This window comes from Schistocerca serialis, chromosome 8 (assembly GCF_023864345.2).
Source record: "Schistocerca serialis cubense isolate TAMUIC-IGC-003099 chromosome 8, iqSchSeri2.2, whole genome shotgun sequence".
Classification (NCBI taxonomy): Eukaryota; Metazoa; Arthropoda; class Insecta; order Orthoptera; family Acrididae; genus Schistocerca; species Schistocerca serialis.
This window is the reverse complement of record NC_064645.1, coordinates 111,429,338-111,717,695: the sequence shown is the minus strand read 5'-3', so window position 1 is coordinate 111,717,695 and position 288,358 is coordinate 111,429,338. Positions and strand designations below refer to the sequence as shown.

General features: G+C 43.2%; 1 protein-coding gene and 1 pseudogene across 1 annotated transcript; one reads left to right on the top strand and one right to left on the bottom strand.

Annotated features, from left to right (window-relative positions):
* Positions 1–53,769: 53,769 nt before the first annotated feature.
* Positions 53,770–263,142, bottom strand: LOC126416857 (leucine-rich repeat-containing protein 24-like; the record flags this gene model as incomplete). The annotated part of the gene is made up of 9 exons (XM_050084741.1): positions 53,770–53,893; positions 53,963–54,202; positions 111,679–111,756; positions 136,706–136,878; positions 151,524–151,691; positions 210,984–211,296; positions 247,482–247,822; positions 247,880–247,913; positions 262,661–263,142. Coding segments are annotated over 9 exons (1,953 nt in total), but the record flags the coding sequence as incomplete, so codon positions are not given.
* LOC126417929 (5S ribosomal RNA) lies at positions 160,308–160,425 on the top strand (annotated as a pseudogene).
* Positions 263,143–288,358: the final 25,216 nt, after the last annotated feature.

The following is a 288,358-nucleotide window of genomic DNA, read 5'->3' as shown; positions in this document are numbered from 1 at the left end:
GATTTTTACAAGTTATCTAGTGGCTGACATGGAGTATCAGGCACTGGCGACTAGCTGGACGATCTATAATATGAGAATTTGAAGATTCTTTGTATTAGTGCAAATGGTTAGTTACAAAACTGAACATGGGCTTGCAAAGGGAATTGAGAAAAACAGGAGAAAGAATCAGGTAACTTTGCATTAAAACGGAATAATTGTATAAAAAATAAATTAAATGCACAATTTCTTCAAACAGATGTGCTGCAGATGGTATAAAATACATTGCCATTTTTGATAAATAACAGCCATTATTTGGTGCACATGTTCACTTCTGGAAATTACTAGAGGACATATTTCACTCTGAAACCAACAAACATGCTGACAATCATATTTGAATGTGTATAATATTGAGGTCATATATATTCTCAAGGAAAAATGATTGTAAAATAATGAGATGACGAATGTAATTACCATTTACAATATACATATTTAAAAATTATTTGTCTCTTAATGTGATTAAATAAAGGAAACTGTCTCTCTGAGTTCTCTTTAAAAGTGGTTACGATTTTTGCTACCCAGGTTAAATATTTTGCATTATTATAGTACATATTTAACATATATGGATTTCTTGAATGAAAATTGTAGTTTACAACAACTGCAATTAAAAAGCGCACTGCCTTCCCGAAAAAAATTGTCAAAGATTTTAGTTCCGCATGTGAATTACTTTGGGCTATAAATAGCGCACCTATTTCAGATTCATTTTCTATTACTAAAAATTAACTGTAATTTTTAATATAATCAGTACTGAACAAGCTCACCTCTGCTTCATAGAATCTCAGAAATGGTTTCGACCTCACGGTTACCCAAATAGTATGCCTTGCATTATTCATATAGCATAAGATTAACGCAAACACACTTTATGGCTAAATATGGCTTAAAAGTAACAAATTATGATGTGCTAAACATGGTTTGATTGAATAACAATATTAAACAGAATTTTTATCGTTCATTTCTTCGTTATCTTCTTTCTAGTCCTGTTGTCTTAAGTTAAATTGGCAGGACACCATCAGTTCTTTGTTAAACATAAACTCTGGATTAGTGTCCCACTTGGTGCTATAGTGCTTATTTAGCAGACTCAAAATGTCTTTCTTTTTTGAAGACTAATTTGCAATACACAAAGGCAGGGGCTCAACAAGCATTTGCTTAATACTTCTGCCTTTTCTGCAAACACCCATTTGTTCTTAAAGCTCTGTAGAATACCATTTTGCAGCATGGATAGCAATTGTTTCTTTGCTTCTCTGTTTAGTTAATATTTTTGTGCTAACAATCTTGAAGTGCCAATTCACTAGAGGTCTCAGTACACCAGTCACTGTCTTTTTCCAAGTATAGGCTCCATCCGGATGCATTACAGTTCAAAATTCTGAAATGTAATTATTTAGACCTGCAGATTAAGAATATTCCCCAACTCTGAATATTATTCTCGACACAACAAAAAACACGATCTCGTGCATACAGGAGTGGGCAGACACTGGAAAATTTGCTACTATTTCTTGTAACTGGTTGGTATTTTAGTTGCCAAACACTTACTTATCATTCCCGTCATGATTTGATTTTTGTTTTGCTCACAACCATGAAAAAAAGACGTACACTGTGCACTGTTGGAGAGAAGTTTCTCAGTTGTTTATAATGAATATTTCCAGATTCTTGTCTCCGTTATGTGGTTATAAATATCTCCAATGAAACTCTGTTTCATTCTGCAGCATTCTGTTAAATGAATGCCCACTTTCGCCTGTGGTCGCGAATTTCTATTTGGAGTATTTCGAGGAGGAAGCTTTGACGTCATCCAAATGGAAACCTACTTGTTTTCTACGTTATGTTGATGACACTTTCGTGATATGGCCCCATGGAAAGGACAAGCTCCTAGACTTCCTTACACACCTGAACTCCATACATCCGAACATCAAATTCACTATGGAGACCGAAGCAGAAGTAAGTTTAACATTCCTGGACGTCATGGTCAAAAGAAGAGCGGATGGCACCCTGAAACGCGGGGTATACAGGAAGAAAACGCACACCGACCTGTATTTGCATACAAATAGCTGCCACCACCCTTCACAGAGGAATGGGGTACTAAAAACACTAGTGCACAGGGCGGCACCATCTCGGAACACTTTAAAACTGTATTTCGGAAAAACGTGTACTCGGAATGTCGGATCAGACGCGCCCTCCGCCCCACCTCTACAGTACAGTGTGTGGAGATGGACGAAGTCACGGAGGAAGAGATAGCCACCGCCTATATACCGTATACTGGCGCACTATAGGGGAAAATAGGACGAATATTGAGGAAACACAGAGTAGGAACTGTCTTTTGCCCGCCCTATAAAACACGAGCGTTATTGGAAAGTGTCAAAGACGATCTCGGTTTGCGGAAGGCCGGCATATACCAGATTCCCTGTGAGTGTGGGAAGACTTACATTGGACAGACAGTGCGCACCATCGAAGATTGTTGCCGAGAACATCAGAGGCACACTCGACTTATGTACCCCAACAAGTCGACAGTCGCAGAGCACTGTTTGTCCGAAAATCACGAAATGGACTACCAACATACCAGGGTCTTGGCACAGACACCTAAATAATGGGACAGCGTCGTTAGAGAGGCTATCGAAATTCGTACCAGGGAGGGACTCATCAACAGAGATTGCGGCTATAACCTCAGCAAGGCATGGGAACCAGCACTGAGTCTAATTAAAAAGAGGCTTAGCAAAGAAAACGAACGAGCGACCAGGGCGGACGAGACAGTTACACCGACGCCACCACAGACGCCGATGCCAGCCTCTCAGCGACCGCCGACTCTCGGCCGCGGGCGCGGACCGCGGAGAGAACACCTCGCGGGGGAGGGCATTTAGGACGGCCGCCTGCCCTCAGGAGCTCAGTTCGTCAGTGACGATGGTGACATGTCTGATCGCCGAAATATTGTGCCCGTTCGACACTATGGACCGGCAGTACACCCGTGGACTGTTCGAGCAAGAAATACGCCGGGAGAAGTTGAAGAATCACATTCACTTTGTTGTTCAGAAGTGATTCATTTATGCGCTTCCGTCTTTGATCACTGTCAGAAATATCTTCCGAGAAAAAAAGCAAAGTCATAATTACAAATGTATGTAAGAACACATCATTTAAAGTAAATTTTACAAAAATATATTACACAAATTACAGAAGTGGATATTCCAAATGTAAGAGCAAAGTCTTTATACAGAGTGTGCAGCCATGTGTGTTACCCATGAGGATGATGACTTCACTGATACAAGGCTGGCGTTACAAAGCTTAGCTGATATCACTTTCCATCGTGTGGCGTGAATGTGTAAGGAAAGGGGAAATATATTTAAATCAAAAAAGTTGTTGAACAACCTTATATTAAACATTTAAATAACACAACAATATTCGAAGTTAAGCCTACAAATATGATAAAACAATAGCATATGCAACAGTGCATAGGGAATACAGTATTCAACAAACGTCTTTGCAAAAAGTAGATATCAGGAGCTGCCACTAGGCCGCGAGACAGTTGAAAATGACGTTACTCGCGACACATTAGTAGTGTGTGTGAAATCTTGTGGGACTTAACTGCTAAGGTCATCAGTCCCTGAGCTTACACACTACTTAACCTAAATTATCCTATGGACAGACACACACACCCATGCCCGAGGGAGGACCTGAACCTCCGCCGGAACCAGCCGCACAGTCCATGACTGCAGCGCCCAAGATCGCTCGGCTGATACCGCGCGCCACATTACTTCTTAAAGCTGAAATATAAACTCACGTAATGCACTAATTTGGAGCAAGTAATGTCATTTTTTATTTATTGTAACTGACTAGTGGCAGTTCGTGGTAGTTGCGTTTTGTAATGCTTTTTATCTCATTCTGTATTCCGTCTGCACTGTTGTATAAACTCTTGTTTTATGGTATTTCTAGCTTAATACTTAGAGTTTTTCTTCTATTATTTTTATATTTTTGTAGAAGAACGTGGAACTAATTTTATGGTTACAATAGTGCGCCGCTGTCCTTATACAATTACACCACCTGGCAGGAAGTGATACAATTTAAGCTTTGTAATGCTGTTCAGCTACCAGTTAAGTACTAATACTGGTTGGGGATAAAATGATTCCATATTCTGTATGAATGCTTTGTTCTTATTTTTGGTATGTCTCCTTCTGAACTCTCAGTAAGATCTGTTGTAAAATTTACTTTGCGTGATGTGTTATTAAAGACATTTGTGGTTATGGATTAAGGGGAGCCAGAGGTGCCTATGCTGCCCATGTTAAAATCACTAAGTTTGAGGAACATTTATGAATAAACTACCAAATAGAAAAATTTGAATTTTTTTTTTACATATAGAGTGGTTTAGTATTGCATTTATGACAGAGGGATTTTGGAGTATCTTTTCCAGTTTCGTTCCAATTATTTTTTTTTATTATTGACCCAAATTTTTTTACAAATAATTGCTTTATAATTAAACTGAAATGAAACTACTGAACATATTGCCAAATGGCTGTGTTACAATGTAAGTTTGACCACTAGGAGTGCTGTATAAAAATTTCATCTCTCTAGCTTGAGTGAATTTTGAGAAAAGTTCCTTGTATTCGAAAAATTCTAATTTACGGGAAATGGCTCAAAGTTTCTCAATACATTCCTGCACTATGGGATGGATTATCAGGGTTTTCTTCTTCATCTTCCAAAAGCTTCCTCTTCTGTCTTCTTTTCTGGCCTGTTGTTCCATCGTACTTCATATGCCTTTCTCTTCTTTCTGCTCCTCTTATCCTTTCTCTGTCAATATTTCTTAGTGCTCGTACAGTGTTCACCCCAGCTGTAAATCCTATTGCCTTCAGAACTTCACACTTCACACTGTTCCCTCGGTTATAGGTTGTTATTGCATCATAAATGCCAAAGTGCTGTGTTTTTATGCTTACAAACACCCTTTTAGGAATCACTTTCCAAATCAAATTGTTTACGCTCTCATTAGGATTCTGCGTCTTTCCGTGTAGACATTTGTGTAACAATTCTGGCTGTGCTAAGTCATGAAAAATTGGTTTTATTGTTCCCTCCTGATTCTTGTACATACTGCATATTACCCGCTTTACACAAGAAGTATAATACTACCAACAACAGGCGCAACACTGAACTAATTCGAAACGGTAAACAGCAAAGAGACGATGTTCCGCGCTCTTATTCATTGTAGTATCGCAACTTGGTATTAGTGTTAATTTTCTTTTCCCTACGTTCTTCCTCTTCTTATATACACGGTTACTAAAACGTGGCATCGTAACCAGAGCAAAAGTGTACGACAATATTAAATGGAGCAAGATGTTCGAAATTCTGAGGAAAATAGGAGTAAGCTGTAAGGAAATACGGGTAATATTTGTCACAGAAAACAATGTAGCCAACCCTTGCACACTCGCTGTATACGTAACATAAGGCGCTGTATGCGTAACAGGCCGAGAAAATCCCAAACAGTTCGCCAGGAAGTCACGAGAGGGTGTTAGATGCATTCAGCGGCCGACCATTTCCTGTGCAGGCGTGGGGGAAAATGGTAATAACTCCACTTCTAGGGCGAGTAGAACAATAATTCAAAGTTTACATTAAAGAGGAATGTTCCAATTAATTTTAGGTAGCAAAAAAAATCGTAATTTTTTTGGATTTGACCACCTCCGGCTCCCCTTAAAATTGTTCGTTGGCAGATATTTCTGATGACGGGTAGAGCCCGAGACATGAAAATAACTCACATCTGAGCAGCTAAGTGAATAGTTATCTCAGCGACCTACTCAACAGTGGATAATTATTCAAATTTAATGGATACAACTGTTCTCTTGCAGTAGCTGTTTAGTTATGGCACGCACCCTATCACTTCCTAGCAGTAGAATATTATTTTAGTTCTGAATAATTATTTGGCTCTTAATAACTGTCAACTATTATTGCCTTGTCTGTTTAGAATGTTATTTTATTCGCATGTGTTTTGTACTGGCATAGAACATTGATACAAACGGTTGAAATGTGGAAACATCATTGGAATAATTTGAATCCTGAGACGTATTTTAAGTGCCAAGTGCACCTTAACCTTTAATAGTGTCAATAAACTGAACCAAGTGGGTTTTGTATTGTTCTAGATCAATAATATACAAAATATATGTGTGGAAATAAAATTGTGAGACTTGTTTTGTGTATCCATTATGCCTGGCAGTAAGTGGGGTGCAAAGTTCGAAACGTAGTCAATTGGGCACAAAGTGGAAGGTGCAGACAATTTGATCAGAGTCCTTCGTGCTTTGGGGGTACTATGCTGTCACAAATTGTATATATTCATTTGCAATTAGTCATTCTAGTTGTAAACAGAAATATACCGCACGACGCGATAAGCAATAATGATCACACTGTCTCGTTTCCAGTTGCCGCCAAGATTGTGATCTGCGACTGGGAGAAGATAATACGCGTGTGTGTTTGATTAAATGTGGAGTGCGGAATTTTTTGACTGGCGTATTTCCTAGAAAGAAGCGTGGTTTATGAAGGCTTATTACTGCTAGACTTTGAGGTATCTGAAACTGTTGTGCGTGTGATTCTTTCACTGTTGAGAATATGGAAGTATAGTGGTGTGAACCAACTATAGCATGCGGATTTACATTTTACACCACTTCGGGCAAATCCCATCTTTCTTGCACGCATCCTTGGTTTGAGCTCTTTTCCTTGATGTTTTAATCCCCTCTTCAGTAGAAAAATATGGCTAAAAGTTTTTAGTTTACTGTAGTTCTTTGTTATTCTGTTCAAGTTCCAACTCAAATGTCTTTTTAAAGCGTTGATTCAAAGGGAATTTTTCAGTAAGGATTTCAGTGTGGTGCTCTATGACAGAGTGAGTAACTGCAAGTCAATGGTTCGATAGTGGCGTTGACGTCCCTTGTCATCATAAAAGAGGAACAGCTTTCCCACTTCTTGATGTTAATATTTTCCATCATTTCTTTCTAACTTTCTAAGAGCCGTTTACCGTCTGCATCTGTCAGGATCATCTGATTGTTGACATTCGTTTTAAAGGTTATTTGTAAACTGAGGTTTCAACAAGGAGTCTATCCCCCTCTATATCCGAGGCGCATTTTCGTTTCGTTGTAGTAGCTTCGAGACCCCATGGACTCGTTTATAATTTTTAGCTGTTATCCATCGTAAATTTCAGGCAATTTATTTCGCGTAACACTGTCGGCCTTTATAAAATTGCATCTTCTGGACTTCCTAATCAATGGTAGTCAAATTCCGATGTTGCGTATTAGAGGCCGACGCTGATTGCTACCTCAACACTCTCTAGTGTGTAGAAGTGGGAAACAGAAGCAGCCAGTCGTAATAATGCTTATATGCAGATTTGTGTCACTCTGTCATCTTGATAAACGAGAGTGTTTGTGTCTTTGGTATCAAGAACCAAATGAGATCCTTGTTCTTCTACCCATTTCGCTGTATATTTCTCATTTTCGTCTGCTGAAGGTCCCCAGTTATTAGGCTGCACTTTGAAATATTCGGAATACATGCTGATGATCAAGAGTCGACAGGAACTGCCAATCGTACAGTTATTGATTTCTACGCTAATATTATTGTATTGTAATTACTTACGACGGTTTCTGTTTAATGCTGGTGGAAGTAGTCAGTTATTCTACAATTCCCCATGTCTTGCCGACCTTTCGTTAGGGAGACAGGAATGAATAATGTTACGTGAGGTGTTAGTTAGTATACTGGCATTTTTGTTTTGTGAGTTGTTCTTCTAGTGTTGTATGGAATTCATGAATAACAATGAAGTCCATGTTGTGATCCACAGCCAACAGTAAGAATCTAACTACCATGAATAAGACAATTTCAGAAGTGTCAATACCTTAAAATCAGTAATCGCGTTAGATTTTGACGTTAAGCATGTAAAACGTTCACTATGAAGACACAAAAGTTATTGTTGTTTTTAATTTCAGATTATTCAATCACATACTAACGAAAAATCTAATTTTTCACGAATTTCAATGTACAGGGTGATTCAAAAAGAATACCACAACTTTAAAAATGTGTATTTAATGAAAGAAACATAATATAACCTTCTGTTATACATCATTACAAAGAGTATTTAAAAAGGTTTTTTTTCACTCAAAAACAAGTTCAGAGATGTTCAATATGGCCCCCTCCAGACACACGAGCAATATCAACCCGATACTCCAACTCGTTCCACACTTTCTGTAGCATATCAGGTGTAACAGTTTGGATAGCTGCTGTTATTTCTCGTTTCAAATCATCAATGGTGGCTGGGAGAGGTAACATACCCCCATAAGAAAAAATCGCAGGGGGTAAGATCAGGGCTTCTTGGAGGCCAGTGATGAAGTGCTCTGTCACGGGCTGCCTGGCGGCCAGTCCATCGCCTCGGGTAGTTGACGTTCAGGTAGTTACGGACAGATAAGTGCCAATAACTAACCTTTTTCGTAGGACTCTCCATACAGTTGATTGTGGAGTTTGCAGCTCTCTGCTAGCTCTGCGAGTCGATTTTCCTGGGCTGCGAACAAATGCTTGCTGGATGCGCGCTACATTTTCATCACTCGTTCTCGGCCGTCCAGAATTTTTCCCTTCGCACAAACACCCATTCTCTGTAAACTGTTTATACCAACGTTTAATACACCACCTATCAGGAGGTTTAACACCATACTTCGTTCGAAATGCACGCTGAAAAACTGTCGTCGATTCACTTCTGCCGTACTCAATAACACAAAAAGCTTTCTGTTGAGCGGTCGCCATCTTAGCATCAACTGACGCTGACGCCTAGTCAACAGCGCCTCAAGCGAACAAACGTACAACTAAATGAAACTTTATAGCTCCCCTAATTCGCCGACAGATAGTGCTTAGCTCTGCCTTTTGTCGTTGCAGAGTTTTAAATTCCTAAAGTTGTGGTATTCTTTTTGAATCACCCTGTATAATAAGTTATTGTCTCCTCAATTATATATTCTATTATGAGATAATTTTGTAAGTACATTCGGTCATATATGTGAACGCTTCTGAAAAATGAGTTGTGAACAGATCTAGCAGTAAAGAAGTAATAAATAGAAACGTCATGCCTGAAGCTGTAGTTTTACTGTATAAACAGCGAAAACGTAGCAAGTGATAAGTTTTTTCCTTTTATTGTGCCTTGGGGGTGGAAGTGAGAAAAAGTTTCGAAATTATTTGAAACCATGCGTAAAATTTGTTGCAAGTTTCTAAGTACTCTCATTCTCACATACTGGATGAATGAAATCTGTATAAACTGCGCGCCATGAGCTATGTCGCTTCGAAAGATATAGAGAGCTTCTGACTTTAATACCTGTCTTCCTTTTTTTAAACCTTTAACATTAGATTAATCCTCTTAACGAATAGATTGACATCATTTCAAATTTTTAAATTATATTAATAATTTTTTAAAATAATGAAAATCAATTTTTGTTTTTGTTTTTATCTCTGAAACTCATTTCATGGCAACCTTCAACTGGGCCTGTGTGACCGAGTGATCGATTTATCCAGTCGGTAATATCGATATGGTCGCGTGTTCCGTCCTCACTCACTCTTTCGACGTCTAGCTGAGCTCCAATGTTCGGACTTTTAGACTTACATCTTCTGTTATTCGATGCTGAAAAGAATATGTAATTTATATTAAAAATGAAGAAATTCCTCCATCTGTATTTAAGGCGTCGATTTTATTTTGTCAATTAGTTTCAACGTTGTAGCAACGTCATCTTCAGGCACATACACATGTTGACGTCAACTGCGTGCGGCTGATACTAGAAGTCAGTGGTATGATACGGTCGTGCTCCGTCTGGAAGGTGGTTATATGACGTTGTTACAACGTTGAAACTTGTTGCCAAAATAAAATCGACATCTTAAATACAGCTGGATGAATTTCTTCATTTTTAATATAAATTGATACTAGCTGACGTGCCACTGTCCATTTCAACTATGCATGTACGAAGAATATGAAATAAGTTTGTATGTTTTTCTCTGACCTTTATAGAAGCAATATCTAGGCGCTCTGCTCTAACAGAACGTTGCCCGGAGTTTTGGAACTCGGACGTTGTCTACCGGCCCAGTTCCTGGTCAGACAATGTTCTAGTGTCAAAGGATACACAGAAACTCCTGTGCTGGAGCAAGACGCCGATATCGTGTCACGTATCTAGTTGACATTACTAGTCAAACGGAGTGACCTTCCTCTTTTTCTGTTATAACGTAGACTGTCAAGGACATAGAATTTTCCGCGGGATGTACCAGCCTATAGTGTCGGATTCTCTAGTGTTTTACGCAGTGTGCATAGTGATGCTGGGAGACAATCGAAGACAGTAAATGCCGGCATTCGGATATGTCTCATCTTAGTAGAATCTATTTTTTTTTTCGAACGATACCACAGTTCTAATCAAATGTTCTATTTCTGTTGACTATTATTTACTCCAATGTCCTCCACCAAATTCCATTCATTTCCGCAATGTCTCATGAAGAGAGAACATGCGATACGTTGATGTTTATTCGTTCGTCACATGCGGACGATAAGCTGGGCTTTCCTGTTGGTGCTGTTCGAGAGGAGACAGTAAACTGAAGTGGACAGAAACAATGCGGTTTACAGAAACGATATTAACACAAAGATCTTCTGTGCTGTCAGGCCGGATGACAAGTGGTATTATCACTCAGAAATCCTGTTTTCTAGGTTACTAATGAATCAATCTAACACGAAAATTATGAATTTACAAGTTGGCGACACTGTCAGTTTATGTTTAGTTTACGATATTGCAAACATCAGATGTGTGCTGAATACGCTCAGTTCAAATTCTGTCTGTAAGTATCAATGTAAACTGTGTTGTTTCAATTTAGATACCTGGAAAGTAATTTCACTATTTCGTTTCACTATCTTACTGTTCAGTTTTGAAATATACTTTAATCGCACAAATGTTTCGACTAACTGAAAAGGTAATGTTATGATTTCGGAATTTGTAAAAAATGGTTCAAACGGCTCTGAGCACTATGGGACTTAACTTTTGAGGTCATCAGTCCCCTAGAACTTAGAAATACTGAAACCTAACTAACCTAAGGACATCACACACATCCATGCCCGAGGCAGGATTCGAACCTGCGACCGTAACGCGGTTGCAGACTGCAGCGTCTAGAACCGCTCGGCCACAGCGGCCGGCTCGGAATTTGTAGGGCAAATAGAAACAGTAATGCCAGTGTTTATTAGAACACAATGAATTTGTCGGAAATGAAGAACCACGTTCCACCGTGAATTTGTTATTTGGATGGAAAAGGTCTTTAAAAAAAATATCAAGGCCGATTATTTTTAACAGATCATGAGGTACATTCCAGTGAAGGAAATGTTGTTCAACAGCTCTCCGTCACTTCTGGGGTATCTACGACTTGTAGATTCATACACTCATATTCGGGAAAACCAGACAACCAGACAACAACTGGAGACAGAACGTTCGTATTCACGGGACATGTACTACGGTCTGCAGAAATGATTAGAATTTCAGTCACCTCGGTTCAGCATGTGTGCTATTGCCTAGTAGGCACAGGGCTCACCATGGGCCCTGACAACCTGTAAAATGCCTGATGGCATCTACACGTTAAAAGGCGCAAATGGCGTCCTGTGGTGTAGTGGTATAGCCATCCATGCTACATTCAGTTGATTCTAAAGTTCTTCACTGGTGGTGGTTCACAGCACTGCACCTCACGTTTCATCATTGCCATACAATTTCGACTGGTGAGAAGACTGGTGATCTGGTGGACCAGGACAAAAGGCCCAAACCCTGTGACACCAAGAACGCACGTGTCCACACAGCAACACCCGGTCGTACATTGTCTTGCTGAAATATGGCGTCTGGGGTGTTGTGCAGAAAAGGTGTGCCGACAGGTAGCAGGATGGTAGGTCACACCGCTCACTGAATACGCAACAATTGTGATTTGTCGTTGTACCCAATAGCACGCCATACGATATGGTCTTCAGTGGGCGCTGTATGTCTTGTGCGAATGCTCTTACTGTGATGCAGCTCCGCTTGTCTGTGGCGAACCTAAATGCGCCAGTCATCTTCAGACAAGCAAGCCTGGAGCCTCCCGAAAACACCGTGTGATGCCGTTCCTGTTTCCAGTGACGTCGTTCCATAAGCCATTGCCGTACATCATGTTTCTGCACAATTGTCAAAGGTAAACGGAGAAGTGGACAAAGCGCACTAACCCATGCCGTAATAAACGGCAACGGATTGTCACCCTTAGAACGTAAGATGTGTTACTCTGTTGCGCCAGAGCCGAGAAGGACCGAGATTTGTCCTGTCGTGTAATACCATTCGGATGAGGTGTTGATCTTCTCCGGGGGGAGGGGGGGGGGGCTTGGTCTGGGTGGTGCTACCTGACCCATCTCGTCGTGTTCTATGACCTTCCGTGACCATTCTGCCGAAACACTTCGTCCCGCACGAGCAGCAATTTTCCGAACGGATGCGTCACATTCTTTCACGCCAACAATGTGCCCCTTTCAAGTTCTTTAATTTACGGTACGGTTCGCGCAAACGTATGCGAAGCATCCTGCACCTCTGCTCAATCGTAATGATCCATTACCGTCAGGCTATAGTGACAACGAGAGACGCAGGTACATTTTACCGGTAGGTGGGTTTGCGCCACGATATCGATGCTGATCTTCAACCCGCGAGCCGACATGGTTCAAATGTTAATCTTTCTGTAGAAAGTACGACTGTATATGTCCTGCGAATATGAATATTCTGTTCCTAGTCCTTCAAATTGTTCTGCTTTTTTTCTGAAGATCAGTGCAGAAAATGTCAGTGACTTAGAGCATTAGCAAACAATCCATGTCATCATTGTAATGTTAGGATAACGCACTGACATATGGGCTACTGTTCGTTTGGAAAATCGAACAGAAATTAAACCATTTTTTAACTATAAAAATTTTGTTTCTAATTTTTCTAGAACCAAAACAGATTTGGATATTTCTCTTTTCAGCCAAAGAACCAATAACTGAAACAGTAAAAAGATTAACACTAGTACTTCTACTCACCCCCTTATGCTTGCTGTTCCCCACAGTCGTTTAATGAACAAAGTAAGAGCATATGGACTATCAGACCAATTGTGTGATTGGATTGAGGAGTTCCTAGATAACAGAACGCAGCATGTCATTCTCAATGGACAGAAGTCTTCCGACGTAAGAGTGATTTCAGGTGTGCCACAGGGGAGTGTCATGGGACCGTTGCTGTTCACAATATACATAAATGACCTGGTGGATGACATCGGAAGTTCACTGAGGCTGTTTGCAGATGATGCTGTGGTGTATCTAGAGGTTGTAACAATGGAAAATTGTACTGAAATGCTGGAGGATCTGCAGCGAATTGACGCATGGTGCAGGGAATGGCAATTGAATCGTAATGTAGACAAGTGTAATGTGCTGCGAATACATAGAAAGATAGATCCCATATCATTTAGCTACAAAATAGCAGGTCAGCAACTGGAAGCAGTTAATTCCATAAATTATCTGGGAGTACGCATTAGGAGTGATTTAAAATGGAATGATTATATAAAGTTGATCGTCGGTAAAGCAGATGCCAGACTGAGATTCATTGGAAGAATCCTATGGAAATGCAATCCGAAAACAAAGGAAGTAGGTTACAGTACGCTTGTTCGTCCACTGCTTCAATACTGCTCAGCGGTGTGGGATCCGTACCAGATAGGATTGATAGAAGAGATAGAGAAGATCCAACGGAGAGCAGCGCGCTTCGTTACAGGATCATTTAATAACCACGAAAGCGTTACAGAGATGATAGATAAACTCCAGTGGAAGACTCTCCAGGAGAGACGCTCAGTAGCTCGGTACGGGCTTTTGTTAAAGTTTCGAGAACATACCTTCACCGAAGAGTCCAGCAGTATATTGCTCCCTCCTACGTATATCTCGCGAAGAGACCATGAGGATAAAATCAGAGAGATTAGAGCCCACACAGAGGCATACCGACAATCCTTCTTTCCACGAACAATACGAGACTGGAATAGAAGGGAGAACCGATAGAGGTACTCAGGGTACCCTCCGCCACACACCGTCAGGTGGCTTGCGTAGTATGGATGTAGATGTACAGGGTTATTACAAATGATTGAAGCGATTTCACAGCTCTACAGTAACTTTATTATTTGAGATATTTTCACAATGCTTTGCACACACACATACAAAAACTCAAAAAGTGATTTTAGGCATTCTCAAATGTTCGCTATGTGCCCCTTTAGTGATTCGGCAGACATCAAGCCGATAATCAGGTTCCTCCCACACTCGGCGCAGCATGTCCCCATCAATGAGTTCGAAAGCGTCATTGATGCGAGCACGCAGTTCTGGCACGTTTCTTGGTAGAAGAGGTTTAAACACTGAATCTTTCACATAACCCCACAGAAAGAAATCGCATGGCGTTAAGTCGGGGAAGCATGGAGGCCATGACATGAATTGCTGATCATGATCTCCACCACGACCGATCCATCGGTTTTCCAATCTCCTGTTTAAGAAATGCCGAACATCATGATGGAAGTGCGGTGGAGCACCATCCTGTTGAAAGATGAAGTCGGCACTGTCGGTCTCCAGTTGTGGCATGAGCCAATTCTCCAGCATGTCCAGATACACGTGTCCTGTAACGTTTTTTTCGCAGAAGAAAAAGGGGCCGTAAACTTTAAACCGTGAGATTGCACAAAACATATTAACTTTGATGAATTGCGAATTTGCTGCCCGAATGCGTGAGGATTCACTACCGCCCAGATTCGCACATTGTGTCTGTTCACTTCACCATTAAGAGAAAATGTTGCTTCATCACTGAAAACAAGTTTCGCACTAAACGCATCCTCTTCCATGAGCTGTTGCAACCGCGCCGAAAATTCAAAGCGTTTGACTTTGTCATCGGGCGTCAGGGCTTGTAGCAATTGTAAACGGTAAGGCTTCTGCTTTAGCCTTTTCCGTAAGATTTTCCAAACCGTCGGCTGTGTTACGTTTAGCTCCCTGCTTGCTTTATTCGTCGACTTCCGCAGGCTACGCGTGAAACTTGCCCGCACGCGTTCAACCGTTTCTTCGCTCACTGCAGGCCGACCCGTTGATTTCCCCTTACACAGGCATCCAGGAGCTTTAAACTGAGCATACCATCGCCGAATGGAGTTAGCAGTTGGTGGATCTTTGTTGAACTTCGTCCTGAAGTATCGTTGCACTGTTATGACTGACTGATGTGAGTGTATTTCAAGCACGACATACGCTTTCTCGGCTCCTGTCGACATTTTGTCTCACTGCGCTCTCGAGCGCTCTGGCGGCTGAAACCTGAAGTGCGGCTTCAGCCGAACAAAACTTTATGAGTTTTTCTACATATTTGTAGTGTGTCGTTACCATATGTCAATGAATGGAGCTACAGTGAATTTATGAAATCGCTTCAATCATTTGTAATAGCCCTGTAGATGTAGATGTAGATGTTGAGTGAATAGTCACCAAGTTATCATTTTTTTATGTTAAAAGATCATGAGCTAGGTTCCAAAACCAACTGTACGTTTAAAGCTAGGAACAAGAGCCACAATCAAGTATAACATTGAATTTAATTTTTATTTTTCATATTATCTTTCTTTACTTGTAAAGCTGAAAACTGTTTCTATTCACCCCATATTACGATAGGCAATGTGCCGGCACAAGGTTTCACCCTCGCCCTTCTCTCACCGTTATCACACATCACAAACCTGACACTACGCTACACACGAATCCATTACACTCGGCTGCATTCTATAAATACACGTGCGACACAAATCACATATCCGGAAGGAAAGTGACCAATGCACGGGGGAAGAACAAGCTTCCCGACAGCCGGCTGAACACACCCTGTGGCATATCCCAGGCAACAACTCCATCAGAAATTTACAATTTTTACATTACTGTACACTATGGATTCGCCTTCTTGACCCACCATTTCAGATATTTCGTGAGAATCGAACGGTATGAAATTATCATAGTACTAGCAACCAAGTCAGATGGAGCAACGATTAAGACATCCGTATCGCATTCTGGACAACGGCAACTCAAATCCAGGTCGGGCCATGTAGATTCACGTTGTACCTGAATCGCATAAGGCAGATGTCCAAATGGTACCTGTTAAACAGGGACAGCCCATATCGTTTCCTATAATTATCAAACGCAAGCCAGATCTCCAAGGATGTCTTCGACGGGACATGAAACCCCATTCTTGCTTCCCTCAGACCAGCGAGCCGTAGGCACATTTGTTAAAAGAGTCTTTGGTGGAACGCAGCAGCCATCTGCATTTCTCGGTGGCAGTAAACTTATAATACTGTTCCAGTGAAGACATTTAAGATATTCTGTACTTAGTACTAGATTCCACCGCATGAAAATATGCAAGAAAATATCTAAGACATGACCTATCAGTTATCTTACCCCGTTGCGATGCACTAAGTGATGAATACGAGCAGTTCTAGAGGCAAAAGGATCACGTGCCAACAAAAACAAATTTGACATTAAATGTCAAAAACACTGACATGGTCGTAGCATTATTTATTATCAACAGAAAACTTGCAAATATCCAGTAGTTAATGCGAACTTCTGAACCGGATAGTTAACTGTAGATTAGTGTAAACTGATATTTAAGAAACGGTTGCGTTTCTGTTGTTGAAAATTTTCCAGTGCTATGTACCTGTTTACTCCAGGAAAATATGATTCGGAGAAAAAAAACGTAGAGAGTAACGATACTAAAAAATTGGATGGGCGAGTAACCGCAGTGGACAGCATACCTGAACGTCTTTCATTGACTCTTTAGAGCTAAAAACTAATCCCTGAAACACTTTTGTTTCCTTTCATCTTTTAATGAACGATTTCATAATAAAACCTAGCCTGAAGAAGCTCTTCACAATTTTAATTAACGAGCAGAGCAAAATGAATACCTACTAGAAACGAGAGGAGTATTGTATTGTTTCTTTAAATAATACTGCAGGAGAAAATCGGACTGTACACTCATGAGTGACAATGAGAGTCGTCATGCTGATTCGTCTAGGGAAAGTCTTGGAGAGACTCCAAGCTGGGGATGCGACGCACACTATGATTCCTCCCAAACATCGTCCCTACTGCTCCCTTTATCTTTACTGTAACTCCTTCACGTACATAAATACACTCTTTCGATGTCAGATATAATGATTAATGCTCTAGGATGACCGCGACAGAATTACTACGCATCCACTATCAAAGGTGCAACGTTTCGCAGTAAGTACATTGCCACTTTAAAGACGATGTTACCCCATATCCCGAGACGTCTGAAAGGTCCCACTCTCATCGCCTACAAATAAAAAGGCGTTTTAATTTGTTATATAACTGAAAACAGAATTTTCTCTTTTTTATTGCACTGATGTGCTTCAGATCACTATTTTAGACAAGGAAACAAGACATTTAATGAATCCATGTGCGTTTTATGACATAACTGTCTCAAGCACAGTTTGGTAGTTGAATGATATTTTCTGTAAACTGCTGAATAATACTTTAATGACACTGCTACAAGTGATAAAAAGTCACATGACGAATGATTAGCAAAGATTTCATAAGACGATCACGAAGCGATATTAAACAGAATTGCAGTAGAGAGCAGTCACTGAAAATTATTCAAGAAATGAAAGAGAAAGTTATTGATAGTCCTTCCGTACTGAAAACATGATATATTTGTGAACTCGTGCAAGTGATAATGATTTGTGTGTTAACTGTTTGTCGATTTAAGAGTTAATCCTAGTAGGAGATCATCCTGGGGACCATTGCATTGTTTAAGCATCTACAAGCTGTGGAGCACCAGCTTCATAAAGTTTATGTCAAGCCACCCTGTTGCACGGCAGAGGTTTTTGTGGAGGTACTTGAAATCGGAGGGCTGAAAACATCCATTAACCAGTATATAAGGTTGGTAACAGTCAACTCTCAGAAACACAAGCGAGTGTGTAAGTGTACCGACGATGTCATAATCGAATTTGAGTTCTGTTCCCATGTTTCAATGAAATTATCAGTACGTTACTTCTTTAATGTTAGATCACGATTCTTAAATTAAAGAATAACCCCTTCACTCACAATTGTGGTTTTATTTCAATGTACGATGCATTTCGAACTCTGGCGGGCCCATCTTCAGATACACTCCTGGAAATGGCAAAAAGAACACATTGACACCGGTGTGTCAGACCTACCATACTTGCTCCGGACACTGCTAGAGGGCTGTACAAGCAATGATCACACGCACGGCACAGCGGACACACCAGGAACCGCGGTGTTGGCCGTCGAATGGCGCTACCTGCGCAGCATTTGTGCACCGCCGCCGTCAGTGTCAGCCAGTTTGCCGTGGCATACGGAGCTCCATCGCAGTCTTTAACACTGGTAGCATGCCGCGACAGCGTGGACGTGCACCGTATGTGCAGTTGACGGACTTTGAGCGAGGGCGTATAGTGGGCATGCGGGAGGCCGGGTGGACGTACCGCCGAATTGCTCAACACGTGGGGCGTGAGGTCTCCACAGTACATCGATGTTGTCGCCAGTGGTCGGCGGAAGGTGCACGTGCCCGTCGACCTGGGACCGGACCGCAGCGACGCACGGATGCACGTCAAGACCGTAGGATCCTACGCAGTGCCGTAGGGGACCGCACCGCCACTTCCCAGCAAATTAGGGACACTGTTGCTCCTGGGGTATCGGCGAGGACCATTCGCAACCGTCTCCATGAAGCTGGGCTACGGTCTCGCACACCGTTAGGCCGTCTTCCGCTCACACCCCAACATCGTGCAGCCCGCCTCCAGTGGTGTCGCGACAGGCGTGAATGGAGGGACGAATGGAGACGTGTCGTCTTCAGCGATGAGAGTCGCTTCTGCCTTGGTGCCAGTGATGGTCGTATGCGTGTTTGGCGCCGTGCAGGTGAGCGCCACAATCAGGACTGCATACGACCGAGGCACACAGGGCCAACACCCGGCATCATGGTGTGGGGAGCGATCTCCTACACTGGCCGTACACCACTGGTGATCGTCGAGGGGACACTGAATAGTGCACGGTACATCCAAACCGTCATCGAACCCATCGTTCTACTATTCCTAGACCGGCAAGGGAACTTGCTGTTCCAACAGGACAATGCACGTCCGCATGTATCCCGTGCCACCCAACGTGCTCTAGAAGGTGTAAGTCAACTACCCTGGCCAGCAAGATCTCCGGATCTGTCCCCCATTGAGCATGTTTGGGACTGGATGAAGCGTCGTCTCACGCGGTCTGCACGTCCAGCACGAACGCTGGTCCAACTGAGGCGCCAGGTGGAAATGGCATGGCAAGCCGTTCCACAGGACTACATCCAGCATCTCTACGATCGTCTCCATGGGAGAATAGCAGCCTGCATTGCTGCGAAAGGTGGATATACACTGTACTAGTGCCGACATTGTGCATGCTCTGTTGCCTGTGTCTATGTGCCTGTGGTTCTGTCAGTGTGATCATGTGATGTATCTGACCCCAGGAATGTGTCAATAAAGTTTCCCCTTCCTGGGACAATGAATTCACGGTGTTCTTATTTCAATTTCCAGGAGTGTATTTCGATAGTCTACATCTTTTTATTTTCCTAATTTCACTTAATGCCGGTGCTGGTAAGGCTACATTGACGTATTACAAAATGACGCGATGTGCATATAAGTTTACCAATACAAGAAAAACCGAAAAATAACTTACAGTTTCTAGTGGTGGATACATGGTTTTAATATTACTTATTATTATTATTTTCTGGCATTTGGCCATCACCATAGAGCCATCCTTTACATAGATACATGGTTTTGAAGTATGAGTAGAAATGTGTATGTACATATACATACCTTCCATTCTACAGCACATATATAAACACAAATCAAAGAATTTCAAATGTAAAGCTGCTTTATTTCTAAAAAGGTTCATTTCTTTAATTCACTAAAAGAATACAGTCATGGAAGAAATACTGACAGCAATGGATAGAACAACGTTGTTTGTTTCCTACACAACAATCTAGCACCTCTCCGTATACCGACGTCATTGGATTTTCATTTATTATTTCTAGAAACTTAGATGTATTTGTTTAGATTCTCTATCTGCGCAACCTAAATTATGACTACTGTCCAGGAGTTGTATTACGGTCTACCTCACCTTAGATCTCTGTTTCCTTTCTTCTTCTGTCAACCGTTATTCCTTGTTGACCTGCTGCAGCCACATTTGCTGGTCTTCCAATGCCTCTGTAAACTTGCTGAATTTGTAATCTTGTCTCCTCCATTAACTACCAATGGGATATCAATTTCTGCGAAATTTCTTAGCACTCTTCGTTTATACCAAATGTTTTCAATCCCTTCCTACCGTCTTATTTTACATTATGAGCTAACTTTGTGTATTATGCAATGTTCCAAAGGAATTTGATTTCACTGCCCAGTACTCTCATTTTATTTCTTTTTCTTTACTATCCAAGATTCACTTCCATATATAGATAACAACATAACTTTACGAAATTTCTGTTCTTACGTAATTCGGGAGAGATCTAATGCTGCAGTGGTACTGTTTAGGAAAGTGCAGTTCTCACTTCCACTTTTTCGATCTAGGCGTCCTATGTACGTTACCAGGGTCCCTAAGAACTTAAACCTATATAACTGCTGTATGAGCGCGTTTTCTATTACTGTTTTTGTCTGTACTAGGTTTTCTCAACAGAAAGCCGTTGCTTTCCTTTTTCGTATTGAAATTAGTAAGTGAAATTCTGTAATTTCACTTTCCACTACCGTACAGTTTCGTCTAGGTATATATTAAAGAGCAGTGGCGAAAGGCTGCAACCTTGTCGTACTCCTATCTCAATATTCTCTATTATTTTCTCATTATTTCCAATTGTTTGGATTCTTCCATTATTATAGATGTTTTACATGTATACTACGTATTGGTGGTGGTTAAAACCTCCCATAACAATTGTCTGTTCTCCTTTATTGAAATATTCCTACCGCTACGGTCGCAGGTTCGAATCCTGACTCAGCCACTACAGTCTGGAACCGCACGACCGCTACGGTCACAGGCTCGGATCCTGCCTCGGGCATGGATGTGTGTGATGTCCTTAGGTTAGTTAGGTTTAAGTAGTTCTAAGTTCTAGGGGACTTATGACCACAGCAGTTGAGTCCCATAGTGCTCAGAGCCATTTTTTTGACTCGGCCATGGATGTGTGTGATGTCCTTAGGTTAGTTAGGTTTAATTAGTGCTAAGTTCTAGGGGACTGATGTCCTCAGAAGTTAAGTCCCATAGTGCTCAGAGCCATTTGAACAATTTTTTGGAACCAAGTTCCCTCTGAGCAGCCATAGCGTACGGATCTCCGTGCCGGCACGTTCACAGGAGCTCAGTCCGTCAGTTCACCTGATGATGGCGACATGTATGATCGCCGAAATATTGTGCCCGTTGGGCACTGTAGACCGGCAGTACGCCAGTGGATATTTTGATTATGAAATACGCCGGGAGAAACTGAAGAACCACAATTTTTTGGAAATATTCCTGCGGTTCTCTATAATTTGTTCTATTGTAAATTTATCGTTTACACAACTAGTTATTTTTCTCAGTCCATTTTGCTCCTCCGATAGAATGCACTCCCTTATGGGCTTAAGTCTTTCTGTTATTGTTCTATATCGTATACGTCGTTTTCAGTAACGACGTTCTTCTATTATTTTAAGGAACTGGTTTTTCATCCTTCTTTAAGATTGATTTTATGAGCGATATTTTTAAATTCTTTTGTATTTCTTTCCTTATACGGAAAATATTTAGAAGTCTAAGGAAACTTGTTTAAAATCCTGTTGAAGAGAATTATATTAATTCGTTTTTAACACTTCTACATCCTATACCCTTTCGGTTCTTTGTATACCTGGGCACCGTTGTGGGTGCCCATCCTCTTCAGGAGACCATCTGCAGCACAAGGACATGTAAGGCAATACTGTGTCGGAAATTACACTTACATCGAGAAATGTTGCTGTTGCAGATTCCTAGAAATCCTGTCAGTGTGCCACGATTTATAATTTTGGGATGTTTATAATCGGTTAATTATGGAGTTTTTAGGATTCTTTCCTGTAATTTTCTCATATTTGCAGTATTCATGATTCATGTGTAGGTATATTATTCACTGTACTTTAATATCTATAATCATTTCATATTTTCTCCTGTCAATAGACGTATTACGCACTTGCTTCTAATAATCTGATAACACAGTTGTGTTGCGCAAGTCAAAATTCTTTCGTTTTCTTTAAGCAAAAAAAGGGAACCTGTAAAAAATTACAGGCATTTGTGAACACTTGTGGAATTAATACTTTATGCAGAAAGATTAAATAGAAAGTGAAGTTATTTGCCAGAATAAAAATTCGCTTCTCTTTTCACAATAGTGTTAACTCATTAACAAGGCTTGTTCTGCTATAAGAGAAACATGCTATTTCAGATAGGTAACATTCTGACTTAAAAGCAAATCCATGTTTAACACAAAACGCAATGCACAGTACTGAAACAACGTGACTCATTTCGTTCTCTACTGGAACATACACTTTTGTGTATGTAGTAATCATTGTATTTGTGTGGTTCCGATATTGCAATGAGAGCAGTTTCTACAGCTTCAGAATGTTAATCTGCATAGTTCAGATAAATGACGCTTTAATATACTCAGACCGTTGCTGATTATTTGGGGAAATTGTTTTGTATTCTTTACTACAACTTTTGCTAGAATTGGTGAGTACTTCCTTTGGTGCCTTGAAAGAACTAGATAACACGTATACATGTGACATGTTAGCTGGAAACTGGAACTGTTTCTACAGCGTTTGTGGGTGCTGATCTTCAGTTTAATTTCAGAGGGAATGTCTTATTAAAATACACATGAGGAACTCACTAGAGATTTAAATTTTTTATCTTTCATGAAGTCAGAGGCCAATAACTGAAACAGTTTCTTGAGCTAACTCGTTCAATGCATACAGATCGCACTTCAGCTATTCGTAATCCTAAATCTGTTCCCACCATCTATCATTATCACCATTACCCCTGCCATAACGGCTATGCCCATATCACCTATGATTTCAGTTATATCACGCTCTCATAATATCATAATTATTGCCCCTATTGGAGATGTCGTCTCGGTGTCTCCTCCTGTCATTGCTATATCAACCTGTGCGAGAAGCATGCCACTCACAAACATAGTTTCTATTCCGCTGTGGCTGCAATCAGGATATCATAACTGATTTTCTTCTCTACTACGATGGGTTTCCTACCTCTCACAATGGGCCACAATTTCGGTCAGAACTTAGGAAGTGGACATTGAGAAGAGAATATCATAACAATCTTCCTCTCAACATTTCATTCTGCATCAAATCCGTCATAACAGGCTGTGAAAGAACGTGGGATAATATGCCTTCCTTATTATCACCGTCGCCATCGCTCTTGGAATTCTTCTATCCCAGTCTGTGAACCACTTATGAGTAAACTGCCGAACGCTTGTAGCGTGGCATTCTTTTTCAAAATTACTATACTGTGATGTACTGAAACTGAGTTGAGGTAACATTTAGCTGCCTGCTGGAAAATGTTCTATGTTGTATGGTTAACAGCACAGTGACATCATTCGCCGTAGGGAAAAATTGCCTGGTGAAGTCTCACAAATTATCGAGTACAACGATGTCCCTTACTCAGAAGCTTTTTCCTGTTTACGTTGGTCCATTCCGGATTTAACGAATAATGCATGAAATTGTAGTAGTAAGGGAGACGTTAAGGGAAAAGATGTCAGCAGGTCCGCACCACGTGTCGGATCTAAAGGTTTTCTGTGAATGAGGCTAGCGGGCCATTTCATATGACGATTTGATTTGATTTAAAATTTATTTCAAGTTGACGTACATGAGTGTCAAACATGTGTTGTTAAATCTTGTTGAATCTTACCATTTTTATCGAGCGCAGGAATCACCAGCAGGGGGACGGTGATCGTTAGAAATTAAAATTGTAGAGCAGCCAGTAGACACAAGTAACTTTTTCCTTATAAAGGATAGTTACATGCAACTTGTGACTCATCTACCATTTTAATTTTTTACATTATTTCAGATACGTCCACTGTGATAGAAGTATTGATTTATATTTTTGTCCATTACATGTCGATTGGGTGACTGTTGAGTGCTGAAGAGTACCTCAACATGAAGTTTCTAGGAAGCTAAAAAATAATTTTAGTAAGTACCAATAAGAACTTAGCAATGTAATCCTTCAACTACTGCACATGAGTAATGTGAGTAATGACTGGGAGAACTGTCATGTGTATCGTTAGAATAATTACTTTCATGATATGTTTGCATGATTCTTTTGTCTGAATTCCGTTCATTAAGTCTAAGTGGAAGGAGATGAATGCCACATGTTGTGAGGATGTAGTGCCATATGTTTGTGTTGTTCTAACATTACTTTCATTCTCGAGTACCATGATGAATAACTTGTTGTAATTAGTGAAAGGTTAGAACTTCAATAGTGGCAGCTATTTATTTCAGCTTACATAAATAAGTTACAAATATCTAAGTCTCACGATCCTTCAAAGTTGCTCGCTGTCAGCGATGTGGAGGTCGCAGTACAGCAGTGCCAGTTCTGTTAACAGATCGAGTGGAGTTGCCTGACGAATCTCTGTAAATGTTCAGAAGCAAATAAATGCCGAGAGGTGCTTCTTTCACCTAAGAAATGAAGTTAAAGTCACAAGCGCTGAAGTCCGCAGAGTGTGGTGTGTGGCACAGCACTTTGCAGCCCCATCCTTCGAACAAGTCAACCACAAATTGCGCCACATACGCCCAGACATTCTTCTGCGAAGCCATTGGTGGATTCTGCAGAAAGTGTCACCGAGTTTTGCTCTAACCCGTTCATATTTGAAACACATCCTGTGACCTTCTTAGTGAAAGAAGCGGAGACAGTTTTATGCAGGACCCGCCCACCATTTTACAGGAAATGCTCAGGTGTATATTGTGCAGGTTGTGATTGATTTGTTCGTTTGATGACGCTGGGAAGCGCTGAACCATCTACCTCACTCTGCAGACGTAAGCGCTCGCGACTTCAACTTGATTTCTAAACTGAAGGAGCACTTCACCCCATTTGCTTCCGAACGGTTACAGAGGTCCGTCGGGCTATAGGGAGCACCACTGCAACTATCGACAAAACTGCCGCTGCTGAAGCTATACTACGCCTTCCACATCGCTGACAGCGAGTTATACACAATGCTGCCGACTACTCTAAAGGCCAGAGAAACGTTTAAAGCATCAATCTGCTCTTTATACATTGTAAATAAATAGTTGCCGCTATTAAAATTCCAACACTCGAATAATGATTTTATTTCCATTAGCAGGTGGTGTGAAGGAGCTTTTCCTTAGACAGAACACGTACAGTGTTATTATACTACGCCTTCTACACTCATGCTCATAAATTAAGGTAATGCTGATACATGGTGAAACAACGCTCTGGTGGGCGGTTTGCGGGTTTAAATCACCTCGGGGTATAACCACGCATTTGACCTGTGGTCGTCGCACGGTGGCGCTGGAAGCAGTCCACATACGCAGAGGTGTGTCGGTGCATGTCAGAGTACGCTGCAGGAAGTACGTGCGCAGACGTTTTCAGATGTGCTGATGGTGACTGTGTGTTGAAAATGGTTCAAAGAACACATATTGAGGACGTTATGAGGGGTAGAATAATAGGGAAACTTGAGGCTGGTCAAACACAGCAGTTCGTAGCACGGGCCTTCCTTGTGCAACAAAGTGTGATCTCAAGATCATGGCAAAGATTCCAGCAGACACGAAATGTGTTCAGGCGCTACAGAACGGGACTTCCTCAGTGTACAACACCACAAGAAGACCGATATCTCACCATCAGTGCTCGCAGACGGCCACGGAGTACTACAGGTAGCCTCGCTCGGGACCTTACCGCAGCCACTGGAACGGTTGTCTCCAGACACACAGTCGACAGATGACTGAACAGACATGGTTTATTCACCCGGAGACCCGCAAGTTGCATTCCAGTGACCCCTGGTTACAGGAGAGCCCGTAAAGCCTGGTGTCAAGAATATAGTACATGGTCATTGGAACAGTGGTCCCAGGTTATGTTCACGGACGAGTCCAGGTATAGTCTGAACAGTGATTCTCGCCGGGTTTTCATCTGGTGTGAACCAGGAACCAGATACCAACCTCTTAACGTCCTTGAAAGGGACCTGTATGGAGGTTGTGGTTTTATGGTGTGGGGTGGGATTATGATTGGTGCACGTACACCCCTGCATGTCTTTGACAAAGGAACTGTAACAGGTCAGGGATATCGGGACGTCATTTTGCTCCAGTATGTCCGCCTTTTGAGGGGTGCAGTGGGTCCCACCTTCCTCCCCACTGAGGTGCCATCGTGAAGGAGTACCTTGAAACGACACTCCAGGAGCTCTGACAGGCACTGGTGCAAGAATGGGAGGCCATACCCCAGCAGCTGTTCGACCACTTGATCCAGAGTATGTCAACCCGTTGTGCGGCCCGTGTAAATGTGCATGGTGATCGTATCCCATATTGACGTCGGGGTACATGCGCAGGACGGACTGGCGTTTTTAGTACATGTGTTTCGCGACGGTTTTCTCAACTTATCACTAATACTGTGGAATTACAGATCTGTGTCGTGTCTGTTCCCTGTGTGCCTATGCTATCTGCGCCAGTTTTGCGTAGTGCCACGTTGTGTGGCATGACATTCTACAATTATCCGTAATTTATGAGCACGAGAGTACATCGCTGGCAACGGGTTATACAAACGCTGTTGACTACTTTGAAGGTCAGCGAAACTTTGAAGCTTCTATCTACTTTTTGTGAACTGTAAATAAATAGTTGTCACTATTACGATTCCAGCACTCGTATAATGATTTTATTTCCATTCTCAGGTGGTGTGAAGGAGCTTTTCCCAAGAGAGAACTAGTCCTAGACTAGTTAGCCTGCTTACTCGGCTAGCTAAACACACATTCACACAAATGGTATTAATGAGTCTTATTACAAAATTAAAATTACAATACTTAACTTCTGCAACTATTCAGGTGTTTTGCAAGCAAAGGGCGACATACAAAATAATCAAACTCCTTCATTGAGACAATCCCAAGTCTGTACTATATAGAGAGTGCAAGCGAAGAGACTAGAGTTGATGCAGCTATACAAGTGTTTAATCTTGAAGCTGATATTGAACTGGGCTGTCACCAGTCCATCGCTGCGCTTATGTATTCTCCACATAGAGGCCGATGTTGTCGCGTTGTCGTCCTGGAGAGTCGTTCCCGACTGATGTGCCAGCGCTTGACTTTACGCCGTAACAAAAACATGTATAGTTGCTTAATTCTTCATAGGGTTTCTCCTTTAGGCGGTGCAGATTCAGTAATGTATTCATTTTTATAAGCATATTGCTTGTACTTTTTTCTCATCAGTTAAAGTTTTGCAGAGGTTAAGCTGAAACTCAGAGTCAAATGACAACGCACTGTGCCAGGTGTAAAATATGGACTAACAATAGCGTCGAGTGATAATGTAATTGGAAGAAAGGGAATTTGTATAATGTAGCTGGAAGTAGGTCTGGTGAAGGGTAATCTGTTGTAAACAAAATATAGTGAGATCTCGTTCGCAACTGTCCAGCGGTTAAATCAAGAACAACGAGGCCGCAATGACACCACTAATTCAAGAGTGCACATAAGATCTTTGATATATTGTTTGTAATTTAACTTTTCCAATTACGTAAGATTAGTCGTAATGAAGTGCCTGATTTCCTTTTGTAAAACATTCATTTTCTATATTAAAAATGGTATTTTATATTTTAAATCGGTCCATTAATGTGAAACTCATTATCCTGAAGTTTCTGTATTGTTCTGTGTTGTAATTATTATCCTCATTAAACAGGTATTTTATATTTATGGAGGATGTGATTATCTATCGTTCCCACCAGACACATGGAAAATTATGTGCACTAAATGTAATGATTCGTTCTGTTTATATAATTCTGTTAATTTATGCTAAATCTGTGTATAAAAACTTTCGTGTTAAGATGTAAAAGAAAGGCACTCAATAAAAACCATCATGAAGGCATAAATGATGACGGTCCATACTCTGAACTGCCATGTATCCTGTCCAAATGGCGTGCATTTTATATGGAGGAATACTTGTCATATCATACATAGAACATGACGCCGTGGCACTCACCCATGCGTAACAACTGGAAACACCTTCCAGGTAGTGTGAGGCGTTAGCTGCCAAAAGGGTGATTGGACTCACAATGCATGGTGAATAACAGAGATTCGTTTACTGCAGCTGTGCTTTGTTGCAATGGATCGACGACAAGTATGACTCTAACGATAGCCATGATTCTGCCTGTGTTCTCTAACGACAAGTTTCATCATCAACTACAACAAAATGTTGTTCTGTCCTTCATGATGCCACTTGAGATCCTAGAATAACCAGAGTCGGTGACTCATTTCGTTCTAGAAACATCCTCCTAGATTCAGTCTGTGTGTCAGTGCCTATGTAGGGAATAATATAAATCGTGTTACGAACATAATTTACTTTTTATCAATCTGTAGCAGATTGTTAACCAACTGCTTATAGATAAGGTTGTCAAGTATTTAGTTAGAAAGTACATTCAAAAGGACAGATATAGAGGGTTCTGCTTGCTGCTAAAATAGATTTATGAGAAAATATTTGTTCTCGTTGACACAGAAGACTGTATTTCATACTGTGCTGAATGGTCCTTTCTCATAAACGTGTAATAAGCTTGTAGCAACTAACAGCTGAATCCAAAAACGTCAACTTACATTAAGAGCCTCTTAAGAGTCTATTTTTCTTGCTCAGTAACTAACAGAAATACTGACAGAGACAGTAGTATGATCATACAATGTAAACTTTCACGGCCGGTATTGTCTTCAATTAAAACTTCCGGGCTGATAGGCCGTGGTCGAAGTATAAAACTGTCTCCCGCAGTCGGAGACGAAACGTCAGGAGACAGTTTTATATTTCGACCACGGCCTATCAGCCCGGAAGTTTTAAGTGGAGACAATAGTAGTTTACGATTTTCTTAACTTAAACTGCGACTAGTGGATTCATCCGTGAGCTACGTAATGTTTGCCCCTTACGACAAGGCAGAGTGGTATGTAGCTTGGCCACTACAGGGATAATTGAAGTGAGAGGGGAATGTTTTATTGTTTATCTTCGAATGCTGATCGGGCGCAGCTGATACCGGCCAGCTACTACGATATAAACGTCGAACGGATGTAACTTGTATTCGTGTATGCACATGATAGAGCCGGTCATCTGCAAATGTGATACACGTTCGTAGCAAGTAATGTGAAATCATAATACGGCTGTTGTAAAGCACTGCACTGAGTAAAAGAAAAATGACATTCAGAACGTTTAGTAAACGTTTGTAATCGCGTCTCATGTTGGAATTACAGTTATTAATACAACATTAATTTATGTAGGTTACCAATTGATAGTAAGGTCGGTAGGGGAATGTGTGGTAAAGTGGCCAGGACGGGAGAATGGCAGCTGAATATTTTTTTCCCTAAACAGCGTTGCTGCTCCACCCGAAGTCGTCACACTAATTCTAATTTACATCGCCACTGTTGTCAGAGAGACTGACAGAGGAAGCTTGTCCATTATTTTTTAGAACCAACTTTTTTGTTTTTGAGTCTTCTGATATATGGTAAGTCATTTATTTTTATTATTCTTTTTGCGTCATTCGTATGGGGAGTAACCATTTTTAACGCTATCAACGTTCAAACAAAGTCTCCTGGTCTACAAACATTTTCCTTATTATACATTGATAGTTTCTTCTGTGGATCACAAATGCCGACGTGGCGTCGGATAGGAAAGTGGCCACATTACTCTTCGGGAAACGTGGTCAAATGTTTACCCCAATAAGAGATCATCATCATCATTAGTTATCTGCTATATTAGCAGGTACTTTGCCTCTCCATTTTCTGCGATCCATTGCTTCCTTCTTAAGGCTGCTGTATGCTGTACCGTCCATCATGTCATCCAGTATCTGGAATCTCTTCCTTCCTCGCTTTCTTTTCCCTTCTACATAACCTTCTAAAACTGTTTTTATCAGTCCGTCATTCTTTCTTAATATATGCCCAATCCAATTTCTTTTTCTTCTCTTTATTACATCTAGTAACTGCCTTTTCTCTCCCACTCTTCTCAGTACCTCTTCATTTTTTACTCTGTCCATCCAACTTATTCCTTCCATCTTCCGCCATGTCCAGATCTCAAAAGCCTCCAGCCTTTCTCTTTTTTCCTCATAGTCCATGTTTCAGCGCCATATAGAAGAACACTCCATACAAGACATTTTATGAGTCTCTTTCTGAGTTCTCTGTCCATACCGCTGCAGAAGATTCTCCTTTTCTTATAAAACGCCTCTTTTGCCATTGCTATCCTTGTTTTAATTTCTGTGGTGCACTTCCAGTCGGTGTCTATCCTGCTTCCAAGATACTTAAAATTTTGCACCTGTTCTAGTTTTTCTCCATTCAGCACCATTTTTAGTTCCTTATTTCCTCCTATTGCCAATACTTTTGTTTTATTTGTGTTAATTTTCATTCCATATTTTTTTCCGTTAGTTGCAATGGTGTCCACCAAATCCTGTAATTCTTTTTCCCCTGTGGCTAGAAGGACCATGTCATCAGCAAATCTCAAGCACCCTACTCTTCTTCCTCCAATTTCTACTCCTTTGTCATCTAATGAGCATTGGTCAATCATATTTTCCAAGTACAGGTTGAAAGGAGTAGGTGATAAACAGCATCCTTGTCTTACTCCTTTCCCTAGTCTGATTCAGTTCGTACTTTCTCCTCTCACTTTAACTGAAACTTTTTGATTAAGGTACAATGAGTTTATAAGTCTTCTGGTTTTCCAGTCCACTCTCTTTTCCCTCATAATAGTCGCCAGCTTGTCCCAAACCACATTGTCAAATGCCTTTTCTAAATCGATGAAGCACATATATAGGTCTCTTCCTTTTTCAATAAACCTTTCTCCTAAGATTCGTAGGAGCCCTATTGCATCTCTGGTGCCCGTATTCCGTCTAAAGCCAAACTGCTCCTCGCCGAGATTCTCCTCTATTACTTTTTCAAGTCTTTTATTAATTATTCTTAACATCACTTTGGCTGCATGTGAAATGAGGCTGATTGTCCTGTGCTCGCTGCATTTCTTGGTTCCTTGTTTTTTCGGCAATGGAATCATTACTGTTGTCAAAAAGTCCTCAGGCCATCCACCACTGTCATATATTTTATTACATAACCTCAATATTTCTCTTATTCCATTGTGGTTCAAGCATTTTAGTATTTCTCCCGGTATTGTATCTGTACCTACTGCTTTGCCATTTTTCATTGCAGCAATAGCAGACTTTACTTCTTCCATTATGATGTTCGGTCCTGTCTCTTCATCACTTACACTGTTGTGTGATTCAAGTTCCAGAGTTTCTGGTTTGCTATTTGTGTCATATAGCTCTTTTATATATTCTTCTCATCTCTGGAGGACATCGTCACGATCTTTATACACTACCTCTTCGTCTTTACTCAAAATTTCCATAGTAGCACTTCCTGCTCTGTTTTGTTCCCATGTCATAGTCTTTACTCTGTTGTATAGTAAGTCGTATCTTCCTTTCCTGTCCAGTTCTTCAATTTCATCACATTCCTCTTTTAGCCATTTTTTCCTAGCCTGCTCTGTTTCTCTTCGCAGTTCGTTATTTATCCTTCGGTATATCTTTCTTGCATCTTCAGTGTTCTTGTTTTTCAATTTTCTTCTCTCCTCCATCTTGGAAATCATTTGTTGTGTGACCCATGGTTTTTTTGACCTTTTCCCTTTTACATATCCTATATTTTGCTGTCCTGCTTTAATGATTCCTTCTTTCAGCATATTCCAGTACTCGTTGGCATTATCAGGTGCTTCTTTGTCTCGTAATGTGTTTAGAAAGTCCCGAGACAGCATTTCTGTAATTTGTTCTTTGTTGGACCTTATCTTCTCTAGATCCCATTTCTTCACCATTGTCGCCTTTTTCAGTTTTTTCATTCTTATTTCTATTTCTGCCATAAGTAAGTTGTGGTCACTATTAATATCTGCACCTGGTAATGTGTGCACCTTCTTGATTCCATTCCTGTATCTTTCTTCTACCAGTATAAAATCGATTTGGTTTCTATATTTATCCCCTGGTGATTTCCAAGTGTAGAGCCTCCTCTTATGGTTCTTGAACCATGTGTTTGCCACTATCAGCTGCCTTCCCCTGCAGAAGTCAATTAACCATTCACCTCTGTCATTTCTCTTTCCAAGACCATGACTGCCTACTATGTTTCCCTCTTTCCCTTCTCCCACAATGGCGTTCCAGTCTCCCATTACTATTTTGCAGCATTTTTTATTTTCGTCCATTATTCTCTCTATTACATTGTACGTTTCCTCTACAATTTGGTCATCATGTTCTGAAGTTGGCATATACACCTGGACAATCAGTAAATCTTTTTGTGCTCCTTTCAGCCTTACACCAATAACCCGGTCTTTTGCATAGTCTACATATTCCACACATTTAGCCAATTCCTTTGTCATAATCATTCCTACTCCAATAAGAGATAGTTACTTTCAAAAAACACGCGTGACATCCGTCTACATCTACATATACACAGCTACTTCCCATATCATACTTAAGGACCTGGCAGAGGCTTCATCGAACTAATGTCATACTAATTCTCTGTTATTCCACTATTGAAAAACGCGCGGAAAAAGAACACCTATATCTTTGCGTGCGAGCTCTGATTTCACTTATTTTATTATGATTATCGTTTCTTCCTATGTAGGTCGGCTTCAACAACATGTTTTCGCATTCCTAGGAGAATGTTTGTGGTTTCAGTTTCGTGAGAAGCTCCCGCCTCTTCGAAAAACACCAATGTTTTAATTATTTCCACCCCAAATCCTGTATGATGTCCGTGACACTCTCTCCCATGTTTTTCGATAATACGAAACGTGCTCCCATTCTTTGATCTTCTTGATGTATTCCGTTGATCCTGTCTGGTAAGGATTCCACAACGCGCAGCATTACTCCAAAAGAGAAAGGACAATAGTAGTGTAGGCAGTCTCTTTAATAGATCCGTTGCATCTTCTAAGTGTCTGTCAATAAATCGCAGTGTTTGGTTCGCCTTCACCACAAGATATTCTGTGTGTACTTTCCAATTTAAGTTGTTCGTAATTATAGTTCCTAGGTGTTTAGTTGAATTTACAGCATTTAGAGTTGATTGATTTATCGTGTAACCGAAGTGTAACTGATTCCTTTTAGCATTCATATGGATGACCTCACACTTTTCATTATTTAGGATCAATTGTCAGTTTTCACACCATACAGATATCCAAAGCATTTTGCAATCGGTTTTGATCTTCTGATGTCTTTGCTAGAGAGTAACAGTCAGCATCATCTGCAAACAACCTAAGACGGCTGCTAAAACTGTCTCTCCTAAAGTATTTATATAGACAAGAAACAGCAGACTGCCTGTAACACAACTTTGGGGAAGGCTAGAAATCACTTCTATTTTACTCGATCACTTTCCTTCAATTACTATGGACTGTGACCTGTTTGCAAGGAATTCACGAATCTAGTCGCGTAACTGAGACGATATTCCGTAAGTTCGAAATCTGATTACAAGCCGCATGTGAGGTACGGTATCATAAGCCCTTTGGAAATCCTTTGTCGATAGCACTCAACACTTTGCTTCAGTTTCATAAGAACGATGTTTTGTAAATACCTGTTGACTTTGTGCCAATAGAAATTTTCTTCGAGGTAATTCATAGTGTTCGAACACAATATATGCTCCAGAATCCTGCTCCATATGGACGTTAAGGTTGTGGGCCTATGATTTAGTGGATTACTCCTATCGCCTTTCTTCAACGTTGGTGGAACCTGTGCAACTTTCTAGTCTTCGGGTACGCATCTTTCGTCGAGCGAGCGCTTGTATGTGATTGTTAAGTGTGAAGCTATTGCATCAGTATTACTCTGAAAGGAACGTCATTGGTATACAGTCTGGACAAAAGACTTGCTTCTATTGAGGGATTTAAGTTGCTTATCTATTCAGAGGACATCTACTTCTGTGTTTGTCACGCTTTTCGTATTCCTTGGTGAAGAAATTTCGGAAGGCTGTGTTTTGTAACTCTGCTTTAGCAACGCTGTTGTCGATAGTATTACTATTGCTATCGCGCAGAGAAGGCATTCATTGCGTCTTGCCACTATCGTACTTTGCATACGACTAGAATCTCTTTGGATTTTATTCCTGGTTTCGTAACAAAGTTCTATTTTGGAAACTTTTATAAGCATCTTACATTGATGTCCAGGCTAAATTTCGAGCTCCTGTTAAGATTGGCAATGTCGGGGATTTTGCGTTCGCTTAGATTTGGTATGGTTTTGTTGTTGTTGTTTCTTCAACAGTGTTTTGACCTGTTTTGTGCGGCAAGAAAGTCGTAGGTCTTCTTGTATACAAAGCTGTCATTCTACCTCTTTGTGACAACTTTGAATTCATTAATTTGCGCTATCTTAAACCGTCTCCGTTCTGTCGTATTTGGTCTAATACAACAGTTCGACTGGAAAAGATATATGGCAGCCGACTGGTATTCTTTTATGCACATCGGGCGTGCATAGAAAGTATTTCCGGAAATCAGAAAAACAAACAGGGGATCGTATTGGACTAGCACTGGCCGTAGTATCCTCTCAGATAAGGAAAACTAATCACAGTTTATGCCTTCATAAAAGTGCATTTAGTTCCAATATATTATTTTCTTATTCTCTTGGCCGGCCGTGATGGCCGAGCGGTTCTAGGCGCTTCAGTCTGGAACCGCGCGACCGCTACGGTCGCAGGTTCGAATACTGCCTCGGGCATGGATGTGTGTGATGTCCTTAGGTTAGTTAGGTTTAAGTAGTTCTAAGTTCTAGGGGACTGATGACCTCAGAAGTGAAGTCCCATAGTGCTCAGAGCCATTCTCTTATTCTCTTGGAAATAATTGATGTAATACTTTATAATATGCAGATTCAAAATTTATGAGTGATAAACTAACCGCCCCCCCCCCTCCCCCCTCCCCTCCTCGCCAACAATATGCGGCCACAGGTTGCGTCCTACAATAGTGTTAGTATTAGCTCTTCAGCAAAAAAAAAGTTTGATGGTTACTGCTCTAGTGAATCACTGTAAATTCTGAACTTTTATTTATTTAATTTTTTGGTCGATTACTCGCAAACGAGGGCTCACCAGGGTGGATGGACGTAGGACGTCACACCTAGGATCATAACCTACTCTGCTGTATAGCTAGTTCCAGAATGTCTATACTGTCCCTGGGGATCTCTTATTCTAAGAGTTACGTGAGCCTTCCAGGCATGTTAAGAGAGAGAACGATCTATAGAAGTCGCATTGCCGCTTTTACTATTCGAGATGCAACTCGGTCTGCTGAACAACAGATTTATAATACACATTTATAACACAAGTGGATGTGCGTGATGTTTTATGGCGGCAAACCGCCGAGGAGCGGATTTCTGATTTCCAAAAAAAAAAAAAAAAAGTGTATAAATGAGAACATATATCTCTCCTGTGTTGTTTAGATGGATAGTTCTAATATGCTTTGTATGTACTGTTAGTGCGAGTACCAAAGAACATTCGATGTTCTTAAATATCATGTAAATTTTGGGATCACTTATCTTACGTGTACTAGTAATTTTTCCAGGTCCTTAATCATCAAGGCCAAATCGATTACTCACTCCACTGCGCTCCTGTTGCACCTTCTGTAGTTCATTTAGACCATATGCGAAAAGAACAGGGTCATCTGCTAATCCGTTAATTTCTGTCCGGTGATTGTGTTTCCCCTCTCTTCTCAGTCTGATAGCCTACTGGAGTTGCTGTAAATAGTTTTGGTTGGACTGGATCCCCTTGTTCTTCCGAGTCGTAAGAATGTGCAATACCAGAATGAGTTCTCACTCTGCAGCAGAGTGTGCGCTGATATGAAACTTCTTGGCGTATGTATTGTGTTACTGTGTGCTGCATCGGTACTCGATTCTGAAACCTTTGCCGTTCGCGGGCAAGTAGTCTACCGACCGAGTTATGAAATCACGTCTCCTTCTAGACCTCACAGACGTTCTCCTGCTTGCCTTGCGGGCGTAGCGTTTCTGGAATAGAGATATTGCGGTGAAATCTGGTCGTGAAACCTCCTCCCGCCCCGCCCCCCCCCCCCCCTCACCTTCTGGCCACAATAATAATCAAGAAACTCTTCAACGTATTGCTGATTGGTACGTATTGTGTGGCTGTATTTTTAACATAGAAGTTAACGTGATATCGTTACAAAATATCGAAGGAGGACAGGGCAAAAAAGTTGGGCAGCACAAAGGGTGGCCTCAACGTGAAAGAAATGTACAAAACTTTGCAAAACAATAGTGGCGATATGACAAAATGCCTCTTCAGGGAACTAAAGCCTAGAAGCTGCGTGCATCCAGTCGATGTTGGACCTATACACCGCATTTTGTTTTATATAAGGCAATATTACTTGTAATGTACTTCCCTGCAGGCATCAACGTTTCAAATCTCAACGAAAAACGTCTATACGAAACTCATGAAAAGCCGTTTAAACCCACCGAACTAAAAAGCCCATACATCGTGTTATATCCTAGCCAGTAATGCCACCCGAGCCCGCTGCCAAAAGGATGCAGCATCAAAGTCCGGACGCCGTCCGCATAAGCAGCGCCAGCGAGACAGGAAATCGTCGCAAGTCTGCGCGCGCCACCGCTGGCTTCTGGTTTCTTAAGCGCTGGAGTCGCGAGCGCTAGGACAGTTCTGTATTCGCCGCTCAGTTGTATACTCGCCACCGAATTGTGTACTTGCTAGTCAGTTGTGTGTTCATCGCAGCAGAGTTGTTGTTTGTCGTCAGCCGACGCTGACCTAGCCGCTCCGACTCGAACTAGACAGATCTCTGTAGACACGGCGTTCACTACTGTGTTGCTGTATCTTCGTTAATAAAGATAAGTACCGAGTTTTATTTAATCAGAGTGTTTGGGTTTTCATCTTTCTGTTCACTGTTCCAGCGGACCGGTCGGCCCGCTATTAAAAGTGTGGCGGTGACTTCGTAAGCCGTTTCTACAGCGAATTGCTTGTCGCTACGAACACCGCCACAAAACATCGAATGGAAAATGATGTTGAGGAGATTAACAACTCAATCTTACAATCAAGTGTGGCAGCGGTATGTTATGAGGTGGTTAATGATATCTTCCCCTAAAAGGAAGAGCTACACAAGATACACTAGTCGCAAACATACTTATGTAACGATTGCCAAATAATTGACACTCAGTACCCCCGATATGTATGCAAAGCACAATTCGAAGTATGGAAGTGGATCACAACAAAGGTGCCTTTACTGTCTGCATGAATCCCTGATTAATTACATCAGCTCCTATCACAAAACCGGAGTGGTGCGTGCATCCAAGAGCCAGAAACTAGGAGAATTAGCCACTTTCCACAGGAAAAATTAATCTCATCCATTTGCTGTCTATAAGCAATTGTTAATTGCGGAATATTCGAACCTAAAACAAAATTGCAGACGCAGTGAGTGGGTACAGGATTGGCTCGACACAGAAGTCCGTCACTGAATGTTTTCTAGTGTATGCAGTTTACTACGGAGCACAAGAAGTCAACATAACAGCGTAGGAGTTAAAGGGAAGCATACGGTGCGTCTTACATACAGAGTCAGCCAAGAGCAGCACGAAATGAAAGGGACCTGACTCCAACATTTTAACAAATCATTTTCTGGGAAGGATTTTCTCATGCTGGGGAAATTGCGAGCTATTTTATTTATCTCTTTTAGAAGTGTCGCTTGATGAGAACACTTTGAAGAAAAGATCTTGATTTCGCAGTGTGATTTTACTTTTCTCTCTCTTTTTTCACGAAGACCGTCTGCAAAATTATTTTAACTGCGTGAAAGAGGGCGAGGGAAATCTTTTCTTAGTTGCAGGAAAATAATATTTCTCTATAACTTAGTTTTAGACTAAAAGTGGGTGTTGAAGAGGGCTTCGCGAGAAGTTGGAATTAATCTCGGAAAGAAGTTCTAATTCACCAAGAAGGGATTGTTTCACTAAGAAGGCTTTGAAGAAGACTAGTATTTTTCATTTCAATTGCAAAAAAGCCACGCCGGAGAAGGTGATGTTTCTTGAGTGAAAAAGAACTTGTCCAAGTAAAACAGAATTCCCAAATTGGAGTCCTGGCCCGTCACGCAGATTTAATCTACCAGGAAGGCACAATATTCAGTACTCTAGAGCAAGTGCGTTAGTGCAACCCACAAAATCTTTTTCAGTTTAGCGCCGACCATAGTCGTGCCAAACTTATCATTTACTTTCAGAAAGACTTCACTACGCAAATGTTCTTGTGTTTCCACATTTCCGGTACTGATAAATGTGTCGAAGACAGATCAAGTGTAGGAAAAACAGGAATGAAATTGGAAAGTGAAAGACTTTTGCGTAATACGCTCCTCTTGTGGCGATAAATTCGCCGTGCCACGGAATTTTGTGCAAACTGAATGACGGACAATGCTCGTCACGGGCAGACCATTCTGCTGTAAATTCCATAATGTCTCATATTGAAACGTCCCCTAAGAAAAATTATAAATTACTGTGCTGGTAAACTTCTACATTATTTGATATAAAGTCAGCAGAATAAAACTGAACGTACTCAGACAGTTCTCTCTTTAGTTATTCTGATCATCACTAAACTGACACACAATATTTTTTTAGCGCAACGCAGTCTGACTTTCAATAATCCCCACAAAAGAATGGCCGTGACTAACTATAACCTATACTTTTCATGAATCACTTACCTCACAAAAATCTTCGTTACTCGAACTACCGCGATACAGCGAGCGCCAATACTGCCAGCTAAATAAAAGATCTGGCGGACACATGACCAGATCGTCCGCTTATAGTAACCTCTCAAAGCTCTGGCATCTCTCTCTCCTCATCCACCACTGCTGGCGGCTCACCTCCAACTGCATAACGCGACGCGCTGTTCACATCCAACTGCCCAACACTACACTAGCGAATATTCCAACCATGACACAGACTGCACATCCACCACTGCTGGCGGCTCACCTCCAACTGGACAACGCTACGCGCTGTTCACATCCAACTGCCCAACACTACAATAGCGAATATTTCAACCATGACACAGACTGCACACAGTACAGTCAGTGATTTTCATACAGAGCGCTACGTGGCGTTACCAACATAAAAACCTCAACAGCCTACTTACAGTATGTACATATATCGGCGTTACTTATGACTTCTGAGATTAATATTTCGTGGCGGCTAATGTTTTCAGGGAATCGTTTAGGTACGCAAAATGAAAAAAAAAATAAAGAACTCCCAGTATTACAAAGAAACATGGGCGATTATCTGTTTCCTAAGAAGAAAACGAGGATTTCGCAATTTTGACTAATATTTCCGCTGCCACCATACTGAAAATTTATGTTTGTCATGTATCTTTTTTGGAAATTTTTTCTTGACTCCAATATGTAGACATGTTCCTACGTCATGAAAGTGATGTAGCTTAGTAAAACGCAAAGTAAGAAGAACTTCTCCCTAAGTCTATTGATACGTACGATCTGGGTAAGTAGTTGGCCAGAGAGATTACCACGGGGGTATCATCGTTAAGTGATCTCTTTGGGTTGGCAGATTCTAAAGAGGAAGGGATCGGGAAGTTGTGGAGAGAGAGTGGAGAGTAGATAGTGGACAGCTTGTATTGGAGAGCGATACAGAGAGGGTAGAATGGGCTGTCGGCAGAACGGCAGCGTGTATGAAGGAACAGAGAGACTTGGCGGAAGACGTGTGCACAGACGAGAGTGGTAACCTGGGAGCGGCTGATTGTCGGAATGTCTCGCAGAACCAGCGCGTCACATGCTGGAAGTGGCTTTCGTCTGGGCAATGTGTGTCGACTCAGGGAATTGACTGCAGTATAGAGCACGTCTGAGCTTCTAGCCTCATTGGTGAGCCTCTTTATACTGAGCAGGAACTTGTTCTTCGGGTCTCCCATTTAGTGGTTACTGTTCAAGCTCTCCTACCCGCAGTTTATTCTGCTTTTCCTACAACGGCTCGGTGTAGTTGTATCTGACGTGGCTTTGTTGTGCCTGTGGCGTTAGTCCCCTACAGCACGTCATTTTCTACGGAACTTCGGACTTCTCAGTTAAACGCTGATAATTAAAATCCCTAGACTTCTGTCTCTGTAACGTTTTTACAACCCTTGAAAGACGGATTAGCGTAACCTTACAATTTTTCAAATTGTGAACGTGTCTGAAGGTTTATTTTCCTCTTCAAAAGTTTATTTGAGTTTTGGAGAATTTTTTTTTAATTAATTCTTAAATCCACGTCAGGGTGAATATTTGCTATTTCAGTCCTCCGATTAGAGGTGATTTATAGTAATTGTTATCTACCCTTTAAAGTTGTCTCAGTTTGAATTGTGCCCTTTTGTAATGATCCGTTCAGACTAAAGTTTAACGTTTTCCTTATACGTTGTACTTAACTTGTTGGAAAATTTCCTTTCATCTAAATTCTAAGCAAATCTGTGAAATTAATGTGCATGTTAAATGTCACAGACTTCGGTATTTGCTTATTTTTATTGCACTGAACAATTTTTAGCGTTTTTAGGTTTCTAGTCACATTTTCCTTTAATTAAAATTACTCTGGACATCTGTGTCGACTGTGGTTCACTAGTCAAATTGTTGAGCCTCTTTGTAAAATCATGTTCTGCTTAGCTATTTCCAGTTACATTTTGCTTTCATCAAAGTCTTTATGAACGTGTGTTCTGATTCTCTGTTTCACTATTTACACTGCTAAGCCCCCTGTAAAGTCACCTCTTCCTTAACTGTTTCAAATTAAAACTTGATCTCAATTAAATTGCTCTACGCACGCTGCCATGTACTGTGTATCGGTAAATAAAAAATAAGAAATATATTTCTCCTCTATCCTAGACTTGTATTTGGTTCTCCCACAGCTGAATCCCGTGTCCTGCTATTCTACCATATAAAGTATCTCACCAAATAAGATGTTACTACTATATGAAATAGATAACTATGAATTTGAATTCTGTGCGGATCTAAAAGGAGACTGCTTAGCAAAATCCAGATCCCCCTAACCAACACACGGTTTTTAAGGAGTCGAACTCCCACGTTTATGACGTAAAATTTGCTGAACTAAATGTAGTACAATGATAGAATTTTGCAGGTTCATTCTGTAATATACACTAATGCTCAGAAAAAAAAACAGAGCACCTTCAACGATTGAACGACAGGAGATATGGCGTTCATATTCACAGGACATGTACATTAGTATGTTCTGCAGAAATGATTACCATTTGACCCATGTCCACCCGCGGGTTCAAGGTCAGCATAGATAACGCGGCGCGACACCACGTAACGGTATAATTTTCCTGCGCTTCTTGTTATCGCTATAAACCGAAGGTAGTGAATTAGTGTGACTTGAGCAGACGTCCAAGATGGCTCGCAGAAGTATGCGCGAGCCGTACCCTCAAATCAGAGTTTGAAAGAGTGCGCATTATTGGCACGAGAGAATGTTTTGGATCCAGTCGGGAAATCGCTGCCCGTGTGGGACGAAGTTCAAAAATGGCTCTGAGCACTTAGGGACTAAACATCTGAGGTCATCAGTCCCCTAGAACTTAGAACTATTTAAACCTAACTAACCTAATGACATCACACACATCCGTGCCCGAGGCAGGATTCGAACCTGCGGCCGTAGCAGTCACGCAGTTCCGGACTGAAGCGCTTAGAACCGCTCGGCCACCACGGCCGGCTAGGACGAAGTGTTTCGGCCGTGCGATGGGTGCTTGCCTCATTGTCACGGAAGGTCGTAGAATCGACCAGACATCCCCCCCCCCCCCTCCCTCCTTTCCGTCTCCCAAGGACATCGACATCTCATACCAATGGGATTGCGGGAGAAATCTGCGTCCTACTCGGCTCTAGCACAGTCGTCGAAGAGTAACATATCTTACACTGTAAGGGTGACAGACCGTAGCCGTTTATTGTGGCATGGGTCGTCTTTTTTTTCGTCTACATGTGCAAAACATGTTAGACGGCAGTGATGTACTGAACGACGTGACTGAGGACAGGAATGGCATCAGGTAATGTCTTCCGACGAATCCAAGTTTTGTTTGTTTGAAAATGATGGCCACATTTCGGGTCGTCGCAGACCGGGGGGGGGGGGGCGGAGGGGGGGGGGACGGGTGGGAGGGGGGGGGGGGGGGAAGGGCATCACAGTGACTGCATTCGCACAGGACATACAGCAACACCTCAAGGCCTTATGGCGTGGGGTACATCCATGAATCACAGCTGTGACCTACATGACCGTAGTTATACCCTCTCAACAGAAAGCTGCAGACGCCATTTTTCAGCAAGACAATGTGCGACCGCATCAGGTCCAGTGTTGTGCCAACCACCACAGCCTGGTGAATGTAACATGGATGGCTATACAACAGGACGTCATTCGCTCCTTACTCGCGTCGATGTCATCACGCATAAAATAAGTTACCAGAACCCATGGCAGCTACCAAACAGCAGGACACATACTGAACCGATGTGACTAAAGTGCTAATCATTTCCGCAAAACATACTAAAGTATATTTCCTGCGAATATACACTTCCTATTTCTAGTCGTTCAAGGTATCCTGTTTTCTCTGAACGTGAGTGTATATGGAAACTCTCTGCAAATTGTGTTGTGAATAGAGTTAGTAATAAAGTTGTAATAAATTAAATCGTCATGCCTGATGCTGAAGGTTTACTGCATTAGCAGCGGAAATAACGTGAGCGATTTTTCTTTCAGTATTTTCTGAGAAGACCTTTGAGAAAAGTTTACAAAACGGTCAGTGTATAGTTTGTTGGGAGCCGTTACATGCTCACATTCTCAAATATTGGATGACTATACCTTGAGTAATTTTAGTGTCATTAGTTGGGCTGCTTCAAGACACTTTATAACTTTAATGCTTCACTTAGTGTTTTAAACCTTTAATCTAATGTTATACATCTTGATGAGCTGATCGTAAGATGAGCAACCCAGCTTACATCACCTATCCCAGGTGCGGGAGGCGTATGATAAGTATTCCGGGTTCAGTGATGTATGTTGGTTTGCCCTTCTTAGGATACGTTTAATTTTACCGCCTTCCATATTTTATTTTACTTGAGGCTGACCTGCCCCTTCACTACTATGAAGTAAAACAAATTGCAACACCAAAAAATAATTAATGTAGAGTAATTAACGTAGAGTAATTAAATTTCGGGAATACATTTGTTTCGGTAACATACTTAAGTGACCAAAATCGCAAGACGACAGGTTAATGTGCTCGTAAGCGTGAGACACCCCATTACAAATCTCACATGCTGGTACATTAATCACTGTAGTAACCGCCAGAATATTCAGTACAAGAATGCAAACGTGCATGCGTTGTGTTGTACAGGTCAGTTTGTGGTATGGAGTTCCATGACCAATGAACAGAGGGACAGGTAAGGCTGGTTGCGGATGACACTGGATTCGTCATCCGATGATGTCCCGTATGTGTTCGACTGGAGATAAATCTGGTGATGGAGCCGGCCAAGACAACGTGTCGGCACTATGTAGAGCATGTTGGGCTACAACAGCTGTGCGTGGACGACCTATGTCCAGTTGTAAAGCACCTCTGGAATCCTATTCATGAATGGCAGCACAAAAGGTCGATTCACCAGACTGACGTACATTTTTGCAGTCAGACTGCGTGGGATAACCACTAGAGCGCTCCAGCTGTCATACGAAATTGCACCCCGGATCGTAACTCCAGGTTTAGGTCCACTGTGCCGAGCAAGCAGACAGGTTGTTTGGGGACCCTGAACTGCCTCCTTTTAACCAACACACGGCCTTCACTGCCACCGAGGCAGAAACAGTTTTCATCAGAAAACACAAATAGACCTCCACCCTGCCCTCCAATGCGCTCTCACTCGGCACCTTTTAAGACGCAAACGAAGGTGGTTGAAGCACTCTGTCTTCAGGCCACAAGTGGCCCATCGCGGTGTCATCCTCAGCTGAGGATGCGGAGAGGATCGGCGTGTGGTCAGCACACTGCTCTCCCAGTCGTGATGATGGTTTTCTTTGACTGGAGCCGTTACAATTCGTTCGAGTAGCTCCTGAATTGGCATCACGAAGCTGAATGCATCCCGAAAATGGCAACAGCGCAAGACGGATCGGATGGTCTCCCATCCAAGTGTCGGCCACGCCCAACAGCGCTTAACATCTACATCTACATCTACATCCATACTCCGCAAGCCACCTGGCGGTGTGTGGCGGAGGGTACCTTCAGTACCTCTATCGGTTCTCCCTTCTATTCCAGTCTCGCATTGTTCGTGGAAAGAAGGATTGTCGGTATGCCTCTGTGTGGGCTCTAATCTCTCTGATTTTATCCTCATGGTCTCTTCGCGAGATATACGTAGGAGGGAGCAATATACTGCTTGACTCTTCGGTGAAGGTATGTTCTCGAAACTTTGACAAAAGCCCGTACCGAGCTACTGAGCGTCTCTCCTGCAGAGTCTTCCACTGGAGTTTATCTATCATCTCTGTAACGCTTTCGCGATTACTAAATGATCCCGTAACGAAGCGCGCTGCCCTCCGTTGGATCTTCTCTATATCTTCAATCAACCCTATCTGGTACGGATCCCACACTGCTGAGCAGTATTCAAGCAGTGGGCGAACAAGCGTACTGTAACCTACTTCCTTTGTTTTCGGATTGCATTTCCTTAGGATTCTTCCAATGAATCTCAGTCTGGCATCTGCTTTACCGACGATCAACATTATATGATCATTCCATTTTAAATCACTCCTAATGCGTACTCCCAGATAATTTATGGTATTAACTGCTTCCAGTTGCTGACCTGCTATTTTGTAGCTAAATGATAAAGGATCTACCTTTCTGTGTATTCGCAGCACATTACACTTGTCTACATTGAGTGAACTTCCGATGTCATCCACAAGGTCATTTATGTATACTGTGAATAGCAACGGTCCTATGACACTCCCCTGCGACACACCTGAAATCACTCTTACTTCGGAAGACTTCTCTCCATTGAGAATGACATGCTGCGTCCTGTTATCTAGGAACTCCTCAATCCAATCACACAATTGGTCTGATAGTCCATATCCTCTTACTTTGTTCATTAAACGACTGCTGGTGATGTCACGGGAACCGGTGCAACCACTGCGGCAAGGCCGTTGCCCAAGGTGGTTTAGGGTCAGTGCAATATTGTGCACTACAGGGCGTCATACTCGGCACCGTCCTTGGAGTAACCGACTTGCAACAGTTCGATGTGTCACTGTGGTGCCACCCGCTGCTCAAAATTGCTACTGCAGATGCAGTACGATGAGCCAGAGGTATACACCAAACACGATGGTTTTCCCTCTCGTTAGTGCCACGTGGTCGTCCGAAACCCGGTCTTCTCGCTACCATATATTCCAGTACCTAGATTCCTGCCAGATCTTACTGTGGTATCGCAGAAGGAACATCTAGGTATTCTTAGCCAAATTTCATGACCTCGTTCTAACTAAATCAGGTGCTGATACTTGCGTCTTTGTCGAGTTCCATATTAAAGGTAGCTGTCACTACCATTACACCGTGTATTTAAAGCTAACCTGATTTGCGTCCTCATAGCGCTCTAATAGCGCCTCGGTTACGAGACTGGTGCGAAATCTAACCAGAAATCACCTTTCAGATGTAGGATCACGCTTGTTAACTTTTATTTATGCCGCACGAATCCTACTTGGTGTTGCCCTCTTTTTCCGTCAGTGTATTTGTCATTTTGGACGATCTGTGCAAGACATCAAAAGTTAACAGATCGAACATTGACACAGAGTCAGTCTGTTTCGATGATGAATGCTAAAAAAAAAGTTGAAAAATGAAAAACCGGAATAAACTGACAAGCACTACTGACAAAATATTAGATCTTTCCTAGGAGTTATAATACCGGAACTGGATAACACCATCTTTAATTTTGATAATGGCCTCGCTTCGGCAAAACTGTCAGTTATGCCATATTCATATGCTTCAAGAAGAATATAATAATTCCAATCCCAAAGAAAGTAGGGGTTGACAGATGTGAAAATTACCGAACCAACAGCTTAATAATTCACGGCTGCAAAATACTAACGCGAATTCTATACGGACGGATGGAAAAACTGGTACAAGTTGACCTCGGGGTAGATCAGTTTGGATTCCGCAGAAATATTGGAACACGTGAGGCAATACTCACCCTACGACTTATCTTAGGAGATAGATTAAGGAAAGGCAAACACATGTTTCTAGCATATGTAGACTTAGAAAAAGCTTTTGACAATGTTGACGGGAATACTCTCTTTCAAATACTGAAGGTGGCAGGGGTGAAATACAGGGAGCAAAAGGCTATTTACAATTTGTACAGGAACCAGATGGCAGTTATAAGAGTCGAGGGGCATGAAAGGGAAGCAATGGTTGGGAAAGGAATGAGACAGGCTTGTAGCCAATCCCCGATGTTATTCAATCTGTATATTGAGCAAGCAGTAAAGGAAACCAAAGTAAAATTCGGAGTTGGTATTAAAATCCAAAGAGAAGAAATAAAAACATTGAGGTTGGCCGATGACATTGTAATTCTGTCAGAGACGGCAAAGGACTTGGAAAAGGGAAGAGCAGTTGCACGGAATGGACAGTGTCTTGAAAGGAGGATATAAGATGAACATTAACAAAAGCAAAACGAGGCTTATGGAATGCAGTCGAATTACGTTGGGTGATGGGGAGGGAATTAGATTAGGAAATGAGACACTCAAAGTAGTAAAGGAATTTTGCTATTTGGGGATCAAAATAACTGATGATGGTCGAAGTAGAGAGGATATAAAATGTAGACTGGGAATGGCAAGGAAAGCGTTTGTGAAGAAGAGAAATTCGTTAACATCGAGTATAGATTTAAGTGTCAGGAAGTCGTTTCTGAAAGTATTTGTATGGAGTATTGGAGTGTAGCCATGTATGGAAGCGAAACATGGACGATAAATAGTTTGGACAAGAAGAGAATAGAAGCTTTCGAAATGTGATGCTACAGAAGAATGTTGAAGATCAGATGTGTAGATCACGTAACTAATGAGGAGGTATTGAATAGAATTGGGGAGAAGAGGAGTATGTGGCACAACTTGGCTGGAAAAAGGGATCGGTTGGTAGGACATGGTCTGAGGCATCAAGGGATCGTCAATTTAGTACTGGAGGGCAGCGTGGAGGGTAAAAATTGTAGAGGGAGACCAAGAGATGAATACACTAAACAGATCAGAAGGATGTAGGTTGCAGTAAGTATTGGGAGATGAAGAAGCTTGCACGGGATAGAGTAGCATGGAGAGCTGCATCAAACCAGTCTTAGGACTGAAGACAACAACAATATGTCATATTCAGATGAAGCAACTCACTGATGTTTAGATCTCCTAGAGCGGCCAAGCCACGGCGGTTTCATTTCGTTCAGCCTGTTGTTCCAAATAGATCCAGGCGTCTTGTACGGAATTCACGTCTGATGATCCAGTCGCGATATGATAGGGTTCTTGAAGCTTCTTCAAAGCAGGAAGGTATGCGCGCTGCCCTGCTACTATGGGTATTGTTATCTTCGAAGACGTTAGTGTCTACAGCCTACTCGTCACGAAAACGCTGAAGAAAGAAGGCGAACATTTGTTCACCGAGGATGTTGAAATAAACATCACAGCAGCCTGAATGACTGGGCCGAGGCGATGGTAGGAAAAAGCCCCCCAAGCCATAGGAGTATTACCTCCAATCTAAGCTACACCATAAACATACCGTGGGTTGAACGCCTTATTGTGCCGTCTGTTCACTCGGCATTTTGCACCTAAATATTCATTTAGATGGATACTATGCAAGTCACACCTCAGTGCCCGCAAGAGAGTTCACCGAACCACCATCACAATAATTCTCTCTTATTGCACCCTCGAAGAGCGCTCGGAAAAGCGAACACCTATATATTTCTACGGATAAGATAGATCTGTTGCGTCTTCTAAGTCTTCTGACAATAAATTGCAGCCTTTGGTTTGCCTTCCCCACAAAATTTTCTATGTCTTCTTTCCAACTTAAGTTGCTCGTAATTCTAGTTCCTAGGCATGTAGTTGTATTTACGGCCTTTAGATTTGACTGGTTTATCGTGTAACCGACGTTTAAAGGTTTCCTTTTAGCGCCTATGGGGATGACCTCACACTTTTTATTATTTAGGATCAATTGTCAATTATCGCATCGTAAAGATATCTTTTCTAAATTGTTTTGTAATTTTTTTTATTTTCTGATGACTTTGCTAGACGACAAATAACAGAATTATTTGCAAACGACTTAAAGCTGGCAGCTTAGAATGTCTCCTAAATCGCTGACCTATCACACTACGTCGAGGAACGCCAGAAATCACTTCTCTTTCAGTCGATGACTTTCCGTCAATTTCTATGAACTGTGACCCCTGTGACAGGAAATCACGAAACCAGTGGCATAACTGAGACGATATTCCATACGCACTGAATTTCACTATAAGCCATTCGTATGGTACAGTGTCAAAAGCTTTCTGGGAAGACAGAACCAATTTAAAATCACTTGTGGATAGTACTCAGGACTTCGTGTGAGTAAAGAGCTAGTTCTGTTTCACAAAACCGTTTCCGATTCATTCCCTTAGGATCTTTGTGGGACTGTTGAACTTACGTGGTGTTGCAGTCTGTTTCAAAAGCAACATAAGGTCAAGAAATTACTGCAGGAAGTGCTGCCATCTGTAAACGAACTCCCACTGAACCTGAAAACTGCAAAGGCGACAAATGTTATATCCATTTACGGACACCTGTAAAGTATAGTAGCAAAAGATGAAGTAACGTAAAGTTCAGAGTTCAGGAGTTAGAAGGGCCAATCAGGTCCGACCGCCCGCCTTGTCATCATCGGTCAATGAAATCAACGGTTGAGGTATTGAGGGGCAAGCACTCATCATACCGCTCTTGCGGTCGTCGTCATGTTTGTTGAACTTGGAACAGGTACTAATCCTTCGCGTAGCTACTCAGTTGGCCTCACAAAGTTGAGTGCAGCCCGTTCCATTCCCCCCATGAAGAAAAACTCTGTGGCGGTATAAGGAATCGAACCAAGGTCCGCCACATGGCAGTTATCCTCATTGACCATTCGGCTGCGAAAGAAAACACGTTCGTATAGAGTAAAAAAAAAAAAAAAAAAAAAAGGAAAACACCTTCGCATAGAGTAAAACAAAAGGAACAGAATAACTTTCAGCGTAACATCTAAGCCGTTCATTAACATGTAAAAGAATTGTTATAGTAAACTATGAAGGAATTACATAATAACCGTCGAATATTTTTATGCTCAGGCACACTGTATGTATACGTGGATAAAACCAGTCGATGATTGGTTGCGTTGGTTATCTCTGTACTGTAACAAATTCAGAAAAAGTGGAGACGTTAATAGGGAATAGCATCATGACTAGAAAACAAAACACGAAAGGTGAAACACAGATACTGTTTTAATGTAAAACGATGTACATTGAAATAGTTCCTCAACAGTCAACTGCATTCCGCCTCTAACCGTAAAATAACGAGGCACCATCTTCCTTATTATAGAATATGGTATCTGACATCACTCACACAGAAACGAGAATTCGAGAACAATTGCCAGTCTCTTCGATGACGTATGCTTACTAGTTTCTCTCCTTTTATTGAGGGTTGCACATTACTTTTGTTACAGGAATTTTACAAGTTTGTCACACATTCTTCCGTTTCAATTGACAATTTTTGTCCATGTAAAATAGGAAGTACGGACAGTTGTGAAGAGTTTCCTTACAGACTAACGAGGTAAGTCCCTTAGCGCAGCGTGTCACTGACTTAGTCAGAACACCGGCAGCAAAGTTCCGAACGACACTGCACACAAAAAGTCACTCGTTGGTGCTCGTCATTCATTTGTATTCGCCGACACACTAATCACACTTCACTAACACCAAGTTCACCGATTACTGAACGGATAATGCCCTTCTAGATAATTTTTACAGTGATATGTAGTGGAATGTAGAGGAGAAAAATATACCTCTCAGTCACTCAGTCTCCCATTTCATTAACTTGTCATTATGCGTCGTCATCATTCATCTTACTCTCGTTCCCGAAAACAAAGACAAAATTTTGCAGTACTTTTAAGATAGAAACGGCCTAGGGGAAAAATTTGCCGCTAAGAACTGAGAAATCACATTTCATCAGCGATAATGTCCTAGATCAGATCCACTCTGTCAAGATGTTTGTTGTACTATTAAGTCACCAGAAAGTTAATTTGGGCATATGGAGAACAGATCATTTTTCACAATGTGAAATAGTGAGACTAGCATTGAGGTTGTAACATAATGAAAGATGAAGTCATAGGAACAATTACTCAAATGCATTAGAAGAGTTCGAACAACCATTAAGGAAAAAAAAGAAAAATAAACTTGTATTTAAAATGGAGACACAAAACACCAAGGAAACTTCCTGCAGATAAAACCCACTTAATACATGAATTTCCGAACAAATTCAATCCAGCGTTTGAATGGCAAAAGTGCTGAGGTGATTTTCTTTTGTAGAAAGGCGAATGATAACTGATAACTTATAGCTTATGCTACGTTGTTTCACTCGTCCACATACACAAATGAGTAATAAACAGCTGACTAAACATATAAACATGGGAATTGGACTCAAGCTTTGGAGAAAGAATAAAGAAAACGACTGTGGAATCCAAAACCGTGTGCTGATCTCATAAGACTGTACCAAATATCGAATCTTGCAAATTTTCCAGTCAAACAGTATTCACCTTAAGAAATGAATAGTAATCATAATTGTTCCTTCACTTCCAGAAATAAAGTAATCCCTATTTGACAAGTTGGAGTACGGGTGTAGGCATCGAATGTAGTGCGAACAGAAAGGAATTCTCATGGAATTTTTATATTCCACGTGGTACCTATCAAGCGTCAGATCGCTCACAAACAGATAGCGTTCACCACGAAGTGTTCTGGAAATAGCATATTGGTCGAAACCAAAGTTGAAGAGCCTTTGCCGAACTTTGTTTCTACAGTACACGAGACGGATTTGTCAAATTTAGTGATGACCTAAAATATTGCAACATCTATTAATTAGCAGGTCGTTCTCGCCCGTTCTTCAACACTTATCTAACAACAACACCGGTCCATTTCAATGTAGTAATAGATGCGCACGTTTTCACCAGAGCAATAACTCTGCTGACGATGAAGACGTTATATGTGAGTTACAGTTTTGTAAATGCCCTCATCTTATGATGAGAGGGAAGTAGGTAGAGCACAAGCACCATTGTTTTACGAGATGAATAGCGACGAGCTTATGGACGATGTTACCTTTGAGATAATAAGAGCTAAAGCAAATCGCAGTGGGAAAATTATTTTAAATTACAATATAAGGACATAAAAAGTTGAAACTGAAACCAGTCACCAAAGTACAGACAAGACAACCAGATAAACTTCACATTGGAATAAATATGCACTGCAATAAAAAGACTTGAAAGTAGAATGTCTCCAGCGCCAGATGGTTGATATAAATAATTAATCAAATACGGATGACATGCATTACACCAACAGTCTCATACTTTATTTAACAATATGACGAAGTAAGGTAGAATATCAAGAGAATGGAGAGAGAATATTACAATCCCAATCTGTAAAAACAGAAATAAGCAAATTTTAGATCATTAACGGGGAATTACCCTGCTTAATACCGCCTTGACAGTGTTAAAATTAGTAATTAGAGACAGATCGCAGAATTACATGCGTTGTTGACTTTCCAAAAACCTTTGATAGGATCAGAAAAAAGGATAGAATTGAAACCTTAATGGACAACATAGAAATAATGGGTTTACTGAAAGTCATAGAAGATACACACAGGTAATAAAACGAGAATTAAAATACGCAAAGTATTTACAGATGAAATTATACTAGATAAAGGAATTAGACGAGGAGATTCATGACGCCCACTTCTGTTCAGCTTAATAATGGACCACATCATTGATGACAGAAGAAAGAAACCTTGCTATAAAAAGGGAAATAAACTGGTAAGTACTTTTCTTTTGCTGATGTTACTGCACTGATAGCAGAAAATGAGGATGGTCCATAAAGGTTACTTCGCTAGTTTAATAAAACAGCTAAGCAACATAACATAGAAATATCTAAAAAAAACTTAGTATATGGTAATATCAAAAGCATTGTATGATATAAATTAGAAGTAGATGGTGTTCAGTTCAATAAATGACGAGTTTTAATTACCTCAGGAGTGTTATTACCAGCCATAAATACTTAACCATGGAGGTGAAAATTCAAGTGACAAAGCACTTGAAAATACTGTATGGCGAAACAAATTTGTGACCACTCAGTGGAAAATAAAAATGTATAAAACAATGGTGCATCCTGTTTTGACATATTTGTACGCAGAAGAAACTGGAGCAGAAACGAAGAATATAAGAGAAAAGTTAATTGCAATGGAAATAAAGGTACTAAAATAGATGCAGTGAGTAACCACATCGGAGAAAAGAACAGATGTGTCGATAAGGGGACAGTGTAGAACACAAAATATAAAGGAATGGATGAAAACAAGAAAACGAAATTGGTAGGAACATGTGGAAAGTATGGATCTCAGAAGACTAGTTCAAATTTGTAAACACGAACGACTGTGAGGGAAAAGACTGCCCAGACGACCATCCAAGACATGGGGCAGCAGCTGGTCCAGTGCATGAGGCAGACAAACCGGGCAAGCCTGGTCAGAAGAAGAAGAAGAAGAAGAAGACGAAGGAAACTGTTCACATATTTTTAAAAATACGATGAACAATTCTTACGAAAGAGTAGGGTGAAAATTTGTGGATTGTTTTCCTGGTGCTATTTAATATGTGAAATAACAAAATAACTTAATGTAATTGAGAAAATTGGACCGTTTCCATCCAATAAAAAGATAACTCGCTGTTTAATAGCACCAGTCTCTCATGGATTGTAAGCTGCACAGAGTACTGAAGATCCCAGACGTCAGTCAGAACTGTAGGACCGTCTGAGAGAAATAGTTTTCAATGTTTCTCCCTGGTAATGCTAAAGTCCCTTTTTCGGTACCTGCTGACGATCAAGGATGTTTGTCTGGTGGTATGGTCTGGAACGAGGTCCTCTTAGTCTGAGAAACTGAAGTGAGCTCCACAGATAACGACGCCATGCCAGTTGCTAGTGTTGTCGTTTACTGCGGGGTTCCATTCGACCTCAATGTGGAGGAAGATGTAACTATCAGACGTCGTACCCACAGCTCCTTCAGTTCAAATTCATGAAGCACTTCACTGACTGGAGAATTGGAGTTACTCGATTGTAGTACATTTCTCTTCAGTCAGAGCATATATTAATATTAATGTCGTATGTGACTGTTCTTTCTGCGCAAGCACCTGCGACATCGATCATGTCATGGCGTCTATTATTGGGGGCTAATTGTTCTTCAGTTGTATTCAGGGAATTGAACACTGGTTCATCACACTGAAGTCAGAGACCAGCTACAGAGCTGATCCCAATACAGAAACTGACAGAATGAGTTGCTGGGAAAGTTGAGACAATAAGAGTCCAATTGAAAATAGGGATGCCTGCAAACATGTGGGCATCGCAAGAGACTCCTCCGTGTTGTACAGCTGGGGCGGGCAGCTGCAGATCTCAGCTCAGGAAGAAGTCGCCCCCGCTGAAGCGGCGGTGCTGTGGAGCGGCGGAGGTGGGCGCCGTGGCCTTGGCCGTCCCCAGCCAGTAGGGAGGCGGTGACGTGGCTCCGGCACTGGGCGGACTGGAGGCGGGGGCCGCCGCCACCGCCGCAGACACCGTCGCCGCCCCCGCCGCTGCCGACGCTGTGGACGCGGCCCCCAGTCCGCGGCGGCGGTCCACGGCCATCTTCATGCGCGACAGCTGCCGCTGGAGGCTGCGGTACTCCATGAGGAAGCGCTCCAGCTGCTGCGCGTGGTAGTCGTAGGACGCGAGGTCGGCGGCGGCGCGCGCAGGGCACGGCGGGCTGGGGGGCGGCTGGCGCTGCAGCAGAGACAGCTGCGACGCCCCCAGCAGCGGCGACTGGCTGCTGTCCGCCCCCGCGCCGCCCCCGCTCGGACCCAGGCCAGAGCCGCCGCCGACACCGCCGCCGTATCGCCCCCGGCGAGGCAGCGTGCTGCTAACGCCGCTGTCGACACAAACAACCCGACTCACAAAATATTCAAAAACCTAGCACAGTCCAAACATGTCAAAGGCTATATGTCGCATTAGTATGGAACTGGTGGTTCTTAGGTACTTAGTTACTTCTTTTAACGACGTGATGTTTAACGACTAAGTTTTCAGTATATGTATACATGATTAGCGTTAACCACAATCTACATCTACATCCATACTCCACACCCCACCTGACGGTGTGTGGCGGAGGGTGCCTTGAGTACCTCTAGCGATTCTCCCTTCTATTCCAGTCTCGTATTGTTCGAGAAAAGAAAGATTGTCGGTATGTCCCTGTGTAATCTCTAATCTCTCTGATTTTATCCTCATGGTCTCTTTGAGGAATCCTCGGTGAAGGTACGTTCTCGAAACTTCAACAAAAGCCCATACCGAGCTACTGACCGTCTCCCTTCCACGAGTTTATCTGTCATCTCTGTAACACTTTGTAGTGTTGCGGAATAGTAAAGAGTTGCAAATGTGGAATATTGTCAAAGTTTCGTTGCCTATGCCGAGAGCCAGCGGCAGTAGGTTAACCAAGAGGTAAGAGGACTGCACATGTATCGGAATGTGTCGTCACGCAGGGGCAGTGGCCTGGTTACACACAACAGGCGAGAGAGAATTGCTTAGCATGCGGGTTTGTGTTAGACGGAGACTTTCGTAGGGTGTAAGACAGAGGTATAGCACCACCTGTACTGCATTTCACAACTTCGCGTAAGTCTGCCGTAACAGCACGTAACTCTGTCACAAGAACACCTAAGGGGCAAGTATGACAGATAAGTTAGCAGTATAAGTGGAACGAATGCTTTCATTACAAACGAACATGATGTCAGGACGTCACTCGTGCTTCCTTTAAATACGCCAGCTTTGATAGCAACAAGGCACTCGCAGTTAGACTTGAAGTTAGATGTGTTCTGGGGCGCTGCGTAGCGCTCAGCTCGATGATCGACATGTTAATCTTTATTAAGGAGATGTTGCAGTAAGGGCGGCCCATCCAGCAGCAGGTGTGAGGGGACAGTACCAGCTCTAGTCCTCTCTGCTGCCGCTGTCAATCATCAACCCAGGATTAGCAGACATCGCGGCAACTTTCTCGCCGCCAATGCTGACCACATCAGTGAGTCGTCGTCGAGATCGTGCGGGGCCTAGGCCCTGTGCATCCGCAGTCACAACCGGGTGAGCCGACGACGCTGGGGGACTGCAGCCCGTTCCGCCCGTCCGCCGCGGACGAGCCACCAGGAGGAGCAGTGAAGAAGACCGGGGGGGGGGGGGGGGGGGGATAGAGTACACTCCGCACTGCGAGAACGCCTCTCGTTCCGACAGCGCCGGAACTCCAACCGGGAGCCTCCTGTCCGCCGCCGAGCCGGCCGGCCAGCCTGGCGCCACCTGCCACGCGCGGCCAAAGTACGAAGTGAGGACATTCCACGCTACGTCACAGCACGCGGCGCTGCGCTAGCATGACTGGTGTGGCTCGGAGCTGGTGCCATCGCTACGAGTCAGCGAGGTCTCGGAAAAGGTCGCTGATATCACCAAGCTCAGCCAGCCTGTGTTACGCAGACCACATTGTACTCGGCAAGAATAAAGGTGTTATGAATTAATAATGTTTCTTTGGCGGTTCTGACGCGTCCACAGTCATTTCCTAGCATCCTGACACCTGTAGAGGCTCGGCCTCCAGTCCACCGTAGGCGACCGGAACCACCGGAGCGCCTACAGTTACTTCTTTTAACGACGTGATGTTTAACGACTAAGTTTTCAGTATATGTATACACAATTACCGTTAACCACAATCTACATCTACATGTACATCTACCTCCATACTCCGCAAACCACCTGACGGTGTGTGGCGGAAGGTACCTTGAGTACTTCTACCGGTTCTCCCTTCTGTTCCAGTCTCGTATTGTTCGTGGAAAGAAATATTGTCGGTATGCCTCTGTGTGGGCTCTAATCTCTCTGATTTTATCCTCATGGTCTCTTCCGAGATATACGTAGGAGGGGGCAATATACTCCTTGACTCTTCGGTGAAGGTATATTCTCGAAAGTTCAACAAAAGTCCGTACCGAGCTACTGAGCGTCTCTCCTGCAGAGTCTTCCACTGGAGTTTATCTATTATCTCCGTAACGCTTTCGCGATTACTAAATGATCCTGTAACGAAGCGCGCTGCTCTCCGTTGGATCTTCTCTATCTCTTCTATCAACCCTATCTGGTAGGGATCCCACACCTGTGAGCAGATCAAGCAGTGGGCGAACAACTGTACTCTAACCTACTTCCTTTGTTTTCGGACTGCATGTCCTTAAGATTCTTCCAATGAATCTCAGTCTGGCATCTGCTTTACCGACGATTACTTTTATATGGTCATTCCATTTTAAATCACTCCTAATGCCTACTCCAAAGTAATTTATGGAATTAACTGCTTCCAGTCGCTGACCTACTATATTGCAGCTAAATGATAAAGGATCTTTCTTTCTATGTATTCGCAGCACGTTACACTTGTCTATATTGAGATTCAATAGCCATTCCCTGCACCATGCGTCAATTCGTTGCAGATCCTCCTGCATTTCAGTACAATTTTCCATTGTTACAACCTCTCGATATACTACAGCATCATCCTCAAAAAGCCGCAGTGAACTTCCGGTGTTATCCACAAGGTCATTTATACATATATTGTGAATAGCAACGGTCCTACGACACTCCCCTGCGGCACACCTGAAATCACTCTTACGTCGGAAGACTTCTCCCCATTGAGAATGGCATGCTGCGTTATCTTATCTAAGAACTCTTCAATCCAATCACACAATTAGTCTGATAGTCCATATGCTCTTACTTTGTTCATTAAACGACTGTGGGGAACTGTACCAAACGCCTTGCGGAAGTCAAGAAACACGGCATCTACCTGGGAACCCGTGTGTATGGCCTTCTGAGTCTCGAGCTGGGTTTCACAATTTCTGCATTAGTTTTAGTACTGTTTATTCAACAACAGTTAAAAACTGTTTTGTTTGCTTTTGAGAGATCTAGGCGTTTGTGCAGGGACGAGCGCGGTAAATTGCTTTTTTATAATTTGGAGTGTATTTATCGAATTTCCACTCGATCATTGCAGTGCAGCGTGCTTTTCGTTTGCAATTTGCAGTATCCTCATGCGGACGTGTTGCTAGACGCCAATCAGTTTTAAATTGGGTAAATGCATTTAGAATACTAGGGGATGTGTCATCTGTGCGAAGAGGCCCTGAGAGTAGCGTTGTAACACCACAAAATGTCAAACGAGTTAGAGCAGCAGTACTGCAATCTCCGAAATTGCTCGCAAAACACGCACTTGTTCTTGGAATTTCAAGACGTTCTCTCCACCGGATTTTTCATAATGGACTGAGTTAACACCCGCATAAAATGTGCGTGGTCCTGCAGTTGTTAGTACGGTATTATGTAACACGAAGAACATCTTGTGAAGACATGCTTCCAACCATACCCCGCGACGCACATGCGTTCTTTTCTGATGAGGCACATTTTCACCTCAGTGGGTGTGTAAACAAACAGAATAAAACGAACCCAGGCAAATTCAACAGAGACCCCTACACTCAGACGTGTGCCATATCACGAGTAGGCATCATTGGCCCTTATTTTTCCAGGAAAATCTTTGTGCTGTAACTATGAAATCGGACCGTTACTTAACTATGCTCCAAGAGTTTTTCCACCCGGCTTTCGAGGCAATGCAATTACAGGATTCCCGGTTTCAACAAGACGGTGCCACTGCACATACAGCGGGCTTTACCATGAATTTTTTGAGCCAAACGTTTCCTGGATGGCTTCTCTCGGATGGGGAATCTCAACTGGCCAGCACTATCACCAGACGTAGCTCGAAGCGATTTTTTTCTTTGAGGTTACCTGAAATCAAAGGTGCATCGCAACCGTCCCAACACCCTGGAAGACCTACAGAGCAATAATTTTATAATAAAATTTTACGAAAAATTGTGAATAGCTCTGGTCCCAAAATTTAAAGTTACAGAAAAAACAAAATTCATTAAAATTGTGTAAAATTCATCAAAACATATAGGAACACCAAAAGGTAAAACACAGTGGATTAGTAGACTTCAATATCTCGGAGAAACTGTCACCAGATAGAAAAATTTGCAGTAGATGTAAGATTTAACAAACTGAGAAGAGCATATGGTTTGGATAAGACTATCTTCAGCAAGAAGTGCGTATCTAGAAAAACAAATCTAAAACATTATATCACAGTGGTAAGAGTAGAGTGACTATAGGTTTGTAGAACTTTAAACTGGACAGAACAGAGTTACATCGAAGACAGATAATTAGAAATATAACTGATGCAATACAAGCTACAGAGGGTTGGATAATGAGAAATAATGAGGAGATATAAGAAAATATAAAGAAAACATCAAGTAATGGCAAAGATATGCTAAATCTTCTTTAACATATCAGCGAATTGAATGTGACTAACGTAACAAATATTCCTGTAATTCTGGAAAATGGATCAACAATAACGTGGATCGCACAATGCAGCGGTTCATCTCACGCGAGAGTAAAATATACGTGTCGGAACAAGATATAATTTGAAGCGTACTCGAGTGCAACTGACTGCGAAAAAGCAGCATTTTCGCTGACGCTCTCTGTATTCTTTGAACTAAAAGAGCTTTGGTTCGATGTTAACTATTGTGAAAAGATATAGGCTAGCTTGTGATCTAAATAAGTATGGATGAATGTATTACGACTTAAGAGGAAGAAGGCATTAATGCGCAACCGCCATCTTTAATTGAAAGGCATTTACAGATTTTGTGCGAGAATAATAAGCCAATAAACCAATTTCTTGGCAGCATAAACAATGTGTGTATTGCGTAGATTATTCTCCATCTTATGATTTTACACTTTCAAATATTTGTGCATGCCTACGAAACATTTCTCTGGACTGTGGAAGCTCTCACCTGCAAACTCTATATGCTCATACATTTAAAGACTTTTGAATAAATCCACTTCGACGGTCAGGCTTCCATAGAAAGGAGAATTGGACCGTAGTTAACGTAGATTATGATTCCTACAGATTCAGCTCGCAGTTCGACGACCGGCAGAGACATCGAGCACAGCTTACAGTCAGCGTGCAGCAGCAGATCTCTAGTCTACCATGCACAATCCCCTGGACATGAACGTCGTCTAGTGAGATCTGTATGGTTATTTATTCATTTCAAAGACCTAAACACTTTTCATAGAGATACTGAAAACTAAGGAACTATTTCCTTGAGTCAGTAATAATAATAATAACTAAACCAAAGCAGTTATTAAATGAATAATAATAATAAAGGCAGTTCATCTAGGTTACTTTTAGTCTCTGAAAGGAAATTTTCAACACAGATCTCCATAAAATAACTGGGTTCAGAGAGAAATAATGACTCCTCACATGAATCATTACATCTCAGTAAAATTATAACAATTTGCCTTTCACGTGAGAGGGAGTTACAACAAATAAGGAAATAACTAGAAAGAAACAGTATCAGAGACGGAAATAACAAAATTTTTTTCCAAAAGATACTATATTTAGATGGCTTTCATCGCAGAAGTAGGATATCAGGAATGATATGGACCGGACAAAGGAGAAAACCAGATGGGGAGGAGATGGAGTGCTGGAAAAATAGAAAAATTCCGAAGGAAGAAGAGGAGTTGAAGCTGTTACATGATTCTAATTGGTTATTATGAAGATAAAAATAAGTTGGTATCATTATAATTGATCCTGAAGCCGTTAAGTGTCGTAATTGGTTAATATGAATATAAAAAATCTGGTGTACTTATTATTAAAACTGAAGCTATTGAGTGGTTCTAATTCGTTAATATGAAGAATGGCACTATTACAACGGAAGTTAAAGCTGTTGCCTGCAAATAATTGGTTAACGAGAAGATAAAGAACATTTTATGTAAATATCAATGAAATTGAAACTGTTACATGATTCTAATGGGTTAGTACTTAATTAAAATCATTTGGTATCATTACCACTGATATGGAGCTGTTACCTAATTCCTGATTCTAGTGGTCAGTAGGAAGGTAGACAAATATGGTATCATTACAATTGAGACAGAAGATTCCAGACATGTTAATTAAACTCATTATGTGACCGCCCGCATCTCGTGGTCGTGCGGTAGCGTTCTCGCTTCCCACGCCCGGGTTTCCGGGTTCGATTCCCGGCGGGGTCAGGGATTTTCTCTGCCTCGTGATGGCTGGGTGTTGTGTGCTGTCCTTAGGTTAGTTAGGTTTAAGTAGTTCTAAGTTCTAGGGGACTTATGACCACAGCTGTTGAGTCCCATAGTGCTCAGAGCCATTTGAACCATTTTTGATTATGTGACCATGTTGTTGTTGTTGTTGTGGTCTTCAGTCCTGAGACTGGTTTGATGCAGCTCTTCATGCTACTCTATCCTGCGCAAGCTTTTTCATCTCCCAGTACCTACTGCAACCTACATCCTTCTGAATCTGCTTAGTGTATTCATCTCTTGGTCTCCCCCTACGATTTTTACCCTCCACGCTGCCCTCCAATACTAAATTGGTGATCCCTTGATGCCTCAGAACATGTCCTACCAACCGATCCCTTCTTCTGGTCAAGTTGTGCCACAAACTTCTCTTCTCCCCAATCCTATTCAATACTTCCTCATTAGTTATGTGATCTACCCATCTAATCTTCAGCATTCTTCTGTAGCACCACATTTCGAAAGCTTCTATTCTCTTCTTGTCCAAACTATTTATCGTCCATGTTTCACTTCCATACATGGCTACACTCCATACGAATACTTTCAGAAATGACTTCCTGACACTTAAATCAATACTGGATGTTAACAAATTTCTCTTCTTCAGAAACGCTTTCCTTGCCATTGCCAGCCTACATTTTATATCCTCTCTACTTCGACCATCATCAGTTATTTTGCTCCCCAAATAGCAAAACTCCTTTACTACTTTAAGTGCCTCATTTCGTAATCCAATTCCCTCAGCATCACCCGACTTAATTAGACTACATTCCATTATCCTTGTTTTGCTTTTGTTGATGTTCATCTTATATCCTCCTTTCAAGACACTGTCCATTCCATTCAACTGCTCTTCCAAGTCCTTTGCTGTCTCTGACAGAATTACAATGTCATCAGCGAACCTCAAAGTTTTTATTTCTTCTCCATGAATTATAATACCTACTCCGAATTTTTCTTTTGTTTCCTTTACTGCTTGCTCAATATACAGATTGAACAACATCGGGGAGAGGCTACAACCCTGTCTTACTCCCTTCCCAACCACTGCTTCCCTTTCATGTCCCTCAACTCTTATAACTGCCATCTGGTTTCTGTACAAATTGTAAATAGCCTTTCGCTCCCTGTATTTTACCCCTGCCACCTTTAGAATTTGAAAGAGAGTATTCCAGTCAACATTGTCAAAAGCTTTCTCTAAGTCTACAAATGCTAGAAACGTAGGTTTGCCTTTCCTTAATCTTTCTCCTAAGATAAGTCGTAAGGTCAGTATTGCCTCACGTGTTCCAGTGTTTCTACGGAATCCAAACTGATCTTCCCCGAGGTTGGCTTCTACTAGTTTTTCCATTCGTCTGTAAAGAATTCGTGTTAGTATTTTGCAGCTGTGACTTATTAAGCTGATAGTTCGGTAATTTTCACATCTGTCAACACCTGCTTTCTTTGGGATTGGAATTATTATATTCTTCTTGAAGTCTGAGGGTATTTCGCCTGTTTCATACATCTTGCTCACCAGATGGTAGAGTTTTGTCAGGACTGGCTCTCCCACGGCCGTCAGTAGTTCCAATGGAATATTGTCTACTCCGGGGGCCTTGTTTCGACTCAGGTCTTTCAGTGCTCTGTCAAACTCTTCACGCAGTATCGTATCTCCCATTTCATCTTCATCTACATCCTCTTCCCTTTCCATAATATTGTCCTCAAGTACATCGCCCTTGTATAGACCCTCTATATACTCCTTCCACCTTTCTGCTTTCCCTTCTTTGCTTAGAACTGGGTTCCCATCTGAGCTCTTGATATTCATACAAGTCGTTCTCTTATCTCCAAAGGTCTCTTTAATTTTCCTGTAGGCGGTATCTATCTTACCCCTAGTGAGATAGGCCTCTACATCCTTACATTTGTCCTCTAGCCATCCCTGCTTAGCCATTTTGCACTTCCTGTCAATCTCATTTTTGAGACGTTGGTATTCCTTTTTGCCTGTTTCAGTTACTGCATTTTTATATTTTCTCCTTTCATCAATTAAATTCAATATTTCTTCTGTTACCCAAGGATTTCTACTAGCCCTCGTCTTTTTACCTACTTGATCCTCTGCTGCCTTCACTACTTCATCCCTCAAAGCTACCCATTCTTCTTCTACTGTATTTATTTCCCCCATTCCTGTCAATTGCTCCCTTATGCTCTCCCTGAATCTCTGTACAACCTCTGGTTCTTTTAGTTTATCCAGGTCCCATCTCCTTAAATTCCCACCTTTTTGCAGTTTCTTCAGTTTTAATCTACAGGTCATAACCAATAGATTGTGGTCAGAGTCCACATCTGCCCCTGGAAATGTCTTACAATTTAAAACCTGGTTCCTAAATCTCTGTCTTACCATTATATAATCTATCTGATACCTTTTAGTATCTCCAGGGTTCTTCCATGTATACAACCTTCTTTCATGATTCTTAAACCAAGTGTTAGTTATGATTATGTTGTGCTCTGTGCAAAATTCTACCAGGCGGCTCCCTCTTTCATTTCTGTCCCCCAATCCATATTCACCTACTATGTTTCCTTCTCTCCCTTTTCCTACACTCGAATTCCAGTCACCCATGACTATTAAATTTTCATCTCCCTTCACAATCTGAATAATTTCTTTTATTTCATCATACATTTCTTCAATTTCTTCGTCATCTGCAGAGCTAGTTGGCATATAAACTTGTACTACTGTAGTAGGTGTGGGCTTCGTATCTATCTTGGCCACAATAATGCGTTCACTATGCTGTTTGTAATAGCTTACCCGCATTCCTATTTTCCTATTCATTATTAAACCTACTCCTGCATTACCCCTATTTGATTTTGTGTTTATGACCCTGTAGTCACCTGACCAGAAGTCTTGTTCCTCCTGCCACCGAACTTCACTAATTCCCACTATATCTAACTTCAACCTATCCATTTCCCTTTTTAAATTTTCTAACCTACCTGCCCGATTAAGGGATCTGACATTCCACGCTCCGATCCGTAGAACGCCAGTTTTCTTTCTCCTGATAATGACATCCTCTTGAGTAGTCCCCGCCCGGAGATCCGAATGGGGGACTATTTTACCTCCGGAATATTTTACCCAAGAGGACGCCATCATCATGTAATCATACAGTAAAGCTGCATGCCCTCGGGAAAAATTACGGCTGTAGTTTCCCCTTGCTTTCAGCCGTTCGCAGTACCAGCACAGCAAGGCCGTTTTGGTTATTGTTACAAGGCCAGATCAGTCAATCATCCAGACTGTTGCCCTTAAAGGCTGCTGCCCCTCTTCAGGAACCACACGTTTGTCTGGCCTCTCAACAGATACCCCTCCGTTGTGGTTGCACCTACGGTACGGCTATCTGTTTCGCTGAGGCACGCAAGCCTCCCCACCAACGGCAAGGTCCATGGTTCATGGGGGGTATGTGACCATGAGCAGTGTTTATTACTAATCATCATTTTTGTATTCTGATTATACTCCGACAATACGTGTTAGTATAATATCTGCAATCATAAATGTTTTCACGTAAAGAAAAGTATATTGTTAAGACTGTTTCTCTCGCTACTAGTACCTTCTACCAGAGCCTGTTTTTCGCTTATTTTCTTCGCAGATCCTCCTAACTGTACTCACACTCGAATCTCATTATCTGAAAACATTCCTTCCTTCACTGAAATGAATTTATTTGTCTGTCTTCCAAAACATGTGAACAGTAGCTAGCAGAATACAGTACTTAAGATTAGTGCATACGTCTTCCATCCATTAATCATTATTTTTCAGTGACGTTTTCCAGCATTACTGCAAGAAGAAAAGACAAACTGGTGAAAAAAGAAAGACGGAAGTTCAGGACCGAATAGCGACTCTTACGAAACTGAAATGGAGACGGGCGAGACGAAATGATGGAAGAGAGACTGAGAAGATTCCATGTTGGGATCCCTCGTAATATGAAATGACATTGATGACATCATCATTGAGTGACGACATAAGGAAATAAGCAAGGCAACTTCCATGCGAAAAGCTGAAGATAGTGGCTGCTACTACTGCTGCTGCTGCTTCTGGTGATGATTATAATGACCATGATGATGCTTGAGGAGTGTCCTTGCCTTCACAATACTCGGAGTAAATTCGGAGAACTCTTTGTGAACCAGAATCGTGATGACGGTTGTAAGAAATTTTGCTCATGTTTACGAAGATATACAATTATTTTGTGAAATGCAACGTCTGGCGGTAGGTACAATATTCTGTACGAATACTGTGATACACCTTGCTCTCATGAGCATGGCACTTGTTGTTCTGTGTCGTGTGAACGTCACTTGATGAAGAGTGGCGAGGCGCAGGACATCACGGAGAGCAAACTGCATCGTGGCTCGAGTCCCGCTGTTGCATATTCATTCTGCGGCTGGCTGAACAACGACGTCGTAGGCGGAAGACTCTGCGAGCGTCCGGCCTAATTACGCATGTCAGGGCAGGAGCAGCAACCGCACTGCAGAAAGGGGCACACCCACGCCGGGATACAGCCTGCTACCACGTACTAAACTTGTCAGCCTTCTACCAGTTTGGCTTTCCCCTAACCCGAAGTCACTCTAGAGAAATCCTGACATAATCTGGGGCCAAGCGAAAGATCATTTTCTTAACGTTCCTCGGATGTTGGGATCAATACACAAAGAATCCAACTTCTAAATGAGCTTCCACATTTACACTTGCTACTTCGCTAGGTACGTTATCTATACCTTGCGTGACACAGAAGTGCAGACCATATGGAGTCCGCGCTGTGTCTCAGTGCGCTAGTGGCAAACAACAGACAAACTGCGGAACTGAAGTTTTCCCTCTGATACTAAGTGCAGTAGTGTAGTGCTATGCAGCAAAGTTTTTTTATAGTATAGTGTAGTCTACAACTGTGCATTAAAAATTCTGTAATGTAATAAAGGGTACAGTATGACACAGCATTGTAGGCATTAGGATTTCTGCATCTGTAAATGTTGTGTGATATAATACAGCTGTAATGAGGGTATTGTTAATTTGCAACTGAACTGATTTTATTTGGTGTCTTAACAATGCTTCCTATCATGGAAATAGAAATTTGTGTTTGTTGCCAGTAACTTTTATTTCAAAAATTTTTAAAAACTTGTAACTGGTTTTTGATGATACATTTTCTTAATTTGATTTCAATAAGCTATTATTACAGTGTAGTAGAGTAATAACTTTCCACACAGGCAATGAAATACAGTACTGAGAATATAATCACGTAGCAACACTTTTCAATTTGCATACAATATATAATTTCCTAGAAACATACTATGTTCTACCCTGGAACACGTATTAGTTGAGTGAATACTAATTAGTTAGCTAGCTTCATGTTACGTGGAGCATTTGTATGACAAATCGTGATGACGTAGAACGATTCATTTTACAATCATATAGAAAATTAATTTGTAAACATGGTTACATGTTGAACATTAAAATGTCTTCTTTTTCTCTTTCCTTAATATAGATATATGCGTTAGAAAGTCCTATCTACGACCTTTTACATATATCAGTGATAGAAATTCTTCAACGAAATAAAAATATTTGTCAAGGAGAAACATTTTCAGTTTTCAGTTTGTCTCCAAATTTTACTTTGCTGTCTGTCAGAGGTTTTATGTCATTGGCTACGTTAAAAATTTTACTTTTAGCACTGTGCACACATTTTTGTGCTACAGACAACCTTAAAGTGGATTAATGAATGCCATTTTTCCTTGTGATATTCTAATTATATATATATATATATATATATATATATATATATATATATATATATATATATATATCACGTTTCTTTTGAAGAGCATTGCATACAATGAACTTCATGAGGGAAATAAATGTACTCTGAAGCAGTAACAGAACACCCAACTCGTTAAAGAAATGTGTACAAGGTGATCGTGTATGAATACCACATATTAATCTAACAGCACTTTCTGAACAATGAAGACCTTCTGTCTTAATGATGAGTTAGCACAGAACATTGTTTCGTATGACACAACTGAATGAAAATGTGCAAAATACATCAATTACTCTTTCGTCTCTCCCTAAGATTTGCAATGATGATTCAGTGCAAACGTGCTTTTTCCGGTTTGTGTTATCATCAATACGAACCCATAAGAATTTTGAAGTTAGCATCCTATTTATTATTTCCTCGCCATGTGTTTATACTTACCATTGGTTTAGTACCCCTAGCTGTGCAGAACCTAACATGTTGTGTCTTTTTAAAATTGAGTGTGAGACTACTCACAGAAACCAGTCAATGATACTTTTAAGAACACTGTTTACCATTTCTTCAGTTTTTGCATCTATGCTTCGAATGATTGTAATGCCAGTGTCACCTGCGAAGAGAACTAATTCCGCTTGTTGTATATTAGATGGAAGATCGTTTAGATACCGCTCTATGGCAAGAACAATGACACAAGTTAAAAAATCAATACTTGAGGAAACTCGACTTAAAGAATTAATTCTATAAAACTTTAGTTTATTTTAGATTTACTGTAAGTATTGTTGGCAGAAATTTCATTACCATTTTCGTCGACGCCAGGGCACTTCACATGTGCTTTTCAGACACACAAACTAAAGTTGTTGTTTTTCGACTTGTCTCACTTTTCTTGGTGGGGTGCGATGTATGAAGAACAACAGTAGACCTAAGTCTTGGGGTACCCCGAACCTGAGATCTGACCACTCAAAATAATGTCTACAAGCTGTCACTTGAATTAGTGAGTGCAGCTTCCTGCACTCTTTCAGTTAGATATGATGTTATCCATTAATTGGCTATACCACTGATTCTATACAACTTCAGTTAATCTAGGAGAGTACTGTGGTTAATGCAGTTACTTGCTACGGTAATGATGGAAGCCTCAGAAATGACTTAAAATTTCTGCCATGGTTGGGACTTGAAATTGGGTCTCCTTGCTTACTAGGCAGCCATAGAAGTCAGTACAGCAGATGTGAATTGAGGTTTACGTTAGGGAGGGCACTAGGCTAAGGTAATCCATGCAGCTATGTTAGCTGTAGTGCTGTGGAGCTCCAATTATAGCATACCTGCCAAGTAAGCAAGGAGTTCTTCGGCTCCCATCATTATTGTAAATAAAAATTGGTGAGTGAATATGTACATGGCATTCTCAATAAAGCATCTTTTCTGAAATTCAAACTGTGATATTCTGAGGACATTACTTTTGATGAGAATAGAATATTCTAGAATTCATCACATTCTCAAGTATTTTGGAAAGTGATGTCACTAGTGACATCCCTATCGCCTTTCTTATGGAGGTGTTTGACAAGTACATAGTTCAGTTTTTCTGGACAATGCCTTGATTTAGAGATGAATTTCATATTTCAAAGATAAGCCAGAGCTCATTGCATGGTGAAAAAGTTTGGTACTCTTTTGGAAACATCATCAGTAGTAGACGGGTTTTCATTTTTTGAGAGAAGTTGGTGATACATTTAAATGACTGAATTTTATGAGAGGTACTTTTTCAACACACTGCTGTGATCTAGAACTGTTTGTCCTTATTCTTGCTACTATGGTTATCAAATATAATTGCTACCTGTAACTGATCATTTTGAGAAGTTCCATTTAGTTCAGTATTGATGTTATTCTGTTCTATGACTGGTTTTCCTGTCCCTTGCTCCACTACGTTCAATGTAGCCTTAAACATGTTGGCTGAATTACTGATTTCTGACATAATGTTTATGTTTCTAGACTTTTTCATATCTTTTCTTCGTAATTATGAGTAGTTTTTTTTAGTGTGTATCTACTGCAGGATCTGTTCTTGTTCTTTTCCTTTCACAAGATACTTTACTCCATATAGAGAACCATAGTTTTTTACAAGGCTGTTTAACATCTTTTTCGATTAGCTTTTGCTGAATTCTACTTTCAAATAATGAGTTTATCACAGAATAGATTAAATTTTATTATAGCATTTGGTTCACTATAAATTTCATCACAGGTCATCTCTTGTAAACTTCTTAAAATCATTTGTCCTGGAGTCATTAATTATTCTCACTGATTCCACTGAGGATCATTGATACTGTAAAGCACTATCTTATCTACCCTATCCAACTGTGCATCATGATCATCTGCTGAGTCAACAGTTATTTCCTTGCTTTGAGCTTCACCAAAGAAAACGTTATCAATTAATGTCCTGCTCTCTTTATCCAACATACATGTTGTAAACAGAATTACTCACATCAAACTGAAGAAACCAAATACAGTATCCAGATTATTTTTCCCGTCACAATCCCTTAGAAAATCTACACTGAAGTCACCATAGCTTGCTGTCTTACAGATAGCTTGCTGCTGTCTGACAGATAGGATAGTAAGGAATCTGGTTTCCTCAAAAACATTTCCAATTTTTGTAGGGCCAGTAATACAATATATGTCAGATAATAACGCGGTTACTGGTAGAATACACCAGAATAGCTGCTTATAATAAGTGTAATAATTAAATAATTAATGACAGAGTGTTTCGCTGTTCATCTATATAATATTTGTAAACATATAACGTCATAGACGGCGAACTATCAAACAACTGTCAAACCACAATTCACGTATTATTTATGTCATTGACAACATACTCAAAACTTCGACAGTTATAGGAGAGTTCATTAACTACGTAATATGGACGTCACGTCATTCCAGATGTGAAACACTATAGTCACTTTAAAATAAATGGTATTCACATTTCTAAGCGTTCTCATCAAAATTGTATTCGCAGATACTTGATACCAGCGATAAATGCCGAAAGAGTCTGTCGTTAATAAGGATTAATTATTATAATTAGCTATTCTTGTACATCTTTCTAACAATTTCTAATGTTTTGGCGTGAGCTATCTGGAGCACTCCGATCAGCAAAGAGGTTGCGAGAAGGTCGATAGTAGACACCGGAGCAAGCGAGTCTATCAGGAGATTGGCCAAAGACAGACTCGCAAGAAACACGCCGCAGCACCCTCTCGGCCCCCAGTATTTAGATCGTTGCCACGGACTGGAGGGCCCAGTCAGTCAGTCATCCAGAGAGTCAAGGGGTCAGTCATCACTCGCAGCCCAGTGGGAGCCACAGCTGAAGTCAGCTCAGCTTCTCGCACAGGTTCAGTCAGTACCTAGCGACGAGAGCAGTGTACTGTAACACCCCAAATATAGAACCCACAATAAACACCCTTTGTGTTGCAAAAGAAGAAGCAAAATTAGTCATCCTGACAGTGACGGCAGCTACTGACAACAAAATTTACACTCTTCTCAGTTTCAATACAGGAATGTTATATAAATACGAATGCTTATCATAAAGAAAGGACTGAATGAAAGAATACCATGTGGTACAAAACAGAAACTTTAAAAAAGGAATTCAAAAATTATTATTTACGAAGGTTAAAGCCCAGACCATAAATCGACCAAAGATAACAATTTATCCTAGAAGAGAATTGTAGCCGCACCGAGCTGTTCGCTGTGAGTACACTGTAACTCGGCAATGGAGATGTTCACTTCTATCATGTATTCTGCAAAAGTAGTACGCATGTTACCCGCTACTTGATTGTTTTAAAACCGATCTGAAGTTTAAAGTTTTACGATATAGACTGGAAGTATCAGTCAGAAGTCCGACTAGAGTAGTATCTTTTTACCGTCTGGACAAATAACGGGATTTTGATGTATGTGACAGAGAAGTGAACGTGTGATTGCTGATTTGTGATGGGACTCAGCCTTCATGATACTTAGTAGTCACGAACATCAAAGGACACAGAAAGAGACTGATCGCCGACATAAACTCGACTATTAGACTTGAGCAGGCCACAACTAGAGGCAATCACGAAGAAATTAAAGCCGGGCGGGGTGGCCGAGCGGTTCTAGGCGCTACAGTCTGGAACCGCGCGACCGCTACGGTCGCAGGTTCGAATCCTGCCTCGGGCATGGATGTTTGTGATGTCCTTAGGTTAGTTAGGTTTAAGTAGTTCTAAGTTCTAGGGGACTGATGACCTCAGTAGTTAAGTCCCATAGTGCTCAGAGCCATTTGAACCATTTTTTTTTTTTTTTAAGAAATTAAAATTTCGCGGTGCTGTCAGAAGTTAACGTCATGGTCAGAATTACTGGTGATAATATATGCAATTCCATGAATGACATTTCGGTATGTGTGCTCCGCATAGGGACAGACAATAATTACGAAGAACTTTGTTGTTGTGGTCTTCAGTCCTGAGACTGGTTTGATGCCTCTCCATGCTACTCTATCCTATGCAAGTTTCTTCATCTCCCAGTGCCTACTGCAACCTACATCCTTTTGAATCTGCTTAGTGTATTCATCTCTTGGTCTCTCTTTACGATTTTTACCCTCCACGCTGCCCTCCAATACTAAATTGGTGATCCCTTGATGCCTCAGGACATGTCCTACCAATCGATCCCTTCTTCTAGTCAAGTTGTGCCACAAACTTCTCTTCTCCCCAATTCTATTCAATACCTCCTCATTAGTTATGTGATCTACCCATCTAATCTTCAGCATTATTCTGTAGCACCACATTTCGAAAGCTTCTATTCTCTTCTTGTCCAAACTATTTATCGTCCACGTTTCACCTCCATATATGGCTACACTCCATACAAATACTTTCAGAAATGACTTCCTGACACTTAAATCTATATTCGATGCTAACAAATTGCTCTTCTTCAGAAACGCCTTCCGTGCCATTGCCAGTCTACATTTTATATCCTCTCTACTTCGACCATCATCAGTTATTTTGCTCCCTAAATAGCAAAACTCCTTTACTATTACGAAGAACAATAAGCCTTAATTCAAATTTAATTCTCCGTGTCGCCTACATCATTTAATGGACATTTAAAGTGTATTAGTGAAATTAACTGACTTTTCTGATAATATAAAAGTGCCAAGTGATTTAATGACAATTCAACTGTGAGCAGTAATAACTTTACACTAAAAATACGACGCATTCTGAACACTGCTCAAGGGTATGTTATCTGTGGAATTACGTCGTGCAGTTGCTGAATATGCGACGTAGCGACGCATTGACGAAGGAATAATAATAAACAACTTAATATCCTTGCAAATTTCATAATGTGGCCTCGGCTAGGGTGATGTAACGATGACTCAAGACACTGTTTTTAACGTTTGATTAACGATTCTCAGCCGGCCGAAGTGGCCGCGCTGTTCTAGGCGCTGCAGTCTGGAACCGCGCGACCGCTACGGTCGCAGGTTCGAATCCTGCCTCGGGCATGGATGTGTGTGATGTCCTTAGGTTAGTTAGGTTTAACTAGTTCTAAGTTCTAGGGGACTGATGACCTCAGATGTTGAGTCCCATAGTGCTCAGAGCCATTTGAACCATTTGAACGATTCTCAAACCGGGCGTAAGAACTATAGTCAGCAAGCTCGCGTAAACTTAAGGGTCCGTCGCGAACACGCAAGGGACTTTTGGTTATTTCAGGTCAATGGAGGCATCGCGTTATCGAGTGGTGCAGTCGCTACATTTATAAGTGACGAAGATCGACAGATAACAAACACAACTGCTTTCATTACAAGCAAGGGACATCACCACCGTGCCGAGAGAGAACAGCGCCACAGCTCATAGCGGGACGTGTACTTCACCAGCAGTGAGGCTAACGTGGACTGTTATGGAAGAGCTTGTACCGTCACACATGGACTAGCTTAAAGGTAAGTAGTTCTTTGTTTGTATGAAAAAGAATCCTGTTAATACATGCATGCAGTTTGTGTTATAGACGAGGATACCGGCCACCAAACAACATACTCTCCTTGCCTACCATGGTACAAGCCTACAGTGACAGCGGTACGACACAAAATCAAATTTTTACACAGGGGATCTGTAAACATATACAATGAAAGTGAAGTATTTTTCTGGAAGAAGAGGAACACAGCAGTCTGTCGCAATCCCATTAGTTTTTTTTATTCTTGAAGAGCTAGATTTTGTCTGTAAATAGCCATCTTCAGTGGATTTTCGTTACAATTTAACAGACTCGCTGCAGTTCGTCACCATATGTTCAAATGGTTCAAATGGCTCTGAGCACTATGGGACTTAACATCTGCGGTCATCAGTCCCCTAGACTTAGAACTACTTAAACCTAACTAACCTAAGGACATCACACACATCCATGCCCTAGGCAGGATTCGAACCTGCGACCGTAGCAGCACCGCGGTTCCGGACTGAAGCGCCTAGAGCCGCTCGGCCACAGCGGCCGGCCATCATATGTTCTTACAGGTGTATAGCAGAAGGACTCATATGGTGACATGACCTGGCGTGAGTCTGTTGAACAGTAGCGAAAATGCACTGAAGATGGTTATTTACAGCTAAAATCTAGATCTGCAAGAATAATATGAACTAATAGGATTGCGACGGAATGCTGCGTCCCTCTCTTTCTTTATAGTCTGCAGTCCCTGTGCACAACGGTTCCTGATGGAATCAAAGTTGAGTAAGTATTTTTCAGTATTAATCTACATGAATGGCAGCTAACTCTAAATATAGATAGATGTAAATTAATGCAGATGAATAGGAAAAAGAACCCGTAATGTTTGAATACTCCATTAGTAGTGTAGCGCTTGGCACAGTCACGTCGATTAAATATTTGGGCGTAACATTGCAGAGCGATATGAAGCGGGACAAGCATGTAATGGCATTTGTGTGGAAGGCGGATAGTCGTCTTCGGTTCATGGGTAGAATTTTGGGAAGATGTGGTTCATCTGTGAAGGAGACAGCTTATAAAACACTAATACGACCTATTCTTGAGTACTGCTCGAGCGTTTGGTATCCCTATCAGGTTGGATTGAGGGAGGACATAGAAGCAAGTCAGAGGTGGGCTGCTAGATTTGTTACTGGCAGGTTTGATCATCATGCGAGTGTTACGGAATTGCTTCAGGAACTCGGGTGGGAGTCTCTAGAGGAAAGGAGACGTTCTTTTCGTGAATAGCAACTGAGGAAATTTAGAGAACCAGCATTTGAGGCTGACTGCAGTACAATTTTACTGCCGCCAGCTTACATTTCGCGGAAAGACCCCAAAGATAAGATAAGAGAGATTAGGGCTCGTACAGAAGCATATAGGCAGTCATTTTTCCCTCGTTCTGTTTGGGGTTGGAACAGGGAGAGAAGATGTTAGTTGTGGTACGAAATAGCCTCCGCCACGCACCGTATGGTGGATTGCGGAGTATGTATGTAGATGTATATGTAGATATCACTTCTGTGTGATTACCAAGAACTCGGTGTTTTGAACTTGTGTTTTATCGTCTCAAAATGGAATAGGGAAATATATTAAAATCTGTTTCACCGCTAACTAGATGCAAAAAACCTGAAAAGCGTTCTGAGGACAACACACTCCCCTGTACCACACTGCTAAGAAATCCTAATGGTTTAGAAATTTAAGTTAAACGGTTTCAGAATTCATGTGCACTATTTGACATGTTCTCATAGCTAGCTAGATAACAGAGTAAAGAAAGTAGAAAATAAAGAAATAAATAGCTGTCTTTTTAAATCTTGCTTTCTATGGCAGAGTAGGTAGGTTAGCGTAAAAAATGTGTGTCCTTTCATCTCTCATCACACCACTGAGTTGTGTGACATTCGACGACGAAAGTATAAAAAATCATTCTGAATGTGCGTTGCCGCTTCTGAACGTGGAGTGGGTCGAAGATATCGAACGATGTTGTTTTAGGGGCTCCAGATGTGGCAGTAAACATGCCCCGAGGGCCGCAGGTGTTTCTGATGGCCAAAGCAAACTATCCCTGATCGGCTAACGGCGAATGGGACGTTGAAGTATGCCGACGATAATGCCGAGAACACGTGCCGAACGAGCGCTCTGCATAGTTTAACGCGAGGGAAGAAAAACGTCGCACTCAGCCAGCTCCAGAGGTGTAAGGAGGGGGGGGGAGGGTGTTGGAGGGGGAGTGTGGGTAAAGAAGCCGGGGCGGTTGTGTGGTGGGGGGAACGACTGATCATCTGAGATACGGGCAGGATACCAGGGCAGAGAGTTAGGGGTATCAGATGGTTATGGGAGGGTGTGCGGATGAAATACTCGAGTGGGACGCTAGCACGAGGGTGAAATACGATGAGACGGCAAGTAGGGGCGGAAGCGTGCCGAAGGGGAAAAGTCGAGGCGGCGATGAGGAACAGCCGCAGCCGCGTGGGAAGCGGGCGCTGTCGAGGTTGGCAGCGACGTCTCATTCTTACAGAGTCATATCGCACCACTAAGCTGCTTCCGTACCAAATTTAGTGCCTGATAAATATTTTCACCTTATTTATATTATGCCCTTGCCACTGAGTGAAATATACAGTTTTGTGCGTCGGCGGTATACAGGATGTCCCAGCTATCTTGTCCACCCAAAAATCTCTGGAACAATAACAGCTATTGGAAAACGACTTTCACCGGTATCAATGTAGGGCTGGGATCCATGAATGTACATATTTGGAAACATTCTAAAACGAAAGCATATGTGTTTTTTAACACAAACTTATGTTTTTTTTTTTAAATGGACCTCCTATATTTTTTCTTCAGCAATCCACAGCATGACAAAGCACATACACAATGGCGTTGATTGCATCGCAATATTCCCATTACATCCCGAGATATTGAGACGCGAAGTTGACGCTTGAAACAGCCGACATGCGCTGCTAGCGTACGTCCTGAGGCTCAGGCGTGAACCCCACGCTGCCCCTAATCGCGATATGATTGACATGTGTAATCACACCTCCATACTTATCAAGAGGGACACTTACTTGTCAATCACATCGCGATTACGGGCAGCATGGGGTACATGCCTGAGCCTCAGGACGTGCGCTAGCAGCGCATGTCGGGTGTTTCAAGCGTCAACTTCGCGTCTCAATATCTCGGGATGTAATGGGAATATTGCGATGCAACCAACGCCATTGTGTATGTGCTTTGCCATGCTGTGGATTGCTCAAGAAAAAATGTAGGAAGTCTATTTAAAAAAACATAAGTTTGTGTTAAAAAACACATATGCTTTCGTTTTAGAATGTTTCCAAATATGTACATTCATGGGCCCCAGCCCTACATTCATACCGGTGAAAGTCGTTTTCCAATAGCTGTTATTGTTCCAGAGATATTTTGGGTGGACAAGATAGCTGGGACACCCTGTATAATACATTCCGGTAATGGTTTGTTCTTCGTGCATGTTTTAAGTTAATCATGACCAAATCCAGTCAACACCTACCACCGAAATTCTGCTCATTACAATCGTCTTTTGATGTCTCGCAGGTATATCCCTTGAGTCACATAAAGGCAAATTCCGTAATTTCTCAATTAACAGACTTAAGACTTTGTATACTAGCTTTCCATTGCAGAGAACGAAATGTAATATCCATAAATCCCATAAAAGTTTACGCAGTAAATAAATAGTAACACCTGTAGGTTCACCAGCACTATATGAACACGTATGTTAGATGCTGTAAAGCATAGTGTGGTACATTCTGCCTCGGCCTCTATGGTCTGAAATGAAAAACTGGACTAGAGTCCGCCCCCGGTAGCTGAGAGGGTAGCCGGCACGATAGCTCAGCGTGTTCGGTCAGAGGGTTACGTGCCCTCTGTAATAAAATAACCGAGTTACTCGATCAACAACGAACTTCAGTGGATGTCTTACGACGTCCGTCCCGGGCAGATGCAACGAACAAAAGCGAACAAAATGAGATTTAAAAAAAAAGTGGTCAGCGCGACATACTGTCAATCATAAGAGCCCGGGTTCGATTTCCGGCTGGGTCCGAGATTTTCTCCGCTCCGGGACTGGGTGTTGTGTTGTCCTAATCATTATCATTTCATCCCCGTCGACGCGCAAGTCTTCGAAGTGGCGTCAAATCGAAGGACTTGCACTCGGCGAACAGTCTACCCGACGGGAGGCCCTAGTCACACAAAATTTACATTAATTTGACTAGACTAGAGAAATATATTTTGTAGACAAGGCACCGTACAGGTCGTTAGTCTTTAAATACGTCATAGTTTCACAGCCAAGCGCTCATAGTAAATAATTCTTCATTCGCAACCGGTTTCTACCTTTAGATCATTATCACATACCTCACAAGGGACTACATGGGTGCGAGGTCGCAAAAGGCCAATGATTTTTACGGCATTCGACAACCCACATATTGTCTACCACGCAGCTACAATATTGACTGCTTCTTGAACGGGGGAAGGGATTGGAGGTATCCAATGGTGAGCACAGTTTTAACTGCTTAGCCGCCGAGTAAATCACAACTTGCTACAGTGCTAGTGGTGTTAATGCAAAACAGAGGAATGGCAACGATAAACAAAGCAAACATTGCATTATATCTACAAAACAGTTCCCGAAGCTGACATTTCGTCAGAAAGGAACTCAAGGAAACTCGCAGAGTGAAAAAGCAATGGCAGATGAAGTATTAGCCTTTCTGCAAGACGAGTCAGTGGAATGCGTGGTGTCGTATAGGCTCTGCCGTGCAGACAATGTACATGAGCAGGACAACGATGACGACACGTGCTTAACAAGTGAAAGTGATACTGAACAGGTGTTAAGCCCCGTAGTTCATCATCCTTGGCGGACAGTGGGTGACAAATCCCGTCTCTGCTGAAATATACTGAAGGGTAATCGCTACCCAAGGATAAATACGTACGTGGAAAATCATCGGCAGCATAGTAAAAAAACAATGACGAACAGATTTCGAATACGTCTGCAGCAATATGACAGCGCAGTGCATAAAGGATATTCCAAGGAGGCCACGGCGCGGTTGCTGCAAAAACTGGTGTTTGTGCGTTTCAAGGACGCTCGATACTGCTTACAGGACGTGCCTGATAGTCACCTACTACTTTATGCACATCAAATTGCACGTGACAAAGGTTACAGTGATTTCAAGGAAAGCAGTGGATGGTTGCATGATTTCAGACAGTGCTACAGAACAGGAATAGCAAGATAACGATATTTCAATCAATGTGACATCTTGACGATGCACAGCAAGCAGCAGAAGCGGCCCGAAAATTTGTTGATAAGATAAATAAACGTAGCCCAATGTTCAGTAAGGAATTTGCTTTTAAATCCGAACACTCGGGGTTGGGAGAGGAAATGAAAATAAAAGAAACCGTAAAAATTAGGGGTACCGAGAGAGTTGTATCGAGATCAACTAACATCAGTGTCTTGGCGCATTCATATACAGATACACCGCCTGTTAATCTAGGGGATAAAGTAGCTTGGAAGTTATTTAGTGTGCTATGAAAAGTTGTAAGTTCTACGCTACCATTCTTATCCACGTGCGTGTTCTTGCAAGGGCAGTAGCGAATATTTACCTCACAGTGGGTAAGAGTGGAAAAATGGTCGCAAGAGAGCTACAACTATGGTGCGAGGAGTGCATTTGGCCAATAGTTCGTCAAAATAAATCGATTTAACTTGATTCCTGATCTTCGTACGAAAATCATACTTCTTCAGAGCAAACTATACTTCCTGAAAAAAGTGTGGCACGGTAGTTCACATCACATGGAACCAAAGGACAAATTTAACCTCTCCATGCTTGTCTTTTCCATGCCTATAAAACATATTATTCCACTATCTGCAGCAACACCTTAAAGGATAGTCAGTTTCGCGATAAGCTCCACTACAGATTGTTTCGCATTAGGTAGCATGCCATCACATTCCAACAATGCTCATCATCCCGTTGCATCAACAAGAATCTATATGCACTCGAGGTCTAGGGCTAGCGTCTTTGATTACGAATAAAAACGTCATCGCTCCCGGGTTCGAAACCGGTCACGTCTTGAATTTCGATTAGTAATCAGCACTGGCGCCCAGGCTTCTTCCTGCATAAGAAGTCAACCTCATTTTGCCAACGGCCTTGTCAAAAGAGCGGAAGAGCGAACAGAGCTTCAGGGCAATCCATTTTCCTAGGGGTGGGAAACTGCCCCTAAAGACGGAAGAATCAACAATGATCAACGGCATGAAGATGCAGAACGCAATGGAAACTGCTACAATAAAAACACATAACTTGCATCCACATGACATGCGCCTGTAATTGCTAAAGTGTCATGATGATCTCTCCAGTGGCAAAAGATTCCGGAATAGTCCCCCTTTCGGATCTCCTGGAGGGGATTGCCAAGGGGGAGGTGACTATGACAAAAAGGTTCAGTAACCAACGAAAGAATAACGATCAACGAGCCAGGGCGTGGAAAGTCAGAAGCTTGAACGTGGCAGGAAACCTAGAAAATCTGAAAAAGTAAATGCAAAGGCTCAATCTAGATAGAGTACAAGTCTGGATTGATGGTCACGAAATAGATGAAGTTAAGGAATTCTGCTATCTAGGTAATAAAATAACCATTGACGGACGTAGCAAGGAAGATATTAAGAGCAGACTAGCATTGGCAAAAAGGGCATTCCTGGACAATAGAAGTCAAATAGTATCAAACACAGGCCTTAATTTGAGGAAGAAGTAGCTGAGAATGTACCTTTGGAGTACAGCGTTGCATGGCACCGAAACATAGACTGTGGGAAAACCGGAACAGAAGAAAATCGAAGCATTTGAGATGTGGTGCTACAGACGGAATTTTGAAAGTTAGGTGGACTCGTAAGGTAAAGAATGTGGGGGTTCTGCGCAGAATCGGAGAGGAAAGGAATATGTGGAAAACACTGACAAGGAGAAGAGACAGGATGGAAGAACAGCTGTTAAGACATCAGGGAATGACTTCCATGGGTGATAGAGGGAGCTGCAGAGGACAAAAACTGTATAGGAAGACAGAGATTGGAATACATCCGGCAAACAATTGAGGACTTAGGTTGCATATGCTATACTGTGATAAGGAGTTTGGCATAGGGGAGGAATTTGTGGCGGGCTGCGTCAAAGCAGTAAAAGCAGTGATGACTCAAAAAAGAAAAAAAAACTTTCTTTCATGGTGGATACCTAGTTGAACGTCCTAGACTATTTGTAATTCCCGAGGAGTTCGCCATCAGTCTTGATGGTTCGAACTTTTGTGATCACTGAGGCGCGCCATTTTTCATTCGGTGTTCATGGTGCAAGTTAATGGCTTGTTTTAAACATTTCTGGAATAACAACGACGTCCTTTTTTTGAAATGTAATACGTAAATACCATAGAAGGTTGATATCTGCACCTCCAGTACACTCATTTTCTATCAGCTTTGTGATACTCATGGTGCATCATTAGCAGCTAATATTTTTCCTGCTATAACTGTTAACACAATATTTTCAAACGAGCCTTACCTACGATTGATCTTGCGGGCTCCGACTCATGGGGTTTCCAGTTAGTTGTTCATAACACCTTACGCGGCGGTATAAAAACTACGGATACAAGGACCATAAAATCCATTTTGTGCCACTACAGTGAAGCTATAAATTATATAATAAAATGTACAAAAATCAGCGGTGTTTGTTACATTTTGTTAGTGACAATGTAGTATAGTGTGCCTGACAAGAAAGCGAAGCATGCAGAAGACATGGCAGGATGTGACATGCTCTCTGTCTACTATCCTCCGAAGGATTCCGTCACGTTTTTTTAAGATTCCTTGTTGACTATTTGTGTTAAGCTGAAACTGCGAGACGTCTGGTAAAATGGGGATTTTCAGTCCGATACTTATAATGTTTTAGTTTATGATGATAAATAGATAAGGTATAAGCTCTGGTTCTGATGTTGTCAAGTCATGTTTCAGCAGGACTAATACATTCATTATTGCTGACGTATGCGTGAAGGGATCACAGCGTCTGGAATTGCACGAGAAGCAGCTTTACTCAATAACCGCATTTACAAAAGTGTGAATTACACTCCTGGAAATGGAAAAAAGAACACATTGACACCGGTGTGTCAGACCCACCATACTTGCTCCGGACACTGCGAGAGGGCTGTACAAGCAATGATCACACGCACGGCACAGCGGACACACCAGGAACCGCGGTGTTGGCCGTCGAATGGCGCTAGCTGCGCAGCATTTGTGCACCGCCGCCGTCAGTGTCAGCCAATTTGCCGTGGCATACGGAGCTCCATCGCAGTCTTTAACACTGGTAGCATGCCGCGAAGCGTGGACGTGAACCGTATGTGCAGTTGACGGACTTTGAGCGAGGGCGTATAGTGGGCATGCGGGAGGCCGGGTGGACGTACCGCCGAATTGCTCAACACGTGGGGCGTGAGGTCTCCACAGTACATCGATGTTGTCGCCAGTGGTCGGCGGAAGGTGCACGTGCCCGTCGACCTGGGACCGGACCGCAGCGACGCACGGATGCACGCCAAGACCGTAGGATCCTACGCAGTGCCGTAGGGGACCACACCACCACTTCCCAGCAAATTAGGGACACTGTTGCTCCTGGGGTATCGGCGAGGACCATTCGCAACCGTCTCCATGAAGCTGGGCTACGGTCCCGCACACCGATAGGCCGTCTTCCGCTCACGCCCCAACATCGTGCAGCCCGCCTCCAGTGGTGTCGCGACAGGCGTGAATGGAGGGACGAATGGAGACGTGTCGTCTTCAGCGATGAGAGTCACTTCTGCCTTGGTGCCAATGATGGTCGTATGCGTGTTTGGCGCCGTGCAGGTGAGCGCCACAATCAGGACTGCATACGACCGAGGCACACAGGGCCAACACCCGGCATCATGGTGTGGGGAGCGATCTCCTACACTGGCCGTACACCACTGGTGATCGTCGAGGGGACACTGAATAGTGCACGGTACATCCAAACCGTCATCGAACCCATCGTTCTACCATTCCTAGACCGGCAAGGGAACTTGCTGTTCCAACAGGACAATGCACGTCCGCATGTATCCCGTGCCACCCAACGTGCTCTAGAAGGTGTAAGTCAACTACCCTGGCCAGCAAGATCTCCGGATCTGTCCCCCATTGGGCATGTTTGGGACTGGATGAAGCGTCGTCTCACGCGGTCTGCACGTCCAGCACGAACGCTGGTCCAACTGAGGCGCCAGGTGGAAATGGCATGGCAAGCCGTTCCACAGGACTACATCCAGCATCTCTACGATCGTCTCCATGGGAGAATAGCAGCCTGCATTGCTTCGAAAGGTGGATATACACTGTACTAGTGCCGACATTGTGCATGCTCTGTTGCCTGTGTCTATGTGCCTGTGGTTCTGTCAGTGTGATCATGTGATGTATCTGACCCCAGGAATGTGTCAATAAAGTTTCCCCTTCCTGGGACAATGAATTCACGGTGTTCTTATTTCAATTTCCAGGAGTGTATATTTCATCATTTTCCGCCGGTAAGTGCTCGCATCTACAATGAAAAGTTCAAAACGTTACATCATGAAGCACGAGTAAAATATTTATCAAAAACTTTTCGAAAATGTTAATCACATAATGGGTAATATACGTTTTTTTAAAAACTCCATTTAGAATTGTGTTACCCCACGAGCATGAACACAGCAGGTTGGTATAACTAAATCGATAATAAGAAATACGGTGTGCTTCCTTTGAAAACCAACAGCGGACTTCACTAATTCTCATCATTGTTCAACTTGATCTTGTGTTCAGACCATTTCACTGTCTAGACGTTAAATGCTAATTCTTTCTCATGTAATAAGGCGAGACGACAGACACAGGAATAGATCATGGCCGTCGACAAACTATATTCATCAACCATCCACTCTTCTGAAGTTGTATCAAGTAAACCATGAAAACTCAACTGGGAACTGTGGGATCAAGATTCTTAGAGGCGACACTAGTGACTTAATACTACGCAATATTTGAGAACTGGAGAGACTGATCTATGGCAGTCGGTAATCGCATGACATCGTTCCTTAAAGCGATGCATAAATACGAGCAATGCCGGAAAAAAAACACAGCGCCAAAGAATAATTAACGTAAAGTAATGAAATTTCGGGAATGCATTTGTCCAGATAACGTACGTAAGTGATTAACGATGCAAGATCACAGGTTAATGTAAGCACGAGATAAGGCATTGCAAATGTCAAATAACTAGTGTAACTGCCAAAGTGTTGAATGCAAGCACGCAGACGTGCCTACATAGTGTTGTACAGGTGCTGGATCTCAGTTTGTGGGATGGAGTTCCATGACTGTTGCACTTGATCGGTCAATGTATATAGACGGTTAATGTTGGTTGTAGATGACTCTGAAGACGATACTCGATACGTGCTTGACTGGAGACAGGCCTGGTGATCGAACAGGCCGAGACATCATGTCGACACTCCGTGCAGCACGTTCAGTTACAGCAGCGTTACGTGGACGAGCGTTATCTTGTTGGAAAACTGTTCACGAATTGCAGCATGACATATCAGATCACCAGATTAACGTACAATTTTGCAGTCAGAATGTGTGGAATAACCACGAGAATGCTCTTGCTGTCATACGAAATCACAAAACAGACCACATCACCAGATGGTGATCCAGTGTGTCTCGCTCGCAGACAGGATGGTTGCTGGCTCTCAACTGCCTCCTTGTAATCAACACACGGCCATCACTGACACTGAGGCAGAAACAACTTCCAGAAAACTTCAGAAAACAACAGACCTCCACCCTGGTCTCGTATGAGCTCTCGCTTGACACTGCTGGGAGTCTGCGGCCAGTTTTCAAGCACTCTACATGGCGTCTGGGTCGGAGCTGTCCTTGTAGTAACCGACTTCTAACATTTTGCAAAAACAGACATAATGTCTTAAGGGATAACAGCAATCAGTGATTTTATGTTACTTTAAATCCGTCTTGATTGCAAAATTTTTTTTATTATTCATATGACCGGTTTCGGTTCATTCAGAACCATCTTCAGATCTGATGTTTAAGTTACAGGAGTAACCCGTCCAATTCAGCAACTTTCACATGCTACGTAGCATGTGACGTAGCATGTGAAAGTTGCTGAATTGGACGGGTTACTCCTGTAACTTAAATATCAGATCTGAAGATGGTTCTGAATGAACCGAAACCGGTCATATGAATAATAAAAAAAAAAAATTTTGCAATCAAGACGGATTTAAAGTAACACGACTTCTAACAGTTCGTTGCGTCACTGTGGTGCCAACTACTCCTCTAATTGCTGCTGCAGATGCGGTACAATGCGCCAGACCCATATGCTTAACATATTGCGTTCCCTCTCAGCAGTGGCACGTGGCCACCGTCTCCTTGCGACCATATATCCTTGCGACTGCCGCTACCAACAATAATGTACAGTGGCTACATTTCTGCCACGTCTTTCTGCAATATCGCAGAAGAAACATCCAGCTTCCCATAGCCCAATTACACGACCTCGTTCAAACTCAATGAGGTGTTGCTAATGGCATCTTTGCCACTTTAAATGGATTCTTGATTAACAACACCTCTTCAAGCACAGTCTCCTAGATAACTAAAGTTCACGATCTCTATAGTGTGTATCTAAAGCAAACCTGATTCCTATCCTCAAAATGGGGCTACAAGTGCCACTGTTAGCCATCTGCTGCTAAATTTTAATAGACATCATCTTTCAGATGTAGAAACACACCTACCAGCTTTCGTTACTCCTTCTTGGTATTGCGATTTTTTTCCGTCAGTGTATATACGACAGGCTGGAGAATCTTAGGGCACATGTGAACAGGAGCACTGAAGAATTATAATCGTGAAGACGGAAAAGGCAGAAACGAAAGTGACGTGTCCAAAGTAAAGACGGATAGGACGCCTAACTCTATACCATTTCAACAAACATTTTCACAATTAAACCAATAGTGGTCGGTTGGTTGGATCATTAAATGGACCAAACTACGAGGTCACAGTTCCCTTTGCCTCGAACAGACAAGTCTGTATGGCTCCAGGTCAGAGGTAGCCTACCACACAATTCACATGGGAAGAAAATCACAGGGTTTATAAGTTCAATGAAGGCGAGATACGGGACAAAAAGAAGAAAGGGAAATAGAGAAAGTAGGGGAGGAAGACAAGGTTCTCCATCTAGGGAGCAGCGGGAAGCCCCCAAAAGCAGAGTACAATGGGGATATACAACCACTAGACGTGTCACTAACCAGAGGTAACATACTCAGGAAATGCCTAGGAAAGACTAGCAACTCGAACAGAGCAAGAGAGGGACTGGCAGACACAAGATGAGCAAGTCGAACAGACTACATGAGTAGGGGGGAGGAGAGTAAAACAGCAGGTGGGATGAGGACTGGGCTGGACCACGAAGCCCAGACAGCTGCAGTCCAGTTTGGGCAGAGGAGGCAACAGAGTGTTCTCTCAACCCCTCAAGGGGCCGAGAGTTTAAGTGGCCCACCGTTAAAGAGAGTGTTAAAAATCCCCTTCACGAATAAAACGTAAAACTAAATCTGCCACTGGAGTATCTTCTCCTAACATGAGGGGTAGAGAGTCAGGGAGATTAAGAGCCCGTCACAGGGCGGCTACATTGGGACAGCAAAATGTGGACCACCGTCCAAAGGGAACCACATTGACACTGGGGTGGATCCTCGCGATGGAGGAGATGACAATGAGTCAGCCAAGTATGGCCAATCGTGGAGGTGGCAAAGGACGGTCGAGTCCTTGTGTGAGATCAGCAAGGAGGACCTCTACAGATTCGTAGTCTCATTTTCCACACATAGTTTGTTTGGTGAAGTCAGATTGATCCATTCTTTATTCCACATTCCTAAAACTACATTGCGGAATACCCTTTGGAGGTCTGTTTCCGGAACACCGATCGCAAGAGTCAGTTTGTGGGTAGCTAGTTTGGCCAGGCTATCAGCAAGATCTTTCCTTGGGATGTTGATAGTGCCTGGGGTCCAGAGGAAGGTCATTGATCGTCCCAGTTTTACAAGTGCATACAGACAATCCTGGATAGCAATTAGCAAGGCATAGCAAAGGTAACACTGGTCAAGAGCATGCAATCTGCTCAAGGAGTCACTGCATATGAGGAAGGATGTATCGGTGCAGGAACAGATATGCTCAAGATCATGAGAGATGGCCACCAAATCTGAAGTGAAAACGCTACAAGCATCCAGCAAGAAGCACAGTTCAGTATGTCCTGTATGAATATACGCAAAGCCCACGTGACCAGCAACGATTGAGACATCAGAATAGGGCCTCGGGAGAAACCAAATCTTTTGAACGTTATGATAGCTCAAGACGGAGCTGTGGCCGAGGCGTGCACCACGGAAGTGTTCGTGAGTGGCGCCGGAAGACAGGTGGAAGACGAAACAACTGATGTTCAGAGAGGTGGGACTGGATACGGATTGCGATCGTAATCCCTGATCTCAGCCGCCATTGTGGGAGATGGATTTCCGTGTTAGGAAAGAGCAGACTATAGTTCAAATACTTAGAGGAGTTATGAATGTGGATAGCATGGTTGACAAGTTGTTGTTGAATTCTGATTCGCAACCTCAGCCTCCACGAGTAACCTGTTCACTAGGCTAATTTGAAATGCTTCTAACGCAAATCCATCCCGACAGTGGTGCAACGGATCCAGTACCCAGAGTACTGAGGGTGGTGAGAAACTGCATACCAGACTCCCAGTATCAAGACAGGATTGTATCAGGGCCTTGGAAAGCTGCAGAAGTGTAGTGGGATCTGCACCGCAGCTGGTGTTACTCAGGAAGCGAAATGTCTTAAGGTGCAGCCAGCATTTTTGCTTAAGACGCGGAATCCATCTCAACCGAAGAAAAGTCCTCAAAAGCGGTAAGTCTCCAGAACAGTATTTTGTCGTCGAGGTAAATTACTGGTTGTGGGTGAATAGTACGACGTCGATAGAAGTACATGACATGAGTCTTGGCAGCTGAAAACCGAGAACCATGGCTAAGGGGCCATGCCAGCGCCTTTCGTATGGCGTCTTGCAGCAGACGTTCAGTGACACCTACAATAGAGGAGCAATAGTAACGGCAACAGTCTGCGTACTCAAGACCCCACTGCTGCTGCTAAACCATTGATGGTACCAAAGCGTGAGGGACATTCAGCACAGAGTCCTGTAGGGCACCATGCTCTTGGATATGGTGGGTACAGTGGGAAGCACAACTGGAACCTGTCAGGTACGGTGCGACAGAAAGTTCTGGACAAAAAATGGGAGAGGGCCCCAGTGACCGCATTCGTGTAAAGAACCAAGGGTGTGATGACACAATATGGTGTCATGACCCTCTTGAATATCGCTATAAGGTGTTGATATCGGGCAAAAGCTGTTCCGATCGCAGAATCCAGGTAAAACAGTAGTGGAACAGCCTAGGCGAAACCACCCTGGTATGGTGGAGAAGACCCCAAGACTCAAGGAACTAACACCATACCAGCTCACCATGCATTGTAACAACTTACAGGGAACGTTGATGAGACTGACTGAGTGATAACTGTCCATCTCTAGATGGAGCTTACCTGGCTTCAGTACTGGAACGATAATGCTTTCTCGTCATTGTGATGGGAACTCACCCTTGCTCCAGTTGCAATTAAAGATGGCAAGGACGTGACGTTGACAATCCTGGAGGCTGTATCAGGGAGTGGGCTAGGACACTGTCGAATTCCCATTCGCTGAATGGAGCATTACGAACCTCCATGTGGCCTATAGTAAAAGATAATTGCTTTCGCTCCATCTGCTGTTATACTATATGAAATGCAGATTGATAATTCTCAGACGCAGACGCTCGAACATAATGGAGAGCAAAATATATGGCGACAGCGTCTGAATCAGTGTATACAACCCCATTCAAGATAATATACCGTGCACCCTCAGGTTGGTATCCGTAGAGACGTCTGATCTTTGCCCAAACCTGTGAAGCGGAGGTGCGTCGCCCAATGATTGAGAGGTACCAATCCTAGCATTCTTGTTCCCAACGTTTTATTAGGTGGCTGACCAGAGCACGCAGCTGTTTAAAGGTTGCATGATGGATGCCCCTTATGGCGCTGGCGAGCTCACCTACGATTTCTAATGGCCTCTGCCTCAATTTCTGACGATCGTCAAGGTACTGTCCTCCATCCTCTACCAGCGTTGGGGACGGGGGGAAGGGTGAGAAACAGGTCATCGCCAAATCAGCTGCCGAAAGAATCACTGTTGTTGTATTCTGGACTGCTTCATCGATATCTCCTTGCAGCATGGAGCCAACGGTGACAGTAGAGGCGAAAGCATCCTAGTAAACACTGTTGAGAGTCAATCTGGGAAGGCTATCACAGGAGTGACGCTGAGGGAACGACAGGATGGTCGGGAAGTGGTCACAACCACACAGATCATTACTGACGCTCCATTGGACGGATGGGAGAAGACAAGGGCTGCAGAAGGAAAGGTCAATGGCTGGGAAAGTTCTTGCACCACACTTAAATGCGAGGGGGTACCAGTATTCTAGCCGGCCAGTGTGGCCGAGCGGTTCTAGGCGCTTCAGTCGCAGATTCGAATCCTGCCTCGGGCATGGATGTGTGTGATGTCCTTAGGTTAGTTGGTTTAAGTAGTTCTAAGTTGTAGGGGACTGGTGAGCTCAGATGTTAAGTCCAATAGTGCTTAGAGCCATTTGAACCATTTTTTTGAACCAGTATTCTAGAGAAAAATGTCTTGTGCCAATAAGTTTCTAGGTCTTTACTACAGTCAGTGATCATGGTTTCGTCCCACAAAGGGATATGAGCGATGAAATAACCCAAGATTGGAAAATGTGGGGAGAGCTGAGAAACCATTGCAGAAAATACAGGGTGTTTCAAAAATGACCGGTATATTTGAAATGGCAATAAAAACTAAACGAGCAGCTATAGAAATACACCGTTTGTTGCAATATGCTTGGGACAACAGTACATTTTCAGGCGGACAAACTTTCGAAATTACAGTAGTTACAATTTTCAACAACAGATGGCGCTGCAAGTGATGTGAAAGATATAGAAGACAACGCAGTCTGAGGGTGCGCCATTCTGTACGTCATCTTTCTGCTGTAAGCGTGTGCTGTTCACAACGTGCAAGTGTGCTGTAGACAACATGGTTTACTCCTTAGAACAGAGGATTTTTCTGGTGTTGGAATTCCACCGCCTAGAACACAGTGTTGTTGCAACAAGACGACGTTTTCAACGGAGGTTTAATGTAACCAAAGCACCGAAAAGCGATACAATAAAGGATCTGTTTGAAAAATTTCGTGACGGATGAACGTGCTGGAAAGGTAGGGCGACCGCGTGCGGCAACCACAGAGGGCAACGCGCAGCTAGTGCAGCAGGTGATCCAACAGCGGCCTCCGGTTTCCGTTCGCCGTGTTGCAGCTGCGGTCCAAATGACGCCAACGTCCACGTATCGGTTCATGCGCCAGAGTTTACACCTCTATCCATACAAAATTCAAACGCGGCAACCCCTCAGCGCCGCTACCATTGCTGCACGAGAGACATTCGCTAACGATATAGTGCACAGGATTGATGACGGCGTTATGCATGTGGGCAGCATTTGGTTTACTGACGAAGCTTATTTTTACCTGGACGGCTTCGTCAATAAACAGAACTGGCGCATATGGGGAACAAAAAAGCCCCATGTTGCAGTCCCATCGTCCCTGCATCCTCAAAAAGTACTGGTCTGGGCCGCCATTTCTTCCAAAGGAATCATTGGCCCATGTTTCAGATCCGAAACTATTACTGCATCACACTATCTGGACATTCTTTGTGAATTTGTGGCGGTACAAACTGCCTTAGACGACACTGCGAACACCTCGTGGTTTATGCAAGATGGTGCCCGGCCACATCGCACGGCCGACGTCTTTAATTTCCTGAATGAATATTTCGATGATCGTGTGATTGCTTTGGGCTATCCGAAACATACAGGAGGCGGCGTGGATTGGCCTCCCTATTCGCCAGACCTGAACCCCTGTGACTTCTTTCTGTGGGGACACTTGAAAGACCAGGTGTACCGCCAGAATCCAGAAACAATTGAACAGCTGAAGCAGTACATCTCATCTGCATGTGAAGCCATTCCGCCAGACACGTTGTCAAAGGTTTCGGGTAATTTCATTCAGAGACTACGCCATATTATTGCTACGCGTGGTGGATATGTGGAAACTATCGTACTATAGAGTTTCCCAGACCGCAGCGCCATCTGTTGTTGAAAATTGTAACTACTGTAATTTCGAAAGTTTGTCTGCATGAAAATGTACTGTTGTCCCAAGCATATTGCAACAAACGGTGTATTTCTATCGCTGCTCGTTTAGTTTTTATTGCCGTTTCAGATATACCGGTCATTTTTGAAACACCCTGTATGTTCTTAGATACTTCACTGTAGGGAGGGAGGTAAACTATTCAGATGGTAATAACTTGAAATGCCCTTACCCGAACAGCCACAGCCTCCAGAAGTGTATTCAGAGTCGTACGTTTGCTATAGAGTGTCAGGAATATATGTATGTGCTCTCTCTCCCCAACACCCTGCCACAGAATAGCCCTTGTATCAACAAACTGCTGGGGTCTGTTTTGCTGCAAACCAAGCGCCCTGAAGGGCAGTGCAGAAGGCAGGGGAAGTGCTTAAAAGATGATGTTGCTCAGTCAGGTGGTGGAAAAAGCCGCTAAAATTCCTCTGGAGAATAATGTTGTAGATGTACTGTGAGATCATGAAGGGACCAAGGAGTTAGGTTATGCCCTGGGGTCACCTGATGCCACTGATTGGGGGGGGGGGGGATGTGACATCAATACACATGTTGTTGTGTGTGTGGTGTGAACCAGGGCCTCAGGGGCCGCTGGAATCTCCACCTCAGTCACAGGAGTGGAACAGGCTGGATCTGCTGGTGTTAGAGGATTTTGATGACTGCAAGGGCTTCTCGGAATCATTTGCGGGTAAACATGCTGATTGCGAAGACCCGTGACCAGCAGTCTATGAGTCCTTCAGCCACTGGCTAGTGTCCGTTGTAAACTGGCAGGAACCTTGGAAGGAAGTGCCAAGCAACCCCTTCCTGGCGAGAGAAGCCATAGGGAGGTGATTTTTCTCAGGCTGGGAGGTGGGGCTCAGTGTCCCTGATGGGCGGAAGCCATTTATCCCAAAGTAGGTGTGGGGGAAGTAGCACAAGGCGAGCCCCCAACCATCAGGAGGGCAGGCATGGTTGAGTGGCCCACTGTTGCAGGTGTGATGGGTGAGAGTATCGTCACCAATGGGGGCGGCATCAGCGCAGCAAAGCATATGGACTTCCTTCAACTTTCCCTCCTTTACTTAACAGTGGTTTTATGCCTGAGCTCTTCATGTCAGCAGCTTCTCTTTTCCCCAAAGGCCTCTTTAATTTTCTTTGCCCTAGTGAAATACACTTCTAAATCCGTACATTTGTCCTCTAGCCATTCCTGTTCAGCCATATTGGACTTGCTGTCAGTGTCATTTTCTAAACTTTTGTATTCTCTTTCGCTTGCTTTTTCAATTTTCTGCTTTCATCAATTCTGTATCGCTTGTGTTATCCAAGCCAGCCTCCTAGGCCTTGACTTCTTATCTATTTGATCCTCTGCTGCATTCACTATTTCATCTCTTAAAGCTACCCATTCGTCTTCTACTGTATTCCTTTCCCCTGCTCTAGTCATCTGTTGCACAATGCTCCCTCTGAAACTCTCAAAACCCCCTAGTTATTTCAATTTATCGAGGTACCATCTCCTTAATTTCCTAATTTCTGGCAGTTTCTTCAGCTTTAATACAGTTCATGACCTATAAATTTGGGAAGAGTTCACATCTGCCCCCGGAAATGTTTCAGAATTTAGAATCTGGTTCCTAAATATCTTCCTAACCATTATATAAACAACGTCGGACCTTCCAGTGTCTCCAGGACTTTTCACATATACAACCTTCTTTTATGATTCTTAAACCAAATGTTCGTGATGATTAAATTGCGCTCTGCGCAAAATTCTGCCAGGTCGCTTCCTGTTTCATTCCTTTCCCATAGGACACATTTATCTACTATTTTTCCTTCTCTTTCTTTTCATATTATCGAATTCCAGTCACCCGTCAGAATTAAATTTTCGTTTTCTTTAAGTATGTGAATAATTTTTAGTATATCATTTCTCCAATCTTTACATTATCTGCCGAACTGGTTGGCATGTAAACTTGTACTACTGTCGTAAGCTTGGGCTTTTTGTCTATTTTAACTACGATAATGCGTTTGCTACGCTGTTCATAGTAGCTTATCCACATTCCTATTTTCTTATTCATTGTTAAATCCACTTCTGCATTACCCTTATTTGATTTTGTATTTATAACTCTGTATTCACCTGACCAAAAGTCCTGAATTTCACGAATCCCCCCCATATATTGCTTCAACCTATCAATTTCGCTTTTTTAGTTTTCTAACCTACCTGCCCGATTAAGGGATCTAACATTCCAAGCTCCGATCCGTAGAATGCCAGTTTTGTTTCACCTGATGACATACTCCTGACTTATCCCCTCCCAGAGATCCGAATAGGGGAGTGTTTTACCTCCAGAATATTTTACACCATCATCATTTAACCATAGACTATAGCTGCATGCCCTCGGGCGGAATTACAACTGTAATTTCCCCTTCCCTACCAGCACAGCAAGACCGTTATGATTGGTCTTACAAAGCCAGATCAGTCAATCATCCTGACTGCTGCCCCTGCAACTACTGGAAAGGCTGCTGCCTCTTTCCAGGAACCATACATTTGTCTGGCCTCTCAACAGATACCCCCTCCGTTATTGTTGTCCCTACGGCATGGCTACTGTATCGTCGAGGCACGCAAGCCACCCCACATACGGCAAGTGTCCATTATAGGTTGTGGCGGTGGGGGTGGGGGTGGGGGGGGGTTGGAGGTAGATGCCTACTCCTTGCGTAATGTGGTACTACCGCTACGAGTAATCACCGAGCAGAAGATACGTAAAGGTACAGCAACATAATAGAGAGAAACAAAAAGTACACTCGCATCTACCCCGGACTAAGACATGTTATATACAAGTGAACTGCACCCACTACGACAAAAGATTACTCGATTCTGCGGCCTTAGGTTGCCACTTAGACAATCGTACATTTCAAGACAATGGAAAATACAACACGGATGGTCGTTCAATAGGTATCACAGTGGTTAGAAACACAATTTAGAACTTCCACCATGATATGCAAACTGTGATTTTCGTTTCTCAACGCGCTAAAAGGAAGCTTTCACCAATGTGGCGTTTACCATGTATCCCATTTTCTCTCTTGATTTATTTAATGGTATTGAATACATCGTCGTCTTGTTCACCGCGGAAGATAGTATGATGCTTAGCAAATTTCTATCATAAGGCACAGACGCAGGCTGTATAGAGTGACGCTTATGTCTCGTTCATCATCTGGATCTCTAATCATGTCAAGAGATTATTGAACAAAAAAAAGTATGAACATGTACGGTTTTTAATGCTGAACGAAGTCGAAGTGCTATTGTACTTCATTTTTAAGTGATCTCCGATGTCAAAAACACTTCCTAAATCCAGTAAGAAACTGTGTATTGTGTGTTAACAAGTGCAGTCCGTACCAGAGAGCAACAGACTGGTTCATATTCACACTGTGGTCTCGTACTTTAAACTCACTTTAGGCATTGTAAGACAGCACTAGACACCATATTTGGCATCAACCTGTTCTACACATCATCGTGGGCACCAGTTTTCCTCCTGTGCATCTGACTGCACTTGGGAGCATATTCTTTCTCTAAATTGTGGAATTAATTGGGGGTTTGTACCGACTACGTCATTACGCTGCGACAACGGGCAGAGTAGTGGAATGAACTGTGAAACGTAACCTGGACTGTGTATCCATTTCGTTATTTCTGAAGAGTTAATTAACTCTTTTTCTCAAATTTTGGAATTGTGATCTACTTCGTTACGTATAGGTATTTATGTCGCATTCCTGTAAGACAACAACTAGGATGACTTATAGACACATTCGCGTCTCCTGAGTCTCCTTATGTCGCAGTCCTGTGAGACAACAACTAGGATGCTTAACCTCCAGCGAGCGCGCTGTTTTTTATAACAGGAGTGGGCGCGTGGCGTTCTTAGTACACATATAAGGAATACCTGTCTTTAGTTTACGAAAGCATCCGTGTATTAACAAAATCCCAGTTTAATCATAGTTTGACTAAACAACGATAAAATAAACTTACATTATATGAGCTAAATTAGTTTCATTAAATAATAATAAAATTAACACTCATTATATTACTCTGTTCCCTCATACAAATGTCACCCCCAATACTGTCCAACTCGAAGCATTAAACAGCGCAGTTGCATGAGATCCCAGCCAGCTACTTATTTGAATGTCAATAATTTCATGGAAAACTGTCTTGTGGGACTGCGCTGCTACATTCGAATGGATCATTTTCGTTTCTTGTAGTGGCCATTTCGCAGCAGCTGTATATAAATTGCAGTTGTTTCAAAGAAAATGCCTTTTGCATGCTGCACATCGAAATTTTTATTTTTATTTATGCACCCAGACGCGTTTCGCCTTTTTTAACAAGGCATCTTCAGTGGGTGTCCTGAAATATTACATGATTTGTCCTTTTTACACGTACTTTGTGGTTTCACATCTAGGTTATAGATTTAAAAACAGTTCCTTAACTTTTTTTTACGAAATGGAAAGGTCCTTAAAGGAAACTTCTAATTCACTTCATCTAAGCAAACTGCTTTTTCTCATCTGGCAACCAGGTGGACATCTTGCAGTTCACTTTCAATTCACTGTTTTCGTTACACATCACTGTAACTGCCTTTTTTATAATACAGAGATTCATTTGTTTTTCTAAGTGTTACCAACTGTTTTGTGAATGTGCGTGTGTGTGTGTGTGTGTGTGTGTGTGTGTGTGTGTGTGTGTGTGTGTGTATGTGCTTGTGCGCGTGTGTGTGTGTGTGTGTGTGTGTGTGTGTGTGTGTGTGTATTAGAGAGGGAGATTTTTAATTCTTAATAATAATAATAATAATTATTATTATTATTACTATAGTTATATTTTCCTGTATATACTCATGAGAGGAATCAGATGTGTAATCATTTGTTGGGATTTCTGCCTATTATATGATCAATCAGTGTAAACAGTGAGCTGTTAGTCATATTTACTTGGTCATTTAGTAGTTGTTTCTTTTCAGCCTTTGTTTTGTATATAATTTTCCTGTAATGTTAGGAGATGTCTTTCATTATTTATTCTAATTATTTTCATATCATTTTTTCTTGTAGTAGGTTTGCGGTTATTTTCTCTCAAATGTTCGGAAAAAGTTGAGTTGCTCGTTCTATATCTCCATGCTCTGATATGTTCTTTGTACCGGGTGTCAAATGTTCTGCTAGTTTGTCCTATATCCCTTCCATCAAATGTGTTGCTCTGTAGTTGGTATATTCCTACTTTTTTGTAGATATCTGTGTTTTTTGTTATTTTTGGAATATGCCTTTGGATTGAATTATTTGTTTTGGATACTACGTTTGTCCCTTGTCTTTTGAAAATGTTTGTTATTTTATGCGTGAGTTTGTGCTTGTATGTCATTGTGTACCGCCTTGAATCTTGTTTCTTGTTTTCCTGTATTCTTTGTGTCGTTATTGTTCTGTCACTGTTTGTGCCTGTCAGTGTAGTGTTTTGTTGTACTGTTGTTTGTGGGTGTTTCTGCACTGTGTTCACTGACTGTGATTGTTTTTTTAATTTTTTTGTTTAATTTGGTGTCTAGTGCCCTATTGTGGCCATTGTTTGCTGCTATTTGTGAGATGATGTCTAGTTCTTTCTGGTAATTTTCTGTGTTGAGTGGTACTGTGTTGAGTCTACGAAGCATGTACCTGAGTGCTGATTGTTTCTGTGAGAGTGGGTGATTAGAAGTCTGATGTAGGATTGTGTCAGTTGTTGTAGTTTTACGGTAGATTTCAAATCTATGCTAATTGCTTTCTTTTTTAATGGTTATATCTAAACGTTTACTTGGTTGTTCTGTTCTTTTTCCATTGCGAATCTTATCTTTCTGTGTATTGTGTTTATATCTGCATGGAACTGGTCAATTTTTGCCTGAGGTTCATCTATTAAAGGAGCGTAAATTTTATTTCATCGTGCTCGCTGTTTATTTTATATTGCTGCTTCTCACTTTGAACTTTGTACGTGACAGCACAGTTTGCACAGCTTATAACGGTGTTAGCTTGAGCAATAATGAAGGAATAGGTACGGGTTCGCTATTGTGAAACGACAACGGAACGGTACAAGACAACGTTATTTGTCGTTGGCGCACTCCACAGATAGGCGCGCCCACTGATTGGTTAATCAACGTCAGTGGTTGATAATGGAGACGACTCACCGAAAGGCAGAAGCACTGCATCATCGATAGGGATACAAACATAAGGTATAGAACTTGGCTAACTTTCGGAATGCACTTCCTTTTTCTAGCTTATAGCAAAAACATCCACACAAACACACGCACAATCACTGACACGCATACGCCTATCCCACTACATTGCGCTCAGACGACTTTGCATATGAGTGCGTGCGTGCGTGCGTGTGTGTGTGTGTGTGTGTGTGTGTGTGTGTGTGTGTGTGTGTGTGTGTGTGTGTGTGATTTTTTTTTCTACAAGCTTGAGAAATAAAGTGCATTCCGAGCTAGTCAAGCTATTTACATTTTGTTGTATGCCTGCCGACAATGTAACGCTTCTGCCTTTCGGTGAGTCGTCTCCTTTATTCCTAAATAACTCGCTATTCACAACCAGAATTTTCCGTGGATAATAAATGGATGGTATATAGATTATAGTGTTACTTATTACATTATTTTACCCTAATCAGTCTTCAAAATGGTTTAATGAAAACTTGCAGTGCTTACCAGAATAAATAGCGGCGTCGTTGAGATGCTAGAGACAGTCAATAGTGCATCCATATTTATGCCGTGATCCTAGACTTCTGAATGTGTTCGGTACAGATGCGCACATCAGGTACTTAGAATGGAGTTAGGACTCAGGTTGACGCTGGAGCACATTTGAGCTGTGATTAGCGACAGCACGATTAATCACATTTTTCAGAGCGATCGTACATGCGTCTACCCGGAACGTTGGCCAGTGTGGCTCCTTTAGAACGTGGAAGACAGCTGAAAATTGTACGAGCAGTATAGCAGAAATACAGGGGCACGCGGACGAACTGTAGACAGCGTTAGCACCGTGCACCAGGAAAAGCTTAAGCTTGGTTTCCGCAGCCGGTCTGGCTGAAATCGACAGTGTATAGCTATAGAGCACGTTCAACGTCCGTCTTTATTGTGTGGCTGTATGATGTTGGCCAACGGTCTTGCCGCAGTGGTAACACCGCTTCACGAACTATAGCACTGTTGGATTCGGCTAGCACTTGGATGGGAGACCTTTCGGGTCTGCCGAGAGCTGATGACAAGCGGGCTGAACTCAGGCCTTGTAAGGCCAACTGAGGAGCTACTTGACTGAGAAGTAGCGGCCTGGAGAGCGTGATACTGACCACATGCCCCTCCATATCCGCATCCAGTTATGCCTATCGTCTGAGAATGGCGCGACGGGCGGATGGTACCGTTGGACCTTCTGAAGTCTGTTCGGACGACGAGAGAGAGAGCGGGTACGATGGTTGTTCAACAAGTAATGTCCCACATCTTTTAAAAAGCCATGAATGTACATAAACAAACGCCTAGTTGGTGCTTCACATTTAGTGTTTGTTCTTAGCTCCGGTGAAGTTTCGAACCGTTCTGGAAAATGACAGGTGTATTACAGTGTCAAAATGGCATCTACATACGACTCACGTTACAAGCAGCGTGTTGTTGTAAAATTCTTGTGTGCAGAAAAAGAAACAATGGTGAACATTCATAAACGTTTGTGTGCAGTGTATGGCGATGCTGCAGTTGATAGGAGTGCAGTTGGGCGATGGGTAAAGAAAGTTACTTCCACAGGAAAGGGAGAAACAGAGCTCCGTGATAAGCCACGCTCGGGACGTCCTGTCACAGCCACTGATCCAAACATGCTCAATCGTGCGATGCCCTTATTCGTGCCGACCGGCGCATCACAACTCGACAATTGGCTCTACAGCTGTCGTTCACCGTTGGAAGTGTGTCTGAAATGAACGAGACTCTCGGACCTTCAAAGAGGTGCTCACGATGGATTCCACGAATGCTCACAGAGGACCATCAGATTCAACGAAAGGCCACTTCATCTCAATTGTTGGAGCGTTTTGAGACCGACGGAGAGTCCTTTCTGTCACTTGTCGTTACGGGGGGACGAATGCTGGGTGCACCACTTTGCGCCGGAAACAAAAAGGCAGTCCATGGAGTGGCATCATCTTAATTCACCACTAAAGAAGAAATTCGAGACAACCCCCTCTGCCGGAAAAGTCATGGTGAGAGTCGTCTGGCATTGTGATGGCGTCGTTTTCGTGTATGTGATATCAAGATGTCAACCATCAATTATTCAGAGGCATACGTGAAGACTCCCAATAAATTCAAGAGCCGTTTCCGATGTGTTCGATCAGACAAGAATTCAGCATAAATCTTGCTCCAACAAGATAATGTATGCACACACACAAGTCTGAGGACCCAGGGACACATCACCAAATTGGGTTGGACCTCATTGCCTCATCCACCCTATAGTCCAGACCTAGCACCCTTCCTCCAGATTGTGGGAAACAGGTCAGATTCCCACAATCTGGAGGAAGGCTAAAGTTATTGCCACTTTAAAACCAGGCAAAAATGCTGATGACCCCAGAAATTTCCGACCCGTATGACTTCTCTGCCATATCTTTAAAATCTTTGAAAGAATACTCCAGGATCGCCTCTCCAGTGCCGTAGAACCCTACCTAGCCGGCCGAAGTGACCGTGCGGTTAAAGGCGCTGCAGTCTGGAACCGCAAGACCGCTACGGTCGCAGGTTCGAATCCTGCCTCGGGCATGGATGTTTGTGATGTCCTTAGGTTAGTTAGGTTTAACTAGTTCTAAGTTCTAGGGGACTAATGACCTCAGCAGTTGAGTCCCATAGTGCTCAGAGCCATTTTTGAACCCTACCTAATCCCCCAACAAGCAGGTTTCCGTCCAGGGAAAAGCACTACATCTCAGGTAATTAACCTCACGCAGCTGATTGAAGACGGCTATGAGAACCGGAAAATAACCGGTGTCGCCTTTATAGACTTGACAGCCGCATATGACACCGTCAACTTACGTCTGCTAATGAAGAAGCTGTATGCCATTACCAGGTACTTTAAATTCACATCCACAGTTAGAAGTCTGTTAGAGAACCGTAGGTTCTCTGTGGAATTCCAAGGGATGCATAGCAGGTGGCGGGCCCAGAAAAATGGTCTCCCTCAGGGCAGCGTACTGGCACCCTTACGTTTTAACATATACACCAACGATCAACCACTGCCAGCTGGTACGGAAAACTATATCTACGCCGATGACCGTGCTATGGCCGTACAGGGTGACTCCTTTGAGGATGTTGAGACAAAGCTCACGGATGCGCTAGACATGCTCTGTCAGTACTACGCCGACAATCAACTCAAGCCGAACCCTAGCAAAACACAAGTTTGCGACTTCCATCTCCGTAACAAGCAGGCATCCCGTAAGCTGCGTGTCTTCTGGAAGAACACACTCCTCGAACACTGCGTTAACCCCAAATACCTAGGAGTAACCCTAGACAGGGCTCTGACGTATAAACAGCACTGTATTAACACCAAAATGAAGGTGAGCGGCAGAAATAATATTCTTCGGAAAATAACGAACTCCTCCTGGGGCGCAAAGCCAGAGGTAGTGAGGACCACAGCACTAGCAGTTTGCTTCCCAGCAGGCGAATATGCAAGCAGTGTCTGGTACAACTCTACCCACGCTAAACAGGTCGACATTGCTCTGAACGAGACTTGCAGGCTCGTCACTGGATGTCTGAAACCGACGCCAACACACAAGCTCTACCATCTTGCTGGGATTGCACCTTCTGCAGTGCGAAGAGAAGCGACAGCCTATAGTGAAAGAGCGAGGGCTGAGATGGCAGAGAGCCACCCCCTCCACAAAACTCAGCCAGGCACCAAACGCTTGAAATCTAGACGCAGTTTTCTCAGAGCAACCGAAGATTTTAGCGACCAACCTGGATCTAGGGTGGAGAGATGGAAGCGGTCGGGAGAAGGGCACTGGATGGAACCAAAGGAAGAATTGGCACGAGGTTACGATGAGGACTGGGTGGTCTGGAGATCACTAAACAGGCTACGCACCAACACTGCACGGTCAAGAGATAACCTTCTGAAGTGGGGATATTCTACTACATCTAATCTCTGCGACTGTGGAGAGGTGCAGAAGACCCAGCACATGTATAACTGCCCTGAATGTCCTTCACACTGCACTTTAGAGGATCTGATGTTGGCAACCCCAAATGCTGTCGACGTAGCCCGCTTATGGGCCAAATGCCTATAACATTTTGTTTCTGTGCGCACATATTTGTATATATATTTTATATATATTTTCATATGCCTGTAATTAATTTTTTTTTTGTGTGCTATTCATTTTTTTTATATTCCTGTATCCATGGTGCTTCTGACACGAATTAAAAAAACCCTCGAACGTCCATCTCTTTGGGCAGCTCAAAGATTCTCTACTGGGAACACACTTTGAAGATTACGAGAGTGTCAGTCATGCAGTGAAAACATGACTACACCTACAGAACAAGACCTTTTACCAGCAGGGAGTATATGCTCTTCCACAACGTTGGCGTACGGCCATAGAAAGTGATGGAGACTACGTAGAAAAAGAGGACATCGGGAAAACATGTTGATCTATATTGTCATCTAATTCTGTCTCTTAAAAACAAATATGTTGTGAGAGAAAAAATGTAGGCATTACTTATTGAACGACCCTCGTATTTGTAGAAGTGAGAGCATTTTGATGTGGGCGAGTGGTTGCGCAACAATGATCGCAGCTGTGCACATCACGGTAGGTGTCGAATTAAACGTGTGACTCATCTACCTCTGGATTATAGCTGAATTAACTGATCTTCTTTCGTGCAACGGCGTTTAATTGGAATAGATCACGACCCACATTGCTGTGGATAGCATGTTGTAACTGTGTTTAAAACGACAGTACGCGTCTGAGCTCTCCGTGTATTTTTTGCATGCCAGACCTGTTGTTTAAACTGTTTTGCAATTATTATCTGTTCTCTTTTAGAGCTATCGTTCGAGCTATTTCGTAATCACTACCAGATCACTTTAAGACCGGTTGTTCGAATTATTTCGTAGTCATTTACTGGTAACCCTTAGGCTGACTATGTTGCTTTGGACAATGACGGCAGATTCTACAATTCTATTCTCGTAAGAATTTTTAAGGCTGTTAAATTAATCTTATTTTATACTACGGAATTTTTCTGCCGTAGGGTAGAAGCTGCCAAAGGTATAATTTGGCAGTTGATGACGCTTACAGTTAGTTGACTGATGTCATGTGATGGCGACATGCATATATGCAGATGACGGCAGTATGGTGTACACAAGATATAAAAAGGCAGAGCACTGGTGGAACTGTCCTTTGCACTCGCCTGATTCATATGAAAATGTTTCCGATTTGGTTATGGCCACACGACGAGAATCAACAGACTCTGAACGCGGAATGCTAGTTGCAGCTGTACGCAGGGGACATTTCATTTCGGAATTCGTTAGGGAATTCAGTGTTCCGAAATTCACAATGTCAACATTGTGCCGATCATACCAGATTTCAGACATTACCTCTCACAATGACTGAGAGAAACGGCGCTTGGGCAGAGTAGTCTTCGCTAACAGACAAGCAGACTTCGTGAAAAAACCCGCAGAAATCAATGTGGGACATTCGACGAAACTATCCTTTAGGACAGTGCTGCGAAATTTGGAGTTAATGGGCTATGGCAGCAGACGACCGACGCGAGTGTCTTTGCTAACAGCACGTCATCGCCTGTAGCGCCTAACCTGGGCTCGTTGGACCCTTGACGACAGTTGCATGGTCAGATGAGTCCCAATTTCTGTTGGTAAGAGCTGATGGTAGGTTTCCAGTGTGGCACAGACTCCATGAAGCCATGAATCCGTCAACAAGGCAATGTGGAAGCTTTTGGTGGCTCCATAATGGTGTGGGCAGTGTTTACATGGGAAGGACTGGTTCCTATGGGGCTCCGGCAACTTGGAGGCCATTTGCAGCCACTAACGATCCCAAACGAAGATGAAATATTTACGGATAATATTGCACCACATCACCGGGCCGCAATTGGTCCGAAGAATATTCTGGACAATTCAAGCGAATGGACTGGCCACCCAGATCGCCCGACATGAATCCCACTGAAAATATATGGTACATAATCGAGAGTTCGTACTGGCAACAGTTTCGCAATTACGGACGGCAACATTTCTGTGGGGGCCTTCCAACGACTTGTTCAGTCCTAGCCACGTACGGTTGCTGTACTGCATTGGACGAAAGGAGGTGCGACACGATATTAGAAAGTGTCCAAATGCGTTTGTTTCGTCGGTGCAAAGAGCACGACGATAGTGTGTTGAACTTTCTCATTAATTAATTGAATACTGTGTAGCTGTGTTACGACCTACTGTCTTTTAATGAAACTTGAAAGAAAATTACTTCTTTATAATCTTAATGTTTTAATTTTTATTGATCTTTATGTGCTACTCTTAAATTGGGTTTGTGCGCTAATGTATTCAATAATCGTTATTACGAATTACACCTTCAAGAAACTGATGAGTCTTCCGTGCTTGGTTACTCCTAAGAAGGACCATTCATAGACAAATACTTTACATACGTTTTGCTGTAAAGCAGCAATTTTGTGGAAGAATTTGCCACTCTTAAATCGTTTCACAGGGATCGCCCGACTGCAGTAACCAGATTAAAGATGTTAAGCACTATCAGAATGTGCTGACAAGTGATACGACGAAACCGGCGATTGCTTGAGTAAATGGAGACTTCAGTCTAAGCCATATAAAACTGAAATTGCGGTGTTCTTTCTAAATACTACAGAAGCTCGAAGCAAGTTATCTGCAGCTTTCAGCGGAATTAGGGCGCCCCATGACCCTGGGTCGATCCTCGACATAAAACAACATTGAATTAAGTTATCTAAGAAACTTGGCTCAATTGTGACACTACTTCGCAAGACTGCACGAAGCTTTTGGGGTACGGACGTCAATTCTCTACGCTCTGCTGCACTCGATCTTGTGTATTCTGCTGGTAGGAATTTCGCTCCTGTGTGGGAAAACTGCTACCAGACAACAATGACTGAGATGCACCTAACGGAAGCCAGGATAGTTATAACTGGCAGTGTTAAGTCTTCTCCCATTCAGTGGTTACCTGTCCTCAGTAGCACTGCTCCGCAAGATCAAAGCAGCTGAGTAATTTTCTGTAGAAGATCACTTTTCATGAGAACGTTCCCTTCTACGACGACCTACAAGACCCGTCAACAACTCGTCTGAAATCACGCGTACCACCTGGACTGAACCATGAAGTATCAGTCCCTTCATCGTAATCTCCAACTGGCGACAACGCTCAAACGAACATCCAACAAACAATGCTCACCTGGATTAAGACCCACAAAACGTTTAAGGGATTCGAACCACCGCGTCGAGCCTGGCCGAAGCTGAACAGCGTGCGGATAGGTCAGGAGAGGTGTGGTCACACCATGGAGAAGTGGGGTTTACCTGCATCAGCTGACTGTGACCGTGGGGCAGAGGAGTAAACAGTAGAAATGATTATTAAGGAGTGCCCACTTCGAGCATTTGACGATGATCTGAGACGCTATACGAAGTGACTCAGATTCTCTGGACTGGTTACCAAATTCCAAAATTTCCACCTGATATTAGATACTTTAGTGAGGGTATTCGTAAACGAGCTGCTCGTCCAGGTTGCGAAGCCTCAATGGATGACTATCAATCACCGTGTCATCCCCTGCCTTAAGGCTTCACGCTGATGCGCTATGTAGGGACACGTTGTCAACACACCGCTCTGCCGGCCGTTACGCAGACGAACCCACATTGATTTCTACGTTAGTTTCACGAACTCTGCTTGTAAAGCCGGATTTGCCTAGCCGTCCATCTCTGGAGCACTTACTATTAAATTTCATGATAGTGATTTGCAGTAAGGGCTGTGTAATCAGATGCCGCCTACAAAGGGCTTTCGGGAGATCGGCGGTTCAAATACTCGTCCAGCCACTCAGCTTTAGATTTTCCGTGGATTCACCGAATCTGTTAAGGCAGATGCCATAACTGTTCTATCGTCCCTCATTTCCTCATGCTTTCTTCTTTCCTGCACACAGGGCATTTACTGCTAGTTGATCTCACCAAATCGGTCAGATTTACTATCATCCTCTGCTAGAAGATTGTGAGGAAGGTCATAAGGGAGAAAGCCACTGGTATTCGAGACATTCGTGCAGAACTATTTAAGAATGCTGACAATAGCATGAAAATAAGGTTGTAGGAAAAGAGCACGTCTATCTATAACACAGAACAGAGACCAACGACTTCCAGAAATGTATCACCGTTCTCATACTGAGGAAGGCGAGAGCTACAAACTGTGACCACTGCAGAACATTAAGCCTAATATCATATGAATGAAAAATTCCCGTATGGATTATTCTCAGGAGAGTTGGAATGAAGGTGGAGGATTACGCTAAGTGAAAATCAGTTGAGATTCAGTAATGGTTTCGGAAAAAGAGACGATTCTGCCACGCAGACGTCTTAAGAAAAGCAGTTATAGAAAAAGAAACCAACTTATCACCGTAGATCGGGAAAAGATTTTTGATAATATTATCTGGAAAGCAAAGTTGAGAATGTTGAAGGCAGAATGTCTAAAATGTTAAGATATATTGGTGATATTTCAGCTTCGATTGTTGATAAGGAGCAAGTAGCGAAATTTAGAAATTTTATATTCGATGCTTGCATCCGAGAAAATGTGTGCACAGTTCATGAAACAAATGAGATGGAGGGCAAAATTAGTGGATGGAGGATAGACATGCTGCGTTACTCTAATGATATTGCTGGCGTCACGAAGACGATACAAGATCTACTAAAGGTCCTCAGCGCAGTGGAGAGGATTTTCTGTAGCCAATGTGGTATTATAATAAACAGGAGAAAAGCCAGAGAAATGCTGTGCAGTACATAATAAGATATGAAACTCTAAGAATGAGAACTGGACGAGAGGAGCTGGAAATGATACAGGAATTTGTCTATTTGAGAGGCAGGATCAAAAGCAATTCAGAAGGCAGAAAGAAACTGTGAGCACAGTACAGTTTCAGACAGAACTCATTCATCAGCAACAAGATCAGTTCGGAAATAGCGAAACGGACCATGAAATCATTTGTGTGGAATGTTGACCTGTATGGGTGTTGGTGTGAAAATTGAGCATTAGTAAAACAAGAGTGAAGACAGCTAGAAGCCCTGGTTATTTGGTGCTGGAGAAGACTGTTTCTGAAATAAACTTAAAAAATACAGATACTAATGAAGAAGTACAAGAAAATCTCAGGAATCTCGACCTTACTGGATGCACATCCAAACAAGAAGAGAAAAACTGGTAGGACACATTTGAATACACAATAAAATCATCAGTACACTAGCAGAAGCAGATTTTGGCGGAAGGAATCGTTGAACATGATCAAGGATGCCATTCATTTCATGCCAAGAGTGATACAGAAAAGGCAGACAGAAGAGTGGAATGGCGTACTGGTGCAAACGAGTTTCATGGTTGAACACTGAAGAAGAAGAAATAGCAGTTACACCATCATCACCTACGTTTCATATTAAATCATGAAACATATTCATTTTACTTTAATAAACTATTCTAATATTTGTAACAGTAAAAAAGCTACATATTTAAATTTTTAACGCCATTTGGCCGAAGAGCAGCAATATACGTACTACCGAGCCAGGCACTTGCGTGGGTGAATAAAACGGCCACTAACGAAAAAAAAATCGGAACTGGCAGATCGCTGGCGTGCAAGGAAAACCGCTGACCACTCTCGTTGGCGCCGAATCACATCCTTCGTTACTATCTCTGGATATTTGGACAACTCTCCACACTGTATATACAATGCTAGAGCTATTTCAGAACTTTTCGTTGACCTTCAGCATCATTATTTGGCAGATTACTAATCTTTTCATCGGCGGCTCGACTACAGCAGGTTTTCCTCGGATGTGTAAAATTTGCGAATTTCGTGCTTTGTCATTAATTGCTGTGTGATGTTGCCACAGCGACCATATGAACCAATTCTGCACTATACTTTCTACTTTTTCCGTTCAGGTATCATTCTACGCGGTTGAGGGTCGCTAACGTCTTCGTGACGGAAAGGAAAAACACATTTCCTCTGCGTTGTTCTACTGAGGTGAAAGTTTATAAAGGCGCTTACTTCATAAACAGTTAACATCACCGGCAGCCATGTGAGTCTGGACGTATTCTTTGAGTGCACAAATATGTTCTAGTTCCATATTGCATTAACGCCGTAAGCAGAATGTTGTGAACTCAATGCTACCTCATACACCATGCTGGCAAAAATTATAATGTAAACTAAATAAACTTATTTTGTTTCATGTCTATGAAAGCTGCAAGTCCTCAGACAACCGGTTTCGGTTAGCAATGACCGTCTTCAGATCTGTTTTATAAAAACCAGTAGTCTGTCGACTTACATGTTTGTGACCGTAGATGTGAAATAAAGAAAATTTATTCTTCTTTTTCGGGTCACTGTTCTATTCGCGACCATGTCGCATCTTGTAAATATAGTGTAAACTGTCTGCTTTGATCCATCGCCTTTGATCCACAGCGACTAAAATTCACAGCGGCATACCGGGCAAATCGTCCACTTTGTTCTGTATACAAAGAAAGACATACAATTACATAATCCAGAGGTTTTCCATTTTTGTGTGGGACGTATTGCTCCCGTGTTAAATTGACAATAGTTCACATCTCCGCTTCTGAGCCACGATTTTTTGGAGTTTTTCTTGGTTTATACACTCCTGGAAATGGAAAAAAGAACACATTGACACCGGTGTGTCAGACCCACCATACTTGCTCCGGACACTGCGAGAGGGCTGTACAAGCAATGATCACACGCACGGCACAGCGGACACACCAGGAACCGCGGTGTTGGCCGTCGAATGGCGCTAGCTGCGCAGCATTTGTGCACCGCCGCCGTCAGTGTCAGCCAGTTTGCCGTGGCATACGGAGCACCATCGCAGTCTTTAACACTGGTAGCATGCCGCGACAGCGTGGACGTGAACCGTATGTGCAGTTGACGGACATTGAGCGAGGGCATATAGTGGGCATGCGGGAGGCCGGGTGGACGTACCGCCGAAATGCTCAACACGTGGGGCGTGAGGTCTCCACAGTACATCGATGTTGTCGCCAGTGGTCGGCGGAAGGTGCACGTGCCCGTCGACCTGGGACCGGACCGCAGCGACGCACGGATGCACGCCAAGACCGTAGGATCCTACGCAGTGCCGTAGGGGACCGCACCGCCAATTCCCAGCAAATTAGGGACACTGTTGCTCCTGGGGTATCGGCGAGGACCATTCGCAACCGTCTCCATGAAGCTGGGCTACGGTCCCACACACCGTTAGGCCGTCTTCCGCTCACGCCCCAACATCGTGCAGCCCGCCTCCAGTGGTGTCGCGACAGGCGTGAATGGAGGGACGAATGGAGACGTGTCGTCTTCAGAGATGAGAGTCGCTTCTGCCTTGGTGCCAATGATGGTCGTATGCGTGTTTGGCGCCGTGCAGGTGAGCGCCACAATCAGGACTGCATACGACCGAGGCACACAGGGCCAACACCCGGCATCATGGTGTGGGGAGCGATCTCCTACACTGGCCGTACACCACTGGTGATCGTCGAGGGGACACTGAATAGTGCACGGTACATCCAAACCGTCATCGAACCCATCGTTCTACCATTCCTAGACCGGCAAGGGAACTTGCTGTTCCAACAGGACAATGCACGTCCGCATGTATCCCATGCCACCCAACGTGCTCTAGAAGGTGTAAGTCAACTACCCTGGCCAGCAAGATCTCCGGATCTGTCCCCCATTGAGCATGTTTGGGACTGGATGAAGCGTCGTCTCACGCGGTCTGCACGTCCAGCACGAACGCTGGTCCAACTGAGGCGCCAGGTGGAAATGGCATGGCAAGCCGTTCCACAGGACTACATCCAGCATCTCTACGATCGTCTGCATGGGAGAATAGCGGCCTCCATTGCTGCGAAAGGTGGATATACACTGTACTAGTGTCGACATTGTGCATGCTCTGTTGCCTGTGTCTATGTGCCTGTGGTTCTGTCAGTGTGATCATGTGATGTATCTGACCCCAGGAATGTGACAATAAAGTTTCCCCTTCCTGGGACAATGAATTCACGGTGTTCTTATTTCAATTTCCAGGAGTGTATGCCAGTTTCTGGAACACAAAACTTTCCCAACTGATATTTCCTTTGGCCCAATAAAAATTCGTCTGGTAATTTGCTGGCAAGAGTGTGACCCTGAAACAGATCAGAGCCCTCTCTGGGGCAAAAAATTAAGAAAACAAACAGAAGCTCTACCTTTAGAGTTAGAGAATTAACAAAAATATGTATTACTTTGGTGCAGCGTATAGTGAGATGCTGTAATTTAGCGCCGTCCGCTGCGTAAAGGACGTTCGAGAAGTGGTAGATTGCGGTATAGGGTACTAACCTCCCGGAACCCACTGCACTCCTTCCTGTGGCCACCACGTTCGGATAGTTCACAAAAGTGTAGAGCCCAGATTGAAATGGGGTGTAGTGTACTTACTTGAGTTGCCACTGAGTGTGGTCACCAGCTACCATGTGCAGATATCCTATGAAGGTGTGGAGTGATCCTTGTAGTGTAGGTTAGAGCAGTTTACTGTCCTCCTAGAGACCCACTGTGGACTGCCAGTGGCTGGAAAGTCCCGGTAGAAGATTCAGTGTGATTTCATGTAATATAATAACCTCCCAGTGCAGCACAGCGCTACCTCTGGCCATTACGTCTAGCAGTCCAAGAAGATGTATTGCTGGAATGTAGCGTGGTGTAGTCTGCAATAGCATGCTGACTTGCTGGTTCACCACAGGAACACTTTACCAGCCGCAAGTTTAGATAGTCTGCCGACATGTAGAGGCCACAGCGTAGTGTAGAGTACTGACATCTTAGACACGTACATGCCCTCGGCCAACAGGCGGAAGTGTAATGAGACTAGCGTAGTGAAGTGTGATGTGGTGTAACATAGTGGTCTTCCAGAGCCACTGTACATATCGCCACAGATCCAAGGCTCATGGTAGTACACTGACATGTAGAGACAGGAATGTAGTGTAACGTAATGTAGTGTAGTGTACTGACATCCAGGATCCCCACTACACACTGCCGCCTGGCTAGTAGATCTGTGTAATCTAAGTGGATGTAGGGGCTTGACTGTACTGTAGGTTGTGTAGCGGACTGATCTGTACATTCCTGCTGGAGAGCATAACCGGCTAGTCCATAAAGGCTGGAATGTACACTATGGTCACTAAAATTGCTACACCACGAAGATAACGCGCTACAGACGCGAAATTTAACCGACAAGATGAAGATGCTGAGATATGCAAATGATTAGGTTTTCAGAACATCCACACAAGGTTGGCGCCGGTGGCGACACCTACAACGTGCTGACATGAGGACAGTTTCCAACCGATTTCTCATACACAAACAGCAGTTGACCGGCGTTGCCTGGTGAAACGTTGTTGTGATGCCTCGAATAAAGGGGAGAAATACGAACCATCACGGTTCCGACTTTGATAAAGGTCGGATTGTAGCGTATCGCGATTGCTGTTTATCGTATCGCGACTTTGCTGCTTGTGTTGGTCGAGATCCAATGACTGTTAGCAGAATATGGAATCGGTGGGTTCGGCAAGGTAATACGGAACGTCGTGCTGGATCCCACCGGCCTCGTACCACTAGCAGTCGAGATAACAGGCATCTTATCCGCATGGCTGTAACGGATCGTGCAGCCATGTCTCGATCCCTCAGGCAGCAGATGGGGACGTCTGCAAGACAACAACCATCTGCACGAACAGTTCGAAGACGTTTGCAGCAGCATGGGCTATCAGCTCGGAGACCATGGCTGCAGTTACCCTTGACGCTGCATCACAGATAGGAGCGCCTGCGATGGTGTACTCAACGACGAACCTTAGTGCACGAATGCCAAAACGTCATTTTTTCGGATGAATCCAGGTTCAGTTTACAGCATCATGATGGTCGCATCCGTGTTTGGCGATATCGCGGAGAACGCACATTGGAAGCGTGTATTCGTCAACGCCATACTGGTGTATCACCTGGCGTGATGGTATGGAGTGCCATTGGTTACACGTCTCGTTCACCTCTTGTTCGCATTGACGGCACTTTGAACAGTGGACGTTACATTTCAGATGTGTTACGACCCGTGGCTCTACCCTTCATTCGATCCCTGCGAAACCATACATTTCAGCAGGATAATGCACAACCGCATGTTGCAGGTCCTGTACGGGCCTTTCTGGATACAGAAAATGTTCGACTGCTGCCCTGGCCAGCACATTCTCCAGATCTCTCACCAATTGAAAACGTCTGGTCAGTGGACGGTCGAGCAACTGGCTCGTCACAATACGCCAGTCACTACTCTTGATGAACTGTGGTATCGTGTGGAAGCTGCATGGGCAGCTGTACCTGTACACGCCATCCAAGCTCAGTTTGACCCAATGCCCAGACGTATCAAGGACGTTATTACGGCCAGAGGTTGTTGTTCTGGGTACTGATTTCTCAGGATCTATGGACCCAAAATGTAATCACATGTCACTTCTAGTATGGTTTATTTGTCCAATGAAAACCCGTTTATCATCTGCATTTCTTCTTAGTGTAGCAATTTTAATGGCCAGTAGCCTACATTGTGTACGTGATACCACCTCCATCTTTATACGTACACATCGCTTTCCTATGGCTTTTGTCACCTCAGTGTAATCACAGTTCTCTTCTCTGTATCATTACAGTGAGATTACTTTCTATAAATCGACTTGCAGACGCGACAGCTTGTAACAGTCGCTGAAGTACAACTGCCTTCTCGTTGAAAGTTTGCTAATGGTTTTTTGATCCATTCATTCAGTCTCAAGTGCCTTTATAAGATCCAGACTTTACGCTACCACACACACACATACACAAAACACTTTAGTGGCGGTTACTGTAATTTTGGTCTAGCCGTAAAGCCGGATTTGCCTAGCCCTCCCTCGCTGGAGCATTGACGATTAAATTCCATGACAGTGATTTGCAGTAAGGACTGCGTAATCAGATGCCGCCTAAAAAGGGTTTTCGGGAGATCGGCGGTTCAAATACTCGGCCGGCCACCCAGCTTTAGATTTTTCGTGGATTCACCTAATCTCTAAGGACAGACGCCATAACTGTTCTATTGCCCTCATTTCTACGTGCTTCCTTCTTTCCTGCTCACAGGGCATTTACTGCTAGTTGATCTCACCAAATCTGCCAGATGCAGTATCATCATCGTTTTCCTCTGCTAGAAGATGATGAGGAAGGGGAAACCAACTGGTATTCGAGACATTCCTGCAGAATTATTCAAGAATGCTGGCAATAGCATGAAAATAATGTTTCAGGAAAAGATCACGTCCATCTATAACACAGAAGAGAGACCAACGACTTCCAGAAATGTATCACCGTTCCCATACTGAGAAAGGCGAGAGCTACAAAATGTGAGCACTGCAGAACATTAAACGTAATATCATATGAATAAAGAAACCCGTAAAGATTATATTTAGGAGAGTTGGAAAGAAGCTGCAGGATTACGCTAACTGAAAATCAGTTTAGATTCAGTAGTGGTTTCGGGAAAAGAGAGACGATTCTGCCACGCAGAGAAAAGCAATTATAGAAAAAGAAACCAACTTATGTTATCTTTTCCAGATCTTTTCATTTGATAATATTACCTGGAAAGCAATGTTGAGAATGTTGAAGGCAGAATGTCTAAAATGTAAAGATATATTGGTGATATTTCAGCTTCGATCGTTGAACTGTGTAATCTAAGTGGCTTGAGTGTAACGTAGGTATTGTAGCGGACTGATCTGTCCATTCCTGCTGTAGAGCATAACCGGCTATTCCATAAAGGCTGGAATGTAGTTCAGTTTATTGAAACGTAGTGTACTGATCTCCTGGACGCCCAATGCACCCTGCTGCGCGCCATTTGTGTAGTTCCTGCGGCGTAGTGTACTGTAGTGTAGCGTACTGACCTTCCTGATCCCCACTGGGCGCCGCCGCCGGCCAGCAGGTCCGGGTAGTCCACAGAGGTGTACAGGTTGCCGCCCCCAGGGCCCAGGTCCCGCCGCCGCATCACGTGCGCCGTCAGCGTGGAGGCGGATAGCAGCGTGGGCGCGGGGGCGGAGGATGGCGCCGGAGGCGGCGGCGGGCTGCGGCCGGACGGCTGCGGGGGCGGCGGGGACAGCGGCGCCGGCGACTTGAGCTGCCCCTGCACCTGCACCCAGCTGCTCGACGTCGTGCTCGGCGTCGTGTCCCTGCAGATACGACAGATCAGTATCCAGCATCACTGACACGAGACACACCTAACATACAGTGTTGAAGTCCGCAACAGATACAAGGTCTACAATGACCATAATTGCAAAATTTTTATTTTCGTGGCTGTCCACAGCCTTAAACTATTTTGAGAATGAAAAGGTGTCCAAGTAGACTATAATCTGTTTGTTTTCCTTGCCATTATCCAATTTCTACCATGGGTCATTTTCAATGGTTCAAATGGCTCTGAGCACTATGGGACTTAACAGCTATGGTCATCAGTCCCCTAGAATTTAGAACTACTTAAACCTAACTAACCTAAGGACATCACACAACATCATTTTCAATGGTGAAGCTTAAAATATGTCACTGAAAATGACCCACAGCTGTAATTGGCTAATTGCACTAATAATGAACAGATTATATACCACCTGGAGTACGTTTTCATTCTCTAACCATAACTGTGATTTAGATGTAACTACTGAAAACATATTTAAGACCACCTGGACATCAACGAAAGTGTGCAATATTCAGAGGGTGCTGGAAAGGAAAGAGTAACTTTACGAAACTGAAAATAAATACTGCACTATCAAATAAAATTTATATTTTAAATGTGTTAGTAAAAAGGGTAAGCAAAAAGTTTCAGTTCAAGGACCGGACAGTTCAGTATCGGTATGCCAACTAAGCAATGTCGCCGTAAACATTGAGGCTATCATCTCACCGACATACCAGGTTGAAGATACCCGTTTGGTAAAACGCTGTGTCGTGCTGTGTGAAGAAGTCCGTAACTCGACCTTTCACGGCATTTTCTATAGGACCGAAGGCGCTATAATCACATGGAGATAAATTGAGACTATAGGCGGGTATTCGAGGTCTCCCTCTTGATTTGTCTGTAATGGGTGACCTATACCGCTCTGCGTCTTGTGTCGAATCGCAACCAGAACTGAACTGGGCGCAGGATTTTTCGACAGATATGTTGTCCCATACACATTCATCATTCGCCGATGGATGTCTACCAGAGTTTGCTGTTCAGCAGCCAAGAAAATAATAACTGCTCGTTGGCCCTGTTGGGACGAATTTGGTAATAACCTCGTCACAGTGCAAGTTTCCGCATTTACTACACACACGTCGGAAAGACACGAATACCACACTGGTGTACCTGTGGGCGCTTATATATCCGCGTCGGAGCATCGCTACGTTGCAAAGACGCTGCAGCAACGCGCTCAAAGGGAAACGTTTTCATCGCCCCTCACAGTTTTTTCGAAAGTAAACATCTTAGCACATCTGTAACATTCGATACCATGTTACTCTTTCGGTGCAGTGTAACGAGTTTCGAGCCTTGTCTTCATGCTGTCCACAATAACACAGAGATGTCACTGCTTATGCAAGTCCCTCTCCTTGACAATAACTCTTGCTGTTTTCTGGTCACAAGCAACTTCAATCGGGTTCATTCAACAGAAAATGCAGGCTTTTCCATTCGGTCAATTCCTGCCACCTGGAGGAAGGTGTTTACGACGTGAACGCGCAGTGTACGTGCGCAATCGTCTCGGAAGACGAATGCATCACTGAAATGTTAACTGTACAGCTGTGCAATCTATTGGATAACCCTGTACCGAATCTTTACATGTATCACATTTTCATCGACAGCGAAAAAGTTGGCCGACATTGTATGTATGCTATTGACTCGAGGGACTGCTGAACCGTCTCCTGCTGTCCCAATGGGACTTCATACAGCACACATTCGCGAGGTATGGCTACTTCTGTCGCTTCTGTGGTCTAACACGATGATCATCAGTGTTCGGACAGGTGTCCTGCAAGCGTCAATAAGGAGAACTTGACATCTCTGTTCGAGGTACCACTCCAAGTGTTACCTGGCTCACCCCCTTTCCGCACGAAGTTGCTGGCTTGTTCTGTTGTTCGTAAAAGACATGTACAGGCCAAATCGATTGAAGATGTTTGCGTACTGCCGCAGTTGGCCCAGTTGTCTCACAAAAGAAAGCACATATTTCTTTTTCATTGTCCTCTGTGTTCGTACGTTCCGCAACAGACACCATTGTTCACCAAGGGCGACAGCTTCGAGGCAGGTTTCCAGATGTCTCACGATACCATTTCATCATGATTGGCTCGTATTCGAGAAACGTGAACCGTCTAACTGTAAGATTAAACCTCATTCTAAGACGGTTTACAACTATTTGACCATAGATATCCACTTTTTATTTCGAAGGAAATCATATTTTTCCTCATTTTTTGGAATCTGATCTCAATAATTTTATTTGTACGTCTGCGACACAATATCCCCAATATTCATCTCTATACCGATTATTCTTTAATATGACTGTTGTACCCCTCTTCCTCATACCACATGAGTAATCATGTATCTCAGCTACCTGCCTTCTCTGTTCTGGGCAGTAACCATGCAATAATTTCTGTACTTGTTCATTATAGAACTACAGGAAACTTTTTTAACACACTAACGATATTTTACAGTCATAGTTTTCTTCAGCACAGTGCTGCTTCTAGGAATTGAAAGATAACTTCAACATCTACTGTTTTGCGATTACAAAAACAGTTCTTGATCTGAGATATTTATCGTCAGTTTGGTATTAACATCATCTTCATTAGCCATTTTAGTTCTATTGCTCTACAAGGGCCATAAAATCTTCTTTTATACAAATGAATATTCCTCCGCTACGTCCTTTAATGTCTTCTATGTTCCTTTAAGCCATCGACTATGTCTTATTTCTTGGAATCGACATCTTACCTCCTTGCATAATCTTCCATCCATTCGTTTGGCTACATGTTATGCACACTCCCGTTTCATTACACTCATTATTTCAGTCCTGTACAAGAGTTAAGTTCCTTGAGAAAATTTGTTTGACTTTCATGTCTTTCCAGGTAAACCAGCTCACGCGTCTGTGTCTTTCAAGTCGAGCAGGCCATTCGTTTCTGATCGATTTACGGATTGATCGTCTACATTTCACTGCCGTACAGCAACACTTTAATACACTGACTCCATTTTACGTTTCAGACACATTTTCGTTTTCAAAATCTTATTTACCATGAGAATTCGAGGTCTCTTTCAACCTTTCATTCACTTTTGTTCGTTTCAATTTGAATTATGGAGCCGGCCGTGGTGGCCGAGTGGCTCTACGCGCTTCAGGCCTCGCGACTGCTACGGACGAAGGTTCGAATCCTGCCTCGGGCATGGATGTGTGTGCTATCCTTAGGTTAGTTAGGTTTAAGTAGTTCTAAGTTCTAAGGGAGTGATGACCTTAGAAGTTAAATCCCATAGTGGTCAGAGCCATTTGAACCATTTTTGAATTATGGAGACAAAAAAAAAAGGCTCTGAGCACTATGGGACTTAACATCTGTGGTCATCAGTCCCCTAGAACTTAGAACTACATAAACCTAACTAACCTAAGGCCATCCCAGACATCCACGCCCGAGGCAGGATTCGAACCTGCGACCGTAGCAGTCGCGCGGCTCCGGACCGAGCGCCTAGAACCGCTAGACCACCACGGCCGGCATTATGGAGACAGATTAGCCATATTGGTCACACATTATGTTGCTCATATTACAATTAATTTTCAATCGTACTGTCACACGACCTTCTTCAAGGTCAGTCATTAGCTTTTGAAGTTAAACAATATAACGTCATCACGAACAGTCGGTTCAGAAAGGTTCTACCGAGAAGGAGTATAATTTTTCACCTTTTGTTAGGATCTGAAATCTTTTCCTGGAATTTTCAGTTTAAATGGTACAGCTACAGGATGGTCTACGTAAAGCTTTCCCGGAAAGTATTTACAATAATACTGGCGCGCGACTGATCCTCCTTAATGAATATCACGGCTTTTATTCGCTACAGAACCTACGTTTTGCATTGCGGACTTCGTTGGAGTTTTGGCAGAAACATTTCCAGTATTAAACTACATAGAAAACAGTTCCGCGCGAACTGTGCTTCGTATAATACTCGAGAATGAACAGTCGTTGCTTTATCGTGAGCATCATTTTGCGCTGCATTCAGCTGGTCACTAAACACGTCTGCCCTTTCACTCACTCAAACATAATGAGAAGAGGAAGTGAAGTATAGAGTGCTTATAAATTACTTATACAAAAGTAACCTTTAAATGTGGAAAAGGTATACAGCTTACATAAATATACAGAATTCAATGCAATATGTTTTCGGGTTTCATATACAAATTTCAATGTCGCTACCATTTGTAACATGAGAAACGTCCGGTCTGTAATCAGTTTCTTGCAAAATCCTATGAAGGAAATTTAGTTATATGCTCGTGGTGACTAGCGCTTGATTCACCATTTCCAAACCAAGCCGGCACACTCCTAAGGACATACGGGACAATTTCACGGTCGTAATATGGTGCCGCGCCATCATGCTGGAAAATAAATTGTATCCTATTGTAATTGGGTCATCAGATAATTTTCATGGATTTCCTGGTACGATATGGCTGTTACGGTTGGTTTGCAACGAAGAAAGAACTGCCAAACTTGTTATAGCTCGCAGCGTACGTGTTTCTGTTCACCCCATATCCGACACTATGACGGTTCACTTTACAGCAGATATGGAACGTGGCTTCGTCACCGAACACAATTTTACTATGCTCTCTGTTAAACATTTCTGTACAAAACTCAGTTAGTTTTTCTTTGTCAGTTCCTCTTAAAGCTTGTCACAGTTCCAATTTTTACGGCTTCAGTGACAGACGTTTCCGTAATACCTTCCACATAACACATTCCGTCCTATATCAGTATGTATATTCAGTTCTAAGATGACAAGTCTCGTTCATTTACCCGGACTGCGAATGTAAGACTACTGGACTTGTTCAGCTGCTGCGTCAGAGACTCCTCGCCTACTGTGATCCAGCGTCCTTTGTGAGAAGATTGTTCCAATTAATAACAGTTTGTCTAGCGGATTTGGATTCATGAAGCCATGAATAACACTGCGCACGCTCTGCACCATTATATGACTACGTGATGGCTGTCGGAAAAACTCGTTCGCGCATGCCACCTAGCGGGTGGTCGCGAGTTATCAGCATTAGGCGTTAATGAAAGTTGAAGATATAAGGCATTCACTGCTGTGTCAAACATCTGTGTAAATTATTTGCCCTTTTCACAGTGAAAGGTTAGTTTTGTGTAACTAATTTATAAACGTCATGAGCTTGTGACTGAGCAGGTTGGATATGTGCAAGCGCAGAAATCTGACAAAAACCTCACGGTATATGGAAATCACGAGTTTCAACATTTTCTGTGATCGGCAGTTCTCTTCATTAATAACGGACAATTTCGCGCCAGTCTTATAAAAGTTTCGAACGGAACTGTACGGATCCAGCGACCTTTTGAAGTCACAAATATCTTTGATGCATACATGCAGACTAATGTGACGAATTAAATTTTGTACCAGGGCTGGTATTCGAAACCCAGGTCCCCTGCTCACTAGGCAGATGCGCTAACCACTACGCCACCGTGGCACAGTACGTTTGCACAGCGCCTCGGACTATCCTAGAACGCTTCCTTCCTCAGTCCAAATTCCTGCGCACGCTTACGATGCTGAGGAATATAGCACTACAGTCGGAAAGCTTGTGCAGCGCTGTTAGAGTTTAGGGAGAATACCAAACGGACTGAGGCATGAAGGGTAATTTGGCTTGGTTCAAATGGCTCTGAGCACTATGGGACTTAACTTCTGAGGTCATCAGTCCCCTAGAACTTAGAACTACTTAAACCTAACCTAAGGACACCACAAACATCTATGCACGAGGCAGGATTCGAACCTGCGACCGTAGCAATCGCGAGGATCCAGACTGAAGCGCCTAGAACCGCTAGGTCACACCGGCCGGCAAGGGTTATTTGGAGCGAGGAGGAATGCATGATCGTGTAGTCCGTGCAAATGCGCGAAAGTTGTGCCGTGATGGCGTAGTGATTAGCGCATCTGCATAGTGCGCAGGTGACCTGGGTTCGAATCCCACTGTTGGTACAAATTTTGATTCATCGCTTTAGTCTGCATATATACGTTGTAAATATTTCCCAAGTCAGTTTTATTTTGTTCACTCTGTACAAATAAATTGTCAACAAAATTATTTGTGTTTAAAATACAATAAAAACAATAAATAGATAAATTTTAAGTAACGACTGTTATATAACATGGCACTGAAACAATATCTGTTCCATATTTAGGCAAAACTGATAGGAACATGAAAATCAGGTAATTTCCAAGAATGTTTGCCTATCGAAGGCGCGGGCTCCAAACGATTGGTATCTAACGTGGAATCCAAATCGATCACGCGACTGTGGTGGCGGGCGTTATGATAAATTATTAGTGATTTGCTAGGGAAACCCAAACGATTTTTTCGGTTGTGAGTGGTATGTCTGGTAATATAAACGTTTCTTCGGTCGATTGCCTGAGGTGGAAGAATCTAGTCCCATGCTTATGCAATGTAGAAATTGTTTGAATTTTTTCGGAAATATGGACTAATACTGGATGACGAAAGTAGGAACTGGTTAGTCTGCGGTGGGGCGAAGTCGATAAAGGTTTGTAACAAGGCTACCAGGAAGAGTACACGGTTTGCTACTCCAAATTATCGATCCAGACCAATATAATTCTTGTATTTTGCTGGATTAGGGACCACAACCTGCAAGCAACAGCATAGGAAACTGAATTATCTAACAATACCGTGTGCGACTATTTCGGGTTTTGCAAAGAGGTGTGTTATGTAATAGTGACGAACAAATGTGTACCGATTGGTGGACCAAATAAAGTTGTTCAAGTGGACGAATCGCACATAGCAAGAAGGGAAAACCAGAGAGAACGACCTTTAAGGAATGAAATCAAACATATTTGGGAGTTCGGTGGAATAGAACGAGAGTCTCGGAAGTGCTTTGTGGTAAGAGTGTTTGTGGTGTCACCGCCAGACACCACACTTGCTAGGTGGTAGCCTTTAAATCGGCCGCGGTCCGTTAATATACTTCGGACCCGCGTGTCGCCACTGTCAGTGATCGCAGACCGAGCGCCACCACACGGCAGGTCTAGAGAGACTTACTAGCACTCGCCCCAGTTGTACAGACGACTTTGCCAGAAGGGGATCACTGACAATTACGCTCTCAATTGCCGAGACGATAGTTAGCCTAGCCTTCAGCTACATTTGCTACGACCTAGCAAGGCGCCGTATTCAATTGCTAATTAATATTATGAAGCATGTATCATCAAGAGCGTTGTTCTACAATTATGGATTAAAGTATTCCAGAAGCTACGTACTTTTCTTTATAGCATTTATTACGTATCCTGTTTCAGACCTCACGCCACCCTGCGTGAGTTTAAGCGCGTGCCTTTCGGCTTCCTCTCATTGTGTCTAGGCTGTCTTGCCTAGACACAACAGCGTTCTCCAGAGACAAGGTAACTTTAGTCGGTTCGATAAAGAACTTTATACTGCCCGGTAGCAAAGTGATTACAGACGGCATTCAGTCCTACTAGACACTGAAAGCAGAAGGATTCAATCATGAGTTCGTCAACCACTGTAGAGTTCGTGTCTCCATATGACCCCAGTGTGTACAGGCAGAATATCGAGAGGCTGTGGAAATCAGTGAAATCTTACTTGAATCAGTATCTGTATTTCCATAACTTACGGTTCCAAGGAAAAGTTGACGCTTGTGACACTTTACCCATATTTTTACCTGACATTGGCAGAGTCTACCCAGGTTACGGCAAAAAGGGAATCTTTCCCGTAGCATACACATCAAATGGACTTTTACGTGACGACAACGTCGACGACGAGTGAGGTAAGGCGGTTCCTTTGTAATTACAAGTATTTTGTCCTTGCAGTAGTGAGCACTATAAACGTGCTCATAGTGCCCGCCATCACAGTCGCGTGATCGATTTAGAAGCGCAGGTTCGATATCTATCGTTTGGAGCCCGCGGCTTCGATGGGCAAACATTCTTGGGAATTACCGAAAATCAGAACACCTAGTAGATAGTGTCGAAAGTTCCATGCGGCGTTTCGCGGATGATGCTGTAGTATGCAGAGAAGTTGCGGCATTAGAAGATTGCAGCGAAATGCAGGAAGATCTGCAGCGGATAGGCACTTGGCGCAGGGAGTGGCAACTGATGCTTAACATAGACAAATGTAATGTATTGCGAATACATAGAAAGATGGATCCTTTATTCCATAATTATATGATAGCGGAACAAACACTGGTAGCAGTTACTTTCGTAAAATATCTGGGAGAAGGCGTACGGAACTATTTGAAGTGGAATGATCATATAAAATTAATTGTTGGTAAGGTGGGTGTCAGGTTGCGATTCATTGGGAGTGTCCTTAGAAAATGTAGTCCATCAACAAAGGAGGTAGCTTACAAAACACTCGTTCGACCTATACTTGAGAATTGCTCATCAGTGTGGGGTCCGTACCGACCAGGTCGGGTTGACAGAGAAGATAGAGAAGATCCAAAGAAGAGCGGCGCGTTTCGTCACAGGGTTATTTGGTAAGCGTGATAGCGTTACGCAGATGTTTAGCAAACTCAAGTGGCAGACTCTGCAAGAGAGGCGCTCTGCATCGATGTGTAGCTTGCTGTCCAGGTTTCGAGAGGGTGCGTTTCTGGGTTGCTTCCCCCTACTAATACCTCCAGAGGAGATGACGAATTTAAAATTAGAGAGATTCGAGCGCGCACGGAGGCTTTCCGGCAGTCGTTCTTTCCGCGAACCATGCGCGACTGGAACATGAAAGAGAGGTAGTGACAGCGGCACGTGAAGTTCCCTCCGCCATACACCGTTGGGTGGCTTGCGGAGTATAAATGTAGATGTAGATGTAGAAGAAAATAGGTTTTTCAAATGTCAAAGCCACGTCTGAGTAAACACTGAGAAAGTGTTATTTTCATAACTTTACTGCCATTACACCCATGAACGGTTTAGTTACGAAAATTTCTGACACTACAGTTTTTAATTCAAGTCGTCATTCCTACGAACAAATTTAAATAAGTGGTGCAGACATGAAGGAATGCTTAACGTAATGCTGCTGGCTCGATATACATAAATGGTACAGAGAATGGGTAACAATTAACACTTATTAACAATTGTTTCCTAAAATACTGAGCTAATCTAGCGTCATTCATCTGACGTCGACTGCGAATGAATTCCGCTAAAAGGAAGCGGACGGAGAAAAATAATAGCTACAAATTAAAGCAGATATCTGCTTTTTTTGGAGTATCTGGCTGGATTTGCCGCCCCCGTGCCGCGGGCATGAGCAGCATTGTGAAACTATGGCGTGAGAGTGCCGGTAGCCGCGGCTGGGGTTTCCGCTGCTTTGCCCGCCCGCCTGCTACAGACCGTTGCTACGTGACGAGACTGGGGGTTCCAACCGCTGCCGGCGCAGAACACCCGGAGCTGGCCGGGCCGTATTGAAAAATCGCGCCGTCTCACTGCGACCCGTTTCACAATTCTGTTACGGAAATTCCGAGTGCGCCGAATGGCGGCCGACATCTGACTTGATTTAAGAGCCAGAACAGAGTGCACCGTTCGTGATCCGCATATCGCGAGGCCGCGGCGGCTTCCGCCTTTGCCACCGCTGTACCGTTTTCCGTGCCGCGGAACATCCACCTTATCTGTGTTCGGCGGGCAGAAAATTAATTAGAGTTTTTACAGAAATTTCTTTGTTTGCCGATAATGTCGTGTCGTCGCCTACACAGTGAGATATAGTTTCAGTGAAACAATGGTTTTAAAGCAGCGCGAACCGAGAGAGAACTAAAGAAATCAGATAAAATGAAATGTATAACAAAGTCCCTATTTGTCGCTGTACTCTCATTCGATCGCTAATGTCTCAACATAGTGATCTTGCGGTCTTCCAGCGCATACACCTGTGAGTGTGTGGGTTTTATTCTGTCAAGTTGCACAATGGGTCGATCCACAAGTACCCTTTGGCTCCTGCAAGAAACAGTTTCCACCTCACAACTCTGCAGAAGTCAGACAGATGCCCCTAATGTGCCAACAAGAACTGCTTGAAAAACATTCAGCAACAAATATCTTCTGGAATCGTCCGCTGTAAGGAAAATACACAAAAATATTCTATATGTTCTTACGTAACTAGTGGGATACTTGGGTAGACGAGTATTGCTAGCAAGTGTAAGAAAAACATTAAACGAACGAAAAATATTATTTATTACAAAAAATTCCGAGAAATCAAGTGAAACATTTTCATATAAAATAATAATAAATTTCCGTGTTCTTTTCGGAACATAGATTGCCTCTTGTGGATAGGAATGCTATTATTTTACAAAGTATGGAAAGGTTCTTTTCTCCCTTTTCTTTAAGAATGTTATTTACTTGACACAATGGCTGAGAGCCGCTCCTACACAACTTGAATAACTTTTCTAGGTACTGTCAAGGCTGCCGCGTGGGAAATGTGGTGGAGTGCACTGTTAAGAGAGGACAGATAGGGCACGCATACACTGTAGCACACAATACCATGCGCTGCGACGACTGCTGCCTGCATCGCTCGCTGCTGACAAATAACACAACTATATCTTTCTATCTGGATTGACGTTCGCCAATCAAACTCTCCCTACGCCTTGATGAAGTCAAGGACTCCTATCCGCTCCTAGTCTTAATTATAGGTGTGGTACACTGGTCAGATAACCAGTCCACCGCGATGACACTCAATACTCGCTCGCAGGCGTTTAACTAGTACTCTGTCCGTGTTCGCACCCTTCAATAAGTGTTCTGGCGCACTAATGAACAACAATTAATTGCGAGCGACTCAATTTAATGTGTCACTTCCATTTGCTAACGACAGTGGTGCTCTCGCAGCGAAGTACTGAGGAGAGACTTTGTTCCTCGCTCTTTGCGTACACGTGCGAGCGCACTCGCTCTCGTTGTGTTCCTGCTCCAAGAGCATCAATGGAACGGCCACTTTTTTCTGGAAAAGTTGCAAGGGTACATCATTCGCTCCCTTCTCACACTCCTCTGACTCTTTGCGTCAGAAGTATTCCACCAGTCAGCGTTGCTCTTTTAAACGGGAGAATGACGTTTCGTTTAAGTCGACCAATGCGGAAATCTGTTGCAGCTCAGTTAGCTGTATACTGTACTCCTGTGAGAACTCTGTAACTACGCAGTCAGTTCGTGAAAAAATGCGTCTTCTGGGCGCTCCCACAAAATGTAGCGGAATTTGCTTTTAAGTCGAACACAGGGGTCGTTATCCCTTCGCTCCTGTAAAAGCTGTCTTCTCTCAGGGCGGTTGATTCGGCCGAAGTAGGTATGTTGTTGACCCAGCCCTCTGAAGGGACAGTCTTCCCAGCAGGTTGGTTTCCTCTTCAGAACGAAAATTCCTGTGGCCGCCATGTTGTGTACGCCAGCCTCGACTTTTACAACCTTGGTACACACTAGCGATTTACTTATTAGATCGGCATATCGCTTACATGAATTCATACAAAATTGACTCTACCTTATCGACTTTGGGTTTAAAAGAAGCTTCTTGATGTGCACAATACGATTGTGAGGACAGAATATGTAAGAAATGAAGGTCAGGAGACCACACCACCTTACACACCGTTTTGATCCATCGTTACTACTGCCACGACGGCTGTTCGGAAAATAAGACTCGATACGTCGCGAAATGGTAACGACAACGAAAATCCGATGAAGCTTTGTACAGTTGTGTCGGGGGACTTCTAGCATGCCTGTAGATCATGTCAAGTAGCTCTTTTCATTTATGGGCACACAGTGAGCGCTTAAAGACGCCCAGAACAATAGTGTCTCCCGCCAAGTAGGTGTGGCTGCTGAGAGGTTTCGTCTGATTTCGTGCAACCTCACATAAGCCCCTGTCATGCATTTTCTCCTTCACGACAGTTCTCGGCCCCTCACTGCAGGGGCATTGAATACGCCCCTGCAGCGTTCTCGCCGGCTATTGTGGCCGAGCGGTTCTAGGCGCTTCAGTCCGGAACCGCGCTGCTGCTACGGTCGCAGGTTCGCATCCTGCCTCGGGCATGGCTGTGTGTGATGCCCTTAGGTTAGTTAGGTTTAAGTAGTTCTAAATCTAGGGGACTGATGACCTCATATGTTAAGTCCTATAGTGCTTAGTGAGATTTGAGCCACTTGCAGCGTTTTCGATGGTAGGTGCTTGATGACCCACGATAGAGCCCGGACTTGGCTCCCTCTAATTTTCGTCTCTGCTCACATGAAACGCTGGCTATGAAGACAACATTTTGGCAGAGACGACAAACTGAAGACCAGCGAAGAGAACTGGATGAAAGTACAGATCGCTGCCTTGTACGACTCGGGTGTTAGTAAGTTTGTACAAATGTCTATGTCGGACCGGCGTCAATGTAGACAAGTTGCTGGATAGTGTAGTAAACTGTTGCAAAGAAAAACATTTTTTTATTTTCACTGTCGTCCCCATTTTGCGACCGATATGATCTTACTTCCCGAATAGGCCTCGTATTTCAGAACAGCTCTTTTCTTCACTAACAATTAACGATGAGACACATGTGTCGTTTGTAAAATTATTTTGTTTCTTCTAAGCATTTCAACTAGCTTGGTTTGTTCACTTTACAGTAGCAACCCCCAATGACGTCAGTAGCAGAATACAAACCTTATTTGGAAGGATCATTCGCCGGCCGGTGTGGCCGAGTGGTTCTAGGCGCTTAAGTCTGTAATCGCGCGACCGCTACGGTCGCAGGTTCGAATCCTGCCTCGAGCATGGATGTGTGTGATGTCCTTAGTTAGTTTTATGTAGTTCTAAGTTCTAGGGGACTGATGAGCTCAGATATTAAGTCCCATAGTGCTCAGAGCCATTTGAACCAAGGAACATTCTTAAGATTATTTGCAATGTTTCGAAGTTAAACTTGAACGAATGCGCTCCAAAGTATCTGATTATAATTCCTTGTCAGTTATCTGTCAACTAATGAACCTTATTCTTCGTCACTCCGAGTAAACAATAGGGCAACGCACTACAATAAATTCGTTCAAGGAGCTTACAAGTTTAAATGTTTCCCTGCGGCACCGACTTTCTGTCCTTATTCGCACTATAGATTTTCCTTGCAACGTAGTTACCATTTGCTTAAACGAGTATCGTGCTGCGATGATTAAGACAGTGAATTTTCTGTTTATTTGTCCAACGCCGGTAAATCCTTAATTGGGAATATGATGGCAATGAAGTGAGATATTTCTTTAAAGTCAGTACCGCCATTAGACTGTTGTTTATTTACAGTGTCACATTTACACTTATATAATCATGATCTCGGCCTCAAAGAGCCATTGTCAAGTGTTTTAAGAGTTATAAATTGTCTAAGATGGCATACTGTCGTATTAAAATACACTATTAGACACATCGTGGAAGAGTCTAATAGTGTATTTTAATACGACAGAATGCCATCTTAGGCAATTTATAAAACTTAAAACAGTTTATAATGGCACTTTCAAGCATAATCATGATTGTGTAAGTCTAAAACTGTAAATAAACAACAGTCTAATGGAGGTGCTGAAATGGTTCAAATGTCTCTAAACACTATGGGACTTAACATGTGAGGTCATCAGTCCCCTAGACTAAGAACTACGTAAAACTAACTAACCTAAGGACATAACACACATCCATGCCCGAGGCAGGATTCGAACCTGCGACCGTAGCAGCAGCGCGGTTGCGGACTGAAGCGCCTAGAACAACTCGGCCACAGTGGCCGGCGGCAGTACTGACTTTAAAGAAATATATTATGACTGTGGCCTCGCATTATGAAAAAATTATTAAATGAGATATTTGTTTCAAATCATGGTCAGGCAAACCAGACTATGGAAAGTAGAACATCTTCATCTGTATCTATAATTTGATTCTCACAGTGTGTTTCCGAACGCACTTCGGATCCAGCTACTATTGCCTTTTTGTCCCCTTAACGTTCTAGGCGCTACAGTCTGGAACCGCACGACCGCTACGGTCGCAGGTTCGAATCCTGCCTCAGGCATGGATGTGTGTGATGTCCTTAGGTTAGTTAGGTTTAAGTAGTTCTAAGTGCTAGGGGACTGATGACCTCAGCAGATAAGTCCCATAGTGCTCAGAGCCATTTGAACCATTTCTCTCGGAATTCTGACACACCATCTCTCTTGTGACGTCTGCCACCGGAGGTGGAGGAGAATCTTCTTGAAGTTATAGCGTTTTTTTTCGAATCTAATCTATCTCTTCTACTAATCTTAATTTCTGAGGTTCCCAAACTCACGAAAAATACTCAACCATTCCGCAAACATTTCTTGTAAACTCAGAGAGCTTTATCCTCGGAATGGCCAAGCAAGGGTTAACACTGCGGGGCATAATTGTTTCCAGAACACCGGAGTATACTGCGACAAGGTCACGTCCATAGTTCAAACTACTGTTCAACCAAATGTATCTTATAATTCTGTGCAATGTGCTCCTTCAGCGTATGATAAAAGCCTTCTGTGATAAAAAATATGACGAATCGTGGTCCGTATAAAAAGTTTCAAGACTATATTTCTCACGTACAAGCGACGTCAGCGCAGTAACTACAATGGCAGCTTGAACGAACAACTCTAAACAACGGATGTGCATTCAACAGGTCAGTTATGTGTTAAATAGCGGATGTCGTGCCGTGGTGTTTCAACAATGTTGCGTCACAAATCTCAATGGGGCCACACTTCAAAATCAGTTGCACAAGATATTCTCCACAATGTCTTGGAGAATAGAAATGTCTGCGCTAAGTTTGTCCCGGGCTCCTTGAATCCAAAACAAAAATAACGGCGCGTGGATGCCTGTTGCAACGTGATTGAAACGAAAATTGTGGGCAGTTTTTCTGGAAAAAAAAAAAATCATCCCAGCGGACGAGACTTGGGAGTAATCAATGCGAACCTACCATAAAACGACAAAGTGCAGAAATTCACATAAATGGTCAAGGCTTTGACGACACAGTCAATAGTGAAACCAATGTCACGTGCGAGTTGATCACATTCTAAAGCAGTTTAAAATAGTTGCTGGTATGCTCTTTGCGTTTTGCTCAGGTAAGGAAGGCTATTTAGAATCCTGAACCATTAAAGCAACTACCTTGACGTTTTTTGGTTAATAGTGGCTCAAAATAATTGATCAAGTGAACATTTGCAAGATAGAAACGTATTTATAGAAGTTTTCGATATATTTTTTGTATATGCTTTTGTTGCATTTCTGTCTTTTATTTTTTATTGTCATGCCTTTTGCCACTTTCACTTTTAGGTATTTATGTCTATGTAATATTACTTTTCATGTCTTAAAGATGACGCTTCGGCGTATCTAATATAGTTTATGTTATTTTATTTTTAGCGACTCTGTCGTTGAAGTAATCCTGTTGTACGCCAACCACAGGTATCCCATCCAGTAGACGTAAACTTAATTTGTTTACTCGTTTCCCGCTCTTTTGGGGCTATCTACTAGAGTTCCCCGGCTCCAGTCGCTTCCGCTGCCGCGCTCGGATGGCTTCTGGGCCGTCTGCACTACTCACTCCGTCTGTGTTGTCCAACCGGGCGCTGTGGCTGCTACTGCTACGCATGAGTTCAGTTACTTATTTATATATACTGTTATTGATTTGATTTGTATGCGGAGCCCTCTCCAAAATTAGCGTTTTAGCAAGCTTGTTTGTGTAGCCATCTTCAAACCAAGAAGGCTCTAAGCACTACGGGACTTGACATCTGAGGTCATCATTCCTCTAGAACTTAGAACTACTTAAACCTTGCTAACCCAAGGACATCACACACATCCAAGCCCGAGGCAGGATTCGAACCTGCGATTGTAGCGGTCACACGGTTCCAGACAGCGCCTAGAACCGCTCGGCCACACCGGCCGGCGTCGACATCTTCCGCAGAAAGCATATAAATACTTGTTTTCTAAATAAAACTGCGTTTTCCTGCTGCTACTTAATTTTTTTAATCCATACGCGTTTCGCCTTATCTTGTTCTAAGGCATCATCAGTGGGACCTACAGCAGTACATTTTTGTTAGTTTTAGATTATTAAACATTTCGCGTCGCGATTTTTTTTGTAAAAAAGTAATTACGTACGATTTGCTGATCTGTGTTTCCTCACATCTGGTCGGGCGGTCGCACTGCCACTTTTATTACTGTCATATACGCACAGCTTTGCGTTCTGACCTTCTTCACCCTGTTCACCATGTTTCTCATTCTTTTTCGTGGTGTACTATTGCTCTTTTGCCACCTGATATAATTATTTCGCCGGACACTGCTTTTCACAACTTAAATATTGTCACTCCATTACGTGCTTCCTCCTCTTTGGCATGTTTACCTCCTTGTGGCCAACCTAACGAAGTACGAAGTATATGTTCAAGACTAACTTCTGTTCGTGTGTGTCTATGAGATAGAATGAGTGAGTGAGTGAGTGAGTGAGTGTGTGTGTGAGAGAGAGAGAGATATTTTGTTATTTTTCTTTATCTTTATTTTTTTGTGGTTTCAATTGTATGGTGTTTCATTAGCTGTTGGCGAGTGGTTGAAAATTTTGGTGCCAGCTGATTTGACTTTTAGTTTCAATATTCTGTGAAGGGGTTCATGGATAGGTGAGTGTAAAGATGTTGGGTGATATTATTATTCTTATATTGGACAGTATTATTATATTAATCCTCTTTGGGAGCTTTATTCTGTTATTTTATCAATTAGTGTAAATAATGAATTGCCTGGCATGTATACTTGGTCATTCAACAAGATTTTTCTTTCTGCTTTGGTTTTATGTATGTCGTGCTTTTCTTGCAGGGTTAGCAGGTGTTTTTTTATTTCTGATTCTAACTATTTTCATGTCCTCTTTTCTAGTGGTTGGTTTGTGGTCATGTTCTCTTAGGTGTTCTGCAAATGGGGAGTGATTTGTCCCATATTTACACACTCTCATGTGTTCTTTTTATCGGATATCAAATGTTCTACCTGTGTGTCCTATGTATCTGCCTTCACAAGTGTTACGCTGTTGATATATACCTGCTTTCTGGTATATGTCTCTGTTTTTTTTTCAGTTTCGGGGTACATTTTTGTGTAGAATTGTCTGTTGTGTTTTTGCTATGTTTACTCCCTGTTTTTTTGAAAGTGTTGGTGATTTTAGGGGTGACTTTGTGTTTTATGTCATTGTGTACCATCTTGTGTTTTTTTCATCTTTTTCTGATTATCTTGTCTAGTTGTCATGGGACTGCCTGTTTGTGTTTGGTTCTTTTGTGTTGTTGTCTGTGGTTTGGTGATTTCTGCTTTTATTTTACTTGTAATTTTGTTGTTTAGTTTTGTGACTGTGTTATTATTGTAACCATTATTTTGTGCTATCTGCATTATTATGCTATCTGCATTATTATGTCCAAATCAGTTGGAACCAAAATTTTCAACTACTCGCCAGCAGCTATTACAACACCATACAATTCAAGCCACAAAAATAATCGTCTCTCTCTCTCTCTCTCTCTCTCTCTTTCTCTCTCACACACACACACACACACACACACACACACACACACACACATAGAAGTTAGTCTTGAACATATACTTCGTACTTTGTTAGGTTGCCAACAAGCAGGTAAACATGCGAAAGAGGAGGAAACACGTAATTAACTCACAATATTTACGTTGTGAAACGCAGTTCTCGGCGAAATAGTTATATCAAGTGGCAAAAGAACAATAATACACCATGAAAAGGAATGAGAAACATGGTGAACAGGGTGAAGAAGGTCAGAACGCAAAGTTGTGCATATATGGCAGTAATAAAAACAGATCAGAAAATCGTTAAGTAAATACTTTTTCACAAAAAAATCGCGACGTGAACTGTGTAATCATCCAAAACTAACAAAAAGGTACTGTTGTAGACCCCACTGATGATGCCTTAGAACAAGATAAGGCGAAACGCGTATGGAATACATGAAGTAGCAGCAGGAAAAGGCAGTTTTATTTACAAAACTACTATTAGTGTTTCTGTTCCAGTTCCATGCGTTTGTTTGACGTGGGGCGATTGACTGACCCGAACGCCACACATTTCTGTTGCCACAGTCAGGTGAGTACACCACTCGTCACAACTGTAGATTTCGTTTTGGCATGTCATGCTCACAGACTTTGTATGCTAGTAGCCCCTCGTCTTGTTCGTAGGTGGTGGCATTTGAATATGAAGCTTGATGCTTCGAAACCGGTCGTGTAATAAATTAAGAAGTTACTGACAAATGAATCGGATTCTTATTCTATAGATAACCCAGGCTCGAAACGTTTTGTATTGACGGTTCCAGGGACTTAAATATACTCATTGGAGATAATGTCTGTCACTTTCGTAAACACAACAGAGCACAGTGAAGCGCTGTAGATTGAGTAGGGCTAGTGTTTGGCGGCGACCGGACCTCCCCACTGACGTAATATGTACGTAACAGTTACTTGTATGGACCCATAGTAACAGATGGGTCGACGAGGTAATGTGGCTCAATGTAAGAATGGAGCTATCTTGTTCGGATATGCCTACTACCAAAGTACGAGTGAAGTTGTCCAATTTGGACTGCCGAACGTGTCTATATGTAATGCTCTACTACTCGTGGCCGTGTAACACAGCATATGATTAGTGGTCTTAAATGGATCCTCACCGAGACGACTAACGCCTTGTTGATGGCAACCGGTTTCAAACCAGGCCGGAATGTTTAGTTTTAGAAAATGAAGGTCCACCTCTAACAGTTTCTGAACGGAACTGCGAAAGTAACTGCATGCATTGGACATCAGGAGTAGGGTACTTCGTTAAAGCACATTCTTCAGACAGGAACACAAAAAATCGTGTCTTCAACTGACGAAAAAATACAGAAATTATCCAGCAGCTGTCTGGATTAAAAACGGTGTAAGAAAAGAATGTAATCTTCCGCCCCTGCTGTTTGATCTGTACGTCGAAGATGCAGTGACAGAAATGAGGTTGAGAAGTAGCATTAAGATTCAAGGTGAAATGATATCAATGTAAGATTCGCCGATGGCATTGGTATCCTCAGTGAAAGTCAAGAAGAATTGCAGGAGCTGTCGAATGGAATAAACAGTTTTAATGAGTACAGAATACTGACTGTCAGTCAACCGAAGGAAGACTAAAGTCGTCAGATGCAGCAGAAATGAGAACAGTGAGAATATTAACATCTTAATTGTTTGTATGGAAGCATTCAAAACTTGTACTAATCTTTTCGGAGAATACCGAACTAAAAATTGGTGAAAAACAGTTTAGATAACAATGGTTATTTTATTTCAAAATGACAGGTTTCGGCCTAGTCTTAGGGCATCTTCAGAACAGCGCCATCAGCTCGAGCTGACGATGTCTAGAACAGTCAGTAGACTTCGGTCGCGGAAACTGCTGGTCGGTCATCATCATCAGTTAACTGCTACACTCCTGGAAATGGAAAAAAGAACACATTGACACCGGTGTGTCAGACCCACCATACTTGCTCCCGACACTGCGAGAGGGCTGTACAAGCAATAATCACACGCACGGCACAGCGGACACACCAGGAACCGCGGTGTTGGCCGTCGAATGGCGCTAGCTGCGCAGCATTTGTGCACCGCCGCCGTCAGTGTCAGCCAGTTTGCCGTGGCATACGGAGCTCCATCGCAGTCTTTAACACTGGTAGCATGCCGCGACAGCGTGGACGTGAACCGTATGTGCAGTTGACGGACTTTGAGCGAGGGCGTATAGTGGGCATGCGGGAGGCCGGGTGGACGTACCGCCGAATTGCTCAACACGTGGGGCGTGAGGTCTCCACAGTACATCGATGTTGTCGCCAGTGGTCGGCGGAAGGTGCACGTGCCCGTCGACCTGGGACCGGACCGCAGCGACGCACGGATGCACGCCAAGACCGTAGGATCCTACGCAGTGCCGCAGGGGACCGCACCGCCACTTCCCAGCAAATTAGGGACACTGTTGCTCCTGGGGTATCGGCGAGGACCATTCGCAACCGTCTCCATGAAGCTGGGCTACGATCCCGCACACCGTTAGGCCGTCTTCCGCTCACGTCCCAACATCGTGCAGCCCGCCTCCAGTGGTGTCGCGACAGGCGTGAATGGAGGGACGAATGGAGACGTGTCGTCTTCAGCGATGAGAGTCGCTTCTGCCTTGGTGCCAATGATGGTCGTATGCGTGTTTGGCGCCGTGCAGGTGAGCGCCACAATCAGGACTGCATACGACCGAGGCACACAGGGCCAACACCCGGCATCATGGTGTGGGGAGCGATCTCCTACACTGGCCGTACACCACTGGTGATCGTCGAGGGGACACTGAATAGTGCACGGTACATCCAAACCGTCATCGAACCCATCGTTCTACCATTCCTAGACCGGCAAGGGAACTTGCTGTTCCAACAGGACAATGCACGTCCGCATGTATCACGTGCCACCCAACGTGCTCTAGAAGGTGTAAGTCAACTACCCTGGCCAGCAAGATCTCCGGATCTGTCCCCCATTGAGCATGTTTGGGACTGGATGAAGCGTCGTCTCACGCGGTCTGCACGTCCAGCACGAACGCTGGTCCAACTGAGGCGCCAGGTGGAAATGGCATGGCAAGCCGTTCCACAGGACTACATCCAGCATCTCTACGATCGTCTCCATGGGAGAATAGCAGCCTGCATTGCTGCGAAAGGTGGATATACACTGTACTAGTGCCGACATTGTGCATGCTCTGTTGCCTGTGTCTATGTGCCTGTGGTTCTGTCAGTGTGATCATGTGGTGTATCTGACCCCAGGAATGTGTCAATAAAGTTTCCCCTTCCTGGGACAATGAATTCACGGTGTTCTTATTTCAATTTCCAGGAGTGTATATTAGCAGGTCCTTTGCCTCTCCATTTTCTGCGATCCATTGCTTCCTTCTTAAGGCTGCTGTATGTTGTACCGTCCATCATGTCATCCAGTATCTGGAATCTCTTCCTTCCTCGCTTCCTTTTCCCTTCTACATAACCTTCTAAAACTGTTTTTATCAGTCCGTCATTCTTTCTTAATATATGCCCAATCCAATTTCTTTTTCTTGTCTTTATTACATCTAGTAACTGTCTTTTCTCTCCCACTCTTCTCAGTACCTCTTCATTTTTTACTCTGTCCATCCAACTTATTCTTTCCATCTTCCGCCATGTCCAGATCTCAAAAGCCTCCAGCCTTTCTCTGTCTTTTTTCCTCATAGTCCATGTTTCAGCGCCATACAGAAGAACACTCCATACAAGACATTTTATGAGTCTCTTTCCGAGTTCTCTGTCCAGACCGCTGCAGAAGATTCTCCTTTTCTTATAAAACGCCTCTTTTGCCATTTCTATCCTTATTTTAATTTCTATGGTGCACTTCCTGTCGGTGTCTATCCTGCTTCCAAGATACTTAAAATGTTCAACCTATTCTAGTGTTTCACCATTCAGCACAATTTTTATTTCCTTATTTCCTCCTATTGCCAATACTTTTGTTTTATTTGTGTTAATTTTCATTCCATATTTTTTTCCGTTACTTGCAATGGTGTCCACCAAATCCTGTAATTCTTTTTCCCCTGTGGCTACAAGGACCATGTCATCAGCAAATCTCAAGCACCCTACTCTTCTTCCTCCAATTTCTACTCCTTTGTCATCTGGTCGGTAGGTAGATGAAAAAGCAATTCTGGTATCTAGGCGGTAACATAACCCATGACGGAGGGAATGAGGATGACATAAAAGGCAGACTACAAATGGCAAAAAGGGCTTTCCTGGCCAAGAGAAGTCTACTAGTATCAAACACAAGTCTGAATTTGAGGAAGAAACTTCTGGAAATGTACGTTTGGGCAGTGAGACATGGACTGTGGGAAAACCGCCAACAGAAGACAACAGAATCATTTGAGGTGTGAACTGATAAGGTCAGGTATGACGAGATTCTCCGCAGAATCGTTGAGGAAACGAATATATGGAAAACACTGCCAAAAAGAAGGGACAAGATAAGGCAAGATAATAGGATATCTGTTAAGACATCAGGGAACAAATTCCGTGGTTCAAGAGGGAGTTGTAGAGAGTAAAAACCGTAGAGGAAGACGGAAATTGTAATAATACATCCATCAAATACTTTAGAAAGCAGGTTGCAATGCTACTCTGAGATAGAAGGATTGGCACAGGAGAGGAATTCCTGGCGGGCCGCATGAAAGCAACCAGAACACTGATGCGTGAAAAAATGAAATAAACGAAAAAAAGAAATAAAAGAGCTGGCTGATGGCGTGATATGTGGTCCGTCATAAGTCATGATTTTAGATCGTTTCAAGTGATGTGAAATGTCCAGTGCCACGATGGTCCAATGATTCGTTTAACGCGCAATGCGTGGAGGGTGCAGCTCAAACCATAGGTGAAGTGCCATAAAATGGAATTCTCGTGTGTCTAGGGCTTCCCGGAAAGGAGACCGTTCGACTGGTGCAAGTCTTTCGAGTTGACGCCACTTCGGCAACTTGCATGTCGATGGGGATGAAATGATGATGAGAAGGACAACACAACACCCAGTCCTGAGCGGAGAAAATCTCCGACCGAGCCGAGAATCGAACCCGGGCCGTTAGGTATGACATTCCGTAGCGCTGCCCACTCATGTACCAGGGGCGGACGATGTGCCATGATTGGGACCCCTCATTCAGCTTCATTTATTTCAACATTACTGGTGACAAAAACCATTTTTGTCAACACTTTCATGATGACTATCCTGCAGACACGCTATCCAAGTCGAGAACAGCTGTCTTCACAGGGCTGACCACATTGTTTGTGGTTTGACGAACACCCAGGCTCGTTAAATCACCCGATCGTAAACGCACAGAAAATGTCTCTCTGTATTTGGAACAGTGTACGGAACGAAGCACTCATCTCTCCCGCAGTTTGGTAATTTTACAGCATCTGAGCAATGACTGGCTTCAGCCGGAAATGGCATACCTGAAGAAAACTTCCTAAAGCCAAGCTCCCATAAATATTTCTTTATTTATAAACAATCGGTTTCGACAGGCTTTTCATTATCTTCAGGTCTTCAAAATGTAATGTCCTAGAGTTGTACCTCACGCCCTGTTATGATGCATATAAAATGTAGCACATAATATATGACAATTTCGCATGAGGCCCAACTCAAAATGAACGTATTCTATAACATAAATTTTTGAAGACCTTAAGATGACAGCACAGTCCGTCGAAACCAGATGTCCGTAAATGAAGATATTGGCTGTAGCAAGGTTTTTACCCAGCAAAGCAGATCGCTTTTCCTGATTAGTCAGCATGAGAAAATTAATTACCTGAAGATGGTTGAGGACTCGCTTTCTCGCTGAATTGCGACCGTTATGTATGCTACAATCTGGAGCACATGGTACTGGTGTGATATCTCCCAGGCTGTGAAAAAATTGTTTGTGTGGAGTGCTTACTACGATCACGACAGATATACTGATATGAGAAGGCAAGTAGGAGCTGTTCTACTTCTTGCCAAGAGATGGAAGCTACACTACTGGCCATTAAAATTGCTACACCACGAAGATGATGTGCTACAAACGCGAAATTTATGTGACAGGAAGAAGATGCTGTGATGTGCAAATGATTAGCTTTCCAGAGCATTCACACAAGGTTGGCGCCAGGGGCGACACCTACAACGTGCTGACACGAGGAAAGTTTCCAACCGATTTCTCATACACAAACAGCAGTTGACCGGCGTTGCCTGCTGAAAGGTTGTTCTCATGCCTCTTGTAAGGAGGAGAAATGCGTACCATCACGTTTCCGACTTTGATGAAGGTGGGATTGGAGCCTATCGTGATTGCGGTTTGTCGTATCGCGACACTGCTGCTCGCGTTGGTCGAGATACAATGACTGTTAACAGAACATGGAGTCGGTGGGTTCAGAAGGTTAATACGGGACGCCGTGCTGAATCCCTTACGGCCTCGTATCACTAGCAGCCGAGATGACAGGCATCTCATCCGCACGGCTGTAACGGATCGTGCAGCCACGTTTCGATCCCTGAGTCAACAGATGGGGACGTTTGCAAGACAACATCCATCTGCACGAGCAGTTCGACGACGTTTGCAGCAGCATGGACTATCAGCTCTGAGACTATGGCTGCGGTTACCCTTGAGGCTGCATCACAGACAGGAGCGCCTGCGATGGTGTACTCAACGCCGAACCTGGGTGCATGAATGGCAAAACGTCATTTTTTCGGATGAATCCAAGTTCTGTTTACAGCATCATGATGGTCGCATCCGTGTTTGGGACATCGCGGTGAACGCACATTGGAAGCGTGTGTTCGTCATCGCCATACTGGCGTATCACCCGGCGTGATGGTATGGGTTGCCATTGGTTACACGTCTCGGTCACCTCTTGTTCGCACTGACGGCTCCACCCTTCATTCGATCCCTGCGAAACCCTGCATTTCAGCAGGATAATGCACGACCGCATGTTGCAGATCCTGTACGGGCCTTTCTGGATACAGAAAATGTTCGACTGCTGCCCTGGTCAGCACATTCTGCAGATCTCTCACGAATTGAAAACGTCTGGTCAATGGTGGCTGAGCAACTGGCTCGTCACAATACGCCAGTCACTACTCTTGATGAACTGCATGGGCAGCTGTACCTGTACACGCCATCGAAGGTCTGTTTGACTCAATGCCCAGGCGTATCAAGGCCGTTATTACGACTAGAGGTGGTTGTTCTTGGTACTGATTTCTCAGGATCTATGCACCCAAATTGCGTGAAAATGTAATCACATATCAGTTGTAGTATAACATATTTGTCCAATGAATACCCGTTTATCATCTGCTTTTCTTCTTGGTGTAGCAGTTTTAATGGACAGTAGTGTATGTCTGTTGGCGTAGATACGTGTGTTAGCAGTGAATAGTAAAAACAGACCTCATTAATGACAGCTTGGAAGCTGTTACTCATTGACTCTATACATTCTGAATACGCATTCACGTCATAAGCTCTAGGAAAAGTGGAGATGAGTGTGACAGAGTAGTAGCGCTATGGCAGGTACAGAAGTTGAAAACATGCTGTGCGAGGTGAGGGCGAGCGTACCAGCTGTTGATGCGCGGGATGTGGAGGTCAGCGGAGGGCGTGGTCGTCTCCTGCTCGTCCTCCTCGTAGCCGGCCTCGTCCTCCACGTCTTCGTCCTCGTCATCAGTGTCGGGCACTCCGCGGTACTCGCGCATCCGCGGATGCGACACCACTGCAGTTTCGGCCGTGCCCACCTGAAAAACAAAATGTAATTTAAAGTCTCGCTAACATTTACTGGCATTTTAGCTAACGATAACTTTCAGTCATTTCGTAACGTTACAATGATCATCTTACTCTCAAATTAATTACGAAAAATATGAGACCAAACGCTGAAATCGAGTATAAGGATGTTCATATGAAGCCTCACTGATTCTCAAATACAGTTAAAAAAAAGAAAACTGTGAGACAGAGATACAAAGATGCTGTTTGACCACGATAACTTGGCGATTTCGCAGGTGCTGCCAGAAGCACAGAAAATCTTCCCTACTTGAAACGTACTGCCGTGCGGGATTAGCCGACCGGTCTGTGGCGCTGCAGTCATGGACTGTGCGGCTGGTCCCGGCGGAGGTTCGAGTCCTCCCTCGGATATGGGTGTGTGTGTTTCTCCTTAGGATAATTTAGGTTAAGTAGTGTGTAAACTTAGGGACTGATGACCTTAGCAGTTAAGTCCCATAACATTTCACACACATTTTTTTTAAACGTATTTGTTTGTCTCCGAGCGCTGCCAACGTCAAGCTGCCTCTAGATGCGAAGTATGGCGAAAGGATTGTGTTCACTAGCAAGTAACTTCAGTAAGCACTTGGTGAGATGTTTCCATTACAACACAAACTTACTCAAGTTTACTTCTTCAAGTCACAGGGGAAAGTTTAATTCAGGAACTTCCTGCAAATACTAGTGGCAGTAGTGCTGTTCTTTTTAAAAACCAGAGCAGTCGCCACTGTTATTGCATTATTATAACTGAATAAAAATAGTGACGTAACACAAAAATGAAGGAATAGGAAAAATGGTAGAGGGGCACATATTCATGTTATCCAGAAACACTATTCAGTTAACTGATATCAGGCGAATTACCTGGCTAAAAACTTTGAGGTTGTCGTACGTAAATTTCCAACATCTCTTGTCTATTGTGCTGTCAAATATTCGATAATAGGAAATAAAAATGCAGCTCGGTATCTCACCATGAGACTGCCTTCTAATTACTCTTCGGTTATTGCAAGCAATACTTATTACTTTTGTCACGAAGGTTCAAAAATGATTCAAATGGCTCTGAGCACTATGGGACTTAACTTCTGAGGTGATGAGTCCCCTGGAACTTAGAACTACATAAACCTAACTAACCTAAGGGCATCACAGGTGGCTGCCCGAGGCAGGACTCGAACCTGTTCCGTAGCGGTCGCTCGGTTCCAGACTGTAGAGCCTAGACCCGCCCGACCACCCCGGCCGGCTATCATGAAGGTAATGCACTTACGTTTACGGTAACATTACAGAAAATCAGCTAAAATTTAAAGACGTCTGTACTGTCATCCTACTTTCCCTTCTGGAGAAACAAATTGATCAGTAAACTCACTTCGCACTTTCTTGGGTGGTGATGCCAATTATAAGTGTTTAGGGGTCCCAACGGTACAATGTTTCCACCAATCTGCGAACTTCATGAAGTCGACGAAACTAGCGGACTTCGGCGGGAAGAGGGGTATTGCAGATAAGGTGGTTCCAGAATGAGATTTTCATTCTGCAGCGGAGTGTGCACTGATATGAAACTTCCTGGCACATTAAGACTGTGTACCGGACCGAGACTCGAACTCGGGACCTTTGTCTTTTGCGGGGAAGTCTTCTATCATCTGAGCTGCCCAAGCACGACTCACGACCCGTCCTCACAGCTTCAGTTCTGCCAGTACCTCGTCTCCTACCTTCCGAACTTCACAGAAGCCCTTCTCCGAACCTTGCAGAACTAGCACTCCTCGAAGAAAGGATATTGCGGAGACATGGCTTAGCCACACACTGCCTGGGGGATGTTTCCGGAATGAGATTTTCGCACTGCAGCGGAGTATGCGCTGATATGAAACTTCTGGGCAGATTAAAACTGTGTGCCGGACAGAGACTCGAACTCGGTCCGGCAAACAGCTTTAATCTGCCAGGAAGTTTCATGGTGGTTTCTAATATTCCACTCATTTCTGTGACTGTACGAATAACTCGCCATACCACTGCAGGAAGTTCGACAGAATGCTTAGTAAACATGATTTCAGGATTAAGAAGTTAGAGTACTTGCGAGTTATGCGAACGTCTATTGACTCAGTTAGGAAGACTAAACTATTATCTAAAACAAAAGAAAACAAACGAGCCTTGAAAATGTACGTCGTGGGTGAAATCGCTGAGACCAGAACCACAAAGTAGTCCGTTTACAACTGCGATCTAAATCCAATAGAACTGCCATGGACCAAAATGAAACACAATTTTAGTGAGATAAATGTCACTGGTCAAGACTGCAGAATCTTGTCAATTCTGCTTTTCTTTCAGTTACTGTGCAGGACTGGCAAGGTTACTGCATGAAAGTGTAACAGCTGGAGCAAGAGTATTGGAAACGAGGTGGAATAATGACAGTGGCTATGGATGAAGCCGTTATCAGTGCCACACCCTCAAGCATGATGATGATGATGGTGATGTTGAATCAAACACAAATGACAGTGATCTTAAGCGAACATTATTTCGACAATTCTGTCAGGTACAGTTAATTACACTTCGTAAACATTACTACTGTGTTGTGGTCAATAAATGATGTGTCCAAACTGGTTCCGTAAACCAGTGTTTGACTTTCATTCATAGTGTCGTATGTTGTACATTCATCTACGTTGATTTTTCATTATTTTTGATAAATAAATAATACAGAGATTGTAGGTAAAACTCTCAAACATGAATATGTCAACAAATTAGATGATATGATATCCAACGGAAGTGTCACTTAAGCGGTCAATATTTCCGAGAACGTCACCTCTGATTTCGTGTTGAGCGCAAAACGCGGGTGGTGGGCCATGGCCGTTCCCGACAGCCACTGCGCCAATCGTCAGCTTATCGTCGACAAATAGTAATTGATCTGATGTCATCATGTAAATGAACTCACAAAGTTTTGTACAAAACGTTAAGTTTCTAATAGGATCCTTTCGTGAGTCATAAAATGTCTATACCATATTCTTTCTTAGCCGATATCCGCACAACATGTGTGTGGCCATTGAGGCTATTGCATCGACATATCTTCTACAGAGATCTCAATGGCCACATACAGGCAAGGCACTCGCAATGTCTTTTACATAATCCCACAGGATGAAATCTAGAGGGGTTATGTCCGGAGGCAGCTGTGACCACTTGGTTGGTCCATTACGCCCAATCTATTGCTGTGGAAGTGTTCGGTCCAGTAAGTCACGAAAATGTAAACTTTAGTATGGTGGTGCACCACCCTGCTGCAAGTTCATTTCTGGCTGAAGGGGAGGAAACTGAGGGACAGTAAATTACTAAACCATGTACCATACAAACGGTCCCCGTTGCTGTTCGCTCGATGAAGAAAAAGTCTCTTTGTTTTTCATCAGAGCACACCACGCATGAAAATTCTCAGTGTCTCTGACCACTTTGACTATTTAGATGGTGGTGCTCTGACATGTTCTCAAAAACTGTGGTTCTTACTCGAAACGCAGATGCCAATGATGTGCTAATTAACATTCCCGTGTGGCAGAATGTTTCATCAAAGCAAACTTAATTTTATAAATAGTTGAGGTTGTATCCAACCCGATCTAATATCACAATAGTCGATTGGTGGCGAAGCTCCAAGCCGTTTCTGTACAGTGCTTGCATAATTTGAGCTTAGTAAGGGCGCAAGCGAAGTCGTTTATGCACACCTTGTGAACTGTTGAACAAGGTGTATTTAGGTATGTTATGGGTGGCGGACTACCTTTGATGGGCTTATTTAGAACATCTCTCTGATATCCTCTACGTTTTTTGTCAGACGTTCGCATTCTCCCATAAGCTGTCTGTTTACACTTCAAGTGGCTGTCATATCAAGCCTTGATCATCTTAATATCTGGTGGCTCCCGTTAGAATTCACCTCTGGCATTGCTTTAGACAGGGGTAGGGGATTTCCTTTCCGTATCTTTTTGAGACATAGTAATTTCTGGTATTTATTTGGCATCCTAAACAAAAAATGGTCAGTCTAGAAGAAATTTTGACACAACGTTCTGAATTAATTTACATGATGCTCAAACCGCTACTATTTACGTCTTTATGGGTTTCTACTGCATTCGGTAATCAGGGACGTTTCATGTGGACGTCCCCTTAAGTCAGTCCCCTCCCGGAGATCGGAATGGGACACTAGGCCGGTATCTTCTGCCATGGAGACACTTCTTCAGCTACAGCCGTATGCTATAGATATTCATTACTTTTCTTTTGCATACTCATGCCGTTGATCATTGCTGCCTCTTCCACCTTTCAAAGGCAGTTTCCCACCTTATGGGCAAGAGAGTGCTCTGAATCTCTGCCGTCTTTGACAAGGTCGTTGGAAGAACGAAGGTGATTTCTAATCCGGACGTCTTCGGTCGACATTGGTGACGCTTTTTATTCGAAATTTAAGTAGTGGCAGGTTCGTTTCCTGGACTCAAGACGTTTTGATCACTACTCACAGACGCTACCCCTAGACCATATGTTTAGTAGCTCGTAAAGGAAGAGCTTAGGGTCAGGCCAGGGGAGTTCAGGGAAACATTTCGTAAAACAACAGGGAAATGTGTTACACGTGAAAGTCAGACTGCAGATCTTCACCTCCACTGCAACGTGAACGTGTCACAGTTCAGCTGTGTCTGGCTATTTTCTAATTCCTTTTTGGCACATACTCTCATACAAGGACGAATCTCTTGCTGCACGTCCACGCGATAATTCTGTGTTCTTAGAAACCGGGAAGAACAAAAGAAGGACACCTGGAAACAAATTCCTACATTTTCAAGTCACGAGATTCTTCGTATTCCATGTCAAATACGGTCCCCTCTTGCGGATTGTGAGCACATACAAAGGATATAAAGTCAGATACCATTTGCAACGAAAACTATACATATGTACATCCAGTATGAATGTGATAAATAAAAATTAACAATGAAAAATAATTTGATGTTTCAAAATTGCTGGTATGATTGGGAAGGAAGCGACTTGAGTAGTTTTCTGGTTCTTTACTGATGCCTTCCTGGAGTCACGGAATGAAGTGTTGCCCATTGCGTTTGCTTCTGTCTAACTCGCAAATATGCCACTGGAAATAACACTTACGGAAAAATATCGCAACACCAAAAAAAAAAAAAAAAAAAAAAAAAAAAAAAAAAAAACAGTAAATGTATACTAATGAAATTTTTGGAGGACATTTGTCTAGGTAACATATTTTAGTGATTAACATTGCGAATTCGCAGGTTAATTTAAGCAAGTCATTGCAAATGGGAAATGCTGGTACATCAATAACCGTTGTAACCTTCAGAATGTTGAATGCAGGCGTGCTAACGCGCATGCATTATATTGTACGTATGCCGGATGTCAGTGTGTGTCATGCAGTACCATGCCTGCTGCACTTGGTTGGTCAGTACAGAGACGGTTAATACTGTAGGTGGATGACGCTGGAGATGAAGTCCGATGATCCCACATGTGCTCGACAGAAGACTGATCACGTGATCGTGCAGCTCTAGGCAATCTGGCGGCACTCTATACAGAATGTTGAGTTACAACAGTGGTATGTGGGCGGGCTTTATCCCGGCAGTGTTGTTCACGAATGGCAGCACAACAGGTCGAATCACAAGACTGACGTACAGATTTGCAATTAGGATGTGAGGGATAACCAATGCGTGGGATAACCACGAAAATACTCTTTCTGCCAGCCGGAGTGGACGAGCGGTTCTAGGTGCACCAGTCTGGAACCGGGCGACCGCTACGGTCGCAGGTTCGAATCCTGCCTCGGGCATGGATGTGTGTGATGTCCTTAGGTTAGTTAGGTTTAATTAGTTCTAAGTTCTAGGCGACTGATGACCTCAGAAGTCAAGTCGCATAGTGCTCAGAGCCATTTGAACCATTTGAACGGTTGTAGAAAACGATAAAGCGCCGTGCATGTAACTGACAGATAAATTCCACAAAAATATCAGAAAATATGTAAGCTAAAGAGGCAGTTCGATTTAATATAGTAGCATAATACATTGCTACACAGCTACAAAATGTAAACTATACTGGTAACGTTACAACGGACTCACAGATTGCATTTATTCTAGGGCAGGGTAGGCAGTCACTGTGCAGTGCACGAAACAGTGCAAACATTCGCAGGAAACAGACGCTACAGTGGAGCGTTAGCAGTTTCACTGTGAAATTAACCGTGGAATTACACACCTAGCGGATTTCACTGCGTCCGCTTACGGTGCAAGTTTCTGCAACACACGAGAACCGTAGCGAAAGAGCATGCTGTGTACAGCTAAAATTAGCCAGAATTTGTTCCCAGCTGATGAAAATGGGAGCTAATTAGAATCGCAAGAGACGGACTCGTATTAAACTTCACAACTTAAAACTGTATGGCGGCTTGACAGCTGGTACGAGATGGCGGCAATGTAATTGGTTAACAGAGATTATATACTCTCTGATTAATACATCTAAAGTAACGTAAAAACTTCTGCTTGTGTTTCTGCCGTAAGCACACACGGCTTCCTAGCTCCGTCTTATCGTTCTTTCACTGAACTTTCACATGTATTTAAACATCCACGAATAAGACTGTTTTATTAGAGAGCTTGGATGGAAAGCTGGTGAATGTTGTAGTTTGGGTTTTGGATTCGTGCAGCTAATGTCAAACGGTAGTTGTGGCACTAAATGAGAAAAACCGGACAAGAACGAGTAAGAGTGTCGCTCTGAGGGTTCCATGCAAACTTAGTTACGTACATAAACAGTTATCCTATAGCTTTTGCTGAGTGACTTTGCGAGCAATAAATTTATGTGCCATATATGGCTGTATTTTTTTTTATTACCGTAGAGCTTAGTATTTGACATAAATATGAACTTGATACTTCTGCCCATTCCTGTAAAAAGACAGTTCTTGATACATGGATAGACAGACGGAAAACATAGTGATCCTATAAGGGCTCCGGTTATACCTTTCGAAGTACGGAGCCCTCAAAAATGGACCTTGAAATACAAGAGAGATATGACCAAGCACTAGTAGTTACACAATGGTGGTATTATGGAAGCTACAACGGAAGTGTAAATATTGAGCGGTCACGGGAATTCGGGTGGGTTGGAGAGGAGAGGCTTGTCGGCAAACTGCTGTTTAACGCTAGATGTATTTTAATGTCACAAAAGTCGAAACTCAGCTTCGTGGGAGTGACCTACATATACGAACTGATTTCTCAACAAGTTCACATCGTAATGAAGTGTGTTTTAACACAAATGGTACAGCGAAAAGCCAAAGAAACGTGTTCACTTGCCTAATATCGTATAGGGCCCCGTGAGTACGCAAAAGTGCCTGCAACACGACGTGGCATGGACTCGACTAATGTCTGATGTAGTGCTGGAGGGAACTGACACCATGAATCCAGCAGGGCTGTCCATAACTCCGTAAGAGTACTAGTGGGTAGAGATCTCTTCTGTGCAGCACGTTTCAAGGCATTTCAGATATGCGCAATAATGTTTAAGTCTGGGGAGTTCGGTGCCCAGAGCAAGTGTTTAAACACAAAAAAAATGGTCCTGGAGCCACTCTGCAGCAATTCTGGACATGTGGGGTGTCGCATTGTCCTGCTCGAATCGCCCAAAGTCCGTCTGAATGCACAATGGACATGAATGGATGCAGGTGATCAGACAGGATGCTTGCGTGCGTGTCACCTGTCAGAGTCGTATATCTAGACGTATCAGCCGGTCCCACATCACACCAACTGCACACGCCCCACACTATTACAGAGCCTACATCAACTTGAACAGTTCCCGGCTGATAAGAAGTGTCCATGGGTTCATGAGGTTGTCTCCATACCCGTACGCGTCCATCCGCTCGATACAATTCGAAACGAGACTCGTCTGACCAGGCAACATGTTTCCAGTCATCAACAGTGCAATCTCGGTGTTGACGGGCCCTGGTGAGTCGTAAAGCTTTGTGTCGTGCAGTCATCATGGGTGCACGAGTGAGCCTTCGGCTTCGAAAGCCCATATCGATGATGTTTCGTTGAATGGTTCGCACGCTGACACTTGTTGATGGCCCAGCAATGAAATCTACAGCAATCTGATAAAGTGCTGCTTTTCTGTCACGCTGAACGATTCTCTTTATTTGTCGTTGATCCCGTTCTTGCAGGATCTTTTTCCGGCCGCAGCGATGTCGGAAATTTGATATTTTACCGAATTCCTGATATTCACGGTACACTCGTGAAATGCTCGTACGGTGAAATCCCCGCTTCATCGCTACCTCGGAGATACTGCGTTCCATCGCTCATGTGCTGACTGTAACACCACTTCCAAACTCACTTAAATCTTGATAACCTGCCGTTGCAGCAGCAGTAACCGATCTAACAATTGCGCCAGACAGTTGTCTATTATAGGCGTTGCCGACCGCAGCACCGTATTCTGCCTGTTTACATACACTATGTGATCAAAAGTATCCGGACACACCTAAAAACATTCGTTTTCCATATTAGGTGCATTGTGCTGCCACCTTCTGCCAGGTACTCCGTATGAGCGACCTCAGTAGTCATTAGACATCGTAAGAAACAGAACAGGGCGCTCCTTGGCACTCAAGGAGTTCAAACGTGGACAGGTGGTTGGGTGTCACTTGTGTCAGACGTCTGTACGCGATATTTCCACACTCCTAAACATCCCTAGGTCCACTGTTTCCGATGTGATAGTGAAGTGGTAATGTGAAGGGACAAATACAGCAGAAAAGTGAACAGCTGACCCCGTCTGTTGACTGATAGAGATCGCCGACAGTTTGAAGAGGGTAGTAATGTGTAGTAGGCAGACACCTATCCATACCATCATACCATCATACAGGACAGTTAGGCGGGAGGTGAGAAAACTGGGATTTCATGGTCGAGTTGCTGCTCATAAGCCCCTCATCACGACGGTAAATGCCGAACGACGCCTCGCTTGGTGTAAGGAGCGTAAACATTGGACGATTGAACAGTGGAGTGACGAATCACGGCATACAATGTGGCGATCCAACGGCAGTGAGTGAGTATGGCGAATGCCCGGTGAACGTCATCTGCCAGCGTGTGAAGTGCCAACAGCAAAATTCGGAGGTGGTGGTGTTATGGTGTGATCGTGTTTTTTATTGAGGGGGTGGCTTCTCTTATTGTTTTGCGTGGCACTATAGCAGCACAGGCCTACATTGATGTTTTAAGCAACTTATTGCTTCCCACTATTGAAGAGCAATTCGGGGATGGGGACTGCATCTTTCACCACGATCGAGCACCTGTTCATAATGCACGGCCAGTGGCGGAGTGGTTACACGACAATACCATCCCTGTAATGGACTGACCTGCGGAGAGTCCTGACCTAAAACCTACAGAATGCTTCTGGGATGTTTTGTACGCCGACTCCGTGCCAGGCCTCACCAACCGACATCGATACCTCTCCTCAGTGTAGCACTCCGTGAAGAATGGGCTGCCATTCCCCAAGAAACCTTCCAGCACCTGATTGAACGTATGCCTCTGAGAGTTTAAGCTGTCATCAAGACTAAGGGTGGGCTAGCGCCATATTGAATTCCAACATTTCCGAAGGAGGGCGCCACGATCTTGTAAGTCATTTTCTGCCAGGTGTCCGGATACTTTTGATCATAGTGTATCTCTGTATTTGAATACGCGTGCCTATACCAGTTTCTTTGGCGCTGCAGTGTATATCTTATTATGAATGAATGTAGTAAAAGTGTGAGTAAGTAGAATAGTCGCCGGCCGCGGTGGTCTAGCGGTTCTAGGCGCGCAGTCCGGAACCGGGCGACTGCTACGGTCGCAGGTTCGAATCCAGCCTCGGGCATGGATGTGTGTGATGTCCTTAGGTTAGTTAGGTTTAAGTAGTTCTAAGTTCTAGGGTACTGATGACCACAGATGTTAAGTCCCAAAGTGCTCAGAACCATTTGAACCATTTTAGAATAGTCCATGGATAGATATTGTTCTAGAATCCACCTTAAACTTGAACCCAACATTCTTAAGTAGTTACATAAATAAACACATCATTGCAATGTAATAATATGAACGTAATATAATTTTTGTACAAGATAAGCAAGCAAAATAAAACAGTGTAAGTACATAACAGAAACACAAAACGCATATTACGCAATTATACAAATTTACTTGAGCTACTACTTAAAAATATTCAAGATTTTACTACAAAAATATTTTTGTAAGATAGATATTAGGTTAGTGGTGGCTTGTTCTTTCTCCAGCAGCTATGTAGGAGCAGTAAGTAACTTAATTACATTACACTGAAGCAGGATGTTGTTCCAAAACCGTGTTTACTAAATAACCTGGTCGTAGTTGTTATGTAACCTAACGACCATCAACTAACACAGCACTCTAAGAAACAGTACTGACATAATCGATCCGAGTGAAATGAACAAATCGAGTATTCCCCAGTGGGATGTGAATAATTGCTAAACTTGGAAGCACCACATGGGGACGCTGGACGTGAAGTTCAATTCCAAGTCCCCTTCCCCAGGGGGTGTCAGTGAAGGTATATCTATCTACTCTTTCCTGTCTTCTTTTATTCTCTTCTTAAATTATGCTATAAATTTATATTTCCAACTTCCAAAGTAGATAATTTCTCTTTAGAAAGTAAGTGTAATTGCTGGAAGTAAAGGAAATAATAACATCATGTTGCAGACAAAAGATCCCCAAGCTGCCCCACCTACACGTGGTGGTGCGTGGGCAACAGTGCCCGTGGCCTCAACTGCACAACACAATTTTGCTGCGCAATGGTAGACATGGATACTGGCTAAGGTGTAAACTTGATCTTCATCTCACGTTAACGACATGAGGTAGTTTGAGACGGAATTTTTCTTTGTGTTTTTATTTATTTAAGTATTTTTAATTAATATTTTAACGTTTTTAAAATATGTAATTTTTATATTTCTATAATTGAACCACTATGCCCAGAGAAATTAATAATAATGTAAAATCAGCAGAACATGGACGACTGAAGTAGTGAAGTGTTGCACGCGAGACGAGTAAAGGCGACTGTTGAACCGGTGTGCGTGTGGCAAGCGTCAAACGTTACACAAAAGGAAACTAGGAGTAACTGTCGGTGTGAAATGTGGCGTGAAGTGAACGAAAACGAAGGACAATGTGCAGTCGTATGAAGCCGTGAGAGAGGGAATATGGCGGGTTTTTCGGAGACTGGTGATATGTTGCGCAAGGAAAATAGATAAATTTAATAGAAAAGACACAAGGAATTTTTTCTGTGGAGAGTGTTTTGTGTTCTGATTATTGGAGCTCAAAGAATAACTTTCGAAAGTAACTTATCAGGAATCTATCTTTCCGTTGTGCAATACTTCAACAAAAACAACTTTACATAATTGATAATTTATATAATCAGTTTTGTAGAAGGATGAATATTTTCGCATATGGTTACATTTCGAAGGCAGAGTGTGAAATCAATAAATAATCAAACACATTTATTGCATTAAACACCGAATGTGTTATCTACACAAATACAGCCAGTGTTTGTGTGACTTTTGTATCCAGACCAACTGAATACCCTCCCATCAGTGGCGGATTCCGGAAAACCTCAAGGAGGGGGCGCTAAAGATATCTTGAGCTACCTTTACTTTTACCGTAATAAAAAATAATCGAGTCTCATGCAAAGTTTAAGAAAGTTTTATTTAAACTGATGACACACATATACAAGACAATGCCATCTTATGATATAAAAAAATTACAATTGTGGTTCTCTTCTTTAAATGATGAATTCTATGCGCCTGTTCTTCCTGGCAAACTGGTTAATTACATCGTCAATAGGACAATCAATGTCAGAGTCAGTATTACGAGTTAGGTACGGGAAACTATTGTTACGTTATATGTAAAAATATTGTTACGAGTCTCAAAACAATATTTTTACTGAGAAATGACTATGAATTGCTATTATTAATACTTCACAATCAGCTGATCACTCTCACTCTTGGTTAATCTCCACACCTTCATTTGCCACGGCTAGGACTTTTTACATATTCATTCTTCAGTCTTAATATTTCTGCTTCTGATTGTAAACTAGCTTCCTATTCGGCGAATAGTCCGTATTTATAACGCTACGCATCAAAGGTTCTCTGTACAAGAAAACAGTAGAATATTCGCGACTTCTCTCGAACAAATGTCAGACGGAATAACGTATCGAAATCACTAGAATAGCCGCGACTTTTCTCGTACGTATATGTTAGCTATCTGTGTGCCAGACAGAAACGTATAAAATACGATGACGCGGAAGCTCGTGCTACATAGGAAAGTGCAACTACTCCAGTATCCGCCAGTGCCTCTCACAAGTTGTTCACCCTTTCGTAGTTTTGAAACTGAAAAACTTTAGCGTTCCATCACACACTTTGCGACTATCAATGATTTTTAATATAAAAAATTTCTGCTATTTAAAGTGGATCATCACCATTTTGACTGCAGCGACACAGAAGAAATAACGGAACAAATAATCGCAGCATCCAAACAATTTACATTCGTAGTCACGTAGAATGGTTTTTGGTATTCACATCTTTGGTTGCCGAGCAACAAGTACTAACAAACAGCAGAGTGATACAAATAAACGATAGCTTTACCTGTTACTAGTAAATACGTCAGTTCAGTTAAACGTTTGAATCAGTATTAAATCGGAAAGACTACTTCGATTAATTTTGTGAGAGTCGTGAATGGTACGAACTTACTCGCAGGCGAAAGACTGGAACTATTTTACATATAATAGGGAAATGTACGCAGAACTGTAGTATTGCAGTATTTAATTAAGATGGTGTTTTCAGTACGTTGCAATATTTGACTGAAGCTCTCAGAGATGGATTTCTGCAACGCAATGCCGATTTCTGTCTCCTGCGTATTTGCGGACTCGTATTGTGCTATCCTAGAAACAACGTCGGTACATTGCAAAGGGCTGTGAGTGCCTGTACAATGCGATTAATTTAGATTTATTAAAGCTATGCACACATGGTGGAATTTTAATAACTTCATTCAGAAGGGTCGCCCATAGGCAACATTTTGCTAATATACTGTCGTTAAAATTTCCTCATATGATGCTTGTCTGGTGTTCAATGATGATAACTATGGAAGAATCAGGACGCTTATGAGACTAGGAGTTTATGCTGGTTGCTTCACTGAAAACTTGTTAAAGATTGTTTCTGGCATAAATGCTTTTCACACAACTTAAATTTTTCAGTATATAAGGAACATTTTCTGCTAAACCACTGCCGAGGAAAAGCTGAAATTTGCTACAGGCTTTGTAGAAACCATAACACAAGTTCCTGTAGTGCAAAATTTTTCTAAGTGCGTTACTATCAGATTTTTTTAAATTTTTGTGAAATAAAAACTGCTGTGTACCACGAACATAAATTTAAAAAAGAATGTAGAGGGAGTTCTAAGACTGATATTAAGAACTGGTACACAGATTTTGTTTATGTAATTACTGAGAATTACATACAGTGGAAAATCTAGGATGGAATGTAACAATATCATGAAAAGGAAAGTTGCCACTCACCATATAACTGAGTGCTGAGTCGCAGATAGGCAGAACAAAAAGGCCTTTGTCGAAAATAGACGACAGACACACACACACATGCGACTGCAGCCTCTCGCAGCTGAAGCCAGACTGGGGAGTGTGGCTGAGCGCGCGCGCGCGCGCGCGCGCGTGTGTGTGTGTGTGTGTGGGTGGGTGTGTGTGTGTGTGTGTGTGTGTGTGTGTGTGTGTGTCGTCTATTTTCGACAAAGGCCTTGATGGACGAAAGCTTATGTTGTGAGAGTCTTTTTGTTGTGCCTATCAGTGACTCAGCACCTCTTGCTATATGGTGAGTAGCAACTTTCCTTTTCATAATATTGAGAATGACCTACGATATTTTTAAAGCGGTAAGTAAAGTGACCTTTGAGAAAATATTCCTCATTTGATAGTATGTATATTCTAAAATAATCCAGCGAAGTTCTGATCAAATTATTTGACAAAAAATTTAAACAAGGGTCCAGATTATTGACAATAACATAATGGAAACGTGCAAAATTTGGTTCAGTTATCTGTCAACTGACCTTAGGTTATGTGTACCCATATATTATCTGATACATCCCCCCTTAATTGGTTGCTCTTTTTGACATCATGTAGTATTACAGTTTAACAGCTCGAGCAGTATGGCATCGTTAACTTAGAGAGTTGTCCACATTGTGCATGTGATGAACACCATCAGTGAATCAATGATTAAAAATGGCTCTGAGCACTATGGGACTTAATTTCTATGGTCATCAGTCCCCTAGAACTTAGAACTACTTAAACCTAACTAACCTAAGGACAGCACACAACACCTAGTCATCACGAGGCAGAGAAAATCCCTGACCCCGCCGGGAATCGAAACCGGGAACCCGGGCGTGGGAAGCGAGAACGCTACCGCACGACCACGAGCTGCGGACCTCGAATCAATTATTACGCTAAAGTAAAGATTAGCAGTGGGAGTACAATTTCATCAATAACAAGGAAGGGTAGTACAGCTATAAGCTAAGGGCCCAGTTGAGAAGTAGGTGCAAATTCTCTCCTATATAGGCTATTAGTGTGTAAATTAAACGTCTCAGAAGCCATTCAGTTTCTTGTTCTGGGTACAGAAATCTGAAGCTGCTTCAGACACGCGAGCGCTGACCTGTTCGCGGTGGTTGAGTATCCTGGGCGACGGTGGCTTATGGTTGAGCTCTATCTTCTCGTAGCTGCCGCCGCCGCCGCCTCCGCCGCCGCCGCCCGCCCCCGGGCCGGACAGACCGCCCCCGCTGTCGCAGCCGCCGGCAGCCTGCGTACTCAGGCTCTCCTCACCCTGCAACGTCACAAAACGAGATGGCACGCTTTGTTCTCACAAATTACTTTACAATATATGCTGCGTCCTCCGGAAGGTGTGGGACAATGCCAACACTTAAGACCGCCGATCAGCCTCTAACTCAGGCCCAGCATAAGCGTATATTCCAGAGAGAGCGCACACGACAAAGACTACATTAAGTTTCCTTTAATTTACGTGTATGGTCACAATCTTTTCTGTTTAACAGATTACCGGTTTCGGTCTTAAATGACCATCATCAGATCTGCAGCAAAAATGGGAAAAATATAAATTCACTCGCAAACTGTATACAGCTTAAGAACAATACGCAGAGCATATTGAAAGGTAGTATTGACAAAATTTACATTTGTGAGATTTAAATGTGAAGAGGCATACCTGTCTCATAAAAACAAGGTCCTAATGCACTGCAACCATAGTGGCATAGTCAACTGTTAAATGCGGAATCAGCACCAGCATCGTCACCTACATATAAATCACATCACATGCACTAGCTTGAAATTTATAAAGCAAAAAAATAGAGAGGTAAATAAACTGCTTAACTGGCAAAATGATTTTGTGCCCAATGCCTATTTTGCTGTATTTGACAATGTTTTACCCTAATCACTCCGCGCCTCTGTTACATATAGTGTGTTCGCAAGTGCACCTAGTATTGAGTTACATACGTTTTACACATGGCTCTAGTAGGTTCTTGTTCCTTGTTTATTCATTTCATAGACTGCATTAATCAGATGATGTAGATCATCAACTGTTATGAAATTTTATCATTCTTTGCTTGCAACGAAGTATCGCAGGGTACGAGGGGCCCTCTGCCGGTCACGTTCCTCCAACTACTTCCCGCCTGTGCGGAATTCTAGAGTTAGCGCTAACAGAGGGCGCTGATTATGTGCAGAACTATATTTTCTTTCATTTGTGACTCCAATAGCGATTTGTTTTATGTTGTTTATATTACCCGGTGGAATATCAACGGTGTTTAATATTTATGTCATTGCCTAGAATATTGGCACTAGAGCATATGTCAACCACTGTTTTTTAACTCTTCGTCTTTTTGACAATATTATTTTGTCGTGTTCTTCTTTTTATTGCTTTTTATTGCTGTAACACTTTTGATACTTTATAAGCTTATTACAGACTTTAACTATTGTATCCCCTTTTTCCGAACAGCTTAATTCCCGCCGCTCCGCAATCTTCCTCTCCCTGGACCTCTAACGTGCCTATGACCGCGTATGGCATTCCGGTCTCCTCTTCAAGCTCCAAACCTACGCCCTTCCCATTAACTACGTCCGTCTGATCGGCTCCTTTCTCTCCCGCCGTCCTTCCTATGTCACCGTCCATAACACGGATTCCTACACCTTTTTCCCCTCTGCCGGTGTACCCCAAGGCTCCGTCCTCTCCCCCCTTCTGTACCTTTTGTACACGGCGGACATGCCGCCGCCGTCAGCCCCCATCCACCTTTTCCAGTTTGCCGATGACACCGCCTTCCTTGCCCTTGCCCCCACCCTCCAGCGCTCCCAACACCTTCTCCAATCCCATCTTAACCGGTTCACCACTTGGTGCAACCAGTGGTTGCTCAAGGTCAATCCCTCCAAAACCCAGGCGATTATTGTAGGCAAAACCACCCCTTCCTTTCGCCTCCTTGATTTCTATCTCACCATCTATGGCCGTCCTATCACCCTCACTCCCACCCTTAAGTACCTTGGCGTCACGCTGGACCGTCGCCTCTCCTGGACTCCCCCACCTCCGGACAATCCAAGCCAAGGCACGCTCCCGACTCAGTCTCCTCAAGCTCCTTTCCGGCCGTACGTGGGGTCTGGACCCCTCCACCGTCCTCCACACCTATAAGTCCCTCATCCGCCCTATCCTTTGTTATGCCCATCCGGCTTGGATCTCCGCCCCCCCCTACCTTTTATAAATCCCTCCAAATCCTTGAACGTCATGCTCTACGCCTCGCCTATCGCATCCGACTCCCCTCCCCCACGCGGATCCTGTACGATCTCATCCCCTTCCCCCATCTCCTCCTTTTCCTTGAAAGGATACGGATCCTGTACACCTCCCACAAACTCGATCCTCCTCACCCGCTCGTCTCCCCGATCCTCTCCCACCCCCGCCCGCTGCCGCGCCTGTATTCCCACGTCCCACCCGGTCTTCATCTCTCCACCCTCCTTACCCTCTCCCAAGGTAGCTTCCGCCAGCTCCCCCTCTCTGATGATGCCCTCCTCCTCTCCATTTACCCCTCCTACCAACTTTGATCCTCCCGCCCTCCTCCTGTGTTTGCTCCTCTGGGCACCCCCTCTCCCTTCTCTCCCTTTTCCCTCCCTCCTCCTTTTTCCCCCCTCCTCCCCCGGGCCTCCCCTCCCCTGTCCCTTCCCTCCTGCCCCCATCTCCTCAGCCATTGGCATCCTTTTTCTCCCCTCTCCCCCACCTCACCCCTGTTCCCCTCTTGGCAGGTCCCCGGACTCGCACACGCTACGTGGACATTCGCGCGCCGGAGATCACCGCCATCTGTGTTTCGTGTGTGCCGTCGTGTTTAGTGTTCAGTGTTCAACGTCACACTCACTCGTTCACCAGTGCCATCATCATCTTCAGTGTTCGTGCGTCGTCTCATCAGTTAGCAGTGTGGATTATCGACGAGTGTGAACGGCTCCGTGTTTGTCTCTATGTGTCTCCTGTTTTATTGCCCACCGTTCTGTACTTGTGTCTTCTCACTGTTTTTGCTGCTTGTGTCTTCTATGGCTGAAGAGCAGCGTAGTGTGCTGCTGACAGCCTGCCTGTTGTACAGGCTTTACAATAACAATAAAGTAAAAAAAAATTGTATCCCCCTCTTATTTTCGCTGTTTCAATCAATTATTAAAAACTAGTGTATGCTGACATTAGCGACATCTGGTCTACTTACTACACAAACATCTTGTGGCTACCGTACGGCAGCTTGCTTTAAACAGTAGTTTTACTGACAACATGACTCGTGCACGTGATATGATTTATGTGTATTTGACGATGCTGGTGCTGATTCCGCATTTAACAGTTGACTATGCCACTATCGCTGCAGTGCATTAGGACCTTGTTTTTATGAGACAGGTATGCCTCTTCACATTTAAAGCGCACAAATGTAAATTTCGTCAGTACTACTTTTCATGCAGATCTGATGATGGTCATTAAAGACCGAAACCGGTAATCTGTTAAACAGAAAAGATTGTGACCATAGACGTAAATTAAAGGAAACTTAATACATAGACGGGTCACTGTGTGTTTTCGCGACGATGTCGCAGTTTGTGAAAAAACTTACGTCACACAAATAGTTCCCAAGCAGACATCCTTCCGCAAGCAGACACTGGGCTCCACTCACCAGACAGTATCTAAAGACAATCCTTGTACAATCGCCATACAGCATTAGGACAGTACTCTGAGGAGACAAAGAGTCACCGGATAGCGATGTGCACATGCAAAGGTGACGGTAGCATCGCGTACACAAGGTGTAAGAGGGCAGTACACTGGCGGATCTTCACTTGTACTGATTCATGTGGGAACTAGCAGTCATTGAACGCTGAATCGTAGTTGGAGCTGCGATTTCGAAAATCGTTAGGGAACTCAATATTCCGAGATTCACAGGGTCAATCAAGAGTGTGCCGAGAATACCAGATTTCAGGCATTATCTCTCATCACGGTCAACGCTAGCGTCCGGCCTTCACTTAACGACCGAAGCCACCGTCGTTTGCGTAAAGCTGTCAGTGCCAACAGACAAGGAACACTGCGGGAAATAACCGCAGAAATCAATGTGGGAAGTACGACGAACGTATGCGTTAGGAAAGATCAGCGATATCTGGCGTTAGTGGGCTACGGCAGCAGACGAACGACGCGAGTACCTATGCAGATAGCACGATGTCGCCTGCAGCACTTCTCCTGGGCTCGTGACCATACCGATTAGACCGTATACGACTGGAAGACCGTGGGCTGGTCAGATGAGTTCCCATTTCGGTTGATGAGAGCTGATGACAGGGTTGGAGTGTGGCGCAGATCACCCGAAGCCACTGACCCAAATTGTCAACAAAGCACTGTGCGAGCTGGTGGTGGCTCCATAATGGTGTGGACTGTGTCTACATTAATTGGACTGGGTCCTCTGGTCCAACTGAACCGATCATTGGCTTTAAATGGTTATGTCCGAACACTTCGAGAGCATTTTGCAGCCATTCCTGTACTTTATGTTCCACCGATGACGGTAGCAGTCCTGGTCCCTTTAATTCCCCCCCCCCCCCCCCCCCCCCCCCCCCCCTGTACTTTATGTTCCCAAACAGTGATGGAATTTTTATGGATTGAAACGCCCAGCTTAAATCCGCAGGTAGTGGGAATTGTGGACAGGGGTCTAAAGGGGCTGTCAGCTACACTCAAACACATATAACTTTATTTAGTTGTCCAAACAAATACAGTAAAAATTTTGGAACTTAGTTACCAGCTGAATAGGCCACACTATCTGATGCCTTAAGGGCACAACCACTCAATTTTAAATACGGCTGAAAGCCATTAACTCAAAATTCGGACTCAAATAGAATATTTAGAGGGCGGAAGGCCTCGTAAGTAAGTTCTATAATTTGGCTGAAGGTCCAACATATCTAACACTTGGAAAGCAGAAAAGTTTAATTTAAAGACGGCTGAAGGCCCATGAGTTAAGACTGCAGGTAAAATTAATTTTAAGAAAACACCAAGCAGAAGGCCTTATCCTCAATTAGGCTGAAGGCCCCATACAGTCTGATACTTGAAAGACAAGAACTTTAATTTAAAACCGGATGAAGGCCAATTACTTAAAACAAAATAATTTTTAGTAGGCAGAAGGCCCTAAGTTTTTATCTTTAAACAATATTTTACACAGGCTGAAGGCCCAAACAATCTAAGATTTAACACGTAAGGCATTTAAATTTCAATGCGGCCGAAGGTCCATTATTGAAAAAACACAATTACAATAAATTTTCAAAAGGCAGAAGCCCCAAAGCTTCATCCAAAAAAATATTTAAAATGAGGCTGAAGGCCCAAACAATGCAAGACTTGACAAGTAAGGAACTTTCAATTTTAAAGCAACTGAAGGCTCATTATTTAAAATCCAACTAAAGCATACAAATTCAAACCATCAGCTATAAGCCATTAAAATACAGAATCAAAACATCAATAAGAAAAAGCAGTACAGCCAGCGGCGCTCAGAAGTTTCCGGGGGTCGGACTGCACTCGAAATATTAACGTTCGCTTAGGGAGACAGGTAGTCGGCCCAACTATACCGGATCCGCCGGCGACCCAACCAAGAGGCAGTCAACGGACCCACCGACAAGACGACTTGCCTTCCAAGGAACTCCAAAGCCAAAACGTAAAAGGCGTAGCCACCCGAAACCAAGTATGCATTAGCTGTCAAGACTACACACACGTGTTGGACAGCGTCAACATGCTGAGGAAAGGACACTGTCTGGTTCAAATGGCTCTGAGCACTATGGGACGCAACTGCTGTGGTCATAAGTCCCCTAGAACTTAGAACTACTTAAACCTAACTAACCCTAAGGACAACACACACATCAATGCCCGAGGCGGGATTTGAAGCTGCGACCGTAGCGGTCGCGCGGTTCCAGACTGTAGCGCCAGAACCCGCTCGGCCAGACACTGTCTGAATTTTACGTCAGCGGCTAGGGCAGGTAACCGGACCGCTAACGGCCACAAGGCAGAAAATTCCGCTGGTGCACTTGAAATTCAAATAACCAAGATACAATTAAACTCCACCAGATGGTGGCCAAACTTTCGTCAACTCGAACACCTGCTGTTGCTCACGGGAATAACCCACAACAGTCAACCATGAAAACCAGCAGCACAGTGTGAACAGTCTGGCTTCGGTAATTAAATCAGCACTCAACTTTGATGTCCTGGGTCAGTGTTGCCACGAACCTCGTAGCAATCGGAACAGCTCCCAACACACTCCGACACTGCGTAGAGACCGCCAGCGGACCCGGCCCACAGCGCCGCTCGAAGATTTCCTGGCTGATCTACACCAACCGACCGACTGCTCAGAGCCAATACGCCGACAACATTTAAAATAACTTTCAATCAAAATCACAGAAACTACGCACAGCTTCACGAACACTTGCACGAAGAACCAGACAATGCCAGCGGCAGTGACTGTACAACAACAGGGACGAATCACGAGTTGGCACACACAGAGCTCACCGGCCAAATACAAGTCGTCCGGCAAGACGACCGACCGACGACAAACCACAGTCGTCCCCAATCCAATCATGTTTGTCGCCAACCGTCGGAGGAGTCATGGCGGTCCGGACCTCACTGCTGCCGCGTCCCGAATGAACTAGTGCCGCGTGCCAACACAAACACTGCCAGGTCCAATTTAACTGCTGGTACGTTCCAACTCACTGGCAGATCCGAACTAACTCCTAACACACGACAACCGGGAGCCGGCCGGAGTGGCCATTCGGTTCTAGGCGTTACAGTCGCAGGTTCGAATCCTGCCTCGGGCATGGATGTGTGTGATGTCCTTAGATTAGTTAGGTTTAAGTAGTTCTAAGTTCTAGGGGACTGATGACCGCAGAAGTTAAGTCCCATAGTGCTCAGAGTCATTTGAACCATTTGACAACCGGGAAGTAATAGCAGTCAGCAAAGATAATACGCCAGGGCTTATATCGATAAGCACCGCTGCTGCCGCTCACGGGCAGGCAAGGCAGCAACTCAGTGAGACCAGTAATTGAAATTAACATAACGAGATGGTAGTACAGTAAAAAAAGAGTGTGAAATGAGATATGGCACGAATACGAGTCACGCGTGGCTCTTGGATGATAATGCGCCAAGCCACGGCGCCACAGTTATTTGTGGCTGGTTTGAAGAACATTCTGGGCAAATCGAGCAAATCATTTGCCCATCCAGAGTGCTCCACGTGGGACATAATCGAGTGCTCAAATTGTGCACCTAATCTTTGCACCACAATGTTTTCGCATCTATGGACGGCTGTGGAGGCAGCATGGCTCAATATTTCTGCAGGGGACTTCCAAAGACACGTTGAATCCATGCCTCGTCGAGTTGCCGCAGTACGCCGGGCTAAAGAAGATCCGACATGATATTAGGAAGTATCCCATGACGTTAATCGCCTTAGTGTATCTTAGCGTGTTCCTCAAGTCTTGTGTGCACTAGTTACAGAAATAAATCATCGCAAACACTAATCTGTGTTGTGTTACCATCTATTTTTTTCTTAACTGAGCTGTTTTGTCCTGTGCCTGTGACGGAGCTGTATAGATGCTGATGCTTCTCCGGGCGGGGGGGGGGGGGGGGGGGGGTAGGGGGGTGGGGGGGGGGTGGGGTGGGGGGGGGAGGGGAGGAGGATTCTCATCTTGATACGTTTATATGTTTGACGTCATGATCATTTGATGAACACGACGTAGATCCTATTTTTTTTAGCACAGCACCGATTAGCTTCTACCAGGTGATGAAAAAGTCAGTATAAATTTGAAATCTGAATAAATCACGAAATAATGTAGATAGAGAGATACAAATTGACACACATGCTTGGAATGACATGGGGTTTTGTTAGAACCGAAACAATACAAAAGTTCAAAAAATGTCCGACAGATGCCGCTTCATTTGATCGGAATAGCAATAATTAACATAAAAAAATGGTTCAAATGGCTCTGAGCACTATGGGACTAACATCTATGGTCATCAGTCCCCTAGAAGTTAGAACTACATAAACCTAACTAACCTAAGGACATCACACAAAACCCAGTCATCACGAGGCAGAGAAAATCCCTGACCCCGCCGGAATTAGCATAACAAAGTAAGACAAAGCAAAGATGATGTTCTTTACAGGAAATGCTCAATATGTCCACCATCATTCCTCAACAGTAGCTGTAGTCGAGGAATAGTGTTGTGAACAGCACTGTAAAGCATGTCCGGTGAGGCATTGGCGTCGGATGTTGTCTTTAAGCATCCCTAGAGATGTCGGTTGATCACGATACACTTCAGGTAACCCCAAAGTCAATAATCGCACGGACTGAGGTCTGGGGACCTGGGAGGCCAAGCATGACGAAAGTGGCGGCTGAGCTCACGATCATCAGCAAACGACGCCCGCAAGAGATCTTTCACGCGTCTAGCAATATGGGGTGGAGTGCCATCCTGCATAAACATCGTACGTTCCAGCTCGTGTTTATCAGCCAGGCTGGGGATGATGCGATTCTGTAACATATCGTCGTACCTCTCACCTGTGATGGTAGCAGTTTTGCTGTCCAGCGCCATCTGTCGGGCATTTTGTGAACTTTGTTAATTTTTTTTGGTTCTAATAAAACCCCGCGTCATTCCAAGCATGTGTGTCAATTTTTACCGCTCTATCTACATTATTCCGTGGTTTATTAAGTTCTCAAATTTATGCTGACTTTCTGATCACCCTGTATATCGGCGGGAAGTGACAGTGGATGTCCTAGGTAAAGAGAAAGTTTGTGTACTATCTACATTATTCCGTGGTTTATTAAGTTCTCAAATTTATGCTGACTTTTTGATCACCCTGTATATCGGCGGGAAGTGACAGCGGATGTCCTAGGTAAAGAGAAAGTTTGCGTCTACTCTTAGGGTAGTGATGCCAACGGCCTTGCCGCAGTGGTAACACCGGTTCCCGTCAGATCACCGAAGTTAAGCACTGTCGGGCTGGTCTAGCACTTGGATGGGTGCCCATCAGGTGTGCCGAGCGTTGTTGGCAAGTGGCTTGTGAGACAAACTGGGGAGCTACTTGATTGAGAAGTAGCGGCTCCGGTCTCGGAAACTGATACACGGCCGGGAGAGCGGTGTGCTGACCACATGCCCCTCCATATCCGCATCCAGTGACGCCTGTGGGTTTAGGATGACACGGCGGCCGGTCGGTACCTTTGGGCCTTCGTGGGCTGTTCGGGGGGAGTTGAGGGTAGTAATCGTTATGGGCTACATAAACTTTTGTGGTGCACTTTGCAGCTTTCCTTCCACTGTAACCAGCAGAAAAGTGGTGCGCTCTGAATGAACTTTACTGATATTAGGAACCCCGCTATTGGTAAACAACAGTGGAACTAGGCGTCAGGCACTGACGGAAATCCATTTTGATTTTTGATCAAATACGCTGCGGAGTTAGCTTCTGTGCCAGCTCATTTTTATCGAGACCTGGTTGCACAGCGACTAGTGGGAAACTGCACAAGTCACTCCTGTTTACAAAAAGCGCAAATGGTCAGCTGCAAAGAATTATAGATCAACCTCGCTGACGACAGTCTGTTACTGAATTTTGGAGCAAAAAACTGCGGCTATCGGAGGAGTACAAACGACAGTCATGGTACTTAGGTAAAATGTGCGTGAAGCAATACTCACATGCGGTCCTGCCATGGATACTCAATGAAATGAAGCACCCCAGTAGTGAGAGGTAAGGCGACTCACCGAAGTCAATCATCTAGAGGGTGAGAGGCGAAGGCGCTCCTTAAAATCAAGCCCCCCCCCCCTCCCCCAATGGTGAGAACAAAGGGTATTCGCCGAAATCAAACATCCTGACAGTGAGGGTCAAGTATCCCAATGGGAACAGAAAACTGTTACGTCCACATCGTTGTTCCTGGATCAAGCTACACGTAGTTTCAAACCAGACACTGAATCAGCTGCTCATACTGTACCGCACAAACAAAGTTGCAACTGTGAAGTAAATTTTGAATATCAATATGAGCCGTTAGAACACAAAGGTTTATACTTAGGAAGTAAATTAAGTGTAGAACCAGATAGGTAATTTCTTAATTGCAAAAGCAGGCACGGTTGACATTTGTCGATTACAGTGCGATCTACAATGAATGTAAAACAATGATTTGGTACATTGTACGTATTTTTCAGTTTAGAATCCGAATACACTATAAAATTGGGGGGGGGGGGGGGGAGGCGGTCCCAATTGAAATACAAATTCGAATCCGGCCACGCAGGAGAGGTGGTTAGGAAATGAACAGTTGTTTCACAAACAATTTACTCTTTTCTAAAATTAACTTTTCAACTAGATCTTTTTTTCGTACGATGTGTCGTTTTCGAGACATTTCCTTGTCTCAAGTTAAAACAAACACCCTTTATGTAAACCATGTATCGTATAGGATCAACAGCACCATTAGACTGTTCGCTGACGATGCAGTTGTGAGCAGGCAACTTCCGTCGTTGGAAGATCAAAAGAATTTCATAAAACCATGAAAAGAATTTGCATGTGTTGTAATGGATAGCCGGCCGGTGTGGCCGTGCGGTTCTAAGCGCGTCAGTTTGGAACCGCGTGACCGCTACGGTCGCAGGTTCGAATCCTGCCTCGGGCATGGATGTGTGTGATGTCCTTAGGTTAGTTTGGTTTAAGTCGTTCTAAGTTATAGGGGACTGATGACCTCCGTAGTTAAGTCCCATAGTGCTCAGAGCCATTTGAACCATTTTTTTGTAATGGATAGAAGCTCTCTCAAAATGTCGATAAATGTAAATTAATCTCTAGGTCAAAAAGAAATAACCGTTTAGTATCTGAATACGGAGATTAATAAATGGGATATGAAAGATGGGGATCAGGTAAAATCGCAAATACATGTCAGTGGAAGACAGATAAGTGTTTAAAGGGTTGGAAACATGCTGTATATCAGAAATCGAAATCACGTATGCTAGTGCGACTAATTCCAGGATGTTGGTCCAGTATTTGGTGTCCTTATCTACTACGCATGAGAACAGATATTGAATGAAATAAGAGATGCGCTGCTACGTTCGTAACACGTTGATATGACTACAGCAAAACTGTAACGTAAATGTTCGAGGAATTGGTGTCCTTGGAAGAAAGACGACGTATTTTTCCTTGAACCTTGTAAACCTCAAAAATCTGCGTTCGAAAATTATTGCGCGACCATTATATTTCCACACACGTATATCTCGTGTAGGAAACTTCAGGGAAAAAAAAGGAGAGAAATTAAGGAGCATACACGTGTTCATAGACAGTAATTTTTCCGTCGCTAAACACGTGTATTGTATAGGAAGTAAATATACGAAATTACATTGGTGCGATGCACTGTACAATGGCATGCAGGATATTAACGCTCATTTCATCGATTAACGAATTATCAAGAGAAAAAGAGTGGCACAATGAAACGACCTGGCAGATAAAAACTTGTGCCGGTATCGGGACTTTTGCCTTCGCAGCCAAATGTTCTACCAGATGACATCTCCAAGGACGACTCACGACTCGTCTTCACGGCTTTATTTTCAGCAGTATCTCATCTCCGACCTTCCAAACTTCACAGGAGCTTCGTCGAGGAGTCCTAGTTCCGCAAGCGACGCAGGAGAACTACCGTGAAGTTCAGAACGTAGGAGATAAGGCACTAGCGGAAGTAATGCCGCGAGGATGGGTCTTTAGTCGTACATTGGTAGCACAGCTGGTAGAGGATTTGCGCGCGGAGTGTATATGTCCCGGGTTCGAGTCTGGCTCTCAGGTCTTATCTGCCATGACTTTTCATATCGGGGCGCACTTCACTGTACAGTGTAAAACTCATGCTGGAAGTGGCACAGTATACTGGAGATGTGTGATTTTGTAATCATCCAGCCGCGAAGGTGCTAAGGTGTCGTTTTTAGGCCAGTAGGGCATTTTAGATCTATTGATTGATAGACATCGTTTCAATCAAAGCACTCAAGAAGATGATGTCGATGACTCATTCCAATTAGGAGATTACATTGCCATCAGCTGTAGCGCCACTATTGCAGAGGGCTTATCGAAGGTGTTGGGGTAGGGGTGAAATAGAAGCAAAGCCCGAGACGCGTAAATTCCCAAAATTTTATTCACCCAGTATTTGAGGATTAGAGCACTTGGTGATTTGCTACAAACCGTACAGAATCAAGAAAGGAAAAAATATTTATCGCTCACTACCGTTCCACTGTTCATGCCCTAAAAGTACCGTATGAGTCACTACGTAAATTTTTTTTTACTTCTTTGCTAGTAGCTGTATTCGCGACACATCTTACGCACTGTACGATCATATGCCACTGAATGTAAGTGCAAAATTATATCACTGTATGAAACGTGGTTCAGGAAATATGAGGTCTCACAATCAGATGAGTGGAAAAGAATCGCCTCATGCATGACTTTTAAATTTATTACTTTCTTTGCTGCTAGTTCTATTCGCAATAAATTTCGCAGTGGACCCGAATGTACCTACAGAACTGTAACTTTGTACGACAGATAGTTCAGAATGTATCACAGTAAGAACAAGGCCAGTTGTTGCATGTTACGGACGTGGATCCACAGCTATAAATAAATACCTGGACAACGCCGGTTTACTCTTCTAGTACGTTAACAAAAGTCTTAAATAACACAAATTATTGATGATTATTTTCGTTCACAAAGAAACCGAGCGGAGACGGTGTTTCAGATCCCCGGGTGATCAACTTTATTTAGGTTATCCATAATTTACCTATTACGCTTAAGACCAATTGCGTGGCTGTAAGTGTTATACCGAGTGCATGCTGCGATGTCTATGGAATATCGATAGTCTGCCGCTGCTTGCAAAATGCGACGCCAAAAGCGGGCGCCGCAAACAGCACCACTACGTCTCGCCGGTAACCATCCATCATCCACCAGCAACCAGCCAATTAAATCTGTGCTGCCTGTTCCGGTCCAGCCGGTGCTCCTCCAATCTCACCTGGCTACAGTCATTCACCATGGTTCGGACTTCCACTCTGGATTTCCGATTTGGACTTGCACTGTCATCGGTTCACGTACTCGCTTTTTAATGTGTATTTTCGGACACGGACTGTAACTTAGTTCACTCTCCTAGCGGGATTAGATCAGTGCATGGTTACTGAGTGCTTACTCTGTTCAGTAAATGTGGCGTACGGTGATACAACGTTTTCCCCACTCGGGCGGGAGATCATTCTCTGACGTCCCCTGGCAAGACATTGGCAAAATCGTTGTAATATACGTGAAAAAAGAAACATTTATCTGTATTATTATTATTTCATTTCTGTATGAGAGGTAGTCGATTATGTAGACACTGTAAAAAAAATCTTTTTTTTCATTTTTATGTTTGCGAAATAATTATGTATCTATATTTTGCAAATAACGTCTGTGATCGGCGAGTGTAGAAACCAAAACAGACAATGATAATTTTAAAAAAATAATAAAGATGCATATTAAACTGCCTGTAAATAGTGGTGCTTAAAATATTACTCTGTCTTCTTGTAGCCGTTAAGGTTGTAAGAGCCTGTAACGTTCGATTCAATGCTTGGTTAGCTTTCTTTTGTTCCTTGTTTGAGAAAGACGCCATTGGGGCTGATGAATGAAAAAGGTGTGTACTTTAAATTTACGGTGGTTTTTGAATATAGAGATTGTTAAAAATACTTATAATAATTTATAGCTAGCTTTCCCAGTATATCATTAAACATTTTTAGCCGTTTTCAGCATATTTAGAATTTTTCATTACGCAGAGCTGTGCAGAGAACGCGGGAGCCGCTGCCGCGGCTAATTCAAATTAAATTGAATGAAAGCAGTTTTCCCGCAATTAAGCGGGCAGGTAACGGTACAATAAAATTATTTCTTTCAGCTTCCCGAAGACATCAGATGTGAATGGTGACTTTTATAATGTCATTTTCAGGTGGACATGGGCAACTGCTTATACAAAATCAATTATGTAAATAATTTAAGTAAATCTGAGCAATAAAATTTTACTTGTGTGATATCAAAGACTGCTGTATGAAACCTGTTCTGGCTAATAATACAAAAATCAAATTTCATTTTTAGTTTCATGCTCTCGTGTTACTCGTGACAATCAATAATGTTCGTCTATTAAAAAAATCCACTGCATTTTTTACGTTTAGCGAACTTAGCATACAGTAACTTCTGTACATGTAATAAGCGTAATTTTCAGTGCATTTCTGAGATGAAAGTAGCGAAGGACAAGTTTAATTTCATAATTAGTTACAGTAATGATACGGTGTTCCATTTATAAAAAGCCAGATCAGGGTTATATAAAAATAGTTTGCAAATTAAAGATCATAATCTTTTAGTGTTGTGCGAATACCCACGTAACAGATCAAGGTGCACAAAGTTAAAATATTTTCAGCTGCAGAAACTAAAAGTGAGAATCGCATTTTATCTGTTAAGCTCGCAACAGTAAGCGATATACAGTTAATTAAAATATTATGCCATATAAACTGCATATAAAGTCAAAAGCGCAGTGGGGATTACGCGACAACTCCCTCACGACCTCGTTGTTAACGGGATGTAATTTATAGCCTTCCTTCTCGACCTAAATACCTAAATAAAATATCAATAAGCACCTGTTTAAATATACAGTGCCATGAACAGTCCATCTCCAGAATTTTGAAAACGTAATACATTTCTTAGTGTTCACAACTGATATTCATCAATGCCCGTGTAATCCATAGGTAATATAAAGGAATAGTGTCACGTGTAACTCTGTAGCCATTTCGAAAAATGGGGCTGCGAGTGCCTTCCCATAAATGTGAAATTAGTCGCTTTGGAGAAAAATCCAAATTTATAGTATAAAGCGGGCACTAGATTCAGTGTAGTGAATCTAATACTGGCACAGTTTTCAAAATGCATTCGAAAAGCGTACTGCAAAACGGAGGAGTACAACCTCACTGGGTGATCAGTCTGCCTTTAGCAAAGATAAGGGCAGCAGATCGACATTACGCATTACTCTTTGTTAACACAAACAAGACCTTAAGAAAAATCAAGCAGAGGATTTATCGCCCTCGATAAAGCGTTCGACGTCCACTGAGGTGACAAATGCCAATGGGATACCGATATGCACATATACGAGGTGCATTCAAGTTCTAAGGCCTCCGATTTTTTTTCTCCGGACTGGAAAGAGATAGAAACGTGCGCATTGTTTTAAAATGAGACCGCGTTCATTGTCAATACGTCCCAGAGATGGCAGCACCGTACGGCAGATGGAATTTTACTGCGAGCGGCGAGAATGAGAACTGTTATAAATACTTAAAATGGTGACGTTTTCCTTACTTGAACAGCGTGCAATCGTTCGTTTTCTGAATTTGCGTGGTGTGAAACCAATTGAAATTCATCGACAGTTGAAGGAGACATGTGGTGATGGAGTTATGGATGTGTCGAAAGTGCTTTCGTGGGTGTGACAGTTTAATGAAGGCAGAGCATCGTGTGACAACAAACCGAAACAACCTCGGGCTCGCACAAGCCGGTCTGACGACATGATCGAGAAAGTGGAGAGAATTGTTTTGGGGGATCGCCGAATGACTATTGAACAGATCGCCTCCAGAGTTGGCATTTCTGTGGGTTCTGTGCACACAATCCTGCATGACGACCTGAAAATGCGAAAAGTGTCATCCACGTGGGTGCCACGAATGCAGACGGATGACCACACAGCTGCCCGTGTGGCATGTTGCCAAGCAATGTTGACACGCAACGAAAACATGAATGGGACTATCTTTTCGTCATTTGTGACAATGGATGAGACGTGGATGCCATTCTTCAATCCAGAAACAAAGCGGAAGTCAGCTCAATGGAAGCACACAGATTCAACGCCACCAAAAAAATTTCGGGTAACCGCCAGTGCTGAAAAAATGATGGTGTCCATGTTCTGGGACAGCGAGGGCGTAATCCTTACACATTGCGCTCCAAAGGGCACTACGGTAACAGGTGCATCCTACGAAAATGTTTTGAAGAACAAATTCCTTCCTCCACTGCAACAAAAACGTCTGGGAAGGGCTGCGCGTGTGCTGTTTCACAAAGACAACGCACCCGCACATCGAGCTAACGTTACGCAACAGTTTCTTCGTGATAACAACTTTGAAGTGATTCCTCATGCTCCCTAATCACCTGACCTCCTAGTGACTTTTGGCTTTATCCAACAATGAGAGACACTCTCCGTGGTCGCAGATTCACCAGCCGTGCTGCTATTGCCTCAGGGATTTTCCAGTGGTCAAAAGAGACTCCTAAAGAAGCCTTCGCCTCTGCCATGGAATCATGGCGTCAGCGTTGTGAAAAATGTGTACGTCTGCAGGGCGATTACGTCGAGAAGTAACGCCAGTTTCATCGATTTCGGGTGAGTAGTTAATTAGAAAAAAAATCGGAGGCCTTAGAACTTGAATGCACCTCGTACAGATGACGGTAGTCTCGCCTACACAAGGTACATAAGGGCAGTGCATTGGCGGAGGTGCCATTCGCACTCATGTCAGACTCATGTGGAAAGGTTTCCGACACGATTATGGCCACACGAGAGGACTTAACAGATTGAATAGTAGTTAGAACCAGTCGCATGGGTCATTCCCTTTCGGAAATAGTTTGGGATTTCAGTATACCCAAACCCACAGTGTCAATAGTGTGTCGAGAATACCAAATTTCAGCCATTCCCTCTCACCACGGACAACGCGTTGGAATGGCGTTTGCGGGCAGTTGTCAGTGTTAACAGACAAGCATCATTGCGTGAAATAAGCACAGAAGTCAATTTTGGACGTACGACGAACGTATCCATTAGAATAGTGCAGCGAAATCTGGTGTTAATGGGCTATGGCAGCAGACGACCGACGAGAATACCTTTGTCTCTCCTGGGCTCGTGACCATACCAGTTGGACTCCCGACCACTAGGAAAACGATGAGTCCCGATTTTACTTGGTAAGAGCTGATCGTACGGCTTGTCAACAAGGCACTGTGGAAACTGGTAGTCGCTCCGCAATGATATGGGCTCTGAACGGGGAATGGAGTCGGATCTCTTGTCCAAGTGAACCGATCATTAACTGGATAAGGCTATGTTCGTCTACTTGTAGACTATTTCCAGTCATTTATGGACTTCCAGCTCCCAAACAAGGATGGAAGTTTTATACATGACAATGCGTCAAGTCACTGTCTACAGTTTTTCGGTGTTAGTTTGAACATCTAGAGAACTGTAGCCAATGAACTGGCCACCCAGATTGTGGTGTCACCGCCAGACACCACACTTGCTAGGTGGTAGCCTTTAAATCGGCCGCGGTCCCGTAGTATACGTCGGACCCGCGTGTCGCCACTATCAGTGATTGCAGACCGAGCGCCGCCACACGGCAGGTCTAGAGAGACTTCCTAGCACTCGCCCCAGTTGTACAACCGACTTTGCTAGCGATGGTTCACTGACAATATACGATCTCATTTGCCGAGACGATAGTTAGCATAGCCTTCAGCTACGTCATTTGCTACGACCTAGCAAGGCGCCATAATCAGTTACTATTGAATTTGTGAATCACGTACCGTCAAGAGCGACGTTCATCATTAATGGATTAAAGTTAAGTATTCCACCAGCTACGTCCGTTTTTCCAAATTCTAATTTCCTTGTCCTGTTCCAGACCTCACGCCAGCCTGCGTGAGCTAAAACGCGTGCCTTTCGACCTCCTCTAGTAACACGGTGTTGGCTCTCCTGCCAACCAGAACACAGATAACCTGACATGGGACGTAAAGAGAGTTCCTGCACAAAATTCTTCACCGGCAACACATTCGCTATTATGGACAGTGGCAGCATGGCTCAATACTTCTGCAGGAAACTTCCAGCGACTTGTTGAGTCCATGCCACATCGAGATGCAGCACTAGGCCGGAAAAAAGAGGATCCAACACGATATCAGGAGGTACGCTACGGTTTTTGTAACCTCAGTGTAAAACAGATGGTAAAACAGGAAGAACGTGTAATTTTACTACATCACATGTCCAGTAAATCCAGTATAGTTAATCTGAGACTGGTACAATTTTCTAAATCAGTTTTAATGGCATATTGCACAACGGAGGAGCAAAACACGACTGAATGATCCGTTTGCCTTCAGGAAAGGTAAAGGCAGCCGAGAGACACTACACCATTACGCTTGTTAACGGGAGGAAGACTTAAGGAAAATCAAGACACGTTTATAGGATTTACCGACCAACAAAAAGCGTTCGACATTCTCAAATGGTGCAAGATGTTCGAAATTCACTGAAAAATTGGAAAGACGGATAATACACAATATGTGTAAAAACCAAAAAGGAAACATGAGAATGGAGAATCAAGAACGAAGGGCTAACATTAGAAATTACGTGTGACAGAGACGCAGTCTTTCTTCGCAACTGCCCATTCTTGCTGCATCGAGGAAGTAATGACGGAAATAAAAACAAGAGTCAGCATTGAGAATAAAATTTAGGATAAAATGATATCACTGATAAACTACACTGCTGACATTCCTATACTCAGCGAAAGCGCGGAAGAATTGTGGGATCTGTTGAATGGAATGAACTGTCTAATGAGCACAGAATATAAACTGAGAGTAGATCGAAACAAGACGAAACTGATGAAAGTAGCAGAAACGAGAACAGTGAGAAACTTAACATCGGAATTGGATACAAAGAAGTAGACGAAGTTAAGGAATTCCGGTAATTAGGCAGCAAAATAACCCACGACGGGCGGACGGAGGAGGACGTGAAAAGTAGATCTGCACAGGAAGGGGAATTTTCTCTGGAAATACAATCGGAAAACTGGAAAAGAAGAATCGATGCGTTTGATATGTAGTGCTATGCAAAGATGTTGAAAATTTGGTGGACGGGTAAGATATGTAATAAAGAGGTTGTCCGCAGAATCGGTGAGGAGAGAAAGATGAGGAACTATGGGCAAGAAGAAGGGACAGGAGGATATGACATATGAGTGGAAGTGCTATTCTCAGATGACTGATTGATTTGGGGGAGGGGACCAAATAGCGAAATTATCGGTCCCATCGGATTAGGTAAGGATGGGGAAGAAAGTCGGCAGTACCCTTTCAGAGGAACCTTCCCGGCATTTGCCTGAAGCTCTTCAGGGAAATCACGAAGAACCTAAATCCGGATGGCCGGACGCGTGTTTGAACCGTCTTCCTCCCGAATGCGAGCCCAATGTGCTGACCACTGCGCCACCTCGCTCAGGTATTCTCAGATGAAAACTTAACACAGAAGAAGAATAGGTGGTGACTTCCATCAAACCACGCAAAAAAATCTTGATATTTTACTGTGCGACTTAGAGAGAATTTGTTCGAGCGATCTGGAAGAATTTGAAATTTTGGGTACCCATTGAACAACTCACACAAAACACCAAATACCCATGGTGTTTCAAGAAATTCCGTTGACCTTAAAGATTTTACGATGTATTTAGACGGTCTGTCCAGCAGCAGCTCTTGAACTCAGCAACAACGCGTGACATCCTTACTCAGTCCTAGAAGACTCTAGCAACGCGCACATCACTCGAAGACAGCGTTGTCGCATGGTGATTGTATCTAGCGTACACCGGCAGTTAAACACGAGTCACACACCTCACGCCTACGTTATGGTCCTAGAACGTGTTTACTTGTGTCAAAGATGTGTTACATATCAGTTTTATTGGTTTTTAATTTTAAAGTTCAGTCATCTCCCTTGACAAGGCTTTAATCTTTGACACCTAATACTGCATACTCCTGCTCCCTGCACTTTTCTTGGTCTGCTTCATCGCACTGTGCACTTACCTTTTCCCACACGCACCATCCCTTAGCCTATACAAATGACTTTTGAGTTATATGCCTGCACATCAGAATTGACAGGTAGGACAGGTAGATAGGGGATATCTATAAAAATATTTATCAAGTGGCGGGGTACGAGGTACGACAATAAAGTAATGAGACTGATGTGAAAAAAAATGTTGCTTACAGTTTTAGTCAAGTTTAGTGTTGTCTCCTTCAGAGTAATTCCCTTCTGATTGCACCCACTTTTTCCAGCGCTTCTGCCATTGATGGTAACATTTCTGAAACTCATCTTCTGTAATATCCTCCGAGACCCTCGTCACAGAATTTTTGGACATCTTGTGTTGTTTGAAAATGGTCTCTCTTGACCGCCGTTTTGACTATTGGAAATAGAAAAAAGTCGCACGGAGTGATATCTGGTGAATAAGGTGCCTGTGGTAGTACTGTAATTTGTTTTGAGGTTAAAAATTGCTGTACTGACAGAGCAGTATGGGATGGCGCGTTATCGTGATGCAGAATCCAATTATCAGCTATGTTGGCACGGACACGAAGAACTCTTTTACGAAGTCTTTATAAAATTTCTCTGTAGTAATATTGGTTAACTGTTGGTCCATGAGGCACCCACTCTTTATGAACAATTCACTTGCAATCAAAGAAGCACACAAGCATGAATTTCACTTTTGACTTTGACATACTAGATTTTTTGGTCTGGATGATCCCTCTGTGATCTCTGGCGTTTTGTCTCTGGATCATACTGAAAAAAACAACTTTCATCACCAGTGATAACACGGCTCATCAGTTCCGGATTCATTTCCGTTTCCTCTAACAGATCGGTTGCCACATTTTCCCGTGTTTCTCACTGTTGTGGTGTGAGATTTTTGGGGACCATTTTTGCACAGATCTTTCTCATACCAAGATTTTCAGTTATTATTACACGAACCGTTTGTCGGTTGATATTCAGTTCTTCTGCATTCATTTTCACAGATAATCTTTGATCAGATCGTACCAGTTCACACACCCCGGCCAAGTTGAGATCCGTCTGTGAGGTTGGTGGTCGTCCACTGCGGTCTTCATCTTCAACAATCGTTCTGCCATCACTAAATATTTTATGCCAACGAAAAACTTGGGCTCTTGACATAACCTCCTCTTCGAAAGCCTTCTGAAGCTTACTTTAAGTTGTCGTCGCTTTTTCACCCAATTTAACGCAAAAAGAAATGGCATGCCGTTGCGGAATATTATGCGGTGCCATTTCCGTGACGAGAGACACAAACGTGTGTTAACTTATTACAGCATAACTCATGACTGAGCAGTTGCATTGGTGTGCCACTTGGACTAGAAGCAGCTTATAGACCATGGTCAAAGATATTTTGCCTACGCAAACCTGCAGGTTTGCCACATCTTGCAAACAAAAACAGTCTCATTACTTTATTGTCGCACCTCGTACGTTTTATTTATTACGTGATATGTGGTTCGCTGGTTTTTTCTGAACGACTTTGACCAGTAACAAAAAGTAAACACTGAGTTAAAATAAAATTTCAAAGTTCTGTCATTGGTTCTTTCTTCTGTTTTCCAGCTGAAATATTCACTTTAAAACTAGACGTCAATCATTTGTGTAAATCAGCCGGAAATGTAAAAATAAACTACACTAGCCAATAGCAACATTGGCTCTTTCCAATATTAAATTTCTAATTCTGCTGAATTTGTTTACAACCTGAATCAGTTGTCACTCCTGTATAAGGCAATGACGTCAGAGTCGACGACGGCTCCTCCTTTACAAAAGCCCGCTTTCGAAATTTTTTTGATGCACTTTGTGCACGACTAATATTTTAGGGAACTTCTTTGGACCCTTCTCACTTCGATAGAGACCTTGGCCGACACGCTTCGTGTATGACCACTTGGAAAGTAAATAAACTTCACAGTATCTTGAAATACCTTAGCTCCATACATCGTAATATTAAATCAGGCCTTCGCAAAGAGGACCACCTACTCTACCCAAAGTATTCGTTTCGAGAACTGGCGTGTACAGAGAAAATCCCCAAATGCCGAACGATATCTCCATGTAGCGAATATGTTAGAAAGTTGTGAACTGGCTCGTAGACCTCGCACGTCGTTACAAAAATAATAGTGGGTACCTGCAATTAAATTGTTGACAGGATGGATGACGCTCGAGAAAGCAAGATACAGAGACGAAGGAAAATAAAAACAAAAGTCATTTGTCTGACGAATGCTGGATCGGTCTACGGATATTTTGATGTGTTGCCTGGGAGGGAGAGCAGTCTGTCCATCTGGAACCTGCCACTGATAGGGAAACTCGGTCCAGGAGGTCCTGCAGAAACCACTGTCCACCCGGGTGGATTAGACACGTGCCAGGCGCATGGGTGGGTTGACTACAAGTTCCAAACATTTGCACAAAAAAATACCGCTTACAGATAACGCTCAAAAGGCTTTCACAGATGAACTTTCTTGGTAACTATATACAGGGTGAGTCACCTAACATTACCGCTGGATATATTTCGTAAACCATATCAAATACTGACGAATCGATTCCACAGACCGAACGTGAGGAGAGGGGCTAGTGTAATTGGTTAATACAAACCATAAAAAAATGCACGGAAGTATGTTTTTTAACACAAACCTACCTTTTTTTAAATGGAACCCTGTTGGTTTTGTTAAGACATCTGAACATATAAAGAAATACGTAATCAGTGCCGTTTGTTGCATTGTAAAATGTTAATTACATTCGGAGATATTGTAACCTAAAGTTGACGCTTGAGTACCACTCCTCCGCTGTTCGATCGTGTGTATCGGAGAGCACCGAATTACCTAAGGATCCAAAGGGAACGGTGATGGACCTTAGGTACAGAAGAGACTGGAACAGCACATTACGTCCACATCCTAACGCCTTTTATTGGTCTTTTTCTCTGACGCACATGTACATTACCATGAGGGGTGAGGTACACTTTCGACGGGCGTTTCATAGTGTTGTGTCTAGACAAGAAAGCCTAGACACAATGAGAGGAAGCCGAAAGGCACGAGCTAAGCCAAAGCAGGGTGCGTGCGGTCTGAAACAGGATACGTAATGAATGCTATAAAGAAAAGTACGTAGCTTCTGGAATACTTAACTTTAATCCATCCTTTTGGTACATCTGGAGATTGTGGCGAAACAAGTGAGACTCTTTAGATACATGCAATGTTACTAATGGCGCCTTGCTAGGTCGTAGCCATTGACTTAGCTGAAGGCTATTCTAACTATCTTCTCTGCAATTGAGCGAGGCTTCGTCAGTGTAGTCGCTAGCAAAGTCGTCCGTACAACTGGGGCGAGTGCTAGTCCGTATCTCGAGATGTGCCTTGTGGTGGCGCTCGGTCTGCGATCACACAGTGGCGACACGCGGGTCCGACATGTACTAATGGACCGCGGCCGATTTAAAACTACCACCTAGCAAGTGTGGTGTCTGGCGGTGACACCACACATAGGACGTGGAGGAGGCATAAATTGACCAGCCCATTTTCCTGATCTTACACCTCTGGACTTCGTTCTGTGGGGTACGTTAGACGAGAATGTGTACCGTGATGTGCCTACAACCCCAGAGGATATGAAACAACGTATTGTGGCAGCCTGCGGCGAATTTACACCAGATGTACTGCGGCGTGTACGACATTCATTACACCAGAGGTTGCAATTGTGTGCAGCAAATGATGGCCACTACATTGAACATCTATTGGCCTGACATGTCGGGACACACTCTATTCCACACCGTAATTGAAAACGGAAACCACGTGTGTACGTGTACCTCACCCGTCATGGTAATGTACATGTGCGTCAGTGAAAAAGACCAATAAAGAGGTGTTAGCATGTGGACGTAATGTGCTGTTCCAGTCTCTTCTGTACCTAAGGTCCATCACCGTTCCCTTTGGATCCCTACGTAATTCGGTGCTCTCCGATACACACGATCGAACAGCGGAGGAGTGGTACTCAAGCGTCAACTTTAGGTTACAATATCTCCGGATGTAATTAACATTTTACAATGCAACAAACGGCACTGATTACGTATTTCTTTACATGTTCAGATGTGCTAACAAAACTAACGGGGTTCCATTTAAAAAAAGGTAGGTTTGTGTTAAAAAACATACTTCCGTGCATTTTTTTATGGTTTGTATTAACCAATTACACTAGCCCCTCTCCTCACGTTCGGTCTGTGGAATCGATTCGTCAATATTTGATGTGGTTTACGAAATATATCCATCGGTACCGTTAGGTGACTCACCCTGTATATATATATATATATATATATATATATATATATGAAAGTCGATTACTGGCGAGACAAACCTGAGAGGTCCTGTCAGATGTCTGGACACGCCCATTAAAGACTTGGGGAACACGAGTGGAGAGAGCCTCCGACAGGAAAAACTTTCTGGTAGGAAAATTCATGAGGGACTATTTTCTGTTAGGCATAATGCAAGGCACTTCAGCTACCGAGCGAAGGAGGTTCAGTACTTTGGCACTGAGCTCATGATGGCCAGTAGTGGGTACTAATGTTACTTTTAGCCACATGTACTTTCTATAGTTATGTGACAATTCGGACTTGGAATTAGCATTTTACTGCTCGATTTGAGAATTCTCAGTTACGCTTTAACCGGTGTGACGTCGCAAGCTATTACGGGATAACATTTATTGCAGTAAGATAATTAGATGTGGAGCCGGTGGTTGTAAGGAAGCGGCAAGGAGACGCCTCAGCTATGAATCACCGCGCAGCTGACGCTATGTGGACGAGAGATCGGGCTACCGTGTCACCTAGTACGAACGTTTATTCATACCCCCTACGAATCTAAATAAACTATAGTAAATATTATCCAATTGTTTTATAACTTGGTATTCAGTAGAAGATCTAATCAAAATTTCAGCTTTCTAACTATCATAGTTTCGGAGATAGAAAAAGTTACCTAAAAACCATAAAACCGAAACTTAAGGGTATAAAATTCAGTTAGGAACAATAACGGGTTATCTTTTGTTATCATTTGAAATCATAACCAAAATTCTCAATGGGTAGAACCATGTAATTGGGATTTTTATTTTCATAAACATTAATTACACTGCATTTCGAAGTATGAAATTCAGGAAAAATTAATATATTTTTTTAATTACTTTATTGAGTGAATCAATGGGACTGAATGAGAGTGTGTATGTGGGACATACGTAAAATTTGATATTACTTTCTGTAAAACATTACACAATTGGTTCGTAGAAAAGCTGTATTGTACCCACATTACTGATGACATATGTCAAGGTGTGACTGTTTTTGTAAGAAGGTAGCCAGTATATCAATCTAAAGTGTAATCGGTTTCTAAATTAATTTCAAGATTATTTTTCTCTTCTGTCTTTTTATTAAACATTATATTAATATTTGCATTTAGAATGACACAAATGTGGTTGGCAGAGGCAAGTTTGGCCGCAAGAATGTTCTAGAAGGTTCATTCTGATTGGTCAGTCAGACTGATCAGACAATCAAGATTAAGCTATTGCCCTGCGCAGAAACTTAGATATGCAGAGAGTGGGTAGGCGTTGAGAGAGACGATCACAGCTGTCGGATGCGAAAGGTCATGGTAAATTTTTAAAGTCAGTACTGCCATTAAACTGTTGTTTATTTACAGTGCCACATTTACACTTACACAATCATTATTTCAGCTCAAAGTGACAGTATCAAGTGTTTTCTGAAAGCAGGTTAGACGTAAAATGCGTAACAAGGGATGTGACCGTATAAGAATCCATATTTGTAATACTTGGCTCTGAGCACTATGGGACTCAACTGCTGTGGTCATAAGTCCCCTAGAACTTAGAACTACTTAAACCTAACTAACCTAAGGACAGCACACAACACCCAGCCATCACGAGGTAGAGAAAATCCCTGACCCCGCCGGGAATCGAACCCGGGAACCCGGGCGTGGGAAGCGAGAACGCTACCGCACGACCACGAGATGCGGGCTTGTAATACTTACTTACAAGTGTTATAAATTGCCTAAGACGGCATACTGTCGTATTAAAATACACTATTAGACACATTGTCTAAGAGTCGATATTTCTGCCACAGCCCACTGCTTTGTTTCATTACTGAGTACACTATCTTGACTGAATGACAGTTTGCTACGTGTCAAATTGTCTTGGTCAAACAAATTCCTGTTACACGCAGGTGACCTTTTTTTAATTTTTGGACTAAGTGTCCAATAGGATAGGAAAGGCTAGGAGCAATTTATTTTCTTTGATAGTTGTTACATCATTGCAGTACCTGTTTACCTAAGTATAAAATGAAGTTGCCTGCTCATAAACATAAACAGTAACAAACCTCTCGATAATATTCACTGCATCCATAAATATAGCAGTCCAGCTAGTCACTGATGTTTTTTAAAGTACATTTTAGTAGGTAAATATACAGCTTTGTATGTAAAATTAACACATGGCCATCTCTAAGTTGTGTTATTTGCCTCAATTCAGAATTAATACAATACAGTGCAATTACTTATTCTACTCACTCATTAATTAACCAGTGACGTTTGAAGAGATATTTATGATGTACGTATCATCAGGCATGTAAATCCTGTCTAATGGCGATACTGACTGTGGCCCCGCATTATGAAAAAAATTATTAATTGTCATGGTAAAAGTCACGGTGCTCATTATGTGTAAAATGAAATAATATTGAGTTCTCGCGTTAAGTACGAGTAGTGACTATAGATGTCGCAGTTTCGAACGTTGTGAAAGGTCCATGATTAAGGAATTTGTTGCTAGCGCACTCGAACAGATGTAATTTCGATGGAATGCTCACGCGCTGCCTGCGACATATAAGCTATAAGAGAATTTCAGACCAAAGAGCAGTGTTGGCTGCAGTGGGAACTTTGTAGCAGTTGTAGTAGTAGTAGCGATCAGTCGTGTGTATCGAGTTGGCTGGGCCGGTCGTGGGGAGCGATGGCGGAGCCTGAGCGATGTAGTATAAGGTAAAAGAAGCCTCGCGCATATATACTATTGTTATATCAAATCCCATGTATATTGTTTTTAAAAAAATTCTTAATAATAATCTTTCCTATAAAAATTAACTTTTGACAATCATTCATCTCAGTATAAAGATTTTACTAATTTCTCCAATCCATGGTCATCCCGAATATTGAAAAGAAAAGTCAGTTGTTTCTTTTTTTACATGACCAATCTATCGGCCAGAATTGCACTGAGCTGTGCCAGAAAAATTTCTTATAGGTGCAGATATATACGGCGACCTTATTGAGTTAAGAATTTTCTATTTATTCAGAATGATCTTTCAGGGCCATGGCGCACCACTGTTGACGTCCAAAAATTACCAGTTTAAATTCACAGTCAATTATTGAAAGTTTATAAGTGAGCCACACTTTTAATTAGGAGGTTAGTCACATTTTTATTATTGGTAGGTTACGGAATTTATCTGTTGGGTAGTAACATTGAATGTGATTATTTTACTTATATTTTTTAGTGTGGGGAGGTTACACTAGTTACCCTGAATATGAATGATATATATAAGAAAGATTATTATTAAGAGATTTTTTTTAAAACATTTACATGGGACTCGATATTACAATACTACATATGCGCGAGGCTGCTTTTACCTTATACTACAACGCTCAGGCTCCGCCATCGCTCCCCACGACCGGCCCAGCTAACTCGATACACACGACTGATCGCTACTACTACTACAACGGCTACACGGTTCCCACTGCAGCCAACACTGCTCTCTGGTCTGAGATTCTCTTACAGCTTACATATCGCAGGCAGCGCGTGAGCATTCCATCGAAATTACATCTGCTCGAGTGCGCTAGCAACAAATTCCTTAATCATGGACCTCTTACAATGTTTTTATGGAAGTTTGAAGTTTCTGGATTGTTTTATTGGAAAGTTACTTGCGTGTGGACTTTCGGCCTTAGTGAAAATCTGCGTGGCATATTCTGCATTCATTTATGGAGTATTTGGCGAGCACGTCTTTTATATAAGACCACTGAGTGAGACCGAATGTAGAAATCGCAAATAGTGGTGAATCAGAGACTGAGAGGTTGCAAACATGAACAGGTCGGACTTGTGTAGATTTTTGGCTGCTTTGCGCATGAAATTTGTTGTTTGACTGGGAACTGAGAAGCATAGAATAGTACCTCACTAAATGTGGACTTGATAGCCATAAACATATGTTATTAAACAATAAACATTACTGGTCTTGAATTTTTAGGACGCTTATTTCAGTCAAAATGCACCATGTTACCACCCGAAATCTTGATAAATAGCAACTTACAGGAACTGTTTCCACCACTAAAGTTACGCGGACTCAACGGGGTAGGTATTAGGCGAAGTTTTCTTCAACTCTCCTTTTTCGCCGTCTATTAAGTACTTACGGTTGCAGGATGAAGGGAAGTCGTACTGAGGTAGGTAGACATTTAGTATGAACAGTACGACGAATGTTCGAGACATGTAGAGCATGTCCGGAGTTGTGGTGAGGCATTGGTGTCGGACGTTGTCTTTCAGCATCCCTAGAGATGTCGGTCGATCACGATACACTTGCGACTTCAGGTAACCCCAAAGCCAATAATCGTACGGACTGAGGTCTGGGGACCTGGGAGCCCAAGCATGACGAAAGTGGCGGCTGAGCACACGATCATCACCAAACGACGCGCGAAAGAGATCTTTCACACATCTAACAATGCTTTTTTCTTGTTCTTATAAAACCCCATGTCATTCCAAGCATGTGTGTCAATTTTTACCTCTCTATCTACATTATTCCGTGGTTTATTAATTTTTCAAATTTATAGTGACCTTTTGATCACCCGGTATTTTTAACGCGCCCCGCAGCAGCGTCACACATTAATGGCAGTCTTCCAATAGCTGACGGGTACTGTACAGTAATTCAGTTCGTCTGTTTGTTTGTATCATCTAACACTGGTTGCCTGTCAGCAATTTTAACCACCATGTTTAGTACAGTTACAGGCTTGATAAGTTTCGCTTTGGTACACAGCCTCTTTTAAGCGTAAAATACCTGCTTAGCACCTTACTTTTAGTCACATGTTTTAGTATTTTTACGTAACAAAATAGACGCGGAAAGAGTACTGTGGCATTTAATTTAGAGTGACGTCATGTTTCGGTGTCATAAATTAATTGCATTCTTCTGGTAGCAGACAGTTAACAGAACACAAATTCAGAATGCCACAATTGTTTGTGTGGTTGCCTCTTAGGGTAGTTATTTTGACCACATATGTTTTATACAGTTACAGACTTGGCCAATTCTTGAATGTGCAATGCCTGTCACGTCTAGGATGAAATATTAAGTGACAGTTTAGCTCGTTATTTCAGCCACATGTGTTTAGCACAGTTCGATTATATATTTCTACTGTAGCGCATGATGCTTTACCGTCTTACATCCTAAAATCCTGTTTAGTTAGGTGATGCATTATTGAAAACATTCTAAGAACATAAGGTGATTACAATCGACCGTTGTACCATGACGAACATAGCCTCAAATAGGCATAAGATAAAATGCTTATCTAGTTTGAAAGATAATGTAGGTGTAATATTTAACTGTGTCTTACATCAAGTGTGTTACATAGATCGTACTTCACTTACCACATGAGCTGGTTAATCTATAAGTTGTATCAGCAGTAGTGTCGCATTATTTTAACAAATAATACAACATTTTAGATGGGTAAATATTAAATTTTAGCGTTCATTTGTGCCTTGCACCGAGTGCGGTAAACTAATCGAGCAACGCTGGCTGAGAAGTGCAGCTTAATTCTTAAATTAGAGAATCTTGCATATTTTTGACTTGGAAATACGGTAGGTGAGTATCCTTACGTATTGTGTTAAATAACCGGGTTCTTTGGACCAGACGCAAAGTTCACGTCGTCTGTACCGCATGTCTGGCTGTTTAGTTTTAATGGGTGGTAAAGGACGGGGATTTGTTCGTCTGTTTCAGTTTAATGTCTGGTAAAATAATGCGTTGTGCTTTGCTGTTTCGTTTTAGTGGCTGTTAATGTATTGGGCTGTGGCTGTCTGTTTCGTTCTATTGGACGATAAATCAGTGGGATATGGTTGGCTCTTGGAGCTTAACATCCAGTAGAGTACTTGGCTGGTCGTGGCTTACCACCATCTTGGTTTGTCACATCTGAGAGAGAGAGAGAGAGAGAGAGAGAGAGAGAGAGAGAGAGATGGGGCGGGGGAAGACACGTGACCTTCGTCTGCCACAGTCCAAGCCCCCATCCGGGTACTGACACCTGACACATTAACTTTATCCTTATCCTATATATTCAAAGAGTAAGCAGCAGACCGAGCGAGGTGGCGCAGTGGTTAGACACTGGACTCGCATTCGGAAGGACGACGGTTCAATCCCGCGTCCGGCCATCCTGATTGAGGTTTTCCGTGATTTCACTAAATCACTCCAGGCAAATGCCGGGATGGTTCCTCTGAGAGGGCATGGCCGACTTCCTTCCCCATCCTTCCCTAATCCGATGAGACCGATGACCACACCGTCTGGTCGCCTTCCCCAAAACAAGCAACCAGTAACCAGCAATTTGTCAGTTATTTAATACAAAGATATGATAATAATGTAACTTCATTGAAACGTATCTGGGTAAAACCAACAAAAAGAAAGTATTTGCCCAAGGCGGTACGTATCCGAAAACAAATTTAGCTCCCTAGTTTTCTGGCTACAGGGACGTTTAAAGAGAGTGGTACCCTTCGACCGAATACGTGCGTTACAGGAGCGTTTTCCATACGTTTGAGTAAATCCAAAGTAGCGAGGTGTGTTCGCGCTAGTATGTGTTTCTTTGAGACGTAGAGCCGAAGTAAGTGTATGAAGGAGTGGAAACCAGTATGAGCAACTCCTGTAGAGCAGACAGGCAGATGACTTTCGACGGGTAAAATGGCCCATATTTCATATTTGGTTGCAGACTCACGTTTGTACATATTATAGTTCTGAATAATACTGTCCTCCCTGAAAATATGAGAAACTATTTAGAACACCCATACAAATAAGGAGTACATCTTCCCTTCAACAAATAACATCAAGTCTCTATTCTATTCTGAAGTAAAATCTCACATAGAATCTACGTCATGGCAGGAGCATGCATTCGCTAGAATCACAAAGCTTTTAACTGATTTGAACTGCGTTGCTCATAACGGACTGTAGCATAGAATAGGAGGGAGAATTAAACAGTGGCAAAGCGCGTGAAATAAGACTGTGATACACCAGGGCGATAAAACACGATGAACAGGAGAGAAAAAATTTTAATTTCTGTAGCGTATTCTAAAAAAAGAGTTATGATATTAGTTGAAGAATTGCAAACCTTTGTTGGGTGCTATCTTCCCTCGATTATTTTGTTCTTTCTCGTAATAATAACTCAGTGCTGCCCTATTTATATTCCGACGCAAGGTTGCAGTGTAAATTGTGGTTTAATCTAGCTGTAATAGATAAAGGGCTGCACGTAGTGCCTTAGTGTTTATATTATTACGGCCGTTATTTAACGCCGGATTACGTGATCTAGATCTTGACACTATTTCGAGTACACTCTGAACTTGCAGATAATATCTATAGCAGTTTTCCTGCCTTCTTCGATAGAAACATCTCGGAAACTATTGTTCATCACTTTAGCGAAATGTGCGATCACGAAGAAAGATGGTTTCGTGCGCTGTCTCTCATAACATCGTCATCAACGGTACGTTACAACCTAACTCATCCTCCTTCAAGCTTCCAGTTTACCCATTTCACAGTTTACTGCCATAAGGAACGAGGTTTAAGTACGTTACTGCACAAACTATCTCAACCAAACTGCGCCTTGCAATAGCAGGAACATCAGTTTTAGTATAGAAAGTGCACCCACCCTATTTCTCGGGTATTAGTAACTAGACAAAGTTACCACGTAGACTTGTGTCACGCTCGGTGATGCGTGGATCGAAGTCACCAGAGCATATTAAACTGTGAGACCACAGTCTGCAACTTTACGTCACATCATAAAATAGTAGACTGCTTACAATATTACATCTCACGTACGTGTTCAAAAATAGTTGGTGGCACCGTTTCACAGCTACGCAGAGCGCTAAGAACCTCGATGCTGAGTGCCCTAAACTGTCTACATCAATAGAAGCTACGCCATCTTTGAGGATTAGCGTACAGCCTCTGGACGGATTCACTAAATTAGAAAAAGAACTTAAACATTACTGCATCATCATGAAAATCACGGCAACATCCAACATACAAAAAAGCCATGAAGTAACTGGTATGAAGTACGCTGTTGATACAGGAGGGCTACACAGTTGTCAGCGAGAATATGACAAGTATAATATGCTTTCGTTACCATGAGGCAGCATCTCATTGCTCACTACAAATGGTACAGTGGCAGTCTGGTATACCACAGGGTATACTACTGAACAAGTTCCTTACCAGAGTAACTGGTAGGAGCAGTGCCACAGCGATAAACCAATGTAAACCCCAGTCGGTAGCAAACCGAAATTCCAAATTCATCATGCGGCCTTTCACAGCCATGCCCATAGCTTCTTCAGGAAACTACACTCATGCTCATAAATTAAGGGTAATGCTGATACATGGTGAAACAAAGCTCTGGTGGGCGGTTTACGGGCTTAAATCACCTCGGGGTAAGACCATGTGGTGCCTTTGAACTACGGTCGTCGCACGGTGGCGCTGGTAGCAGTCCACATACGCAGAGGTGTGTTGGTGCATGTTTGTATTTACGGCAGATTGAAAACTATTACTAGCTGAGCCTCAAGACGAAAAAATTGTCTACAAACCATATGATAAATTACGCTGAGGTGACAAAGATTCTGGGATACTTCCTACTATCGTGACGGATCTCCTTCCGCCATGCGCTGCGCAGGAGCCCTACGTGGTACGCTCAACCAGTCGTAGGAAGTCCCTTGTAGAAATACTGAACCATGCTGCCTCTATAGCTGTCCAAAATTGCGAAAGTGTATCCGGTGCAGGATTTTGTGTACGAACTGACCTCTAGATTACGTCCCGGAAATGTTCGATGGAATTAATGTCGGGCGATCCGGCTGACCAAATACTTCGTTCGAATTGTCCAGAATGTACTTCAAACCAAAAGCGAACCACTGTGCCCCGATGACATAGCGGAAGTCACCCGTATTGTCCATAAAACAAAGTCCTAGAACGTCTGCAAGTAACCGACCATAAACCTTTCCAGTCAATGATCGCTTCAGTTGGACCAGAGGACCGAGTCCGTTCCATGTCAACACAGCACACACCATTATGGAGACATTACGAGCTTGCACAATGCCCTGTTGACGTGGCTTCGTGTGGTTTACACCACACTGGAACCATACCATCAGCTCTTACCCAGTGAAATTGGGACTCATCTGACCAGCAAAAACAGACATAATGTCTGATGGGATAACCGCAATCAGTGGTTTTACAATGTTACTTATAATCCGTCTTGATTGGATGAAATGTTTATTCACATGACCGGTTTCGGTTCATCTATATCCATCTTCAGATCTGCAATTTCGGTTAAAGGAGTAGCCCGTCCACACAAAGCAACCTTCACATGCTACGTCACATGTAACGGGTTACTCCTTTAACCGAAATTGCAGATCTGAAGATGGTTCTAGAGGAACGGAAACCGGTCATGTGAATAAACCTTTTATGCAATCAAGATGGATTATAAGTAACATCGTCTGACCAGGCCACAGTTTCCCAGTCGTCTACAGTCCAATCGATATGGTGGCGAGCCCAGGATAAGAGATGCACATGCTGTCGTGCTGTTAGCAAAGGCACTCGCGTCGCTCGTCGGCTGCCACAGCCCATTAACGCCAAACATCGCAGTTCTGTCCTAACTGAGACGTTCGTTGTACAGCCTTTACTGATTTCTGCGGTTATTTCACACAGTGTTACTTGTCTGTATGCACTTGAAACGCTACGGAAATGTCGCTGTTCTCGCCCGTTAAGTGAAAGCCACCGTATTGTCCATGGTGACAAGTAATGCCTGAAATCTGGTATTACCGGCGCACTCTTGACAACGTTGCGCTCTGGAAATTTAACTAGCTAACGACTGACAAAATTTGAATGAGTCATACGTTTAGCTCCAATGACCGTTCCATATTCATGGTCTGTTAATTCACGTCGTGTGACCATAGCCACGTCGGAAACCATTTCACATTACTCACCTGGGAGAAAATGACAGCTCCGCTCATGCACTGGCCATTTATAGCTGTTGCACACGGCCCTACCGCCATCTGTATATGCGCATATCGTTACCCAACGACTTTTGTCACCTCAGTGTAAATAGATTTCTCGATATCTCTGAAACTAAAATTTCACTATCAGGGCTTTTCACCAGTTTTCACTTAGGGCTCGAAGACATGGATTTTTAACGCGAAAATCACTCTTACATGAGCGATGAAGAGATACATTGTGGTTATTGCTGACGGAAAAGGGAACATATGGATCGGGAGACAGACCCTAGTGGAAGATATACACAGAATGATGAAGAAATTGAAGCGCACACAAGACATGGTAAAATGTCTGTCTAACTTCGTACACTTTGCAAGACGTATGCTTTGCCGACGATGGGCGAGGCATGACAGAGTCTCTGACCAGAGAGTAGTATGTCGTTAGTTGTTGCTTGTCGCTAGTCTGCGCTTGTCTGCGCGAGTCGACAGTCGGCTTTAGTAGTCGGTCGGCTTTAGTAGCGAGTCGACAATAGTCTTGAGTAGTCTGCGTGAGTCGGCGGGAGTCGGCGCGTGTCGGGTGTCCGCTCTGCTCGGGACTCTGGTCAGGACTCTGCAGGATGGGTATTGTTGTAGAAGGTAAAGAAGTAGCCTTGCGCATATCTAATACTGTACGTTAATTGTCATTTAATTTGTTCCACAAAAAAGTACCCCAATAATAATTTCTACAACATAAAGTAACTTTTTTTTAAAGAAAAACATTCATTTCAATTTAAAGAATATTTCCTATGCATTCCTTCCAAGAATTAAAAAAAAAATATATGCCAGCATTGCACGAAGCTGTGTCAAAAAATATCTAAATAAGAGCAGAAATAGTTGCAGTTTTTATCGAGGTAAGAATTTTTCCTTTCCTTTTTTTTTTATTCAGAATACAGGGCCGAAGGGCAGCGCTGCTGTCCTTATAAAATTTACCAGGTTACTAATTTTTTTATTATTATTTACGGATTTACGAATTGAATTTTGAGGTTACATTAAATGTGAATGCACATCTGCACACAGATTACAAATGGAAGCCAATTTTGTTCAGAGGTTACAATATTAGAAAAATTCATTTACTTATTAATTTTGTGGGGAGTTTACGTTTGGTTCATGGTTCATGGTCCATTTTCATCATTATTTTCATAATTATTTTTGTGGGGACGGTACACTTAGTTCGTGGTTCACGGTTCATAGTTAATGGTTTATGGTCCATTATTTTCATTATTTATTTTGTTAATTTTTCTGTGGGAAGCTTACACTTGGCGACATCCGGCCAGGATCGTATTTCTTTGTGAATCTTCTGATAAGTAGTCATATATCTGCTCTCATTTACTTAAATGTAGTTTGCATCTGGCGCAACGAATTTATTAATTTGTCACTCTTGCTTTCACAGATCAACAGCAAATTGTTGCTCTTTGTTGTAATTGTGTTTGTTGTATTTTGCACTGTCCTTGTTTCATTTGTGCTTAATTCTGATTTGTGTAAAAAATGCCGCGAAAAACTGTTAACAGTACATCGCGATGTGTCATGAGCGAAATAGCTGACTCAAATAATTTGACCGATAGTACTTGCGACACTCAGTGTAATGATGACAATTCTCCATTTACAGACAATCAGTGCGTACTGACCACTAGTAATGATTTTTATCCTAGTGATCTGTAAACAAATTCGATTGTGTCGTCTATTAATTTAACAACAATTGATGACGCGGGACGTTCTGTTACAATGAACGCTGCCCAGCTTAACACACCCGGTTTGGCCGGCCGGAGTGGCCGTGCGGTTAAAGGCGCTTCAGTCTGTAACCGCACGACCGCTACAGTCGCAGGTTAGAATCCTGCCTCGGGCATGGATGTGTGTGATGTCCTTAGGTTAGTTAGGTTTAAGTAGTTCTAAGTTCTAGGGGACTTATGACCACAGCAGTTGAGTCCTATAGTGCTCAGAGCCATTTGAGCCACACCCAGTTTGCAAAATTTACGTAATGAACAGATAATTATTTCTAATGAAAATGAACAGTGTACTCAAAATACTACAGATTTATTTGATTCCGAAGTAGTGACTAACAGTGCACATCCGATTGACAAACCTTTTCAACAATTACAGAATGACCAAATGGTTACACAAAACGCGACAAAGGCGGATACATCATCACACAGTACAGAGAACAGAGCCGCTAATTTTGGCTGGGATCAAGTTGTGGCATTATTGCTACAAATGAATGAAGATGTCAAACAGTGGAGTGTAAAACAAAAAAACCTTTTCAAACAACGTAATGAAAATTTCAAACAATTCAGTGAAGAACTAAACAACAGTTTCTAACACGTTAGTGAAAAATACGACAAACTTAATAAATCGTGCAAACAACTCAATGAAAAATATAACAGGTCGATCAAGCAACTTAATGAAAGTTTCAAACTGTCGAAAGAAAAACACGACAACCTTAACGAACAGAACAAACAACTTAGTGAACAGATTACAGCCGTTACCGTGCAACGTGATGATACTAAAGAACAATTACGTGAGGATACTAAGACTTGTGCTACGAACAATAGTGAAGAAATCTAGATCTGTTGCACAAGAATTAAGTAATAAACATGCAGCCACAACAGAATCACATAGAGACGAAATTAATGCAGTCACTGAACAATGTTCAGAAAACGCAACACAGATACGCGACGAGTTTAATTTAAAGCCACCAGAACTTTCGCACATTCTGAATACGGAAGTCGATAAAAAATGTGAACAACAGAACAGCCAAATTGAGGAACGTATTAAAGTAACAGGAATGAAAAATGTTTTAGCCTCTAACACGTCACAGCATAAGGCACATTCCGAACATTTGTGACACTCACACAGCCAGTATAATTTAGGTAATTTACAGAGACTACGTGACTTAAAATCCGAAAAGACACAGACAAATAGATTCTTATGCAATCCTGAACCTGTTCACACATTCAGTGACGATAACGTTGATTACAAGCATTTTCTATCCGTGAGATAATTTAAAGTATTTAAAAATGACAGAGCACAGGTACACGCTTTGAACTGGATACGTCGATTTATTTTTGTACTTTCACCAGCTTGCCCTGTAATGCAGAAATTTGAATTAGCATGGATGCAGCAATTTGCTTTTGAATTTTCATCGGCATTGCCTGTAACGCAGAAGCTAAAATTTATTTGCAGCGTGTAATAGCCCTCAGGGGATTCATTACGCTTTGATGAATATGTGCCGTAGTGTGCACAGGGCCGCGAGCCGTAGTAGTGCTATTTCATCTTTAGTTTTCTGCACTGCTGCCTTCTCTTCTACTATCCCTTATATCTATCAAAATAGCTCTTTAACTATCGATCTATCTATAATTATGAAAGTGTAAAGAAAACCTGATAAGACAACTTTTACCGAAAGTGACATTTTTCATTAGACGCTCCAGGATTAACAACCATGAGAACTTTAATAACAGACAAAAATTTAATCATCAGTATGTGTAAAATTATCAGCAACAGCAAACACATTTTGGTAACAATAGACGTTTTTCACCGCAACAGCATCAAAGCCAACCGGTTAGCATACCTAACCAACAATGTAATGTACAAGGTCAACCAAGCTTTAATGTTTCGCCGCGTATGCGTATAGCATCGGCCCCAACTAATAGTACTGCACAGCAACAAGGAAACCAGTACGTACAGAATATACACTATTTCAATTCCTGTCGGAGTGCACCGTATGGAAATGACTATCATGACAGACGTAAAGATAATGAGCACAATTTTCAGCGTACGTTTAATAACAGTCGGTCTTATCAGCAGCAAGAACATCCGTAACAACATATTATCATGAATGAACCAGACAGTAGATATCATCCCGAACGTAATACATCAGGAAGAAATAATAGAACAGTAAAAATAGTGGAAATGCCACGGCATCCTCCTGAGAATAATAGCACGTCAGATAGAATTTGACTAAATACAGTAGAGGTTGCATCCTCCAGTAACACAAGCAATACTTTTGACACGCAGAATCTTGTTCACGAAAGTGTTATTTGAAACACGCTTTGTTGAATGCACCACTTTTATCGCACCCAGATCTTACTAGAAATTTTTCCATTGCCACCGACAGTTCCAACACCGCTTTAGGCGTACACATTTTTCAGGAAATTGAAGAAGATGGGACTACAGAAATTAAAAACATAGCCTTTGCGAGTCGCATTCTGTCACCTGCTGAACGCAATTATTCTGTTACAGAACTTGAAACATTATGTGTTATATGGGCTTTTACCAGATTTCGGCATTTTCTTTATGGAAGACATACTACCGTTTACACAGACCATAGAGCGATACAATTTTTACTTTCGGCTAAATTTACACACGACAGATTAAGAAGATGGAAACTTTATTTACAAGAATTTAATTTTACAATTGTTCACATTCCCGGTACACAAAATATTGTAGCAGACGCACTATCCCGTTCTCTTAGCAACAATCAGCAAGACATCGCAACCAACTTCTGCAAAGCAAATTTCAGCGTCATGTACATTCAACAAGTTGCATTTGAAAATTTCATTTCATCGTCATTACAAGACATAGCACAAGAGCAGAGTAAAGACAACGTGTGGAAAGAAATTAAACACCTTTGGCAAGATAGGAATAATGTTACCATTGGGAACCATTACACTGTACGCAATAATATTCTGTTTCGCCGCTCTCATCCTGACAGCGACAATTGGCTATTATGCATTCCTGACGAACTTGTTAACAAATTAATCTGGTATACTCATTTAAGTTACGCACATTACGGAGCCAGAAAATGTTTTCTTATACTGAGACAGAACTGTTATTTTACCAACTAGGAGAAACGTATTCGACGAGTTTTAGCGTCATGTAAAATCTGCCAGAAAGCTAAATCAGATACGACTTCACATATTCCTCCTTTACATCCCATTGTACCTGTTAAATTAAGACACATGGCCGCTGTAGACATTTTTGGTCCGATTCCCAGAACTAATAGAGGTTTTTGCTACATCTTTGTCGCTGTTGAACTCACTTCAAAATTTGTTACCTTCACTCCGTTACGGAAAGCTACTGCTAAAACCGTTTCGAAAGCATTTGTAAAACATTTTCTATTTCATGTAGGGCATGTGTTGAAAGTAATTTCCGACAATGGATCACAGTTTCGATCTGCTATATGGACACGTATGTTGCGAGCTAGAAACATTTCTCCGATCTATATATCCAGGTACCATGCTTCTTCGAACCCTTGTGAACGATTAATGAAAGAAATTGGTAAACAGAGTAGAATATACTGCCATAAAAAACATATTGATTGGGACACACACATACTCTCATTCCATAATTAATTCCATACCAAATGAATCTACTATGCTATCTCCGTCTGTTATACTGAAAAATGTTGAACCACCTAACAAAATTAAAGAATTAGTAACATTTCCTACATCTCGTCGACTACGACACCATGAAATAATTGACATTGCGCTGAATAACATCAAACGTGCCGCAGAGCGCCGGAGAAGACAGCAAAATCAGGTTTGTATACGCCGTGACTTTCACATTGGACAGAAGATATTAGTACGTACACACGAATTATCCAACAAAGGAAAGAGTAGATGCAGTAAATTTGAGCTTCTATACTCAGGTCCATATCGAATTCGCAGCATTCCTCACCCCAATGTAGTACACGTCGAAACTTTGAGAACCAGAAAACCCAAAGGGAACCACCACGTCTCCAACATTAAACCTTTTATTGAATGAACATACTTTATGATTTATCCCACTGTAATGCCATTACCTAATTTTTTTATGACCACTTACTGATGATTATCGTATTTCGTCTTGGCAAGTGCCCGGCAAGGTAAGGTTAGCAGGTCGCTCTTCTTGTCGTTACACCTCAGACCGTGCATATATTTCCATTTTTCATGCATGTATGATTGTTTTCCTGTTTTGTTTGTATGCACTATGAAATATTTAAGATATAACAAACACCAGTTGACTTTAACATTTTGCCTTATGATATCTCAACATCGTGACTATTTTACACTTTTTCTTTGCTGCTACATTGTGATACTCTGTGTACATTTTTTTGCACATGCACACTGTCTATGTTTTTGAGATATTACGTTTTCTGTCATGCTATGCTGTATGCTCAATTATGTTACTATAAACCAGTTTTTATTTAGTGGGTATATGATTTAAATGCAAGACATTAACCTTTGTTCATCATTTTCAGAAATAAATAACGTGTAAAAGAAATAAATTAAACAGAAATGGGAATTTCACCTTCGGAATGAAAGAAAGAAGATGCAATACCTCATGTCAAAGATTAAATGGATCAGAATTAACAAGCATTAACAAGAATATACTATACACATCGTAGAATAGCAGTCTTAACTAATTTTTTCTTTCAGAATACGAGGCGATTGATGCAGGCTGTCAGACAGAACTACACATCTTAGTTTTAGTGATGAAATATGGTAGAAATAAGGAATAGTTATTAATTTTGTGGGGAGTTTACGTTTGGTTCATGGTTCATGGTCCATTTTCATCATTATTTTCATAAATATTTTTGTGGGGACGTTACACTTAGTTCATGGTTCATGGTTCATAGTTAATGGTTTATGGTCCATTGTTTTCACTAATTTTTTATTATTTTTCTGTGGGGAGGCTACAATGTCCAAACAATCGTCAGGCAGACAAATCACTAGAGCTTCAGTTTTCTGTGACAGCTCGAACGGACAGCTGTGTGCTTCTATGATGTTCGTGTTTGGTGTTGTTTCCTAGTTGGGGAGCAGACACAAGGTGCGTGCGTAAACGTCAGATGTTGGGTGATCACTATGAAGGACGCGGAGACGTCACAGAAGACACAGTGCTATCAGAACTGTCAGTTTTCCGGTGGGCACAGTAATCGTCAGGTCTGCGCTCGATCAAGTCTGATCACGACAAGGGAGGACCACTGCACTGTGCACAGAGCACATCGAAGCCCTTTCAGATCTCACCTGCCACCCAAGAAGAAGTAGTGACCCCCTGAAATTTTCTGTGTCATCGCGCAGCATTGGCCAGAGACGAGCATCAGCGGGACTGGGTAATTACCACAACATGCGTAGGCTGCAGTTAAGACCACACCACAAACTGCTTAGTTTGGAGTGATTCGTGACCAGGAAGCATCAGTTTAGGTCACGGCCGGTAGTGTGATTGAGGGAACTCTGAAGCCACAACGGTGTGATACGGACCTCCAGCCTGTCCATGTGTTACCTCCCATCAGAAGGTAACGTGGTGTCATTTCTTACACTGAGAAACTAGTACATGCATGCGAAATCAAATACAGATATGTAAACAGGCAGAATACGGCACTGTGGTCGGCAACGCCTACATAAGACAAGTGCCGGGCGCAGTTGTTAGATCGGTTACTGCTGCTACAATGGCAGGATATCAACATTGAAGTGAGTTTGAACATGGTGTAAGTCGGCACATGAGCGATGCGACACAGCATCTTCGAGGTAGCGATGAAGTGGGGATTTTCCCGTACGACCATTTCACAAGTGTATCGTGAATATCAGGAATCCGGTAAAACATCAATTCTCCGACATCGCTGCGGCCGGAAAAAGAACATGCAAGAACGGGACCAACGACGACTAAAGAGATTTTTTCAACGTGACACAAGCGCAACCCTTCCACAGATTTCAGTGCCGGGCCATCAACAACTGTCAGTGTCCGAACCATTCAACGAAACATCATCGACATGGGCTTTCGAAGCCGAAGGCTCACTCGTGTTTCCTTGATGACTGCAGGACACAAAGCTTTGCGTCTCGCCTGGGCCCTTCAACACCGACATTCGACTGTTGACGACAGGAAACATGTTGCCTGGTCGGACGAGTCTCGTTTCAAATTGTATCAAGCCGGCCGCTGTGATCGAGCGGTTCTACGAGCTTCAGTCCGGAACCACGCGGCTGCTACGATGGAAGGTTCGAATCCTGCTTCGAGCATGGATGTGTGTGACGTCCTTATGTTAGTTAGGTTTAAGTACTTCTAAGTCTAGGGGACTGAAGACCTCAGATGTTAAGTCGCATAGTGCTTAGAGCCATGTGAACCATTTAAAATTGTATAGAACGGATGGACGTGCACAGGTATGAAGGTAACTTTATTAAACCAATCTACCCAGCATGTCAGTAGGAGACAGTTCAAATTTGGGGACGCTCTGTATTGGCATGGGGCGAATGAAGTTGGAGTAGTATGGGACCCTGATAAGTCTAGATGCGACTCTGACAGGTGCACGTACATAAGCATCCTGTCTGATCACCTGCATCCATTCATGTCCATTGTGCACTACGACGAACTTGAGCAACTCCAGCAGGACAGTGCGACACCCGACACGTCCATAATTGCTACAGAGTCGCTCCAGGAACACTCTTCTCAGTTTAAGTACTTCAGTCGGCCACCAAACTCCCCAGACATGAAAATTATGGAGCACATCTAGGATGTCTCGTAACGTTCTGTTCCGCAGAGATTTCCACCCCCTCTTACGGATTTATGGACAGCCCTGTAGGATTCATTGTGTCAGTTCCCTCTAGCAGTACTTCACACGTCGTGTTGCGGCACTTCTGCGTGCTCGCGGGGGTCCTACACGGTATTAGTCAGGTGTACCAGTTTCTTTGCCTCTTCAGTGTATTATACCTACGCTCGTTAACACGGAGTACTGGCCGCTATGAAATGTCTGTGTGATGTTGAAGTACAAGCATAACCAGCAAGGATCCCAGATCTGACCAGCAGCTCGGGTGTCCCAGTGCCAGTATATCACCGACCAGTTACAATAATTGTTGGCCAGCTTGCCTCAGGCGTGGATACGACAGGTTTATGACATTAGGGTCAGATGGTCTGCAAGTTACATCGACTAGTGGGCTCTTACTGCCAAGTTCTTTCTAAATTTGTCTGAATTCTGTTATCACTAAAATAACATCACATACCCTGTCTACCTGTGAAGTTTCATGTTGTTTCCTCCTGCCCTTCTTGTGATTCACATTTTATTCAGGGGTTGTGTTGATGGCTGGAACCAAATGACGTGAAGGTTGGTAAAACATACAGGCAGGCGAATGGACGGTCGACGGAGCTACAGCGGCGTATTTTCATTAATTACTGTGCAGTCAACAAAAAAATGTGTGTTTTTTAATAATCTGTTAGAGAGTTTTCAGCACGCAGTGGCCATTCCAAATGCTGTGGGCGGCATTCGCTGAACAAAATCTCATATAATATCAAAGTTTGACAATGCGATCATTGGTTCTCAAAACGCTACCCAAAGCACCAGAAGATGGCCACTGATGGCGGAAACTGGTTATGAGTGTAACATCTAAGTGATTGTCTCGTCCATATTCAAAACTTTACAACAAGACCATCACCGTCTCCTTAAACGGAATGTTAATTTCTCAATCATCTTAATTATTATATCTGAATATGAGAAATGCCTACGTCAGTACGGATTGTTAAAACCGAAATGCACTACCTGACAAAAAGATGAACAACACAGAAGACATGGTCGGATGTCAATGTATCTTTGTACACATACACACACTGGGTGAGTATATAATTGATTACCGCGCTGAGTGGCCGCGCGGTTTGAGGCGCCATGTCACGGATTGCACGGCCCTCCCGCTGGAGGTTCGAGTCCTCCCTCGAGCATGGAAGTGTGTATGTTGTTCTTAGCGTAAGTTTGTTTAAGTAGTGTGTACGTCTAGGGGCCGATGCCCTCAGAAGTTTGTTCCCTTAGGAATTCACACACATTTGAACTTTTTTTTTTTTTTTAAATGATTGTAGTTGTAATACCTACTCTGTAACAGGTGGCCACTAGCAGCGCATTAATGTTGTTACCAGGCGTGGTAGGGTATATGAAGGAGTGTGAACAGTGTCATATATACAATGATACTTGTAAAGGACAAGCAGATGTCTATTAATCGGGTGAGACAGCGTTATCGGCGCCTAACAGAATATAACAGAAGTCTCATTTGTGGGTCTCCATTTGGCCGTGTGGTGGAATCGGCCAATATCCACATTTGTGGGGCATTCGGGTTTCCCCGTGGCGCATTGTTGATCTGCGTGGGAACATAAGGGCAAGGAGACTTTTCGTCAACGTTCCGAGTGATCACGTCCAACAACCTTACTGTAGGATCAAACGCATGGTGTCCCCTCCAAAACTGCTCCTACCATCCGAGAATAAGTAAAGGTCCCCCTACAATACGTGTCATTCCATACCATCAACGGAATTTAGCAGCAGCCGGAATAGAGAATCACCATCCCATTCGCAGGCTGCCGTAGTTACAAGGGGAAAGGCTGAGTTCGGGACTGACAGTCACTGACTCAAGGGCAACCTCCGTCATAATTTGTTACCTCTAATGAGACTGTATCGTGGTGTCATTTTTCAACAGAATAACGCTCGTCCATAAACAGAGCGTGTGTCTATGAACTGCCTGAGTGATTTTGAGGTACTCCATATGTCAGGAGATGTGTCACCGACCGAACATGTGTTTCAGCTCGGACATTAATTCCGTACCAGTCGCGATATCCAGGATATCAAGGAGCAATTTCATCAGTGGTGGACCAGTTTGTTTCTGAAGATAATACAACGGCTTTACGATAACCTTATAGATTCAGGTACATGCTTCCAGACAAGAAGTGTTGCAACCCACACTTATAAGTGGGTTCATACAGACAAGTTCTTGGTAGACTTGAGTCGAATTTATAATAACTGAAATAACATCATTTCTGGGTGCTTTCCATTTACTGTCAAGCTAAGTACTTTATCATGTACTCCATAGTCTCAGTAGGACAGTAATTTTTATTCATCTCTTGATTGTCTTCATATATACATCGGCTCGTCCACGGTATGTTCACACAGAGCTACATATTACTTACTTGTGCATCTCAGGCGGGATGCAATTTAATTTTTAAAGTAGCTGCGGTGTCTTCCTCTAGGTGTATATCAGCAGTAGCGGGAGTGAAATATTTGTTTCATGAAGTGTAAAATAATAATGTTTTGGCCAAGCACTTCTAAAAAGAGTGAAATAAATATAAGGCCTAACGAACAATCGACCGATAGTTACTCTTTCGTACAGCTTAAGACTAACGTTTCTTATTTCACAAATTATCTTCAACAGCGTGAACTGTGTTCATTCATATTTGTAAGCAGAGTATCTATTTTCTTCTGTGGTTTTGATCACATTCTGTACAGAAAACATTGGCTAAGCTGGACAATGTTTTAGTAATGCTAAATCGGGAAAATATTTTCAGAATAACTCGATGCCATCTACTGCAGAATACAAACAAACTTTCTCTCTACCTGTTCATAGATATTATACTTAAATTTTTCTCCAGGCATTTAAGTCTCATATTCATCTACGACATGGTGTAACCTGAATAAATGGCTTACACCATTATCGTAGGTAAAGATGAGACTTAAATGTCTCGAGGAAAATTTAATAATAAGATCTATATGATCACCTAAGGTACAGGATTTCCCCATTATGCCCAACGCTGGAGTACTGTTCCAATGGCAGAGATCCCTGGCAATAATGACAATTTAAGGGGAAAATGAGCTGAAGATATGAACTGAAGTTTGTATTGGGGATGGTATTGGACTTAGAAGTCCCTGCAGCAATGTTAGCCATAATCCTGCCGCTGTGTAATGTTCAGCATTTCTCCGCACTAAGCAAGGACACCTGGGTTCAAGTCCCAGCTGTGGTACAAACTTCAATTCATTTATTCACTTTACACCATCATCGTACACCCCTTTGTTACATTCGTCTCTTTCTTCCGTAAATTGCAATAGTACCAACTAATAGGCATACGTAAAAATTAAACTTTTTTGTATCTCTAGAGGTTAACGTATAACAAGTTTTCTTACTTGAAATATACTTGAAACACATTCAAATACGTTTCTTCCACTGAAATGCTAAGCATGCCTCGTTTTAAGCTGATTTATGACAAAGTCAACAGCAAAGCCAACAATCATTTTGACTATACTCACTTTTTATTCATTTATTTTAAAATATTAAGTTGAAAACATGTTTAATCCGCAACACAATCGGGTTGTGATAATGGGACCTATCCGACCAAAAGCGTTGTCAGCTGTTGCTTAAACTTATCCTACTCTAATACTCAAAAGTACTATTCATTCAATTACTTCCGCATTACGTATAATGTCTTATGATGACAAAAATCATTCTCTTTGTCTTACATTCTATGCTCAGACATTTATAGTAAATCGTGTAACTTTACTGTCTATAAAGTATGAATAACTATGGGACAACGTATCGAAAAATACGATGACAGGTTCCCGTTGCAGATACGCTTGCAGAAGGAAAGAACAAGACGCGAATACTGAAGTCAGTTTCTGTTCACCCCAACCTCTTTAAGTCCTCCGCTGAGTTACGACAGAATTTTTACTTGAGATAGCTAATAAAAATTTAACTGCGTCTTGCTGCTGTATTTCGATGAAGCCCCGCTTTAATAAAACCGTAAAATAATATCCCAGCCGCGTTTTATCTTTCAGATTTAATGAGAAATGGGAAGCTACTGAACAATAAATAGTTAATCGACCGAAGCTATTAAAGATTATCGAGTGTCACAAAGCTCGAACATTAAACAATCGAAATTATTTCAGAGATGTAGTGAACTTTGGAATATATATAGGGTGTCCCAGCTATCTTGTCCACCCAAAATATCTCTGGAACAATAACAGCTATTGGAAAACGACTTTCACCGGTATCAATGTAGGGCTGGGGCCCATGAATGTACATATTTGGAAACATTCTGAAACGAAAGCATATGTGTTTTTTAACACAAACTTACGGTTTTTTTTTAAATGGACCTCCTATATTTTTTCTTCAGCAATCCATAGCATGACAAAGCACATACACAACGGCGTTGATTGCATCGCAATATTCCCATTACATCCCGAGATATTGAGACGCAAAGTCGACGCTTGAAACACCCGACATGGGCTGCTAGCGCACGTCCTGAAGCTCAGGCGTGAACCCCATGCTGCCCGTAATCGCGATGTGATTGACATGTGTAATCACACCTCCATACTTATCAAGAGGTCCGAAACGAATAATACGGTCTGCTGCCATCAACTCTCATAAGCACATAATGGTTTCCCTCATGCACGTTTTACGTATCTACGTACACAATATGAACCAGTACCGATCGGTGTACACCCGTCAGGTTGTCTTATTTATCCTGCACACCCAAAATAAGATTTATCTAATGCGTTATATGACCCATTGTGCCTGTCGCGCAGGGCCTGGCTCTACCTAGTCAAGTGTCCAACGTAGTTCCCACTACTGCCACAGTTACCACTTCGCCTGGTTTATGATTTGCGACCCATGCATACTCCTGCACTCCACCACCCTCCGAGCATCCCATTTTTTGTTGCTTTGGCGTGCAGTACACCGCTTTCCAGTGTAGTTGTACATCAGAGTAATCTAGTGACGGCACGGAGGTAGTACACATTGTGAATAAACGTTGTGTTGTGGAACTTATACTGTACAGTATATAATGGTAAAATGCTGCTGATCTATGGAGAATCTACGTTGACGTGAAATACGTTATGAGATTGCTTGTTTGTTGATAGTACTGTTAGCGAACATTATGATTATTAAGTTAATATGTCTGTTTTCTACCCTACTCTACATACCTGTACTGTACCCTGTTGTAGGTGGACGGAATGCTATTCAGGCAGAACGACTGTAGAGAAGACGATTCCCTGACAAGCCATCGCCTTCCCACCGGATGTTTGGTCGTCTCACATCTCGTCTACGTGAAACGGGAAGCTTAAATCCAAGACCTCGACATCGTCCTAGAACACGCACAGATGAACGTGCTGAAGTTGCTATGCTCGCTACCATAGCTGTGAATCCTCAAATCAGCACAAGTCAAATTGAACGTGAAGTTGGTGTGTCGAAAACAAGTGCATAGCGTATTCTCAAACGTCATAAATTTCATTCTTACCATGTTCATTTACACCAGGATCGTCATGGAAATGACTTCCGCAATAGGATAACATTTTGTTCGTGGGCTCAGCAAAAACTTCTGACTAATCCAAATTTTTTGCAGATGTTCTCTTTACCGACGAGGCATCATTCTCCAACAAAGGAATTGTCAATATGAGGAATATGCATTATTGGTCCGCAGACAATCCTAAATGGCTCCGTCAGGTAGAGCATCAACGTCCGTGGAAAGTTAATGTTTGGTGTGGGATTATTGGAGATACCATTATCGGACCTTTCTTTATAAATGGCATCCAAAGTGGCAGACAATACTCCAGATTTATACGACACAATCTTCCTGTTCTCTTGGACACCGTACCTCTGAACCGGAGAATGGTCATGTGGTATCAGCATGACGGATGCCCTGCACATAACGCCATACGAGCTCGACGCCTTCTGAACCGTAAGTTCCCTGGTAGGTGGATTGGACGAGGTGGCCCGGTCAGGTGGCCTGCCCGATCTCCGGACCTTACACCGCTGGATTATTTTCTTTGGGGAGCAGTGAAGGATGCTGTTTACCAACATGAGCCAACAACACCAGAGGACATGAAGCAACGCGTTATTGATGCTTGTACAGCCATCAAAGAGGAAACAGTAGCACGAAGTAGGGCATCCTTCATTCCCAGAGTGACCCTATGTATGCAAGCCAATGGGCATCACTTTGAGCATGAGAAGTAAACGCTATGTTTAGTATGTAGTGCTGGTATCACAGTGGAAGTTTCTACAAAGGGCCATTTTACCCAGTGATGTTAAGAAACATTTGTTTGCAACAATTTGTCATTTGACGCATTAGATAAACATAACATTGATAATTATGTAATAATAAAACTAATTGGTTAAACATGTTTACATTCATCTTCCATGTCCTACCTGAACTTCCCAAATCAAAACATTTTTACCTAAACAACGGTAAAACTTTTAGTCCACTTGCTCGTTTCACTCAAACCATCAACATGAATTTTACTATTACGAGTGAATGATTAACTCTCACTTGCGCTAGATCTACAGTAAAGTAAAGTTTTAACGTTGAACAGCATTACCTTTTTAGTAACGGATTTACGATAAGTGAAGTTAACTTTGTGACTAACGTTGCGGTACACAGATATGTTACAGAACCGCATCACCCCTAGCCTATGGGATAAATACCTGCTGGAATGTACGGCGTTAATGCAGGATGGCAGCAGACCGTATTATTCGTTTCGGACCTCTTGATAAGTATGGAAGTGTGATTACGCATGTCAATCACATCGCGATTACGGGCAGCATGGGGTTCACGCCTGACCCTCAGGACGTGCGCTAGCAGCGCATGTCGGGTGTTTCAAGCGCCAACTTCGCGTCTCAATATCTCGGGATGTAATGGGAATATTGCGATGCAATTAACGCCATTGTGTATGTGCTTTGTCATGCTATGGATTGCTGAAGAAAAAATATAGGAGGTCGATTTAAAAAAAAACATAAGTTTGTGTTAAAAAACACATTTGCTTTCGTTTTAGAATGTTTCCAGATATGTACATTCATGGGCCCCAGCCCTATATTGATACCGGTGAAAGTCGTTTTCCAATAGCTGTTATTGTTCCAGAGATATTTTGGGTGGACAAGATAGCTGGGACACCCCGTATATATTATAAAAAATGCTTCCGAAAATGGAAGCAATCAGGCAGCTGTCCTGTTCTCCAGGAAAGCTACTTTATATCGACAACTGGTATCTATTGCTACAGGCAACAACGGAGTGCAACTTACTAAAACACAGCAAATCAAAATGCAGTTTAATGATATGTTCTCGTCTGCAAAGCTGCAGACTGAAAGAAGTGGTTCTAGCATATTAATAGACCCTAAGAATAGATAAACTAACTCAATAATTTGATGTACCTCTTCGGTCTCTTTGTAATGAAAACCTATTATTTAGTCAATATCGGGAATATCACTCTCATGAAAACGGTTCACGTCGAAAAACAGATTGCAACAAAATGGATGTATTAGGTGATATCAAGAAACATCATTCTCTCCTCTCACAGAGAAGTAGCGCAGCGAAGATGTTTTCGAACGTTCATTACCATATTTTTGCTACTATTTAATATTAGCTGGGCGCATTAGAACAGAAATTTTTCATTGCACTATACAGGTATTATCGTGCTTAAAAGTATCTGAACGATCTGTGTTGGTTTTCGCCTCAATTACATACAGCCCACATAACATAAGTGTCTTGCCGGTTCTCTAATCTTGCTTTGGTACAGTCATTTGACTCAAAATTGTTACCACAAGTTACCACTGTAAAAAACTGATTTATATGGCAATAACTCAATATGTAAATTAATGCTACGTAGCTACAAATATCAGGGAATACTCGACTCAGTTCTTGAAATTTGTGAACCCAGATTTATTACAAGAAGCGAAATTTGTAAATTGTTGCCACTCTCACTAGTACCTGACACGTGTAATGACCGTAACTCTAACATACTAGTCATTCATGAACTTTTGTTCTCTAAAATATTTTCCAGAATTTTTGTACTGTGTCGGGACAACTATCTAAAAGCTGTTGTCCCTATTCCCGGCGGGGTCAGGGATTTTTTTCTGCCTCGTGATGACTGGGTGTTGTGTGATGTCCTTAGGTTAGTTAGGTTTAAGTAGATCTAAGTTCTAGGGGACTGATGACCATAGATGTTAAGTCCCATAGTGCTCAGAGCCATTTGAACCAATTGTTGTCCCTATTAACGAACCATGAAAGATGTTAAATAGAGTTGCAATCCCAAGTAACAAACTTGAAATGACGTAATGTATGTGTCGGATGGTGATTCGAACCCACCAAACCCGACTGTTATGCAAGCACAGACAAAGGCCAGATATCGAATGTTCTCACCAGTATCGAGATGTTTCTAACTGGAATAGCCGGCCGGAGTGGCCGAGCGGTTTTAGGCGCTTCAGGCTGGAACCACGCGACCGCTACGGTCGCAGGTTCAAATCCTGCCTCGGGCATGGATGTGTGTGATGTCCTTAGGTTGGTTATGTTTAAGTAGTTGTAAGTTCTAGGGACTGATGACCTCAGAAGTTAAGTCCCACAGTGCTCATAGCCATAACTGGAGCGACGATAAAATTAATAATTTATGCCTTCCCAGGATTCGAACTCGGTACCAGTCGTCATTGTGTTCTAGCCGAGAAAGGACATTAAATATAAGCTTCTTTCGTCAGAAGCAAGATGTGCGCATGTTTTAACTACGAGTGACGTAACGAAGACGATTAAAAATCGAACCCCCCCCCCCATATCATTGTTAATTTCACAAGAATACACTTTATCAAATTCTCTTTCACCATTAGCTAGGAGTGGCAAGTTTGAATTTGAAGTGATGTGACGAAAAGCTCTGTCTCTCTGTGGGAGTCGAAACTATAACGTATTTATATTGACAATGAATGAAGAAACGTTAAGAACCAAAGCGAATTTCCATCAACAGTTAGGTGTGCTCATGCTAAAGCCTGAATTGAAATTATGAAAACTTTTATGCCGAACCAGTGCCCGAACCCATACACACACCTTACGTGGAGAACTTAAGGCGTTTCGAACCATGAGTAAACAAAGAAATAAATGGCACTATGTCGTCACGAAGGGGTCAAATCCCGTGTAACCATTAAAATACGTACTACATCTCAATCTGAAGTAAAAGATAATATATTTGCCCAGTGACCTTACGTGACGTTTGTTGCCTTAACTAAAGTAAACGTACTACAGTAAGAAAGGTTACTGGTGACGGAGTTTCTACATGCTGCCACTTAAACCCCTGTCATGGCCAACCATAAGTTGTGATCAGTAGCGAAGGGACATCGCGTTTAATGTGAATCTGCAGCTACAGTGGAATCGTATAGTCTTCATTTGTCTTAATCAGGGGTAAATAGGATCTTCCAGAGCCTATCAAAACTCGCGCCTGAAGTGTGAATTGAACCCTCACACTACGGAAAATAATAAGGCATCCAGTGCCAAGACCAATGGGTCATTATTTTGTCGCAGCACTGATACGCCACACCGGACGAGAATTCTGGCTTGGTGTTTCCTGGAGAAGATTACAGTCGGTTCAATACATTTAATTGTAGCTCAATTGAATCGCCATTAACCAGCTACCTCAGCTACCCAGTGCGTTCATTCAATCTGATTTTATAATTAGTGAAATAAAGTCGCATAATGGCCATCTATAAAATCTGCCTACCCTGTAGTATGGGGAAGTTTCCAAAGGATGTGTTGCTTCCACTTAAACTACTCTCTATGGTAAACATCGCGCAGTGGAAAAGAAAAGCTGAGTTATTGAACCCAATGCTTCCATAATTTAGTAAGCTACGAGTGCAACTCGTCGGTCTGGTAACGGTATCAATCTATTCGAAGCTGAGAAAAAATGTACTTCATTTTGTAGCCAGCCAGTAACAGTAAAATCTCGGGAAATGTTTCCGAGAAGAGATCGTGGGTGCCTGTCCAGCTCGGAATAAGTTCTCCTCCGTCGTCCTGGCGCTACCGGGCGTTAGCCCTAGGACTGGTGACGGATTCCACCTTGACCTATAATTTGCAGCGGACGTATGTACACTCGTAGTGCCAAACATGAGGTTACTTAAAACTGTAGTTTCGTCTCCAGCATGATTTATTTTCCGTAAGCAGTGTGTACACCATGCAATAACAACATCGTTCTAAACAGTATGACACTAGGCTTAGGCACTAATATCAAGTTCAGAGATGAGATGGAGAGAGAAGGGAAATTATCAGTTTTAGTTGTTCTACTATGTATGATGATATTATGTATAGTATGTAACTATGTATCTATATTATGTATCTATAGTAGTATACTATGTATCTACTATGTATGATGAGATAAAAGAAATTATTCAGGTAGTGAAGGGAGACGAAAATTTAATAGACATGGCTGACTGGAATTCGAGAGGAGGAAAAGGGAGAGAAGGAAACATAGTGGGTGAATATGGATTGGGGGAGAGAAATGAAAGAGGAAGCCGTTTGGTAGAATTTTGCTCAGAGCATAACTTAATCATAGCTAACATTTGGTTCAAGAATCATAAAAGAAGGTTGTATACATGGAAGAATCCTGGAGATACTAGAAGGTATCAGATAGATTATATAATGGTAAGACAGAGATTTAGGAACCAGGTTTTTGAATTGTAAGACATTTCCAGGGGCAGATGTGGACTCTGACCACAATCTATTGATTATGAACTGTAGATTAAAACTGAAGAAACTGCAAATAGGTGGAATTTAAGGAGATGGGACCTGGGTAAACTGACTAAACCAGAGGTTGTACAGAGTTTCAGGGAGAGCATAAGGGAACAATTGACAGGAAAGGGGGAAAGAAATACAGTAGAAGAAAAATGGGTAGCTTTGAGGAATGAAATAGTGAAGGCGGCAGAGGATCAAGTAGGTAAAAAGACGAGGGCTAGTAGAAATCCTTGGGTAACAGAAGATATACTGAATTTAATTGATGAAAGGAGAAAATACAAAAATGCAGCAAGTGAAGCAGGCAAAAAGGAATACAAACGTCTCAAAAATGAGATCGACAGGAAGTGCAAAATGGCTAAGCAGTGATGGCTAGAGGACAAATGTAAGGATGTAGAGGCTTATCTCACTAGGGGTAAGATAGATATACTGCCTACAGGAAAATTAAAGAGACCTTTGGAGAAAAGAGAGCCACTTGTATGAATATCAAGAGCACAGATGGAAACCCAGCTCTAAGCAAAGAAGGGAAAGCAGAAAGGTGGAAGGAGTATATAGAGGGTCTATACAAGGGCGATGTACTTGAGGACAATGTCATGGAAATTGAAGAGGATGTAGATGAAGATGAAATGGGAGATACGATACTGCGTGAAGAGTTTGACAGACCACTGAAAGACCTAAGTCGAAACAAGGCCCCGGGAGTAGACAACATTCCATTGGAACTACTGACGGCCTTGGGAGAGCCACTCCTGACAAAACTCTACCATCTGGTGAGCAAGATGTATGAGACAGGCGAAATACCCTCAGACTTCAAGAAGAATATAATAATTCCAATCCCAAAGAAAGCAGGTGTTGACAGATGTGAAAATTACCGAACTATCAGTTTAATAAGTCACAGCTGCAAAATTCTAATGCGAATTCTTTACAGACGAATGGAGAAACTGGTAGAAGCCGACCTCGGCGAAGATCAGTTTGGATTCCGCAGAAATATTGGAACACGTGAGGCAATACTGTCCCTACGACCTATCTTAGAAGAAAGATTATGGAAAGGCAAACCTACGTTTCTAGCATTTGTAGACTTAGAGAAAGCTTTTGACAACGTTAACTGGAATACTCTTTTTCAAATTCTAAAGGTGTCATGGTTAAAATACAGGGAGGCTATTTACAATTTGTACAGAAACCAGATGGCAGTTATAAGAGTCGAGGGGCATGAAAGGGAAGCAGCGGTTGGGAAGGGAGTGAGACAGGTTTGTAGCATGTCCCCGATGTTATTCAATCTGTATATTGAGCAAGCAGTAATGGAAACAAAAGAAAAATTCGGAGTAGGTATTAAAATCCATGGAGAAGAAATAAAAACTTTGAGGTTCGCCGATGACATTGTAATTCTGTTAGAGACAGCAAAGGACTTGGAAGAGCGGTTGAACGGAATGGACTGTGTCTTGAAAGGAAGATATAAGATGAACATCAGCAAAAGCAAAACGAGGATAATGGAACACATACTGTGTGTGTATTAATCCGGGGAGCTAGAAACTACGATGAGGCTTCGTCCCGTCGTAGCTCTCAGTGGTTCACAACCCCACAACAGGCCACAGCAGTCCACCCAGCCCAACACCGAACTCAGGGCTACTGTGTGGTTCGGCTCTCAGTGGAACCCCTCCCCCCTTTCCCCGGGAACGCCTCATAACGGACGAGCGTAACCGCCTTAAAAATTATCCACAGGCTGGCCGGCACTCCGGACCTCGAAACTAATCTGCCGGGTGGATTTGGCCAGGAACTGGCACGCCATCCCACTCGGGAAGCAGCTTGTTAGACCGCGCGGTTAGCCGGGCGGGCTCACCAATTACGTTACTTGTATTTTAAACGCAACTCACGAGCTCTTGACCACAGCTACCACGAAAGTGAAGAATTTTGTTTATTTATTTTCTCTTCCTTAACAACAACATCAGTTTTTACAAATGACCAAGTAGTTGAATTTAGTCAAAATATCACAACTATTCCCGTTAATAAAAAAGCATTTTTAGAACAATGAGAGATAAAGGATTTCAGAAGAAGCGGATGTTACTTTACTTTTCAGTTTAACAAACTGCTGCATTTTCCTTGACATTCAGTTTAAAATTAAGAAGAAACTTAATTTCAATAAATAAAAAAGAAGCTTCCATATGACAGGAAATAGTTATGTCTCTAAATTCCTTACACGATAATTATTACAGCTTAACAGTCAAAATAAATACCACAGAAGTCAGGTCGAGAGGGCAACTAAAGTTGAGCGAATTGAACGGCTGTAAGATGAGATAAGGAGACAGAATAAAACAAAATAGCGGTAAAGTGCGAGAACGTAGACCGTAAGGACGTGAGATCGAATCATAGTCAGGCATTGGAATTTTTCAGTGAGTCTTAACGCTAGTCCTGATATCAATTTATGAAGATACGCCGGCAACGAAACTCGTTTGTTCCAGTCCTACTCCCAAAGTACCAACAACTTGCAGAGAGCCTTATTGGCACCTTTGGTCCAAGGCTTCGTGGATTCTGCACTACACTCGAACTCTTCTTTCACCTCTTACCAACTGAAATCGTGGCTCATATCACCATGCCACGGTCTTCCAGCCGTGTAGGGTCCCGCTGATATGGTCACGACAACAGGAGAGGCGCTGACGGCTATTTCGTGCTTTTAGCAAAGGCACTGACGTTGGGTGTCTGGTGTCATGCCTTATTAAAGCCGTATTTCACCGTAGTGTCCACTGGATATGTAAGTCGAACGTCCTGTATTCGTTTCTACGGTTTTCTCAAGCATTGCTGCTTCTCTCTTAGCACTAGCAACTCTACACAAACGCCGTTGCTCTAAGTCGTTAAGAGGAGACCGTCGCCCACTTTTTTGTCTGTGGTGAGATGTGACGCCTGAAATTTGGTATTCTCGGCACACTCTTGACACTGTCGCTTTCCGAATACTGAATTACCTAACGATTTCCGAAATGTTATGTCCTATGCGTCTAGCTCCTACTAACATTCAAAGTCTGTTAATTCCCGTCGTAGAGGCAATTGCAACGTTGCGATTGATAATGGAAGCAAGACTAAAGAAAAATAGACAAGTTCATAGGATTTGTTGACCTGAGAAAAGCGTTCGACATTATTACACGGTGCAAGATGTTAGAAAATCAGAGGAAAACAGAGGTAAGTTACAGGGACAGAGAAGTAATATACAACTTTTAAAAGAGCCAAGAGTGGAACACCAAGAATGAAGTGCCCGTATTAAAAACTGTGTACGACCGTGATGTAGTCTTTTGCTCCTTCTGTTCAGTTTGTACATCGAAGAGGTAATGATGGAAATAAAAGAAATATTCAAAAGTGGAATTAAAATTGAAGCTGAAAGGATATCAATAATAAGATTCGACGAAGACATTTCAATCCTCAGTGAAAGTGAAGAAGAGCACAGGACCTGATGAAGGTAACTAACAGTCTAAAGAGTACAGAATATCGAAAAAGACGAAAGAGAAATACCAGAAATAAGAACAGCGAGAAACTTAACATCAGTATTGGTGGTCACGAAGCAGATGAAGTTACGGAATTCTGCTAACTAGGCAGCAAAATATCCTATGGCGGACGGAGCAAGGAGGACATGAAAAGTACATAAGCACTGGCAGAAAGTTCATTCCTGGCCATGAGAACTCTCCAAGTGTCAAACAAAGGCCTTAATTTGAGGAGGAAATTTCTGAGTATGTATGTTCGGAGGACAGAATTGTATGGATAGCGAAACATGGACTATGGGAAAACCGGAACAGAAGAAAATCGAAGCATTTGAGATGTGGTGCTACAGACGAATATTGAAAATTAGGTGGAGTGATAAGGTAAAGAATGACGGGGTTCTGCTGACATGGAGAAGGAACAGGACGATAGGACATCTGTTGAGACATCAGGGAATGACATCCATGGTACCAGAGGGAGCTGCAGAGATTAAAAACTGCAGAGGAAGACAGAGATTTGGAATACATTCAGCAAAGAATTGAGTACGTAGGTTGCAAGTGTTGCTCTGAGATTAAGAGATTGGCACAGGGGAGGAATTCGTGACGGACCGCTTCAAACCAGTGAGAAGACTGACGACTCAAAAAAAAAAAAAAAAAACTTGGGTCCATTGCTTCGGGGGGTCTGCGCCACACTCGAACCATAGTTTCATCTCCTAGCAACTGAGATCTCTGAGATCTGAACTCATCTCATCATGGCACGGTTTTCCAATCGTCTATGGTCCATCCGATACGGTCACGACTCCACTAGAGGCGCTACAGGAGATGTGCTGTTACCAAAGGCACTCGAGTCGATCGTCTGCTGCCGTAGCCCAATAACTCCAAATTTCAACGCACTGTCCTAAGGTATACGCTCGTCGTACGTCTCACATTGATTTCTGCTGTTATTTCACACAATGTTGCTTCTCTGTAATCACTGACAATTCTATGCAAACTCCACCGTTCTTGGTTGTTAAGCGAATGGCGTTAGCCGCTCCGTTTTCAGTGGTGACCAGTACTGCCTGAAATTTGGCATTCCCTGCGCACTCTTGACACTGTAGATCTCGGAATATTGATTTCCCTAATGATTTCCAATACTTGAATGACCCATGCGTTTAGCTCCAACTACCATTCCGCGTTCAAAGTCAGTTAGTTCCCGTCGTGCGGCCATAGTCACGTTGGCAACCTGCTCACATGATTCACATGAGTACAAATGACAGCTCCGCCAACTGACTGCCCATTTTGTACTTTGTGTGCGCGAACTTTAAATTGTAGGACGTCTAGTGTTCATACGTTTTATCAAGCAATTTGCAAACTGAACTATCGTCGGCGAGCCTGAGGGTCTTAGTTTGGTGACGCCTGCTCTAGAGGAAATGCCAGCCAGTGCTGCCGTACGGATTTACGTTACTGGCCATTAAAAAAGCTACAGCAAGAAGAAATGCAGATGATAAACGAGTATTCATTGAACCAATATATTATACTAGAACTGACATGTGATTACATTTTCACGCAGTTTGGGTGCATAGACATTGAGAAATCAGTGACCAGAACAACCACCTCTGGCCGTAATAACGGCCTTGATACACCTGGGCATTGAGTCAAACAGAGCTTGGATGGCGTGTACAGGTACAGCTGCCCATACAGGTTCAACACGATAGCACAGTTCATCAAGAGTAGTGACTGGCGTATTGTGAAGAGCCAGTTGCTCAGCCACCATTGACCAGACGTTTTGAATTCGTGAGAGATCTGGAGAATGTGCTGGCCAGAGCAGCGGTCGAACATTTTCTGTATCCAGAAAGGCCCGTACAGGACATGCAACATGTGGTCGAGCATTATCCTGCTAAAATATAGGGTTTCGCAGGGATCGAATGAAGGGTAGAGCCACGGGTCGTAACACATCTGAAAAGTAACGTACACTGTTCAAAGTGCCGTCAATGCGAACAAGAGGTGACCGAGACGTGTAACCAATGGCACTCCATTCTATCACGCCGGGTGATACACCAGTATGGCGTTGACGAATACACGCGTTCCAATGTGCGTTCACCGCGATGTCGCCAAACACAGATGCGACCATCATGATGCTGTAAACTGAACCTGGATTCATCCGAAAAAATGACGTTTTGGCATTCGTGCACTAAGGTTCGTCGTTGAGTACACCATCGCAGACGCTCCTGTCTGTGATGCAGCGTCAAGGGTAACGGCAGCCATGGTCTCCGAGCTGATAGCCCATGCTGCGGCAAACGTCGTCGAACTGTTCGTGCAGATGGTTGTTGTCTTGCAGACGTCCCCATCTGTTGCCTCAGGGATCGAGACGTGGCTGCACGATCCGTTACAGCCATGCGGATAAGATGCCTGCTATCTCGACTGCTAGTGATACGAGGCCGGTGGGATCCGGCACGGCGCTCCGTATTACCCTCCTGAACCCACCGATTCCATATTCTGCTAACAGTCATTGGATCTCGACCAAAGCGAGCAGCAAAGTCGCGATACGATAAACCGAAATCGCGATAGGCTACAATTCGACCATTATCGAAGTCGGAAACGTGATGGTACGCATTTCTCCTCCTTACAGAAGGCATCATAACAACGTTTCACCAGGCAACGCCGGTCAACTGCTGTTTGTGTATGAGAAATCGGTTGGAAACTTTCCCGTGTCTTCACGTTATAGGTGTCGCCACCGGCGCCAACCTTTTGTGAATGCTCTGAAAAGCTAAGCATTTGTATGTTAGAGAATCTTCTTCCAGTCGGTTAAATTTCTCGTCTGTAGCACGTCATCGTCGTGGTGTAGCAGTTTTAACGGCCAGTAGTGTACTTTGCCCTACCACCGCAGCTGGCGCCGCACTGACCTCTGCGGCGTCGTGGCGGCGGCGGCGGCGCTTCCTGGCGAGTGCGCCGTGCAGCGCGCAGGCGGCCAGCAGCCCGGCGGCCAGCACCAGCAGCGCCGCGACGGCGACGCCCGCCGCCAGCACGCGGCCCGACAGCGCGGCGGCCGGGGGCGGCGCCGCGGCTCGCCGGCGCACCTCCAGCGTGACGGCGCCCAGCGCGCGGCCCGCGCGGTTCTCGCCCACGCACTGGTACGAACCCGCGTCCGACGCCTCCAGCCGCAGCACGGTCAGCGCGCCCCCGGACGCGTTCACCACGTACCGGCCCGGCGACGACCTGCCGGCGAAACGGCGCTGCACTGCACTCACTACCCCGTGTCTACATCTACATCTACATCCACATCATTACTCTGCAATTCACATTCAAGTGATTCGCAGAGGGTTCATCGAACCACAATCATACTATCTCTCTACTATTCTACTCCCGAACAGCGCGCGGGAAAAACGAACACCTAAACCTTTCTGTTCGAGCTCTGAGGTCTCTTATTTTATTTTGATGATCATTCCTACCTATGTAGATTGGGCTCAACAAAATATTTTCGCATTCGGAAGAGAAAGTTGGTGACTGAAATTTCGTAAATAGATCTCGCCGCGACGAAAAACGTCTTTGCTTTAATGACTTCCATCCCAACTAGCGTATCATATCTGCCACACTCCCTCCCCTATTACGTGATAATACAAAACGAGCTGCCCTTGTTTCCACTCTTTCGATGTCCTCCGTCAATCCCACCTCGTAAGGATCCCACACCGCGCAGCAATATTGTAACAGAGGGCGAACGAGTGTAGTGTCAACTGTCTCTATAGTGGACTTGTTACATCTTCCAAGTGTCCTGCCAATGAAACGCAACCTTTGGCTCACCTTCCCCACAATATTATCTATGTGGTCTTTCCAACTGAAGTTGTTCGTAATTTTAACACCCAGGTACTTAGTAGAATTGGTAGCCTTGACAATTGTACTATTTATCGAGTAATCGAATTCCAACGAATTTCTTTTGGAACTCATGTGGATCACCTCACACTTTTCGTTATTTAGCGTCAACTGCCACCTGCCACACCATACAGCAATCTTTTCTAAATCGCTTTGCAACTCATACTGGTCGTCGGATGACCTTACTAGACGGTAAATTACAGCATCATCTGCGAACAGCCTAAGAGAACTGCTCAGATTGTCACCCAGGTCATTTACATAGATCAGGAACAGCAGACGTAGCAGGACGCTTCCCTGGGGAACACCTCATATCACTTCAGTTTTACTCGATGATTTGCCGTCTATTAATACGAACTGCGACCTTCCTGACAGGAAATCACGAATCCAGTCGCACAACCGAGACGATACCCCGTAGCCCCCCAGCTTGATTAGAAGTCGCTTGTGAGGAACGGTGTCAAAAGCTTACCGGATATCTAGAAATACGGAATCGAGATCCCCTGTCGATAGCGGCCATTACTTCGTGCGAATAAAGATCTAGCTGCGTTGCACAAGAACGATGATTTTCTGAAACCATGCTAATTACGTATCAATAGATCGTTCCCTTCGATTTGATTCATAATGTTTGAATACAGTATATGCTCCAAAACCCTACTGCAAACCGACGTCAATGATATAGGTGTGTAGTTCGATGGATTACTCCTACTACCCTTGTTAAACACTGGTGCGACCTGCGCAGTTTTCCAATCTGTAGGTACAGATCTATCGGTGAGCGAGTGGTTGTATATGATTGCTAAGTAGGAAGCTATTGTATAAGCGTAATCTGAAAGGAACCTAATCGGTATACAATCTGGACCTGAAGACTTGCCCGTATCAAGCGATTCGCAACCCCTAACGTATTTACTTCTAAGAAACTCAAGCTAGCAGCTGTTCGTGTTTCAAATTCTGGAATATTCCATTCGTCTTCCCTGGTGAAGGAATTTCGGAAAACTGCGTTCAATAACTCCGCTTTAGCGGCACAGTCGTCGGTAACAGTACCATCGGCACTGCACAGCGAAGGTATTGACTGCGTCTTGCCGCTTGTGTACTTTACATACGACCAAAATTTCTTTGGTTTTTCTTGTCTCAGGGAAGTACGGGAAATAACATAGCACGACACCTGCTGCAATTCCTCTCAAAGATCTTTCACCGGGAGCAACTACTGAAACTACCTATGCGAGATGATAAATACCGAGAAGTGAGGGATCACATATCATCCTCCCCCTCCACCAAAAAGCAAAAGCAAAGGGTACTACCTGGCAAAGCGGTGTAATTTAACTGACTGAGACTCACGTGTAGTGCTACACGATAAACAACATGATACACTTTACTGAGATTGAAAGGTCTCTGTTGGATTCCTTTCATGTTATTTTTTTAAAACTATTGTCGTTTACGGCATACATTCCACTTCAAAATTTACTGTGGTGTTTCTATCTGGGAGGAGACTGAGCAGTGGAACGTGTTACTTTTACACATAATCAAGAACGATCTGTCACACTACTACACTTTAAAACACAGTTTATATGTAATTCATGTCACACAGTCTCATACAGAACCTACATCCGCTTTCTTTTATATACTGTATATGATAAGATACTGTCATCCCCCTTCCCTTCTGTGTGAAAGGATGAGTGAGCAAATGTATTTCTAGTTGCATGCTTGATGGTAGCAGACAAACCTGTCTGCTAGAGAACAGCAGGACCAACGTCAGAATAGGTAGCTACGCTTTATAAAAGCAAAGAGGTTTCTATTCTTAGTTTGGTCCTGTCCGTCCCTTGTCATGTTGGTATGGGAAGCTGCCTCTCTGGTCACTTCCGTTTTGTATCGGGAAGCACCCTCGGTAGGGGCCCACGGGCTGTCGGTCCGCGGCGAGCGTCTGAAGTTGTAAGATCTCCGGCTAAGCGTGTCTCTGCTAAGTCCGAAGGACAATGGATTTCTTAAATTCAGCCTAACTGAAAATTTAATCACCTTTATTTCAGGTTTAGATCTAAAATATCTAATGTTATCTTAAATTGCAAAGCAGTGTAATTCGAGTGTGAAGTTCAGAATATCTTCCAGTAGTTGCTTCGTCACTACTTTGTGAGTAAAGTGGAACCATGTGTTGAGGATCCGTAACTCTAACTAAGATCATCAATCTTAAATGCGAATGTGCGTGAGATTATAACGTCTCGTCTTGACAATATTTTTCAATATAGCAACTTTTCTTTATGTTCAACCCACGTGGGGTGTACTTTGTGAGACCAGTATCACGTGCTTATACAATTGTTTGACCCATCAGGTTAATAGTAAGACGATAGTAACCAGTTCGAGGTTTTTATTTTGTAATTTGTGTCTCAATGTAATTTATTTTAATTATCAAAATTATTGTGGAGTTACACTCTTTGTGTAAACCAAGTTGACCAAGTGAAGCATTTAGTGTAATCATCAAAATAGTCCTCAGCTATTCTTTTCGGGAAGATTTCACAGAGACAGTATGAATTTAGTATACCAGTGTGTGGTAATTTCATGACGGACAGGATTGCGCTACGAACGTAACTTCTTTGGGTGAAAATTGAATCGGTTGGTTGTGGTTAATTTTCTCTTGCATATGTTTCAACGTTCTTCGTGTGTTATTTTATGAATGCAGTGTTGTATGCAGTATCCCAATCTTGGCTCCATATTTGATGTGTTCTGTAAGATAACAAACTCACATTTTCACAATCCTAAATAAGACACCAGTTTACTTATGAATCATGTTTAATATGCTAAAATTTTAACGGAACAGTGATCAATGTTAAAATAAATGTCCAAATATAAACTGATTTATTTCTTTTTATTTAAATTCTCTTATATATATATATATATCACCGGTTGTCGTAAGATGACTATTAAAAGACTATAATTAATGTTACTCTGGTTGGGAATTTGGTAAGCTAGACTGGGTACCTGGTGAAACAGCTGCTCAGTAATGCAAGGTTAACTTCCCCAGATAGCTCATAGCTTTTAACCCGCTTTTATTGTCTTGAATATCAGCACCGCTTTCAGAACAAATTAATGCATCAATATTACAAGATGTTTGTGGTATTCTTACATGACTACATACATGAAAAAATAATGAACCGTATGTCCACTGACGTTAAACACCACGTGTCTTTGACATTCTTAAAAAAAAAGCACTCCGTCTTCAGGCCACGAGTGGCCTACCGGGACCATCCGACCGCCGTGTCATCCTCAGGGGAGGATCCGGATAGGAGGGACGTGGGGTCAGCATACCGCTCTCCCGGTCGTTATGATGGTATTCTTGACCGAAGCCGCTACTATTCGGTCGAGTAGCTCCTCAATTGGCATCACGAGGCTGAGTGCACCCCGAAAAATGCCAACAGCGCATAGCAGCCTGGATGGTCACCCATCCAAGTGCCGACCTCGCCCGACAGCGCTTAACTTCGGTGATCTCACGGGAACCGGTGTATCCACTGGGGCAAGGCCGTGTCTTGGACATTATTACAAAATTTTATTAATTTATAACAATGTTTTTATGAGGAAATTAAAGAAAAATAAGAAAAGGGAATTCGGTTTTGCAGTGCAGATATTTTATTGTAAAAATTATCCTTTGGAATATTCGAGAGAAATGACAAAGAAATATTAGTACAGTGTTTTTAGAATATAGCATAACATGCTAGAAAACCAGCTCAGCCTATATAAGAACTGCTGAGGGAGATGTGGCCTAAATGTTAGCAATTAATATAATTATATAATGAGTACAGAATACGATGTTTTGAAAACCAATAGGGTTAAAATTTTCTAAATTTAGCTTAGAATATCAAGCCTTCGTAAAATTCAGCTGACGTCAAAGACTTTTCCTTGTTTTTGTAGAGAGCACTGTCACATTTGAAAATCGTAATTTGTCATTGTGGGTTACCTAAAGTACCTGTTATATATATATATATATATATATATATATATATATATATATATATATAATGTGCGTGTGTGTGTTGAAGAGGCAAAGAAACTGGTACCCCTGCCTAAAACCATGTAGGGCCCCCGCGAGCACGCAATAGTGCCTCAGCGTGACGTGGCATGGACTCAACTAATGTCTGAAGTAGTGGTGGAGGGAATTGAAACCAAGAATCCTGTAGGGCTGTCCCTAAATCTGTTAGAGTACGAAGGATGGAAGTATCATCTGAACAGCAAATTGCAACACACCCCAGATACGCTCAATAATTTTCACGTCTGGGAAGCTTCGTGGCCAGCAGAAGCGTTTAAACCCAGAAGAGTGTTCCTGGAACCACTCTGTAGCAATTCAGAACGTTGGTGTGTCCCATTGACCTGCTGGAACTGCCCAACTACCGGATTCACGGTACACTCGTGAAATGGTGTACGGGGAAATCCCCACTTGTGGTCATCGCTCGTGCACCGACTATAACACAACGTTCAGACTCACTTAAATCTGGGTAACCAGTCATTGTAACAGCAGTAACCGATGTAACAATAGCGCCACTCATTTGTTGTCTTATATAGGCGTTGCCGACTGCAGTGCCGCATTCTACCTGTTTACGTATTTGAATATGCATGCCTAAGCCACTTTCTTTGGCGCTTCAGTATATGTAGGTGTTCGTAAAAAGCGTCAGGTAATAATTCGAGATCTGATTATACTAATCGTAACAAGAAAAACAAGTCCACGTGTTTACGGTAGGCGTTCAACGTGGCGCCCATTCATGACAACGCAGCCCTCAGTCCTCCGGCGTAAGGAACGACGCACCCTTTGAAGTACACCCAGTTGTTGTTATTCCTGCTGGCACGCGTTGTAGACGCGACCCTGTAGTGTCCGCATATCGTTGATTGGCGTGGCGTACATCAATTCCGTCAAGTGTCCCCATAACATAAAGTCTCGGGGATTGAGGGCTGGCGAACGTGCAGGCCAAGGTGTGCCCTCCCCTCTCCCCCCTACCCTCCCCCCTCCCCCCAAACCAACACAGTGGCCCCGAAATGTCTGCGTAAGATGTTCGCGCACATTGTGATGAAAGTGTGCTGGGCGCCATCATGCATGAACCACATTTGCATTCGTTGCTGCAATGGCACAGCCTCCAGCAAGGTAGACAACACATTAATGCAAAATTGCAGATAGTGCGGCTCAATTAATCTCTGTGGTAGCACGGATTTACCTGTTAATCTATCGCTAAGTATGCGTGCCCATACATTGATTGAGAATCCGAGTTGATCCCCTTTATCCTGAATTGCTTGGGTATTTACATCTGCCCATACATGCGACTTGTGAAAATTCTCACCATCTCTTCTTGTGAAACGTGCATCATCGGTGTATAAAATCTTGGTTGTGAACAGTGGATCATTGGTACACTTCTACAACTACCACTGACAGAACCGCCGTCTGCCGTGATGATCCTTGGCCTTACAGACTGAAAGGCGCAGTAGGTGATATGGGTGCTGCAATTGTCCATGATGTACCCCCCCCCCCTCCCCTCCAGATAAAGAGAATGAAACACGCCATCTGCTGGTTTTAATTGTCGCACGGTGGTCCCAGGGATTTCTTCCACCGAACGTAGCACACGAACCTCCATGTCAGTCGTGCGGACTGTGCGGGGTCTTCCACTGTCAGTCTTACAGGTGCAAGGGTACCTGTGTCTCTCAGACGCTGGAAGTGTCTGCAGAACAGCTTATCAGAGGGCGCTCTGTGCTGTGTGTATCTTTCAGTATAGAGGGCACGGGGTCGCAGGCTACGTCAATTTTCTAAACGATAGCAGAATTTTCGTATCTGTCATTTCACTTGTCGAGTAGTGGGCTCCCACTGCCGACAAGTTTGTGGAAGGGAGTAAATATAAATGTATTACACTATTTGTACGTACAAACAGCGCAGCACCATTAAACGCATTGGTGTGTCCACGTTTGGGAGAAGATAAAAGACCATGATACGTAGCCAGGGTTGACAGCACTGCACAAGAAGTCACACAAACTAATGTAGCCTATAACATGACTCGAACCATACAACGGACTGCAGAGCCCCTAATGGTAGGTAGAGCACTGCGAGTAATACAGAGAAACCCCTGCCGACAAATATGACGTAACGCCAATTCAGCGTCTGTGCCAATGTTGGTCACCAAGCTTCGCGCAGCTCTTCGTATAAACACGTGCGTTTCCGGACACACGTTTATTGGGCTTGTGTTTCTTGTTTCGTTGAGTACTATCACCTCTCAAAGTATTGGATATTTTTTTTAACTTTCTATAAATACAAGCAGCTTCATCAGCTTCACCAGTCAGTTAGTATGGCACAATTCTTGGCACGAGGGCAGTTCGGTTAGTCATTGCTTCGTCATTACGTCATCGCTCACATAATCTGTTACTAAGTAATCTCGAACATCGGATAGAACCAATGACTGTTAAAGAAAAGCTAGGACTGTGAATATTTCTGCCACATCTGCGAAGAATAAACTGAAAGTCACGTGTAAATGTCATCAGGTTATTAATTGCGACGAAGAACCTTGGACCTAATTATTCAACAATTAATTTGGGTCTTCCAGTTGCCTTGTTCTAACCTTCTCCGATCGAATATTGACTGTTGGGGATATAAACTGAGATTACATTCCAAAGGAATCACCGGATGATTAAAAACATCTTTCGTGTTCAAAAGCCAAATAAAATTTTTTATCTAAGTAAAAAAAAAAATGGCGTGCGACGAGGGCCTCCCGTCGAGTAGACCGCTCGCCTGGTGCAAGTCTTTCGATTTGACGCCACTTCGGCGACTTGCTCGTCAATGGGGATGAAATGATGATGATTAGGACTACACAACACCCAGTCTCTGAGCGGAGAAAATCTCCAACCCAGCCGGGAATCCAACCCGGGCCCTTAGGATTGACAGACCGTCGCGCTGAACACTTTTTTTTTCTTCGCCTTAACTACTTTTTTTTATCTCCTGCTTACATGGCAGACGCTCTATCCATAATTTTTTTTACCCCTTTTTTCATGTCCCCTATTGGGGGCATAGCACCAAGTGTGCAGAAATCTTAACACAAAACTCCAATTCTCCTATGTAAGAAAGACAAAGAAACCTCTTCTCTGAGAAGAAACTGAACACTGAACGTAATAGTTCTTCTTGAATCACACAGATACTATGGAAGTCGAACACGAGTAATTCTCAAAATATTTTTAAAAAACTCTTCGTGTAACATAGAAGTTTGGGAATAGTAAATAATAATAAGAACACAAGTGACTTTTAATTTTCTTCTGTTCGCTCTCGTTCATGGTGTTGTAGTGGTTCCTCGTATTTAACCGACACCCATTCTTTCAAAAATGATCTTCAGCATGTTGCCGTAGTGCTTCTTGTGGTTGCGATACGTGCTGATTTTTGCGTATTCACACTTCACGTAAACGCGGAATTCTATCTCGTTGTCCGACCCAAGTTTGTTGATAACATAACTAACATATTTTCCCAACAACCAGTTAATGGCGTTGGTTTTTAATTTCGGAAAGTACGTCATGTCTGGTGAGGAGGAGCGATGGCGTTATATATTCCGTCTAGGATCTGGTGAGAAAGGCGATTTGTTGCCTGATCCAATTCCAGTTATTCACATTGCCGCCACAGGTGAATCTGTGGATGAGTGTATCCACCAGATTGCATTTTCCACAAAGGTGTGTCTGGTTTAAACCGATCACATATAGTCTCTCTTTGGTGCTGATGACATTGTTAACTGTTTTGTGTCATGTATCTGTAGATAGCCCGGCATAGTTGATGTTCCGCCATACAGCCTTCCAGGCACAATTAGCGAATTTCTTTTCAATTTTGTGTCTGCCCTCATTTGACTTCCTTTCAAGTATGATGTCGCGCGCTGTGTTACACGTGTTGCTTCTGATTTCGTCACTATGATAACTTGCTTCGAGGAAAAAGTTCCTCACATACTGCAGACGGGCATTAATCCTTCGCACATCATTCGGTGCGTGCAGGCTATGGGGTGCCACAGCCTCAAAGAGCTTTGCGGTTATACATTGTGGAAGTTCTCTTACCACTCAGCTACCGGGGGCGGACTTTTATCTAACTAACTGAGTAGTAATGTTGGGCTGGGCTCATGACCTGTCCAGGGTTCTTACGCCGACTTGTTACTCCCGAGAAAGTCTTACTTTACGTCTACAGCCATAACCTGCAATCCACTGTGGACTGCACAACAAAAGGTACTTCGCATTGCACCGGTTATTAGGGCTTCTTCACATCCTTTTCACTAATTGAGCGAGGGAATAATGATTATTTATACGCATCTGTGTGCATTGGAATTAGCCTTGTTATCGCAGTCCCTACAGGAGTGATATACAGGGTGATTCAAAAAGAATACCACAACTTTAGGAATTTAAAACTCTGCAACGACAAAAGGCAGAGCTAAGCACTATCTGTCGGCGAATTAAGGGAGCTATAAAGTTTCATTTAGTTGTACATTTGTTTGCTTGAGGCGCTGTTGACTAGGCGTCAGCGTCAGTTGATACTAAGATGGCGACCGCTCAACAGAAAGCTTTTTGTGTTATTGAGTACGGCAGAAGTGAATCAACGACAGTTGTTCAGCGTGCATTTCGAACGAAGAATGGTGTTAAACCTCCTGATAGGTGGTGTATTAAACGTTGGTATAAACAGTTTACAGAGAATGGGTGTTTGTGCAAAGGGAAAAGTTCTGGACGGCCGAGAACGAGTGATGTAGCACGGGAACGAGTTGGAGTATCGGGTTGATATTGCTCGTGTGTCTGGAGGGGGCCATATTGAACATCTCTGAACTTGTTTTTGAGTGAAAAAAAACCTTTTTAAATACTCTTTGTAATGATGTATAACAGAAGGTTATATTATGTTTCTTTCATTAAATACACATTTTTAAAGTTGTGGTATTATTTTTTAATCACTCTGTATAAGTGGTTGTTGTATATTCCTAGGTTCTTCACTTTAAATTGGTTCTTGAAAGTTTCCGTAATTGGGCTTTCTCGGGGTAATTTGTGTCTATCTCCAGCGTCTGCCAGCTCACTTTTTTCAGCATTTCCGTAGCACTCCCGACCACGGGTCAAACAAACCTCTAACCACTCCCTGTTAGTCCTATTTGGTCCACTTTCGGCTACACACAACAAAACGACGTTTTGGGGTGGGTGGTTCACGTGTTTTGTAAGCTATCTCCATCGTAGACTTTTTGCATTTCTCTAGCATTCTACAAAGTCTGCCGCGTACTTTACCGAAGACTGAGTCTATGTGATAATAATGGCACCGACTTAGAACTCTTCCAGCTGGGGTACTACCTCAGGCAATATTTTTACACAGAACGCCGGTTAAATCAAACTGACTAGCAGAGTGAATACGAATAAATTAGATACCGCGCCATCTGTCTACTAGAATGTCCCAATCGTACATCAGCTGCAAGGAGCAGTATGTTTCCGCAAAGCTTTCAAATGCCATAGGCTGACCAAAAAAGTACCCGCAGCCTTATGGCACAGAGCGTCATTTTCGTCACACAGCCGGAACTGGCAACAGGACTTCGGCCCCGATCTGCGCTGCAGCGTTCCAAGAGGGCGATTTCCATGGGAATCAGCGTTCGCTATTGCCCAAGACTGTCGCTCCCCCTCCTCCCCTAGGCTCCACATTAGCCATAACCACAGAGGGAACGTTCACAGCCTCACAACATTGCTTTTAGTCAGATATCGTTTAGCATGTGGTTTGTTAGATCTGGACCAGGGCCACTGCACGGATTAAGGCATTTCCAGCTACCACCAGAGACAGCAAAGGACTTGGAACAGCAATTGAACGCAATGGACAGTGTCTTGAAAGGCGGATATAAGATGAACATCAACAAAAGCAAAACGAGGATAATGGAATGTAGTCGAGTTAACTCGGGTGATGCTGAGGGAATTAGATTAGGAAATGAAATTCTTAAAGTAGTGAAGGGGTTTTGCTATTTGGGGAGCAAAATAACTGATGATGGTCGAAGTAGAGAAGATATAAAGTGTAGACTGGCAATGGCAAGCAAAGCGTTTCTGAAGAAGAGAAATTTGTTAACATCGAGTATAGATTTAAATGTCAGGAAGTCGTTTCTGGAAGAATTTGTATGAAGTGTAGCCATGTATGGAACTGAAACGTGGACGATAAATAGTTTGGACAAGAAGAGAATAGCTTTCGAAATGTGGTGCCACAGAAGAATGCTGAAGATTAGATGGGTAGACCACATAACTAATAAGCAGGTATTGAATAGAATTGGAGAGAAGAGAAATTTGTGGCACAATTTGACTAGAAGAAGGGATCGGTTGGTAGGACATGTTCTGAGGCATCAACGGATCACCAGATTAGTATTGGAGGGCAGCGTGGAGGGTAAAAATGGTAGAGGGAGACCAAGAGATGATTACACTAAACAGATTCAGAAGGATGTAGGCTGCAGTACGTACTGGGAGATGAAGCAGCTTGCACAGGACAGAGTAGCATGGAGAACTGCATCAAACCATCCTCAGGACTGAAGACCACAACAAAAACAACCTACAGCAAGGGCAACAATTATGACTTTGTTAATATGTCCTATATATAATTAGGCTAATTAGATATTTAAGGGAGATTATAGTGTGCAAGTTGTCCGATCAGACTGACGGAACAAAGCTACATTAACAACAGCACATTTGATACTTACTTCCGTGAAGCAGTAGACTGTTGGTGACACTCAAGACTTGCCTGCTGTTAATCTGTTTCGTTCTCAGGAACTCGATTCTGTCGAAATTCGCTGCGCTAAAGACGCTCAGACGAGTTGATGGACCTCCGAAGTAGTACGTAAGGCGAAGCAAGTGAAGCGCAGCAGTTAACACTCACTTTCACTTTTATGCTTTGGTAGAAGCCACGATTCCCCTTAATACGCCAATGATCAATTTAACTTAGATGCCTAATTTCTTAATCCAAACGGTCAATATAGTTTGCTTTTTCTAAAACAAAGTGGTCTCCTTCGAACATTATATCGTATTTATTCTGTTGCCTTTCATAACGCAAATCCCATACAACGTTTTTTCCAGACCTTTTGCTAGTCATGCTGTCCTGTTTGGGAAAAAAAGGGTGCAAAATGTTTGTATGTTTGTGTATCTTTGTGTTCTTCTCAAGACTAAGATTACATTTGCCGCCGTTTCTCCTTCTAATCGTTTCTTTGCTTTCTGAGTCATCATTCTTCCAACAGGTTTGATGCGGCCCACCTCTGATTCCTCTCCTACGCTAACCTCTTCGTCTTAGAGTAGCACTTGCACCCTACATCCTCAATTATTTGTTTGATTTATTTCAATCTCAGTATGAGCCGTGCACGGCTCGTGTTCATGCCATTGATTGTTTGTCACCTCCCTTTATGGTACTGCCGCCTCGTTTTCTTGTTCCATTTACTGGCGTCACTAACTTCCTGCCTTACTTGCCCGTGAGCGGCAGCAGCAGCGTCTATCGATAAGGGCACTGTCGTACCATCTCTGGAGCGACCGATAGCATTTCCGGGTCGTTGTGTGTCTGACAGTCAGTTGAAGACGGACCAGAGGTGCAGTCGGAACGCAGCAGAAATATAGTCGAGGAAGAAGTGCCGATGAGGCGCGGACAGCCAGTGCTCGCTGACAGCTGGTGACACACATGAACTGTCCGACGGAGGGAGATTGGAGCGGGGGACGACCGTTGGTTGGTCGTTCGGTTGGTCGTCTCATCAGCCGACGTATATTAGGTCCTTTCACCGTTTACGGGCCTGCGCAGTTGGTCGGTTGGCGTGGAGCAGCGAGGAAGTCCCCGTGGCGCATAGTTCGGCCGGGGTCGCTGGCGGCGCCCACGCACAGTCGGAGTGTGAGGGGCTGTTCCCATTGCTACGAGGTCCATGGCTCTCCGATTCCGGACACGAAAGTTGAGTCTTTACTTTATCTACCAGCCAGCCCCAACTATACACATTGTGTCGCTGAATTTCGTTGTGGGCTGTTAGGACATTCCCACGAGCAACAACATGTGTTTACAGGTTGGCAAAATTCTAGCCGCCCTCCTGTCGAGTTCAACTTAACTTCATTATTTTGTGGAAGCGTACTGGGCCCATAACTTAACTTGATTATTTATGAATTGAATTGCACAAGTAGAACGTTCCGGTTACCTGCCCTGGTGCAAAATGGTTCAAATGGCTCTCAGCACTATGGGACTTAGCATCTGAGGTCATCAGTCCCCTAGAACTTAGAACTACTTAAACCTAACGAACCTAAGGACATCACACACATCCGTGCCCGAGGAAGGATTCGAACCTGCGACCGTAGCGGTCGTACGGTTCCAGACTGAAGCGCCTAGAACCGCTCGGCCACTCTGGCCGGCTACCTGCCCTGTCCGTCGACGTAAATTCAGGCAATGTATTTTCCTCGCCGTGTTGTGGCTGTCCAGCACGGCGTGTAGTTTGACAGCTGAATGTGTAATTCCTTGTGGGCGCCGATACCTTCTGCGTGTTCCATTGAACTCCCTGTTGTGTGCTGGTCGAGTGGAGCGGAAGTTATCCTGTCGCTTGGTCTGTTGAATATCTGTCGGTTGGGTTGCCGTCGGATTGAGAATTGTTGGGTCGACTGCCTGTCTCACCTAAGCGAGCGTTACTGTTTTAATTCCAGGCCGACCCTTGGCAACTTCACAGCGCCGTTTGATGTACTGCCTTTTCTTATTTGTCATTGTTGTTTGTTTATGTATGGCTTCTAGCCGATTTTAAATTAAAATTGTCTTGCCCTTAAGGCGGGAGACTGTTTTGGCCTTCAGCCTGATTTTAATAAATGTTTTAAGATAAGCCCTCCTGCCTTTTCAATTCAAATTTCTGTGTTTGAGTCTTAAGTTATTGGCCTTCAGCCTATTTTAAATTATAGTTATTTTGCCCTTAAGGTATGAGATTGTTTGGGCCTTCAGCCTAATTTAGAGAAATATTTTAAGATAAGGCCTTCTGGCTTTTAAATTCGAATTCCTGTTTTTGAGTCTTAAATTATTAGCCTTCAGCTGATTCTAAATTAATGTTGTTTTTCCCTTAATCCGTGAGATTGAATGGCGCATTTAGCCGGGAATTAATGTTTGGCTTGTTCTGTTTTTAATGTTTCCTTTACTCTTGTAATGTTTGTCAAATGAATAAAGTAATATGTTCGAGTGCAACTGACAGCCACTTATTATGGTCCCTTTCCACAAATTAAAATATTTGTGCTGTCCTGCTGGTATAGCAGGGGATCTCACAGTCCTCCCCTGCAGATTTTACCCTCTATAGCTCGCTCTGCTACCCTAAAAGTTATTCCCTGATGTCTGAAAACACGTTCTATCATCCTGCCCCTTCTTTTTATCAGTGTTTTCCATATGTTTTTGTCTCAGGCCATTCTGCGAAGAACGTGCCAATTCCTCATCTATTCAGTCGACCTCAGTTTCAGGATCTTTGCAGACCATCACATCTCAAACGTTTCGATTCTCTTCTGTACGCGTTTTCGCACTATTAATGATTCACCAACATGCAAAGTACATTCTCAGAAATTTCTTACTCAGACAACCGCCAATGTTTGTCACAAGCAGATTTCTCTTGGCCATGAATGCCCATTTTGTCCCGATGAACTGCTTTTATGTGCTCATAATCTCATGTGCTATGTTTCACTTTGCTTCCAAGGCAACAGAATTGCTTAATTTCGTTCAAAGAGTGCTCCTGAATTTTGACATTAAGCTTACATTCCATTTTATTTCTTCTACTTTACATCTACACGGATACTCTGCAAATCACTTTTAAGTGCTTGGCAGAGGGTTCATCGAAAAACCTTCAAACTAATTATCTATTATTCAAATCTCGTACAGCGCGCGGAAAAATCGAACACGTAAATCTTTCCGTGGGAGATTTGATTTCCCTTATTTTGTTATGATGATCGCTTCTCCCTATGCAGGTCGGCGTCAAAAAAACATTTTCGCATTCGGAGAAGAAAACTGACGAATGAAATTTCGTGAGAATATTCTGCCGCAATGAAAAACGCCTTTCTTTTGATGATGTCCACCATAGATCCTGTGTCATTTCAGTGACACTCCCTCCCCCTTTTCGAAATAATAAAAAGCGTGCTGCCCTTCTTTGAACTAGACGATTTCCAGGTACCTGAATTAGAAGCATTATATGTACAATGTGTTAGCATTAGTCAAGAATTATACACGAAGCTTGTCAGTTCTTAGGATATGCTAGGAAAATTACAACTTATTTTGCAGAAGATTGTCTGTGATGCATTATACCACGAAAGATTTTGTTCCTGCACATATTTAATTCGTTACTAAGCTTTAGGACTATGCGTACCTGTCATAAAATGGAAACGTTAGCTCAGTCATTATGGGAGCAAGTCACTAATGATAAGTTCTTGTACACATAATATTCTGATAATGCTCAAATATACAAAGCTGATACATTCAACGCACATAGATGGTGCATAACTGGTGTTATTCTGCCATATCGACTTAAAAGTAGTAAGATCAAGTAAATTAAAATAAAGCAACGCTATACAGTTCACGATTTCGGTATACAAACATTTGAAACTGTGCTGTTACTAAAGGTACAGGAAAGAAAAATGTGAAATTACAATGTCACCATGTATTATAAGGTTATATAATCTTGTTCGTATTGTGGCTGTATGTGTTCATGGCAAAAGCATTGACTGGGGTTGGTTTGACTCTACAACTAACGTATACCCGTCTAGAAATTTTCCGCTGCGTAGTTCTTTTTGCTCGCGGAAAATTCTGTCCAACTAGTCCATCAGATGGATATAAATATCATTGACTGCCCAGTCTGTTCTGGATATAATATCTCATGCATTATGAAGAAAACACTCACGTCACTGGAGCAATGGACTAAAATATTTATTATTCGTCACTTTTATCCCAGAGGTGAACAGAGCACTTCAGCTTTGGTAAAGAGTGACACTTATAATTGTGCCAATTCTGTATAGGACGGTCCAGCAGGGTAATATGGACCCATTTGAAGAAAACAGTATAAAAGTGGGAAACTTATGAAAGAAGGCTGTACTTTTGCAGACCATATGTTTCAAGAAAGCCAGAGTTACAAGGTGCAACATGACGTATTGCGTCAAATCTGTAACGGAGGAAGATGAACTATGTTGAAATAAAGGAAATTTATAAACATACTGGTGTGTCCATTTGCCCAAACTTGGTAATAAACTATCAGACAGTTTCATAACTCGCTACTTCTAACTGCAGTTACCACTCATAATCCCAACCAGGCGATGTTGCAAACTACTACTCTTACTGGCATGCATAATTTTTTCTTTACTTTATTTACTTTAGTTTCACTAGCTCAGTTGTTTTCCTTTGTATATTCGTAGCTGCTTCACTTCCCTGCTTATTTTGAAATGTTTGAAATACTGGACCCGTTGAAGACAAGAGTAATTTGTTCAACATGTGATTTGTTATATAGTTCATTATTTAATGCCACATTTTTGGATTAAGTTCAGTAGCTATACATCGCATTTTCAGTCAAATAATTCCTCTCGTTTTAGTCCTAATCAAACATTGACAATAGTTATCTTTGGGAACCAACAGGGATACAGTGTGGAAGCACTAGTTGAAACCTTCGTTGCTTCAAAAATCTCACAGTCACACATATTTATCCTTGTATCTGATGATGCCGTGAGACCCCAAAGCCGGTCTTTATTACAATATAATAAATATTGAAATATATTACACCAGTGTTACGTGTTTTCTCTTTCACAAGACATAAATTTCTATCTCTTCCATCACGTCCATAAATTTAACTTTCTGTATTTTATTCAGGATTTGTAGTGATTTATCAGCATTCGGTATTTTGCGACTGGCGTCTTTTAAACGCGCAGAAAAGGTGGAGGGGTTACTTTCGCTTATTGTTGTGTGTACTTTATCCGAGTACCAATCCGTGGTGTCACCGTCAGACACCACACTTGTTAGGTGGTAGTTTTAAATCGGCCGCGGTCCATTAGTACATGTCGGACCCGCGTGTCGCCACTGTGTGATCGCAGACCGAGCGCCACCACAAGCCAGGTCTCGAGATACGGACTAGCACTCGCCCCAGTTGTACGGACGACGTAGCTAGCGACTATACTGACGAAGCCTCGCTCCTTTGCCGAGCAGATAGATAGAATAGCCTTCAGCTAAGTCAATGGCTACGACCTAGCAAGGCGCCATTAGTAACATTGCATGTATCTAAAGAGTCTCACTTGTATCGCCACAATCTCCAGATGTACCAAAAGGATGGATTAAAGTTAAGTATTCCAGAAGCTACGTACTTTTCTTTATAGTATTCATTACGTATCCTGTTTCAGATCTCACGCCCTCCTGCTTTAACTTAGCGCATGCCTTTCGGCTTCCTCTCATTGTGTCTAGGCTGTCTTGTCTAGACACAACACAATCTATCTTCCCATTTGTCCAATAGGAAATTTTTGGATTCCTGATTGCAGAAAAAGTGTTGACTTCGTGGTACGTCTCAAATGGATTTGTAAATTTTTAATGATCCTGTACCTAGATTTTAGTTTTGTGTTCTTGAAACAAAAAGCTATTTTGTCCCAAATTATACCAAAAAAAGGGCGTAAGGAACTTCGTTTTTCTCTAGGTCGCTTGTATTTGATATTAAGGTTATTTCTAGTACAGGGTTGGGGCACATCGTATTGGTTTTCTTTTTTAAATAATGTGTCCACCAAGCCTACTGGAAAACCATTATTTGTAGCTACTTTTTGGAAAATATTCGTTGTTCAGTTTTTTTTTCTTTTGATATTGGCAAACTGACCTGCTCGTGTATCATAGTGTGAAAATATGCTTGTTCATGTGCACTTGGATGGCACGATCAGTTCAGGATAATGACGTCTTTTTCATGGGTTTACGAAAAATATCGAATGTGTAAGATGTTTAAATCGAAAATGTTGATGCTTTTGTATTTTATATTCCCAGAGGGAATCAGTTTTGTGATGTAAATTGCTGAATCGTGACTGACTGTCATGCTTTGCCGTAGAATAGGTTTAGAATGTTGTCGATGTACTGCACCTACAATAATAAAGTATTTTTCCAGTTGTACAGGAGAACCTCCTAATTTTTTTTCTGAAGTGTTCATGAAAATATCAGGTAAAGTGCATGCAAGGCGTGAATCCTTTGCCACACCATTCTCTTGGAGATAAATTCCGTTCTGGAATCACAAGTAGTTGCGAAAGCTACTCTCAGCTAATATTATAGTAACTTTTCCTCAGTGGTAGTACGAGTTTTGATAGTCATGTATCAGGTATACACAAGGAAGCTGTATGGCCTTCTACCAGTAACTGCTGCTGTATATAGGATGTTTCACTCTTATACGCAAATCCTCCTTGAGGTTATTCCTTGGCAAAAAGAAATTGCTCAAAATATATGCAGTGTAGTCTAAGATGAATTTTGAGATTGCTAGATTCCCTAGATGTGCTTAGCTGCAACGTGCTCGTGAACGATAAACCGGGAACGGGGAAGAAACTAGCAGCTCACTGTTTAGAAGACACGGTGCCAAACAACAGTGCATGTAGGAGAGTACGAATACACGTCATGTGTTGAACAGGGAGCCAAGTGAGGTAAAGCAGTGGTAACACAATTATACCGTACTTAGGAGGACGATGGATCACATCTTCTGTCCGCACATCCATATTTGGGTTTCCTGTGGTTCGCCCAAAACGCTTGAGGCAAATGTCAAGCTCAGTGAAAGTTTCATTCGTGATTTTAATTCCTGAATAAAACGTTCTCGGTTTTCAAGCCGCGTCAGTTCAAATAAAATCCTCGAGTTTTCGATGACCATTTCCACCATCGTCGTCAGGAGTTCACTGACAGCCAGGGCTGCTTTTTTTTCCTTTATTGTTATTTTAATACCTGAACAATCAGGTAGGCTGTCAGCGGCATGCTACGCCGCTCTTCAGCCATAGTGTTGACAATAACAGAATACAGAATGGAGAATCAGAATGAACATAGTGACAGGCAAAAAAATAGTGGTCACAGATACACAAAAAACACGGAGCCGTTCACACTCGACGATAACGACACTGAAAACACGTTGACACGGCGCACATAACACTGATGAATCCGACGGCACAAGTTAACGTAGAAGCGTGACGGCGGACACTAAAAACACAAAATGACGTCACACACACGGGACACTGATGGCGATGATCTCTGGCGCGCGAAAGTCCACGTAGCGTGTGCGAGTCTGGGGACCTGCCAAGAGGGGAAGAAGGGTGAGGGGGGGGGGTTGGAGAGGGTGGAGAGGGGAGAACAAAGATGCCAATGGCTGAGGAGTAGAGAGACAGGGGAGGGGAGGCCCAGGGAGGAGTGGGGAGAAAGGGAGGAGGGAGGGAGGGTGCCCAAAGGAACAGACACAGGAAGAGTGAGGGAGGATCAAAGTTGGTAGGAGGGGTATATCGAGGGGAGGAGGACATCATCAGGGAGGGGGAGCTGGCAGAAGTCACCTTGGGAGAGGGTAAGGAGGGTGGAGAGATGGAGACCGAGGGGATGGGGTGGGAGAGGATGGGCGAGACAAGCGGTTGAGGAGGATTGAGTTTGCGAGAGGTGTACAGGATCCGTATCCTTTCAAGGAAAGAGAGGAGGTGGGGGAACGGAATGAGATCGTACAGGATCCGCATGGGGGAGGGGAGACGGATGCGATAGGTGAGGCACAGAGCATGGCATTCAAGGATTTGAAGGGATTTATAAAAGGTAGGAGGGCAGAGAACCAGGCCAGATGGGCGTAACAAATGATAGGGCAGATGAGGGATTTATAGGTGTGGAGGATGGTGGAGGGGTCCAGACCCCACGTACGGCCAGAAAGGAGCTTGAGGAGACGGAGTCAGGAGCGTGCCTTGGCTTGGATTGTCCGGAGAGGGGGAGTCCAGGAGAGGCGACGGTCGAGGGTGACGTCAAGGTACTTAAGGGTGGGAGTGAGGGCGATTGGATGGCCATAGATGGTGAGATAGAAATCAAGGAGGCGGAAGGAAGGGGTGGTTTTGCCTACAATGATCGCCTGGGTTTTGGAGGGATTGACCTTGAGCAACCGCTGGTTGCACCAAGTGGTGAACTGGTCAAGATGGGATTGGAGAAGGTGTTGGGAGCGCTGCAGGGTGGTGGCAAGGGCAAGGAAGGCGGTGTCATCGGTAAACTGGAGAAGGTGGACGGGGGGTGACGGCGGCTGCATGTCCGCCGTGTACAAAAGGTACAGTAGGGGGGAGAGGACGGAGCCTTGGGGCACACCGGTGGAGGGGAAAAAGGTGTAGGAATCTGTGTTATGGATGGTGACGTAGGAAGGACGGCGGGAGAAAAAGGAGCTGATCAGACGGACGTAGTTAATGGGAAGGGCGAAGGTTTGGAGCTTGAAGAGGAGACCGGAATGCAATACGCGGTCATAAGCACGTTCGAGGTCCAGGGAGAGGAAGATTGCGGAGCGACGGGAATTAAGCTGGTCGGAAATGAGATGAGTGAGGTGAAGGAGAAGGTCGACGGAAGAGAAGGACAGCCGAAAGCCACACTGGGTAACGGGAAGGAGGCGGTGCTGGCAGAGATGCTGGTAGATGCGTCAGGTGAGGATAGATTCCAGGACCTTGCTGAAGACCGAGGTAAGGCTGATGGGACGGCAGGAGGAGACGGCGGACGGCGGTTTGCCAGGTTTAAGGAACATCAGGATACGGGAGGTTTTCCACAGGTCGGGATAGTAACCGGTGGACAATACTACATTGTAGAGCCTGGCCAGAGTGGAGAGGAAAGAGGCAGGAGCTTCACGAAGGTGACGGTAGGTGACACAATCGTGACCAGGAGCGGTGTTGCGTTTAGTGCGGAGTGTAGCAATGAGATCCTTTGTAGTGATAGGGGCATTGAGTTCCACGTGTGCAATGTTGTCCAAGTACTGGGAACCAGCTGCGAGGGGAGGGACAGTGGTGTCACTTCGATCGCGGACATCCGGGAAGAGGAAGCAATCGAACTGGGGATCATCAGGGATGGAAAACACATCGGAGAGGTAGGAGGCAAAGTGATTGGCCTTACTAAGGGTGTCAGGGAAGGGGTGATCATCATGGAGTAGAGGATAGTAGGGGGAGGGTTTAGTTCCGGTAAGGCGACGGAAGGCTGACCAGAACTTGGACGAGTTGATAGGTAGGGTAGCATTTAAACGGGTGCATGTCTGTCGCCAGTGCCGGCGTTTCTTAGCCGCGAGCAAATTACGATTGTGCCGCTGGAGTTGCCGGTGGCGTTGTAGTGTGCCCGGGTCACGCGTGTGGAGGAAGGCACGATAGAGACGGCGGGATTCACGGAGGAGGACGGCCTGTGGGGGTAAGGTAGGACGGTGGGGGTGGATGGCGACAGTAGGGACGTGGGCCTCCACGGCCTCAGACAAGGTCTGCTGGAGAAAGGAGGCGGCGTGGATTACATCGTCAGGGTGGTGGTAGGTGAAGGGGTGGCTATCAACCTGGGTGGAGAGGGTATCCCGGTAGGCATTCCAGTTGGCACGGGAATAACCATGGCGGGGCTGCTACGGTTTCTCGCTTATATAGGCATGATGACATCATCAACAGCCAATCAGATCGATCCAAAGTGGCGCACGCGTAAGTCGACCCGGGCAGCTGGCAGAGCTATTGCCCGTGGCAGCACCGGCGACGTCAGGTGGCGCCAGGGTCAGGCGCCACGTTTGAAACTGCCGCTACCGCGTCGCACATCTGTCTTTGCTTTCTTTCGGTGTCCAACGCCCGCCCCCATGCCCTGCTGAGTGTGTACCCCTGCTCTCTGGTGAAATTGTTGTTGTTCAAACATATCTCGGCCTCTTCCTTTATAACGGAGTCCCAATATGTGGATGCATGAGTGTTGTACTGAGCACAAGCGCCATATAAAAAAAGGGAGCTTGAGAAGTCGGTCATAGCGGAGCATTGCCTACAAAACGGACACAAAATACAGTTCGAAAATACAAAAGTGTTGGCTCATGCATCCATATATTGGGACTCCGTTATAAAGGAAACGGCCGAGATTTGTTTGAAGAACCTCTCATGTTTCTTTCTTACTTTAACAGGTGCCCTTCTTCAGAAAGTATTACGTTACACTCTTTTCTAGAGACTGGCCCGAGAGGGACCATCAATTGATCTGAAATTAAAAAAAAAAAATGATGTACCCTTTATTTTCCAGTTCCATTTGCAAAAGTGGCTCTGAGCACTATGGGACTTAACAACTGTGGCCATCAGCCCCCTAGAACTTAGAACTACTTAACCTAACTAACCTAAGGACATCACACATATCCATGCCCGAGGCAGGATTCGAACCTGCGACCGTAGCGGTCACGCGGTTCCAGACTGAAGCGCCTAGAACCGCACGGCCACACCGGCCGGCTTCCATTTGCACATTATTTTTATACACTGTGTTTAGTTTCGACTTCTATGGATCACCTTCAGATATATACAATTGTGTTAGATAACAATCGTTCCTCTGTTATCGTCCAGAGATTTCGATGCCGCACCAAAGTCGGCAACTCGAATGTACACTGAAGTGCCAAAGAAACTGTACTAGCATGCGTTTTCCAACACAGATATATCTAAATACGCAGAATACGGCCCTGTGGTCGGCAACACCTATATAAGACAACATGTGTCTGGCGCAGTTATTGGATCGGTGACTGCTCCTAAAATTGCAGGCTATCAAGTTTTAAGTGAGTTTGAACATGGTGCTGCAGACACACAGCACAATCCCGTACGACCATTTCACTAGTGTACCGTGAATATCAGAAATCTGCTGAAACATCAAATCTCCGACATCGTTGCGACCGGAAAGAGATCCTGCAAGAACTGAAGAGAATTGTTCAACGTGACAGAAGCGCAATCCTGGGTCATCAACAAGTGTCAGCGTGCGAACCACGCAACGAAAAATCGTCGATATGGACTTTTGGAGCCGAAGGCCACTCGTGTAGTCTTATTGGCTGCACGACACAAAGCTTTACGACCTACCTCGGCCCGTCAGCACCGACATTGGACTGTTTAGGACTCCAAACATGCTGCCTGGTCGGACAAATCTCGTTTAAAATTGTATCGAGCGGATGAATGTGTACGGGTATGGAGACAACCTCAAAAATCCACGGACCATGCATGTCATCAGGGGACTGTTCAAGTTGGTGGAGGATCTGTAATTAAACGGGGCATGTGCAGTTGAAGTGATATGGGACCCCTGATACGTCTAGATACGACTCTGACAGGTGACACGTAATTAAGCATCCTCTCTGATCACATGCATTCTTTATGTCTATTGCGCAGTCCGATGAATTTGGGCAATTCTAGCAGGTCAATGTGACACCCCACACGTCCAGAATTGGAGCAGAGTGGCTCCAGGAACATTTTTTTGAGTTTAAACACTTGCTCTGGGCACCGAACTCCCCAGAGTTGAACATTATTGCGCATATCAGGGATGTCTTGCAAGGTGCTGTTCAGAAGAGATCACCACCCCCTCGTACTCTTACGAATTTACAGACAGCCCTGCAGGATTCATGTGGTCAATTCCCTCCAGCACTACTTTAGACATTAGTCCAATCCTTCTGCGTGCTCGCGGGGCATTACACGACATTAGGCAGGTGTAACAGTTTCTTTGGTTCTTCAGTGTGTATCACACACATTAGGGAGGGATCGCTACAATCAACAACGCTCTAGGAGACCACCCCTGCCTCCCTGCAACGGCAACATCCTCATGTTGAAGTCAGTACAGAGTTGAATATGCAGAAGCTCAGACAGTCGAGGTCTCAGCTACAGCAGTCGCCACCGTAATGTAGGACCAACGAATTGTTAAAGTTACAGATAAGTTTCACTGTTGTAAATGTCGAACATAGTGCTTTCGGAGAATAGTTTATTAATAAGTATGTCAAGTGATGCTTTAGTAATTAATGACATTTGTAAATTACATATTCTTGTGGAAAAGTAGTGTGTCAAAGTTAAGTAAATCTTTTATTTATTGATGTAATAAAGTGAACTAATGGTTCATGTGTTCTAGTTTGATAAGCAACCTCCCAGACTAATCAAAGAACCCACAGTGTCTGTATCGAAACTATACATTCGATGTTTGTAGCCGTAGAATTGGAACTATGCAGAAATGAAGTGAATCCAGAGAAAACAATGGAACACAGGAATAACGAGGACACAGTCCTGAGACAGTTTCATCATTGTATTAATTTGTGAAACTCTTACCATCATTTCGGCTAAAGATACCATTTCGGCTAACGATATTTGCTGCGTCGGAGACAACATGCTACTATCGCTACAGCGAATGTGAAGGTGGGGGCCTAGTGCATAGTGTCAGAAATACATCGCGAGTAGCTCCATTAGAGTAAAAACGTTGCTGCCAAAGTCTGCCGGCACTGGGAGAAATGTATCAAATACTGAGCTCTCTTTCGCCCATCACAGTTTGTAAATTCGGATGAATGACAACAGTGTATATAGTCACTTCTGAACTGTGCAAGACAACAATAATATGCGAGCAGTCATACTATACAGAACCAGCCCACCGTATGGGATAAAGAAGCCAAGACCTGCACGTTCACCTCTAGACACTGCACATTTCATGGAACAGCGATTGGCATGGGAAATCACCGATACTCGAAGCATAAAATCAAATTCGGCTGCACAGATGTATCGTGGTAACAGTTGCGACACGCTCAATGACAGGCACAAGTAAACCACATGTAGGGATGAATCAGGTTTGCCAACTGAGTACACTTTACGTAGATGGTGGTAGGATTCTCGGTAGCGTGTTTCTGATAGGTTTGTCATATTCTGTCATCGGAGAACCTCATAAGAACCCATTGCCTTATAATGTGTATCCGTTTCTTCGCTCAGTGCGCCATGGAGGTAAATGTACCTTGAATATGACCACACAATGTCTTACCGTAAACGAATTGTACCAGAACGATTTGATGGCCTCGATCACGAACATACGTATCCTTCTACAGCCACCAAGGTATTAGAAATCAATCCTACTGAGTTCAAATGAGATGTGACCAAGACAAACTTGTTTCCACCGATTTGGTCACTTTCTGAGCAGGTATGATTCAAGATAGTTCGCTGGGCACTCTGCGTCTCGTGGAATCCTTACTATGACTGCTAGCTGCCATGATCATGACTTTTAAGTCTATTTATAGATATCATTTGAGTGACTCTTTCTGGTTTTGCAAAGTTTCTACATGCTAAATAATATATATCACCTAATGTTGAGTAGTTGTTCGTTTGTGCTTAGGACATCATTGAACTTTGTTAAATGCTGACTTTCAACACATGATGATGATGACCACCGTCATGATGATTTCTGCCCACGTATCTATCATTGCACATTCATCATCCCCAGCCCTGCCGTCTTCTAGTCCCTTTCGCAGGCATCATTCCTTCTAGTCCAACTTTCTTGATGTAGTCACTCCTGATCCAGTATCTTAAATAATTTTCTTTCCATCTTTTAATTGTATATGTGGTGTCACCGCCAGACACCACACTTGCTAGGTGGTAGCCTTTAAATCGGCCGCGGTCCTTTAGTATACGTCGGACCCGCGCGTCGCCATTGTCAGTGATTGCAGACCGAGCGCCGCCACACGGCAGGTCTAGAGAGACTTCCTAGCACTCGCCCCAGGTGTACAGCCGACTTTGCTAGCAATGGTTCACTGACAAATTACGTTCTCATTTGCCGAGACGATAGTTAGCATAGCCTTCAGCAACGTCATTTGCTACGACCTAGCAAGGCGCCATTACCATTTGCTATTTATCTTGTGATGCATGTACCGTCAGACCGATGTTCACGAATTATGGATTAAAGTTAAGTAATCCAGAAGGTACGTACTTGTTTTACTAGACTCAACTCCTTTAACTGTTCCAGACCTCACGCTAGCCTGCGTGAGCTTAAACGCGTGCCTTTCGGCTACCTCCTTTGTCTTTTATCATCCCTCCTTAGTAATACAACTTCGTTCCTTACCTCATTTGTATGTTTCACACCAGCTAGTCTTTTCCAAATCGTCATTTCGAATACCTCCAAGTATTTCTTCTCTTTCCACCGTCGCGTCCAACTTTCGGCACGATATAAGGCAACTCTTGATACATGTATTTTTCTCAATAGCTTATATAAAGGAGCTCAGAACACACTCCTTTTCCTGCAGGTCATTTCTTGTACAAGGTATTTGTAAATAGTGAATCACATGATATGATAAATCCGGCTTCCGAGTGGGATACATTAACTGCAGGCCTTCATTTTGATATCTCTCAAGCTGATGGATGTTCTGGTTGGTATAAATGCTCACAGATCGTTGTTCTAAAGGATCGTAATTACTTTATTTTACGTATCGTCAATCACACGGCCATTTGTAAGTCTCACACCTACAAACGTAAACGGATTTCGTAAGATCTTACGGGTAAAATAAAGCGTAAAGTTACTCCAGCCATTACCGATCCGCAGTAATTTTATTCTGTTGCCGGACATAGATAGAGAACTTTGTGCCTGCTCTTGACACACGTCTGCAGCTCAGAGTGCTGTTATTGAGTTTCTGGGTTGCTAAAAACAGTTGAAAGAAGCTTCCACATGAAACTGGAAATTTTTCACGAAGCTGCGGCTTTCGACCACAGCACAGGTACGTGCTCGACACAAAGTTCGTATGTCAAGAGGAGGAGTTCCAGCACTCTGAATTCCCCGCGTGGTATTGCATCGTGGTATTGCATTGCGCCAGGCAAATGCGTCACAAGCGGGTAAAATTTCCACTTTGCTGAGTGATACGTAGATTAATTAAACGACACTATAAGCATATTCTAGATAAAAAGGTAAATTCAGAATGACAGTGAAACTTAGACTCTTTTAACATAACCATTATACCATCTCACTTTGAGAAATAACTGGTTAATAACACAGATTACTAAAGTGAACAGACAGCTGAACGTCTAAATCTAGAAGATACAGTAAGAAAGTTAAGGGATTATGTGTTTAGGAAACAGGAATATAAAAGTCTGCTGAAGTAAGAAATGAATGATAAGATAATACAGACCATAATAGCGTACCTCAATTTAATATATCTGATGGCACCAATCGTGAACTTCTTCTTTGCACGATGTTGGCCCTCATCTATGTTGGTCATGTTTATTATCATCATCATTTATCGTTACCAGTAAGAGTGATTTATCGTCCACTGCAGGATAAATATATGTATTACAAATCCCTCCGTATATTGAGAAATTCATTATATGTATTGAGAGGTACCTACTTGCAAAAATGAAATTAAAAGAAAACAGATTATTTTCAAAATTTGTTTTTATCATTTGTGCCTACTTTCATAATTTCGTACAATACTTCGTGCCAAACTGACATTGTAAACAGAAAGATCTTCCGTTTCATTTAAGGAACTTTAAATTTTTGCCCTCTGCCTGGAAAACGTTTGGGTCACAGATATGGAAGTGTGCCAGTCGCATGCCAGTGGCGTGCTAGGAAGCCACGTGTCAGGTGGAAGGTGTGTGACGATAGGTAGCTGGCGTGAGAGGGCACCAATCGAAAAATGGCTTTTATTAGATCGATTTTATGTTTGATAGTTCGACACAAATTTTGCAATTGATTCCAAAATAACGTCCAGGTGCGATACAGGCAGCAATATTAACTCCCCTCCTTTTCGCTCCTTTCGGTAGTTGTGGTAATGAAGGTGTAAAAGTTTCGTAACGGCTGACATCCTGGCTGTCTTGCAGGCCGTGAACACAGGGTGTTTCAAAAAGAATGACCTGATATCAAAACTCGATATTTATATATAGAAACAAACTACAAACATGGGATAAATTAAGTTTTAACTATGCTAACATAAATTCTGTATGCGTCCACCAGCAGCAGCACGAGTAACAACCAGATGCTAAATAAATTCATCATACACAAAGCTCACATGTTGCGAAAATCGGCAGTTCACCGTAAATAACGAAAAGTGTGACGTCATCCACATGAGTGCTAAAAGGAATACGTTAAACTTCGATTATACGATAAATCAGTCAAATCTAAAAGCCGTAAATTCAACTAAAGATGAAGAACTTAAATTGGAAAGAACAGGTAGAAAAAGGTGTGGGAAGGCTGACCAAAGACTGCATTTTATTGGCAGGACAGTTAGAAAATTTAAAAGATATACTAAAGACACTGCCAACACAACGATTGTCCGTCCTCTTTTAGCATAATGCTAGGCTGTGTGGGATCCTTGCCAGATAGAATTGATAGAGCACATCGAAAAAGTTCAAAGAAGAACTGATCGTTTTATTATCCAGAAATAGGGAAGAGAGTGTCACTGAAATGACACAGGATTTGGAATTTACACCATTAAATCAAAGGCGTTTTTCGTTGCGGCGGAGTCGTCTCACGAAATTTCAATCACCCACTTTCTCCTCCGGATGCGAAAATATTTTGTTGACGTCAACCTAATTAGGAAGTAACGGTCACCATAAATAACGGTAATCAGAGCTCGCAAGGAAAGGTATTGGTGATCGTTTTCTCCGCTCGCTATACGAAACTGGAATAATAACGTATTGTGAAGGTGGTTCGATGAACCCTCTTTCAGGCCCTTAAACGTGATTTGTAGAGTATCCATGTAGATATAGATGTAGATAAACCTTACATAATGCATCTGCTTCTTTACAGAAGCTATGCGGACTTATTTTTTTCTTCACTTCTTCTGCGTCATGAGGTGAAGAGGAGATGAAGACACTTTCCGTCACAAATCCTCGCAAGACAAAATCGCATGGGGTCATGTCTGACGATCTTGGAGGCCAGAAATGCAGGGCAGTGTTTTGGTATCCCGTGCGCCCCACCCAGCGTTGAGGCGCACTAGAAACTGACGTACGCTATTGTGCCAGCGTGGTGATGCTCCATCATGTTGGAAAATTAAGTGATCTGTTTCTCATGAAGTTGTTGGAAAAATCATTTCTGCACCATTTGAAGATAGTTCAGTGCCGGATAGGGAACACAGAACCCCGAGATACTGCCCTACATTCCTTGCTCCAAGATCGTCAGACATGACCCCATGCGTTTTTTTGTTGTTGTTCGGATATGTAAAGGAAAGTACGTTCATCTCTCCTTTACTTCTTGATGCAGAAAAAAAGTGAAGAACTGAATAACCGCCGGCATAAGATCTGTAAAAGCATCTAGATTCTGTAAAGTTTATGACTAATTTAGCTAGTGTCTAGAAGTTGTTCGAGTTGGTGTCGGTTGACCTCTAGGGTACTTGTAATAGCATAGCTAAGACTTCAAGATTTTGTGAGTATTTTGCCATTCATCCCATTTTTGTGGTATATTTTTATCAAAAAATACAGAGTTTTGAAGTCAGATTATTCTTTTTGATATACCCTCTACTGTGCGATAAGTATTAAATTGCGTCCAAGGAGCTATGCAAGCGGACGGGCGAAGTTGAGCAGGTAGAGGAAGAATGAGATGGCTATCGCTTTCTTGTCTGCCTATTCAGTACAAATTGTCGAACTGATATTAAACTAACTTCCCAATGAACTAGAGACTTCAAACCTTAAAGATAGGTCAGGCCTGACAATGACAACACAATGTTGACAAACCTTCTACTCTTGTGTGTGGTGGAGAGTATCTTGTGTATCACTGCGATTTCACCCTGTAGCTGTTTCAGTCACGAATGGTACATGGGAAAAAAAGATTCCTGGTAAACTTCCGTGTGACCTCTAGTTTCTCTAATTTTTCCCTTCACTGTCTTTTCACGAGATTGCATAAAATGGTTCAAATGGCTCTGAGCACTATGGGACTCAACTGCTGAGGTCATTAGTCCCCTAGAACTTAGAACTAATTAAACCTAACTAACCTAAGGACATCACACACATCCATGCCCGAGGCAGGATTCGAACCTGCGACCGTAGCGGTCTCGCGGTTCCGGACTGCAGCGCCCAGAACCGCACGGCCACTTCGGCCGGCTGACATATGCATAGGAGGAAGCAAAATATTAATTGGGCCAGATGGAGAGAAACTGAGACAAAGTTACAAAGTTGAAATTTACCACATGTTCTTGTTGTAATCTCATGTAAATGTTTGAAATAGACCGAAAAATATTGCAAACACAAAACTAAGAAGCAGAAAATAACGATTTAAATAAAAATTAATTTTTGATCCTCCACGTTTTAAACTGGATAATTATTAAATAATTTTTCCTATACCCATACAGACTCCTTTCGCCATGCAGACAATTTTGCAAATTTGTGATTGTGGATTTTTAATACGATTGAAAATGCTTATAAATTTAAAACGAGAAACGTGGGGCCCTGGCAGCAGATAATTGATGCATGAATATTTCACCTGCTTACTATTACAATACTTACTAAATGATCCATGAATAGTTCACGTCCTTACGATTATATGTTGTATGTGCCCAACGTTTTACGTTTCCAATCTTAAAAGTATTTTCAAAGCTATTAAAAATTCACAATCACAGTTTTTCAGGACTATCTGTACAGCATTGGAAATCTGTATGTGGTTAGAAGAGATTATTTTATACATTTCAACCAGATTTAAAAACGAGAGATATTAAAGTTCATTTTTATTTAAATAATTATCCGTATTGCTGAAACAGCGAAGAGTAGTCTGGTGTTTAATCGTGACTTAAATTTTTACTGTAATTACTCTTTCCGTGCGGTGTTTTTGCAGGAGAGGAGAATTAACTTATTATTTCATTTTTTACCGTTAGAATCTCTCAGTCGAATATTCTGAGAAACTACTTGTTTTGTAAATAAAACTGCCTTTTCCTGCTGCTAGTTAGCAGGAAAAGGCAGTTTTATTTACAAAACAAGTATTTACATTCTTGCTGCGGAGGATGGCCACACAAACAAACTTGTTATTCTGAGTAACGTTTGTTATCGGATTCAAAAAATTAATTGTTACAATTCATTTTCTTGGTGGTGCTTCATCTGAACCCACGAGGCACCTAGCCTATTGCTAGCTATTGCTCATTCATTATGTTAACGATATGCACTGCACAACTGTATTAAAAACAGTTCCAGAGGATGTTATGCTTTGTAAACAGATGTACCAAGTCAGTTACTCTCCTTCTGATTCCTTTATGTAAGCTGATGTGGCGTTACTGTGGCTGCATTATTTACATGTGTTGCGGAGATGGCTATGGAATCTTTCAACCGAAATGTTACCTATATTTGTGAAATTTCCGGATGTAAATTGTTACAGTAGTTCGTAATCTTGAGCTACAAATCGTTATCAGTGAGCATTGTAACAGTTGCTTTGTCTAATGGACATACCCGTAAGAAGGCCAAGAGAAGTGTAAACTCGACGAGCAGAAGACGGACTTTCGGAGTAAAAGGTATTTCTCAATGCTTTGAAGTCACGCTAATTGATTTTTATTTGACTGAATGTAGGAAGATGGGATCTGCCCATCATTCACGCGCATAGGTAGCACCTGCATTTGGGGATGCGACTGCATCGTGGATTCCATTAGTGTATCTCTGTTTTTCAAGGTTCTACTGCAAACAATAAAGGGTAAGTTAACCTAGCGTTTCCACAGGGGTTATCTAGTATCACACAGGTTCAGGTATGAAAGAATGAAAGCAGAAATAGAAGATAGTATCAGTCACTGAGAAATATCATTCGTTATTTGTTTTTGTTAAATAACTGGGCAGTAATTCAATAGTAATTCATGGTTTTATCCCTAGAGGTTTCTGGTGCAACTTGACAGTTATTTCTTCAGTTTTTATGAATGTGTATTAGATTGTGCACTGTAGTGTAATGTACAATCTTATAAGCTAGAATTTGATTTTTATTCGTTTCTATTGGTAGGGTTATGTACTCAGTTGCGTTTAGCTGTTTGATGCACAGCATTCCGAGATCACTTGCTCTGGTGGGTCCTTTCCAGGTTGGAGGTCCTTTTGTCAGAAGAAGTATTGAATACCTTTAAAGAACTGAAGTCCCATGCGTAAAACAGCTTGTAAAATTCGACTACAAATGGTGTTCAGCATGTAAGCGAGAAAAAGTTTAGAAAAGGTTTGAAATTATGTTTAAATCATGTTGGAAGACGCGTCTCATTATCAAACACTGGATGAATACAGCCTGGGTAATTGACACAAAGTTCTAAAGAAAAGCTAGTTTTTCTCGCATCTCAATGTTTATGATGTGGTATCTCCCAAACGGTATAATTTTCCTTGTACATTCAGTCTATATTTGTGGACACTGTCTACAAATTGAATTAATAGTAAATAAGTAATAAAACAGAACGTCATGCCTGCGGCTTAAGTTTTACTGTGTGAAAAGCGAAAATATAGTAAGCGATTAACATTATTGCTTTCATCAATTGTTGGGGAGGGTCGCCAAGACTAAACCCGATAAAAGTTTGGAATTATGTTTCAATTTTGTCACTTGGTACATTCGTTCTCAAATCCAGGGTGAATGCATTAGAAAATTGCAGCGAAATGCAGGAACATCTGCAGCGGATAGGCACTTGCAGCAGGGAGTGGCAACTGACGCTTAACATAGGCAAATGTAATGAATAGCGAATACATAGAAAGAGGGAACCTTTATTTTATGATTATATGATAGCAGAACAAACACTGGTAGCTGTTACTTCTGTAAAATATCTGGTAGTATACGTACGGAACGATTTTAAATGGAATGATCATATAAAATTAAATGTTGGTAAGGCGGGTGCCAGGTTGAAATTCATTGGTTCAAATGGCTCTGAGCACTATGGGACTTAACATCTGTGGTCATCAGTCCCCTAGAACATAGAACTACTTAAACCTAACTAAACTAAGGACATCACACACATCCATGCCCGAGGCAGGATTCGAAGCTGCGACCGTAGCAGTCGCGCGGTTCCGGACTGCTTGCCCAGAACCTGAGATTCATTGGGAGAGTCCTTAGAAAATGTAGTCCATCTACAAAGGAGGTGGCTTACAAAACACTCGTTCGTCCTATACTTGAGTATTGCTCATCAGTGTGGGATCTGTACCAGGTCGGGTTGACAGAGGAGATAGAGAAGATCCTAAGAAGAGCGGCGCGTTTCGGCACAGGGTTATTTGGTAAGCGTGATAGCGTTATGGAGATGTTTAGCAAACTCAAGTGGCAGACTCTGCAAGAGAGGCACTCTGCATTGAGGTGTAGCTTTCTGTCCAGGTTTCTAGAGGGTGCGTTTCTGGATGAGGTATTCAATATGTTGCTTCCCCCTACTTATACCTCCCGAGAAGACCACGAATGTAAAATTAGAGAGATTCGAGCGCGCACGGAGGCTTTCCGGCAGTTTTGTTCCCGCGAACCGTACGCGACTGGAACAGGAAAGGAGGTAACGACAGTGACACGTAAAGTGCCCTCCGCCACACAGCGTTGGGTGGCTTGCGGAGTATAGATGTAGATGTAGATGTAGATATTTACACAGCTTCTAACTGTAATACTTGTCAAACGGTCTTAAACCTTTAACGTAGAATCATACTTTTCAGTGAGTAGATTTTGATAGAACTTTACATTTTTATGTTCGGTCCATAATTACATGAAATATAACTCTATTTTTTTGGCCCTGAAAACCGTTAAACATGTACCCGGCACGTTGTAACGGGCACCAGGAACAATAAACCGGATTACTAGTTTACGAGCATTAATATAAGTTGTCAGCCAGATGTGATTTAAGTCAGATATAACACAAATCGATTACACACGTACTCTCTCATCCAGAACATTACGACCATCGACCTACAATCGATATTTCACACCTACAGGCGATATCAGCGTTACCCGACGAGGAATCACTGCTAGTCAGACACACGCGTGGTGCATATAGTGTCAGTGAGAATCCTGTCCGTATGTAGAATGGCGAAGGTGCATAACATACCTGAGTTCGGCACAGGGCAAATTGCAATGGCCCGCAGGCTCGGTAGGAGTGTTTCGGAAACAGCACAACTTGCCGGCTGTTAGAGGAGTGCTACGGTGAGTGTCTTCAACACGTGGCAAAACCAAGGAGAAACCACGACCAGACGCCGTCGAGTTGGCTGGTCACCCATCATTACGGATGTCGGACGTCGTAGGCTGGGCAGACTGCCTCAGAAATTGGGCAATGTATATAATTTTTTCTTAAAAATTAACTTAGCGCTGCCTTCTCTTTCTGTGTTTTGTTCAATGTTTTTGAAACCTTACAGCCCATTCGGTGCCTACTGTGAATATCATTATCGATATTGTAAATGATGCTGTTTTTTAATTGCCCATTGATGAAATCCAGGAGGATACTTACAAAACTTCATCCTGTTCAGTTGGTATGCCACTAGACTGAGAATGAGGCAAACGGTATCCGAAATGGGAATATTTCAAAGGGAATTTAAAGCTATATCGTTTCCCACCTGACTAAGGACAAACAGCTTGAAGGAGCTGACAGGAAGAATTTTTAATTCCAATGAACCAGCTAAAAACAAAGAACGTGTGAGAATATATATATATATATATATATATATATATATATATATATATATATATATATATATATATACTCCTGGAAATTGAAATAAGAACACCGTGAATTCATTGTCCCAGGAAGGGGAAACTTTATTGACACATTCTTGGGGTCAGATACATCACATGATCACACTGACAGAACCACAGGCACATAGACACAGGCAACAGAGCATGCACAATGTCGGCACTAGTACAGTGTATATCCACCTTTCGCAGCAATGCAGGCTGCTATTCTCCCATGGAGACGATCGTAGAGATGCTGGATGTAGTCCTGTGGAACGGCTTGCCATGCCATTTCCACCTGGCGCCTCAGTTGGACCAGCGTTCGTGCTGGACGTGCAGACCGCGTGAGACGACGCTTCATCCAGTCCCAAACATGCTCAATGGGGGACAGATCCGGAGATCTTGCTGGCCAGGGTAGTTGACTTACACCTTCTAGAGCACGTTGGGTGGCACGGGATACATGCGGACGTGCATTGTCCTGTTGGAACAGCAAGTTCCCTTGCCGGTCTAGGAATGGTAGAACGATGGGTTCGATGACGGTTTGGATGTACCGTGCACTATTCAGTGTCCCCTCGACGATCACCAGTGGTGTACGGCCAGTGTAGGAGATCGCTCCCCACACCATGATGCCGGGTGTCGGCCCTGTGTGCCTCGGTCGTATGCAGTCCTGATTGTGGCGCTCACCTGCACGGTGCCAAACACGCATACGACCATCATTGGCACCAAGGCAGAAGCGACTCTCATCGCTGAAGACGACACGTCTCCATTCATCCCTCCATTCACGCCTGTCGCGACACCACTGGAGGCGGGCTGCACCATGTTGGGGCGTGAGCGGAAGACGGCCTAACGGTGTGCGGGACCGTAGCCCAGCTTCATGGAGACGGTTGCGAATGGTCCTCGCCGATACCCCAGGAGCAACAGTGTCCCTAATTTGCTGGGAAGTGGCGGTGCGGTCCCCTACGGCACTGCGTAGGATCCTACGGTCTTGGCGTGCATCCGTGCGTCGCTGCGGTCCGGTCCAGGGTCGACGGGCACGTGCACCTTCCGCCGACCACTGGCGACAACATCGATGTACTGTGGAGACCACACGCCCCACGTGTTGAGCAATTCGGCAGTACGTCCACCCGGCCTCCTGCATGCCCACTATACGCCCTCGCTCAAAGTCCGTCAACTGCACATACGGTTCACGTCCACGCTGTCGCGGCATGCTACCAGTGTTAAAGACTGCGATGGAGCTCCGTATGCCACGGCAAACTGGCTGACACTGACGGCGGCGGTGCACAAATGCTGCGCAGCTAGCGCCATTCGACGGCCAACACCGCGGTTCCTGGTGTGTCCGCTGTGCCGTGCGTGTGATCATTGCTTGTACAGCCCTCTCGCAGTGTCCGGAGCAAGTATGGTGGGTCTGACACACCGGTGTCTGTGGTGTCTCCGCCAGACACCACACTTGCTAGGTCGTAGATTAAATCGGCCGCGGTCCATTTAGTACATGTCGGACCCGCGTGTCGCCACTGTGTAATCGCAGACCTAGCGCCACCACAAGGCAGGTCTCGTGATACGAACAAGCACTCGCCCAGTTGGACGGACGACCTAGCTAGCGACTAGATGTACGAAGCCTTTCTCTCTCATTAGCCGAGAGACAGAATAGCCTTCAGCTAAGTTAATGGCTACGAACTAGCAAGGCGCCATTAGCCTTACAGTGATTGTAATTAAAGTCTCCTGTGTATAGTCAAGAGCGATGTACCACAATGACTGATTAAAGATAAGTATTAATCCAGCTACGTACTTTTCTTCATAGCATTAATTACATAGCCTTTTCCAGACTTGACGCCCGTCGGCGTGTGTGCACGCGTGCCTTTCCTTCGGCTACCTCAAGTGGCGTAACAGTCTTGTTACGTCACTACAGTGTCAATGTGTTCTTTTTTCCATTTCCAGGAGTATATATATATATATATATATATATATATATATATATATATATCTGTGTGTGTGTGTGTGTGTGTGTGTTGTGTGTGTGGAGCGTGTAACGCAGAACTTGTGCCGAAGCTGTTACAGTGCAGTCTTTGTCTCGGTTCCCTGCAGCGCGCACCTGTTGACGAGCGGCCGCCCGCGCCACAGCCACTTGACGGTGGGCGGCGGGTCGGCGCTGACGGGGCAGCGCAGCTGGGCGGCGCCGCCCTCCTGCGCGCTGACGAGGGGCGGCGGCGCGGGCCGCGGCCGGCAGGCGAAGTCCTCGGCGGACAGGCGGTCCCAGGCGCGGCCCCGCAGCCTCGCCGGCTCGCGGCACGTGGGCGGCTCGTCGCCCAGGGGCACGCGCTGCTCGGTGAGCCAGCTGCGCAGCGGCCGCAGCGCGCAGCTGCAGTTCCAGGGGTTGCCGGCCAGCGCCAGGCCGTGCAGCGCGCGCAGCGTCGTCAACGCCGACACCCCGGACTCGGAGGCGGTGGACGCCGCGGCCGAGGGCGCCGCGCCGGCGCTACCAGCACCGGCCTCCGTGCCGGTCAGCTCGTTGCCGTCCAGTCGCCTACACAGGCAGCAACCATTAAGCGTCCTCCACCAATGTGGTCGTCCACTGAAATTTATCCAATAAGGGGCAAGATCCTAAAACTATCTGTTTTTGTATGACTGTGTATGAGAATTTAAGGTGTCCCGAGAACTAAACTTGACAGCAACTATCAAAAACTTGTATGCAACTAACTGACAAACCCGGCATTCATCAAACTTTTATTCATTCTAGTCTTCTATTAGTTTACCTCCTCCTCTCTCCTCTTTCTCTCCACATCCACTTTCCCACTCTCTCCGTCCATCTTCTCCACCCTGTCCCTATCCACACACTTTATCCACCTCTCCTCCCTCCTCTCTCTATCCATCCCCTAGTTCCTGTCCATCACCCCCTCCCCCCCTCCATTTCTGTGTACATCTCCAGCACTCCATCTCTGCCCCCATTCTCTCCATCTCCTTGTGCCCCTCTTTCTGTGCATCTGTTCCCTGCCCCTCTCTCTATCTGCTGCTCTCCCTTCTGTCCATGTTTTTCTTCCTTTCCTGTTCATCTCCCGCTCCCTCGCCAAATTACATATTTACCTCTCCCCTTTTTGTAAATTTTTTCCTCTGTACATCCCCTCCTTCCCCTCTGTCACACTCCCTCTCTCTCCCTCTGTTCATCTCCTCCTATGCCTTCCTCTTCTCCTCTCTTTCCATCTCCTCCTCTTTCCTCTCTTTGTCCATTTCCTCCTCCCCTCTGTCTTTTCATCTCCTTCTTCCTCATCTCTCTGGCTATCTCTATGTAGCTCCTCCTCCTTTCTTTCTCTCTCCACCTCCTCCTCCTCTCTCCTGTGCCTGTCTCCTCCAACACCCTCGCATTCTCTTCATCCTTTGTCCTCCCTTCTCTCTCTACGTTACTATCCCTACGATCGTTCTTTCTAGACTGTAACTAACATGTGTACTAAATTTAATTCAAATCGTTCCAAGGATTTAGTATGAGCCCTCTACCTGTGGATTTGCTTGCATACGCACATGTGAAAAACATGCAACACATACTTCTCATGTTTCACGCGTTATTAGTCACGTATTTTACCTCTACATCAAGCGAATTTCTCCCCGCAGTTTCACTTTCACGCAGCTTTACTTTTATGACATTGTATCTTCTGAACTATGTGCTGTAAATGATATAATTTTTTAGATACATCCAGTGGTATATATGACTACTGTCTTCGAAACGCGTTGTGTATAGAGGTAGCAGTAAAGAAGTTATAAATTAAAACGTCATGCACGATGAGTCAGTTTCTCACGCACCTAACGTTTATGATTTCATTCTCTTGGACTACAGGCCGTACAATGACATATTTTTGCAGGCACATTTAGTGGCAAATGTTGATACTCTCTGTGAAAAGTGCTGGAAATAGAGTTTTTAGCAACGAAGTAATAAATTTAAACGTCTTGCACGATGCTCTAGCTTTCCACACATTAACTGTTTATGACGTCGTAGCTACTGAATTAAGTGTCTTACAGTGATGCACTTTTCCTGGTACCTTCAGTGTTACGTGTGAATACTGTATGCGAACACTGTTAGTAATAAATGGGGTAATAAATTAAAACGTCACGCTTCGTGCGGCAGTCTTACTGCATGAACAGTGCAAATTTAGCAAACGATAAACTCTTTTTCCTTTCGTCATTTTTCAGGGTCATCAGCGAGAAAAATATTTCGTAAGGGTTTGAAATTATGTGTCAGATTGGTTACAAATCTCTAAGTGTTCTCATTCCCAGATATGCTAATATATATGTATCCTCGCATCGTCCACTACACTGCCTTTTCATCCTCACCCCTTTCGTAAGTGGGTGGTTATTACCCCCATGGTGATTCTTTCCAGACACTGAAAGATATGTGTACCCAGTTTGGTTGAAGCGATCAAATTCTTTAGCAGGAGATGTGGAAAATACATACACACATTTATAAAATTTGTGTGGATGCTAATATGGATGTCACCATTTTGATTCAACAATCTGAAATTACGCCCTTGAATGACAATCCAGCGTATCCGAAAAAATAGGAAATAAAGACAAAAATTATACAGAAAAATGTATTTATTAATATACCTATAACGATAAGTTGATATTGGAAATTAAAGGACCAAAATTTAAAGGAAAACTAAGACCGATCATGCGAATCGTGCCATGAAATAGACGAAAATTATTTACGAAATGCATCATTACTCATATTCCTGTCGCGTCAGCTTGATACTAAAGATATAGAAAAAAAATCAGCTCAATTAACAAAAACCTATGAGACATCAACTAAAATAAGCCAAAAGAAAAAATATCATCAGCTTCCTTTCGACGATTAGGCTGCTGCCTGTTCTGAACTGATAAACAAAATCATTTCCATTTTTCTCGAGATCATCCTATCTGTCTTTTCCCATTCGGTTTGCAGTTCATGATTTTCTGGAGAATTCTGTGACCTAGCATTCTCGTGAGGTATCTTGTCCAGTCTTCATCACACCTTTAATTTTTCTCATTCATTGAAATATTTAACTCTATTCTAATATCTTTAGTTCTAATCGTATCTCCTGTTGTACAAGCCTTCTCTCGGGACCTCATCTCTGATGTCTCAGTTCATTTTCTTATTTCGTTGTTGTAACTCAGCTGTGACTTTTACAGTATAGTACAGGAGCCACCATCAGCCCACTGAATTTAATGATGGTCTCTTTTTGTTCGTTATGGGTGAATGTTCTGCTAATGGTACCACAGACAGATTGGAGTTTGTGAATGTAATTTTCAGCTTCAGAGCCAAAATCAAAACATATATCACTGTCTAAAACTGAATTTCCCAAAACAATTTTTGATCTGGCTCGATAGTTCACCAGAATCCCATTATTTTCGTTTTATTACTAGAAGTTTTAAATTTGTATTTTTTGCCTGTTTTGTTCAGTCGGTACAATGATGTCTGGAGGTCATCTCCATTCACGTGAAAAATAACAATATCATCTGCAGCAGAAGCATATCCAGGCATTCATCAGTTTTACTTAAATCCTTTGATTTCTTTACGTTTCCATTTACGAACAATGAAGCCAACATAAATTTGAAAAAATTGGTAGCTAATAGTTCACAACTTCTCTTTCATTTTTATTCATAATTACTTCTTCCTGTTGATTTCAAACTGCGTTTGTTCTAAAGCGTGTATTTTTCTGAAGACTTTCCACAACCTCTATCACGTGATAAACATATCCACATTCACACATTATCTTCCATATATTGCGAAGGCTCTCACGGTCAAAAACCTTCTCGGGGTCGATAAACGCCACATGGATTACTCTGTGTTTTTTTAATAATATTCTTCTGTAATTCGAGTGTCCAAAATCTAAGTTGTTTTTCCCACCTGCTTTCTCCCCATTACGAAGTACTTCTGGGACTGCTTCGATGATGCAGGTATTAATAATATCCTGTAACATACAGGTGCCTTTATTGAGTGGTAGTGTTACTAAAGTTTCGTAACATCTCATTTTATGGCTTGTTTTGGACCTTCTTTGTTTTCCTCTATTTTGATAGTAGCTTCATCTTACTGCCTAAAATGACGTGGTCGTTACCTATGTATTCTCCTCCATAAATACGTAAAACTTACACAAGTTTCCCCATCTCTGCATTTATTTATATACAATCAGTCACAGACCTTGATCCTCAACCATTCCATGTAAACTTATAATATCGTTATTTCTGTAAAATGTGTTCGTAATTTTAAAATTATTGAATATGGCAAAGTGATGTGACTCCTATTATTATTGAGAGTTTTTCTCCAAATAACCCAACATTCCTTGTATAGATATGTTTCCAACCCTTGCACTGAAGTCGCCAGCGATGACAACAGATCTGTCTTGCTAATTTTGTTCAATTTTTTCTGAAGGTCGTCTAAAGGGCATCATTTTCGTTCTTCCTTCCACTGACTGATATTTTTCAAAGGAGTTAAACCTTAAATAAGAGCTTTTTCAACTTTGGTGCCACCTATATACTTCATTTTGCTTACAAAACTTAAGAATTCATTGTGTTTGCTGGTTAGTTTTGTTAGTAGAGTTCTGGGAGAGTTTTCAGCATATTCTGTAACGATGACCGTTTTATCATGACGTTTGTAATGGAGAATCTTGTATGTATGACAACATATTTTTACAGCTAACATGATATTTTTTGCTGTGATCATTAATTTGAAGAAGTGTTAATGTGACTGTTTCATCCCTAAACACACTATGTACAATAAATCACACAGTTGGGCAACAGCTGCATGTTACCGTTGTTTTTACGGGCTGTGGCTCCCAGTACGAATACATTACTCGTGGCGTTACCCGAGTTTACTTTACATAGTTCGTTATTAAATCTAAGGTGTTTTCATACTGTTATATACCTTTTACTGTGCTTTAATAAGGTACTGATCTCTATACATCTGATAAACCAAAGATCCTCTATGATGACATTGCATACTTACGTCTTGCTCTGCCATTCTTATTTTTCCTCACTACAGCTTCTTTCAGCACCAGATTAATTATTCCGTTTCCATAATAGGTGACCCACTTGTCAGACCCTTGTTCTAGTAAATATCTTGCGCAGACTTCTGTCCGCATTGTGGTCGAAACTAATTAACTGATATATATTGCGGTGATCAAAACGTTTCCGTCTGTGGGTGTTGCTGCAACGTAAATGCAACTTAGCGTGACTCCTATGCGGGTATATAAGCACCGACATGTAGGCAGGTATCAGTCTGGCCTTCGAACGGAAAATGTATGATTGCCCCTTATATTTAACAAATGCAGTCAAGACAATAATCAGTGAAGGAGTAAAAATTATTCATTCGAAACTTCATTTCTCCTCACTCGTTTTGATCAACGGTAACGAGTTTGGAAAATTCTATATCATCATAATCCAAAGAGAATCCACAAGAATCTCCTTAAATCCACTTAGTGCCATTGTGTTCCAGATGCTGCCTTTACTCCTTCACCTTCACAGATCCAATACTGAATATGAGTATCTGTTTGAAAGTGCTGAACAAGGATACCGAAGCAATGTAGGTATCAAACGCACGTTACTGGGGACATGTCCTCTGAAAATGAGAGAGCAAAATATATTTTCCCTTCTTCACTCAACTAATGCGCCCGATGATTGGCATGTTGCTATGCTTTTAAACTCAACTCCCCCGTTCTGCCTTAAATTGTTATACTTAATCTTAGTGTAGCAATTAACCTAAAGAATACACACAGTGAGTGTAGAGGTATTAGCTCTCTTCGTATACGCTATTATTCATAAATACCTCTCGGTTTCAGAAGGTGAGTACGTGAAAACTACAAGCCACATACAAAAATGACAGTAAATAGAGCATGTCTTCAAGCGTCGATGAATAATATGCCCCATGGGATAGTTTCACTAGGGATCACGCATGTCAGAACAATTAGACAAATGATCTGCTCCATATTGTCACATCGAACTGGTTCCCCCCTGCAGATGGGCAAGCCAATTATCATTGTTCCAAAGCGAGATGCTGTAATTGTGCCTTCCTTGGGAGAAGCATCAGAAGTTAATTTAGTACTGAGTACGTGTTACGCAATCGTCTACCCGAAACTGTCCTGAAACTAACGTAACAAGTGTATGAAAAATGCACAGTAAACTGGAATAAATTAATGTTTATCGGTAACCGTGATCAGGAGGTACCCGTGGTCTAGGGCTAGTGTCTTTGATTCATAATCAAAACGTCTTCGGTCCCGGGTTGGATCCCCACCACTGCCTAAATTTTGATAAATAATCAGCATTGGCGGCCGACGACTTCCGGCATAAGAAGTCAGCTTCATTCTGCCAACGGCCTTGTCAAAGAGGGTGGAGGAGCGGATAGAGGTTCTGGGCACTCTCTTGTCCTAGGGGTGGGAAATTGCCCCTAAAGGCTGAAGAATCAGCAATGATCAACGACATGAGGATGCAGAAGGCAATGGAAACCACTGCATTAAAGACACGTAACGTGTATCCACAGGACATGTGGCCTGTAATTGAATAAGTGTCATGATGATCTCTCCATTGGCAAAAGATTCCGGAATAGTCCCCCATTCGGGTCTCCGGGAGGGGACTGCCAAGGGGGAGGTTTCAATGAGAAAAAGATTGAATAATCAACGAGTCGGGGCGTGGAATGTCAGAAGCTTGAACGTGGTAGGGAAACTAGAAAATCTGAAAAGGGAAATGTAAAGGCTCAATCTAGATATAGTAGGGGTCAGTGAAGTGAAGTGGAAGGAAGACAAGGATTTCTGGTCAGATGAATATCGGGTAATATCAACAGCAGCAGAAAATGGTATAACAGGTGTAGGATTCGTTATGAATAGGAAGGTAGGGCAGAGGGTGTGTTACTGTGAACAGTTCAGTGACCGGGTTGTTCTAATCAGAATCGACAGCAGACCAACACCGACAACGATAGTTCAGGTATACATGACGACGTCGCTAGCTGCAGATGAACAGATAGAGAAAGTGTATGAGAATATTGAAAGGGTAATGCAGTATGTAAAGGGGGACGAAAATCTAATAGTCATGGGCGACTGGAATGCAGTTGTAGGTGAGAGAGTAGAAGAAAAGGTTACAGGAGAATATGGGCTTGGGACGAGGAATGAAAGAGGAGAAAGACTAATTGAGTTCTGTAACAAGTTTCAGCTAGTAATAGCGAATACCCTGTTCAAGAATCAACAGCGGAGGAGGTATACTTGGAAAAGGCCGGGAGATACGAGAAGATTTCAATTAGATTACATCATCGTCAGACATAGATTCCGAAATCAGATACCGGAATGTAAGGCGTACCCAGGAGCAGATATAGACTCAGATCACAATATAGTAGTGATGAAGAGTAGGCTGAAGTTCAAGACATTAGTCAGGAAGAATCAATAAGCAAAGAAGTGGGATACGGAACTAATAAGGAATGACGAGAGACGTTTGAAGTTCTCTAACGCTATAGATAGAGCAATAAGGAATAGCGCAGTAGACAGTACTGTTGAAGAGGAATGGACATCTCTAAAAAGGGTCATCACAGAAATTGGGAAGGAAAACATAGGTACAAAGAAGGTGGCTGCGAATTAACCATGGGTAACAGAAGAAATACTTCAGTTGATTGATGAAAGGAGGAAGTACAAACATGTTCCGGGAAAATCAGGAATACAGAAATACAAGTCGCTGAGGAATGAAATAAATAGGAAGTACAAGGAAGCTAAGACGAAATGGCTGCAGGAAAAATGGGAAGACATCGAAAAAGATATGACTGTCGGAAGGACAGACTCAGCATACAGGAAAGTGAAAACAACCTTTGCTGACATTAAAAGCAACGGTGGTAACATTAAGAGTGCAACGGGAATTCCACTGTTAAATGCAGAGGAGCGAGCAGATAGGTGAAAAGAATACATTGAAAGCCTCTATGAGGGTGAAGATTTGTCTGATGTGATAGAAGAAGAAACAGGAGTCGATTTAGAAGAGATAGGGGATCCAGTATTAGAATCGGAATTTAAAAGAGCTTTGCAGGACTTACGGTCAAATAAGGCAGAAGGGATAGATAACATTCCATCAGAATTTCTAAAATCATTGGGGGAAGTTGCAACAAAACGACTATTCACGTTGGTATGTAGAATATATGAGTCTGGCGACACACCATCTGACTTTCGGAAAAGCATCATCCACACAATTCCGAAGACGGCAAGAGCTAACAAGTGCGAGAATTATCGCACAATCAGCTTAACAGCTCATGCATCGAAGATGCTTACAAGAATAATATACAGAAGAATGGAAAAGAAAATTGAGAATGCGCTAGGTGACGATCAGTTTGGATTTAGGAAAAGTAAAGGGACGAGAGAGGCAATTTTGACGTTACGGCTGATAATGGAAGCAAGGCTAAAGAAAAATCAAGACACGTTCATAGGATTTGTCGACCTGGAAAAAGCGTTCGACAATATGAAATGGTGCAAGCTGTACGAGATTCTGAAAAAAGTAGGGGTAAGCTATAGGGAGAGATGGGTCATATACAATATGTACAACAACCAAGAGGGAATAATAAGAGTGGACGATCAAGAACGAAGTGCTCGTATTAAGAAGGGTGTAAGACAAGGCTGTAGCCTTTCGCCCCTACTCTTCAATCTGTACATCGAGGAAGCAATGATGGAAATAAAAGAAAGGTTCAGGAGTGGCATTAAAATGCAAGGTGAAAGGATATCAATGATACGATTCGCTGATGACATAGCAATCCTGAGTGAAAGTGAAGAAGTATTAAATGATCTGCTGAATGGAATGAACAGTCTAATGAGTACACAGTATGGTTTGAGAGTAGTAGAAATGAGAACAGCGAGAAACTTAACATCAGAATTGATGGTCACGAAGTCAATGAAGTTAAGGAATTCTGCTACCTTGGCAGTAAAATAACCAATGACGGCCGGAGCAAGGAGGGCATCAAAAGCAGACTCGCTATGGCAAAAAAGGCATTTCTGGGCAAGAGAAGTCTACTAATATCAAATACCGGCCTTAATTTGAGGAAGAAATTTCTGATGTACGTATGGAGTACAGCATTGTATGGTAGTGATACATGGACTGTGGGAAAACCGGAACAGAAGAGAATCGAAGCATTTGAGATGTGGTGCTGTAGACGAATATTGGCAATTAGGTGGACTGATAAGGTAAGGAATGAGGAGGTTCAACGCAGAATCGGAAAGGAAAGGAATATGTGGAAAACACTGATAAACAGAAGTGACAGGATCATAGGACATCTGCTAAGACATGAGGGAATGACTTCCATGGTACTAGAGGGAGCTGTAGAGGGCAAAAACTGGAGACGAAGACAGAGATTGGAATACGTGAAGCAAATAATTGAGGACGTAGGTTGCAAGTGCTGCTCTGAGATGAAAGCACAGGAAAGGAATTCGTGGCGGGCCGCATGAAACCAGTCAGTAGACTGATGACCAAAAAAAAAACCGTGATCAGCAGTACCTGGATACGTAGATTTCAACACTAAGCTCCATGTGCACGAAAACAAACAGTGTCCATGAAATCCAGTTGCACTTGGCTGTCTGTGATTGAATGCACCATAGCTCATAAAACTGACTTGGGAAAAAGTCCCCAGCAGAATTCGTGGAAGCTTCGCCCCACCCAAGCGGAAGGGAACATGCCTTGAGGTCGGAGCAGAGAGTACTTTGAAAGATTCAAATGGCTCTGAGCACTATGGGACTTAACATCTGAGGTCATCAGTCCCCTAGAACTTAGAACTAATTAAACCTAACTAACCTAAGGACATCACACACATCCATGCCCGAGGCAGGATTCGAACCTACGACCGTAGCTGTGGCGCGGTTCCGGACTGAAGCGATTAGAACCACTCAGTCACAGCGGCCGGCATGCCTTGAAAGAAGCCGCCTTGCCGGCGGACACCCCAAACAACGCAGATAATATTTCCACACTGTGATGGGGCAACGAAAACTGATTTTAGTGAGACGTGTGTGGTCTGAGGGTGGTGTACCGTTTTTGGAGGAGTCCCAGAAGAGCGCCTATTGTAGAAATATTTGCAGGCAGTCAGAATTGTCGAAACACATTGTGTTATAGATGGGAATGGGAACAGAAAATTTTATGGACGTTTGAAAACCATGAGACACTGACGCCGCAACCAGCTCTTATAAGACAGAATGTTGAACGAAATGTGGAAACTGCTACCACAGGTTACCTTAAATAATCTAGAAGTGTGAATATTAACATGGCTGTCCTTACAGAGGTCCACCTTTTTCACCAGAACACGAACATAGATGGAGCGAGGGGGAGAATAGCCTACAGTTCTGTGGTGCCAAGTATAACAAATTGTGTAACTGTTTAATCTCGTGATATGTTAGTAATGGATGGACAGCGTCTTTTAAGACAATTTCTTACTGGTTTACACTCGCAGTATTTTTCCCTCAGCCAACCAAAATTACGTGACGTTAGAAAAATGAAGAGAATCGAATCTTACTTGTTGGAAGCGCGTTGCAGGAAGTTACTCCTCCTCCAGCAGACTTCTTGGCAGTAGCCTTAATGGGTGCACTTTACTACGGAGACGAGACGCTCTCATCTGGCTGAGTTCAACTCAGATGAAGAAGCAAGTTTTAGTACAAAACCTATGGCTGATTTTGCAGCCGCTTCAGCCGCTGCTTGCAGGTTATGAGTACGGTGAGACCCAGCCGCTACACTGAGGTGAGCCGTAGTGAAATTCCAGTCAATTTTGACGATTTTCTGTAATTTCCGTCTTCGTTATGAAGACTTTCTTGCAGTTAGACATTCAACTTGATTTCAACTCTGGCTACAGATGGTAATGCGTACCCTACTGTAGCGCATTCTGTCTGTGAACAGTAATACGAGGGTTGCCCAAAAACTAACGTACCGCATTTTTTTCTTCAACAATTCATTATTGAACATAGTGAGAACTACATACACGAAAGAATGGTCTTTCATCTACGCACACTATTTTCCACGTCATCTCCATCCCGTTGTATGGCCTTCCTCCAGCGTGAAACAAGGGCATGAACGCCCTGTCGGTACCGATCCTTGTCATGGTGACGGAGCCAGTGCTTCACTGTGTGAATTTCCTTTGCTGATTGACAGATGCAGTGCCGACTGCTGAGTCGTGATGCATCTATCCTCGGAATGACAACATCAGCTCGCTGCAACATGTCTAGTGCGACAGCCGTGGATGGTCTCCCCGGCAGCTGCAAGTCATGGAGCTCCGCCGAATCGCGTTCTGTCGATCTCACCCTCCGTGCCCAGCGACTAACTGTACTTCTGTCGACAGCAGATGCTCCATAGACTTGGCACAAGTGTTTGTGAATAATCCCCACAGTTTCTTTCTCTGCAGTGAGAAATTCAATGACGGCACTTTGTTTGTAACGTACATCACCTACACACGTCATTTTCGAAACTGTCCTGCAGCTATGCTATTTGCCGTTTCAAATGGCTCTGAGCACTATGGGACTTAGGTGCTGACGTCATCAGTCCCCTAGAACTTAGAACTACTTAAACCTAACTAACCTAAGGACATCACATACATCCGTGTCCGACGCAGGATTCGAACCTGCGACGGTAGCGGTAGTGCGGTTCAGACTGTAGCGCCTAGAACCACTCGGCCACTCCGGCCGGCTCTGTCTGCCGGAAGTGACGGAAATTTGGCGCGGTCACTGAGGGGACTTCAAATAATACGTATACTTAGGCGTCGTTTCGTATTCATGCTTTGTTTCCGACTGAGAAAAAAAATGCGTTACATTAGTTTCTGGGCAACCCTCGCACTTTGGCAATAGCGGTACGACTTTCATGAATGTAATTTGTTTTATACAGGTACGTACTCATCTCCAGTTCCGCCGTTCAGGTTTGCCAAGGTATTAGCTTATCATAGTAAATGATTGTCAAACCAGTTTTCTTGGATTTTCATAGAGTAAACTGAGTTAACTGCAATTCTTGTTTGAAAGAAACGAAGATAACCAGTTGTTTGTTTTGGAGGGAAACGATTTACTTATGGGGGCTATACAGAGCCACATTGATAAATTCAATTAATGAATGAATATTAAAGCACCTACTGCCAGAGACTCCTTACATACACAGGTCGGTGCAGTTATGGTTCACCTCTACCGTGACTTGACAACCTTGAGATATGATCTAACCATTGCAGTGTAATTTTTGTGTATGTCTTGTAGTTCTGTGCAGTCGTGTTCTGAAACCTCAAAGGTACTTACGAATAACCCTGTAGCTCTCTACGTAATAGGTGTCAAAGGCTATAAGACTGTATATTATTACAACTACTTTTTTTTAAAAAAAATCTTTATTTATCATAACTAATACTATACACAGTAACCCACCACCTAAAACATTAGTGGGTCGAAGCCACATACAAAGTACTAATTACCAAGCAGCATTTACCATACCTTTATCTACTTAATATTAGTATTGCCTACAAGATGGAAGGTTAGCTAGTCCGTGGGTATGCTTACTATTTGACCTTCTACACTATCTACTCTACTAAGCTACATCCTGCAGCGTTACAAGTGTGCCAGCAGAATAAAAACCTACTATCTCTTGGCCGTGCCCACCGAGGTAATCCCAGTGGCCGTGCCCCTGGCACTGGGGTGGTCTTAATTGAAAATCGCTGCAGGTCTTTCAAGAGTATCCTAAAAGCTATTTTCTACTAATAAATTCTAACTACTGAGTCATAATTAGTGAGCGGTGTCTATGATCGGTATGTTCACACCCTCCCCCTAATCCTGGACTCGAAAGATCCCGATCGCCACGGCGGTCGGCCAGTACGCGCCCTGCGGAATGGGATAGGTGTTGACGTCATTTTATTTCTCATCAATCATTCTACCTCACTACGGCATTCTCGCAGGACTGTGGCGGATACCTCGCTGGCAAGTCTGCCGATGACGTAAAGGTAACCGGATTCCTGATCAGATGAAAGGTGTCTGTGTTTGGCAGTAAGTTCCTTAAAGCCGTGGCAACATCATCAAAATTGGGGCACTCGTAGACTACGTGGTCCGGTGTACCTATCGCGGCACCACAGTCTCACGAGGGAGTCGCCCTTTTCCCGAAACGGCAAAGATACGCTGGATACAGACCATGCCCCGTGAGGAAGGGCAGCAGTCCCTTATTAGATTGAAAGTGTTTCATTCGTAGATGTTCGTGGATGTTTGGTAGTAACTGGTATGTTCTCCTGCCTGTCTCATCCCTATCCCAGAGCTCTTGTCATAATTCCTCTCCCCTTCTGCTAATCGATGGTTTATCCCCTACTCGAACCCCCATGATATTCTCAGTTTTTTCAGTCTGTCCACTTTTTATCCAATGCCATGCAGATGGCCCCCCGATTTTTACATCTAGGGGGCAAAACCCCAGAATCAGTAGTGCTCCTCCTGGGGATGTACAGTAGGCTCCGATCGAACGTAACAGCATGTTGCGCTGCACTCTCCTCACAGCCATAGCAGGAATGACCCTCGTGAGCCTGTGAGCCCAGACTCCGGACCTGTAGCCCACGATGGAGGCGAGGATTGTGTTATGATACAATTTGATGAGGTGTGGGGGAAGATGGAATCGCCTATGTCCAATCATGATGAGAGTATTTAGGACCTCTAACGACCTATGTGTTGTTACTTCAATGTGCTGGGCAGAGATCCATTTCTCATCTAGTACAACTCCCAGGTATTGTGTCTCTGGACGGCATATTACCAGTGTGCCCTCAATCGTGATGGTTGGGTTTCTGGCCAGTTGACCTTTTAAGAGCAAATAGGTTGACTTATTTGGTGCAACTTTAAGTTTGGTCCTGTGGCATGATTGCGGCAATATGGTCATATTTCATTCTATTTCAGGTTCAAGTTCCTCTCGGCTACGGCCGCCAACCAACAGGAGGAGGGCATCAGTGTAGGCTATCTCCTCTATCACATCTATACTGATCTACAAGGTGTGAAGGAGAGCTTCATATTAAACTCCCAAAGGAGTGGCCCCAGGACAGAGCCCTGTGGACTCCCCCTCGTTATCTTCTTGCACACTCTCCCACTAGGGGTTGATAGCCAGACCTCCGTATCCATATAATAGTTCCTAACACATCCGTATAGCGGCCCTGAACACTCTTTCACCTGCAAGTGGGAGAAGAGTGAAGGCCACCACAGGTTGTCGAAGGCGCCACTGATGTCCACCATGATGCCAACTACGTACTTATGTGTGGACGACCCGCAGACCTCAGCCGCCATGGCGATTGCGTCAGACGCAGAATGCCCGGCCAGGAGCCGAATTGCCTACTGCTCATCCCACAGAGCACCCGGTGTTCCATCAGCCTTTCAGCCAGCAACCACTCCAGCTGTTTCCCAAGCAGATCCAACAGACATATCGGTCTCTAGGACTCGACTTCTTTAGGATATTTATTCTGCCCTTTTTTGATAATTAAGACTTTGGCCTGTTTCCAGATGGTGGGAAGCGTTCTGACGCTCAGGGCCTCATTGTAAATTCTTGCTAGAGGTGTTACTAGTTGAGGAGAGAGGTATTGCAGCACCTCCATTATGATGCCGTCTGGTCCTGGGGCTTTACCTCTTTGAAGTGATTTAATGTGCGTCACCACCTCGTTCTCTGAGAATGGGTACACTACATTGTTATTTTGATATTCTTCTTGAAGAGCCCACCTAATTAGGCCTTGCTCTTTGGTGTCGTCCTCTTCCTTGTCGTCCAGAAGTAGGGACTGGAGGAGGACCTCGGCAGTTTCCTGCCATGACCTCGTCATCCGATTCCCATCCCTGACAGTTGAAAGTACCATTGGCGACGGAATCTTTTCTCTAACTATTTTGTAGGGTTATGCCCCAGGCGTCTATAGCCAATTGGCTTTGGACATATTTTTCCCAGCTTTGGAGTCAGAAGTTTTTTTTCCCTTTGGAATTCTTCCTTAGCGTTCCTATAAATTTGCAGTCAGCGCTGTTTCTCTTCCCAGACGACACTTCGCTGGTAGTACCTTCCCGACCTCCTGACAGACTGACGCATCTGCCACAGTTCAGCGGGCCATGGTGACAGGGAGGCCACCACGGCCATCCTCCTGGTTGGTACAGCTGCCTTCACCGCTCTCGTAATCGCTCCACCTTGCTCTTCGGCGTGCTTATCCACGTCTTCATCACTATCTGGCCATGTCGGGATGACAAACTTTCTTGCTAGGCGCTCCCATTTAGTTTTGTTGTAGTTGAACTGAACTTCCCACCAGTACTTGCTGTGTTATTCAAAGTATTGAGCTTCATGTAGCGAAGATATACTCACAGCCACTCGAGAGAGGACTCGACACCTTCGAAGGCTCGCGGGTCGATGCGGCTGATGCGGCAGTTGGAGAGCTCGAGGCGCACGAGCCGGGGCAGCAGGTGGAAGGCGCGCGCGGGCAGGCGGTCGAGCGGGTTGGCGGAGAGGCGCAGCTCGCGCAGCTCGGGCACGGGCTGGAAGGCGGCCGAGGGCACGGCCAGCAGCAGGTTGCCGCTCACGTCCAGCTCCACCAGGTTGGCGAGCCCGGCGAGCGCGGCGGCGGCGAGCGCGCGCAGCCCGCAGCGCGCCAGGTGCAGGCGCTGCAGGTGGGCCAGCCCGCGCGACACGAAGGCGCGCGCCGCCAGCGGCGCCAGCGCGTTGCCCGACAGGTCGAGCAGCTGCGTGCCCGCGTCCAGGCCGGCGGGCACGGCCGTCACGTTGCGGCACCACGCCGCCTCCTTGCCCGAGCGCCACTTGCACTCGCACGCCGGCGGGCAGCCCGACGCCGACGCGGCCAGCAGCGCCGCGGCCGCCGCCAGCAGCAGCGCCGACGGCCGCCTCATGGCACCGCCCCCGCCCCCGCCGCCGCCGCCGCTGCCGCCCCGCCGTCAGGAGCTCGACACGCCCCCCGACGCCCGCCGACGCCGCCGCCATGCACGCGCCCCGACGCCGACGCCGTCGCCGCCCACAGGCGCGACCTGGTGGCACAAGGGGACACCACTCTCAGTAATTTTCGGTAATTAATTGTGCAGTTATAACGTATACAGATCAGTGGAAAGTTTACTACCACGGTCCACCGCCACCGTAGCGTTGGATGGTGCCTGGGGTCTTTGAGGACACGTCATGTGGAAACAAATATGTGTAAGCGGAGCAGACACGAGCGGGGAATCACCCTATCCCTGATATGGGCTGCAAGGCAGGAAATCCATTGAGATAAACAACTCTGACAGTGGACAGATTATTATTACGTAGTCCCTGTGAACAAGTATTTCGAAACCGGCGAAGCCGGTCGAATGTTCACGTGCTACTGTCGTGAGCATTTACAGAACGAGACAGTAGGCCACTGAAACTACCACTAGGCTGCACGTCCACGACTCTTCACGGAACGTGGGTTTCAGAGGCTTGTCTGCTCTGTAAAGTATGGTAGATCGTGATCTGTGCAACTCTGCTGAAAGAGCACAATGATGGTGCTCGCACAAGTGTTTTGGAGCACACCGTTCATGGTACATTGTTGAAAAAGGAGCTCCACAGCACACCACTCCTACGTGTACACATGTTGACCCCAACGATACCGTCAATTACGATTACAGTGCGCACGTGACCGTCGAGATTAGAGTGTCGATCAATGGAAAAGTATTGGCTCTTCACTTAAATCACATTTTTGCTACACTTACGCCGTCATCGAGGTGAAACGGGAAGTGCTCCAAGGACGCAGGCTGGTGGGAGCAATATTATGGTCTGGGAGACATTCTCCTGGGCTTGCAAATGACCTGTGCTAGTAATAAAAAATATCCTGACAGCTGCGGGTCACCCACATCCCCTCATACTTGATGTCTTCCCCGACTGCGATGTCATTTTTCAGCAGTATAATTGCCCGTGTCTTGTAACTAGAACCGTGTTAGAGTGGTTTGAATAGTATTAGAGTGAACTCCCGTTGATGTGTTGGCTACCAAATTCGCCTCATGTAAATCCTATGGAACCTTTATGAGTCGCTATCATGCTCGATCCCAAGTACACACATCAGCGGCCCGTTATTTTTGCGATTTACAGAACCTGTGTGAAGACATCCTGTACCACATACCTGCACAAACCTACCAAGAAACTATCTGATTCCTGATGTGATGTAAAGGGTTGTAAATACGGACGAATAAGCAGTCAAGCAGGTGGTTTTAATGTTTTGGCTGATCAGTATATGTTGGAAATTGCGCCCATGGGAGGCTATACAAGACGAACCAGATTAATTTAATTGTATAATATTTGCTGCAGATCTGATTGTGATATGAGTCTCATGTACACACTTATTTCTGTTATGAAGTCACAAGCCATGTGTGGTCCATTGTGTTACAATGCAGATTTTTTTGCTCTTAGAGGAACGGTCTGGTGCACTAAATCAGGCGACCGAGGGCGCCAAAGATTTTTAGAGACGATAGATTACCCAAAAATCCTCTTTAGAAGACGAATAGTCTTGTTAGCCGTGAGCGCAGTAGTACCACCTTGTTCAAACAGTGAGTAGTTGATTTCGTCTTCCTTTCGCTAGCCAAAAAAAGCCGTGGATCATTAAACACTAGCGCTCTTTGTTCATGATGTCTTCAAAAAATAAATGTACAATAATGAGCGATCAGGAAGTTGTTACCCACACTTTCATTTTCTGATCATGAATTGGGGTCCCAAGTAAAACATGACGTTTTCGTATTGACCATAATCATGTTTTCAGTGTATTAACAGCAACTGGTTGGACGTATACATCATATATTGGAAATTTTTTGTCAGTGTTGCTGTCGGACATGTTTACGAATCTCTCTTCATGATCTGCATGTTTTATTGCGGGCACTGCTCTCACTTTATACAGAAACAATTTCAGTGTTTGTCAAACTGCTTAATACAAGACCGAAAGACTGTCATCCTTTTCTTGTGCCAACTTATAGAATGATTTTGCTGGACTCTGCTGCACAGGCTCAGAAATATATTAAAAAAATTTCATTTGATTTCGGTGGTCTTTCACTTCCTTCAGCATCTGACACTGAGCCTGTTTCTAGGAATTTCTCAGTACTTCGATGAGCCACATTACGATGGGGGTACAGCTGGTTCTGGGGCCACTGAGCAAATGCCTTCTTCCCTAAATGTGTGTATTTATCGCCTTGTCGGAACACTTTTTCAACAAGAAAAATACGTTCCCCAGTTGAAATCAATATAATTTAAAACTAATTGGACATCTAAACACTACACGTCTCATTCAGTAGCATTCATCAACAGAGCCAAACAGTCCAGTGTATCGCAACAGCAGAAAGAACTAAACGACAAACATATGCCAACAAAAAAACAGTTCTGCCACTTGTGTTCCGTCAACTTTGTTTCGAACCTCCAATGTAACCAATATTCTTAGTACGCAGCCCAGACTTTTCGGAAGCACTGTACTTCAGGTCGAAATATATCACTTTTTATTGAAACTTTACGGCGTCACTTTCAGTTTTCGCCACTAAGTGCAATACAGGCTAGACTTTTCTGATCACTGTGCATGTGTGCGTATGCGTATGTGTGTGTGTGTGTGTGTGTGTGTGTGTGTGTGTGTGTGTGTGTGTGTGTCCTTTCGCGTCGCTGCAGTGCCACTCTCTATTCTGTGGCGTAGTCTGGCAAGAAATTCTACTGTACTCTGAGCCCTGTACCTTACGAAGAAACAAGAAGCACACTCGATTTTGCACTGACTGCACTAAGTCTCTATGGCCAGATCACTTTCGTGGTGTACTAGCAATTTTGTTTATCAACCGTAGCCGGCCGCTGTGGCCGAGCGGTTCTAGGCACTTCAGTCCAGAATCGCGCTGCTGCTGCGGTCGCAGGTTCGAATCCTGCCTCGGGCATGGATGTGTGTGATGTCCTTAGGTTAGATAGGTTTAAGTAGTTCTAAGTCTAGGGGACTGATGACCTCAGATGTTAAGTCCCATAGTGCTTAGAGCGATTTGAACCATTGTTTTATCGACCGCTGAATGGACATATAATTGAAATTCAGAGAATAATTTTAGGTAGCTGAATATCATCACTGCCACATAACATGAAGGATTTAAGCAGCGCATACCAACACTTGAGAGCTCGCTTAAATAACAAATCCGAGAAAATCGTAGCGCGATTTAACATGCGTTAGAAGTAAAATGCGATTGATGATAACAGTGCCTTCCCTTCCTCTTGCTATGTTTCCGAAAATAATGCTGGGCGCTGATCAGTCTTTCTGCCTAATGTTTTTCTCTAACTGTGACGCACTTCCAGGATCAATTGTAAAGGAGGATAGTAGATGTCCTCATTTACTTAATAAAAGCATTTAATTTTGAAAGCCATATAACAATTTGGGAAAAATTTTCCAAACAAAAATTGAGCATCAACTGAAATATAAAAATTGCAGCAACCAGTCGTTATCTTTGCGCAATGAAAATTTTCGCTAATATTTTTAAACACAAAAATTGTGTACGTGTGATTCACTAGGAAGCGTGAGGCAAAGTCTGGCGGCAGAATCGGAAAAAGTATTTTAATGTGTGTATACTATTTCAATATGTGTAGCACATTAAAACTGTGTATCGGACTGGGACACTTGTCTGTCGTGGGCTAGTGCTTTGGGGTGTCTAAGCATAGCTTCACCTCCACCAGCACTTCTCCAACATTCCACACTGCTCCAGCATACGTTGTTGGAATAACACTTCAGGGCGAAAGTATTTGCCGGGGAAACAGCCTTGAGCCATATAATAAAATATTTTTTTATTGTCCTTTTCCTAACAGCTAGTGCAAAAGGTTGCTCAGAAAATCAGGCGTAAAAACTGGCGCGCCGTAAAAGCCGTTAGGCGCTGACGCCACATTGTAATACACCGCCGTCGGGTTGGTTGCCAACTCAGCCCCTGCGACTACACGACGTTCCGGCTCGTCTGTTTCTGAAATCAGCAAGAGAGGTCGCTCCTGCCATGAACCTTTTGCTGCATCCGCCAATGTCACGTACAGCCAGTCAGCAGGAAGCACACATCCGCCATGCGAGTATTTAGCACAGCGCCGCATCGATCACTGAAGTTAAGACGCAGCCAACCAAGGAAGAAGTCTCCCCCGGATCCCGAGCCTCGTCGATCGCACGCCGCCTATGCCACCAAGAAACCTCGGCAAGTGTTCTTGGATCGGCTGGTATTGTGTCATAATTATCTGGCAAGACTGCAAAAACTATGAACTCGTATAGATCCTAACTTGCGTGTTCCAATGCGCTCTGTTCAACGAGAGCGAGGATTTAAACATTTGGTAGTCGAGAACGAACTCTAACTGTAGATGCTTTCGTTCTGTTATTTCCTCAACCAATACTTGTATTCCAAGTATTTGCAATTATTCGTGAGCTTATTTTTCTGTTAGGAACTAGTTACATAGTTTATTACCTGATTCTGACTGTGAACAAAGATCGTTTATGTTGAATTCATTGTGTTCTTAAATATAGAGGGTGAAATGCATGCTTGTGTGTTTCTTGTGGAAGTGTTCCAAGTTCCAGATACTTCCAAAACCTATGTCACGATTATTTAAGGGAACCCACTAGATGATGCTACGTAAACATGTAATTTGATATTCATACCACTCACAGTTAGGCCTGTACTGAGATATATTCTAAGTTCGGGCGTTTTATAATTAGGGCTAAACTTAACAACTGTTCTTAGAAGTCTTTCAAATGGTACGCAGACAATGAAGTTAAAGGGCAATAAATTATCCCACTGGAGAGTCTTAACGTTGGTTGTGGCACACGCGTGTGTTTTACAGGCTGCCTCAGACTAGCGGTACGTGAACTTTTTCTCTCGGGCAACGTGCTACCAATTGTTGTGGCAAACGGCTTAGAACAAATACAATGCCGAACATTATATTGTCTGGAAGCCGCTGGAAATTTTGAATACAAATTCATCATCAGAATTTCAAATGAGAATATGGGAAAATATTAGTTCCATTGAAAAGATATCTCAAAACTGATTCAGTAACGTCACCCGGCGAGGCGCATCTCTACATTTTTCAATCCCCGTCGGTGGAAAACGTTATCAATGGACAGTGTAACATGTGTTTCTTCATTGCTAATGCCATTAGTCTCGTTTAACATTTCGACATTTGAGGGTACATTTTCTTTTTGTTTATTTTTTTTAGTAAAAGCATTTTCTAACGAAAAGGAACTTGATATGATTGCTACTCGGAGTGTATCGCCAGGGATACCGATAAGTAGAGCGGCTTTGGGAAAGCCGTCCGTGCTGGTCGTGGCACGCTCTTCGGCGACCGTAGCCACGGACTCGCAATCTACATCTACATCTACATCTACATTGATACTCCGCAAGCCACCCAACGGTGTGTGGCGGAGGGCACTTTACGTGCCACTGTCATTACCTCCCTTTCCTGTTCCAGTCGCGTATGGTTCGCGGGAAGAACGACTGTCTGAAAGCCTCCGTGCGCGCTCTAATCTCTCTAATTTTACATTCGTGATCTCCTCGGGAAGTATAAGTAGGGGGAAGCAATATATTCGATACCTCATCCAGAAACGCACCCTCTCGAAACCTGGCGAGCAAGCTACACCGCGATGCAGAGCGCCTCTCTTGCAGAGTCTGCCACTTGAGTTTATTAAACATCTCCGTAACGCTATCACGGTTACCAAATAACCCAGTGACGAAACGCGCCGCTCTTCTTTGGATCTTCTCTATCTCCTCCGTCAACCCGACCTGGTACGGATCCCACACTGATGAGCAATACTCAAGTATAGGTCTAACGAGTGTTTTGTAAGCCACCTCCTTTGTTGATGGACTACATTTTCTAAGCACTCTCCCAATGAATCTCAACCTGGTACCCGCCTTACCAACAATTAGTTTTATATGATCATTCCACTTCAAATCGTTCCGTACGCATACTCCCAGATATTTTACAGAAGTAACTGCTACCAGTGTTTGTTCCGCTATCATATAATCATACAATAAAGGATCCTTCTTTCTATGTATTCGCAATACATTACATTTGTCTATGTTAAGTGTCAGTTGCCACTCGCTGCACCAAGTGCCTATCCGCTGCAGATCTTCCTGTATTTCGCTACAATTTTCTAATGCAGCAACTTCTCTGTATACTACAGCATCATCCGCGAAAAGCCGCATGGAACTTCCGACACTATCTACTAAGTCATTTATATATATTGTGAAAAGCAATGGTCCCACAACACTCCCCTGTGGCACGCCAGAGGTTACTTTAACGTCTGTAGACGTCTCTCCATTGATAACAACATGCTGTGTTCTGTTTGCTAAAAACTCTTCAATCCAGCCACACAGCTGGTCTGATATTCCGTAGGCTCTTACTTTGTTTATCAGGCGACAGTGCGGAACTGTATCGAACGCCTTCCGGAAGTCAAGAAAAATAGCATCTACCTGGGAGCCTGTATCTAATATTTTCTGGGTCTCATGAACAAATAAGGCGAGTTGGGTCTCACACGATCGCTGTTTCCGGAATCCATGTTGATTCCTACATAGTAGATTCTGGGTTTCCAGAAATGACATGATACGCGAGCAAAAAACATGTTCTAAAATTCTACAAGAGATCGACGTAAGAGATATAGGTCTATAGTTTTGCGCATCTGCTCGACGACCCTTCTTGAAGACTGGGACTATCTGTGCTCTTTTCCAATCATTTGGAACCCTCCGTTCCTCTAGAGACTTGCGGTACACAGCTGTTAGAAGGGGGGCTAGTTCTTTCGCGTACTCTGTGTAGAATCGAATTGGTATCCCGTCAGGTCCAGTGGACTTTCCTCTATTGAGTGATTCCAGTTGCTTTTCTATTCCTTGGACACTTATTTCGATGTCAGCCATTTTTTCGTTTGTGCGAGGATTTAGAGAAGGAACTGCAGTGCGGTCTTCCTCTGTGAAACAGCTTTGGAAAAAGGTGTTTAGTGTTTCAGCTTTACGCGAGTCATCCTCTGTTTCAATGCCATCATCATCCCGTAGTGTCTGGATATGCTGTTTCGAGCCACTTACTGATTTAACGTAAGACCAGAACTTCCTAGGATTTTCTGTCAAGTCGGTACATAGAATTTTACTTTCGAATTCAATGAACGCTTCACGCATAGCCCTCCTTACGCTAACTTTGACATCGTTTAGCTTCTGTTTGTCTGAGAGGTTTTGGCTGCGTTTAAACTTGGAGTGGAGCTCTCTTTGCTTTCGCAGTAGTTTCCTAACTTTGTTGTTGTACCACGGTGGGTTTTTCCCGTCCCTCACAGTTTTACTCGGCACGTACCTGTCTAAAACGCATTTTACGATTGCCTTGAACTTTTTCCATAAACACTCAACATTGTCAGTGTCGGAACAGAAATTTTCGTTTTGATCTGTTAGGTAGTCTGAAATCTGCCTTCTATTACTCTTGCTAAACAGATAAACCTTCCTCCCTTTTTTTATATTCCTATTAACTTCCATATTCAGGGATGCTGCAACGGCCTTATGATCACTGATTCCCTGCTCTGTACACACAGATTCGAAAAGTTCGGGTCTGTTTGTTATCAGTAGGTCCAATATGTTATCTCCACGAGTCGGTTCTCTGTTTAATTGCTCGAGGTAATTTTCGGATAGTGCACTCAGTATAATGTCACTCGATGCTCTGTCCCTACCACCCGTCCTAAACATCTGAGTGTCCCAGTCTATATCTGGTAAATTGAAATCTCCACCTAAGACTATAACATGCTGAGAAAATTTATGTGAAATGTATTCCAAATTTTCTCTCAGTTGTTCTGCCACTAATGCTGCTGAGTCGGGAGGTCGGTAAAAGGAGCCAATTATTAACCTAGTTCGGTTGTTTAGTGCAACCTCCACCCATAATAATTCACAGGAACTATCCACTTCTACTTCACTACAGGATAAACTACTACTAACAGCGATGAACACTCCACCACCGGTTGCATGCAATCTATCCTTTCTAAACACCGTCTGTACCTTTGTAAAAATTTCGGCAGAATTTATCTCTGGCTTAAGCCAGCTTTCTGTACCTATAACGATTTCAGCTTCGGTGCTTTCTATCAGCGCTTGAAGTTCCGGTACTTTACCAACGCAGCTTCGACAGTTGACAATTAGAATACCGATTGCTGCTTGTTCCCCGCATGTCCTGACTTTGCCCCGCACCCGTTGAGGCTGTTGCCCTTTCTGTACTTGCCCAAGGCCATCTAACCTAAAAAACCGCCCAGCCCACGCCACACAACCCCTGCTACCCGTGTAGCCGCTTGTTGCGTGTAGTGGACTCCTGACCTATCCAGCGGAACCCGAAACCCCACCACCCTATGGCGCAAGTCGAGGAATCTGCAGCCCACACGGTCGCAGAACCGTCTCAGCCTCTGATTCAGACCCTCCACTCGGCTCTGTACCAAAGGTCCGCAGTCAGTCCTGTCGACGATGCTGCAGATGGTGAGCTCTGCTTTCATCCCGGTAGCGAGACTAGCAGTCTTCACCAAATCAGATAGCCGCCGGAAGCCAGAGAGGATTTCCTCCGATCCATAGCGACACACATCATTGGTGCCGACATGAGCGACCACCTGCAGATGGGTGCACCCTGTACCCTTCATGGCATCCGGAAGGACCCTTTCCACATCTGGAATGACTCCCCCCGGTATGCAATAGTGACCAGGCTCAACCTATCCACAATCGTAGCAAATCAAGTCATAATACATGTTAGTGACATTAAAAGCACTGATATCCTAGTTGTGTTAAATATAGATCCAGCTGATAAACGAGTAATAGCTGGGTACTTAGGGGTGAACAGTAGAATCGTTAGAAGAATTCTACATGTCTGTTGTTCACATCTCTAACAGGTCCATGCTCATCCAAACATGCAAAACTGTAAAGAGAAAAAAATAATTAATCAGTGTGTACGTTGATTATACTTTCTTTTTAATATTATAATCTACCCGTTTGCTCTTACTTGATTGTGACTGTGAATGAAGAGCGTTTATGTTGAATTCATTGTGTTCTTAAATATAGAGGGTGAACTGCTTGCTCGTGAGTTTCTTTCGTAAGTGTTCCAAGTTCAAAAACCTATGTCACGATCATTTGAGGGAACCCACTAGAAGATGCTATGTAAACATGTAACTTGATGTTCATAACACTCACAGTTAGGCCTATACTGCGATACACTCTAAGTTCGGGCATTTTGTAATTAGGGCTGAACTTACATTTCGTACAATAGGGCAGACGTTTGTCTAATTTTTTTTCTCCTGACAGTGGAGTCCCATAGATGTCAGTTCTCCTAGAACCTTCGTTCAAGTGTCACAGAAAGAAACTACAGTGTACCAATAGAAAATAATAAAGTCGGAGTCGTCATTCGGCGACTACAAATGTTAAAAATTACTGCCGAACATCAGGAAAGTCGCCATATTCTCCTCTGTAACTTCACGGAAACAGCACTTGGATATATTTATTAATTGTGGGTGTGTCTGGGTTGGATTGTCTTAGCTGCCTCACTCCCTGTACATCTAGACAGTTCAGAAAGTAAGCTGCACGTGCCGTCCCACGCTCAGCAAGAGTGGCGCACGGCAAGAAGTAGTAAAAGATGTGTGTACATGTGTGTGTGTGTGTGTGTGTGTGTGTGTGTGTGTGTGTGTGTGTATGTTTCAGATTGGTGTATTTGAGATTAGTACGGCTGTGCTGAAATTGTATGGTAAAAATTAATTTAAAACTAGATTTACACGATGCTCTTGTGCAAGGTTGAATACACATCATCAAAAAGTTTATCATTTTCTCAGCAACAAAATTTTCGCCGAGAGTGAAAACACACAAAAAACTGTTGAAGCCTCTCAGTTAGATTCGTTTCATATTATTTAGCTTGTATTTCGTGCTGTTCCCATTCAGTCATTTGTGATTTAGTTTTCTACTTTGTCCCTATTCAGTAGTACAAAGCTGCATTAAAGTACCAGTTTTTTCAGTAAGTACCCAATACCATGTATGTTACCTACATCTCGTGCTCCCAATTTTCTTTCTCTCGTCCTGTGTATGACTGAGTGAGTGTCCATGTTGCATCTGTCTTTTATGTGGTAGCACTCAGCATCTGGCTGTCTGCTGTGGTAGTAACAGTGTAGCCAACGTACTGTCTCTCTCAACACAAAGAGATCTCTACCCTTTCGGTAACCATTCGGCAGTAGTTAAGTTGGTGGCGGAAACGACCCCTCTGATCTCTTCCAGCTACCTGGGGAAGTGCGTTACAGGGAGACCATGCTCTCCTCTCTCGAGACTGAACCTTCGGTGAGCGAAGATAGACATAAGAGTAACTTGGCCCTTGTGAGTGTGTTAACGTGTGATGGTGTCTAGTTGTTCTAACTGACATACGACTTTGATTTCCTATTTCAGTTTCAAGTTCGGTACTCGAATTCTTATTTATTTATTAATTTAGTCACGGGTATATTTTCAGTACTTAGTAAGAAGTTGCAATTTCACTGTGTATAATTTCAGCACCATCTTACATAAGTTCCATCTTTAACACCGCATGATATAACGCCACTACTATGTCTATGCGGTTTATGTATTTTGTGTTCTTGAAGTTTTCGCGAGTCTTAGTAACTATGTTTTTTGTTGAGTGGTCACGGGGCCTGCGGGTGTTTCACGTTTCATGCGGAGGACGATGCAGTTAAATTTATATGTCGGGTAGTGTTGCATGGCGTTAGTATTCACAATAACAGAATCATAGCTATGGGGACGAATCTCTGAGTCTTTGACTTATTGTGATGGCCAATTTTTTTTTTAATTTCTGTGCTTGTGTGTGTATTGTGCATGTTTGTATGAACTTCTCCAATGTACGCCCAAGACTTTCTTTTTTTTATCGGCGCAATATAACTGAGCACTCAGTATAATAATACTACAAGTGAGTTAAATAACTAAATAACAGACAACAACAAATCATAGTTTAAAACTACTTTGTAAATTTTTTTCAGTAAGCTGTGATGACTGTTTCTCAGACAAACACCTCCCTTTTTGCAAGATTCTTTCTGTACATCTAACCTGACGTTTCTGGAGCGCAAAAGGCAGGTCTGATACTTCTCGATTATTGTCTGATTATCTTCCTTTTTGCTGGGATTTAACCTACTGCTTGCTCTGAATTATTTGATTTATCGTGTGTACTTAAATCGTTTCCAGATGCTTATTTCTCCTATTCACTTGAATCTTTTTATTAATATTAGCAGGTTAGTGATTCTTATCAATACAGTTTTGTTTTATATTAATTATTCTGAATTTTAATTAGCTGGATGTGGACCCAGCAAAATTTTGTGGTACACGGATCTTACAGCAGACTGAGGAGTTTCTCATTGGCTAACTTCCCCCAGTTTCAGTTTGTTAATCACTATGCAGTTAACTTTTCACCCATTAACAACCATTCACTGTGAGTGTTGCAATTCTGAAAATTTGAATAAAGCGTAATGGAAGCAAGCTCTGTGTCGATAAGTCGTATTTAGATATATGCATGAAGCTGACTGAATTTCTACTAATCGTATACTATTTAGTGCCGTACTATTAATAATGTGTAAATGATTTAGTGGCATACAGTGACTTTGAATAAATAACGACTGTTTAGCTGACAATGTACCAATTTAGGAAGAATGATTAAACAGAAGTGGAACTCATCTACATTTCGTATACAGCATCCAAAGAATTCAAAGACTTATTTGAAAATAAAGAAATTTCTAAGTGCATCTCGTTGATTACTGAGGTTATTATGAAACGCTGTTCATAATTTTATGACACCATACTGACACTTTGTGACAGTGAAAGTAGATTGTCAGTATAATGTGTGTATCAAAATTATGTAACAAGCACGTAGCTTGGCAATCGGATTTTTGTAACTTTTTAAATTTATTTTTCGTTTAGAAAGGAAAAAAACACATGTCGTCTACGAGCACGGTGTGTTCGAACATTGCTACTGTTAACTTTTAAATAAAAATCATCAGCACCGGTGGCCATAACATAATACTTTACCTTCGTCAGGTCACTCTTTTTCCCTGGGGGAGAAACTACCCCTAAAAGGCAGAAAGAATTAGCAGTGATCAACAGCAAGCCGATGTAGATGGCAATGGAAACCACCGCACTGCATACGTATCACGTATATCAGCAGCACCTGTGGACTGTAAATGGAAAAGGTTCATGATAATCTCTCCATTGGCATAAGATTCATGACCAATCTCCTTATGAATCTCTGGGAGGGGAATGCCACGGTGGTGAACAGGAGAAAAAGACTGCATCGCCAACCAAAGGATAACGTTCTTCGAGTCGGGGCGCGAACTGCCAGAAGTTTAAACGTGGTAGCAAAGCTGGAAAATCAGAAAAGGGAAAAGCAGAGGCTCAGTATAGATATAGTGGAGACCAGTGATGTGAAATGGAAACAAGACAAATATTTCTGGTCACAGAGTATAGGATAATACCAACAGCAGCAGAAAACGGTACAACGGGAGTGGGATTCGATATGAATAGGAAGGTAGGGCACAGAGTGCTTTACTGTGAACGTTTAGTGATAGGGTTGTTCTCTATAGCATTGACAGCAAACCAACACCCACAACGATAGTTCAGGCATACAAGCAGAAGACGCAAGATGAAGAAAGAGAGAAAGTATATGAGGGCGTTAAAGGGGTAATTCACTACTTAAACCGAGATGAAAGTCTCATGATTGTAGGGGATAAGAATGCGGCTGTAGGGGAGGAAGCAGAAGGAAAGTATACTGAAGAATACGGGCTTAGTAGTAGGAACGAGAGAAGAGGAACACTAATCGAGTTCCACCATAAATATCAACAATTAATAGCGAATACTCCGTTCAAGAGACATGAGAGGAAGAGGTACACTTGGAAAAGGCCGGGAGAAATGGGAAGAGTCCAGTTAGATTACATCATGGGCAGAAATTGGATTCCAAGTTGCAAGGCGTACCCGGTTGCAGATATAGACTCAGATCACAATTTAGTAATGGTAAAGAGTAGGCTGAAATTTAAGAGATTAGTTAGGAAGAATCAGTGTCTAAAGAAGTGGGATACGAAAGTAGTAAGGAATGAAGAGATATACTTGAAGTTCTTTGAGGCTATAGATATTGCGATAATGAATAACTTAGTAAGCAGATCAGTTGAAGAGGAATCGACATTACTGCAATCACAGAATTTTGTAGAAAAAGTAGAAACGAGGAGGGTAACTGCAAAGAACCAGGGGTAACAGAAGAAATAATTCAGGTGATTGATGAAAAAAGGAAGTACAAAAATGGTCAGTTAGTTTAGGAATACACAATTACAAGTCACTTGAAAGAAAGAAGAAGTGCTTGGAAGTTTCGGGGTTAAGTAAAGGGAAGATAAGCCGAAATGTCTGCATGAAAGATGTGGAGAAATCGAAAAAGAAATGTTGTCTGAAGGGCTGACTCAACATATCGAAAAGTGAAAACAACCTTCGGAGAAATTAAAAGCAAGGGTAGTAACATTAAGAGAGCAATGGGAATTTCACTGTTAAATGTAGAGGAGTGAGCGGCTAGCTGGAAAGAGTACACTGAAGGCCTCTATGAGGGGGAGAGTTGTCTGATGACGTGACAGAAGAAGAAACAGGAGTCGAGAAAGAAGAGATAGGTGATCCAGTATTAGAACCAGAATTAAAGAAAGCTCTGGGCGAGTTAGGATCGAAGGAATACATAACATTTGATCGGAATTTCTAAAATCGTTGGAGGCGGTGACAACAGGACGTCTATTCACGTTGGTGTGTGGGGTGCATGAGACTTGCGATATACCACTAGATTTTCAGAAAATGATCATCCACACAACTCTGTAGATTGTAAAAGCTGACATGTGTCAGAATTATCACACAATAAGCTTAACAGTTTATACGTCCAAAGCCAGTCTACTGAAGAAAGGAAAATGAAGTTAAGGATCTGTTAGATGACGATCGTTCTGGCGTTAGGAAAGATAAAGGCACGAGTGGAGCTGTTCTGATGTTGCGGTTTGTAATGGAATCGCGACAGAAGAAAAATCACGACCCGTTCATAGGATTCGTAGACCTGGAAAAAGCGTTCGACAATGTCAGACGCTGCAAGAAATTCGAAATTGTGAGAAAAGTAGGAGTAAGCCATGGGAAAAGACAGGTAACGTACATTTTGTACAAGAACCAAAAGGATACAGTAAGACTGGAAGACCAAGAGAGAAATGCTAGGATTATAAGTGGTGTATGACAGGGATTAGGCTTTCGCCGCAATTGTTCAGTCTATACATCGAACAAGCAGTGACTAAAATAAAAGTAAGATTCCAAAGTGGTATTAAAATTGAGGATGAAACGTTATCGACGGCACGATTCTATGATGATGACATTGCAATCTTAAGTGAAAGAGAAGAAGAAAAAATGGTTCAAATGGCTCTGAGCACTATGGGACTTAACATCTGAGGTTATCAGTCCTCTAGAACTGAAAACTACTTAAACCTAATTAACCTAAGGACATCACAGACATCCATGCCCGGGGCAGGATTCGAACCTGCGACCGTAGCGGTCGCGCGGTTCCAAACTAGAACAACTCGGCCACTCTGGCCGGCGAAAGAGAAGAAGAACTGCAGGATGTGTTGAAGGAAATGACCAGTCAAATGAGTACAGAATATGGATTGAGAGTAAATCTAAGAAAAATGAAAATAATGAGAAGTAGTAGAAATAACAGCGAGAAACAACATCAGAAGTAGGGATCATGTAGACGAAGTTACGGTATTCTGCAACCTAGGTATCAAACTAAGCCACGATGGACCTTGAAAGAAGGACATAAATGGCAGACTAGCACTATCAAAAATAGCATTCCTGGATAAGTGAAGTCACCGAGTATCAACAATAGGTCGCAATTTGTGGAAGAAATTTCTGACAGTGTACGTTTGGAGCACAGAATTGTATGGCAGTGATACATGGACTTGGGAGAACCGGACGAGAAAAGGGTCGGAGCATTTGAGTTGCATTGTTACAAAAGAATGTTGAAAATTACGTCGATCAATAGGGTAAGGAATGAAGACATTCTGCTCACAATCGGGGAGGGAACGAATATATGGAAAACACTGACGAGAAGGACGAACAGGGTGATAGGTCAGGTCTTAAGACATCAAGGAATAACCTCCATCGTCCTAGAAAGAGCTGTAGGATGTGAAAGCTACAGAGGAAGAAAATGGCTCTGAGCACTATGGGACTTAACTGCTGAGGTCACCAGTCCCCTAGAACTTGGAACTACTTAAATCTAACTAACCTAAGGACATGACACACATCCATGCCCGAGGCAGGATTCGAACCTGCGACCGTAGCAGTCTCGAGGTTCCGGACTGAAGCGCCTAGAACCGCTCGGCCACGTCGGCCGGCACAGATGAAGACAGAGCGTGGAATATGTCCAACAAATAATTGAGGACATAGGTTGCAATTGCAGCTCAGAGATTAAAAAGGTTGCCTTTCATATGTGGGTCCAGAAGCTAAAAGACTTTTGTGAAAGAAACCATTGTCTCTAGCACTCTCTGTATATCCACCTTCATACAGATGGTTGCGGTATCTCGGGTGTTCAGTACAGAATGCCGAATCGAAACATCTTTCAGTCGTCCACATCATCAATCCTTAGTTTACTGTGCAACCACTCTCGGCGATATATTACGCCGTCTTCAGGCCCTCTGAACGTCGTGTAGGAAGATTCCCGACTCTTCTACTTGACATAGCGATGCCTTCGATCATCACTTGATTCTATTGTCCGTAGTAAGCTGTGTAGTGAAACTTCATTTGTTGTGCGATTGGCCAATATCGACTCTTAAGTCATTTTCCAGCATCTAAAAAACTACATGAACATGGATGAGTACTACATTAAAATATATACGCTGTGAAATATCGTTAACCACAACTGTAATTGTGTTTTCATTCCTCAGAGGCAGTGTTACTTATTCAAAACCAGTACGCTATACTCTCTACGTGTAGCGCCATAGAATCGGAAAAACCATTCCATATGATCATTCATACATGGAATGAAACATCTGCATTGCAATCTGAGAGCGAAAATGTCGTACTGGGAGCAAATAATCACTTCATTTCACGTGTAGATTACCAGACTTCTACATTCAGACTGGCAGAAATCAGCTGTTCTAATATCCAGTAAAGAATACACTCAAAGATAAGATAAATGACTATAGATAATGTACCTTTCTGTACATTGCATGCTTTGCCACTAACTGCAATCTAAACTTACGTCTAAAAATAATTCTTGTGAAACATGTATTACAATGTCACAATAGATTAGTGAACCATGTGTTACAGCCTCAAGGTGGCATACTTAAAATACACGTAATAAAATACTACTTAAAGATACTGAAGGGAGAAAACCAATTATGCATTTTAAGTGACAAACATTACGAGGAGTCACAAAATGAAATAATGCACTTAACGTTAATGTTATCACGGCCATTAGCGATCGCACAGGGATCGATATCTTCATATTCTTCAATTAAAATGTAATATATACACCCATCTTATAGAAATACATCTGCTAAGTGAATTATAATAAATGAATACAATGTCTGCTCTCACCTGTACAGGTTCCTGTTATTTCTCATTGTAGTATATTACAGGATGAACGTATAATTGAACTGTAGTAGTGTACAGCCGGCCCGAGTGGCCGACCAGTTCTAGGCGCTACAGTCTGGGACCGCGCGACCGCTACGGTCGCAGGTTCGAATCGTCCCTCGGGTATGGACGTGTGTGATGTCGTTAGGTTAGTTAGGTTTAAGTAGTTCTAAGTTCTAGGGGACTGATGACCTCAGCAGTTAAGTCCCATAGTGCTCAGAGCCATTTGAACCATTTTTAGTAGTGTACATTCCTTATTTACGAAGAAGGTGAGTTAAGCAACTGTGGAAGAACATTTAGTTACGGATGACACATGCCCTTAAAATAGGGCTTTGTAAGACATTCAGTAATTATACTTAAATAACATTTACAAAACACGTTTTTCTAATTATCCATGGGTTCAGCAAGTAATTTTAGGGAAGTAAAGCCATAACATACTTACAGGAGTCATGAATAGTTATTTGTACGTACATTTGTAGCTGTAAGAGGATAAACATGCAAGGGGGGGGGGGGGGGGGGGGGGAAAGTGGGTCAGGCACATATACTATATCAAGTCCACACCAATGAATTACATTTTAGTCTTCAAAGTATTACCTACATGAAGTTTTCTAAAAAACTTTTGTTTCTTAAATCGGCTTGTTCCTTGAGCATGCATTCTAGCTGTTTGTTAAAGGCAGTGTAGATTTAAAAAAATGGCTCTGAGCACTATGGGACTTAACTGCTGAGGTCATCCCTCCCCTAGAACTTAGAACTACTTAAACCTAACTAACCTAAGGACATCACACACATCCATGCCCGAGGATGGATTCGAACCTGCGACTGTAGCGGTCTCGCGGCTCCAAACTGTAGCGCCTAGAACCGCTCGACCACTCCTGCCGGCAGTGTAGATTTCGATTTCTTCTTAAATGGTCTAAGTTCGCACTTATTACGTAGGTGTAATACTACTAATGTATCATCCCTTTTAGTTGTATCTTTACTCATACTTAGCTGATTACTGAATTACGATTTATTATTTATACTGGCAATCAAAATTTCTCTCGTCCTCACACCAAAGTTTCTACCCGTTTCCCTTATATAGAACGTATTAAAATTGTCACATTTAATCATATAAATGCATGACTCTGTCATAGATAGCATTTTTTGAGTATCATAGTGCAGGATTTTTTCTTTTTCCATTTCCATTTCCTCTGATATACGTCCATAGAATAGCAATATCGCAATCCTTGCTTTGGTCTCTGGTTGTTATGGTAATTAGGTCACCAGGTCTCATTTATACTACTCTGGTTTCTCTGGTACATTGTCTTAATCATTCCTTTTTAGTGCCCATTTCTAATCGCTGCTTCTTTCAGTGTACTTAACGCTTCGTGAGTTTCATTTGTGTTAAGCGGAACGATTAAAATCCTACCCACCAAGGAATGAATGAGAGCTCTTTTATGTGATCGTGGGTGTCAGGAGTTGTTATGGATAGTTGCATCATTCGTCATGGATGTGTTTATGGTACATGTAGTTTAGAACCTATATAACAATCAGCCAAATCAATTCTTCTCAATTGTGCTCAAGACAATCGACTTCAAGTCACTGAGATGAAATGGTTCAAATGGCTCTGAGCACTATGGGACTCAACTGCTGAGGTCATCAGTCCCCTAGAACTTAGAACTACTTAAACCTAACTAACCTAAGGACATCACACAACACCCACGCCCGAGGCAGGATTCGAACCTGCGACCGTAGCAGCAGCGCGGCTCCGGACTGGAGCGCCTAGAACCGCACGGCCACCGCGGCCGGCCACCGAGATGAAGTCTGTTTTCATGTTGGTAGCTTCAGAGAATGGTAACCGATGGTTCGAAATTTGCTGTGTTCTGTTTTCCGTTCAATTTGTAAGCAGGCTGTTTAAGTTTTCTCTATGTAAGTAGGCTGTTTAGGTTTTTTTATTGGTAACGCCACCTCTGTATGAAAATCACTGGCTGTGCTGTGTGCAGTCTGTGGCTGCTTTGCATTGTTGTAATACTCGCCATTGTAGTGTTAGGCAGCTGGCTGTGAACAGCGCGTAGCGTTGCGCAGTTGGAGGTGAGCCGCCAGCAATGGTGGATGTGGGGAGAGAGATGGTGGAGTTTTGAAATTTGTCATGAACTGCTATATTTATATATGATGATATCAAGGTAAATACATTGTTTGTTCTCTATTAATATCTTTCATTTGCTAACTATCCCTATCAGTAGTTAGTGCCTTCCATAGTTTGAATCTTTTATTTAGCTGGCAGTAGTGGCGCTCGCTGTATTGCAGTAGCTTGAGCAGCGAAGATTTTTGTGAGGTAAGTGATTTGTGAAAGGTATAGTTTAATGTTAGTCAGGGCCATTCTTTTGTAGAGCTTTTTGAAAGTCAGATTGCGTTGCGCTAACAAAATATTGTGTGTCAGGTTAAGCACAGTCATGTATAATTGTTCAAAGGGGACGTTTCAAATTCTAATACCTATTGCATTTAAATATAAAATTCATCATATGTATTCTAATTAACACATATCTAAGCATTATTTAAGAAAAATTCAAGCCTCCTTGTTTCTAACTACATTTCACACAAATCGCAAATTTAAATTCTTAAATATCGATATTATCTGAAAGTTTGCTAATAACTAATGTTTTATGAAAAACCTTTCTGAATGTGGTGTCACCGCCAGACACCACACTTGCTAGGTGGTAGCTTTAAATCGGCCGCGGTCCATTAGTATATGTCGGACGCGCGTGTCGCCACTGTCAGTGATCGCAGACCGAGCGCCACCACATGGCAGGCCTAGAGAGACTTACTAGCACTCGCCCCAGTTGTACGGACGACTTAGCTAGCGACGCAACACTGACGAAGCCTCGTTTATTTGCAGAGAAGATAGTTAGAATAGCCTTCAGCTAAGTTAATGGCTATGACCTAGCAAGGCGCCATAATCCTTTGCTATATATATTGTGGTTATAACATGTATCATCAAGAGCGATGTTCTACAATTACGAATTAAAGTTAAGTATTCCAGAAGCTACGTACTTTTCTTTATAGCATTCATTACGTATCCTGTTTCAGACCTCACGCAATCCTGCGTGAGTTTAAGTGCGTGCCTTTCGGTTACCCGTCACTGTGGAAAAAAATGGTTCAAATGGCTCTGAGCACTATGGGACTTAACTGCTGTGGTCATCAGTCCCCTAGAACTTAGAACTACTTAAACCTAACTAACCTAAGGACATCACACACATCCGTGCCCGAGGCAGGATTCGAACCTGCGACCGTAGCGGTCACGCGGTTCCAGACTGAAGCGCCTTTAACCGCACGGCTACACCGGCCGGCGTCACTGTGGACTGGCTGTCTTGTCAGTCCACAACATTTTTGGTGACGAGGCTTAAAAGAGGATTTAGCTTTCGTATTGCTCTAATTTATTTGTGTCATGGCTTCGCCACTATCTCCAGATGTACTGTCCGAATTTTATCGCTTGTAGAATCAGCAGACGCAGGCGTTATTGGATGCCCTTGGACAGCTCGTACAGGGTCAACGTGCAATGCAAACCGATGTGGCGGCCGCCGCTTCACCGCTACCGCAGCCACAACATCTGTTGCACCCCCGTTCCGGCCATTTGACCCGGCAATGGAAAGCTGGACGGAGTGGTCACGCCAATTTGGATTTCATCTCGCCGCCTACAGAATTCAAGGTAACGAGCGGCAGCCTCATTTATTGGCTTGTGTAGGGGTGCAGACGTACCGTGTGATAGTGAAATTATTTCCCCGACGCGTCGTAGCAACTCTGTCCTACGAAGAAATTTTGTCTGCTTTAGACGCCTATTTCAAGGAATCAGTTAATGTAGTTGCAAAAAGGTATACTTTCTTTCGTACAAAACGTACGGCCGGTCAAAATAATCGGGAGTGGGTTGCAACATTGCAAGGCCTTACAAGGGATTGTGCTTTTGAGTGTGAATGTGGACTCCCTTATTCAGATACTATGGTGCGTGATGCAACTGCACAGAACGTTTCTGATGCTCGTATACGGGAGCAAATTTTGAAACTCGTCAATCCCTCTATTCACCAAGTGATACACATATTGGATAGGCAAGACACACTTGACTTTGCTCAGGAATCATTTGAAACTTCGCCAGCTGTGTGTCACATTAACCGGCCCGCCGGGCGAGCTGCACGGAACTGTAAACAGCCCTCGCGCGCATCCGCGCAGCCATGTGTCCCGCGCCAGCATGCAAATGCAGTACTAAAGTCCTGCCCGCGGTGTGCTACTAGACATTCGCGTGAGAATTTTCCGTCACGCCAAGCTATTTGCTTTTTCTTTAATAAAAACGGACATGTTCAGCGTGTTTGCCAGAAAAAGCTCAGATCGGACACTAAAAACGATTCCAGGCCCTTTGCTTCGCGCCGGAATCGAACCAAGACTGCTCAGGCTCGTGAACCTTCGCCCATGGACATTCATGTAGTTAATTCCACTCCGCCCAGTGCCACTCCTTCTAACAGTGACTGTGTTCGTCCCACAAAAAGTGTGCGTCGACATCGACGGAAATCACGTCACGTCGCAAGTGATTCTGTACCAGCGTCTGTTCACGTTGCACAAAACAGTCGCTCTTGTCGTCAGCAGGACAATAAACATTTTGTAGACTTGGACATTAATGGCAACGTGATCCCATTCCTGCTCGATACCGGAGCTGCAGTTTCATTGATCAATAAAGACACGTACAAACAACTGGGCACACCTCCCTTGCCTGCCGCCAATGTTAAGCTAACTACATATTCAGGTCACAAGATCCCTGTGTTAGGACAGTGCAGCCTTCTTGCAACATACAAGGGACAAACAAAACTTGTGTCATTTTACGTTCTTCGTTCTTCTGCAGTGAACTTGTTTGGTTTAGATTTATTTCAGTTGTTTAACTTGTCTATCGTATATCAGGTCCTATCAGTGACCCAGACTGTGCCTTCAGCCAGTGTTTCTCGTCTTTGTGAAGAATTTGCAGACATTTTTGCACCGGGCCTTGGTTGCGCTAAGAACTATGAAGCACATTTGGAACTGAAAGTCAACGCGCAACCGACATTTTTCAGAGCGCGCAATGTTCCCCATGCATTGCGTGATGAGGTCGCAAGAACATTACACGATTTGGAATTACAAGGTGTGATTGAACGTGTGCAGGCTTCTCTCTGGGCCTCACCCTTAGTAATTTTGCCACAACCTTCCGGAAAATTGAGACTTTGTGTGGACTTCGAGGCAACAGTGAATCCACAACTAGTGATTGCAACTTATCCATTACCCGCCTGGAAGATCTTTTTGACAAACTGTGCCCGGGTAAATATTTTTCTAAGTTGGACCTCGCAGATGCGCCCTTGCCAATACCGGTGGACGAAGAATCCCGGCGCGTATTGGTGGTTAACACGCATCTTGGTTTGTACAGATTCAAAAGACTGCCATTCGGGTGTGCATCCGCCCCTGCATTGTTCCAGCAATATTTACAAACTGTTTGTGCGTCGGTCCCTACTGCAGCAAACTCTCTGGACGATATTGTGATCTCTGGACAGACCGACGTAGAACATTTAGCCAACCTCCGAACATTATTTCTGGTCCTGCGACAAAATGGTCTTCGCTTGCGGAAGGACAAATGTGTGTTTTTTGCTCGTGACTTACCATATTTGGGACATGTAATCAATGCCCAAGGCATACATCCGAGTCCAGAGCACCATCGTGCCATACAAGACTTGCCTTCGCCGCAGAATTTGAAGCAGCTACAGAGTGTGCTGGGAAAACAAACTATGTGCCGCAAGCCTCTTCCAATTCTTTCAGTAATTTCCCTTTTGTTGTCCGGATGTCTTCCACGACGTCATCTGCCACCATCCAAGCGTTATCCGCTATCTTTTGCATTGAAGGTCTTCCACAGACTATTGTTTCCGACACTGGCCCACAATTTAAGTCCGCAGAATTTCAGTCATTCTGCAAGGCCAATGGTATTCAACATCTGACATCCGCGCCGTTTTCGCCTCAGTCAAACGGTGCCGCTGAACGATTGGTCCGGACTTTCAAGTCACAGATGTTGAAGTTAAAAAGAGTCGCATTCTCGGGAGGACGCGTTGTTGCTCTTTTTGTCATCGTCTCGCTCTCAGCCCCGAGATGGTCGCTCGCCGGCTGAGTTGCTCCACGGTCGTCCTCATCGAACCTTGTTGTCTTTGCTGCATCCGCGGCGTCAGGTTCCTGTGCAGCGGCAGACTCCTGTTTTTGCTCCAGGTGACGTTGTATTCTATCGCAACTATCGAGGTTCACGGCGTTGGCTCGCAGGGCGCATTCTTCGCTGCCTCGGCCGCGCGATGTATTTGGTTTTGGGGGCCTCTGGTGAGGTCCGTCGGCATCTCAATCAGCTGCGCCTCTGTCGCCGCCTGGGTTCTGCCGCTCCCCGTCTGCTATCAGCGACGGTGCCGTCCGGTCAGCGCCCTGGGGATCCATCTACTGGCTCGCCTCATCCCCAGGTGTTACGGACGCTGCCTTCCATTTTGCCCCATGGCGATGCGCCGCCGCCGCCGCCGCCGCCGCCCGCAGTGGACGCATCGCTGCAGCCGCCAGGCGCCTCCCTGGGTCACGCGCCGCCGCTCGCTTCCCGTGACCAGCAGTCCTCCGCCATGGAACTCTTGCCCGCTCCGGACCACATGGCGTCTTCGCGCGTCGGGTACCCCGACGCGATGGAGGTCGAATCTTCGGCCCCTCCTGTCTCTTTACGGGCGCATACACCGCATGTTGGCGTGCACCCTGGAATAGGTTTTCTGGCGTTTCCTAGCTCCCTAGGACCGAATGGCCGGGTGCGGGTGGCACAGACTCGCCTGTTGTTAGGCTCCCCACCTCATCGCATACGCCAACATGGGGTCCTCCCCACGGCGGCCGGAAGCCTTATAACACGACCGTTGGCCGATTTGCGGGGGAGGAATGTGGTGTCACCGCCAGACACCACATTTGCTAGGTGGTAGCTTTAAATCGGCCGCGGTCCATTAGTACATGTCGGACCCGCGTGTCGCCACTGTCAGTGATCGCAGACCGAGCGCCACCACACGGCAGGTCTAGAGAGACTTACTAGCACTCGCCCCAGTTGTACGGACGACTTAGCTAGCGATGCAACACTGACGAAGCCTCGTTTATTTGCAGAGAAGATAGTTAGAATAGCCTTCAGCTAAGTTAATGGTTACGACCTAGCAAGGCACCATAATCCTTTGCTATATATATTGTGGTTATAACATGTATCATCAAGTGCGATGTTCTACAATTACGAATTAAAATTAAGTATTCCAGAAGCTACGTACTTTTCTTTATAGCATTCATTACGTATCCTGTTCCAGACCTCACGCCATCCGGCGTGAGCTTATAGCGTGCATTTCGGTCTCCTCAAACCACACTGTGTCGGCACTTCTGTCGACACATCACTGAAGCTATTAACACTATTTTATAACGTATCAACAATTAAGCTTTTGTACAAGGTGTATGAAAAAGAATCATCCCATTTTAAAAAATTGTGGTGTCACCGCCAGACACCACACTTGCTAGGTGGTAGCCCTTAAATCGACCGCGGTCCGTTAGTATACGTCGGACCCGCGTGTCGCCACTATCAGCGATTGCAGACCGAGCGCCGCCATACGGCACGTCTAGTCTAGAGCGACTCCCCAGAACTCGCCCCAGTTGTACAGCCGACTTTGCTAGCGATGGTTCACTGTCTACATACGCTCTCATTTTCAGAGACGACAGTTTAGCATAGCCTTCAGCTACGTCATTTGCTAGGACCTAGCAAGGCACCATATTAAGTTACTATAATTACTTCAAGAATATATTCTGAACAGATAATATTGTGAATCCTGTACCGTCAAGAGCGACGTTCACCATTAATGGATTAAAGTTAAGAATCAAACTAATTATGTCCGCTTTCTGAATTCTCATTGCCGGCCGCGGTGGTCTCGCGGTTCTAGGCGCGCAGTCCGGAACCGCACGACTGCTACGGTCGCAGGTTCGAATCCTGCCTCGGGTATGGATGTGTGTGATGTCCTTAGGTTAGTTAGGTTTAACTAGTTCTAAGTTCTAGGGGACTGATGACCTAAGATGTTAAGTCCCATTGTGCTCAGAGCCATTTGAACCATTTTGAATTCTCATTTCTTGTCCTGTTCCACACCTCAGTCAGTATAGTTCTTCCCTCTTCACGCCAGCCTGCGTGAGCTAAAACGCGTGCATTTCGGCCTCCACTTGTAACACGGTGTTGGCTCTTCTGCTAACACAAAAGAAATCATAACTATTATGTTAGTTGAGATATGTGCCTGAACAACATCCGATGGTTACACATGAAACCATACAAAACTCAGCTACTGCAAGCTCTTCGTGATGGCCACAAACAACGACGTGTGAAGTTCAGTAATTTCGTTCTTAGCAAGAAGGAGGATGGCAGTTTTCTTCCACA